The sequence below is a fragment of the Marmota monax genome, unplaced genomic scaffold (assembly GCF_021218885.2).
Source record: "Marmota monax isolate L192 unplaced genomic scaffold, Marmota_monax_Labrador192_F-V1.1 WCK01_AAM20220418_F8-fsc00167, whole genome shotgun sequence".
In the NCBI taxonomy this organism is placed as follows: Eukaryota; Metazoa; Chordata; class Mammalia; order Rodentia; family Sciuridae; genus Marmota; species Marmota monax.
Window position 1 is genome coordinate 3,464,949 of NW_026694116.1, and position 252,463 is coordinate 3,717,411.

Below are 252,463 nucleotides of genomic sequence, written 5' to 3' on the forward strand. Positions count from 1 at the left end.
GGGTCTCAGGGGCTGGGCTCAACCCAGTGGGGATGTCAAAACTCACCACTGCAAGTTCGAGACCTGTGTTTTGTCCAGCGTGAATTATGCCAGAGTGACAAGGTGAAAGGTGGTGACAGTGGCTTAGCTGACCACGAACCCATCAATGCAGAGAGAGCGCCTGCTGGGAAGCAGGATCACAGGCCAACCATTCTTTGGCTGGGGGACGAGGGTGCCCTGCCAGACAGATCCCCCAAGACCTTCTGCAACAAGAGAGGTCCTTTCCTCAAGGCCAGCAAAGGAGCCATGTGGACAGAAGGGGAGGAAGGCTGGAGTCCGGGCTTGTGCTTGGAGCCCATGGGAGAGGGTCCTGCTGGACACCTTGGGTATGGAACGATGTGAACCAGCAAAGGAACCCGTGCAGACAGTGGGCAGCACCCGTGGGTGGGGGAGGGCTGAGGCGTATCAGCAAAGCCTTGGGTGCTCAAGTGGCTGAGCTCCAGGGCCTCGCACCTCCAGCACCCTGGATACGTGGCCAAAGCTGCAGCACCCACCAGTCTGCCCATCCCTGGGCGAGGCCAGGATGGAAGGTGGCCAGACCCCAGGGAGAACATGCACGGGGGCTTTCTCCCAAGGTTTTTTCCCAGAGAAAACAGACAAGGCCTCCTGAGTCAGCTCCTCTGGGCTTTCAGAAAAGAAAAAAAAAAAAGAGGCCCAAGGCGAGGCTGGTCACGTGGCTCGTCAGCTGTCGCCGTGGGGCTCACACAGGCTGGGGCACTCGGGCCTCCTCGTGGGCACTCCTGCAGCTGCCACCCCAGCGGAGCCCTGCCGAGGGCCTAGGCCTTCTCCCTTGTGTGCCCTGCCTGGGGACCAGGAGGCCCGCAGCCCTGCTCCCAGCCAGTGCCCTCTCCTGCCCATGGGGACACTCGTGGCCAAACTGCTGCTGCCCACCCTCAGCAGCCTGGCCTTTCTCCCCACTGTCAGTGTGGCGGCCAAGAGGCGTTTCCACATGGAGGCCATGGTCTACCTCTTCACCATGTTCTTCGAGGCGGTGAGTCTGGGGCGTGGGAGGAAGACCCCGGAGGCCCTCGGCACTGCTCCGGCTGTGGTGGGCGGGACGGCTTGACCTGGGAGTGAAAGAAAGGACCCAGGGTGGGGTCTGCAGACCAGAGAGAGAAGCTCAGGACCCCCTTCCCCTCCGGGCCTCAGTTTCCCCATCTGTGCCAGAGCTTCCTGGGACGAGTGGCACTGTGACACCCACCGTGATGCCCACCAGCTGGGAGGACTAGGCCCTGGCACGCTGCCCCTCCGCCCCCACCTTACAGCTCTGGCCCTGGGACAGCTGAGCAGGGAGGAAGGGGTGACTAGCGGGGCTCAGGGGACACCTGGGCCTGGGTGAGTCGAGCTGCAGGATTCCGCTGCCCACCGTCCAGCGGGGTGTGCTCCACAGCCCTCTCCCCCTGGGGCTGCCTTGCCCCTGGGTCCTTCCTTCCATTTCCGTGTCTGGCTGGTTCCCAGCTCCCTCTCTCTGGCTCCCCTCGGTCTCCAGGTAACTGTCATGGGGGGATCTTCTCTGGCTTTCAGGGGAGCGCCTGGCACTGGCTGGCTGCTTTTGAAGCCCCTGTTTCTGGGGTTGCTCTCCCCCTCACTTCCCGCTGTGGCCTCTCTGCCTTTGCTTCTCCTGCTGGCTGGCTGTCTAGCTCTCCCTCCAGGCCCGTCTCCTCGCTCCCTCTCCCTGTGGCAGCCTCTCTCGCTCTCTGGAGCTAGACCCCGTGGGATTTACTTCTTCCTCCTCTCCAGCTCCACCCCCGGATCCACGTGTTCTACCTATGGGTCCCTCTAGCTAACCACCTACCTGTCTGGGGGATAGGCCATCTGTCCATCATCCACCTCTGATCACCTGCCTAAGCCGTCGTCTGTCTCCCTGTCTATCTGTCTAGCCAGCGTCCCCCGAGAGTCCCTCCCAGTTGCGGGACCCCACAGAGCTCCCTCCCAGTGCTCCTGGCTCAGCTTCCCTCAGACAGCTTCCGTGTCTGGTGGCAGAACCAGACCTGGGGCCGCACTCACCACAGGGCCTTCCACCAAGGAGCTGCCGGTGCTCAGGCTATGGGGTGGGGCGGGGTCAGCACACCTCCCCCAGGTCGTGGGCTCACATGGACAACGATGACCTAGGACAGGCGAGCTCCTTGGAGGAACTCAAAGTCCTCCCTCCAGGTGGGAGACTTCTACCCCGATGGGGAGGAGCCAAGAGCCAGTGTCCAGGGAGGGGACTGTGCCCGGTATGCTGCATGCCAGGTGTCCGCACCTCCCAGGAGCTAGCATTGGGATTCCCAGTGATGGGTGAGGAGGCTGAGTCTCGGGAGGCTAGGGCACGGGTGCCACCGTAACCCAGCTCATCACCGCCTCCTCCGGGGACCCCGGCCTGTTGATGGGGAGACTGAGGCTGTGGAGAAGCCAAGGGCCAGGGCCAGAAGGAGACTTCTGAGTGGGTAGAGGGCCTCAGGGTCAGGCAGAGAAGCTAGGGCCTTGTCCCCAGGACCCACGTTAGGCCCAGCCCGGCAGATCACAGGCACTCGCCCGGTGAGCCCCACCCCCGCCCACCTGCTGTGGACTGACCCCACAGCTGCCTTTGTGGCCAGCCTCTGAGGCCCACCCAGCCCCACCCTGCCCCACCCAGAGTGGCAGAGGCAGCTGTCTCCCATGACAAATGTCCTCAAGGCACAGTCTGCACCTCCCACAGTCCTGTCCTCCACATGGCTTCTGCCCCCACAAGGGCCTCTGTGACAGTGACCATTCCTGTTGGGACAGGTGCTGGGCGCTTTACCCAGGGCCTCTAGAGAGCCCTCAGGGCAATGTCCTTATCCCACTGGACAGAGAAGGCCCCAAGGGGTCAGCTCCTGCCTGAGCTCCCTCAACAGCTCTCTGCGGGTGCTGATTGCAGAGTCTGCGCCCTGCCCACCCGGCCAGCAGCCGGCCTGGCACACTAGCTAGGCTACTCTGTCCCCATGTTGGAGGCGGAGGCTAGTGCCAACCGCCACACCTCCCAGGCCCCCTTGGGCAGGTGGTGCCCCTCCATCACAGAGAACTAGCAGTCATCAGGAGGAGCCCTGGACCAGGTAAGGGAGGCCCCCCTGCCCTGTGGGCAGGCTGGATTTCCAGACCACTTGGGACCCTCCTCCCTTCACCTGCACACCTGGGTGAGCACCAGGCTGGCAACTGGCATCACTGCCAGGATAAGACAGACTCTCCTGCTCCTGGGGGGGGGGAGGGGGCGGGGGCGGGCAGCACATAAACATTGCCAGAATCTCCAGTGGATGAGTCAAGCACACACAGCAATCTGTGATGCGAGGGGCGACGGAGACAGCAGGTGGGGGTAGGAGATGTGGTTCTGGAAGGAGCCAGGAGACCCTTCTGTATCCCACAGACATTTAAACACCTCGCTCAGTCCCCACCTGAAGCTTCCTTTTCCTGAGCCGTCATGTCCTGCACATAACCATCCTCCTCTACCCTCTTTGCCAATATTGCCTCAAGAAAGATGTAGTGTCCAAAGCTCAAGGCAGTTGTCTGGGTGGGACGACCAGAGCAGACAGGCAAGACCACCTCCTTCCTAGTCCTGGACACTGTGTCTCTTGTTAACGCCTCTGAGGGGCTGCGTGGGGCTGCAGGCAGCGGGAGCTCTCTCTGTCCACCCGACTTGCTCCACTCTCCAGACTGCCCAGGGCCCCTCCGTCTGCAGCACCCCTGCTGCCTCCAGACGCTGGCCTCCCGCTGCTCTGGGATTACCAAGAGCGCACTGTGCTGGCTGGCGAGCTTGTTTATGCCATTGAACCTGTCAAAACAATTATGTCATGTAATTAAATATTACTTAAAACGATGAAATGTGAATGCAAAAGGGGAGAGAGCTGCTTTCCTAAGAAGTGAGTTGACTGCTTGGAAAACACTCCACATACGCATTTTGTTTTTAGAATTGCTGTTAAGTGTCCAGCCGGGCACAGGCCAGAGGCAGGGGAACCAAGTGTGCTGTGTTGGGTCCTGCTCGAGGGATCCACACCCTCCCTCCTCTCTGAGGAGATGGAAAGCTGCCGGCCAGCACCTCTCGGCAGCCCCTGGGCATCTAGCCAAAGTGCACATCTCTGGCCTCACCCGGACCTACTGGAGAAGACTCTGGGGTGGGCCACCGTAACCCAGCTCTCTGCCCACAGCAACCTGTCTCTCTGTGCCCACTCCCACCTGACAGCACTGCTGTGATGCAGACCAGACATTACAGGGGACATTGGCACAAGGAAAGGCTACCCAGCTCCGAAGGGCAGATGGCTCTGTTCTTGGAGCCAAAGATGGGTGTGTGAAGGCCCTATGTGTGCCTTCAATAAGTCCAGAGGCAGGGGACACCCAGAGGTCCCATTTCAGGGTCCCCACCTTGGCAGGCTTCCTCTAAATGACCACCCAGCCTTAGGCCAAGGAGGCCAGAGGAGGTAAGAGGTCTCTGCCAGGGTGACGTCCGCAGAGACACTGTGGGGGCCACACCCAGTGGCACCCCTGCTGTTGATGGGGAGACTGAGGCACAGGGTGGTTGAGTGTCTCCAAGCTCGTGAGTAGCCGGCTCCCTGGTGGTACCTGGGGACTGCCGGCCCCTGGGGGCAGCAGCCTGTCCCTGTGCCCCTGACGACCCTGATTCTCGGCAGCTCCACCACACCTGTGAGGGGCCCGGCCTGTCGGTGCTCTGCTTCCTGCGCCAGGATCTCCTGCAGTACTTCAGCATCTACGGGACGGCGCTGAGCATGTGGGTCTCCCTGATGGGTGAGTGGCCGCCCTGCCCTGCAGGCCAGAGCCGGTCCCCACCACCCGCACCACCTGGTCTCCAGGAACCCCGCCTTCCCTGCCCCCCAGTCTGGGCTTCAGCCATGAGAAAGCATCACTCCTTGAATGCTGCCTTCTTACTTTCCTATCTCTCTTAAGTGACTCATTTGACAAATGCTTGCTGTGACAAATTTAAAGAGCAGGGCACACAGAGCACTGTGTGCATGCCCACCAGCCTCTGCCCCAGAGCCACGCACAGGTCAGGGTGTGGCTCCCGGGTCTGCTTCCAGGAGCATTGCTCACCAAGGTCATTTTTGGCCCAGGGTTTTAGGAAGATAGGACCATTCAAGGGCCTCATGTGGGCGTGGCTCTGTGGGGGGACTAGCCTGGCATATGTGTGACCGTCCATGGCACCACCAGGGAAGGTTTCCACCTTGCTCTTAGAGCAGTGTCCACGTGTGTGGGCCCAGCCGCCTGAGGCCTCTGCCTTTTGACCAGCCTGTGAGCCCCCTGTGGCCCCTCGGGTCTCAGGTGTCCGGGTGGTCCTGCTGAGCCGTCATTCTGACTCACTCGAGTCTTAGTGCTGAGTGTCTGCCCCAAGCTGCCCTGGACAAGCTGGGGAGGCCGCTCTTACCTTTCCTCTGAAACTGGTGTCCATCGAACTTCTCAGTGACCAGGCGAGCCTCTGGGTCCTGTTGGTCAGGGGACGACCACGTGGGCACCTAAGGGTAGGGGTGCAGCCACAAGGGACGAGGAAGGCCACTCACCACTCCCGTCCTCTTCCTGATCCCCAGCGCTGGCCGACTTTGACGAACCTCAGAGGTCAACGTTTGTGATGCTTGGCGTCCTGACCATCGCCGTGCGGACCTACCACGACCGCTGGGGTTATGGGGTGTACTCGGGCCCCATCGGCATGGCCGTCCTGGTCATCGCAGCCAAGTGGGTGTGTACTGCATGTGCCTCAGCTGAGGGAACGCCACGGAGCCTGTGACCCCGCCCCCACTCCTCCAGCCTCAGAGCCTCTGTGACCTGCTGCCTGTGCAGGCGATGAGACCAGGAGTTCAGTGACCAGCCACAGGTGCTCTGGCCCTGCACTGACTGCCCTCGTCGGTGGGCACCAGCACTGGGCCAGCTGAGCCGCCCTCAGCCTGGCTCCCACAGCTCTGCATCTGCAACCCCAGGGGGCCCAAGATGCAGGTGTGACCCACTGAGCACCCCACAGCAGGGCTGCGCCTCGGGTGGTACTGTGTCCGTAGAGAAAGAGCCAGCGGGCCTTGGAGAGCAGCTGGGGCTGCCTGGGCCACCTCCTGCAGGGGGCACGCTCGGGCTTGCTTCTACCAGGAAGGAGGACATGTGGCGGCGGGTGCTGTGTCCAGGGTCAGAGCACCCTGTGGCCTAGAGTCCACGAGGCCCTCTGCTCTGGCTCCCCAGGCCTCCTAGCCCTCCATTGTACCAAAGCCCTCCTGGTTGTGAGGCCGGGAACCCACTCCAGCCGGCCAAAGTAAAGACATGGCATCCCTGGGATCCGCCCCAGAGTGGGGGTGGGAGCCCGGAGGCAGACACAAAGCCAGGAGCTCCAGCCCGGACCCCAAGCTAGCGCCATTCTACCGGCTTTTGCCCTGTGGAGCGTTGCCTTACGTCTCTGGGTCCCCACCTCAGGATGGAGGAGACTGGTCTTCCGCAGCCTGGGCACACTTCGGCAGCAGGCCGCGAGCTGCGCTGGGTCGCTGGGTACAGCGCCAAATGGGCTGTGGGGGCCCCAGTGAGCCCGGTTCTCAGGGCAGTCGAAGGAGCGGCACTCAGACCCCAGCTGCCCAGAGGGATGAGGTTCTGGTGGCCAGCTGTCCCCCTCCCTTCGTGACCCAGGACCTTGGGGTTTACCCTGCTGGGCGGCGGGGAAGGAGCTAGGTACAGGAGACCCGCACCCAACTTGCAGCCCAGCAGGGCAGCAGTGTGACAGGACGCTCCAGCAGCAGACAGGAGCCTGCTAACTGGACGCCAGGCTGGCCCCGGGCTGACCCAGGAGCCTGAAAAGCCCTGCGGGTGGGGTTTTGGGGTCCGGCATTAATTAGCATGCTGGAATGCATAAACACAGCCCGGGTCTGATAACCCCTCCTGCTCCTGCCCGGGTTGCTTGGCTGGATCTGACTCTGGCCAGGCTTTAATTAGCCAGGATAGGACTCACTTCCCCATGTCCCGCCAAGTGCCAGGAGGCTTCCACTGCCCTCAGGCCACGGGCTGTCCACAGGAGCAGAGATGGACAGCCAGCATCTGGGACTCACGCTGTGTTTTCTAGACCACTGAACGTGTAGTTCCTTTTGGATGTCCACGGGCAGTAGCTTCCTGGAACGAGGGCCCATTCCCCCCCTGAGGTTCACCACTTCTGGGGAGAGACTTGGGAACAGTTCGGGGGAGCAGAAGCAGAGCTTGTGGGGGGGGGGCTCCCAGGGCAGGACCAGGCCTCTTCCCTGGCCATTCCATATGACCCTCGACACCTCCCTCCCAAGGTCCTCAACTCCTGTTGGCAATGGCAAGTTCCAGAAAAGCAAAAGCTGGGCACCATTTCAAAGCTCCTTTGGTGGCCAGAGCTGCCTTGCCCAGTGCAAGCCTGTTCCTGGGGTCTGTGCTCCCCACATGGTGACACATGGAGCCTCGGGTGCTGCCCCTGCCCCAGGCTCATGCCTCACCACAGGGGCGACGGTCCATCCCGGTCAGCCAGGACAGCCTGGGCTCTGGACACCCCTGGCCAAGGAGCTGCAGTCACATTAAGCCTGAGGGATCAGGTTTAATGGGCTGCAGAGTTAATAATATTTAAGGTGCTTCTTCAACCAGTAAAGCGAACCTGTGTGTCCACATGCCACATGTGTGCCCCATGAGCCATAGGGCACCAGTAGTCACCAGGTGTGACATATGTTTTGTTCTAAATGATCCCCTTGGGCTCCCCTCTGCCTGGGAGACAGAAGTTCAAGGGCAGCCTGTCACACCCCAGAGGTGGGCTCCCAGTGACTACCTGGCCCAGAGGCTCCCAGGCCAGGACCTCCACTGTCCTGTCGAGGGCCTGGGAACAGAGGAGTGGCTGTGCTGCCTAGGCCGGGAGGGACTCCTCTGCCACGCAAGGATGGCCTGGGGTGTGCAGGTGGAACCACTGGCACAGGGAGGGGCTGTCCCCACACTGTGCCCTGAGAGCTCTGCTGTCCCTCCTCTGTCCCCACAGCTGCAGAAGATGAAGGAGAAGAAGGGCTTGTACCCCGACAGGAGCGTCTACGCCCAGCAGATAGGCCCTGGCCTCTGCTTTGGAGCGCTGGCCCTGATGTTGCGCTTCTTCTTTGAGGTACAGTCCCCGTGGGGAAGAGCCCTCGTGGGCGTGGCCCTGCTCAGTGGGGTGGCCGGCTGTGCCCTCACCAGGAAGCTCCGTGGCCTGACTCCTTGTGCCTCCTGTGGGGGGTGCTAGGGCTATGCCCATCCCCAGCATCATGGCATCCTGACCTGTGTGGACCTGGGGCTCACAAGAGGCGGGAGACAGGCCCTGACCTCAGGGAGCTTGCAGCTGAGATGACGGGTGTGGGGCTGGTGCCCAGCCTGGAGGAGGGCATGGCGGGAGGGAGGCAGGAGGCCAGTCTTCTGATAGAGGCCTGGTGAGCAACACCACCTTCAGGAAGCGAGGGCTTGGTGATAAGAAAGGCCACCATGGCTGGACACAGAGGCCTCCCTGCAGGGCCACAGCAGGCAAGGACACAGGAGGGGCCCTAGGCCCGAGGGGCTGGCTGGGCCTGGGGGAGGTCCTGGGCTCTGGGGATCCAAAGACTGACTCACCGCCTTCCCCTGCAGGATTGGGACTACACCTATGTCCATAGCTGCTACCACTGTGCCCTGGCCATGTCCTTCTTCCTGCTGCTGCCCAAGGTCAACAAGAAGGCTGGAAATGCAGGGCCCCCGGCCAAGCTGGACTTCTCCACGCTTTGTTGCACTTGTATCTGATCACACTGCCCAGCTCCAAGCCCTGCCCTCCTGTTTAGGGACCAGAGTCCCACAGACTCTCCTGGGGTCCTCCTGTCCTTCCCACCCGGGGTGTCCAGGAGGAACAGTCTCTCCCACATCCTGAGAGACCCGCAGGGTGGCGAGACCCTCCAGGCTCTGCTACCTGTTCACTCTGCCGACTCTGTGCTCAGCGCTGCGCTGGGAGGAAAGGAACTTTCCCTCTGAAGCTCATGACCCACGGGTGCACCTGATGACCCTGAGGCCAGTGTCTGTCCTCCCCGTCCCTCCCCTCTTCACCTATGGTGGCTAGGGCCCACTGCTTTCCACAAAGGGGGCTGCCAGCACCCTTGGAGGCCATGCCCACCAAGGAGACTGATATCGCCTCTATTATCCCTGTGCCCAGGCTCTGAGTGGCCCCATTTAGGACACTGGGCCAGGCCTGCCCCTCTGTCCACCCCTCCAGCCGGGTTCTGGATCAAGCTGTCTCAATGACAATAATCAACAAGAAGCTCCCAATCAGTCGACCTTACTGCCTACAAACCCTCCGCGTACATCTTGATTCCTAAAACAGGGCGTGAGCAGGCCTTGTTCCCCTTACCAGTGAGCACCCAGGCTCAGGGCGGACAGCCTACTGAGGCCCAGAGCGGGTGGCATGGAGCAGAGCCTGCAGCTGGCCCATGCAGAGGTGGCAGCCCTGGGCCGTCTCGGGCCTTGGCACGCTCCAGGCTGGCTGGCAGCCCTGCCCGGGGCCCCCAGCATGGAGGTGGCTGGTGCTGTGCCCTCCGGCGAGGGCTCCTCGCTGGGCCTCTGCTGTGCCGTGGGAGGTCCTGTCTGCAGCTGCTAGGGTTCCGATGGTGGCGGTGGTGGCTCCCAGACATCACCTCACAACCTGAGTCCCCCAGCACCCAGCCCGCCAGCTCCCCTGGAGACCTGAGGCCCATCTGTCAGCAGGAAGTTACCTACACCTGTCTGGAGCCTGTGTGTGTTTCCAGACAGGTCACTGAGAGGGAGCAGTTACCACGTCCACTCCCACCAGTGGGACAGCCAGTGATTTGTCCTAAAGTCACCTCTTGCAAGCCCAGGCTGGGAGGGAGCTCTCCAGCACTGGGGTGAGGCTCTGTGGCTCTGCAGCCCTCCCAGCGCCCAGCTGACTCCTCAGCCTGGCCTCCTGTCTGCTGACCTGCAGGCATCTCAGGAGCGCCTGGCCTGCCCCTCTCCGCCCTGGGGGCAGGCAGAAGTCACCAGGAGCCTGAGCCCTTCTCTGGCCCCAGAGCCTTTAAACAGCATGGCGTTTGCAGGACATCCCAGAACGTCCAAGTCCAGCCTCATGGCTCATCAGGCCCCGAGGACAGGACAGGACAGTGGTGTCACTCCCACCCATCAAATGAGGCAGCTGAGGTCCACAACCTGGGCTCTGACGCCACCTGCTTAGAAGGGATCAGCGGAATGTCCTGTGTGTCCCCATTGTAGGGCAGAGTACAGGGGGACATGGGGCTTCCCCCACCAAGTGCTGTGCCCCGACCAGCTGGTGACACACAGAGACGCACCAGCAGGCACACATCACACACACGCCTGCTGCAAAAGACACACCCACCGCCACCAGGGGCCGCGTGTCAGGAACCCGTGTCCCCCTGCCCGAGGCAGGCTGCTGAGTCGGGCTGGGCAGCCCTGAGGGGAGTCAGGGCCCCTCCAGAGGCAGGCGTCCGCAGGGCAACCCGGCCGTACCTCCCTGCCCCCCAGAAGCGCGCCCAGGGCCTCGGGGCTCCCCTGGCACACAGAAGAATCAGAGCGGCCGGAGGCTCGGGCAGGGAGGGGCTGGGCTGCCAAGCCGCGAGGGCCACACCGAAAGGCTCTCCAGCGTGGCAGAGCTGATTTATGAAGGCCGTCTGGGCGGCCGGCCCAGTCTGTAAGTCACGGACAATTAGGAGGCATGCTGCAGCCTCAGCCTCCCCACGGGCCTGTGCCGGCCTCCCGCGCGCCCAGCTCCACTGCAGCCTCCCAAGCAGGCTGGCCCCCATGGCCACCTCTCGGAGCCCAGGCAGGTCCCCAGCTCAGCTTGCAGACGAAACCCTGAAAGCCCGGGACATGGCACCTTTGCACCGAGGCTGCTGAGCAGGTGACAGGGCCCGAGATCACTCCAGTCACTCTAACTATGTCCTCCTCCAGCGGCCTCTGACACCAAGGCCTGCTTTGACATCTTGGGGCTCTCACGAGGGCCAGGGGTGCCCAGGGAGCAGAGGACAGGAAGGGAGGGGCCATCTTCTCCCTTGCTACCAAGAACGGCCACCGGCCCTTCAAGATGGACCTGGTGTGGCCGTTTCAGGCCAAGACCACTGGCCCTGCCAGCCCAGGGTTCCTCTCCCTGGGAGCTGAGAACTGTGACCCGTGGGGAGGCTGAGGCTGCAGCATGCCTCCTAATTGTCCGTGACTTACATCCCCGTCTGGCTGTCCACAGGACTCCCTCTCCCGCCGGCCCCTCTGGTGTGTGCTCAGGTGCCCCGGAGGCTCCTGAGCAGCAGCGTCTTGGTGAACTTGCCCAGCGCCGCCCCATGGCAGCCCCGGGCGCCCCCTCAGCAACAGAGCATTTCGAGTGTGGCGGGGCCAGGGAGGAACCGCCTCTTCAGAGGTGGGTGGCTCTAACCCGATGAGCTTACGGAGCCTCCCGTGTGCGCGGGCGGCAGTGAAGTTCAGGCTTCCTGACTGCGTCTCGGCCTCACGCACCTGAGACGATCCGACAGCAACAGCGGGGACACTTGCCTGGAACCGCCAGCAGTGATCCCATCAGTAACCCTGTCCCCCCACCCCCACCCCGGGGACACATGGGTTTGAGAAGTCCCTGATTAATCCAAGGGACAGAGCAGAGGGGCTGCGACACCTGGCCCTGGCTGCCGCCCAGCTGCCAGGACAGGGTGGCCGAGGCTATGTCCTCCCAGCCCGCTGGCTCATCTCTACATGAGGAGATGAGTGGGCACAGACCCAGCCAGCCCCCCGGCCTGGGCATGGCTTCCAAGGAGCAGTGCCCGGGGTCAGCCGCACCTTGGCCCTGGCCTGGCCCTGGCCCTGGCCCCACCACAAGTGTGCCCATTGCCGGGCACACTCACGGCCTTCCTGGCGCACGCCCTCAGAGCCAGGCTCAGAGAAAGGCAGCAGGAAGGCGGTTCCGAGCACCTAGACACAACAGGCCATTGTAGCGGCTGCACCCCCAGCTGGTGGCGGCTGGCAGGGCACGGGGTGCTGGGCCCCTGCCAGACGCTCTCTGTGAGCACACCAGAGGTGTTCCGTCTGAGGCAGTCTGCTCGCCGCGGCCTTTGTCGCGTCTGCTACTGAAGTTTCCTGTCTGTTCCTCTCCTCTCCAGGAAGAGATCTGAAACCCAAAACCTTTATTGCGCCTTTTAAAAGGCTTCACAGCTCCCCATCGACCTCATCCCCGTCCGGCTCTGCGGCTGGGACCGTTGGGGGCAGCCGTGCCGGGGGCCCGAGGGGAAGTCACCCTGGTCACGCTGGGCTGCAGGGACTTGGCTGGGGAGGACCTGGGGGCGGGAGGAAGACAGGAGCAGGAGGCGGCTGAGGTCCTGCGGCTGCGGGCCCCAGGTGCCCGTCTCTCTGGCCGTTGGCTGTTTGGGGCAGCAGAGTGGAGTGCCACCCAGGAGGCTGGTGGCCTCAGCCCTTTCCCACCTCACCTTTGTTGGGGAACGCAGCCCTGCCCAGTAGGCCCTCGGGCCCATGGGGACCAACCGAGGCTGACAGGTTTGGAGAAGTGTTAGGAAACGTCACATGCAGAGAGCAGTGGCCGGAGGCAGCGGGTGAGTGACATCCAGGAGCAGCCTGTCGCCACACAGGCTGGCTCCCCTTCCCCTCCAGCCCAGGCGAGCTCCCACGTGCCTCCAGCCTTGGCTTCCCCTTCTGTCATGGTGCCCACCTCACGTGGGCATTGTTGAGATTCCATGAGACCGTTTCATACAAAGCCCAGAAAACACTATTTTTAAATGATATTTTTAAAAGGCAATTGCTACTATTTTCATGATCATTGGTTGAGGGCAAGAAAAGGGAGTTCTAGAATTTAATGAAGGATCCTTATCACAAGAGCTATCACCCCAGCTAGGGCACCACATACCCAAGTGCCCGGGAAACAAAAGGTTCTGGATCAGTGCCCAAGAACTCTGGGTCAAGGGAGCAGGCCAGGAGGGCTGCCTGGAAGGGGCAGGCTTGAGAATGAAACTGGAAAAGCAGAGTGAACCGAGCTGTGAGAGTTCTTGGGCCGCGTCCGTGACAGATGGCTTCACAGTTCCACAGGTCTGGGTCTGGCCAGGCACCTGTGCCCTCAGCGGCCCCCGACCCCCTCCCACACCCTTCCCAGGGCAGCAAGAAAACTGCCGCTGCCCTGGGGAGAGGATGGCTGCAGCAGCTGCCGTCACTGGCCTTGCTGGACCGGCCTCTCAGATCTGTCCATTGCTCGTGGTCGCCGCGGCCAAAGGTGCCTGCTGAAGGTGTTGCTGGGCTCCTCTCCTGCTCTCTGGAGGGCGTGTGAACAGGGCCAGGAGGCTGGGCAGGAGCCTCGGGCCTCAACCTGGCACATGGAAGCATGGCGGGTGACTTCCCTCTAGGCCCAGGTCACATCTCCAGCTCTGCTGAGGGCTTCCGTCCCTGCCTAGGGACTGACCTGCCGCAGCAGGAGCAGGGACTCCCCTTCCAGGCCCTGTGGGCGCCTCCCCTCTTGCCCACCCCCAGGGCTGCGCGACCTTCACAAGGCCCTTTGACACCTGCTGATGCCCCTAGGGGTCCAAAGGGACAGAGGGGTGAGGGGAGAGCCCGCCTGCCTGGTCTTGCCCTGCCCTGGGTCAGGAAGGTGGGCAGAGGGCCCCAATCTCACTATCAGGCTGGTGGCGCGGTGCCCACTGCACCTTGTCTCAGTGGAGGGGCTGCAAACTCTGCCCCCACCCACAGGCACTGCGGGCGGCCGAGGAATGGAGGCTCCTTCGGCGGGGAGCTTGGGCTCACCACGGCAGTCACCAGCGGACAGCTGAGAGCACCCGAGTTCAGGGCCAGGCAGGAGGCTGCAGGGGAGGAGGCCAAGCCCAACATGGGCCTGGCCTGGCCCGGGTCCTGCCCGATCGTTCCCCTTCCCTTCCGGGAAGCTGGGACTCCCACGCCCTCACTGGGCTTTGTTTTCCCAACAGCCCTGCCAACCGGAGCCCGCTGGCCCAGAGCCCAGCCAAAGCCAACCTGCAGAGCTGCTGCGGTCACATCGGGAAGACGTCTGGGCAGAGACAGAGGCAGTGGTCTCCAAGCAGCAGTTGACGAGTGCCTGCTGCCACCCCAGGGCTCGGAAGGCTGTGGCTTCAACCACCAGGCCCCTGCCGAGCCAGCCAGGTAGGGCTGGCCAGAGGGCACTGGGGCGTCCTCTGGTCTCCAGGCAGCCAGCCCATCCAGGAGTTAGGGGACGGTAGGACCAAAGACTCAGCCAGACAGACCCAAGGCCTGCGGGCTCTGCTCCTGGTGCCTGTGGGTACCACACCCTCCAACCCCAGGGACCACCCTGAGGGGGACTCAGCCTGAAGACGACCCGCACACCAGGCCGTGTCCTCCAGGTCATGCTTCTTAGCCACCTTGCTGCGGCTCCATGAAGCATGGGTGTGCCCAGGGTCTCGCCTCGGCAGAGCGGTGGCATGCCTGACCCGGAGCTTTCCGGCCTTGTGTCTATGGGTTGCCCTGACGGTGCCCTGTTCTGCCATCAGGTGGCACATGCAGGGGTTGGCTGTGGACCGTCCATCACCGTCCTTCATCCACCTTCTCTGATTCTTTTCTCCCCTCTCCTGCCTTCTTGTGGACGGTGGAGCTTTTGAATTCTGCTTTCCTCCGTTGAGCTAGAACATGTGCACTGCTCCTGTCCCCCCGACTGCAGATCACACTTCGCCCCTGGAACACAGAGGGGACACCAGGACCTTTGCATCCTAATTGCTCCTGCCCTGACCTCACGGCCATCCCAGGCCTGAATTCCTGCTCGGTCCTCACCTGACCCTCAGTGTCTGCTTCCCTTCCTTCAGACTCCCCACTCTTCCTACCTTCCTTCCCTTCCTTCTGCCTCAAGTCACCCCGAAGGCTTGGGGTCGCGGGACTGTGGGAGACGTCCTTGGGTGGTCATTACATTTTTGCTGGGTGTCGAATTTGAAACTGAGAGTCACTGGCTCTCAGCATTCTGAAGACACTGCTTCTGCGCGTTCCGGGTCCCACTACCACAGCCGAGAAGTCAAGCTTCCCTGGTGGGCATGTGAGCTTAGCAAGCAGGGGGCGCCGGGCTCCATCCCAACACCCAAGGAAACAGGGGAATGGTGGGAGGCAGGCGGCGGGGGTCTCCAGGTGAATTGTTTTATTTTTCTGGTGATCCGCATTTCCCTCTGGCTCTATTTCAACACCGCAGTGTTCTGCATTTTATTCTGATATGAGGAGTGTGGAATCCTTCTCCATCTTGCTTCAGACTCGTTGGCTTCTTAGATTGAGGGTGGCTGTCTTTCATTAGATCTGAAATGGTTTCAGCCATAATCCTTTTTACACCCGACCCCTAGCCCTCTTCCCCTTCCCCCTTTCCCAGAACCCCAGTTAGCAGCGTGTTTCTGGGCACCCTCCTGCTTGCCCTGGTCCACTTCTTGATCTTTTAGGAGAAGCCCTGTTCCTAACTTTTTCTCTCTCATCCTTCAGTTCACTAATTCCTTCTTCAGTGGTGTCTAAACTTGTCAAAATGTCTTTGGAGTTTTTCTAGGGTCATGGTTTTTATTTCTAGGAGTATTTTGGTTCCTTTTCAAGCAGGTTCATTCTTTATTAATGTATTCCTCCTTTTTTGTTGTTGTTGTTTTTTACAACAAAACAAAATAGTTTTATTACAGTTTGATGTATTCCTCTTTTTTATATATAAAACATTCTTCTTACTCTCTGATTCTGATAGTTCCAGTATCTGAATTTTTTGGCTGACCTGATTCTACCACCTCCCATTTCTGGGGGCTTCTACTCACAGCGCCTCGTTTCCTTGTGTTTTAGGAACACTAATCTGCTCTTATTTTACAGATGAGGAAATGGAGGACAGGGACAATGCCTAACTCATTCCTAGCCAGTAAATGACAGATTGAAACCTTGGCACCAGGCGGCTGACTCTAAGGTCTATGATCCCACCTCTATGACTCTCAACACAGGATGGTAACGAGTGAATCCCTTCATCCATCTGTTCCTTCACCAGCTACTCACTGAGCTCCTTCTGTGTGCCAGACACTGTTCAAGGCCTGGAGACGCAGCAGGGAAAGATGAAGACAGACATCTTCCCTCGGAACTGGAAAACCTGTGGGAGTGGACACGGGGAGGGTGGAGGGCATTTGTGAGCCTGTCGAGGTGTATAGAGCCTCCTTTGCAGAGGCATCACAGGGCAGTGGCAGCCAGGGCTGTGGTCAGAGGAACCAGTACCCACATTGGCCATTCAGACTCTCATGGCTGGGTCCTTCTGCTGAGCCCACGCCTCTGTGGAGGTAGCAGCAGGAACAAGCTCCCTAACCCAGGGGAACACAAGGCACAGAGAAGGCTTGCTGACATTTGAGCACAGGCTGTTTCCCGTCCTCTCCTTGAAGGCAAATGCTCCAACAGGGACTCAGCTCTGGATTCGGGGAGGGCAAAGGTCCCTGTGGCTTCTCCCTGCTGGAAAGGCCGGAGGGCATGGAAAGGCGATGACAGGCCCTGGCTTGGCAGGCTGAGCAGAGACACCCATGGAGCCGGGCTGCAGACAAGCTTCCAAGCCCCTAAGTACCCGGGAGGCTTTGGGAGGTGAATGCATTTCCCCAAACTCTGCAAGCCAAGAGGCCTTGGCCTCCATCCTGTTACAGGAGGACCATGGGTCCCTCAAAGCACCCTGACACCTGTGAGGGGCGGCCCTTGGTCAGCAGAGCTGCTAGGGAGGAGTGGACTTTCCTCAGCCTGTCGTCCAGGGAGCAGCTGGGCACAGCTGCATCCTGAGGACACCGCCCCAACCCTGCCTGGAACACAGGGTCAGACACCATTCCCAGCAGGGCCCCACTCCAGCCGGCCAGGCGAGGGGACGGCGTGTCCTGGGGCTTGGCTGGCCCCGTCCCAGCCCAACGAAGCAGTCCCCCGGCAGCCTCCAGGCCTGCGGGTGGGAGGGTGCCTCCAGCCCCGAGCCAGGGGAGCGTGAGCTTGGCGGAGGCCTTCCTGGGCCGGTGCTGTCCACGGCACGGCAGGGCTGGTGTTCTGGGTCTCCCAGAGCCGTGGGTAGCTGGACGTGTCAGGAACCTGGCCACGGCTCCCACTGACTGTTCAGGAGACACTGTGGTTCAGGCTGTCCCCAGATCCTGCACACACGCCAGGGCAGCTGAGACTTCTCCCGGCCGGCACGGCTCAGGAAGCTGCCTCCCTCGCCTGCCCCCCGCAGGACACGGCCGCATCCTCACTCACCTTGGCTTGTAATTCCTGCTCCAAAATTTCGCACAGCATCAGCTGCCAGCACTGTCACACAGGCGGCCTCCCCTGCTGGCCGGCTGCCTCCATTCTGCCTCAAGCCCACTCGGACTTGCAGTTTATGCCTCTGCGTGTACATGTGCATGTGTGGGTACGCGTGTGCGTGTGTCCAGGTGTACACCACTGAGATTTTTTTTTTTTGGGGGGGTACTGGGGATTGAACTCAGGGGCACTTAACCACGGAGCCACACCCCAACCCTATTTTGTATTTTATTTAGAGACAGGGTCTCACTGAGGTGCTTAGGGCCTCGCTGTTGCTGAGGCTGGCTTTGAACTCGTGATCCTCCTGCCTCAGCCTCCCGGGCCGCTGGGATGACAGGTGTGAGCTATCGCACCTGGCCACCATTGAGGTCTTATGGGCTTACACTCCGCCTCTCCAGAGCCCCTCGCCAGCCCTCCCTGCACGGGCCCCCTCGGCTCATCACTCCTGGGGGGCATCTTCCCACCTGGAAGACACCCCAGGGAGCCAGGACCCAGCACACCGCCTCAGTCTCCCCCCTGCTCCTTGTCCCTGTGGTCAGCAGTGGGTCAGGAGCTTCCAGGTCGTCTTCATTTTGCAGAAGCAACGGGTAGGTCAGCCACGAGTCTAGGTTGGGCTGCTTCAAAGCAGCCATCTGGCTTTTTCAAGGATGTTCCCAGTCACTGACACGTGTCACAGAACAACCCAAACGTCCGGATGAACAAAGACCACTAGAATCACCTGGACCCCGGACGCTGGTCTCTGGGTCACTTCTGTGTGGCTGCTGTTCCCAATTCACTCCACGTAGCAACGGTCCAACCCCGCAGACACCCCTGGTGGCAGGAGGGCCTCGCCCACCGCAGTGCAGAAAGTCGGGCACCAGGAGCAACTGGAAAGGGCTAGACACCCGAGGTCTTGCCCACGATGCCCCGCCGTCATGCACACCGGCACCGGGGTGTTAGCACAGTGGGGACCTCACGCGGTCTTCAGAGCCCCTGCCTCTCTGTGGTGCCACGTCTCACGAGCACCTGCCCGGCAGCCTCACTGTGTCCTTGTCACTCACACTCTTCAGACAGGAGCTCCCTGAGGGGGCTGCCTGGGGGGGCTGCACACCCCGTCAGCCAGCCAGGCCCTGGGAGCCTTCCCGAGGCCTGGCGCGGCTCGGCCCGACTGGCGGGAGTCAGGCAGCTCTGCTCCCCGTGGGGGAGTCCAAGTCGGCGGCAGCCTCCCTCCCAGAGGCCAGGGCTGGTCCAGGTCACAGTCTGCACTTCAGGCAGCCAGCTCGGGGGAGCATGGGGCCCCTGACAGTGAGAGCACAGTCCTGGGCCTTCTGCAGACACGCGGTTTCTAACCACAGGAGATCTCAGTGGTGGCCAGGCATGGTGGCTCACGCTTGTCATCCCACCACCCTGAGCACCAGAGCTCCAGGGACCTGGGAGAGAAAGCACTAGGTCCTTGAGCCAGGGACCCTGGCAGCAGAAACAGTGCCACCAGCACACCACAAGGCCACCTGGGACAGAGGCTGGCCCTTGCCTGGGGAGCTGCAAGTGTTGAGAGACCCCCCAGAGAGGAGTGCAGGGCTCCACTCAGACCCCAGGCTCCTGGATGCCTGGCCTGGGCACACCAGCTGCCTGTCCAACACGAGGAAGGGCCTGGTGGGACCCTGTCTCTACAACAGCACAGAGGCCGCTGGACACTCACCTTTTATTCTGAAAAACGGGACTCCTGTGGGGAAAGGAGGAGGGGCAGAGAGCTGGACCCTGAGGTGCCTGGCCCCCTCCTGCCCCGGTGCTCAGAGCACAGCCCTGCGCTCTGGGGAAGCCACACGTGTGCAGAGACTTCCGTGAGCACTCATGTGCCTGTCCGCTGGCCACGGCACTCTGGAGCCCCTCATCCAGCCAGGCCTGTCCAGCAGACGAGGTGGCAGTCACAGGACTTCTCTGGACTCACAACAGTCCCACAGCCCAGAGGGGCCTCAGGCCACCACCATAAGAGCAGGAGACCACTCTGCCTGATGGTGCCCCCAGTCTCTTCCACTGGGTGGTGTGTTCTCATGGCCACCACTCACGCAGGGCCCAAGAGCCCGTGGCCAGGGGCTAGAAGGAGAAGACCGGCAGCTGTGGTGGAGGCTGCTGGCCTGGTGATCTGCAGCTGGGCAGTGTCCAGCGCAGGGACAGACCCCACATCCCTCCAGCAGCCCTCTCTGACCCCACCACCGTGAGGCCTCTGCCTGGACAGAGGAGGCACCCGTGACTCCCCACGCCATCCCTGGAATGTCCAAGTCCTCCCTGCATCCGGGCCTGCCGGCCAGTCCCTTTAAGGACAGCCGAAGCCCAGTGTCCATCCTCCAGGCCTGAGAATGCAATTCCTGCTCCTTATCTGCAAAGAGGAGCCAGCGGATTTCCTGACGGGGGTGCGGGGGTGCGCCGGCGCGGAGGCCCCGGCACAGGAGCTGGCTGCAGGACAGGCAGCCGCAGCGTCTCCCCAGGCCCTGGGGTCCCAGGGTAGATGTGGGCCAAGCTCCTCAGACAGATGCTCCACATTCTTCAGAACAAAGTCTTCAAAGCCGGGGGATGGGGGACGGGCGGGCACCCCACCCACTTCTTCCCCTGGGACTGCGATGTGATCACAAACACATGGCTGTCCAGGTGACGGGACCAATTGGAAGGCAGACCTTGGCTGTGCGGCACATAGGCAAACACCCACAGGGCACCTCCATGTGGCGTCTGTGCCCCGGAGGGCACTGAGTGTCCAAGGCTGGGCAGCCCTGCCCTCCCGCCTGCCCCCCCAGCCTCACCTGCCACCTGCAGTCCTTTCCCCACAACCAGCACCAACCGGCCACCCCGGCAGGGGTCTGGGGCAGCCACGCCTGTCACCCAGTGGCCTTTGCTCCGGGCTCAGGTATCGCCTCCCCCTCGCTTGGCAGCGCACTCCTGGCTGACGTCAGCTCCCCTGAGCCTCAGCCGCCTGCACCAGCCTTCCCTGCTCTGCCTGCCCGTGGCTCTGTGGTTCTCTCCCCACCCCGCCTGGAGTCCTCTCAAGATAGTGCCCTCAAAAGCACTCAACCGATGAGTGGACAGTGTGGGCTGTCCCTGTCAGGTGGCAAGGGAAGCAGGGCCACACACCCACATGCACCCTTCCGTGCACCCTGGAGTGGGTGTCCCCCGAGACACCGAAGATGCTGGCGGGGTCAGTGACAGGCACCAGCTCTGTGGGCAACAGCCCCGCCCTGGGTGGGCCATCCAGGGTGTATGGACAGTTAAAGTCCAGACATGGGCGCTCACCCCTTGTCCCAGCTCCAACCCCTGAGAGTCCACCCCATCCCCCCTTGGAAAGTCCCTGTGATGGGCACTGAGGTCCCATCTACATGCTTCTCCACCGCAAGCAGCAGCCTGCCCTGGCCCCATCCCCTCCTGGACCAGAATCAGGAACTTGCTCCCGTCAGGACAGTTGGCTCAGGCCTGTGGCCTGACCTCATTCCTGCTGCCCTCTGTTGTGGCCAGTGGTCACTTCCAAGGGGTAAGGGAGGCAGACCCTAGAAGGAGCTCAGGAGGAAAGAATCCTTTGTCCCTTTTCTAAAGCCCCTCCGAAGAGCCCCACCTGCTCAGTGTGAGCCCAGCACTGGAACTGTGCCCACACCTTGGGGCCAGCGTGTCCCCAGAGGTCAGAGTCTGTGGGCTCTAGGGAGCAACCAGTGCTTTGGAGAGGGCGGGACAGCGCAAGGCCCCGCCTCCCAGGAGGGGAACGAGGAGGCCTCTGCCCGGCAAGAAGAGGAGAGCCCACAGTGTGCCACACTCAAGCCACCAAGGCCCCGCAGGCCCTCGTGCTCCAGGTGCCAGGTGCAGACTCCAGGGCCACCCTTCCCACTCCCCACAGAGCTGCAGACAAGTCACCAGCCTCATGTCGGGGTTAAGGTTCGCTGCTCTGAGGTGGGGCCTGACTCCAGGGGGCTGGGGTAGGGGGATCAGGGGCACAGCCCACCAAGTGCTCAGGATGGGAGCCCCCAGGGCAGCCCCCACGCCGCACGCCAGCCAGGACTGCCGTCCCCCACCACCTGAAGCCCACCTGGCCACACCTGGTCCATTCTCAGTGAGGCGAGCAGAGGCCTTAAAGCCAGCAGGGTAGACAGGAAAAGGGTACAACCAGATCGGGTGCACCTCCCAGTTCTCCTGGGAAGGCCCAGGGGGCAGAGGAGAGGCCCAGGGACAGACCCAGAGGGTCCTGAGGCAGCCCCGGGCCCCAGACTGCCCACTCAGATCAGGGTCAATCCTCCTTCGTGCAGAAGGAGCTGCCACAGCACAGACAGGAGCCTGGGGCAGCACACTCGGCCCCTCCCCAGGAGTGGGACGGGCATCTCTGTGCCTCAGTCCCTGTCCCGTAAAATGGGAGACAATGCCCCTGTGCCATTACAGGATGAGGTGAGGGAGCCGTGGCTGGGTTCAGTGGTGGCTACTGCCAGACCCTGTCCCCTCCCAGTAACCCCAGAGGCTCACCCCAGGACACCAGCCCAGCTGGCCAAGCTCCCACTGCCCTGGCCCTGCAGTGCCCCCAGGTCTCCCAGCAGAACATTTCTGACATACTCCAAATCCTCAGCAAAACAAGATGAGAATTCAGTGATTGCTTTTGGCAAGGAGTCCACAGGCCAGCTAAAGGGCCAAAAATAACCCAGGGGAAGCATCCCAGGCCACCTGCGGTCTGAGGGGCTCCATCTGGGCTCTGTCTGAACACGGGGCCAAAGTGGTCTGGGCCTGACCTCGCCGCCAGCCAGCCAGAGAAGCTGGGAGACAGGGACGTGGGGAAGGGAGGACGGCGGACAGAGCAAGACTGTCTGTCACTCAGCACACTTCAAGCCAGGAAGTGTCCAGCCATCCAGAAAAGCGTAATGTCATACTTTACCAAGAAAAGCAGCTGTTCGCTACTCACTGGCCACAGATAGTTGGCGGCGTCCCGGGAGAGAGTGTTGGCTGGGGTTGTGGGGGATGGGGAGGTGTCCACCAGGCTCCTCAGCTCCCTGAGGCCTGGCCAGCCCTGCACTGAGGCAGGGACGGAGGTGGAGCGGGTGGGGCCCTGAGCAGGACACACCTAAAGCACATAGAGCATCCTGCCAGGGACATGCAGCCAGGTTGGAAGGAGAACAGGGTCCCCCCAGGGCCAGGCTCCCAGGACCAGCGGCCACCTGCAGGCATCTCCTCCCTCATCGCTCCTGTGAAGAAGGATGGCCCTCCACACACCTGTGCACCTGCCCATCTGCTGTCCCTGTGGTGGAGGGTCCCCTGGCTTCGCTCAGTCCCATCTCCCCATGGCCCTGTGACCTGCACACTCAGGGATGTTCTCCATTCTCACCTGCGAGGGAGTGAGGCTGTGAGGACCCACGGGTGCTGGCTCCAGGCTGCACTTGCTCAGACTGGTGCCCAACCTCGGGCTTCCCGGGTCAAGGAGCCCGCCGTTCTCCCACCCCCGGCAGCCTGCCTCCCCGCCGTGTGCTCCTCTGAGTCAGCCATGCAGTGGCAGCTGGACCGCTGGCCTCGGAGGGTGATTCCCTAGAGGGTGACCAGCTCCAAGGCCCCGTGTGCCCCTTGCAGTCTCCAGGCCCCGCCCTCCCTGGGCGAGCAGGAGGTGGGCGTCCTGCAGCCACTAGGAAAGTGTGAGGCCGCAGCCCAGAAAGCAGCCCCCACAGTCTCGCCCGAGAGGTCAGAGACCCGGCTCCTGTGTGGCCACTGGAGGGGGACAGAAGTCTGCCCAGCCACTCTCCTAACCACACAGCAGCCTCCTCCCTGAAGGGGAAGCTTGCCTCATCCTCTGCCAGCCACAGCAGAAAGGGTGCCAGCGTCACTGCCTGCCAGCTCCTGGGGCGCCACAGGGTTAAATGCTCACCCACACGCTCACACAGACACACGCGCACGCACCCACACACATACACAGACGCAGGATCGCGCCCTCGCACACATGTCCTGGAGGGCAGCCGATCCCAGCGCTCCTTGCCAACAGCTCCAGGCATCCCCAGGCCCAGCCCGCGCCCGGGAGACTTCCAGCCCACCAAGGGCACACCTTTCCCTAACTCAGGCATCTGCCAGGCAGCCCCTGGAGAGGTGGCAACAGAGTCGGGAGAGGGGCAGGAAACCACGGCTCAGCCAGCCTTCGTAGAACAGGACGATGCTTTCCTTGCAGGTGGGATTCCCCCTGGCCAGGCTGGGCACGGAATCCTGGACTCTCCCCTAGGCTGGTGGAGAGGCCTGGGCACACGAGTCCCACAGGAGCTGGCCACAAGCATTTTCACAGGCCCCGGTCAGAAATGCACACACACGGGCCGAGGCACGCGCCACCTTGCCCACCTGTGCCTCTTGTCAGCGCTGGCCTGCGGGAAGGGCCAAGCCTGAGGTGGCAGGTTGAGAGAGGCTTCTTCCCCTGCCTGGCTCGCAGGCCGCTGCTCCCCGGCGCACCTGGCTTCCCTGCATCCCGCGAGTCTTGCTGCTCCCGGGCCGAGGCTCAGCACCACCCACAGCAACACACCTGCAGTTCACCCTCGTGGTCTCGGAGCTGGAGGGGAAGGAGCCTGAGGGCTCAGCTCTGCCTCTGGCCACCTCTGAGAGGGGGCAAAGGAGGACACCGGGCTCAGATCCCCACGGGCCCCAGCCCACCTGTCAGACGCTCACAGGCCATGCTGTGCGTCACCAAGGCCACCACCTAACAAGATGCAGCAAGCAGGGCAGGAGTGGGAAGGCCCAGGGAGCAGGGAGACCCGTGTCCTCTCCTCCAAGGGAGCAGCAGGCAGAGATGGTGGGGGCCAACTCACCTTCCTACCCCAGGCTGAGCCACTCAGGGTCACACAGAGCCAAGGCTCTGTGACTTCCCATCCCTGGGGCTGCCACGGCAAAGGCAGGGACACACGGGGCCAGCCCCAGGGTTACCCAGGACCCTGTTCCATCCTACCGAGAACTGTCAGGAACCCGTGGTGGCCCCTGGGCCTTTGCTCCTGCAGTGTCCCCACTTGAAGTGCCCTTTCCCACCATTTAAGGGGATTCCCCAAACCTCAAGGCTCCACCTGTATCCCCCGCTTCTCCGGGCAAGCCTCTGAGACCTCCTGCAATGCCGCCCACTTGCCAGCCTCCAGAGCAGGCAGGGCCAGGTGCTCAACTAAAGGCTGTCTGTACACAGGACAGAGGACCCAGTCCCCAGCCTGTCACACAGGTGTGTGCTTTGGCTTCCAAAACTGGAAGGGGAGGGAACGGCCCCCTCCACCAGGACCCTGGGATGGGCAAAGGGCAGCCAAGACCCTCAGCTCCCCAAGGGAAAGCCAGCAGCTGGAGGACAGGCTCCCACTGTCTGCTCCTCTGCCTGGGCCAGCCTCTCTGGGTACCTCTGGGCCTACCCATGCCCCTCCACCTAGAGCCACCTGCCCCTCTCTGACCACCAGCCACTACAGCCCTGGCTTACCTGTCCAGCCTCCACACACTGTGGCCAGCCCACACCTTGTTCCCCACTTAGACCCGAGCTCCTCCAGCGTCAGGGCCCCCTGTTTCCTGCAGGGTCAGTTGGGCACATAGTAGGGCTCTTGAGAGGGGTTTGCTCCATGAGAGACAGTCTTGGAGCCTTGGGGTCCAGCACACAGTCTCCCATGCCTGGGTGGATGCAGTCAGAGAACGGGCTTGTTGACAGGTAGGGGACGCAGCATCTGGGCGAGGACCCCGGCAGCCCCCCTTTGCTTCTTCCCCATAAGTTTATTAGGGAAGCTATGGGTACACAGACGGGGCAAGAGGTCATCAGCAGATGTGAAGAACAGTTCTCGAGGGCTGGGGATGTGGCTCAAGCGGTAGGGCGCTCGCCTGGCATGCCTGTGACCCAGGTTCGATCCTCAGCACCACATACAAACAAAGATGTTGTGTCCGCCGAAAACTAAAAAAAAAAAAAAAAAATTAAAAAATAGTTCTCGCTACGCAGTGGGCTTGTGCTTATCTACGGCCTCAAATTTTCCCACATTAAAATATAAAAATGGCCAGGTGCAGTGGTGCACGCCCGTAATCCCAGCAGCTAGGGAGGTGAGGGAGAAGGATCGTGAGTTCAAAGACAGCCTCAGCAATGGCGAGGCGCTAAACAACTCAGCAAGACTTTGTCTCTAAACGAAATACAAAACAGGGCTGGGGGTGTGGCTCAGTGGTCAAGTGCCCCTGAGTTTGATCCCTGGTACCAAAAGAAAAAGGAGGGGGGGGGGAGAATGAAAGAAAGAAAAGAAAGAAGGAAGGAAGGAAGGAAGGAAGAAAGAAAGAAAGAAAGAAAGAAAGAAAGAAAGAAAGAAAGAAAGAAAGAAAGAAAGAAAGAAAGAAAGAGAAAATGACTTCAGACACACTCCCTGACCCCGGCCACTCCAAAGGGCCATCAAACAGACGGTGCAATTCTACCTTTAAACCACAAGGTGGCGGCCAAGACCAACACATCCTCCCTCTGCCCACCTTGGCCTCCAGCTTCCTCCAAGGGCTCTCGGGTCTCTGCGGTAGGGGAGCCCCCGATGCAGAGCAGACCAAGGAAGGCCCTCCTTAGTGCCAGGCCTCCCTAGTGCCCAGAAGTGGATATTGCTATCTCACCTGAAGCCTGGGAAAACCAGCCCCAGAGGGAGAAGGGACCTGCCCACTGGCACACAGCCTGAATGGGAACCTCCACGTCCCCGTTCACTGACTGATTTCACAAAGGGCTGGGGGTCACTTGGTTTTATCCGCAGTACCCAGAATGGCCTTGCAAAGACAAGGACATGGTCAAGGCCCCACAGCAACCTGGGGAAGGAGGCCAGTTGAGCCTGATCTGGCAGAGGGCTCGGGGCCTGAGCTCGTGGACCACCACAAGATTGACTCTGGAGCCAAGATCCTGCAACATCAGAGTGCAGCACCCACCAGGGACACCAGTGGACAGGGGCTGAGTGGGGTTTGGCTCTGGTCGGGAAGGGAAGGCAGGCCGCGCGGCCACCCACCTGGGAACCCGGGTTAGCAGGAGGTCCGGCAGGGCCTGCCCCATACCAGCCAGGCTGACAGCAGGAGGAACAACAGGGTGAGAGCCGCCGCCAAGGTCACTGAGGGAACCAGGTCAGAGTCCTCAGGACCAGGCATGGCATCACCAGGGGCGTCTCTGGGGGCCTGGGGGGCCCCCGACAGCTGGGTGCCAGAGACCTTCTCCCCTGGGGGTCCTGGGCGACCCATCTGTGGAAAGGAGGGATGGAGAGGCAGGTCCTCCTCTGGATGAGCCCCTTGGCCCAGCCTCGGCCTCCCCTCCTGTCCCACTATCTCAGGGAGCCCTGCTGGAGAGCATGGGCCAGAGCAAGGGCCCTACGGTTCCCACAGGTGGCCCAGGACAGTGAGACCTGAGCCTCTGCTCTGCTCTGTAAGGTGGGGATGAAGGCCACAGGGAGATGGCAAGGACCAGCTGAGACCCCCCCCCCACTTCGCTCCCACCTCCTTACCGTCCCCAGAGACAATGGAGTAGAAAGTCAGGCCCAGCCCATGGCCTCCTCCAGAGTGTGGCCCCAGCGCCAGGGTCCTGGAATGCAGCTGGGCCAGTGCCCAGCACGTAGAGGCTGTCAGACTGGTATGAGGGGACCTTTGTAGAGCCTGAGAGAGAGCTGCCTGCAACCAGTGCCCTCTGACAGCACAGCGCCCCAGGTGGCCACCAGGTTATAGCTCGGCCAGAGAGGAGGCCCCTCAGAAGCCCCGGAGGTGGGCAGAGGCCATAGTGACAGCTCAAGACCACCAAAGTGGCAGGACCCTTCTCTGGACAGGGACAGAGTTCAAACTGGGTCATGGTCAGGGATGGCCTCTGCCCCAGGACCGGGCCCTCAGGCTGGACCCCAGGCCCCTCCGTTGACCCAGGTATGTTCATAAACCTAGAAGTTCCACGCTCTGGAGGGCCCCCCCACTGCCACACTCCCCAGGGACATGCCTTGGCAGGCAGCACCCTTCTTTCCTGGATAGAACCCACCTCCTGGGGCTGAGCTGCAGGAAATGGGGGACCCAGCCAGGAGCTGCACCTCCACCTCACTGTGGTGTGTCCAAGGCAGGGGGGCAGCAGATGTCCCAGGTCACAAAGCAGAGAAAGGGGCCCTCTCCCAGGCCAGCCTCTAAACTGGGGCTCCCCACACAGGGGAGTAGAGGCTCAGGAAGGACAGAAGGCTCTCAATTCAGGTCAGTGAGGGGCTTCCAGGCGGCTGAGTGTCTGGACCTGAGCAGGAGCAGAGAGGGGGAGAAACCCCTCCCCCAGAGGCCAGGTCCCCAAGCACCCAGAATAAAAGAGGTGGCAAGCCCACCAGGGGGAGGGCATCAATAGGCCTTCAAGGCCCCCAAAAATGACCCTTGAAGAAGGAAACTACCCTTTGAGGACGAGGATGCCACCTCAGTGTTCATCGTGAACAGAAACAGCCTTGAGAGGTTCACGGGCACCAAGGGCCGCCCCCCAGCAGCCTCACAGTGGTCCATCAAAAGTAGGAAGGACAGACTGCTGTCCCCCCATGCCACATCACACTGCACAGCAGGGGAAGGAGCAAACCTGGGGACCACAACAGGGAAGAGTCCAGGACACCCAACCAGAGCCAGTCAGGAGGGAGCACTGCCTGGGGCTCCCTCCTAGGAAGCCTGGCAGAAGGACCTAAGCTAAGACAGGGGACAGCAGCCGCTTCCTGGCTTCCTGCGGAAGGAGAAGGGCAGGCGGACCTCAGGAGGCCCAGAGAACTCCAGGGTGAGGGGAAAGCCCCCATCGGGATGGACAGGCCGTCACGTCCATCACAGGTACACAAGAGGAGTTCATTCTGTCCTCTGTGAATCCCACCTCGATAAAGTTGATTTTTAAAAAATACATTAAAAAGAGCCAGGAAAAAATAATGATTCCATTTCTACAAGGTTCAAGAGCAGGAACTCTAACCCATGATGCAGGGGGAAGGACGTCTTGTAGGGGTGATCTAGGGCTTCCTCCCAGGTTACTGGAATCTCGTTCCTGACTAGGATGACCAGGGGCACTTGCCAGCCCCCTCTCTGAGCCCACCCTTGAGGTTTGTTCTCTCTTGGTTCTGAAAGATGGGGTAGCCCTGAAGAAGGCCCCAGGAGCTCACCCTTCACCAGGCTGCCTGGGCCACAGCCTGTGTTTCAGGTGAGGAAAAAACACTTAAACCATTTTTGTGAAGTGGAGACATAACCACCGTGTGCAGCCCCAGGGCCACTGGAGAGACCTGGGAAGCAGAAACTAGCGTGCCCTAGAGTGCCCGCCCGCAGGAGGGCTCGGAGGGAGGGATGTGGTTTCCCTGTGGCTACTTTCTCTATTGTTCCACTACAGTTGTGTTTCTATTATAAGAAAAGGGAATTGAAACTTTTTTTTTTGGGGGGGGGGGCACAGAGGTACCTGGGTTAGCTTAACCACTGAGACACATCCCCAGTGCCTCACCCCCCACACCTTTTTAAAAAAATTATTATTTTGAGACAAGATCCTGCTAAGTCCTTAGGGATTCATTAACATGCGGAGACTGGCCTTGAACTTGTGATCCTTCTGCCTCAGTCTCCCCAGCTGCGGGGATTACAGGTGTGTGCGGGTCAGCCAGAATTGAAACTCAAAAAAGAAAAATAGATAAATAAAAAGCTTTACTATTTTGATAGCTAAAATTTGGAAAGAACCCAACCCAACTGTTCAACAACAAAGAATCAGTTTTAAAACCTGCGCGATCACTCGTCCATCAGGAGGGGAAGTGACTCAGCCCCCCTGCTGAGAAAGTCCAAAGGGAACTAACTGGACATACCATTGCAATTTTCTTTACTTTCAATTTTATCTTTTGAAAACAGGCTCCCAAGGAAGTTTCCGTTTCAGTTTTTATTTTTAACTTTTATATTATTTCTAGGATGATTTGGAACAAGCCCAACTTATGCTTGGCTCCCTTTCTTCCTCGAAATAGAGAAACTCGCATTTTCCTTCTGTTTCTTCCATGGCTTTTCCTTGCTCTCGGTCCTTCTCCTTAGGGCTGCGCCCTCCCCGCCCCGGGCTAGGCCCCTCTCCCTGCGCTCCCCTAACTGCCTCCGCCCAGTCCCTCTTCCCCCTGCCTTCACCCCACGCATCCTCTGGCTGCCCTGGAAGCCCAGCCTGATTCACTTGGTCACCCAATGGGGAGGAAGCCAGGGACAGAGGCGACACTGCGACGCGTATGGCAGGTGGAGTGGAGAGCAGTCAGAGCGAGACGAGCGTTCGCTGTGTGACCTTGGCGAGCGGCTACGCCTCTCTGTGTTTCCGTCTCCTCTGCAGAACTCGATGCACCGCTGGGTTGGGCCCGGGACGGCTCCGCCAGGGCACCCCCACCACTCCACCCTCGCCTGCTCGGGCGCGGCTTTCCGCTGCAGAGCGGCGACCTAGCGCGGGCGGCGGCCGCGCCCGGCCGGATCGGCATCCCACCATCTACGGGCGTGCGGCTGCCCCATTGGCCGGCGCGGCTCTGCAGGGCCGCCCCATAGCCAATCGCAGCTGAGGGGGCGGGGCCTGGGCGCGCCGGCCGCGATTTGCGGCCCCCGCGGATGCTGCAGCGCTGGCCTGGCCGCGTCCCGCTGGCTGGAGCGTGCTCGCGCGGGCCATGCAGGAGCCCCTGCTGGGAGCTGAGGGCCTGGACTATGACACCTTCCCCGAGAAGCCGCCCCCGTCGCCCGGAGAGAGGGCGCGGGTCGGGTGAGAGTCGCTGGGCATGGGGGACGGGCGGGGACTGGGCGAGGTGGCTCTGGTCGCTCCAGCGGGCGCTGGCTCCACCCTGGGTCCCCACCTTTGGTGAGTTGCCACCAGGACCGTTTGGATCCTTTCTGCCCTCATGTACCTAACCTTGCTTAAGAAGCTGGTTCTCCTTAGGGAAGGGACCATCCGAAAGAGTGACAGCCCAGCTGTCATAGACAGGGAGAGGGTGAGGGACTTGCCTAAGGCCACAGAGAAAGCTTTCAGAAGCAGAGCTGGGGGCAAAACCCAAGCTTCCTCTCCTGGAAAAAAGTACCACAGCCACAGGCTGACGCCCTGGGAATTTCCAGGTGGCAGCACTCAGGCCCTGGGGAGGTGTCAATCTGACCAGTCCGGCAGCCACTGGGCTCAGGAGAGTCAGCAGCTCAGGGAAAAGAGACTCAGACCCTGATTCTTTTGTCCCACCCCCACCACCAGGGCCCTGCAGAACAAAAGGGTGTTCTTGGCCACCTTTGCTGCGGTGCTGGGCAATTTCAGTTTTGGGTATGCCCTGGTCTACACGTCCCCTGTCATCCCAGCCCTTGAGCACTCCTCAGACCCAGATCTGCATCTGACCAAAACTCAGGCATCCTGGTTTGGGGTAAGGACCATGCTTGAAGCTGGAAGGAGTGGGGTAGGGGAGCATGAACCCTCTGAGCTTTGCCCACTGCTAGGGATTCCCCAAGAGCCCTCCTTGGGGCCCTCTCCAGGGCCCCAGTCCACCCCCTCCCTCACACACTCCTGGCTGCTGGTTGGTGGGGGGAGGCCAGATCATAGCAATGAACCAGGGAGTGAAAAGCCAATGGAGAAAACCTGGGACAGAACAGGTATGGTGCCCCCAAGGTCTCCCAGAGGGTGAGGGTTCCCCAGGCCCGCAGTCAGGCTGCCACAGCAGACACCCCTCTGGATGGATGGAGGGGACAGGGGTATCAGGTGCCAGTGGGACGAGGCACCAGCTGGGAAAGATCAAGATCTCCAACAGCAGCATCCAGAGGCCATGGGCGGAGAGGAGAGGAGGACACCCTGGATTCTAGAATTAAAATCTAGATAGCCTCAGATTCCAATCACAGCTTGGTGGCTAAGAGGAAAAGACCCAGTGTTTACTGAGCACTTTGTGCCAGGTCTGTGTGGACACTTGGCCGACCTGTGAGGTGGGTTCTGTGGTTCTCCCATAATACAGCTGGAGGGGCTGGGGATAGAGCTCAGTTGGTAGAGTGCTTGCCTCACATGCACAAGGCCCTGGGTTCAATCCCCAGCACCACAAAAACAAAACAAAACAAACAAAAAACATAATACATCTGGAGAAACAGGCTGGCACAAGCTAAACCTGGTGCCCACGCCCCACTGCTGATGAGTAGTGGTGTTGAGGCTGGGTCCTAGCCACCATCTTCAGGGAATCCAGGAACATCCTGGGACCTTCAAGTCAGAGTCCCCTATGTTAAAATATTAGACTGAGAACCACTGTAGATATGTGGCCCCACCTCCTCCCTAGGGCAAGACCCCTAAAATTTAAATGGTTGTGCGCATGCTGCCTGCACACTTGCGGAGACTGGAGGCTTACCATCATAGTGGGCCTGGGTCTGGGGCTCGCTCCTGGGGTTGCCTGGGGAAGAAGCTGCCCCTGGCTCTGATGGGGTGGGGGTGCTCCCGGCCCCACACACATGCCTGCGCCCCTTCTCTACAGTCTGTGTTCACCCTGGGAGCTGCTGCTGGGGGCCTCAGTGCCATGGTCCTCAATGACCTCCTGGGCCGGAAGCTCAGCATCATGTTCTCTGCGATCCCCTCTGCGGCGGGGTACGCGCTCATGGCAGGTGCCCATGGCCTCTGGATGCTGCTGTTGGGGAGGACACTCACTGGCTTTGCTGGGGGACTCACGGCGGCCTGCATCCCGGTAAGGCCAGGACCTGTCCCGCTGCCTTGGCATGGCCACTACTTGCTTAGGTCTTCTGGCCTCAGGCCTATGGTCAGTGAGAATGTGCTTGCTGTCCCCTCTGGCTGCCCAGGGAGCCTCTGCTCACCACCCCCCACCAAGGTCCCTGATTTCAGGAAACTGTCCCCATCCTGGACTCCCCCTACTTCCTACCCTGTTTCTTGACCGCAGTCAGATGCATTTCTCAACTGGAGAAGACCCACATTGAGCAATGGGGAAGTCCCTGCCCCATACCTGCCCTGGCGTCTTGTCGTCGTCTCATCTACCCATACCCAGTCAGCACCCTGATGAGGTCAGGGTGGGGACGAAGGTCACTGAGGAAGACACACCTGCTCAGCCCCTAGGTCTGGGTGCCCCCCAGACCCATGACTGCCCAGCCTCCATCCCCACTCAGAGCTGAGTCATCCCACTGCCTTGCAGTCAGGAAGCTGAGGCTTGAGAGTATGCAGCAGTAGCGGGTCACCCCAGCAACCTCACCTCCCAAGGCTCACAGGGGCACTTGCCCTGTGAGCGTGCTCTCCAGAGCCTGGCCAGATGAGTGTCTTGCAGGTGTACGTATCTGAGATCGCCCCTGCTGGTGTCCGTGGGGCCCTGGGGGCCACGCCGCAGCTCATGGCAGTGTTCGGATCGCTGTCTCTCTACGCCCTTGGCAAGTATCCTGCACCTTGCAGACTCAGGGGAGCACTGCAGACTTTGGAAAGGGAAAGGACATGCCCAGAAGGAACCCAGGGCTTAGAGGCAAGAGACCTGGTCCCCTGTGCCAGTGGGCCACCACCCCACCCTGTCCCCATATTCATGAGGCCCAGTTCCTGGCTGGGCAGTGAGGGCATCTGGACCAGCAGTCTGGGTCACCTTCGAGCAGTAGGAGGCCTCAGTCATGAACAGCTAAGGTGGACCAGTGTAGGGGAGAGCCTCGTGCAGCAGCCTGGGCAGGTGGCGTGGAGGCCTGGGCCTGGCCTGCCCACCCTGTCCCTCCCCTCCTCTGGCCCTTCAGACCCTCCCAGGACCTCTTGCTACATGCCAGGGGCCAGGCACTCCCCACAGCTCCTCCCTGCCTCCATCACAGACCAGGGCATTCAGGGAAGGACTCAACTCACAGGGCAGATGAGGCTGTCCAGAGGCTGCAGTGCAGGGGCTGTGTGTGTCTGCCACGCTCCCCTCCTCCAGGCCTCCTGCTGCCCTGGCGTTGGCTGGCCGTGGCCGGGGAGGGGCCTGTGCTCGTCATGGTCCTGCTGCTCAGCTTCATGCCCAACTCGCCGCGGTTCCTGCTCTCCCGCGGCAGGGACGAGGAGGCACTGCAGGCACTGACCTGGCTGCGCCCAGCTGATGCAGACGTCCACTGGGAGTTCGAGCAGATCCAGGACAATGTCCGGAGACAGGTGTGTTTGGGGGCTGGGTCTGGTGGACCCACCCCAGGCACCTGTGGTTCCATGTGGCCTGAACTAGTTACTAGGCCTCTCCCAGGTTGCTTTTCTTGGAATAAGGTGGTTACAGCTGACCCAGAGCTGGGGCTGTCTCCATCAGCGGGGTCTCCCCAGCCCCAAGAGTGGCCAGTGCAGCTCCCTCAGCAACGGCCTTGTGTTCCAGAGCAGCCGAGTGTCGTGGGCGGAGGCCCGGGACCCCCACATATACCGGCCGGTGCTCATTGCCCTGCTCATGCGTTTCCTGCAGCAGCTGACAGGCATCACGCCCATACTGGTCTACCTGCAGCCCATCTTCGACAGCACAGCCGTGCTGCTGGTGAGCGCCTGCCTGAGTCCAGGTGGGCTGGCGGACCGGCTCAGCCCCGATCCCCAGCCCCAGGCCCTGCTGTGCCAGAGTTCGGGCATGCACACCCTCATGTGTGGAGGCCAAAGGGTTCTTCCTGTCTCTGGGCCACGCACCTGCTCTCAGAATTTGTTTTTAAGTAAAGTTTAAATGGTTTTAAATAAATTATGCAAGATGATGGAGGAAACTGATTTAATAGAAACGCAGCACCACCACCCCCATACCAGGATTCTGCTTAGAGCCCTGCTGGCTCCTCAGGGAGGCTGCCACTTTCCTGGGACACCAGCTGCCCCTGTGGGAGGGAGATAGCAGCAAGGCTGCCAAGACCCCTGTCCAGACGCAGTGGAGAGGATTTGAGAACAGCAGGTTTCCTGGGGCAGTGGGCTCAGTGGTGAGCATGGCAGATGTGCCCTGCTGGGAACCCCAGGGTGGTGTGCAGAGGAAGCGCCTGGCACACAGCAGGCACTCGGCACTCCAGGGTAGCTGTGACTGTGGCCTTGGGTCTGAGCACCCTGCAGGGCCTTAGGCAATCAGGTGGGATGAGAAGCAGGGACAGGAGCAGCAGGCCAGTCCTCTCAGCCTCAGGGGTCTCCTCCCCACAGCCCCCCAAAGATGATGCAGCCATTGTGGGAGCCGTGAGGCTTCTGTCCGTGCTGATCGCAGCCTTCACCATGGACCTGGCTGGCCGCAAGGTCCTGCTCTTCGTGTCAGGTGAGGCTCTCTGCCCCACTCCTCCCCTCCCACCCACAGCGTCTCTACCCATTGCCACTTGTGCCAGAGCTAGGGCACAGCCACCTGGGGCCTCCCCAGCACCTGGCACCAGCCAGCTGCTCCGGAAAGCCTGCTGGAGCTCGGGTGAGCAACGCACCGGGGGTGAGGGGAGCCCAGACCAGGGCTGGCAGTGCGTGTGCTACCCTGTGGGAGGCCTGTCCCAAGCCAGCCATGCTGCCCGGCTCAGGGTGCCACAGAGCATGACAGCTCCCCCAGGAAAGCCATGGCTCAGAGGGTCCTGGCCCCCGAGGGCCACCTGTGTCCACAGCAACCATCATGTTTGCTGCCAACCTGACGCTGGGGCTGTATGTCCAATTTGGTCCAAGGCCTCTGGCCCCCAACAGCACTGTGAGCCTCGAGACCCTGTCCTTGGCGGGCACAGAGCAGCCCCCCACCACACCCACCAGCTACCTCACTCTGGTGCCCCTCCTGGCCACCATGTTCTTCATCATGGGTAGGACTGGGATTCCTGGGGGTGGGGTGATGGCCTGGGTGAGGGGCTGTCTCACGGGTGAGGCAGGGGCCGTACTGCTGTCCTGTTTGTCTGCTGAGGGGGGAGGCTGGAGAGGTGGGGACAGACCCGGTGTGCCCCCCCCGCCACTCTCCCCTCTCCTGGCAGGCTATGCCATGGGCTGGGGGCCCATCACTTGGCTGCTCATGTCAGAGATCCTGCCCTTGCGTGCCCGTGGCGTAGCCTCAGGGCTCTGTGTGCTGGTCAGCTGGCTCACCGCCTTCGTCCTCACCAAGTCCTTCCTGCTGGTGGTGGTAAGTGTTTGCCATGGGCCCCTGTGTGGTGCCAGGCCTTCTGCGAGGTGACCCAACCCCACAGTGTTCAAGGGAGAAGAGCACGTGCCCCTTACTAGAAGGCTGAGGATGGTCAGGGCGCAGCACACCAAGGCCCCTGTGTTTTAAGATACGAGAATGAGTTGGGGAACTGTCCTGAGAAGTCAGGTCCCCTCCAGGCCAGGACACAGCCTGGAGCTCTGCCAGCAGCCGAGAGTGCAACATCCACACTCAGGCTTGCCATCCCAGGCGCTGCCCACTCACCAGCCCACCTCCTGCTGCAGCCAGCAGGCCCTGGTGGCACCAGAACCAGCCCTGCTCCAAAATCCCACGAGCAGCTGACTGGAGCGGCCTGGGCCAGGGCAGAGCACAGAGCTGGGTGCACACTGCTGCTAGAGGGTGCAGAGCGGAGCCTCCAGGAACACCTAGACCAGCCCCAAGGGGACCCCCAGGGAGGCAGGTCCTGGGAGAGGCCCCACAGACCTCCTGTGTGACCCACCTTCTGCTCCCCCCCTCAGAAAGCCTTCAGCCTCCAGGTGCCCTTCTTCTTCTTCGCGGCCATCTGCCTGGTGAGCCTAGTGTTCACGGGCTGCTGTGTGCCTGAGACCAAGGGCCGCTCCCTGGAGCAGATCGAGTCCTTCTTCAGCAGGAGGAGGTCCTTCCTGCACTAGGCCAGGGATCTACCTGCCAGGTGGCCAGGCCTCCTTGGTGGCCACAAACCCATGCCCTGCAGCCGGGACGCGGCGCAGCCGTCACTCCTATGAGCCGCAGCACAGGGCCAACCAGGACCTGCTTCTGACTGGACAGGCAGCACGCTCCGGCTCAGGCGGCCTGCAGGAGGTGGCGCAGACCTGCTGGCTCTCAGGCTGGCCCTTGGAGTGTGCCAGGCCGTGTGGAGGACAGAGCAGCACGGAGGTGGCATTGGCTCAGCACAGGAACATCGTCACTTAGCCTCCTCCAGGCGTCTTGCTGTGGACAGGAGGGTCTGTGGACATCATGCAGCAACACATGCCCTACTTCCAGAGTCCAGGGCACAGGACAGCCACTTGCCCCACATCAGCCCCACCTCAGGGATAGGGGCAACCATCTGCAAACTGTGTTCACCCTATTTACAAAAATAAATAAGTTGGGCCTGCAGCCCTATGGAGGAAGGAGTGGGGTCTTTAGCTGGAGGAGGCTCCCCACCTCTGCAGGCAGGCCAGACCAGACACCGGCCACGGCTTCAGAGCCTGCTGGCCCAGTAGGGCCCTAAATTCATGGTCACTCTGGACTTGAGCTCAGTGCAGCAGAGAGGAAGGAGGGGCAGTGTGGTGGGTCCACCTTGGGGCCTGGCTCTTCCTGGTGTGTCACCTTGGAGCCCCTTTCCCCGTCTAAGCAGGCTGACAGGGCCTTACTCCTGGGCCAGCAGCTCCTGCTCCGCCGTCATGGACACGGGTATCCCTACTGCTGACAGACGCCAGAGACAGAAGGTAACAGCAGAGAGCAAGCGGAGGAACTGCAGCCCTGCTTTACTGCTCAAAATGCAGCCGCGTGGAGGAGCCCACCAGGAACGGGCACAGAGGAGGTGTGGGGCTGGAGTCCCAGTGATGTCCCCCGCCCCCAATGCGGGCCTCCAGAGCTGACTGCAGGCCACCTGGGAATCTCCTGGCAAGCAACACCCCACTCTGGCCTGTGACCAAGGCCCTCCTGCCTCCGACCCACCCTGTGGCCTGCCCAGCCCAGCAATGGGTTTCCCCTCAAGGTGGATGTCACCTTCCTTAATAGCACAGCCAGTACCTCCTCTCCCTGCACCTGCAGCAAGGTCCCTCTGAAAGGGTTGGGGCCTGGCAGGAGTGACTCAAGCCCCACACCCAGACAAGTGAGCAGGGGGGCAGACAGGGCTGCTCCTCCCGGGAGGTAGACGGGTCTTACCACTGCACACACACGCATAGCCCTTTGAGCCCAGCATGGGCCTGAGGATGGTAGCCCTTAAGGAACCCTGAAGGCACGTGTCCCACCAACCTAGGACTGAGCCTGGCCGGGATCCTAGAGGGCCAAGGCCCACTCCAGACCCCACTGACGTGTCCTGGGGCAGTGCTGGGCAGAGGCCCTGCTCCCAGCCCCAAACTCTGCAGGCCTGCATGTTCCCCCTGGGAAACAGACCTGGGGCTGCTTTCCTGGGAGCAAGAGCCAGTCCCTGAGTTCTGGGGGTCCACTGCAGGCCCACCTGGGGGTCCACTGCAGGCCCACCTCTGTTTGGGAGGGAGGGAGACAGGGAGCTGGGCCCAGAAGCAGCGTTTTCCACAGCAGCCTATTCTGCCCAGGCCCGTCCAGGCATGGCCAGACCTTGTCAGACATATGCTTAGTGGCCAAGAGCCAATCTGCTAATCAAAGCAGGGTCAAGGCCAGAGGGCAGGAGGAAGAGTCAGCAGTGTGGCAGGAGGATGAGGGCCATGAACGGATACATCCAGGAGGGGTCCCCGCTTCCCCATGCGCCTGCATAGGGGCTTGTGCCTGGTGGCCTGGCACTGGGACAGGGGATACAGCTCTGTGGGGGAGATGGGCTCTGGCTTCTGCCCAGCTCTGCAAAGGCAGGAAGCTCCCCAGGGGCAGGCTGGCAAGCATACCTGAGGTGGACCAAGCTCAGTCCCTACTACAGGCTGCTGCAGCTGCTACCACCAACAGGACCACAGCAGAGGAGTGGGTGGGACCCTATAAGCACCCCTCCCCACCCCCTTAGCACCAGGGCCTGAGGTGGAGTGAGAGGCAGAAGCCAGCAGCCTGGGTCAGCTGAGAAGGCAGAGCAGCTAGGGTACCTGGAGGAGCCTGTCCAACATGCCAGGGACTGGGAGTGGGTCCACCTGACCAGCCAGCCACTGCCAGGCCTGCTGTGGGGGCAGGGGTGCATCTTGGGAGCACTATGGGCTCCCTCCCAGAGGACTGGCCATGTCCCTGGGCAGCAGCAGTCAGCTTGGAGACATTGTTCTCCCCAACCTCTGCCCTGAGGACAGGGAAACTGGGCAGGATTGGAACTCCACCTGCCAGGAGAGCTGGGAGACTTTCCCTATGCTTCAGTGCTCAGGCCTCAGGGACCTGGTTGGGGAGTCCAGAGCCCAGGTGACATGCCCCTCAACTCCCAGCCAGGGCCAGTGTGTCTGGGGGAAGCTGCTCCTAGGCTTGGGGTGGACCCTATCACGTGAGGCCTGCAGACCCACCAGAAGCCCAGTCCACTAAGCCAGGCTGGCAGGATCAGGCCAGGTGGCCACCCCCACTGCACTGAGATGGGCCATACAGCCCAGGCCCTGAGCACCAGCCAAGTCAGGGCCCCAGGCTTGGAGAACAGGCTGGCAGAAGAGGGTCAGGCAGCGGGGGGTCCTCTCCCAGGCTGTCCCATAGGGCTGGTGCTCTGCCTCCTCCATAGAAGCTCATGGACCCCACTGTGGACTCGTCACAGCTCCCCCTCCAGGGTCTCTGCCAGCTTCTCTTCGTCTGCCTGCTGCCTCTGCTGCTGGATCCGGGCATAGGAGATGGCATCACCCCTGGGGAGAGAGCGGGGGTGTCCTGCAGGGCCCAGCCTCAGGCCCAGCCCTCCTGGCTACCACCCAATCCAGGCATGACTGCAGGCAGAGCCTACTGGGCCTCTGGTTCCCCAGACAGAGGCTACTGCTAGGGGACAAAGGGCTGGTCACTTCTGAAACTGGCACAGGCTACCTGGATGTTGAGTTGAGAAAATCTATTCAGTCTGGGCTCTGCAGGGGGAGGGTGGCAACGGGATATGAGGAGTCTATACACTCTGGATGGACAGAGGCCAAGCAGAGTGACACGGGCCACCCAAAGGCCACCCAGTGGTCTCGCCTGCATTCCCTAGAGAACTGATGAGCCACTGGCAACCCCTTTGCCTCAACTCCCACAGCTGAACAACAGAGTCCACCCTCAGCCCTCCCCCCTGGACAGCAGGAGGCAGGAGGCCCACCCAGACGCACTTTTTGCCCAAGGCAGAGAGTCCATACAGCACCCCTGTGGCAAAGGCGATGGCATTGCCCAGCAGTGTGGTCAGGCTCAGGCTCATGATGATGGGGACGACGGCCATCCTAGGGAAGAGACAGAGGTCAAGGGGCACTGCCACTCTGTGCCACCACCATCCCTCCAGACTTCTGGTGGGGGGATGGGGAGAAGGATCCTCAGAAACCAACAGGGACACACATTCAGGTGGGGCTTCTGAAGCCATGGGGTAGCCCCAACAGGCTGCCAACACCTGTGCCTTACTGGGGTGAGGAGCCAAAGCTCTCATCAGATTCTCAGCAAGGTCTGTGACCTACAAAGAGTCCAAAGCCCTCCCTGTTCATAGAGAGAGGCTGTGCCCAGAGAATCTGTTCATAAAAACCCTGTGACCAAGTTGCTTAGTTCTAAGGCTCAGTCCTTTGCTGTGACATAAGGTCAGGCCTCAGCTGACCTGGGGCCTGGAAACCATAGGCACTGAGCAAGCACTGTTGTTAGGACAGTAAAACCAGCCGAAGCTTGACAGGTAGGGTCCCCACCTCAGACCCCTGGCCTCAGGCTCCTCAGTGCAGACCTGTGCAAGGCACAGCCCAGGCCAGTTCCCACCCAGCTGGGTGCCACCTGCCCTGTGGTCTGCTCTGGCTTTAAAATCCCAGCAGCTGATTCTTGATCCTGGCCACCAGAGCAGCAGTGACTCCTGGGTCAGCCAGGAAAATAGCTGTCCCACCTTCCTGAGAGGAGATCAGACTCCACCAGCTGCATGCCACCTGAGTTTCCATTCTAGATGTTACTGCAGCTGCACATTTAAAGTTACAGACTGTCTGACCTTGGCTTGCGATGGTTCAACTTAGGGTGTTTTTTTTTTTTTTTAATTTTACGATGGTGCAAAAGGGTTGCAGGCTCAGTGGAAACTGTGCTTAGAATCTGGGTTTTGATCCTTCCTAGGCTCTGGACACATGTCAGGGCATCATCTCATAATGTTCACATGGATGGCCACAAGGCTCTGCGCACACATGACGTCACTGAGCTGAGTGGTGGCACCTGGGTGCAGAACAGTGCATGCACACCTGACGTGCAGTGGATGTGTGGGCCAAGACCCCATCGTAAGTCCAGGCACCTCTGCAATAAAGTAGCAACGGAAACCACAGGAAGGGACAGCCCAGGGGAGACCTTCAAAATAAAACTCAAGGCAAACAACAGGCCAGAAAATATGTGCAGGAAATGTAAGGAGGTATGGGATCTTTAATAAAGAAACACACATAACCTGCTAAGTGATTCACTAACAGGCTGTGAAGTAACCAGAAAGTCCTCAAATAAGAAAATGCAGCTGGGCACAGTGGTGCACGCATGTAACCCCAATGGCTCAGGAGGCTAAGGCAGGAGGATTGCAGGTTCAAGGTCAGCCTCAGCCACCTAGCAAAGCTGTTAATAACCTAGTGAGACCCTGTCTCAAAAAAAAAAAAAAAAAAGGCCAGGGACATGGCTCAGTGGTTAACCGCCTCTGGGTTCAATCCCTAATACCAAAAAAAGGAAAAAAAAAAAAAGGGGTGGGGTCTCTGATCCTGTCATCCTTCACCATTCAGACATGGGAGGGCCTGCAGAAACCAGCGTTTGTGCTCTCAGGGGCAGGCTGCCAGGCAGCACTAGTCTGCACTTATCTTAAAGATAATCAGGAAGAATAACCAGCCTCCCGTGCAAAGGGCCTGCTCTCAGAGCTCCCGCCTAATGAGTTACTTGCAGGCAGTTCTGTCTGGTGACTCTGATGTGAAGAGCCACATACTGAACTTGTGGGAAACAGGAAAGTAGAAGCAAAGCACATTTAGAGGCCATGATGATTTCCAAGCCCCATCCTGCGTTTCCAGCTCTCATCAGGACGCCTAGGCCAACCAAGCTGCTGTGAAAGGCCACACAGCAAGGCCCCTTCAGATCCACATCTGCTAACTCCCCACCAAGGGACCGAACCCCCAGAGCCTGCTACTGTCTCACTGCACACAAAGCTGCAGGCACTTCAATCCCATCCATCTTTGACCCTCACAGACTGGATGCCCAGATGTGGGACCGCTAGGCCACACTCTTCAGCAGCCATCATGTAGTCATTCCACCCGAGGCCACCAAGTCCCACTCCAGAGAGGAAGCCCATGCACCAGCACCTGCCCCATCCACCCTCACCAGCGGCCCTTCTGGTCCTGTTGCCAGCAGGGTTTTGGGGAGCCGTGTCAGGGGCTCTGCCCAGCAGTCCCTCACCCACAGTAGAAGAGAGCCTTCTGCCAGGAGCGCAGCCGGTCCACCCTCTCAGCCACTGTGTTTGCAAACTCCACGAACTGGCAGCAGAAGGGCGCCTCACACAGCAACAGCACGAAGGCGTTCATGCTAGGGCAAGGGCGGGAGAGAGGGACAGCTGGGTGACAACCCGCAGCCAGGGGCAAACCAGCACCATGAGGAAGACCACCCTTCCCACCCAACCCAGGAAGTGCCCAGCTACTCCAGGGCAGGGAGCAGCTATCCCCAGGGAGCCTCTTCCAAGCACTTCACCCCCAGCTGTGCCCGCACACCCACGCCCCTGTCTGAACTGAGCACTCATGACGGAAGAGGCTGGCCGTCTGGCTCCGTCGTCCTTCTTGGCTGTGACAGAGGAACAAGACCCTCTCAAGTGGCACTGAGCCCGTAGCAAGCTCAGCCATGCAGAGTACCCACAGCTCCACCAGCTGGCAGCACTATCGCCACCATCACCTACATCACCACCCCAGGGAGGACAGACACCAGGCCACCCACAGTCAGGCAGGCGTGATGATGGGTGCCCGACCCCATGGAGTCCTGAGCCCAGGGACAGGTAGGCTAGGCAGACGCAGGGCCGTGGGAGCCCACACTGGGAGGAAGGTGCTCAAAGGCCTTCTACCCCAGCACGCTCACTGGGAGCAGCTGACCCCTGGGGCTTCTGCCCTGTCCCGTGGGTAATGGCCGGCTACCAGGCACTGAGCCCTGCGTGCCAGGCTGTCTGCCCAAGCCTGAAAGGAAAGTGCCATCAATACCTCTTTTACAGAGATGCAGCCTCAGGACCGGAATCCCGGGCAGGAATTTTCTTTTAACTCTTAGTCGCTGCCCTGGCCTCCAAGACAGCCCTGCATCCACCCAGGCCTCTGTGCCCAGTGGACCCTCCCATGCCCCACTCACCAGCCTCCACCCCTGCTGCTTCAGGCCAGCACAGGCCTCTGTCCCCCCCCCCACCTGCCCGAGTCTCCCCCAGGCCTGAGGTCTGAGGGCAGGGCCTGCCTCTCGTCCCGAGTGCCCCTTGCAGCCCCTCGTGGATACCAGCAAGTATACAGCACAGTGCCACACCATGTGCCAGAGCTGCACTGCGCCAGTCCCCACCCTGCCTGTGCCTGTCCGTGGGCAGGGGCTCGCCCGTGGCGTGGCAGCCCTGGCTCCTGCACAGCACAGGGCTGCTTCTCCCGCCGGACCGCCTCTGGCACTGCTCACCACCTCCCAGCAGCGCCGCCCTCTCCCAGCTCAGGCCAGCTCCCTCCTGGCCACCCTGACCACAGCCCTTCCATACTATAGCCCAGGAGCTCCCAGGGGGCAGGAACATCACGCTGGAAGAGGGGTCTGAAGAGCCCGACTCAACGGACGCTCAAGGACTGTTGACCATCTCAATTCTGCACCCAGGAAAGGCACAGGCAGGCATCCCCCGACTCCTCATTAAGAAACCTGAACGAGGGTGAGTGGGAAGGAGGACAAGGCCCGCGCAGTACCTGAAGTCCGCAGGCCCCAATCCCCGCCAGGCAGGACAGCCACGTGCTACTCACATCATCCACACGCCAGCGGCGATTTTCAGAGGGTAGATAGTGATGCAGCTGAAGAGTCCGGAGATGGCACAAGCTTGAAAGAAGCAGCACAGCAGGAGTCAGCAGGGAGGTGGCAGAGCTGATGGAAGGGCTGCCTGGGAGGCGCGGGGCGGCCCTGAGAACTCGGCTAGAGCTCAGCCGCCACTCAGCTCGAGGCTCCCTCTAAGCCAGGAGGCTGGAGAGGTGAAGCAGCTCGTCCAGGACCTCGGAGCTGGCCAGCTCCCGGCACTCGAGAGGACGTCCCCCACCTTCATTCTGAGGCCCGGAGGGACCTGTCCTCTGAATCCAGCCACCTCACGGGTGGTTAGGATTAAAGAATAAAGTCACTCAAAGGCTCAGGACAGAGCCTGAGTGAGGGCCACCTGTCTCCACTCATGGGCTGGCCATATAAGGAGTCCTCAGACTTGGAGTCCTTGGCTGGGACTTTGGGACAAGGGGCTCCTTCTCCTGTGTAACAGCCATCAGGACCAGAGAGACAGAAGTCGGCTCAGCTCTCTCTAGCAGCTGAGTGGCCTTCCCTGTATGTAGCCGACCTACCCGATGTGAGAACACCACAGGGCCAGAGGGGATGGCGTGTCCTCCCCTGCCCCGAATGTGGATCCCTGACGCCCCTCTCTTCCCATCTGCACCTCAGAGCAGAGGCTGTTGCACCCACTCACTCCTCTACCACGGCCCAGCTGCAGCAGGAGCTTCAGGAGCTGCCAGGCCATTCCAGGGAGCTGGGAGCTGGGTGGGAAGCAAGCCCAAGTGGTGGTCAGGAAAGGGCAGGAAGGGACACTAGCCCTCTGACACAGCAATCAGCAACCAGCTCATTAAACTTGCAGCAGCTCCTCTGCACCTGATCCCTCCACCTGGCCCTGGAATTCTGCCGTTTTCCATTTTCCCGTGTAACCCTATGCAGACGGTAGGCGATGCAGGAAGAAACCGGATAAGTGACCGGAACTGAGTGGGACTGCCTCCTGTGCCACACACTCAAAAGTGGCCCTTGGCATTCTTATCAACGTGCCTCAAGCAGCAAGGTTCCCCTAGGTCACAGATGCAGGGGACTGACTGCCCCTTCAGAGAGCCAAAGGATGGCATGGCTTCTGCCCAGGAGTAGCTGGGCTTGGTCTCACCTGAGCAGCCTGCTGCAGTCAGCATCCCCGCCTGCAGCCTGATGCTGCCCCCACTGCCCTTACAACACAGGCTTTGGGGAGGACCAGGTCCAAGACAGACAGACGGCTCCAGTCAGGAGTCCTTGACAATGTGCAGTTAATGGGTGTCCATCCAGGATTGCCAATGCCCACGTCTTCCGTGTTAAGGGGATGTTGCCACGCAACCCTCTCTCCTCCTGGCTAATCCCTCCAGATGGCCTTAGGACCGGGGTTAAGGCCCCTCCAACTCCCCAAGGCCTCTCAACTCAGGGAGGGCAACCCTACCCCAAAGTGACCAGCCAGGTGCACAGCCCTTGTAGAAACCCGTTACATCTCTAAAACAATCCATGTTGTATCTCTCCTTCCCCACTCCCTCTCCCTCTCGGGTGTGTGTGTGAGATGGGGGTAACGGGGGGATTGAACCCAGGGGTGCTCTACCACTAAGCCACATCCCCATTCCTTTCTTAATTCTAAGACAGGGTCTCCAACGTTGCAGAGGTTGGTCCCAAACTTGTGATCCTCCTGCCTCAGTGCACTGAGTAGCTGGGAGCACAGGTGTGCAACACTGCCACTCTAGAACACCTACATGTGTGCATTCTGCCCTGTGGTATACTATTTGGTACTCATAAGACAATGTCCCCCTCAAAATACACAGGTGCAGCAGACCCTTCAGGGTGTGGCACAGGTCTCCTGAAGTTTACTTGTGGCCCCAACACAGCACCAGTACTCTTGGGGCAACCCCACTTTGAGAAGAACAGGATTGGATGGGACTCCAGGGTCAACCTGGGAGTCAGGTAGGCCACGCTGACCAAGATGGAGGGAGGATGGCAACCTGCAAGCCATGATCAGGACCTTTCCTTTCTCCACCAGTGACCACTGCCACCCTCAGTAACGCCCACCTGATCTGCCAGGAAACAGCTAACTATCCTTGAGAGAATCTGACCTCCACCCCACCAACCTCTCCCAAATGGACAGGAGCTATGCCTTTGGATAGGAACTACCTTGCCTGCAGCAGGCTCCTAACCCTGCCTCATCCTGCCAGAACTTCCACCTCGCTCACCACAAGGCTGGGGCTTGCAGATGCCCAGGTGCTCCTTCTGGCAGGAGAGCAAAAGAGTTTGCCCCTGTAAGCCTCCAGCCCCCTGTGCCAAGCAGACACTGGAATCCCAGCAACTCCGAAGACCAGCCCAGCCCTGAAGCTCCAGGAAGTGACAGTGTTGATAGCAGACATGCCAATGGACTCCTATTTGCTTTGGAAGGCTGGCAACATGATCTTCACCTGTGTGGCGGATCTTCGCTCCTTTTGTCTTCTCTGAGCCTGTGCTAAGACAGCCCATTCTCCTGGTAACCTGAGGTTGGGGTGTGTGCCTGGCAGGTCTGGAGGGTAGAAGGAGGGCCACCGAGAGGCAGGGAGGACAGCATGAACAGAGTGGACCGCAGAGAGAATGGAGAGTGAGGATCCAAAGGAGAGGTTGCCTCCTTCTGCCCACTGTCCAGCCGCCCTCAGGGAACACCTGTCCCCTGCACAACATGACCCTCAGCAAACTTCCCAGTCAGTGCCTTCCTGCCACAGTCTGACCAGATCTGCACCCGCCCCACTTAGGAACAAGCTTTGCTCAAAGGTTGGGAACAGGTGTCCCACCTCGCCCAGGTGGGAAAGGGCAGGGCGACTTCAGGGAGACTCTGCTCCTCTTTTGATGGCCCCAGAACAGCCAACTCAGTCTCGGGGCCAAGCCCAGGCCCGAGGCCGGGAACCACCGCAACCCCGAGGGCGCCGGCTCCCAGCGGCTTCGCCACGTCTGGCGAAAACCTGACCCGCGCGGGTTCCTCCCCCGGCCGGGTACTCACAGATGGCCCCCAGCACGCCTGACAGGCGACACAGCCAACGGTACCACCAAGTCATGCCCTCCTCCTGCGCGGGCGGCGCGGGGCTGGCCGACGCCCCCGCAGCGCCTGAGCCGCTCATGCTGCCGCCGCGCCTCGGTGGAGCCCCGGACCGGCACAAAGACCGGTCCGCCCGCGCGCTGCCTTGTGGGAGAGGGTTCATTAGCATAGGAGGCGGGCCCGCCGGCGAGGTAGAGGGTTGGTGGATATTAGCATAGGGGCGGAGCCTGCCAGACAGGTGAACACTGGCATAGAGGGCGGGGAGAGGGATGGTTGCTCTTTACAAGGTGGGCGGGGCCTTCCAGCAATACAGGGTAGTGGAGATTGATGGATATTAGCATAAGGGGCGGTCCCGCAGAAGAGGTTGGCAGTTGACGGACATTAGCATAGAGGGCGGGGCTCGCAGGTACGCACGAAGGGCTGGGTATTCATTACGTGGGGGCGAGCCTGGCGGCAGCTGCACCTATACGTACCAAATCCTCCCACCTGGACTGACCTAGGAGGGAGGAGTGGGTCTTTGCGGAGTTGGGAGTGCGCCAGCCTCAGGACCCAGTCCAGACTCCACTCTCCCTGGCCTTTCCTGTTCCCTGAGTAGGAGGAAGACAACTGAAGGTGGCGAATGAATCCCCACCTTGGGGGTTTTCAAACCAGGTTTAGACAGATTACATGAAGAAAACATCAGGTCAGGCCTCCCATTTCCTTTATTGACATCTGAAGGGCTGGGAACTGCTTTCCCAAAGAGTCTCCACCTCCTACACCTAAAGCCAAGACCCCAAAGAAGAATCCCTAAGATTGATGGAAGTCCTAGTTGGAAGGCACTCTGAGACCAGAGTTAAACCCTACAGGTTGCCCAGACATCTACTAGTGTTCAGTAGGTGTTGGGTTGGTTCTCTTTCCTTCCAAAGCTTGGAGAGAAATCTAGGGCAGGGCCTGGCTGTGCTCCGGGCTCTTCTGGCATTCTGGGATTGAGGGTCCAGTACTGACCCTGCAGGCTGGCATGTGCCTCCAGGAAGCCCTGGCTAAACTCCACCTCAGCCTCACTGCCCTCTGACTCCCAGTAGAGCGCCTGCTGCCCATGGAATGTTGTGGTCCTCAGGCTGTGGGCATCCCGAATCTGCAGGAAAGAGGACAAGCAAAAGGAACAGCCCTGAGGGATGACTAGCCAGTGTTTCTACAGGCCTGTGTATGCAAATTACCACACATACAGGATCACATCTAATCCTCACAAGAGCCCTGTCAGGTGGCCACTCCTGTTCTACTCAGGAGAATGAGACTCAGGGATGTTACACCATTCCCCAGAACACACAGCCAGAGTGCCAGAGCTGGGACGGGACCAGGCCTGATTCAGAGGCCAGGCTGCCTCCTCTGTGGGAGCTGAGGTCTTGCACAGCACTGTTCTCCCAAAGACAAAAAGCCTCCCCCCACCTGTGCTCTCCTGGCAAATTACATCAGGCTGGGAAACGGGAACCCATGCTTCCACTCCAGGTTAACTGGCTGTCTACACAGAAGGGATCCTTCCTACTTCCCTTTTGCAGGTAGTGCAATAAACATTTCTTGGTGAATAAATGGAAGAAATTCCTCCCATTCTTTCACTAATGATTCTGAGGTTTTGATCTGAAGTAAATGAAAGGGGTCCCCTAAGCTCAGCAATCCCATCCTCAACCCAAAGGACAGCTGTCCAGAATCAGCAAATTCCCACATGGACTCACTGAGACATAGCTGGCGTTGGTTCCCTTAGTTCTAGGGTCCATGTGGGTGACCAGAGCATGGATAGCAATCCGGGCCTGTGGAGCCACACTGATGAAGACCCGGCAGCCCCCTACACCCATCATCTCTGAACTCAGTAGGGGGCTCACGATTTCACCCTGGGGTCCAAAGAGCTGTAAGTCACATTCTGCAGGGGAGAGCAGGTGGGTAGACCAAGTGTGGGTCTCAGGGACTCAGGAGCCAGACAGGCTGCTGATGTCGGGCAGGTCACAGTTGGGAGCAGTGAAGGGATTTGCAGCACTGGCTTAAGGTCAGGCTCCCAGGAAAAGCCCCCATGGAACCCCCTCCACCAATCCTAGCTGAGCGACTTTAGCAAATGCTTTCAATGCTCCCAGCTTCCATCCCTCCTTTACAGTGGAAGGCATTTGTCAGGAGGGCTTGATGCACTTATGCTACACAAGTACTCACCAGTGAAACTGGCACAAAAGAGGGCCCAATATGGCAGCCACTTGTGCCCCAACTGCTGCCCCTCTGGAGCCTCCCTAAGGCTCAGATGCTTATGTAGGGGGGAGGGCAGGAAGTGAGCAGTGAGACCTTGACCCAAGCAAGCTCACTGCTGAGGGGCAGGGAGGGACTTGAACTCCCCACAACACTTTCACATTCGATGGGGGGACCAGCAATCTCTGGAGCCACCTTGGGCTGCTGGAAGACAGCAAGTCCCTGAGGCAACCAAGGTCATTAGCAGACCATTGCAGTAGGACCACGGGTAAGGCAGGAGTCCCTGCGATGCCATCCTCTGTCTGAGAGGTGTGTGGTAGTGTGCATTTTTGCACAAGCAGGTGTATGAGAAGAGGACTGAGGGAAAGCAGCTCACAAAAGGACCTTGAAGAAGCTGAATGTCCAGTGAAAGGCAAGGGCAACGGCCTGAGGAACTGGGCAAGGATGTGGACCAAGTCCCATGTCTCCCCGTCCAGCTGCATGGCCCAGAGAAAAAGGGCTGCAGCCCCCTCCGGAACCCACACTGTGCACATGCAGAGCAACACTGAATACCCGGGTTCCTTCGTGGCTGGCTCCCCATCTTGCTCACTGCCCCACTGGAACTAGCCCCATTCCTGGCCAGCAGCACAGCCCCAGTCGCCCTCTGAGGAGGTAGCACCTTGCTATACCTCTGTAGAAAGTTCCAGGGGCAGGCTGGCTCCTGTACCCCAGCAGCACTCCACTTCCGGGCCACACAAGGTGCAGCTTAGCCACCAGAATGTTGGTCCTGGAGCTGAAAGTCAGGCCAGACAGCTTCCCACACAACTTCTTCCACATGAACCGGCCCCAAAGCAGCAACTTCTCTCCTGGAAAGTAGCAGGCAGTGAGGGCCCAGCACTCCTACTCCAGGTCTGCCGCTGTGCTCCTGGTGGGCTGAGTTGAGTTCAAGCCACCACTTTCTTACTGTGTGACAAGTGGGGCATGTTATTCAATCTCTCCTAGCTTCGGGCTCCTCCTCTGCAAAATGAGTACTCACCCCGCGGTCATTAGATGACTCCGAGCATGAAAAGCAGGCATGCAGGTGGAGCACCCCACCAACAGCAAGAGCGCTAGAGTCATGCCGGCCCCTGGCAGGCCTGTAACTGGCAGCAATTGCCCACACAACCCAGATGTACCTGCACTGCAGTTGAGGGTGCTCTCAAGGACTTGGAGTATTACCACCTCACCCAGGGGCCGCCCGATGGCCACCACACAGTCCGCCTGCCCTGGGCCTCGCATGTCAATGGTTCCTGTGGGCTCCAGGTGCTGCCTGCCACAGGCACCTACAGAGGGAGGAGGAGCATGGTGAGCATAGCCACTGGGGGTCCCAGCAGCACAGGGCCCAGCTCTCCCTGCTGTGCAAGGAGCCAGGACAGGGTGGCCCAGCAAGAAGTCACCTCAAGTCAGGAATGGGACTGCATGGATCAGAGTATTGTGATCTAAGGCAGAGCCGCTTCCAGCTGCTCCAGGGAGAAGGAGGCAGTGCAGGGCACTGGTGTTGTATCACAGGGACCTGGGCTCTAGGCTGCACCCAGCAAGTCACTAGATGGTGACAGTTATGAATAAAAGTGTGGTTTCCCTTGGCCAAGCAGGAAGGGAGTCTACCCTGAGCCCAGTAGCATATGGTCCAGAGGACAGAGGGCTTGTCTTGGCTTTCCCAGGTAGAGGTGGCTTTGCCCACCCTGCAGCCAGCCTCCCACAGAGAAAGGAGGAAGGAACCTAACTGGACTCCACCAGGCTTTCCTGGGGCCAGTCCAGAGAAGCACCAGCAACAGCAGCTGTGGTCTGGCTGGGGTCAGTGGCTTCTTTGTGGGGCACTGAGCGGAAGGTCCCGTGCTCCTCACAGGGCCCAGCTTGGCAGCTGCGCACTGTTGCTGGCTTGGGTGAGTGCTGGCAGAAGCTGGCTGGCACAGGTGCCTGGGCTCCATGGCAGGTGACATGCCGGCGCTGGATGCCATCCCCACAGGAGACAGAGCACTGCAAAGAGGAGGCAGGAGTCACGCTGGCCATGAGGACAGCAGTGCCACAGCCAGATGTATCTGATATTGTCCTCGCACAACCTGGGAGTGACAAGTATCTCCATGCTATGTGTTGGGAGACTGAGGTCCAGTGAGGGCCCTGGAGTGAGTCATGTATGTAGCAAGAATTAGGATTCAAACCCATCTCACCCCATCACCCTCACAGCCTTTACCCCCCAAAGTCTATGAGTCCATGAGGACACCCTTGGGGTGTCCTCCTCCACATTCCATCAGACCCTGCCCAACTCTGGCCCTCACCTCTGCCCAGCCCAGATGCCCAGGATCCTGCTGATCAAGGTGGGAAGTGGCCCTGGAGGAGGCCTCTGGGGCTGTGGATCGTCTCATCTGTTCTACCCCTGTACACCCCTGTACCCCCACTGAACCAGGCCCTCCTGGGCATTCTGAGTCCTCTTTGCCTTTGTCTTTCTGGTGCTTGGCACAGGGTGGCCGTGGCTCTCCGTAGGACTGAACTATCTGCCCTTGTGCCCCAGTGTCTCCACTCTTGGCCTCCGAAGGCCCACCTGCCTCACGATTGGGCCTGTGGTGCCTTCTGTCTCTAGGAGCCCCTTCCCCAGGAGATCCCCCTCCTCCTTTAGGAGGCCACAGTGAATCAGTGCCTGCAGGGCTCCTTGTGTGTGAGGACTCACAGCTGATGCCACCCCAGTCCCACTGGGAAGTCTGATGGGCTGCAGCCCTGACCTCTGTCCAGGTGCCAACGTGCCACAGGTAGGTACAGTCAGTGAGGAGGCAGGGGACACTGGCTTGTGGCCGCACCAGAGCTGCACAGGATACCTCATCCACCTCAGTGTCCTGGCCTCCTTCAAGTTGCATGCAGGCCACTGTGCGGACAGCAGTGCCAAGACCACAACTGGCTGAGCATGGACCAAGGGATGTGACCTTCCACCTACAGGAAGAGAAAACCCAGAGAGAGCTGGCTCCTGAAAAGATGGCACTGCCCATAGGGGCTCTGCTCCACCTCTGTGTCTTAGGACATTCTCTTGCACAGATTCCAGGGCCAAGTGAGGGCAGTACAGCTGCTAAGTCTTCTGCATAGTAGAAGCAGGACTCCCTGGAGCAGGAAAGGTTCTGAAGGGCTCTGAGAAAAGAGCCCTCTTGTCCCCTTTATCACATAATACCCCAAACCCACAGAGCTGCTGGCTGGCCAAGTGCCAGCACAGGAAGTGATGCCCAGGATAATGGAAAACAGATCTCAATGTGCCACCTCCTGTGAGGAGAGATGAGGTGTCAGAGATCCACACCATCCTGCTGTGTTAATTAGAACCACTCAACAAGTAAGAACGGCCGCATTTTTCAGAACTGGAACGTGAACCCAGGATGCCTGTACTGGGGCCTGGGGTCCTAAATGCTACACACCACTGCCCTCATGACCTGTCACTCTGCCTTATGTGGGATCAGACACAGGGTGATGGCACAAGCCACACTGAGACACACCTCTTGGGTGTACAATCTTCACCTTAGCACCACTGGCACTGGGGCTATGTGACCTTGTCTGGAGGACAGTCCTGTGCATGGCAGAACAGGTAACTTTGCTCCTCCTTCTGCCCACAGAGATAGTAGCAAATCCCCCTCCCCAACTGTGACCACTAAAATATCCCAAAAATTGTCAGGATAACCTGGGGGGCAGAACTGTGCAGCTGAGATGCCCCTGCCCTGGAAGGGAGACCATGAGCAGAACTGTGAGCAGAGCACAAGCGCTAGATGGTGGGTTGCTGAGGAGCAACAGGGCACAGTGTGGGTGTCTGGGCGAGCCGTCTGGATATGTCTGGGAGAATACCCCTGCTGTCAGCAGAGCCCGGGCAGCCAGGACCCCACAGATCCAGAGAAGAACTAGGAGTCAGAGAACAGCTAGGAGTCAGGAGGAGCCCTGGAACACTCTGGAACAGTGAGGAGGCCAGACTGGCTACAGCAACATTCCACGGAAGCCAGAGCTTGTGTGTGCACGTAATTCCCATCAAAACCCCATACCATTTCTAAATGTGATGTAAAAAAATAAAACGGGACTTCAGCATGAGCAAAGAAAGCAAGACACTTGCACTGTGGGTGCTACATCGATTCTGGTTTTGTCTTTTTTCCCTGGCAGGTAGGGGATTGAAGCCAGGACTGGTGCATGCTAGGCAAGCATTCCACCACTGAGTTATACCCCACATCTTTTTTATTTTGTGATGGGGTCTCACTATGTTGCTGAGGCTGGCCTTGGACTTGCAATTCTCTTGCCTCAGCCTCCTGAGTCACTGAAATTATAGGCATGTGCCACTGTACCCTCCTTCTAAATGGAATTTAAAGCTACAAAACATAAAACAATGTGATATGGTTTAGGGAAAAGCTAGGAAAAATCAAACCAAACCTGGTAGAAAGCCCAGACATAGACTCTACCACATAAGAATTCAGGCTAAGGGATGTGCCATGTGGGGAAAACATCTACAGTGGTGGCTTTGTGGTCCCATCTGGGCCTCCCCATCCATGGATGGTGTCACACCCTCAGGGTCCTGCAAACACCACCCCCAGGACCTTCCCACAGCTGAACACAGGACGACCACCTGCCTCTCTGCACTTGAACCACACCTCCACCTCCAGCACAGCCGGCCAGGCAGCCCTGTTTCCTCAGGACTGTCCATGTGCCATTGTGCTGCCCTGGAATCCCCAGGGTGCCTGCCTGGTGTCTGCACACACCAGAAGCCCAACAGACACGCCCTAGTCTGTCCTGTCCCCTCACCTGGGTAGACAGGGCTCAAGACTCTAGGCCAGGCAGTCCCTGGCACTGGCTGTCAGGCAGTATCTCCTTGTCATTATCTCCCATGGACCCTCTGCATAACCCCCCACCCCCACCCCCATCCTGCACGTGAAAAAAAAAGCTCACGCTGCAAGCCACTAGCTGGTGGTGCCACCTGCGACACACTGAATAAGGGAGCCAAAGCTCCCTATGGCCAGGAACTCAAGGTGTCCCCCTCATCCCTCCAGACTGGCTAGAGACAGGAGGCTGGGAGGACCTGTAGAGATTTTCTCCCTACTGGGGATAAGGTTCTCTGCACCGAGGTCCCCACCAAAAAGCTCAGCACCAAGGACAGAGCATTCAAATCAACCCTCTTCACAGAAGGGGAAGCTGAGGGTGAACAACAGCTGTGTCCATGAGGACGTGGGGTCCCCACAGGGCAAAGGTGTCCACTCTAACACATGTCCCAGCACCAATCCACCCTGAGCCTGCCCACCAGCCCTGCCACCGTCCTTCCCTCCATGTTGCCGTGTCACACCCAATGCTGCCAATCAGACTGTAGGTCTCACTGTCCATCACTCCTTGTCCTATGTCAGATCCAGGAGGGCAGGGAAACTCATCTGCTTGTTCACTGCTGTGTCCCTGGCTCCAGAATAGCACATGGGCACAGTAAGAGCTCAGTAAAGAGCAGGTGCTAGCCGGGGCTGGGGTGCGGCTCAGTAGTAGAGCGCTTGCCTAGCACACGTGAGACACTGGGTTCAATCCCCAGCACCACAAATAAAAATATTAAAAAAAGAGAGAGAGAAGAGAGAGCAGGTTCTAACTAGAAAAGCAGAGTGCTCTCACAGCATCTGGGTCCTGAGCAACGCACTGTCCATGCAGGATGGCCTCAGATCCCCCCACAGCCTTGGGAGGGCACCAAGAGCTTCCAGTCTTCCGGGAAGAGGCAGGCTCACCTGGCTGGACAGGGTTCTGGGCTGCAGTCCTCAAAGGGGCCAGGTCGGGGCACTGGCCAGCACTTGGAGTGGGGCAAAGGGACAGGGCGGCCGTGGTCCAACCTTATGCAGCGCACAGCCAGGGGCACCTGACCCCCTCCACAGGTCACTGGGCATGGTGCCAAGGCTCGGGCCTCCCACCTGCAGGAGGAAAGCCGGCGCTCCATAGGAGACTACTCCCAAGTCAGATGCCTTCCCTGCAGCTCCCCTCCCCAACTCACCGAGCGGGGCACGGGCCAGCCCGACAGACTTCCTGCCGGCTCCCAGGCTTGTCAGCCACACCACACAGCTCTTCCTGGACAGGTGTCCCCAGGGCAGAGTCCATGCACAGGAAACGCAGCTCCATCAGGCCTGCAGCAGGAAGCAGGGTCCCCCTCACCCTGAGAGGCAGGTTCAGCAAGGACCTGGATCACAGGGCAGCTCTAGTAGATGAGGCCCACTTACCATCTGTGTGACTTGGACAAATGACTTTATCTCTCTGAGCCTCATGTTCATATAATATAATGGCATCTACCTTGCAGAGACATTTATAAAGATGTGGAAGGACAGCCGTGAAGTGCCTGGTGCACAGTAAGTGGGAGTGGCTGCTGTTCACCAAGAGGCAGGGTTAGTGCCAGGTCAGGGCACCTCCCATGGTGCTCACTGTCAGTGAACTATCAAGGCCATCACTTCTTTGGGATCCCCAAAAGCAGTTGCTTGCTGGCCTCAGCTCTAAGCACACTGATGTTGGACTGAGTGTGTGGTTAGGACTTGTGTATAGAAACACTGCATATCACATCTATCTATCTATCATCTATCTATCCATCCATTTATTTATTGGCACCAGGCATTGAACCCAGGGGCGCTTAACTACTGAGTCTCATCCCTAGCCCTTTTTATTTTTATTTTAAGACAGGGTCTCAGTAAGTTGCTGAGGCTGGCTTCCATCCTCCTGCCTCAGCCTCCTGAGTCACCAAGATTACGGATGTGCACCACTGTGACTGGCTTCTTCCCACAGCCATTAGGGCAGAAATTTAATTCTTTTAAAACCAGAAGATCATATTGATGAGCATATGGAGAAACTGAACCCATGTGCTCAGTCAGTGGGAATGCAGGGTTCCGCTGTGGAAAACAGTACAGTGCTTCCTCCAAAAATTAAACCTAGAATGCCCCTGTGACCTAGAAGTTCCACTCTGGGTGTCACTGAAATACCGAAGGCCGAGCCTCAGCACCCCACGCTCGGCGCAGCAGCACTTGCTGAAGCTAACTTGGAGACAAGCCAGGGGCCGTCCTCACGTCTACACAGAAAACTTTTTAGACTTAAGAAAGAAGAGAGTGTGACACCTGCTACCACATGGAAGAAACTTGGGGACATTATGCTAAGTCAATGAGGCCAGTTACAAAGGACGAACCCTGTGGGACCACACAGATCTGGGGTCCCCAGAGGAGTGAAACCACAGAGACAGTTGGGAGACTGCAGGCAGCAGGGGGGAGCTGGTGTTGGGCGGGGAGGGCAGTACTGATGGAGAGGCCCTAGAGGAGGACAGTGACCCTGGCGCAGGGCAGTGTGCACTCATTAATGCCCTGAACCAGATACTACAAAATGGTTTTATGACAGGGAGCAGTTTACAATAAAAAATTGGAAAAACAAAACAACATTGTGTTTCTTAAGAGTAACTTTGCTTCTCTGCTTTGGTCACTTTGGGCCCACCTCTCGCAGCTCTGCGGAACTGAGAGACAGGCTCTCGGTGCCAACCTTGCTGGGTGCTATCAACCTCCCTGTTTTTCAGCCACTCAGGGAACACAGGTAGAGCAGGCAGCAGGCACTTGGCTCAGGTCTCCTGTGAGCCTGCTCCTTGGCACTACAACGCAGGAAGGGAAGAGAGCTTGTGACCAGTGCTGGTCCTCAGGCACGCTCTGGGGCCTCACCTCGCCCACAGGAGACAGAGCATGGCCCTGTCAGGGGAGTCCACGTGTGTGCGGCCTGAGCCTCCAGCCTGGCACTGCCCAGTGGCAAGGGGGCCTCTTCCCCAAGAGACGTGGTGTCCGGCTGCAGGACGAGAGCATCTGGTGAGTGGATCTGGCATTCCCACCTCCACCCTGGGTGCCCAGTTCCCTGGCCCCCATCCTGACCTCCTGAGGAGAGAGCAGGGAGAGCAGGAAGTGGCTGCACACATGGGGCTCCCCCTGCTGCTCCCCCTGCTGCCTCTCATCCCCTATAGTACTCTGTGTACCCCACTTCAGCCTTTGTGTCCCATCGTGGAGGTGTTCACTGGGTGGGGCTATGAGCTGGGGATTAGCAGTGGGGTCTGTAGGCATGCCTGGCCTGCAACCCCCAGCTGGGAGGGGCTGGTCTGGTCAGTTTCTGAGAGCAAGGCCACTAAGCCCAGACCCCCTGGATGCCAGGTGGGGCAGCAGCCAAGTCCAACCCTCCTTGGATGCTCCCAACAGGTCTCTATCCTCCGAGCCTGGCTTGCCCCTTCCGGGGCGCTCCGAGTCTGTCCTCTGGACAGGGTAGCCCTCACAGCACCCAGCAGAGGGATGGTGCTCTTGCCGTGGCCTGCAAAGCACTGCTGACCAGCACTCATTGCTCTTCTCCTAGCCAGGTAAGAACCAGAAGCCTCAGCCACCTCCTGCCCTGGTCACTTACCTGACTCCAGCCTGGAGGACATGCCATCCTGGTACAGGGCTTGAGAGCAGGTGACCTCTCATCCGTGCAGCAGGGCCCTGTAGTTGCTGGTGCCTGCAGGCCATCTGACCCCTGCACAGGTGTTATATTCCAAAAGGCCACACTTGTTCCACAGGCCACTGTGCAGGGGCCAGTGTCTGATACCTTCCACCTGAGACAGCATGAGACCCTCATCAGGCCCTGCTCTGCCACCTCACTATCGGCATGGTCCAGCTTGAGGGCAGGAAAGCAGTAAAGCTACCCCCCACAACATCAAGAACCTAGAATATGCCCCACAAAGAAGCAAAGTTCAGAAGTCATTCCCTGCAGCTCCAGACCAAGTGACCTTCAAGGCACTTCCGAGTTTCCCCGAAGAAGACCTCCTACATGGTGACCAGGCACCCCACCTGGTACCAGGTGTGGGGAGACAGAGCCACCCCTCCTGCCCTCCAGGAGCTACCCAACAGTGAGATGCTCCATGCCCCACTGCAGGGGCTGAAAAATGGGTACCAAATGGGGTCACAGCACCAGGTTTGGGGGACAAGTGGGTTTCAGCTGCATGCCTGGGCAGAGCTGCCCAGGTGCTGTGGTCAGAAGGATGCTGAGGCTGGATCAGGGCTGGCTGAGCAAGAGCAGTGGCTGACTACACTCTGCCAAGCACAAGGGGAAAGAGCCAGAGCCGTGGGCGGGCCAGCACTGGACAGAGGAGACAGGGGTCCAGAGAGGGAGGGGACTCATCCCGGCTGCCCAGTGGGAAAAGAGGCAGTGCAGGCTGTGTGGGCGAGACAATGGTGAGGAAAAGGTGATGTCCTCGGCTTCTCACTTAGGGTCCACCCGCCTCACTGCCCCTCCACAAGCAGGGCCTCGGCCACTCCACAGCAGGGGCTGAAAGTTGAGCCAGTGAAGTTAGTGGCCAGGGGCTCCAGGGCCAGGAGAACTCTGAAGGGGCATGCTTAGGCACCAGGTGTCACCACCTGTCACCAGGCATTACCAGGATGGGGCCTAACCAAAGGCCTCGGGAAGAGGGAACTTGGGAGGGTGGGCTCCACACATGGATGAACCCCGTGGGGGCCCTCCCACTGCATGCTTGCCTGGCTGGGCAGGGCTGGGAGTTGCAGGTTTCCACCTCCACTGCTGGCTGCTGGGCCACCGCTCTGCACTGGGCCGGGGACAACGTCCTCAGGAGGCCCCCCTGTGCCTCCACACAGTGTACCAGCCGCTCACGGAGGCCTCCCCCACAGGAGGCACTGCATGGGCCGAAGTCTCCAGCCAGCCAGCTGAGGAGCAGGAGGAAGTGTCCAGGCTGGATCAGGGGGCAACGGGGAAGAGCAGCAGGCCCTGGCCAACATGCTTCTCCCTCTAACTCCAGATGTCCTGAGCTGTCCTCCAGAGGCCAGGTCTGCAGGGTTGCCCTGCACACCAAGCTAGAGGACAGATGCACAGTGGTGCAGGCAGGCAGCTGCCCCAGTGCTCCACCTAGCAATGGTGGCCTCATTCCTAACAGTATATTGCAGCCAAATGCTCCTGCTGGGCCAGGAGGAGCACTGCTCCACCAGCACCCCTGAGCCACCCACCATTCTCCCAGGTCCCCACCACCTTACAATGAGCATCTCAGCTCATAGCAGACTCAGACAAGGCTGACACTACCTCCCTATCTGTCCCGAGTCTCAGTGTCCCCATCTGCAAATAGGAGTCACCAACAGAATCTGCCCCACAGGGCTGACATCAGTACTACACAAGAACAGGCATAGAAGCTGCCCAGCCCAGGCCACCTGGGCCCCAGCAGCCAGGGGGATGGCCCAGCACAGCACTTACTATGGGGGGCACGGTGCAGGGTTGCAGGACTCTGGCCATGAGGGAGGCTGGGGGCTTTCTTGGCACTGGGCAGTCTCCACCCACTGCCCCCGGGCCTGGTCCAGGCAGCCATAGGACACCCAGCGCAGTCCTGCAAAAGCAGAGCAAGGGCTCGACTACCTCCACATAGGGACAGCAAGGCAGAGGCGAGCCCCAGCCTGGGCCTCACCTGCCCCACAGCTCACCGAGCAGGGCCCGCGCATGGGGGCCCACGCCCAGGCTGCCTGCTGCCTAGGCTGGAAGTAGGTGAAAGTGACGTTGGGGCGGGTGAGCTGGCCGTGCTCCTCGCTGTGCCGCTGATACACCTGTGTCAGAGAGGGGAGCCCAGGGACTGTCCAGTGGGCTCCGGGGTCACCATCATGGTCACCTGACTGGGAAAGCCTCTCCACACTCCAGTCCCCCAGCCCCAGGCAGGACAGCACAGCAGATAGGAGCTTCAGGTAGCTTTGGGGGTGGGGGTTATTTACCAAGGGAACTAGGAGGACTGGGGCAGGGAGTTACGGGAACATGGAGCGGGGAGTCCCAAGTTGACGGGGGCAGACTGCAGTGTTACTCAGGAGCCACAGCAAGGCAAGGGGCACTTCAGCAGAGGGCCCAGGCAAGGGTCACACAGACCAGACCAGCATGTGCCTCCAGAGTGGGAGCTGAGGCCCATGGGCAGCAGGAAGGGCCAGGGTCCCAGGGGCTTTGTGGCTGCCCAGTGGCCTAGCTTGACCCTCAGAGCTGGGAAAGGCTTCAGCAGGGTTCCTGGGCTGTTTGCACTTCAGGAAGTGGCTGTGCCCAAGAAAGGGGCCAGGCAGGAATCCAGGGCCCAGAGGAGGTCACACAGTGGGAGGTGACATGCAGTATCTGCCCTGTTTGGCTGCCTATCACAGCCCACCTGAGTAAGTCCTGACCTGTTGCACCTGGAGGGGGGGCCCAGGCTGCTGGCAGAACTGCCTGTAGCCAATGATGGGGTCAGCGCTCCTAGGCAAGGGAAGGTAGGCAAGCTGAGCCATGTGGGGAGGCAGGAAAGGTCATGGGGACCTGCTCTGGCCTGGGCCCTGAGGGAACCCTGCTGACTCCCCAGAAGGAGCTGCTGAGACTCTGCCCCTCTCTGAAACCCTCCAGGGTGGGTTCCACTACACTAACTCCAGTCGACACCAAAGAACCAGTAGGATGCAATGCCCCTGTGCTCCCTCCACACCAAGGACCACTCCGCTGCCCACACCCCAGGAGGAGTGGAAAGCTAGCCCTTCACGTCATATGCTCCCTGCAGAGCCCTCTCACCACTCCCAGAGCTCCGGGCCCTCCCTGGGCACCAGGCACAGGCAACTCGAGTTGTCTGAGACGCTAAGCCTGGGGCTGTTGTGCTTGCCTTTGGCCCACCACAGGGCCCACCCCCTGGGAGGCCCCCGAGGGGCCACTGAGTGAGAGGGAACAGATGGAGAAATGAACCCAGCTGGAGCCACTGAGAGAAGCCCCACTGGCCTCCCTCAGCCCTCCTGGGGACCTGAATCTCCATGTCCTCCTGGGCTGGTCCCCAGATGCGGATTTCCTCCAGGTAGGGCAGCTGGTCCTCTGTGAGGGTTACTCTGTACTCCACACGGCTGTCCTCCAGTAGGGAGGGGTAGGTGGTGCTGGGGGAGATGCTGCCATTCCCAGCCACGATGTAGCGCCCTCGGATCCTCATGGCTGTGAACAGAAGGTGGTTGGCACTGCAGAGCAGGTGCCGCCCCTTACAGGTGGAGCTGCTCACCAAGAGGATGCCTCCCTGCACAGTGGGGGATCTGGGCTAGGGAAGGGTGGAGGTGACAGCAGGGCAAGTGGGCAGGAGGGGCGTTCTGCCAACAGGACGCAATCTCCATGGCCCTGTCCACCACCCTCGCCTAAGGAGCTGGTCCTCTTGGTGTCTAGTCGGGTGAGACTCTCGGTGTGCACCCCTCTGCCATGGGCACATGCGTCCTGCTTAAGGCTGCCCCACAGCACTGGCTCTGCACCTCGTCCCAGAAGCTGGTTAGGGCCTCAACCTCTGCCCCACCAGGTGCCCCCACGAACAGAACACACATGGTTTGGAGCTCAAGGACCCCAAAACAAGCACCCCCTTTCAAGGGCTCAAAGGTCAGGAGGAGACACACTCAGAAAACAAAGGCCCACCATAGCCCTGAAGAGTACACAGGTGGCCTTGCCCAGAGCTGGCCTTTGCCCTGACCTGGAGAGAAGATGTCTGTTTCTGGCATGGGCTGGCCTTGCCAGAGCTCAGGGTGGGGCTGACACACCTGGCAGGCATAAGCCAGGGCTCGCTGCGCAGAAAGAGCAGCCAAATGATTAGGGAGGGGCTTTGGGTCCCCTGGAGGTTCATCATCCAGGACAGACGTCACTCATTCACTGAACAATCACACCTGTGAAATGAAGCCCCTTCCCCAGAGTGAGAGCAGCTGTGGCTGGGAACTCAGGGAGTTCTGGGAGCCCCTGCACCTGAGACTGGTGTCAGAAGTGAGGGCCTTGGGACTGAGATGACTGTTCAAATGCAGTGGGCCTCCTCTCTCGACTCACCCAGGTGCGTGAAGAGTGGCCTGTGGTTGACTATGTGCACGTTGGTCATGTTGGGTGTGACCATCAGGAAGGTGGCATACTCTAGAGAGAAGCAGAGCAAGGTCTGTGTGGGCCTCGTGTCACCTACCTTACTACAGGAGCCTCCACAGCCAGACTGAGAAATTCTAACAATGCCCCAGGCTGCTTCCAGAGGCAGTAAGGCCTCCTCACGTCCTCAGGGCCATGAACACCAGGCTGGAGGGCTGGTGCTGCCCCAGCCGGGTGCAGGATCCTAGGTCCTCCAGCCCTGGGGGACACACCAGGGGAGGCAGGGCTCAAGTCCTCCAGGGACCACTCAACACTAACACCCCTCCTATTCCCTCGCCTTGATGGTGTTTCCTGAGTGGGAGGAAAAGGCTGGCCCACCACAGGCTGCACAATGACCTATTTCTCCACATCACAGCTCATGAGCCACTGTTACTAAGGCGCAGCAATCCCGGTGGCCATATCATCACCATGGGAGAATGGCAAAGTGGGGGAGGCAAGCTGGGACCTGGGGAGGCTGGGGGCTGAGCAACCCTCCCTGAGGCGGCCCTACCTTGAGCTCTACCAGCCGTGAAGGAGCCCTTTTGTGGGCTGCACGTGCTATTGTCCCCTCCACACACATGACATGCATCCCACACCAGCCGGGAGTCCATCCTGCCATCGCAGCCAAATGTCTGTAAAGGGACCAGTGGAAGGGGGGTGTCATGGGAGGTGCTGTTCTCCCAGACAGCCCTGTGGCTCCAGGACCGGGGACTCATACAACCCTCAAGTCAACACAGGAACAGGGCTTAGAGGGTCAAGCAACTGGCTCAAAGCCCCGGCATGGCCCTGCCCAGGCTGACCCCAAGCACCCTATCTCCAGCACCCCTCCCCTACAGACCACAAGGCAGCTCCACTGCAGCCAGCACCCACAGGCTGCCCCTGGAGTCCTCCCACAGGCAGAGGTAGGCCGTAGGCCACAGGGGACACAGGGCACTTGAGCTGTCCACACACACCCACCCTGCAGCTGCCAGACACACACAGGCTCAGGGCCCCGTCCTCCCGAGGGCCGCTCGGCACACACCGAGTCCCATCCTGGAAACGGTCTCCACGCCTCACAATGAAGCTCTTGCCAATGGCCCAGCACATGTGTCTGCACAGAGCATCCCCTGGGAGGACAGAGTGACAAGAAACCCTGATGAAAGAGGTGGGAGGGAGGGCAGTGAGCTAGGCCAGGAAGCCCCATGGGGACCATGCTGCAGGCTCCCACCTGCCAGCCCTGTCTAGCTACATCCTCACATCTGGGCTCCAGGTTTCTATCCTGTCTCTGTCCCGTCTTCTGAAGCAACGATGATCATCATCTGATTACTGCTGTTTCTGAATTATAAACCCAGAGCACACTTGGCATTTCCCTGCATGACCTCCCTGAATCTGTCCACAGAGGGAGATGCTGCTATGGTCTCCATTTTACAGATAGGATAACCAAGACTTGGAGATGAGACCTCACTGCTCATCTGCTGGCGAGGCCAGGCTAGGCCACAATGGAATCCCTGGTCTGCAGCATGCCAGAGGCTCACCCTGGATCCTGCTCCAACTAGCAGTGTGATTATGGTCAACTCTGCTACCTGACAGGGGGTCTCCAGGCCTAGCACCCCTGTGCTCCACAGCCCACCTTGACTGTACTGTGCTGCGGCACCCCAGTGGTAGAAGGAGGGTATGCCTGGAGAGAGGTACAGCGGCTGGCCATCTGTCTGGGCACACTGCTCCGACATGAACTCCAGCTGAGTCTTCTCACAGGCCTGGTCAGAGGAGGCAGAGGATAGGCTCTGGTCACAGGAGCCAGCAACCACCTGCATGGGGGGAAGACGTGGGGCAACCCAGCCCCATTGTGCCTTGACTCCCTTCTCTGAAGAGTGGGGGCAACCAGAGCACCTGCCTCTCTGCTGATGAGAAAATTCTAGAGAATCTGTAAGAGATATAGGGCAGCAACAAGAAGAGGGCAGGGGACAGTAGTGCTCTTGGGACCATTCCCAAGGCCTAGCCTGAGAAAACAGGGCTTGTGGTGTTCCTTGCTTACCAGGTGCATCAGGAGCAGGTCCCAGAAAAACTGAATGCTCAGGAACAGAGGCCCCAGCACCGAGCCCCAGTGCCCAGGCAGGCAACCTGGCCACTTCTACACTGGAGAGAAAAGGACTGGAGTGGACCCCCTGGGCAGAGACACTGAGGTGCTGCCCTCCCGGTAGCTGCCCTGCAGAGACCCTCCTCTCAAAGCCTGGGGAGGCCTGGGGAGGCCTGGGGTGTCTGCCTGAGAAGGCGGGGAGGGAGCTGTCACCACAAAGCCAGGGCCAAACCCAAACCCAGGCCACCCAAAGCAGCAGGTAGGTTTTAAGCAATGTGAAAAGAATCATGCTACCATTCCCACCAACTAGGATGGCGAGAATAAAAGAGCAAACACACACAGAGCAGAGCACGTGCTGCTGGAGGGGGTGTGAGGCAACTGGAGCCCTCACTGAGACACTGCTGTCTCTGAGTGATGGGATGCAAAAGGGACTGGGCACTGTGGCACTTTTAGAAGATCACACAGTCACACAATGATTCCCTTTTAGGTATTTGCTAGTCTGAATGTTGAGTTTCCCCCAAAGGCCAGGGGCTGGAGGCTTGGTGCCCAGGTGGTGCTAGGAGAGGTGGGAAGCGCCTAGGTCAGTGGGGCACGGCATAGAAGGAGATATTGAGACCCAGCCCCTTCCTCTGGCTATCTTTACTTCCTGGTGCCATGAAGCCACAGCTCTGCTCTGCTGCATGCTCCCCACCATGATGGTCTGCCTTGACCCTGGTCCAAAGACAAGGTCAAGTGACTGTGGACTGAAACCTCTATCTCGGGTGTTTTGGTACAGCAATAGAAAGCTAAATGACAGCCAGGGCTGGGGTTGTGGCTCAGTGGTAGAGCACTTGCCTTGCATGTGTGAGGCACTGGGATCGATCCTCAGCACCATATAAAGATAAATAAATAAAATAAAGGTATTGTGTGCAAATACAACTGAAAATATTAAATAAATAAATGTTAATGGGTATCCCCTGACGTCATGAAATACACGTAAGTAGTAAAATGGTTAATAATAATAAAAAAAAAAACTAAATGACAGTATTGCTATGGTTTGGTGATCATGTCCCCTCCAAAATTCATCTTGAAACTGAATCCCCAAAGCACCAGTATTAAAGAGGTGATAGGATCATAGGGCTTGGCCTTGTGAATGGGGTGGCACCCCTGTGAATGGACCAGGTGAACCATGTAGGCCCTTTTCCCCTTCCTTCCCTTCTGCCATGTGAGGGCCCAGTGACTCCCTCTGGAGGATGCAGCAACAAGGCACCATCTGTAAGATGTAGAGGGCAGCTCTCACCAGACACCAAACAGCTGGGCCTTGATCTTAAGACTCCCAGCCTCCAAGACTATGAGAAATAAACTTCTGTTCTGCATAAACTACCCAGTCTGCGTATTTGTTATAGAAGCACACATTGACTAAGACAGGTAAATATAGTCAAGAGAACAGACCACAGAGACTCCAACAAGCACGTGTGCAAGCTCACTCATATGGGGAAGACCCCCAGCAGTCAGAAGGTGGAACCAACCCCAGTGTCCTTCAGTAGGCATCGGTGAACAAAAGGTGTTCCATCTTAGGGGATGCCACCCAGCCTCAGAAGGGAAAGAAGCACTGACATGCGCTGTGACGCAGGTGAGCCCTGAAAAGCGCTCAGCAGAGAGGGCCAGGCACCAAAGACCACACAGCTTTGGTGGCCCCTGCCCGGACCCAGAACAGATGGAGCTGCAGAGGCAGAGAGTAGACCAGGGGTTGCCAGGCAGGGAGGAGGCCAGAGGCCGCTCACTGAGCAGAGTGAGCTCTGAGTGATGGAAATGCTTGGAACTTGACAGAGGGAGTGGGCCCTGGCATGAGTGTGCGGGACGCCATGTCATGCACCGTAGCACTGCTGATTGTGTGATGCAATTCACCACCACACAGACATGGAAGGGCCTCATGCTGATGGTGGCATATTCTTAGGGGCAGCCCTCCTGCAGGGGTGTGCTCTGCAGAGGGAGGGCGACCGTTCAAGTCCCTGCTGGTCACTAGCAGGACTGTCCTGTGTCTCGCACTGTGCTCCCAGTGTCCCTCTCCAGAGTGAGGTGTGAGCCTAGGTCAGCCAGGGCAGCCCTTTGGCTCCCCGAGGCCCACCGTCTCCCACCCTGCCCTCCTGGCCCCAGCCAGCTGGCCTACCTGGGTGTTGCACATCTCGGCCTGGAGGTCAGCCCCAACACACGCACGCCCTCCAAAGGCAGGTCTGAAAGTGCCCAAGAGACAGGGTGAGAAGTGACCACTGCCCCAAGCAGGGAATGGAATGCAGGGAAGAGCACCCCTCCTCACAGTACCTGGGGTTACTGCAGCGCCGCCTCCTGGTGACCACACCTCCTCCACAGGAGCGGGAGCAAGGGCTGCGGGGACCCCAGCTGGACCACTGTCCATGCACTGCTGCCACGGGGGTCAGCTCTGCCAATGAGCGGCAGTGACCCTTGGAACACCACTGCAAGACAGGGCAGCTGCCTCTCCACCCTTACATGGGGGCCCCAGACCCCAGGAACCACACACACACCTCACACTACTTGGGAATAAATGCTAAAATGACAGGTCAGGCCAGCAGCCCAAGGACAGAGGATGGGTCTAGACACCCAGTGAGGTGGCTCGGGGAGCCCTGGGGGAGATGGCATGGCAATAAAAGGGTGTCAGGGCAGAAAGTGCAGGCTGCACCATCAGCCGGCAAACCTTCTCTGTCCAGTGGAGTAAAACGCGATGCCCACGCCCAGAGCTGGAGGAGAAGGTGGGCTGTGGCATGATGCCTGGGAGCAGGGACCCAGTAAACCCCACATTCCAGACAGATGTGGCCAGGGCAAGGCTCCAGACTCAATAGATCCCACCACCTCAGCAGACACAGAGCAACCTCCCTCTAGGGTGTTGACCCCACAAACCTAGAAACCCACCCACCTTCCAGGCCCACAGAAGGCTGGGGTGAGTCACAGACAGGTGACACCTATGGTGCCCATGAGGCATATCTCCTGACGTGACAAGGTGGCCACCAGGGATAGCTCCAGGCTCTCTGCCTGCCCCCTCCCTTAATGAGCTCCTACCCCTACTCCAGGAGATGCCCTGCGAGCACACACACACAACACACACACACACAGCTGGAACTTTCACTCCTTGCTCTGACCTTCTCCGTACCACATTCTGTCCCATCGAGCAGGGGAATGAGGCGGCGGCTGCAGCTACCTTGGTCCCGAGGGTCTGTGTGGCAGGAGAGAGCCTGACACATGTCCTAACAGGGAGTCAGGTGGCCAGCTCAGGGACTGCCCCATCATCGTCCCTCCCAGACCATAGGGCACACTGACACAACCGGTACTGCTCCATGGCTACTGGTGGGTGGCCTAGGAGGACAAGGGAACCTGGCCGGGCCAACCATGTCTCTTGAGGCCCACAAAAATGTTTTAATTTATTTTAAAATCAGATTAAAAATAAATGGTTTAATAATTTTAATATATTTGTACTTAAAATAACAAAAGTTCATGCATTTCATAAAAATACTAGAACATATTTTTTAATATTATTTTATGGGGCTGAGGTTGTGGCTCAGCAATAGAGCACTTGCCTAGTATGTGCGAGGCCCTGGGTTCAATCCTCAACACCACATAAAAATAAACAAACAAAATAAAGGTATTCGTCCATCTACACTAAAAATATACATATTAAAAAAAATAAGGGCTGGGGCTGAAGCTCAGTGGCAGAGCACTTGCCTCACATGTGTGAGGCACAGGGTTCAATCCTCAGTGCCACATCAAAATAAACTAAAGGCATGCTGTCCATCTACAACTACAAAAAAACAGTTTTTAATTATTTTATGAAGAAAAGGGCTCACCAGGGCAAAAGGGCCTGGGGTCCCTGAGTGTCCTAGGCAGCCTGGGGAGGATGTTCATCTTTGGGGGTTTCTATCCCCTTCATCTCCCCACCCCCTGTCTGGGACATGTGCAGAGGCTTCTGATAGAAGGCCACTCCCTCCAAGAAGACCTCTGTGCTTAGCAGCAGGTTGAAAGCCCTTGGTGGCCGTCTGGGGCAATGCCAGGACCAGCTACATAATTTGGGGGCCCATCCAAACACATGGGTAGGGGCTTTTGTTCAAAAAATTTTAAGGATTTCAAGAGGCACCTGACAGCATTAAACCAAGGGGACTGTGGAATGGTCCCTGTGTGATGCCACCAGGCAGAGGTGAGCTGGGAGGGGCCCGGCCCTGGCCAGTTGGACTCACCAGGCCCTCCCTGGTGAAGGTGCAGGCAAAAGCCCCTGGGCCAAAGGCCACCTGGCACTGCTCATCTGCGCCATAGTAGAGGCCTGGCTGTGCATCCAGCAGGTGGTCCTTGGATCCAGATGGTGACTGTGGTGGGTCCCATGCGCAGGGCACCCGTCCCAAGCTGCTGTAACAGGCCCTGGCTTAGCCCCAGGGTGGACACCAGGTGGGGCTGGATGGAGAAGGTGGGAACAGGGGCTTTGGCTGGGGTGTGGCCAGTTGGCTTGGGCCGGCAGGCACCAGGTAGAGGTGGGTATGGAGCAGATGGAGGTGCTTTGGAGGATGGAAGAGGGGGCAATGTGACAGATGGACCAGCACAGTGGATGGAGGGGGAGATGCAGGCTGTTGGGGAGGCTGGAGGGAGGGGAGGATGGGAGGAGATGGAGGCAGATGAAGAAGGCACACTGAGGAGTGGGTGCAGGAATGGGGTGGGATGGATGAGTGGGTACAGAGAAGCAGGAGAGAATGAGGGAGTGGGGCCTGCTTAGGAGGAGAAGGGGTGGGTGCAGGAAGGGATGAATGCAGGGGCCAGGAAGGCTGGAGCAGTCCCAGGACAGGAAGTAGGGGTGCTCACTGTGCGGATAAGGCCTGTCTGATAGGCAGGGCAGTTCAACCCTGACAGGTGGAGGGTGGAGCCTCGAGGTGGGGAGTTTGTGTGGGGGTGAAGAGGCTGTACCTAAGCAGGTGCTTCAGCTGCCGGCGGCTGCACGTGGACCACTCCAGGCCCCCATGCACTGGCACCACACCATCAGATGCCATCACATGGCCACTGGGCTCACATTCACTGCCTGGTGCACCATCATGGTCAAGGCCAAAGCTGGGGGACAAGCAGGCGGTGGGAATAGGGGGTGTTGACATGGCATTGGGGACAGCAGGGGAGTTTCTGGCCTTGGGGCTTGAGGTAAGCCCCAGGCCGTCTCTCTCCTCCCAGCCTAGGGAGCTTTTGAACCTGGGTTGACCTTTGGTCCTGCCACCTGATAGCTGGGCATGGCTGAATGAGTCTTGCCCTGCCTCAGTTGCCTGCCTGGGCAGTGGGGAGATGCTGGCCCAGAAGGGTGTCTTGCACCTTTTTTGGCTAATAGATATCAAAAGGCTATCACCACATGCAGGCAAGCTGATCCACGGTGTTAAAGATCTGCAGGGAGCAGATGGGAATTGGGGGGGGTGGGCGGCTAGGGGGCCTTGGGAGCTGCCAATGAGGCTTCCTTCCTTGGGGCTGGCTGCATGAGTGTTCAGTGTGTAGAAATGCATAGTGTGCATATACAGTAGAACTAAAAGTTCAAGAAGACATGACTGTCCCTTCCCTTTCTAGGCAGTGGCTTCTAACCACAGCACTTTAGATGTCTCTGTGCTATTGGACTTTTTACAACAGTCGGGTATCAGTTCCATATATATATTTTTTTTCGTTTTTTTATTTTTTTAGTGCTCTCCATATATTTAAAAAAAAAATCAAAAAGAAAAGAAACTTACTACCCAGGTAAACACTAATAGATAGGAACAAAGACCTACCCACAAGAATGTATAATGTGGGCTGGGGTTGTAGCTTAGTGGTAGAGGGCTCGCCTCACATGTGGAAGGCACTGGGTTCAATCCTCAGCACCACATAAAAGTAAAATAAAGGTATTGTGTCCATCTACAACAAAAAAAAAAATTTTTTACAAGAATGTATAATGTGCCTAACTGAAAAATTTGGAAACATCCTAAATATCCAACAAGAGGGGATTCCTTAAATAATTGTGGTGCATACAAAAATGTTAGAAACCTAGGAGAAACGTTTGAGATGTATTTTAAATTGAAAGGCAGGGTAATAAAGCAATGTATGTCATGATCCCAATGCAGCAAATACAAATTATTTTGCCTACCCTGTGTGAGGCCCTGGGCTTAAGTCCCTCTCTAAGTGAGGGACTTGTAATAATTTTTACAGCTTGTTTTTTAAAAATATTTTAAAATTGTCAATGGACCTTTATTTTATTTATTTATATGTGGTGATAAGAACCAAACCCAGTGCCTCACACATGCTAGGCAAGTGCTCTACCACTGAGCCCCAGCCCCAGCCCTACAGCCTGTTTTTTTAAAACCTGAATTTTCCACAAAACTTAGTTTAATTGCTAAGTTGTTTTGCTTTTGGTGGGTTCTTTTAATCATTCAGTAATCAAGAAGTGTCAGATGTCCCCATCTCGCTCCTACCCTTCCTATTCCAGTGGGTCAGAGGAGCAGGCTCCTATTGGCAGGCTCTGCCATGCCCACTGCCCTCAAGACCACACCCTTCCATCCTAGGGACCCAAATCAGCTCCCTGGCCAGCTGGTGGGGCACATACCTGTGCCCAATCTCATGGGCAATGGTGACCCCCAAATCGAAGCCAGTGTCCTCTGTGATGAGGCAGCTCCAGGAAGGGGAACAGACACCCCCCAGCTGGGTGACCCCCCGAACTTGTCGGTTGCCATCAGGCAACTCCAAGTCGAACCTTGGCAAGAGAAGAGTCCAGGTGGGCACTGGTGCTCACTGCAGCCAGGCCACATGTGAAGAGGGCAGGAAGGTCAATGGTAGGCAGAAGGCCTGGCCCTGAGGAGCCCAGCTACCTGGTGATGTAGAGGACCAGGTCGGCATGCCCAGAGTCTGTGGCATCCACAGGGTTGATGGTCTGGCTCCACTCACAAACGTTCAACAGGGACGAGGTGATGTTGGCTGTGATGTTGGGAGCATCCTGGGATCAATAACACAACCCGCTTTTTAAGGATGGTGCAGGCTGTGGGTATGTCTCCCACTTGGTCTTCCTAACGACCTGGCATTGCCCCACATTACAGGTGAGAAGCTGAGGTTCCAAGAAGCACAGCCGCTCACCACACCTGAGAGCCAGGACATCCAGAAAGGGAGCAGGTCTGCCTGGCTGACAGCCTGCACCTGGTCTAGGGCATCCACAGGAAGGTCAAGAGGATAGGGAGTGCTGAAAGCACGTCAGGCTCAACTCAGTAGAAATCCACCTTGGTGCCTACCTTGGTCTCTGTGAGAATGATCAGCTTCACCAGGTGCACACGGAACTGAGCCCCCAGGGACGGGTCCCTCAGCAGTTCTGATCCCTGTTGGAGGACAAACAGGAGAGGGAACACAGGGGTGGGAAGAGTAGGCTTTGCTCTAGGGGCCCTGTAGAGAGAGGGCAGGCAAGGGTGCTCCATCAGCATGAGGAGCCAGTCCAGTAACAGTTGGGCAGATGCCCTTCTAGGAAGGCCAGTTAACATAAAGAAACCCACATGCTGGGAGAAGCAAACTGCCCTTAGCCTGGACTGTTCCGCACACACAGCTTCTCTCAGACTCTTCATCCTGCCCTTTCTACATCCACCTGCCAGCAATACCTGTCCTTCCTGCTTGAGGCCCCTCCTCCCCCGGAGCCCTCCCCAGCCACACTCCCTCTCCTGCTCCTGCTGGGGGTCCCTGAGTCAGGTGCAGCTCGAGGTCCACACACTGCTGTTGTTCATGCCAGCTTGTCTTTTAAAGGACACAGTCCCCAAAACAGCGATGGGCTTATCACTGTCCTGAGCTTGAATCCAACCTCTGCTGCTTCCTAGGCTTGTGTTCAGGATCCTGTTCACTAACCACTGAGTTTCCGCATCTGTAAAATGGACATAAAGCCTTCCCTGGTTGTTGGCAGACTCAGAGACAGGTAGCTACGAAGTACTTGGCAAAAGTGGGTGCCCAGTGCTGACAACAGCCACTACCACCCTGGGCAGCATCTGGGCATGGGCAAGTCCCACCTCACCACCTAGCTGTCCTCAAGAAACATAAAGGACCAGAGGGAGCCTGTGCTGGGTGACTGGATTTCAGTATATGAGAACTGGAGAAAGGGATCAAAATCTGAAAGCAACTGTTTCAAACAATTTATAGGAAAGACTTTTCACTGAGAAAACATCACTGTCAGGGCTTAGGCCTATACAGCTTGTTCTAGATTTGACCATGCCTATAAAGGGAGTGACCAACAGGTGTGGGTGGCTGCACCCAAGCCCCCTGCAGGATGAGGGGTGCACAGATACCACCTGGGTCAGAGCGGGCTTGGGAATGGGCTTTGGGTAAAATGACTAGATGCAGAAGGGGACTTCCCCTTTTGTCCAAAATAGGTGATAGACCTGAGGCTGGGACCAGATGAACCTCCTCTAGCCCACCTCTGGAGCAGACCAGGGACAGAAGGAGACCAGTTTCCACTCACCATCTGAAGCTAATTTCCTAGATGTTCCTAAAGTCCAGTTAGTCAAATTCCTAAGACCAGTTCTTAGTAGCTGAATCTACCAGGTGGTATGCTGTCACTGCACCCTGGTGGGTAAACATCATCCGCCAGATTGAACCCTGAGGTTTGCAGGGACTGGCCCCTAGCCTGGAGTGGGTGTTCTCAATGCCTGTTCCATGTGGCTCTCTAGTGGCTGGCACTTCCTTCCACAGGTCTGTTGGGTTAGACTTGATAACTAAGTGGGTGAGATCATCTTTGCCTGACTGGCTGTTCTGAGATGATGGTTTGTGGAGTGGTGTCCCCTGCCCTCCCTCATCCCTGTAAGAAATGGAAAGGGGCCTCTCCACTGACAGACTGTCTGTTTAGGCTTCAGACTGTTGATCTACCCTGCTTGTTCCTGAGCAGGAGGCGGGAACTGAGTGTGGGAGCAGAGGCTTGTGAGCAGCCTGCACCTCCAGAGTAGTGTTAGGAGGATGGACCCTGGGAGGAGCAGACTCGAGGGCAGCCAGAGGCAAACGGTCTTAATGGCAAGAGGCTGTTGTCGGAGCTGAGAGGTTCTCAGACCTCCTCCACCTCTGCTGCGGGAGGAGGAAGAAGACAGCAGCCAGGCCTCTCCCTGCTCCAGACCCCCAGCTGGCCCCAGCCTGAGCTCCAAATCTGTATTCAATCCACTGAGCTCAGCTCTGGGGCACTGTGTCCAGAGGCTCCCAAGGACAGCACAGAGCCCCACCAGAGGCCTAAGCCATATCCCACAAGGGCCAGCGCCTCCATCCAGGACTCACAATGTTGAGGTTGGTGAGTACGTAGCGTTCTGTATCCTCCTGGTGAGCCTGGTGGACATCGGGGCCCACAGCCACCAGCAGCTCCAGGTGCAGGGTGCCCCCTGCAGCCCGTCTCCGTCTCTGGAGGCGAGGGGAGGGACGGCCTGGAGTGGACGGAAGGCCGAGGGTGAAGCTTCTGGAAAGCAGGTGCCGGGGAGCTAAAAGAAGAGAGGCTGGCAGCTTGAAAAGCATAGCTCTCAGGAGCCAGAAACCCATTTCACACCCCCACTGGGACCAGGCCTTCTGGGACACACAGGAGGGTGGGGCCAAGGAGGAAATGCCAAAGGCTGTCTTGTCCACTGGGTCACCAATCCAGGCACCCTCCCACTCCCTCGGGGTCTATCCAAAGCCTAATACCCTCCTCTGCCTCGTGTACCTCACTCAGGGCACAGGTTAGAAAAAAGGTTCACCCCCAAGATGGAAAAAGCTCAAGACACCACCCTTCTTGCACCCAGATACAGACTACACCATCCTGGACTGGTGGGTAGCAGACCCTGGCTGTCCTGGGGCCACTGTGTGGGCCTAGGTAGCCACATTCCACCTCTGAACCACCAGGTCCCCATTTGCAACAAGGGAACCTCAGTCCTGCAGTCCTGGGTGGGGACTACAAAGGTGCATGCCTGGGAACGTGCCTTGTAAACAGGGAGGGGCTGCTCAAGGTGGGCAGTCTACTAAATAAACAGCTGTAGGCCACATGAGCCCCGGCACCATCTCCTACACTGGGCACTCCCCTGTATCCTAAAGATGCCTCCGTGATGGCGGGACATTTTGCAGAGCCTCCTTGGTGTTGGAAGAGTCAGTCCCTCTGCTGAGCTCTTTATGGTGTCCTACCCTCTCTTTCCCAGTTGTACCTTGTACAGACTCTGGGACTGTGGGCCTGTGGATCAGGTGCGGCTGGGCACTGCTCCAGTGAGACACCAGCTCCCAGTGATGCCTCTTCACTGGCTGGACATACAGCCTCCCGGCACCCACCAAGATGTCACCTTCCTACAGAAGAAAAAGCAGCCTCCAGCACACAGCACCCACTCTCCTTGGAGGATCACCATATCCCCTGCAGGAGAGGCCCTCTGGGCTATCAGCACTGGGCAGGCCTTGCCTGAGCCCTCTCTGAGTCCACATCCAAAACTCATCTTCATGGAAGGCAGGAAGCCAGGTCCTCCTGGACTGGGCTTGCTGCCCACCACATGCTGCCAATAGCCCCTGCCCACACTTCAACCTCTGCTCATGCACACGGCCCTATAATAAACCCACATGGGATCCCAGGCATGAGGACAGAAGCATCTCAAGGGACCAGCAGAGCCCATGTCAACAGGTTGAGCCTGAATGGCATCTTTCCTGGCTCTGGCTGGGGCTCCCAACTCAGGGACCAGGGTGCAAAACAGTACAAAACAGCTCTGTTTGTGGAAAGATTGTTGTGCTGTAACATGGGACACAGTGTTGTCCTTGTAACAACCCAGGTGGAGGTGCAGAGGTCCAGCTGCAGGGAATAAGGAGTGGCAGGGCTTCCAGCTGCACTCAGAGCCCAGGTTCTCATCTTTCCCAGTAACCTGGGGTCCACAAAGCTGGGTTTGTATCTGGCTCTGCCACCAGCTAAATGGGTGGCCTGTTTTTCTGAGCCTCCATCTCCCTCCCTGGGGTTTGATATTAGGCAAAGATGGGATGCAGTGTCAGGTCAGAACATTCAGCCTTGAGGCAAGGAATTTAGGGAATTTGCACCCTGGGGCCCACCAGCCACACCCTCAGCACCCTATCCCTGTTGCTGTCCCAAGCTCCCACTCACCAAGTGGGAAGAACTGTATGTGACCCTGGCCACTGTGCCCTGCTGCCCCAGGGCACAGCCTCTCATGAAGCAGTGGTGGGGGGGCCCCCTCAGTAGCCTCAAGGAGGTGTTTACCACCCCCTCACTGGTAAAGGAGGGGGCCAGGAGGCCCAGCTCATGGTAGAAGGAGAAGGACCCTCAGAGAGCAGAACATAACCCTGCACTGCAGCCCCCCAGCCCATCGGCACAGCTGCAGGTAAGTGGGGCCACCATGAACCAGGGCACTGTGGAGACAGGAGCCACTTCACCAATTCCTGCTCGCCCACCCAAGTCCTCCTACTTTGACAAAGGAGAGTGGGTAGGTGCACAGGCTTGGAAGCAGGGCCTGGGTGTGAGTCCTGCCCTCCCCATCTAGAGGACTGGTGGACAAGTTGCCTCTCCTCCCCGGGGCTCGCCTGGGGCTGAACCCGTGCTCAGCAAAATGGACTTGGCCTTGAAACAGATGTTTCAGTAGCAATGCCATGAGCCCTACAGAGAGGGAAGAGACCCCTCATGGAGCCTCCAGCCTCCCTGGAAAGCAGGAGCCCAGGACAGCCTCACTGTCTCACACCAAGGTAGCCCAGAAGACTCAGACCCCAGGCAACAGTATCCTGGCCCAGGTAGGGGCAGATGTGGAGCAGCCCCCTTGCCCCAGCAGTCCTCCAGCCAGGCCCCAGGCAAACCACAAGGAAGCCAGGGCACAAGCAGATTGGCCCTAATCGCTCCCCCTGACCACTAGCCCACCACGTCTGGCCCCCACCAGCCTTTCAATTGAAGTCATCAGGGTCCTACTGGGAAAGGGGACTGGCACCCCGAGATATGAGCCTGCTAGACAGGGGAGAGAGCTCAGCCTGAGAAGATGGCAGCCAGGCTCTGGAGGAAGCCGGTTCAGCGCCTGTCTTGTTTCCCACAAATGAAATAAATATTTACATCCGTGGCCAGAAACCACAAAGTTCCTGAAAATGCGCCAGCCCAGCAGGGGCCATGTGGAAGGGACTGGCCCATTAATGACCATTCCTGTGGGATGTTTAACAGAAGCCTAGGGTCAGAACCCCAGCCCAGCCAGAATACCCAGAGCAGCTTTATCAAGTTGGCAGGAAGTAACAGAGCTAATTAACAGGGGTGAAACAACTTCTCCGACCTCCTCCCTCCAGAGCCATCAAAAACCCTGGAACTGGTTCAGTGGAGAGGTACCCCACCCAAGTCCTGAAAAACTCCCCTGGCTAAGAGAACACCAGGGCAAGTACCTTCAAAGGTAGCATTGGGGCCAAAGTAAGAAGCCAGGTCCTTGGGCTCCAGGGCCTGAAGAAAGTTCTGCAAGACAGAAAGGAGGAGGAAGAAGGGGCAGGAGGCAAGATCAAGGAGAGGAAGTCAGAGGCAGGGAGAGGGAGAGCAGGGGCTGGCTAGGCGGGGAGAGGCAAAGAAGGGTGACTTTCACAGTCTGGGAAAAACGTGTCTGTCACCTTCACAGGGAGAAACCAATTCCCTCTTCAGTGAGCCCCTTTCTCCCCCCAAACACCAAACTCTGGTTCCTCCACCCAGTATGCCTGAAGCTGATACAGTCAGCTGAAAGACCAGGTCTACACATCCTCAGAGCTGTTTGGCAGCCCCGCCCCCCGCCCCCCAAGACTGAACAGCTAGCTCCTGCTATGAGCCCACCTGCTGGAAATCGGAGAGTGCCAAGCAGCCCAGGACAAAGAAGGCACCAGCAAGGACTCCCCTGACGCCAGCCACGGACAGAAGCTGGCATCTCACCCAGGGGTGAAGCTGGCTCATCCTCAGGAAAGCCCCTGTGGCAGGAGAGGGGCCCTGGTGACACAGAATCTGGTCAGGATGGAATGTCAAGTTCTTGTGGTGGGCTGGGCGGGCTGGGCGGGACTCTAGGGAGCTTCCTCCCAGGCAAGGCAGTGGGATGGGCAGTCGGCAGCTCCTCCTGCTGCAACCTGGCCTTGCTCTGGGACAGACCCCAACCTGGATCTGCACCAGGAGAGCCCCCCAGCCATGCACACCTGGCCTCTTCCAGTCTGAAGAAGAGGGAGCTCTGAACCAGGGCACTGGAGACAGAGGCTTGCGTGGAATGCCAGGCCTTAGATAGTACCCTGGAGGTCTCCACCCTGGCTGACCAGAGGCTGCATAAAAGGCATCAGAGCTCTGCCCTGGCAGCTGGCCTCCCCACCCCACAACCGTTTCCCACACTCCCTCCCTTGCACCTGTCCTCTTCACCCAGAAGACTGTGGCCCTCCCTGTGCTGCTCTTTTTTGGACATCTACACCCTTATGCCCCCACAACTACCTGCCCAGTCTGCACCCATACCCCATGGGGAGACTCACAGAGCAGGTACATAGCCCCACATCTCTGCACTCACCCTTGCAAACCCACCTAGCAACCCCAATGCATCTCCTGGGAAGGTCTTTAACATGCTCCAAAACACTCTTTGTGCTCCCCACCCCTCCCGCTCCCCATTATGGTCGATATATGAAAGGTATGGTTCCCAGCCTGTGGCAATATTGGGAGGTGGAGGAACCCTTAGGAGGTGGAGTCTAGTGGGGAGAAATTAGGTCACTGGAGGTGTGCCCCTGAAGGGAGTATGGGGGTCCTGGGGTCCCTTCCCCTCTCTCTTTCCTGCTCAGTCACCACCAGGTAAGCTGCCCCTCCCTGTACCATGCACTCCTGTCTTCTGCCGGTGTTTTAAAAGGTAGATTTAAGTGCTCCTTCCATATACTTTGATCACAAATAATACTATTAAATTGATTGTCAGGGGCTGGGGTTGTGGCTACAGAGCTTGCCTCGCATGTGTGAGGCACTGGGTTCAATTCTCAGCACCACATATAAACAAATAAATAAAGGTCCATCAATAACTAATAAAATATTAAAAAATAAATACAAAAATAAATTGATTGGCAACCCTTATCCTTATCCATAGGTCCTTTAGTAACCTCTCTCCTTACCTGGACCTAAAGAAAAACAGATCCTATATTACATACAAATATGAGTATGTCACAATGAATCTATTATTATGTATGATAATAATGTGCCAATTAGTAAAGGGAGGAGAAAGAAAAACAGGTCCCAGAATACTGCTCAGCAAATAGATATTTCTGATTTATACCACGAGAATCCGATGTCTTCATTCACACATCATACTCTCAAGTAGTTCTCAATGTTACACCAACGCAGTACTGTTTAAATTCACAACGCAGAACAATGAACACCCCCCAAGTGAAATCAGCACAGATTTTTCATCAAAAACATCAAAAAACAATCCCTAGTAGAGAATGAAACTGAATTCAGGGCCCTCATCTGAAATGGAGAATGGCTTCCGCATGCTGAGAGTGGAGGGTGCATCCCCACCCCAGTCCTGACAGGTGCCAAAGATGGGAGCAGAAAGGGCCACCTAATCTGCATACACGTGCTGCCTTTTGGCACTTCCCTGTCTCTTCTCCCTTAAAAGTTATAATATCAGGGATTTCGGAGATAGAAGAAACTTAATTAGTTTCAAATGTTCTATCTTTCTTCAAAGATGGCTCTGAATAAAACCTATTTTCCTGTCAATTTGACTCCAAATACTTCTAGAGCAGAAAGCAGTATGGCCTCTCCTCTTTCCTTCTGGGTGGTATTAGAGCCACCTGATAACAGTAATACTTAATATACCCACACAAAGGGGGACTGCAAATAACCTAGATCGTGTCTGTACGGCCTTTATGTATATAAACACGACTGGCCCAGGTGAAGTCAGCTCTCTCCTCTTCAATGCCGGCACTCTACCATCTCTGTGTACTTCTTGCCTTCTCCAGATAAAAATCAACGTATGCCTCACTTTGACCTGTTCTTAAATCCCTTTCTGGAAAAATGTCAAGGACCCGCATGGCCTAAGTTGGAGTCCACTTCCCTGTGGGGACACCACTCCTGGGCTGGGGCCTGCCTCCCTCTGGGGGTCCTCCCGAAACAGCACCGTCCTCTTTATGCTTTGAATACAGACCCTGCTCTCTGCCACCGCGACTTATTTTTTAAATGAACGTGTTTCTCCCCGCTCCCCAAACTCGGGTTGTGGGGGGAGCGGGGTCACCCTTCTTCCCCATTCCAGGCAGACTTCCAGTTCTTGAGTACAAACCCACCACAGGAACGAAGCCCTTCAGACCTGGGGACGGCCCAGGAGTTCTCAGAAACCACTGGCTCCCAAGTGAACACGTGACTTCCAACTCCAACAGAGAACCGGGCCACGCAGCCTGGGAATCACCTCTAACCCCTTCCTGTGACGGGCAGAACCACAGCCTCTGGGCCAGGAGTCCCGTTCTCTTTTGCTGGCAAAACAATATAACTTCTTTTTCCTCTTCCTCGAAACCGCGTCCTGGTGATTGGCTCGGGTTGGGGAGAGGGCAGGCTTCCGGCACCGCCGGGGCAGGGCCCGGACCCTCGCAGCGCCCACCCGACTCCTCGGGGGCAGCTGCAGCTCGGCGGGGCACCCCCGAACCCCGGAGCCGAGCTGGCGTGCTGGTGACATCGCTCTCTGATAAGAACATCAGAACCTGCGGGCCGCCTCGCAGCCCCAGGGCAGGGGACCCGTGAGCGCGGACCCGCTCGGGCTTCCCCGCGTCCTGTGCAACGCTCGCCCGCCCCCTTCCGGCCGCTCCGGCGCGGTGCTGCGCGAGGACGGGCCCTCCCATCCCTTCCGGTGTTCGCGTTTCTCAACTCCACCCCGGATATCAGTGGGACCCCAGGCTCAAACCCTGGGTGGCTGACCCCCGGCGCCGCTCGCCAGGGCGCCGGCCCTATTTCCGAGCAAGAGAATGGTCCCTCCCCGCTCCCGGCCGTGCGGAACCAAAGGCGTACACCCGGTTTCCAGCGAGTCGCTAAGGGAAGAGCACTTCCAGGCGCTGGAGCGCGCTGCGGAGGCCCGCCGGTCGTGTGCTGCCGCTTTCGGGGTCGTTCGCCGTCCTCTTCCGGGGCGGGGCCCGCACCCCGTGGCCTGGAGCTCGCTGCGCAGCTGCAGCGGCGCGCGGGACGTACTGGGATGAAGGCGAAGGCGAAGGCGCCGGCCTCCGAGCGCGCCGCGAGCATCCTCGCCGCTCAGCCGGGGGCTGTCGGGAAGCTCGCGCGGAAGAGAAGCAAGAAGAGGTTCTGGAAGAGCAAAGCGCGAGAAGGAAGCAGCACGCCGGGAAGCGTCCCCAGAGTGGCCGTGGGGCGGCCTCCCAAGGCCCCCGAAGACTTTTCTCAAAACTGGAAGGCGCTGAGGGAGGTGAGTCGGGGCGGGGGCCAACGCAGGCACCCCAAGGCTTTTGGTTGGGGCGTCGCAGAACGGAGTGGCCGCAAAAAAGCATCCTTACAGAGAGAACCGTTGGCAGGAGGGGCCATCGGGGGGACCGAGAGACCCTGTGGCTAGCCGGTGCCGGTGGCAGACACGAGGTATAGAGGATTCCGCAACGCCGGCTTAGTAGGTGCTGGTCGTCGATGACAGCTGCCGCCGCTGTTAAGCTCCTGAGACCTACTGACACCTGCCACAGGATCTGGGCTGTGTTCCTACCTACCCCGCTAACACCCGAGAGGCTTGTCTCCTTACAGCTGCAGTAAACGACCCAGGTTTGCTGCTGGGCACAGGGCCTCACCCAGCAGGCCGACCCGGAAGGACTGTAGAGGTTGCCCTGTGCTCTGCTTTCAAGTCCTTAGTCTCTTAGAGTTAGCTGCTGTTACTGTCCCTGTTTCGCTCATGGGGAAATTGAGGCACACAGAGCTTAAGGGACTTGGCCTGAGGTCACACAGCTAGTAAATGGCAGAGCTGAGAGCCAGATTTACAACATTCTTACTTGAGTTTGTGCTCTTCACTGTGACCAACCTTCAGACAGTTTTCTGGCTTGTATTTCATGGAGCCTTGGTGAAAAAGAGGGAGAGGATAAAGAACTTCTTGAACCCCGACACTCTGCTTTGTATATCTTAATGTGGATGTTCCAAATCATTTTTCTCTTTTGACACTAAGAACCTGTTACAGGCCTATGGGCAACCCCAGGGTTCTGTATGATTTCCTAAGTACAGGTTTGTTCTCTTTCTTACAGGAAAGTAATCAAATGCATAGAAGGGTTGTTCACTATAGGGAAAACTGGTTTTTCTGTGATTTCTGCAAGGAAGTAAATCGTTTGGTCTTTAACTGTTATAGAAATAATAAAGTAGAAACCTACCTCATCGCTGTCAACTGGCTGCCACATGTCTTAACTGAGGACAACAGCCCAGAAGGGATTTGAGCACAAAGAGGAAATTGGGCTCCAAGACCTTGGAGCACCTCCTGCCACCCATTTGATAGCAGCTTTTCTTTCCATTGAACATGGCCCTCTGTCTTCCTGAGGCCCTGAACAGTAGCAAGCCCAGAGATGGTGTGAGGGAAATGTTGATCTGAGTCACAAGGGAATTAACCCTAAAATCAATTCCAAATTTATTCAAGTGAAAAAAGCTGCCTGTCTCCTCTTCCCAGGCACTCGGTAAAGTGCTCTGTGAAGTTTAGTTGCTCAACAGATTTTTAAAGTATAGAATGTTAGCTTGAAGTTTTGTAGGACTAGAAAAGTGGGTGTAAAATTATGCATTATATGAGAGAAGCAAAAAAAGGCACCTCTCCACTAGTGACTTAGGTAAGAATGGAAAAAGGATTTTCCAAACTATTCAGAGCCAGATCAGTGGTGCTGACCACAACATGTGTAGATGTGATGGACGTGCATTTGTACATATGTGCATACATGTTTTTCAACATGGGTATGTCATTCCAAATTAAAATGTGGCTTGTATTTTATTTTGGGTCCTATTAGCTGCTGAAGCAAACATCACAAACCCCAGAAAAGCCTGTTGTCTCTCAGACGGATCCAAAAAAGCAGCCTCACCTTAACCAACAGAACAGAAAAGAGACCTCAGCTAAAGTCAAGGGAGAGGAGATGCCAACAAAAAAAGACCAGGAGGCCACAGGGGGCTCTGTTCCCTCTGGATCTAGGAAGGAAAGGATCGTGCCAGTACCTCCCGCAGAGGCCAAGGGAGCAGAGCATAAGAAAGGAGCCAAGAAAAGGACAAATGGTGATGTTTCTTTGAAACAAGGGAACATCAAGCATAAGAAGCGGAAAGCTAAGGAAGCAGCCGTGGCCTCAGCTCCAGCCCTGCCCACTGAGTAAGTACTGGTGGCTGTGCTGTGGTGGTGCAGGCCTTCTGCCCCCTTTCTGCAACCACGCCTGGCCCCGTCCTCACCACTGAGGACAGAGGTGCTGAGGCCTGTCTCCCTAGGGACAGAGGCCACTGGCCAGGTACCTCCAACACCATAGCCTGATGCTTGTTTCCTGCTTGCCTGCTTCTTGCCTCTTCCCCAGAGTGTAGGTATGATGAAGGCAGAGCTTGTTTCAGGGTCGCCACCATGTCTCCAGGGTCTAGCACAGAGCTCTGTGCTTAGTGAGCACCAACAAAGCCCTGTAGCGTAAGCAAGCGTGGAGCCAGGCAGACCTGTATGCAAGGCCCATTTCTGCTTCTCACCAGTAGGACAGTGTGGATGGACTCCTGGCATCCCCTTCCCTCTGTGTGGCCATCTGTGGAGTCCAAGGAGACCTAGGTACAGCATGTTTGGCTCATTGCTGGTGACCACTCAGTAAGCACTGTGGTGATCACCTGGAGGGGAGACATGCTTGTGAGCCAGAGGCTGACTTGGTGTTGCCTGGGTGCTGAAGGTCAGAGGGAAGCAGCGTGTGGGCACCTCCTGTGCTGTGCCAGGCAGGCTACCTGCAGTGGAGCTGTCATCAAGGTCCTTCCCTCTGGAGGTTGATAGTAAGCAGGGGACACAAGCCGTTTAATAACTGGAGTATGCTCAGGGTGGACCAAGTGAGGGAGAAGGGGACAGGCACACAACAAGAGGGAAGGACATCCAGTGGAGTCAGGAGGAACCTTTCTAAGGGATGGCGTTGAAGCAGAGCCTGAGGACTGGAGTGCAGCAGGCAGGCAAACGGGCAGACCATGGTGGGGGTCTGTGTGTACTCTGCCCTGGTGCCCGTCTGTGTATCCTGGTCACTGGATGGTGAGCCTGTTACTTGTGTAATTAGAAAGAAAACAGCAGCCATCGTCCTGCTGACAGGGAACTATCTGTTTCTGTTTGATGTTCTTTGGGTTTTTTTGCTTTGTGGATCTTGAGTAGGAGCATATTTGCTAATTAAAAGAAAGGTGGAGCTGGAGTTGTGGCTCAGTGGCAGAGCGCTTGCCTAGCATGTATGAGCCCCTGAGTTCAATCCTCAGCACCACATATAAGTAAGTAAAATAAAGATAAAAGAAAGGAGTTGGAAGGAAAGTGTCACAATGATTCAAACAGTAGCCACAGCCAGGCCAATGTTTGTGGGAGGAGCAGTCTCCACCATACTTGAGCCCACCTGTACCCCAAGTCTCTCCCCAACAGCCAGACCTTTCTGGTGGTCAGCTGCTTTTGTCTTTGTCTTTTAGGGAAGACATCTGGTTTGATGATGTTGATCCAGCAGATATCGAAGCTGCTATAGGCCCAGAGGCAGCCAGGATAGCGAGGAGGCAGCTGGGCCAGAGGGAGAGCAGCAGCACCCTGGTGAAGGAGCAGGCCTTCCACGGGTATGCGTGGCTGGGGGCTGGGGCAGCTGGGGATTTCCAGACTTCTGGGGTGTAAGCTCTTCAGGGCAGAGGGTCCCTTCCTCTGGTTGAATGGAGCAAGCACAACCCAGGACCCTGCTGAGAACTGGTGTGGCACAGCATGTCACGGGTGCGCAGCATTGATGCAGGGCCTCACCCAGGCTCCCTCAGGGTCTGGCCTGCATCCTGGGCTGCAGGGCCTGTTACACTTGAGCCTCTGGTTCCCTCAGCCTGACAAGAGCCTTGGCCCTGGATTGTGAGATGGTGGGCGTGGGCCCCAAGGGGGAGGAGAGCATCGTGGCCCGCGTGTCCCTCGTGAACCAGTATGGGAAGTGCGTTTATGACAAGTACGTGAAGCCCACCGAGCCCGTGACAGACTACAGGACAGCGGTCAGTGGGATTCGGCCCGAGGAGCTCAAGCAGGGTATGGCACCCACAGTGCAGGAGCTCTGGGGAGCGGCACCTGTGTTCTCTTCTCTGCTGCCCTAGTTTGTCCTGTGTGCTGTGCCCCCGGGGTGGTTGCCTTCCAGGAGGAACAGTGTGTTCCCGTGGCTTCCCTGCCCTTTCTTCCTTTGCTTTGGTGTCCCCCACACCTATTAAAAAACAGGGTGGTTCTAGAATTGCTTTGTGCTATGTGCAGTGGGGACTGAGTGTGTTGGGGATCAGGAAAGAGGCCATTGGGAGCTTTGGGGATAGGATCTCGGGGACAGATCACAGGTCCCTTTGGGAAGCCTTGGGAAGGCAGTGAGAAGCCTGGTCTAGCCTCTATTCTAATAGGCCTCCTATGGGTGACATTCAGAATGGGGTAGAAATAGGAAGGGTTGTCAGCTGGTGGTGAGCAGAGGGGAGATGACTGTAAGGTGACCAGAAGCACTCCAACCCTGGATATAGCAGAGGCCAAGTCTGCATGTGATGTGATAGTGGGCATCACCTGGGAGGTTCTGATACTGGCCACCTGAAGAAACCTAGTGGTCATCATCAGGGTCCTGGGCCATGTGGCCTTTCTGCACACTGCCTGTCTGCTTCTCCTAGGCATATGGCCATCAAGATGGCCCTGCCATTACTCAGAACCCTAGACTGACCAGCATCTCCTGATTTCAGTTCCTGGAGGGAAGCTGGTCTGATCAGCTCTGGCCGGGACTGGGCAGGCAGATGGTGCAAGCATGGTTCTGTGAGACCTCTGGTGGGATTGGGGGTAAGGGTGGGAGAGGGCTCTCCTGGGTGGCGTGGGGGTAAGGTGGTCCTTGAAGGGTGCCTGCGACGAGGGAGCAGATGGAGCTGCCTCCCGAGCCCAGGATCTAGGGCAGCAAAGCTTCTGCTGTCCATGGTACAGTCTTCCTTTTATTTCTACCTGGAAAACCACAGCGCTTGAGCCTGACAATTGGTTACTGCAGGAAGCTGACTGCACTGTCAGATGCCTCTGAGAGTCTTGGTGCTTATGAATTCTCCTGTGGGCCGAGACGGGAGCAGGTAGTGGGAGGGAGCCCAAGACAACTACGCCCGTGGGTCCTTCATGGCTTCCCCACGCCCAGGTCCACCAGAACCTCTGAGGCTTCCAGTTGCATGGCATTGGGGACTTGGCCTGTTAGCTTTGGTCTGGTCAGGGGTAGCATGGAGCACCCCTGGCAGTGGTTTATGTTGCCAAAACTCACTTCTCTGTTTTGATTTTCAGGAGAAGAGCTTGAGGTTGTGCAGAGGGAAGTGGCAGAAATGCTCAAGGGCAGAATCCTGGTGGGGCACGCGCTTCACAATGATTTAAAGGTGCTGGGTTCTGACCTCCTGGGGACATAGGGCCCACTCTCTCTCATGTGTGCAGCACTTACCTTCTCATGTCTGTCTCTAGAAGTATTGTTATGGGACTTGTTATTTTTGAATTTGTCCCATGACCCCACATTGGGAATACTTGGATGCTGCTTATTTGGTTCTCAGGATGTCAGGAGGTGTGTAGCACTTGTTTTGAGAACCACAAGCTACAGTGGGACTCCAGTGCCTGAGGGGCTGATATCCTGCCCTAAGGAAAAGAAGGGGCTGTGGTCACAGGACACACAGGGTACCTTTCGTGGGATACCTGACTGAGCTGGGGGAAGGCCTGATGACTGGTTGTCCACCTGTGACCAGGGTCCCTTGCACAGAAACTTGTTTATGCAGCAGACACCCTTGGCCCTCATCTGACTTTGTGGTGGGTACTGAGCATCTCTGATGCTAGGAGCCTGGCCTTGTGTTTCCCCCAGCATCCTGGGGAAAGCCCAGCTGGGCATAGGGCATGGGTCACTTTCAGTTGGTGAGCAAATGCTTGAATGGTTCAAAGGAAGCAGAGGGAGCTGGGTACAGTGGCACATGCCTATATTCCCAGGGGCTTGAGAAGCAGGCAGGAGGATCACAAGTTCAAAACCAGCCTCAACAACTTAGCAAGACCCCGTTTCAAAAGATAAAAAGGGTTGGGGATACAGCTTTGTGGTTAAGCGCCCCTGGATTCAATCCCCAGTACCAAAAAGAAAACGGAAGCCAAAGGAAAGCAAGAGCCTGGGCTGCCAGCAGGAGAGATGCCTGTGGACTCTTGCCATGGCCACCAGCACAGGCTTCCAGTGTAGTGTTCTAAGGTCCAGGCAGCAGCCTCCTGTGCCATCCCTACACTCTGGGGGGGGGGGGGGGGCTCAATTAACCCTTTACAGAACAGTGGAGGCTTGTGCTGCTGAGCTTCAGTGAGCTTGAGAACATTCCCAGGTGTGACACCTGTTGCAGACCCAGGTGCCCTGCCCCTTTCTGCTGCCTCTTCAGCTGCCCTGTAGGCGGGGAAGGGATGAGGGCTTCCTCTGGCAGTCATTCCAGCTGGATTCACCTCCTTCCCAGGTGGCCAGTGTGGGGCCAACTTGGTGGGAGTGGGTGGTTCCTTAGGGCTTGTGGCCTCGGCCTCTGTTCCTTAGGGTCCTGCAGATTAGAACCCTGTGGGCAGACAGAATGGACATTATCCTTCCTGGGTGTGTTGCTGCAGCTGATCAATGTCCCATGGGTATCTAGCAGCCTCAGGCTTTTCAGGAACCTTGGTGGTGGTTTAAAGTTTCCTCTTAAATGTTTGGGGCTCAGAGAGAGATTAGTGGCAGACCACATGCTTAGCAATACAAGGACTGCGTTCAATCCCCAGCACCAAAATGGTAAAAAATAAATAAATAAAATAAATGTTCAACTGTTGGGAGCTAACCAAAGACCTGGGTGCAGTGGCGCACCCTGTAATCCCAGTGACTTGGGAGGCTGAAGCAGGAGGATTGCAAGTTGGAAGCCAGCCCCAGCAACTTAATGAGGCCTTTTCCCATGAAACAAATAAATAGGGCTGAAGTTGTAGCTCAGTGGTAGAGCACTTGCCTCCCACATGTGAGGCCCTGGGTTCCATCCTCAGCACCACGTAAAAACAAAGATATTGTGTCCATATACAACTAAAAAAAATAATAATAAATTTTAAAAAGACGAAGAAGCAAATAAATAGATAAATAAAAAGGCTGGTGATGTAGCTCAGTGGTTGAGTACTTGAACATCCCCAGCATCAAAAAAAAGTCATTTTCCCACTTGTGTGTGGAATCACCTTCAGAGACTGCCACAGGTGATGGGAGGGCCACTGATTCGGGGAACTGGGCTGAAGTCACAGGATGAGCTATTGAAATCTTTTTAGTTTCCTGGTATGTAGAACCAGCTCAAATGCTGTTTCCTAATGACTCTCTTTCCTCTGCTTCCTTGATTTCAGGATTTTTGTTAAGGTGGTGGGAAAAAGAGGTTCCATTACTACACCTTGAAACTGCTTGTCACTGTTTTCTTCTAGGTGCTGTTTCTTGATCATCCAAAAAAGAAAATCCGGGACACCCAGAAATACAAACCTTTCAAGAGTCAAGTAAAGGTACTTAAAATGAGTGTGGCTTCTGTCAGATGTTTTCACTCTGCTCCCTGGTAGCTGACTTACTGGTTAAAATGTTTTTTGTTTTGTTTTTACTTTTTTTTTTTCTTTCTGTTTTTATATCTTTATTGTATATTCCCCAAAGTGAGATGTACATACCTCTAATGATTTTAGGTGGTTCACAGATAAACATTTACAAATTGTATTAAGAAAAATAAAATTAGCCTTTAAGACTTATGATTTCAGAGATTTAAGGTTTGTTTTTTACTTTTAACCTTTGAAAAGATTCTTAAAAAGAACAAGTAGGGGGCTGGGGCTGTAGCTCAGCAGCAGAGTGCTTGCCTAGCATGCATGAAGCACTGGTTCAATCCTCAGCACCACATAAAAATAAACAAAATAAAGGCATTCTGTCCATCTACAACTACAAAAAAAAAGTAGGGCTGGACATGGAGGTACACGCCTGTAATCCCCGCAGCTCAGGAGGCTGAGGCAGGAAAATAGTAAGTTCAAGGTCAGCCTCAGCAACTTAGTGAGGCCCTAACTAACTTAGTGAGACCCTGTCTCTAAATAAAAAATTAAAAGGGCTGTGGGTGTACTTCAGTGATTAAGCACACCTGGGTTCAATCCACTATACCAGCCTCCAAAAAAAAGAACAAGCTGGGGCTGGGGACGTGGTCAGGGTGGAGCCTGCCTAAAGTACAAGGCCCTGTGTTCCTTCCCCAGCACTCAAAGAAAAGGTAGAATCTGTTCATTGCCAACCTTGAAAACAAGTGTGAGGGGGCGAGTCCTCCACATACTCGTCCCAAGGCAGGCCCCCGGGTAGGTGCTCACTGCCCTATAGGGTGCCAAGGGAGAGATGGTGCCCCTGGGAAGCATCAGGGGCCGAGGATGGAAAGAGATGTTGGCCTCTTTCTTCCCCCAGTGCTGGGGATGGAACCATGGAACCTTCACATGCTAGGAAAGTGTTCTGCCACTGAGCCAGCCTGGCATTGCCTTTAAGATTGCCTTGTGTGTGGTGGTGGGGGGGGCGGGGTCACCACCCTGTCCTGGCTGGTGGCTGCTGCCCTCAATGCCTCTGGCACTCCCAGTGAAGGGTGGACTCGGAAGCCATCTCCTCCCTACTGGGGAGGCACCCTCCTGAACAGAGGCAGCCACCCTGCACACTGTGCTCTCTCCTTTCCCTTTGCAGAGTGGGAGGCCATCTCTGAAACTACTTTCTGAGAAAATCCTGGGCATCAGGGTCCAGCAGGCAGAGCACTGTTCGGTAAGTGTCCCTAGGTGACAGTCCTTGGGTTTGGGAGCTGTCCCTGATCTTGAAACTCAAGCACATGTCACCTGACAGCAGACACAAGAGAGATGGGGCCTGGACAGCTTCCTTAGGAGGCTGTTAATTTAAAACAAATGAAACAGCAAAGCATGCTTATGATGTGTTAAGTCTTTAGCGTTTATATCCAGTTAACACTCAAAAAATACTGAATGTAAACACTTGGAAAAAAGTTCAGCAATCTTATCAGGTGGTGTTAACCCATTTTCTGTTATTGAGATGGAATTCCCAAAGCTAATAACTCATGGTTCTAGAGCTCAAGGTCATGGCACTGGCATCAGCTCTGGCAAAGGCCTCATCTCATGGCAGATGTAGTGCAATGGCAGGAGCCTATGGGAGAGTCACATCCAGTACAGGAAAGGGGGGTGGGGGTGTCTTTTATTTATTTATTTATTTACCTGTAGATGAACATAGAGTATCTTTATTTTTATGTGGTGCTGAGGATTGAACCCAGTGTCTCATACATGCAAGGCAAGTGCTTTCCCATTGAGCTACAGCCCCAGCCCTGGAGGGGATCTTTTTATAGCAACACTTTGACAACAGTTAACTGAGGCCCAAGAACTGCTTCAGGCCTCCCAAGGGCTCTCCCTAGTGACCCCACTGGCCCACTCTCACGGGTCTGCTACCTGCATGCTGCCTCATGGAGGACCTTGGGGGCAAGGTACATCCAAACCATAGTCAGTGGCCCAGGCCCCCTGCCCTCCTGACCAGGACGGTCTCTTGCCTGCAGTGTGGCGTGCAGCTCTCTGGGCCCTTGTGCTGCAGGGCAGAGACCCCAGCCCACTGTTTGTTACTCTGTATCCCTGATGTCTGCTGAACCTTAAAGGGCAGTGCTCACCCCTTCATCCCTCTGAGTTTCCTTTCTTTCTGTAGATAGGTCACAGAACTGCAGGGTGGGTGGTGGGTGGGTGACCACTCCACGTCTTCTTCCCCATCTTGCAGAGGTCTCCTGCCAAGTGTGTGCTTCACTCGGCTGCACATCCCCAGCACAGTGGCTGGCCTGAAGGGCTCAGGATGAGCAGGGGTGTGCAAGGGCAGGAAGTCAGGGTGTGTCCTAGGCACAGCCAGGAGGGGATGGCAGGTTGGGGGTGCCTGGTGGCTCCACTGTCTGCTGACCTCCAGAGGAAGGATGGGACATCTGGGCTGCCCCTGAAGACCTGACTGGCCTGGGTGCTCAGCTCCTTCCTCTGAGGAGGCCACTGCCTCTCCATTGTTGTAGGTGAGGGGTTCACTGATGGTGGGTGGCTCTGTGTGTCACACAGTCACCACTGGCATGAGTGCTCCTTCCAGATCCAGGATGCCCAGGCAGCAATGAGGCTCTATGTCATGGTGAAGAGGGAGTGGGAGAACACTGCAGGAGACAGGCGCCCCCCGGCCTCTGCCCCAGACAGCTGCAATGAGAACTCCTAGCCTGCTGCCTGCTCCCGCTGCCCCACCCTCCATCCTGTCAAGCACCTCCGTCCAGTGGCAGTGGGGACCAGATCCTGGGACCAGTGGAGTCGCTCCAAAGTGGGACAGGGGTGAATTGTGTTCAAAGCCAGAACCATGGGGCTTCCTTCTCCCTCTGGCCTCTGCTGCATCTGGGTGTTTAGGGCAGAATGAGCAGGGGTGTGTCCTAGGCACAGCCAGGAAGTGGTAGCGGGTTGGGGTTGCCTAGTGGCTCCACTGTCTGCTGACCTCCAGAGGAAGAATGGGATGTCTGGGCTGTCCCTGAAGACCTGACTGCCCTGGGTGCTCAGCTCCTTCCTCTGAGGAGGCCACTGCCTCTCCATCGTTGCGGGTGATGGATATAGGCTTTGTTGGCCCCAGTTCAAACCCTGTCTGCAGGTGGCTGCTGACTGCAGCTGAATAGCACAGCAGCTGCCCCACCAGGACTTGCCTGAGGCCGTTGGACATGGAGAAGGGCTTCCTGGGGGTGGGGTCCTGTTTCTCACCTGTTTACCTCAGTTGGCCAGCATCCAGCAGACCAGCAGAGGCTTCTCCCCACAGCCAGTCATGTGAGACTCGGGACACACTTTTCTATTCCTGAAGCTCCCTGCCAACCTTGGGCAGCCAAGCTGGCCAGTCTGTGAGCACCTATGGGCAGCCTGCGGTCTTCAGGCCAGGCTCGGGTCTGAGCATCTCTCTGGGAACTGATCAGGAGTGGAGTGCACCAAGCCCAGGGCTTCATCAGGCCATCTGATAGCTGTGTGGACAGTGTGCACCCACAGAGGACATCCCTGGCACAGAGACAGATGCTCACCTCACATGGAGCTTGTGGGGCTGGGTTGGCTCAGTGGTGGGCACTCACCTGCCCTGCGTGGGCCAGGCCTGCCCCAGCACCATGTAACAATAAACAAATGAAGCTTGTGGAGGGTAGTTCCTTCCCCTCAGCTAGAACCCTCAAGTCCTGCAGACTGTGCCACCAAGCGCCACCATGACCTGCCACTTCTACACCAGCAGTGACTCGGACATAATTGGAACCAGCCTTGGGCCTCTTTATTAGTTACTGGGCATAGCGGGACGTGCATACTGGTCCCTAACGTCCTACTCCCCACTTACACCTAGGACAGGAAGGCAGGTGCTTCAGGGCAGGTGGGGGCGGCCTTCCGGGAGAAAGGGGACCTTAGGAGCAGCTGCTTCCTCCCTGACAGCAGCTCCACACAGCTTCCTTTCCTGGGAGCTGTGCAGTGCAGCCTCCAGACTCAGGGACGCTTTCTCTGCATAAGAGACCAGCTCCTGGAAGGGATAGGCAGGTTCCTCTTGGAGGGTCTGGGGTCGGAGCCATTAACTGATGAAATCTACCAATTTGTGAAACCCTCTGGTCACCCCTACCCCCAGGATTGACTGGCCCAGTCCCAGAAATGGAGTAATAGGCAGGGAAGTGTCGCTGAAGTCTGCCCACAGCACTCAGAGCCTGCTCCAAGTAAACGTGCCCAGCCCATGTCCCCAGGTGTAGGGGCTTGGCCTAGTTTGCTGAAGGCCCTCCTGTCACTCACCAGGCTGGAGGTGAAGCGCCCCTGGATCTCTCTGACCAGAGCCCTGATGCCACTGGACTCCAGCTCTGGCAGGATTTCCTCTGGTGGAACAGAAAGGGTACTGAGACCCAGAGCCCAGCCAGAGGGCAAGGCAGGGTCCCAGGGCCACTTAGGGCATGGGCAGAGTGCCACCCTGGGTTCCATAGTTCATACATTGTCCTGGGCTGTAGCTATGCCCTGTGCAGGGGTGCCAGGTGAGTGGAAAGTTTGGGGCCATCTCTGTGGGGCTCCTTCCTTCCCCCCTGACCACTGCTCTCAGGTAGGGCAAGGGGGTCCTCACTGTAGGAGGAAAGGTGGGCCAGCAGCATGCAGAGGTTCTCCACCACCTCAGGGTCATCCTTGTACAGCTGATAGGTCTCCTGCAGGAGGGTGAGGCCACTGCCACCATCCTGTGGCATCACCACCCGGAAGGCTGCCAGCTCTGGGGAAGAGGAGGTAACAGGGTTCCCAATCTAGTGCTGGCACTGTGCGTTTGGTCTTGGACCAGTTCCTCAGCCCAAGGTTCCCCTGAGAGATGGGTAGTGATGATACTGGTTTCATGGGTTGCTGGGAAAACTCAGCATTGGGCCCAAGCTCTGGGCTCTGCTGGCTCCATTTTCCCACAGTGCGGCTTTGCACCCACAGCAAAAGCCCTGCTCCTGCTGGCCCATGTACTCCCTTCCCTAGGGAGGCAGGCCCAGAGGCATATGCTGGTGCAAGTTTCACCAGGCCAGGTGGTGGGGCTGCAGCTCACCCGGCCTGGCTCAGGTCCTGCTCCCTTGGTGGAGACCATGTCCCTTTTTCCCCCAGGGCCTTGACCTCCCCAGCTGTCCCTAGAAGGAGTTGACAGCTAATCTGTGGTAGGCTGCTGGTGGGACCTGAGGCCCAAGCATTGCTCTGACCAGGAGGAAAAGCCACTTCACCTGCAGACCCCAGCTGAGAGGCATACAGGAGTCTGACCAGCTCTGCTCCCCATCCAGGTGGCCCACCCATCCGGCTAGAGTTGGCATGGGACCTCAGAAGGGCTGAGCCTTTCCCACACGGGTTGCTGAGCATGGGGTTTCCAGGACAGGAGGAGACAGCCCCCGCTCCCCCTAGGAGACCCCATCATCTTGGGCAGCCCAGTAGACTGGCATGGCCAGAAGAGCCAGGTGAGGAGCCGGAAGTCCTCCCCAAGAGCGTAGTTACTGCTCTAAGGAAGGCCACACAGCACAGAGGTCAAGATCATGAGCAGAGGCCTCAGCCCCACCATGCGCCTCTGGTGACTGGCCAGTCCCCAGACCCCAAGTGCCCTCTGTGAGGGATAACTGCCAGTCTCAGCATGGGGCCTGGCGCAAGGCACTAAATAAGAGCCAGGGTTTGTGCTTAGGAATTGGAGACAGACCTGTATGCTGAGAGCCTGCATGGACCCACAGGGGGTGGACAGGGAAGGGAGATAACAGGCAGCATTAAGCAAAAGGCAGAGGCTGCCTGTTGTGTGCAGCCTCGGTGGCACCTCCTCAATGATGTGACTGAGTCATTTTGTTCCTCCTGTTTTGGTTTGTGGGCAGCTGTAGACATTACTGACCAGGGCTGATTTCTGCCCTAACACTGGGCTCACCTGACACCTTGGCGAGGCTGGCCAGCCCTCGGTAGGCATTATTCACCAGCAGGACTCTTTCCTGGCTCAGCCGGATGCTTTGCAAAAGCAGCTCCACCACCTTCTCAAATTGCCACTCACTCATGCAGCCTGCAGAGGACAGGGACCTGGTTGCCCTGTGTCCAGGGCTGCCCTCCCCACTCACTCTCAAGGGCCTGAGCTCCTCACCCAGCAAGGACAGCAGCCAGAACACCGCACAGCCTGCCTCAGCTATTTCTGCATCTGTGGGGTGGGTGTCCAGCACCTGGATGACCAGGGCTGGGATCTTCACCACAGGGTCTTTGTTCACAATGACAGCTGGATCCAAGACAGGGATGGGGGACACCCAGGCATTGGGTGTGTGCATGAGGGCCTACTGTATACATGCCCCACCTGCTGCTCCCACCCACCAAGCAGGGCAGAAACGTAAGAGGACAGATGGAGGGTGGGGGCATCCTTGCCGATGAGTCTGGAGGGGACTCTGGCACCTTGGGGACAGTGGGGTCTCAGGTTTCCCCAGCTTGCCATGGCTTGGAGCGCTGTTTTCTGGAGTACCAAGGTGGGGCCTAGGAGAGGGGGCAGTGCAGGCCTAGGGGCCCCTATTCTGCATTGAAAATCAGGATAAGGCATCCAACTCTCTGGCTGACCTCTGGTGCCAGGGACTGCCCACTGGACAGGACACACTGGGCTCCTTCCCCTCCCCTCCCACTCTTCTTGCCAGTCTCCCTTTAGTGGCCAAGGTCACTCTCACATGTTCAAGAGACAGAAGGCAGAGTCCCTCCTGGGAGTCAGGCAGTGGGAGCCTGGGAAGGAGGGCCTCACCATCCACCAGGAGGGACCAGAGCAGGCCCAAGGCACTGAAGCAGATGTCCCTGTCCTTGGAGAATCTGTACAGGTGCTCCAGGATGAGCTCAAACAGCCCCGCCTTCTGTAGCTCCTCAGAGACCTGCACTGTGGGAGAGAGGGAGGCCCTTCCAGCAGGCCTTCCCAGAGCACCGCTGCCCTGGGTTCCCAGGTGCTGTGCATTTCCTGGGCCGCCACTCAGTACCTCCCACCTATGACTAGGCTGAGTCCCACGGCTGTAACTCCTCAGCCCAGAGCCCAGCCTGCCTTCCTAGGTCAGCTGTGGCCTTTCCCAGCACACAGCCTGCCTGGTCATTGTGTGGTGCCTATTCCTGGGCCTCTCACGTCACAAGAGTGGATCAGTGAAGGATGACAGGTCATCAGGTCTGGAGTGGTGGGCACATACTGGGTCTCAGCCCTGCCCCACCATAGAACCTGACGGGTGTCCTTGGGCTCTCAGGAGCCCTGGCTTCCTCTGGGAGGACAATGCCCACCTGTGAGCGGGCTAGGAGGAAGGAAAGGGTGTTACCTGGTCCCAGGGGAGCCTGGTGAGGACCTCTCGTCCACTGGGGCACAGCCTGGTTGCCTGCTGCCCCCCTGACCATGGGCACAGAGCATGTGAATGTGAAATGCATACGTGCAAGGCCTGTGGCCAAACCTGGCATGTAGTCTGCCTGTGAAAGTGGAGCCTGGCCTCCAGAGCACAGAAAAACCACCAGCATGGGACCAGAGCCTCTGCCGACCATGTGGCGTGCTATCTCAGCAGCAGGCCCTGTGCCACCTCTGCTTGTGTCCAAGCTGGCCCTCCCCAGCTTGTGCTCTGCAGCCCGGCTTCCTAGAGTGTGCAGGAGGCAAGGCAGGAAGGGCCAGCACACCCACCCTGGCTAGAGATTATGGTGAGCAGGCTGTAGCCCTGGGTGATGAGCTGCTCCGAGTCTGAGTGGCTCCTCATGATGCTCAGCAGGGAGCAGATGATGGAGATATCCCATGGCACCTGGGCTTCTGCGTCCTGCACCAGCACTGCACAGGCCACAAAAGGAACCTGGGTTAACCCCACAACTGAGGATGCGGGGGACAGCAAGGCACACATATCCTCCCTGCCTGACTTGGGGACAGCACTTCTGCTTTTTTTTTTTTTTTAAGGAAACTGAGGTCTGCCTTGTTCTCCAGCATGGAGCAGGTGTCCATAAACCTAAGGCCCTTGCACTGCCAGTCTGTGGCACCTCAGGCTGGTGCTGGCTTCCAAGAGCTTGCTGAGTCTGTGGCGAAGGGGCAGAGTAAACAACACAATTCAGGGCTGGGGCTCAGCTCAGGGGTAGAACGCTTGCCACCATGAGCAAGGGCTTGGCTTCCAGCACCACAAAGGCAAACAAAAGGTCACAGTCTGAATTAATGGTTCATGGGAGTGAAACCCTCAATATTAAAACCAGAGAGGTAGGTAGATAGGTAGTTGTAAGAACTGAAGTCAGTTGAACCTGTTCTTCATGATCCAGAGAATTGGGGGGAGGCTGAGCAGTCAGCTCCCCCTGCTCCTACTTGGGCAGCAGGTCAGTGCCGTCCCCTGCTGCCCATGCCACCACCTCTGCTGCCCTCTTACAAGCCTCTCCTGGGGGCACAACCCACCCTCCTGGGGCAGCTCAGAGGACCCCATCCTGTCCAACACCTTCTTGCATAGCTGGGAAAGCAGCAAGGGGGACAGGTGCTTGCCCAGGGGCACAACAGTCCAAGTGTAGCCCACATCTCCAGACTCCTGGCCTGAGGCCTGTTGTCCCAGGAAGGGGTCAGATGACAGGATGGGGTCCTCTGAGCTGCCCCAGGAGGGTGGGTTGTGCCCCCAGGAGAGGCTTGTAAGAGGGCAGCAGAGGGGGTGGCATGGGCAGCAGGGGACGGCACTGACCTGCTGCCCAAGGGTTTGAGCTATTGAGAGGGCCACACACCCAGGGTAACTAGTGTGGGCTGGAAGCACCAGGAGTGTCCCCAGCCTGCCCTGCACCCACCATGGCTCAGGATGCGCAGTAGCAGGGAGCAGGCACAAAGCTGCAGGTCGAGGATCCTCTCATGCAGCTTCATAGCGGTGACCACCACCTCCACCAGCCCCTTGGGCCACGGCAGCCCTGGTGAGGTAGGAGGCACAGGTGAGGCATGTGGGAGTAGACCTGAGACCAAGAGACCACTGGGATTCTACAAGACATCAGAGGGGCCCCAGGTAGGTGAAGAGGAGAGCAAAGATGATCTGTCCACACGTGCATGGAGTGCTCAAGGCCTGCCAGGGGACCCTGCTGGGAACCAAGCCCAGGGCGTGCATGCTGTATCCCGTCTCCACCTCGGAGCTTCATCCTCTCAGTGTTTTTTTGTTTTGTTTTGTTTGAGGTGGGGTCTCAGTATGATACCCAGGCTGGTATCAAACTCCTGGGTTCAATAGATCCTCCTGCCTCAGCCTCCAAGCGCCAGCACGACAGGGGCACGCTATCTTGAACTTCTGGCACCACGAGGCCCTCCCAGCCCTTTCCTTGTCAGAAGAGCACAGGTGACTTTGGTGAGGGTGCAAGGACAGATGAGGCACCCAGGACACGGAGCCATGGTGAACCCTTCCAGAAGCTCGCTGAGGCAGGCATGGCTCCAGGTGTGGGAAGAGCCCAATCTTGGGTAAAGGGCCCAACTGTCTCCATTTTACAGGAAGGCAAAATCTCCCTCTGAGCTTTATCCTGGTTATAGCTTAGCAGCACGTGGGATCTGGCTTTGGGGGCAATGGCCAGTATGAGTTGCCTACTGCCTTGCTAGGAGGCCACAGTTTGCCTCCATAATCCCCAAAGCCTCAGCCACTGGGACAGTCCTCAGAGGAGTCTTAGTATATGTCTAGTGGATATAAGGTGGATGGATGGAGAGGTGGGTGTATTAGTGGACAGAGGGAGAGGGGGATGGAAGGAGAATGGACAGATGGACAATGGACAGGTGGGTGGAGGGAAGATGGATGAATGGCCGGATGAAAGGGGGATGCATGGACGTGTCATATTCAAGCAGGAGAGATAGGTTAGGCAGAGAGATTCTATAAAAGCATGTTTTACAAAATCATGGATACAGGGGTGTTGTGTTCTCTGGTACACAACAGGCAGAATGTCAGTGTGTCCATGGTTGGCCATCACTAGGACTCATCCTGACACCAGAGCTCACCCTATAGGAGTTCTTGGGGGCACATGTGCACAGGCAGTGGTCTGTTGGGTGCCGTTCATGGAGTGGAATCTAAGAAAACTCCAATGCCCATCATAGGGTGGCTGGACAGATGGGTACCTTATTATGGACCCCTTAAAAATCAGGTGAGGCCACCCATCCCCACCCTTCTCTGCCTGGCAGAAGAGGCATGGGAAGAATTCCAGACTGCTTCCTGTCCAGGCAGATAATAAGGCACAGGACCCCCCTGGGAACGTGAACGTAAGCAGCACTGCTGGCAGCCGGGGAGGGGAGAGGCACGGCTGTACCTAGCTGGTCCTCAGGTATCTGCAAAAGCCTCTTCATGGCCTTGAGCTGAACTTCAGGACGGCTGGGGAAGTTCTCCATGGCCTCTGTAGGGAATAGGGAGGACATAGGGACCCTGCTGGGGACCAGGTCTCCTGGCCATGAGGTAGCGTTCTTATCCCTACTTCACAGATGAGGCCACTAGGACCAAGTGGTTGATCCAGAATCGAGCCAAGTCTCTGGGAACCATCCCGAGTCTCAGTGTGTGCTGCCCTCACCCTGGCTCGCAGGATGCACACTGGCTAAGTGGGGACACTCAGGGACCACTGTGTGCCAGGGTGTGGACCCACAAAGGCAGGGGCTCTAGGGGGGTGGGCAGCAAGGAGCCCGTGTAGCCTTGCAGAGGATTTGTGTAGCAAATGATGGTAGGCACGTGGGGCCAGACTGAGGAAATGGACTTTGTGCTATAGGTGACGGGGGCTATGGAGGGTATTTAAGCAGGGCAGTCTTGGGATGGAGTGGAGGTGGAGAGCTTGGAATGTTCCTGCACCCTGGCCATGAATGAGGAGGGGGTCTACTGGACTGGGTAGTGGGGAGGCACCAGCCAAACAATGGGCTGCCAAGGCCAAGGACAGCTCCCAACACACCCCATGTCCCCACCATCACCTAAGATGCTGGTGACGTTGCCTTCTAACAGTATGTTGGTGATGATCTCGGGCACCACCTGCTGGTGCAGGGTCATGGCCACACATGAGGACTTGAATGAGCCACTCACAAAGGTCATACGAACCACAGCCCTGGCAGAGGAGCAGGGAGAGCCAGCTGCACCAGCTGCCTCCCCCATGGTGTCCCATGCATTGCCCCTCTGCCTTGGGCTGAAGGCTGCTTGTCAGTGGACGAGCCCTGGACACTGGCCTTCCCTTTCAGATCTGCTTGGCCAAATCTCTTCTGATGTGCTATGTGTCCAGCCAGTGCCCTGGCAATCCCACTTCCAAGGACCTTCCCTGCTAAGGCTCAGGGCCCCAGAGGAGTCCTGATCCTTGGGCTTTTGCCTTCTGGGCCCCTTCACGGAGACATAGCATCAGATTTGATGACTATGCTGGTTTAGAGGTCAATACAACCCATGCAGGGTTCACCTTTTCCTTCTGATTTTGAATTAGAATGGACATTTTTTTCCTGGAGCCTGAGAAATACCAAGGGTCCTGGGGCTGAACCACCTGTGCCTGCTGGAGCCAGGCCCACTGTGCCAGTGTGCAGAGATGTGCACTCCAGGTGGCTGGCTGCCAAGTGGTTTGGGACAGCCACAATGCTGGGAAAAACCCAGTTATGCAGGGGGAAATAGGGTGGAGCCAGCAGCCACGTCTGTGTCGGGTGGAGAGATGCTGAACGAGCCTGCTAGGTTGAAATAAAACCCAACCCTGAGCTCACTTGATTGTTATTCGATCCAAGGGGTTGATCTGCAACATTAAGGGCAGGAGGGAAGAGAAGGTTTCTACATCTGGGATGTGTTTCTCCTCCATGGTCTTCAGGATGGCTTTCAGGCTGCCAGAGTTCTGGCGGAGGGACTTCCGCAGGTACATGGCTTCTGTAGCCTACCAGAAGAGAGGACACAGAGTTTCTGCAACTAAGTGAAAGCCAGAGTAAGACCACAGGCAGAGGCCACAGGAGCCTTGGAGCTCCTCCATGAAGAAGAAACGGAGGTTCAGAGAAGCAAGAGAGCCATCTCATTGAGTGGAGAGGCAGGCAGGGGACCATATGCCTTGTCCATTTCTGCCCAGAGGCCCTTATCTGGACCCAGCTGACAAAAACGCTCTTCGTGCCCATTAACAGAAGCAAGTGCCCAAGGTCACCCAGTGCCAGGGAAGCACTGGAGCCCAGACCCTTCAACACAGCACACAGCCTGGAGCAGAAGGGCCCTCACTCCCCTGGAGTCCCTGTAGGAAGGGAGCAGCAAGGTGCTCTCAAGCTGAACTGGGCCATCTGGGAGATAGTGGGGATGCTGAGGCCCAGCCAGCCACCTGTGCTCTCTGGATTCCCTGTGACTGGTGATGGACCTAGGTGGCCAGTGGTATGTCCTTGTTCTCAGGGTGCAGTAGACACTGGACTTCTCTTTAGTGTGTAGATACGATGTGGCAAGGCTCAGCTCCCCAGCCTCCCTAAGTCAGGGTGGCCAAGGGGCCATACAAGGTGCCCTGGCCCTTCCTTGCCCCTCCTTCCTGTCCGCAGGCAGGCCTAGCACAGATGAGAGCAGGAGCCACACGCTAGGACTTGCAGAACAGAGAAGCGCCACGCACGTGCAAGCTTGTGTGACACACAGCCCCGAGTGTTCCTGCCCAGTCTCCTGAGCTGCAGCCACAGGCACCCCCAACTCTAGGGTGCCTGGACCAGGGTTTCCTTGCTGCCAGGGGCAGGGCTGAGGGCCCACAGCCTGTCTCCTCTCAAGGGCTCCCTGTGCCTGCATGGAGCAGAGTGTGGGTGCTGACGGAAAGCAGGGCGAGGGCCCGCCTCTCCCTGGAAGGCAGCTTACATTCAGGAAGGAGCAGCTGGCCATGTCGAGCATGATGCAGCCCAGGGACCAGACGTCAGACATCTGGCTGAAGGTGAAGTCCAGGGCTTCAGGGGCCATCCAGGACTTTTGAAAGGGGTCTGTCGGCAGGAACAAGGCAGGGATCCACTGAGTCCTATGTCCCCTGAAGGGCAGAAGAGCAGAGCCACCCTGCCCAACACTGTCTCCTTTTTGGTTTCCACTTGCAAGCAGCTAGAAATATGAGCCCTTCAGTGGCCCTTCTTGGGTGAAGCAAGAAGTATAGCTGTGGGCAGTGAGGGGTCCTTCCTTGCTCAGTTAGACCTTCACCTTGACCTTGAACCAGGGAAGCCATCCATACTGACGGAAGCCATCCATACTGACAGGTGTCTGGCAGGCTGGCCCACCTGTGGGCATGTCTGTGCCCACAACCGCTGTAGAGGAGCTGCCAAGCATATGCCAAGCAACTAGGATGTATACCTCTTTCAACATCCTTCCCTCCACACGTCAGGACCCTGGGGCAGAGTCCCAGTGGCCCTGCCCTAGGTTCTCAACCTGAACCCCAGAGGAGACAAAAGAGCAGGGTCCTCAGGCTGGTTTGTCGGCCTCCAGCAGCCCTTCCTTCTCTGCACCCCATTTCCCAGCCACACAACAAAGGTCTGGACTCTAAAACCCACGCCAGGATCACCTCCCACCAGTCCACCCCTCCACACGCTCACCTCCATCATCCGTCCATCATCCGTCCACCCAATCCAAGGGCAGAGTGACACCAACCACTGCCACCCAGGACTCGGGTTCTGCACGTGCTGTTACAGGCTTGAGGCCTGCCTCCCTTCACACTGTTCCCCTTTTGAATGAAGAGAACTTGCTCCCTGCAGCCCTCCACTATCTCCTGGGCCATCTGAGGACAGCGCTTGAGTCAGCAGGCCCTCCCCACTCCCCATTCTAATCTTCCTTTGGGGGCTTTCTCCCCGACAAGGTTTACGTTTTCAGGGGTACCCAGGTGACTGCTCTTTCCTTGGGGCTGTTTTCTCCAATGGCCCTGTCTTTTGACCTTGTGTCCGTTCCCCATGAGGGACTCTTGCTCAGGCACAACCAGCCAAAGGGAGCTCTGTGGGGACCTTCTAAGCAACGAGCTCAGCACTGCCTTTCTCGCTGCCCATCCCTGCCTGTCTCCAGCCACCCTCTCCTGCCTCCTGGGAGGACCCCAACCACCTTCCTCCGCACGGACATTCCACTTGGCTCTGTGGGTCATCATTGCGTTGGAGCTCAGGTCCTGGAGTTTGCAGTGGTTTTTACTGACCAGGCTGATGTTAGAAGGCTTGAGATTCCTGTGAACAAGAGATGGGGGTCTGGCGCTTCTGGGCTGCCAGGGGACCTTCCCCTGGGACAGCACCTGCCCTGAGCCTAAGTGTCCCACCCACCCCCCCCACTAGAAAATTCCTTCTCCTCCTGCTTGGCAAATGATTATTTCTCATTCACATAAGATCTTATCAGTTGTTTTAAATTGGGGGAGAGCCCTAGTACAATGGGCACACCCAGCTATAGAGGCCCCAGTTAACCTGGTGTCCCTTCCCACAGGTCCTGGCTCCCACTGGTCTGAGAACTGATTGTCCACCATTCTGTAAGACCCACAGTGAGGCCTCACTCGTGTTTACTTCATACGCACAGCCCATGTGCTTCTCTCCCCAGCCCCTCCCACAGGGGCCTTGGAGCCTGAAGCCGTACCACTGGCAGCTTGAAGGCTGGACCTATGGTGCAGCAGCCCATGCTGGCCATCCAGAGGCTATGCCATGACAGGCAGCCTCACCCGTCCTCCAGGTGTCTTATCTGCTTCTTCTGTTGCACTTTAGAGCCACCCTGCCCAGGCCATAGCATATCATGCAGCTGTGCATTGTGGGGTGAGTCACTCAAGGCGGCAGGGAAGGGCCCTGCTCCCCTCCCTCAGCCAGGGAAGGTGCCATCCTACTGGGTCCAGATCTTGCCCAAGGGTGCTGGTACCCGGGCAGCTGGCCACCCCTAGGAAGAGGACTGTCACCTGTGGATGATGCTCAGCTGGTGCAAGTACTCCAGAGCGTCCAACATCTGACCCAGGATCTCCTGCATCCACTGGGGAAAAAGCAAGAGATGCCAGCAAGGGGAGGGGCCTGGAACTTCCTGAGTGGGATTCCATGCAGCTACTGTTAGGCAGGCGCCAGCTCAGCAGTCAGCAGGACAGGGGCACACTGCAGACCCCAGTGCCCAGGGGCTTTGACCCTATGCCCTGCCTCCAGCAGCCACCTGTGGCCCGTTGCCCCACGCCTGCTCGAGCTCTTGGCATGCGGCCCTTGTGGGTATCTGACATGTTAAAGCCTGCAATGCCTGCTTGGGCCTTGCCCCTTCATGTTCCATTAGAGTGAAAAGAGCCCTGAAAGAGAACATTCTAGAAGCATTCTGTGTAAGAAACAAGCTGCATCTAGTGTCCAGGGCAGTGATTTTTCAAACTGTGTTCCTAGGACCCCTGGCTTCCACACTGGTGCCTTAGGCCACCCCAGGGTGTCAGGGGCTGGGCTGCAGGGCCCTAGCTTCCTCCTAGCCCTGGAAGAGCGGCAACATCTATGTTCCAAAGGGCCCCACTGCACACACGTACAAAGCCACCATGGAGTCTGCCTCAGAGGCCAGGTCACCAGAGGAGCTGGGTACCCCTGAGCCCCGTGGAGAGATGGCACCAAGCAGAGGAGTACTTTGAGGAAAGCAGAATGCATCTAGGCTGGCCCAGACCCAAAGGTGAAAGTGAGAAGTGACCAAGCTTCGAGAAGGAAACAGGAGGTGGGAGGAAGGCTGCCTAAGCCAGGGCTCAAGAGACACTGGCCAGAAGGGATGACACTGATGCACCAGACTTCATTATGATGAGGACCTTTGCTGGCCGCAAGACACTGCTAAGAAGGGGAACTGGCAAGCCATGGACTGGGAGGAGATCTCTGGATACCCTGTCCAGATTAAAAAATAAACAAACTACAAATCATTAGGAAAAAGACCCTGTAAGTGTTGAAATGAGCAAAAGTACTTGAAGAGATTCCATGCCCAGACTGTCCTCACCACAATCACTCTGCAGGCCAGCCATAATGGAAACTCACTCCCAGCCTCCACAGCAACCCCGAGCCGACTGGAACCTCGCGGTGCAGTAGAGCAGCCTCACCCTGGGAACCACCTGCACCACCCTCCCAGGGCCCACACCAGCTTTTCAGACAATTCCACTCCTCCACAGCAGCCTGACTTAAAATGGCCCAAGCCAGAAGCCACCAAAGACCCATCACTGCTTCAAAGGTGACCAGAGGAGCACCGGAGGGCGCAGAGGGATCTGGTAGGCCCGAGGAGGAGGGATGAGCAAGGTTGGCTCCCCAGCCAAGCCCTTTGGAGTGAACTTCAGGAGTTGCATGATGACAGTCTCCGGAGGCAGGTGGTGGCTGTGGACCTCTGGTTTTGGGAACAGCTCTGGCCTCCTCTGGAGGCTAGAGGCAGGTGTGTGTAAAGTGTCAAGATGTGGACTTGAGGGGCTGGGGATGTGGCTCAAGCGGCAGCGCACTCGCGTGGCATGTGTGCGGCCCGGGTTCGATCCTCAGCACCACATACAAACAAAGATGTTGTGTCTGCTGAAAGCTAAAAAATAAATATTAAAAATTCTCTCTCTCTCTCTAAGAAAAAAAAATTGTGGACTTGAGGTGGACTTAACGCACCCCTCACATGCTGGGCAATTACCCTCCCCTCTGCCTAGGCTGCCCCATGGGGCCGCAGGCCCCGGGCTGGGTCTGTGTTACCTTTGGATCCATCTCTGTCTTCTCTTCCCTCTTACTCTGAATGACCATCTGGAGGCTACCCTGGCTGTACTCCATCACCAGACAGAGGGACAGAGAGGAGACCTGTGGGGACCAAGGCCCTTCACCGGCTGCCCCAGCCAGGCCCAGATACTCTGTGGCGTCACTGCTTTGGTCACACTGCTGGCTGGAGGCCCTGCCTCTTGTCTCCCCATTCCCAGGCACCGCCACCCCAGGTTCTATCTGCTCCCAGTTGCTTGGCCTTTCCCGACAGCTGCAGCCACTGGAAGTGGGGACCCCTCTGCTGGGATTACCTCACCCTTCACAGGTGGCAGCTTCCCTGGGTGTCAGCTGAGATGCACTTCCTCTGAGGAGCCTGTCTTGCTCCCTTCATAGTGACCTGTCTTCTTGGCTTTTTTGCCCCTTCCCTGACAGCGTCAGGGGGTACTTCACAATATGTGTGGGAGCATGCAGGGGGGCCTTTCCCCTGGCTTCCCCGGGCCTGGCTGCTGGGTAGGACCCCCTGGTCCAGTGGGACACTGACATGGATATGTGGAGAGGTGGCCAAGGCCTGCCAGCCTGGAATTTCTGGAAAGCTCCAGCTCCTTGAAGCGATAAGAAGTCATACCTGAAGGGACCCAGGGCATGGGCAAGAAACCTGGATTTGAACCCCACTCAACTCTTTACTAGCTGTGTGGCTTTGGGGAGCTCCATGACCTCTCTGAGCCCCATTAGGAAAATGAGGACAGTACTTCCAGCCCTGTGGATCTCCCAGGATGTGAGCAGACATGGAGCCAGTTAGTAAACTGTGCAGGACCTGTGGGAGTGAGGGGCCTGGGGGCCGGGATAACTGGGTGGCAAATGGCAGTGGGAGGCAGAGCAGCAGCTCCCTAGGACCAGCCTCTTCCCCCTGGAATGCAGGCTCCTGTCAGCCATGCAGACTTGCTCGGCTGGGGCTGCAGGTGGGGAGCTGGAGTGGGGCCACCAGGCTGGGTCCCCTGCTTGCCACATGTGAGCCAGGAAGCCTAAAGGAATGTGGCACTCGTTGGCAGCCCTCCTAGGAGGAGGTCCTTGAGGGCTCACCTGGAATTGCGCACAGTAAGCCCCCAGGTGGTTCCCACCCCCACAGCTGTTGAGTGGGGGCTGCCACACTCAGCCCGGCATTGCCTTGTGGGCGGGGCACGCTCAATGGGCTTGGTGCTGCAGCCCAGGTGCAGGTGCCACCTGACCCACCTCACTGTTCCACGTGATGAACAGCTCCTGGTACAGGGAGATGTGGGCGTGCTGAAGCTTTAGCAGAGGCCTGAGCTGTGGGGACGAGGGGGAGGAAACCGTGGTCAGGGAAGCACAGTGTGCAGCTGGTGCTCCTCTGTCACATATCCCAACAGAAAGGCAAGCTGCTGGCTCTGGCAAGGCAGGGGAGCCTTATGGCTAACTGCCGGAAGGTCTGGTATGAGGCCAGTCCCAGCATGCACTGCTGTGCTGTGTGACGGAGACAGACCGTCAGCATCTCTGAGCCTCATGTGTTCATCTGAAAACAGCAGTGGGCTGGGGTGTGGCTCAGTGGCAGAGTTCTTGTTTAGCATGCACATGGCCCTGAATTCCCTTCCCAGCTCTGCAAAAAATAAAACTGAAAATTAAAATGGTGGTTCCCGTGGAACCTGCCTCACGGGGAGGTGATGCAGGTCAAGTGATGGTGTGCAGGATATGTCACCTTTGGGGCTGACTGGGGCAGGTGAGCCCACCTGAAGTTCCCTTGACCCAGCAGAGTGCTTTGAAAACAAACCAAGGTGGGCATCAGGAACAATTAACCTGGAGAAAATGGGCTGATGGACTGCTCAGATGCTGGCCAGGCGTGAGCAGCTTGCTTGACGGCAGTGTAAGTGTTCCCCGCATCAGAACATGCCCAGGCCCACCCTGTGCTTCAGTCACACTGTGGACCCAAGAGGTGCCTAGCCAGCAAGGCACAGGGTGGGCAATTCCAGAAAGAGGACCAAACAGTGACCATAAGGGAGAAGATACATTTCACCCCATATAAAATTCTAGAAAGGCAAAGAAAAGCTACTCACAGCCTCTATTTATCAATTTGATAAATTGCCAATATTGTAAATCAGGCTGCTGCCACTGGTCCATTCCAGATGGTAGAATTAAGATGTTAGAATTACATTTTCATTATTAAATAATTCTGCATTTCCCAAAATTTGCACTGTAACTAATACTTCATAGTTGAAGGAAAAAAAAGTTTCTCTTTTACAGTGCTGGGGATGAACCCAGGGCCTCTCCAGTCAAGCACTCTGGACTGAACTGCACCTCAGCCCTAAACAAAATCATCTTTTTGAGAGATGGTTATTGGTGGATTAGCCTAGGGACTGAGCCAACAGTTAAGCTTCATCTCCTTTGGGAAGGTGTGTTCTAAATGGGCAGTTCCTGCATTTAGAAGTGGGTGTTTGGGGTATGGACTCCCTTTAGGACCTGGCCAAGAACTAATTATGACTTTCCTGCATCCTGTCACTCAACAAGGGGGTGCAGAACAGTCTCTATAAGTATGCTGCATCCTGTTCCTCTAGAGAGAACACTGTCCAGAGAGTCACCTCCTCCAGGGCCTCATTGGTATGATGCTCATCAAGGCATTCCACCTGGAGGGACACAGGGGCACCGGGTCAGTGAGCCTCTTCAACTACCATCACCCTCACTATGGCCTCACTCTCATCACTACTGCCATCCTCATCAACCCCTCCTCCATCACCTCCACTGCCATCCCCATCCCCAACCCTGTGACCTGCCCATCATCACCACCCCCATGACCCCACCCCCACCTCTGCCATCACCACGGACACCATGACCCCCCCATCATCCCACTCCCACCCCCACTATCAGTATCACTAAAACCTCCACCATCATCAGCACCACTGTCATCACCGTCACTACCACCCCACTATCCCAGCCCACCCCCACACATGACTGTCATCACTGCCGTGACCCCCCATCACCCCACCATATGCACGGTGATGATCACGGCCACCACTGCCATCATGAGTAGGATAGTCAGCCAGAATACTCTGAAAGTCTTGAAAAAGCCCAGAAATCCCTCTCCTGGAGCTCTTCCCTGAGGGGACCACGATGCTCAAGAAAAAAACATTAGTGAGGATGTCCATCAGCCCTATTTATACCAGTGAGGGACTGAGAATGGGCAGACCACTCGTCCCACATGAGGTGACAGTTGGGTCAACCACAGCACATCAAGCAAGAGAGGTGGCCACACGGCCACCAGATCAGGAGAGGAGGAAGCTGTGGTGCTGAAATGGGGCAGTTTCCGCAATCTATTAGGTGGACAAAGGATACCATCAGCTTCAGCAATATACCACTCTTACAAAAACAAAGTTTATAAATGCTTAGGAAAAAGACTAGAGGAACACACACACTCCCTCCCATATATTCCCCTCTCTCTCTCTCTCGATATATATATATGGAAAAAATGCCTTATTTGCTAATTATTTATAGATTGATTTGCAGTACTGGGGGCAGAACCCAGGCGTGATGCACGCTAGGCAAGTGCTCTACCCCTGAGCCACATCCCTAGCCCACTGGCTGGGCTTTTAAAAAGGTCTCCTGGCTCATTGATCTGTGAGATGAGAGGGCTGACCCCTGGGCCAGCCAGCAACAGAACAGGAGGTGGACAACGACTCCAGGACCAGCTACCTAGGGATGAGGCTGCTTGCTGGGTTGCATAGACACAGGCCTGGCGGATCTGCGGCTGCTAATGAGGTTCCTTTATCTACAAGGTTAGTTCCTGCTCCCCCGTGTACCTGTCCCCACTTGAGAGAGAAGGGTGTGCCAGCCACTCTTATAGCAGCTCTCTTCCCCTGGACCTTCTGTTGAGCACAGGAAGGGATGCACCTCCACCCTGCTGCCTTAGCCCTGGTGAATAGATTCCAGGTCCTGTCCTTAGCCTTGTGTGACCCTGGGCTAGTCCCTGCTCTCTGAGTCTGGTTCCCTTTTGGTAAGACTGGCAAACTGTAAAGAGTAGCATTGTGCCCACAGAAGTCAAATCCTCATGGATCCTGTGTGATCTGATTAGGATGGGATGGCCCCAAGCCAATCTCTGTAAAATGGGGTCACGGTTCCTGTTTGACAGGATCAGGGATATTCAGTGGATTGATGCCTGGCACCCAGTATGGATGAGTGAATGGTAGATGTAGGTGGTGGAGTAAAAATCAGCATTTCTTTCCTGTCAAGGTAGAGGGCAGAGGCTCCAAGTCTGGGGAGCCCCATGCCACCCCCCACATCTTCCCCAGCTAGGTTTGCTGCCTGCTGCCAACAGGGGTCCTGGAAGCCTCCTCTGAGGGATGATGTGCTCTTCCTGGTTCATTGGGCTCTGCTTCTTACCTGCTTTATCACGAGCTTGGCTTCAGTGGCCAGTTCCTCCACCACCAGGTTCACCCCTAAGGCCCCAGGACTCAGCTGGTACAAAATCTAGCAGCAAGGGAGAGAAACTTTGAAGAGGAAACCACCTTGCACTTCCCAGTACAAACCCAACTCCCCTACCTTGGCTGGTGCTTCCCACAGCCCCTGGGGGCTGGCACCATCTCCTCCTATTTTGCAATAGAGGATATGGCCCAGGGAGTCTATTTCTCTCTCTCCAAGGCCAATTTTGAAGTTTCTATGACTCCATACTCCTTCTCCAACCTATAGGGAGGGCCTTTGGGAGTCTAAGAGCAAGAACTGATCTGGGGCAGGGGGCTTATTCACTCTTTTTTTTTTTTTTGAGTTTGTGAGAGAGGGGGGGGGAGAGAATTTTTAATATTTATTTATTTATTTTTTTGTTTTCGGCAGACACAACATCTTTGTATGTGGTGCTGAGGATCGAACCCGGGCCGCACGCACGCCAGGTGAGCGCACTACCGCTTGAGCCACATCCCCAGCCCCAGCTTATTCACTCTTTTAGGCCCCCATGACCCCAACTTCCAGCATCTATCTCCAAACTGAGCATCTAAAGAAGGCAACTTGTCCCTGTGACTGGTACTATCAGTCATGGCCATCCCAGGGTTATGTGGATACTTCTTAACCACCCTAGTGGGAATGGAAAGCAGGACTCAGAAGAGGTGATGTAGGATGAGACACTGAATCAGATTTTGGGGTGTAAAGTCAGGATTCTGTAATCCAGCCTCTGTGTGGCCTGGACTCTGCTCAGGGAATAATGTTCCAAGAAGCATAAATCAACAGGGTCAGAGGTCAGGTGCAAGAATTCTCAGTAAAATACAGTGCATTAGACAGTAAAATACACCCACATCTCAATCAAGACTTCTTCCCCCCCCTGAAAAGTAACCTTAAAAATTCTCTGACCACTAAAAATGCTTATGCTTTACCCCGGGTAGTTCCCCCTCATAAACAGAATCTCCCAACAGTAGGAAAATCTAACTGTAAGTGATTTTCAAATTAGTGAAATTTTTACAAATACTGAATCTAATATTTAATGAAAATGATATGGTAAGTATAGAAGCATTTAATTAAATGTCCATTAACGGCTTTCCTCTGTTTTGAAACTGCTCTGGTATGGTTCATTTGAGCAGACCTAGGCTGAGGGGTGTTTTTTAGCAGACTTAGACGGGGCTCCTGCCGTGTGCTGTGGGCTTGCTTTTGCCTCTAGAGGCCCCCATGGCTAGGAGGTCGGAGGAGCTACCCACAACCTCAAAAGGTCAGTGCTGGAAGCCCTTACTGTTCATCATTTTAAAGGGGGACAGAGACCCAGAGAGGTTGTGGCCTTCTAGCTGGAGGCTGACCCTACTGGGACATGGGCTCCGCCTCCCTAGGCGGACCTGGTGCTGGGTGGGCTGTGACCGTTGCCCCGCGGCGCGCAGACCTTGGGCTCGGGCAGCCTGTCCCCGCAAAGGGGACATCACGGCACCTGGTATTTTTCCATGGTAGCTCGAGCAGAAGAACTTCGGCTCACTCTCCCTCCGGAGGCCACTGTATGTCCTCGCCTGGAGCCGGAGCGGGCGGCCGGACCCTGGACTGAGCGTGCTCTGCAGTGTTGGCTCCGGTGCCCATCCCCCCCCCCGCACCTCGTGCCCTCGCCCAGGGGCGACCCTCAACCGGGGTGTGTCTGCCTGACTCTGGACAAACGAGCGTCCCCCACCCGCGCGCCCTCGGCTACCGGTGCCTTAAAGGAGCTGAGGCCCAGAGAGCGGGGCGGGGCCTCGAGCATGAGGGCGGATCCAGAGAGAGGTGGGTGGAGGCTGTGGACGGTGAGCTTGATCGGGGCAAGGGGCGGGGCCTCGAGCTTAGAGGGCGAGGAGGCAGTGGTAGGCGGGAGAGGCGAGAGAGAGGGGGCGGGGCCTGGGGCCTGAAGGGCAGTGGGCGGTGCACTAAATGGGGGAAGCCTCAAGCGCGGTGGGGGGAGATGCGGACGGAGGGCGGGGCCTGGAGAATGACGAGAGAGTGACAGCGAGTGATGGACGGGGTCTTCAGGGTGTAGGAGGGCTAGCGGAGGGCGCGACCTCGAAAAGCGGGGCGGGGCAGTAGTTCATGGTGGGCGGGACCTCGAATGAGAAGGACGGGGCGGTGGCGCGCGGCGGGTGGTGCCTGTGGAGCGCCAGGAGGGACATGGAGCGCGAGAGGCGGAGCCAGAGCGTGAGGGCGCGCGGTGGGTGGGGCGGACGGCGAGGGCGCGCGGCGGGCGGGGCGCGGAGGCGGGGCGGCGGCGCGCACGCGGCCCCTTTAAGGCTTGGCCTACGTGGCAGCCGCTGGAGCCGCGCCGCGCAGCGAGGCCGGCCGCCGGGCACTTCCTGTGGAGGCCGCAGCGGGCCGAGCGCGAGCGCCGAGCAGCAGCCAGCCGAGCCTGCCGCCGCCATGGGCCAGAACGACCTGATGGGCACGGCCGAGGACTTCGCCGACCAGGTGCGGCCCGCCGCCCCGCGGCCCCGGCCCCGCCGCCGCCTCCCTCCCCGCCCGGCGCGGCCCGGCCTCCCCGCCGCCCAGCGCCCGGGGCCCGACCCGAGGGGGCGCGGGCGGCGGCCCCGGGCGGCGAGGCGGCCCCCACGGCGCCTCGGCGGGCGTCCCGGCGATGGGCCGGGCGAACCCCGGGAGAGCCGCGCCCCGCCCGGCGTGGTGCCCTCGGGCTGCTGCCCGCGCCCTCGCCGCCGCGGACTCTGCCCCGGCCCGGGGGCGGGCGGGCGGCGAGTGCGGGGCGTCCGAGGCCCAAAGCCTGCGCGGCGGGCGCGTCCCGGGAGGAGCGTCCCGTTAGGTCCGGCCGGCGGCGTGGGCAGCCCGGCGAGCCCGCGCGGCGCTGTCGGCGGCGGGCCGGGGGCGCGGGCCGGTGTCCGAGGGCCGGGGTGTGCCGGCGGCGGGCGCGTGAGCTGGCGCGTCCCCAACGGCGGCGCTTCCCCGGCGCCCCCGGCCCGGCCCGTGGAGCCGCTTCCCCGGGAGCTGGTCTGGAACCGCGGTGGGGGTGGGTGTAGCCACTCCAAGTACCTTCTCCCTGGTCGTGGTTTTGTGTTTAGAGACCCAGGTTAAAAATTGTGACCGTTACAAAACCAATTCAAACAAACTTCTCAAGAATGAAGTAGGCATTTTCACTTGTCAGTCTGCATTGACATGCTTTTTAGTGACCCAGTTTTGCTTCCTTAAGTAACAACTCTCTAAGAAGATGGCTCCTTTAGCCCAGGAAATACGACAGCTCCATACTCGCTCTTAGGCTGGAAAACCCTGGGTTTTGCAAGTGAATTTCATAACCAAACCCAGATAAAATGCCTCCAGTCGAGCTGCTGCCAACTACCAAATGACAAATTTCCCACTAAAGAAAAGCTCAAATTTCTTTTGTAGTCCTCTCTCTTTTTTCTCTATGCATTTTATTTTGCTTTAAGTGAAGGAAGCTGAATCTTGGGACTGGAAAGGCTCTCGTTGGGTGCACCCGGTCCATCTCCTCTAAGTTGCCAAGGAGAAGGCCAGGCCTGCTCAGGCTCCAGGACTTGCCAGTAATCACAGCCCAAGAACAAAACCCAGGTTTCCAGCCCCTAGGCAGTATGCTTACAGGCCCGGGAGTTATCTTCTGGCACACATCAGGGGAAGACATAGCCCAATAAAAAAACCTGCTGCTTAAGAAGAATCCCAAGTGCAGAAAGCCTCCCACAGTCAGCCATTGGCATTGGAGTCTTCTGGGTCGTGATGGGAGATGTTGAAGCGCCTGTGTGGCTACCAGCCGGTGTACTGGTGTACTCCTGCCCACCTGAACCAGGGTCAGGATACTCTGTGCTACAGGCAGGGAAGGGGGTACAAAGCCATGAAGATGGCTTCCTATTGCCAAAATTTGACAGAGGGCAGGTGTGTGCAGGAAGGGGGCTGTGTTTTGAATATTCATCTGTAATAGTTAAAATAAAGCTGACAATAAGGAAGGTGCTGAGACCCCAGGCTTCTAAATGAGAAGTATCTAATTTGTAGACGGTAAGGAAGTCTCACTGAGGTCACTGTTAGGTATTGTAGGTACTTCTCTAGTCTAACCTTGTCTTCAGAAAACAAAAGCAAAACTGAAGAGATGGGATTTGCCCAGGAAGTCTGGGGCTGCTGAGATTGAGACCTTGATAATGGTAATGCTGAGCCTTTAACTGGCCTCCATCCTCCCAGAAGGAGGTTTGTTGGAGTCTGCCCTGTTGTCATCCTATTACTCCAGGGCCAGCGTCCTTCTGGCTTGGTGGAACTGCCTCCTTCCTTCTGGTCTGTAGAGGCCTGTCTGGGAGAAATGCGCTGCTTGATCTGGGCTGGCAACTTGTGAAAGCTGCATCATCAGGCTCCTTGCCCTTGGCAGCCAGGGACAGTGTCCCCTTGCTCCCAGGAAGCCAGGCTCTGGAGAAAGTGCTGAGACGGGCTCTGTGAGCGAGCTGGGCATTTGAAAGCCCAGGTCAGAAGGGACCAGAAATTCGTGAACTCAGCAATCCAAAATAATGTCCATGCACTGCAGCCACTCCTCACTGCCTTCTGGACAGGTGACAGTGTTGCTTCTGAGCACTTGTACAACAGCCACCAGAACATTAGCACTTAATGGGTTCTGCCTGATGGCCGTTACCTGGGTGACAGGAAAGTTACAAGGGGGCCTACCATCCATTGTGGCCTTTGGTGTTCCTTAAGGGTGTCAAGAGCTAATCCTGGGAGCTAGGAGGTGGCCTGGGCCTTTGTTGAAGTGAGGGGTGCCTGGACCCCACACGTAGCATTAGTTGGCCTGTGATAACATTGTGTCTGTGGCAATCTTGGGTGGGTAGGTCCTGGTGGTAGTGGTGGCTCTCTCAGCATTGCCCTTCTGTTCTTGTGCTCCATCATTCCCTCTATACTGAAGCTGGGAAACTGGCTCACTTTCCTGCTTGCTGTTTGTAGTGGGGGTGAGGGAGGGGTGGGGGTGGCAGGGGCTACTTCTTACCACACAGGTAAGCACAGGTTTTCAGTGAAGGCAAACAGGTGGGCCCTTGGCACTACATTGAGATACAGTGGGAAGCTTCAGAACGACTCACTGGGACATTTACTGGGCAGACCCGCTTGCAGGCCAGAGCTGGCTCAGCCTGATGCAGGGACAGTCATTGAGCCATGAGCCCTCGTTTCTGGGGATGCATGGGCTTGTGGTTCCTGGGAAGGGGCCCCATGCATGGTGATCAAGAAAATCTGATCTGCCTTTCCCTCATTTCTCATGAATAAGGACTGGGGGCTGCTATCCTCAGTCCCTTTCTGTTCTGAACATGAAGTAGGGTTGATGTCTGTGTGATCATGATCCCTGTGTTCCCCAGGTCCTGTTGCAGATGGAGCACGATTATATTCCTAAGCCCCCTGCGAGTCCTCTCAAACAGTTACCCTGCAGACAGACCTCAGCTTCCTTCTTTTGTTTTTGTAGTACTGGGGATTGAACCCAGGGGTGCTTACCACTGAGCTATATCCCCAGCCATTTAAAAAAACTTATTTTGAAACAGGGTTTTGCTGAGTTGCTATCAAACTTGCCATCCTCCTTCCTCAGTCTTCTGCATGGGGAGGCCTGTGCCACTGTGCCCAGCTAAGCTTATTTTTTAAGTCTCGGCATGCTGCTGCCACCTGGGAGCCCCAACCTGCTTGACTGAGGGACTTTCATGGAAGCCTGCCCGTCATGGTAGGCTGACCATCCTCTGCTCTTCCTGCAGGTTGCCTGCTCAGGGTTCCTTGTTGGCTCTCCTGCCCTGGTTCTGTGCTGAGGCTCCAGCCGTGGGCTTTGTGGGCTTGCAGTTCTCTCATCAGCTTGGGCCTTGACAGGTGTGTGGGATGCCGTGGTGACAGCAGCTCTCGTCCTGCTGTGCCATCCTGCCCGAGTCAGGGTTCCTCTCTGCTGTACTGAAGGGTGGTGGACTCCATGCTTTCTAGAGCAGCACAACAGGGGCTCAGGGACCAGCCTGAATGGCTGTGGTCCACAGGCATGTAAGGTAGGGTCTGCCTCAGCCTTTCTTCCATACTCAGATGTGCCCACCCTCCTGGGAACAAAAGTCAGACCAGCTTGCCCTGAGCCCATCAGCAGCCAGGCATAGCTCAGTGCACCACCTGGGCGTTGCATTTTCTCCCCAAAGCAAAGCACTGTGGTGAGGCACGACCTGCCCCCCCAATTTTCGCTCTTCTGCTCTTTAATCCTCTTGAACCAGACACTTCAATTAAGAGCAGCAGACACATCAGGAGGTTTTAAGCACAGCCTCAGTCTCAGGCTCAGTGCTGGTGGCAAATAAGCAGCTCTGTGAAGATCCTTGAGCCTGGGGAGGGTCTGACCACAGCCATGGGCAGGCAGGTCTATTCATCTCTGGAGGGTGCAGGCCCAGGTAATCATGCTTAGGGGCAGCTGGCCACTCATTTGGAAGCAAGTTCAGACACCTCTATGGTCTGCCTCCCAGGTCTTGGGGCTGCACATCCCCCTCAGTCCTGTTAACATCTACCCTGCCTCTTCAAGTGCTTCTTTCCTGGTAGTTGCTTTTCCCCAGGTATAGATGAGGTGCAGACCCCTGTCATTTCCAGGGCCATTCAGTGGTGCCACAATGTAAAGGTCACTCCTCAGCAATGCTAAGTTGGGAACCACAGTGATGGTCTCCATCGTTTCCACAGAGTGTGGGTGATCACACTGTGGCTGTGTGTTTTGTGAGCGTTAGGGCCACAGGGCAGAAGCTAGGAGGATGTGTATGGCTTATGCTGTCTTGAACATCTGGTGGGAGATAGTGTGTTGCCATTCTTCGAGGGCCCTAAAACTTGGCTAGGTGTATTTGGGATCTCTTTTTTCCTTTTATTTATTTTTGGGATGGGGTCTTGCTATGTTGTTCAGGCTGGTGTCAAGTGATCCTCCTGCCTCAGACTCCCCAGTAGCTGGGATTGCAGGCCCAAGCCTGGCTATATTTTTGGTTTTGTTTTTAAACATGGCCTTCTCCTTTTTTCTGTATAGATTTTTAGACTAAGTTGGAAGAATCTTAGTAGCCACACTTTGTGCAAGTGCAAGGGGAGTAGAGATCATCCCCCCACCAAAGTAATTTGGCCAGCGTGCCTGGAGCAGTGGCTGAGTCCCCCAATCTGCCCTGGTCATTTGTCAGGACAGGATTAGAGAATGGGGTCTACCTGTACTGCATCTCCCAAACCTGCTTGGCTGCTGTCTCTGGGTATCTGTCACTGAGATTTCTGCTATCTCTTCATGGGCTGAGCAGGCTAGCTCAGATCCACATCCCGGGCTCAGGCTCAGTCCATCTGGGGAGAACTGCCACCTGTGCCAACAACCCCCCATATCCCCTGCCCCAAGCCAGGGTGTCCCCTCTTGGGCTGAAGGTTGCTCCAAGAACCCAGGTACTCCACAGTCCAGATGGCAGCTTTAGCGGCATTTTAGGCTTTGAAGCAACTTTAAAAATGCCAAAAAATGGGCTGTGGTTGTGGTTCAGTGATAGAGCACTTGCCTAGCATGTGTGAAGCACTAGGTTAAGTCCTCAGCTCCACATAAAAATAAATAAATAAAATAAAGGTATTGTGTCCATCTATACTAGAAAACTATTTTAAAAACTGCTGAGAATTCTTGAGCACTCTTATGTGCATCCTCATTATTCCAGCAATAGGCGTAGTCAGCCCTAAGAGGGCCTGTGCAGCCAGCACTCCCTCAGCTGCCCCTGGAGGGGTCAGACTCTGCCCTTTAGACTCTTTGTACACATCACTCCTATGGGTGAGTCCCCTGATCTTTCTCCTGACACCTGCCATGTTATCATTGGATTTCTTTTCATCTTGTGCCTCAGCTTTGAAGGGCAGTAAGAGAAAAGTGCATGGCATATACCTGCATGACATTTGCACCTGGCTTGCAAAGGGCATACTGGCCTCTGGCTCCAGCCATCATGAGTGACTTTGCTCACAAGGGACAGAAGGAAGCTTTGTGTTTCCTTTGATATTTGCCAGTGATCTTACACACTTGTATTTCAATTTTGTCCAGACAGTTGTCAATCTCATTTAGACTGTGTTGAGTTTGCTTTGGGTTACACAGGCTTAAAAAAAACCTTCCAGCTCAGATAGTTGAGTGAGTGGCTCTCCACCAGCCTCAGCAGCCCTGGTCCTGCTCACAGTTGTTGTCCACATGCTCCTGGTCCTGAACTCTGTGGAGGGAGCTTTTTGGGTGGGGAAGGCCAGCCTTCCCTGTAACCACGAACAGTGCTGTCCCTGTGTGGCCTTCCTCTTGCTGGTTTCGCTATAGATATTGGAGCTATGGTCTGGCTGATTGTGTGGCTTCCAGGCCTGGGACCGTGGCTGTCTCCTCAGTGGACCCTTGTCCTTTCTGAAGGGACTCTGAGCATCAATAGGGAGGCTGGGGGCTGGGGATGTGGCTCAAACGGTAGCGCGCTCGCCTAGCATGCGTGCGGCCCGGGTTCGATCCTCAGCACCACATACAAAGATGTTATGTCCGCCAATAACTAAAAAATAAACATTAAAAAAAAAAAATAGGGAGGCTGGCAAGCCCAGGCCTTAGCACTTGGCTGAGTGTCACAAGTCCCAGCATTGCAGTGTGAGTCCACATGGCTCTAGGAAACCCTTTTCCCCTCTGGGTTTCAATTTGCTTATCTGTAACATGAGGGGCTGGACATGAGGCAGGCAGTAAAGAGGGCATTTTAGTGTACCAGTCAGGGGTGCTGCCAATGGCATATAGCAGAGGGAAGTCAGGGATTCTGTGCTGCTCAAGTTCACGAAGTGCCCTGGACAGCTCTGAGGGTCCAGGAAGCCCTCAGGGCCTTTTTAGATGTTCTTTGACTCCCTTTTTAATGCCCTTGACTGGGCATGGAAGCAATGCTTCTTATGGATATCCCTCTGTTAATAAGAGTTGCCACCTGAATGTGGCTGTGGAAGAGATAAGGAGAGTCATAGTAGAAGAGTGCTGGGGACCTTGACCCATGGGTTCTTGCCCACATACCTGGTGTGGAGCCTTTCCTCTCTGAGATTAAGGCTTGTGGTCACGTGGATCTAGACTTATGAGGCATGCTTGGAGCAGTGGCCAAGTCCCCCAATCTGCCCTGAGAGGTACAGGGGCTGAGAGCTCTGCCTTGTACCATGTTGGCTGCTGTCCCTGACCTTCTGTTCACACACCCTGCCTCAGGAAGTGCCTGGCGGTGGCCTGGTGCTCCAGGCTACAGCCACTTCACCTGAAGGCCTCTGTGCCCACAGTTCCTGCGAGTCACCAAGCAGTACCTCCCTCACGTGGCCCGCCTCTGCCTGATCAGCACCTTCCTGGAGGATGGCATCCGCATGTGGTTCCAGTGGAGCGAGCAGCGTGACTACATCGACACTACCTGGGGCTGTGGCTACCTGCTGGCCTCATCCTTCGTGTTCCTCAACTTGCTGGGACAGTTGAGTGAGTGGCTCTGGAGGCTGTTCCCTCACTGATAGCACACCTGAAGCTTGTCGTGGCACTTGGGAGGTTGTGTAAACCCAGGGGCTCCAGCATAGGCCTGCCAGGTTTGGTTCTGTGAGTGTTGGGGTGGATGCTCTCTACTCAGTCCTAGACTCACCGCTTTGGGGCTTGCTAAAGGCATTGGACTCAGTCCCTGTTTGTTTTTAAGTGCCTCAAGCAGGAGGCACAGGAGACTAGGTGGCTGAGGCAGTCAAGGAAGCATCTAGGATGGATAGGAGGATCTAGGTCAGTACAGGAGGGCGCTGGGGTGGGGCCCCAGGTCTTCTTTCCGCTCTTGATGGACTGTCTTCTGGTGTCAGCCCTCACTCCTTGGCACATTATGGGCTCATTAAAGGACTTGTGCTTTCTAGCCCGTTTGAAGCTCTTCCACAGTAAAGATGTCAAGATCTGTCTCTGCAGGGTGGTGGCCACACTTGTGCTCCCAGCTACTCAGGAGGTTGAGGCAAGAGGATTACAAGTTTCAGGGCAGCCTGGGCAACATACCAAGGCCCTGTCTCAAAATAAAGGAAATAGGGCTGGGATGTAGGTCAGTGGTAGAGTGCTTACCTAGCATGTGTAACATCCCAGATTCAATCCCAGTACTGAGGAGGAGAAAGATAGATGTGTCTTTAATGGGACATTCATACTGGAAAACGTTCTCTGGTACAGCAAGGGATCCATATTCTAGGGGAATGATGTCCGTGAGTTTGGGCCTGGCTTGTCATCATTAACTCTCCCAGAAGTTGCTTTTGGCTTGGGGAGGTAGTTGAGCTGCAGCTGATCCAAAGTTTGGTGGGTACAGTGTACCATGACAGTGTCTCACCCAGGACCCAGCTGAGGTCCCCCTAAACCAACCTTACTGTTGTCTTTCCAGCTGGCTGTGTCTTGGTGTTGAGCAGGAACTTCGTGCAGTATGCCTGCTTTGGGCTCTTCGGAATCATAGCACTGCAGGTACATGGGGCATGTGACAGCGTCTCACTTGGGAACAGCTTTGGGCTCTTTAGAATCAGCACTACAGGTACATGGGGCACATAGCAGGGTCTTACTTGGGAATCAGTGCTGTAGGTACATGGGGTACGTGGCGGGATCTCACTTTTCTTTGCTCTGGTGGAACTGGTGTTGGATCCAGCATCCCTCCTTGTTAACCCTCATGTCTGGCTGCCCAGAGCTGCTTTTCTCTATGGGGAAGCGGTGGCATTGCCTCTTAAGGACCAGCTTAGGAGCACCTGGCTGCTAAGTGCCACAACAAGCTTCAGAGGCTGGTTCTTGGATTAGGTGTCAGCTCTGGGCACTGGGCTATCTTTTGCCACTTTTCTGAGTGTGCTGTGACAGGGATAGGGCACATGATTGGCAGCAGCTAGATGCTAACTGGTACTGATGTGACTCCTCAGCAGGAAAACCTGGTGTCCAGGGTGCAGTGCATCAAGAGGGGTGTTTCAGTCTAGACCAGGGGTTTCAGACATCATGGGCACAGCCCTGAAACTGAACAGGCCCAAGGGCCATGGTTTTTGAGAAACACTGACCTCCCCCCCCCCAAAAAAAAAAAAAAACCAAAAAACTGTTATACTTGACTATGCCCTTGGTGTCCTGAAGTAGTTTTGTGCCTTTTGTATTCTCGCTCTGATGGATAAGTTGCTGGGTGCTATTATTGAATCTATAGATATTTACAATGCTGACTGAAGTTTCTGTCTGCCTGTTCCCCACAGACGATCGCCTACAGCATTCTTTGGGACTTGAAGTTTTTGATGAGGTAGGTGCATGCTGGGTGCTAAGCTGGGTGTTCTCTGCTCATTTCTCCCACCTGTGTGCTGTGGGTGGGGGGTGAGCTTGTCTAGGTCTGCCCTGTGCTCCTAGAAGCAGATATTGTGGTAGCTGTTCAGAGCTTCCCTCAGCATGGCAAACAGAACCAGATCCTCTCACTCACTGCCATATTCACAGGCATGTGGACTGAAGGTCTGAAGGACACCTTGCAGGATGAGACCAGGGTTCCCAGGCCTGAGTTCCCAGCCTGTCCAGGCAGCCTTGCTGTTAGTTCCATTCCAGAGGCTGGTCCCATGCACTCAGGCCTGCCTGGCCTTGCTGTACAATCTCTGCCTGAAGGACGGGAAGAAAGAGCTTTGCTGTGCTCACATCAAGATCTCTCTTCCTCTGGTCTGGGAACAGATCAGATGCCAATGAGTGTCAGCTTTCAGCCAGCATTTCTGTTCCTCAGGAACCTGGCCCTGGGAGGAGGTTTGTTGCTGCTCTTAGCAGAGTCCCGTTCGGAAGGGAAGAGCATGTTTGCAGGTGTCCCCACCATGCGTGAGAGCTCTCCCAAGCAGTACATGCAGCTCGGAGGCAGGGTCTTGCTGGTCCTGATGTTCATGACCCTCCTTCACTTTGATGCCAGCTTCTTTTCTGTGAGTATCCAGCTGCTTGGAGGGCCTGCCCGGGTTGTGTGAGTGTAGTATGGGAAGACAAGAAGCAGATCTTGTGGTCCCATTCTGACAAATGAACCCATCCATCTCCTGTGTGTCAGGGAACTGCCTGGAAGATCCAGTCCAGGTCTCCTGACCTTGCTGGAGTGGACCAGTGCTTTCTCTGCAGGCTCTTCTGACTTCTCTTTCTCAAAGTTCACATTTTGCTGAGTATGGTTTGCATGTGGGGTGTCGGGGGCACAGCTGACTAGAAGGTACAGGTACAAGGAAGGGTGCTGGCACTATGGGAAGGGGACGGAGTTCCCAGCCTGGATATCTGGGTGAGTTGGGGGTACCCTGGGGATAGAGATCCAGCTGGCCAGCACTGGAGCTCATGGTAAATCACAGCCTGCTGTTACCCAGAAGCTTTCTTTAAATCCCTGAGCCTCACACTATAATGACGTTGCTTTATCCACTTTCCCTGGTAGTGACTTCCAATTTCCTGCTGTCTCAGTAGCTGTGCCAGCCTGGCACAGGTACTTGAATGACACAGGCAGCTTGGTTTGTTTGTAGAACACAGAACAGCTGTTCCTGGTGTTGACTTTGAATGTTGTCCCTCTCACCCTGTGCAGATCATCCAGAACATCGTGGGCACAGCTCTGATGATCTTGGTGGCTGTTGGCTTTAAAACCAAGCTGGCGGCTTTGACTCTTGTTGTTTGGCTGTTTGCTATCAATGTGTATTTCAACGCCTTCTGGACCATTCCAGTCTATAAGCCCATGCATGACTTCCTGAAGTACGACTTCTTCCAGACCATGTCGGTGATTGGAGGCTTGCTCCTGGTGGTGGCTCTGGGCCCTGGGGGTGTTTCCATGGATGAAAAGAAGAAAGAGTGGTAACAGGCAGATCCCTACCCTACCTGGCCAAGACCTGTGCCCTTGTGGACTGGTTCAGGGTGGAGTCAGCAAACTGCCAGCAGTTCCGTGTCCTCTTCCCTCCCCCCCCCCTTGGTAAAGGCACCGATGTTTGAGAACTTTACTTGCAGACACCTGAAAATTGGGGGCAAAATCTGCTCTGGAACCACAGGCTGGTATCTGACCGCTGAGTGCTGCCCAGCTGCATGGCCAGTCACCTGGCCAGCCCCTGACATGAGCAGCTCAGTGGGTTGTGGCCTCAGTCCTGTTTTCGAGTCTTTTTTGGGGTGAGGGACTTCAAGCTGTGCTGTGAGCAGACATCTGTATCATTCAGAGCAGCCTCCCTGTTGTTTTTTAAGTTTACATTCTTAGCTCAAACTACTAAATGGTTTTGGATGCTGCAGCCAGACTTCACACCCCGAAGCTCCCTGGTTGAAACGCGAATCAGTGGCTTCAACATTGTTTCTGCCCCTGCATTGTAATACCTTATAATTAGTGAGGCTATTCAGAAGAGCCCCAGCCCCACAGTGCTGCAGTACTGGAGGGTGACCAGGGCTGCGGCTGGAGGGAGAATTCACCAACACCACCAGCTCGGATCAGTCACTGGGAGATAGAGACCCTCTCAGAGCTTTAGTGGCTCAAGGCAGGGACCCTGGGGAAGCTGCACACAGGATGGCCACCCCCTCCTCCTTGAATGGCTTGGGGAGGAGCAGCAGCAAGGGGCCCAGCAATGTCAGGAGCTCCCAGTATCAGAGACCCACAGGCTCAACCCAGTTACCTCAACTCGACCTTCACAGAGCAAGGCCTGGATACCCTAGGCTGTGCTCCATCCCAGCGTGGCAGCACCTGTTCCAGACTGCACCTGCCCTGTGGGTGGCCCCAAGGTTATCGCTTGCTCAGATTTTGTCCATTTGCTATGCCAATGCAGCCAAGATTACTTTCTACAATTTGTGATGCCTTACCAATTTGATCTTGATCCTGTATTTAAAGTTTTCTAACATTGCCTTATACCGTGTTCCTCTTTTTGGTGAGGTGGGGTTCTGACACTATGACAGTGAGTGCCAGAAGGGTAGTCAGAAAAACACCTACTCCTGCCAGATCCCAGGTACCAAGGTGCCTGATTAGGAGGGAAGATGGCCACTCACTCTGCTGGGTGTAGCTCCTGGAGCCCATCCTGGGTGTGCAGGACTGAAGTGTCCTGGGCTGCTGCAGGCCAGCTGAGCCTCCTGCCCCTACCTACTACAAGGGCATCCTGGCACACCTTCCCTACACCCTGGCCTGTGTGCCACCTGCAACTGAGGCTCTGCCTGGGGCCTGCTCCCCAGTGTGTTGAAGATCCAGTGATGGCTTCAGTTGCAGGGCTACCTCAGCATGCATCCCTCCTGATTAATACAGTGTAATAGCCCCATTAGGTGACACTTGGCCACACCAGTTCCTGTGGTGCCACTGGTTTGTGGAATAGGGCAGACCTAGGAAGCCAAGTGCATGGTCAGCAGGGGTGGCCTCCAGCCTCCACCCTGCTGCCTGAGTGAGCTGGGCCAGGATGGGGGAGGAGAGGAAACACGGCTTACCCATGGATTTCAGCAAGACAGTCTCTGAAAATGCTTCTGCTTTATATGGGAATAGGTATAAATCTCATTTTTATGCTGTATTTTATATCTTAGTTGTGTTTGAAAACGTTTTGATTTTGGAAACACATCAAATAAACAATGGCATTTGTGGTATGCACTGTGATCCCGTGGCGGTGTCTGCAGGCTGGCCAGGGCCCTCAGGATGCTGCAGTGAGCTGGGAACCCCAGGCTTTGCCAAGGATACTGGCAGACCACACTCAGGGAGCAGTTGCCCTCAGAGTCCCTGCTGCCTCCTGGCTATGGGACCCCACCCAGTGCTGAGCAGGTTCCTCAGCCCTGCTTCAGGGGTAGCAAAGCCAGGAGACCAGGATGAATGGAGGGAAGATGCTGGAGACTAGACCTAGAGTTCCAAGGACACCAAAAGCTGTCCCCACAACCTTTATTAACCCGACTGCTTGAAGGAGCCAAAGCTCTTGCGCTTGTGGTGATGGTTCTTGAGCTTCTTGGTCAGTGAGTGCAGGTGCTTCTGTGGTACAGCAGAGCATTTGGTTATGGATGCTTCTGATCCCCCAGGGAGGCTCCGTACCACCCTGGCCCCCACTAGCCTGAGCAGCCAGCCTTTCTGCATTGGTTGCCCTATACTGATGGTCAGGCAGCACTGCGTGGAGCCAGGGAAAGGGAAGCACATGCAGTTCCACCCTTGTGGCTCTTGCCTCATAGCAGAAGAAGGGGCACGTGAAAGCTGAGCCCCTTCTCCCAGGTTTCTGTGCTGCAGCACATGGGCAGAACTTCCGGAGATTCAGGCTGAGGGCCAGCTGCCCTCCCTCCTGCCCCCCAGAGTGGCTCTGGCTCCTATCTATAACATTATTAGCTTGAGATTTCAAACAAACCAAAACCACAACTAGAGAAAGCTGCTTCTGGCACAAACTGGCAGTGCAGCCAGAAGTAACGGCTTACCTTTCTGCGCTTATGGACCCGCTTCAAGTCCACTTTAGCTTCTCTTCTGTCCCCTGTGCCCTTTATTCTTGGGGATTTCAGCTCCTCATTCTCTTGGTCAGTCAGAAAGGCATCAGCACCATCCAGGTCCTCAGGTCCTCCTGGGTCCTTTCTGGTGAAGAGCTCCGCTGGGATGGACAGGCACTTGGCTGAGCCCACTGCAAATGGAGCTCCACCTTCTAGGGGGTGAGGGTGGGAGCGGTGGCCAGGATCATGGAGGATGCCTACTTGGGGTGGGGGGAATGAGCCAGGAAGTCATGGAGCTGCAAGGCCAGAGTGAAGGACGGCTGTGCCACTTACGTGGATACAGGTCTGTCATGCTGTCATCACTCAGGGCTCCACTCTCATCACTGGAAAGAGGCTCCCAGAAGGCTTCTCTCAGGCCCGGTGGCTGGTTCTGGTCCACCTGGCTTTCCACCCTCCTCTTCTTGTGCAGCAGGCAGGCAGGGACATATTCCACACCTTGCTTCTGACAGTCCTCATCTGGGACACAAGCCAGCTTACTCGGGTACCCTCCCCAGCCCCAGTCCTCTGGGCACAAGGCTAACCCATGTGTACCCCAGCTCAGGCCTGACCAGGTGTGGAGGAGGAGTGGCCCAAAGACTAGAAGGTTGTACAGGTCTAACAGGCCTTGGCACTTATCCTGCAGGCCCAAGGTGAGCCCCAGTGAGGCTGCCACAGCAGCAACCTAGTCTATTACCAGCACTAAAGTCCTCCCTCTTGGTATCACAGGGGCCCCACCCTGGTGGGGCCTGAAGGACCTGGCCCTTGCTGCCCTGGGCCAGCTTAGGTGATAGGATGAGGTCCTGTGGATGAACCCTGTTCAGGGATTGCCCCAACTGATCCTGTGTATGGAGAGGACCAAGCACCCACTGTCCCTTGCCTGCAACGTCACTGCTTGCTTCTGCCCTCTCCAGAGCTCTTTCTCTACGTCCTCTCTGCTACCATTTCCTGTGGCCACAGTGGCCTTATCACCATGAGCACCTGCCTGTGGCATCTCCTCCCAAGTCCCTCAGGTCAGGTTCCAAAACGACTGTCCTGAAGTGGCTGCATTGTATCCTAGTCCCATCTCAGCTCCATCATCCATCCCTTCAACCACTTGCTCTCACAGGAACCCCCACATCCCAGTAGCTAGCACAGCTGACTAGACAAAGTCCAGGAATTGGCTGGCGGTCTCTCTGGGCCTGGCTTCTATAAAGTGCCTGCTCCAAGAAACTTGTGGGCTCTGCTTCCTCAACTTCCCATTCCACCCCCAGCATGAAAGAGGTGGCGTGGTCCCCTGAAACCTCGTCTCCCTCGCTGCTCTACAGCCATGCTTCAGAGGCCCACCTGCACCTGTCTCCTGCCCTACAGCACTCCAGCCTGGCTCTACCCCCATCAAGCCTCAGCTGCCCTAATCAAGATTGCCAGAATCCTCTAGACTATCAAACCCTGTGGCTACTTTTGTTCCCTTACCTTGACCTCCTCTCTCTGGGGCTCCCTGGTGCTCAAGCCAGCAATCCCTGGCCAGGTGAGTACCTCCAGCTCCAGGGCTGGCACCCTCCTTCCTTAAGCCACCCTGAATTCAAAACAGGCAAAGGAGCTCTCCAGCCCCTGGGGAAACCTAGTGCTTAGACATTTCCTGCCTTAAGGATGCTGTGATTTCCTCTTGTGCCCTCACTTCCCTAACCTGGCTCTGTCCCCCAAACAGAGGAGGCTGGTCCATACCTTTTCTTTCTCCAAGCCACCATCCTCTTCACCAGCTTGCTACAGTCACCTCATGCCCCTCTATTTTTGCAGGTCACACAACTGCCGGTACTAGTGCCAGCTTCCCATACTGACCAAGGCACCAAGACTCTGTGGCCTAACCTACTCACACACTGGTCTGAGGCCATCAGAGCCTCCCAGTGCCTCTGCCAACTCTGGAGCTGTGCCTGGAACACTGATCCAGCCTCAGCTGGGAAAGTAACCCAGAGGGCCGTCAGGCCTCAGTATTTTTCTTCACATACTCTTGAATTTTTTCCCCAGCCTCCTCCTGGCTTTGCATAGGTCTACCCTGGGAGTCCATGAGATCAGGGGCCACTGTCCCTCTCCTCACTGTGCCAGGACCAGGCAGGAGCCTCACCTAAGGATCACTGAAAGGTGACTGACACACTGCTTCTGCCCAGAAGGAGCACTCTGTCCCAGGGGAGGCAGGTACGCATCCAAAGACTGAGCTTGTGCTGCAAACACCTGGTGACTTACATCTCCTTAGGGCTCTCTGGTACCTCTGGCCTTGGGTATGCCTCAGCACGTGCGCAGGGGACTTGTTGATGTGGCGCAGGGTGAGTTTGCAGAACAACTGGTGCCTATGGGCAAGAAGAAAAATTTGCGGGGGCAGTTCACAGTAAAGACTGAGACCCACGCTGCTCCACTGTGGCCACATACAGGAACTGCCGCTAACCCACTGACTGTGACCTCTTCTTTCACCAGAGGGAGGCCCAGCAGCCTGCTCCAGCGCAGAGCAGAGAGAGGCCCGGCTGCACCCCTGCTCCAGGGCGGGGTGCAGCTGGAGACTGCCTGGTAAGGTGCTCCCGGAGCGGAAGCGAAAGCGGGACCCTCCCGTGACGACTGTCTCAATCACACAGTGCAGCAGCATCTAGGTTTCCCTCACGGAAAGGGCAGGGCTGCCGGGTCAGCCCCGTCGGGGGCCGCGCGCGCGAGCTCTGGGCCGCCACCTACGGGTGCTTGCTGCTAGGAACGACGTGCGGCTCGAACTCGGCGTAGTCGAAGTCCGCGGGAGCGCGCGCCAGACGCTGGTACTTCTTGCCGCGGGTGTAGACCTGCAGCTCGGGCAGGCGGCAGGGCAGCTCGTGGCCCGTCAGGGCGCAGCGCACCTGCGGGTGGGCTGCGGAATCAGCGAGATGGGCTCCCTTCGCGCCGGCCCTCCCTCCTTCCCCCAGTACCTCCTTCCCCGCGGACCCTGTCTGCGCCGGGCAGCAGCCGCAGGCTTGGGTGCTGAAGCAGGAAAGCTCGCACATCTGCAGACGGCTCGCCCATGGCCGGAAATGCAGCAGGCACCACTTGGGCGAGAACGTGGAGACGCTCCGGAAGCGATCGCTGCCGCCCCGGAAGCAGACGTTCCCGATCCGGAAGCGCCCGCGGCAGCTTGAGCGATGGCGGCGGCGGCGGCGGCGCGGTGGCTGGGGCTGCGCGCGGTGTGCGTGGGGCCGGGTCGCACTGGCGCGGAGGGCCGCGCGGGGTGGGCGCGAAGCCTCGCCGTTCCGAGCGTGCTGTTCCCGCAGGCCCCGGCCCGCGCTGCCTGGACGCGCGTCGCAGTCGCCTCGCGCGCGGGTGAGCAGGGGCGCGGTGGGCTGCAACGGGGCTGCGGGCGGCGCGGACAGCACCTCGGGCTTCCACGGTCTCCCAGCTTCAAGGCTTACCTTCAAGCACCTTGCCTTCCGTGCACGTAGTTCCGTCTTTAGATTTATGATGGGCAGTGCAGGCGAAACGCAGCTAGGACGCACTGTGAACAACTGTCCTAAGATTATGCCGCGTTTCTCTTTGTAGCACAAAGCCAACAGCGCCTGGCCAAGCTGCTTATTAACTGCCTTTTAAATACATTTTGAACTAATGTGACTAGTGCAAGTTAGTGCCACAGAATATGTCCTAACACAATGCTGAATATAAAGGCACTAGGTAAGCTGAGTGCAGCGGCGCACACGTGTGATCCCAGCGAAGATTGTAAGTTCGAGGCCAGCCTCAGCAATTTAAGGAAACTGCTTCAAAATAAAAGTATAAATGAGCCAGGCGCAGTGGCTCACGCCTGTAATCCCAGCTGCTCCAGAGGCGGAGGTAGGAGGATCGCGAGTTCAAAGCCAGCCTCAGCAAAAGTGAGGCACTAAGCAACTCAGTGAGACCCTGTCTCTAAAATACAAAATAGGGCTGGGGATGTGGCTCAGTGGTCGAGTGCCCCCTGAGTTCAATCCCCAGTACCAGTAAATAATTAACTAAAAAATATATAAATGAATAAAAAGGACAAGAGATGTAGCTTAGTGGTAGAGCACTCCTTGGTTCCCTCCTTTAAAACGTGGGATGGTTACATGGTCACAATTGGTGGCAGAACCAGTATCGATCCCTAGACCACGTTTATTTGGTCAACAGACATCTCAAGTGTGTGCTGTGGGTTAGGAGCTGGACTGGACAAGGTGCTGCTTGTTAGCTTCTTACAGCAGTTTGTTTACTCCTGTGCCACGCCTCCTGGTGGTACTGGGAGTCTTGGAGAATTGGCTGCCTCAGATCTATTTGTTTTAAGGCTTTGACCCCATGCCAGTGTTGTAAAACTCCCTCCAGGGGTGGCCTGGGGGCCAAGCAGGTGTGGCAGTTCTATGGCGGAAGCACCTGCCACAAAAACAGAAGATGACTCCTTTCTCCAGTGGTTTCTGCTTCTCATCCCTGTGACTGCCTTTGGCCTGGGGACTTGGCAGGTAAAGACTGGCATCTAGTTAGAATGGCCCTGAGCCTTTGACGGTGCTGCCATCTGCTTGGCTTATGCCCTCTTTCTGTAGGTCCAGCGTCGGAAATGGAAGCTGAAATTGATTGCAGAATTAGAGTCTAGAGTTATGGCTGATCCCGTCCCTCTGCCAGCAGAGTGAGTGTGACAGCCCATGGGGTGATCACTGAGATCAGCTGTGGGGCTCTGACTTCTCCTTCCTGTGCTATCAATCACTTCCCTGACCTCAGACAGGAGTTCTCAAAATCAGCTGTCCTGCTTGGCTTGCTGTTAACAATAGACCATCCCTGTGAAGCCATCTGAGGCCACCAGACATAGAAAAGTCTTATTTTTGATGCTGGGTTTCACTATTTTTTAGGACTTGAGGGACTCCCCACAGTGCTGACAGCCAGCCGCCTTTAGCAATGATTCTTAGTTGAATAATGTAGGCCTCACCATGAGGATAGTATTTTGAAAAGTGCCTGAAGGATTCTACTGCCCTTTCCCCATCATTTTAAAACACTCTCCTGGAGAGATGGATATATGCAGCAAAGTTGAATTTGAAGTGGATACAGTGTGCTGTATTTGACTTGCAGATGACATGGGTCCCACATCATATTTTATTAATTTTACATAAAATATTCACACAGGAATTAACACTTTTATCTTCTCATAAAAACTTTTACTCTGGTGGCACAGATTCACATTCTCACATGGCACCAAAGGGCTAGAACTGAGGACCTGGCCCTGTAGAGGGCAAGACCCGGCAGTCTTCACTGTCTGGCCCTGGTGGGGTGGTAGTTTGTAACCCACTCTAAGAGGATTTATTTTTATGCGAAACCTTGTCTACAGCTCTCTTCCCCTCTTTCTGTAGCCCAATAGAACTGCAAAATCTGGAGTATAGACCAGTTAAGGTCAGGGGGCGCTTTGATCACTCCAAAGAGCTGTACATGATGCCCCGGACCATGGTGGATCCTGCCCGGGAGGCCCGGGAAGCTGGTCGGATCTCCTCCTCAACTGAGAGTGGGGCCTATGTAGTCACCCCCTTCCTCTGCACCGACCTGGGGTGAGTAGGCCATGTGGGGTGCTGACTGGCCTGGTGGGTGCAGTCAGAGCAGATCAGTTTTCATCACCATGTCCTTCCAGCCCCCCACTCTTGGTAAGACCTTGAAATCCTAGATGCTCAGAAAGTGTCAGTGCCCTGCTAAGTTTGAAATCCCTTATTCTGATGTGAAATAAGCCATGTCAGAATACGAACATCCTTAGTCAATTCATTTTATTACTGAATAGGTTCTGTATGTTAAGCTCAGAAGGGGAGGTTGTCGTCGAGATGAGCTCTGCAGAATCAAACAGGAGCCAACACACTGTGGTGTAGGACAGCACAACAGGAAGGGCAGTTAAAATCCCCCAAATGCTTAGTGGGAGCTGAGGCGGGGAAGGTTAACACTCGAGGTAGCAAATGGGACGAACTTCCAGAAAAAGAGGAGTGCACGTTAAGATACCTGGGGCTCCTGTTTAGTCCATGTTCCAGTTCTGGGGTGGTGCCCAAAAGCTGCATGACCAGCAGGTTGTGTGCCAGGGCTGCTTCAGTGGCCACCCTGGTTAGGAGGGGGCTGCAGCGGGAGAGATGGTCCCTGAGCTCTGGCCATGGTAATGTGGGTCACCAGTTGCATACTGCTGGAGTGGAGCACAAGGAAGGAAAGCAACAGAGCAGGCTGTGCACCACAAACTGCAAATAGGGCTAGAGAGTGGTGGTTGGTGGAGGGGAGATTTTCCCATCAAGAAAGGCACTAGGGCCAGATTTGTTATCCCAGGACCAAAGCCAGTCTCAGCAAGGCGAGGCACTAAGCACCTCATTGTATAATACACAATAGGGCTGGGGATGTGGCTCAGTGGTCAAATGCCAGAGTTCAATCCCTGGTTATCACCCACCCCACAAGGAAGGGGCACAAGGGGTTGCTGGAGTGTACTCTATGGATAGTCCTCAACCAGATCCCCAGTACTACAAAACCCCCCAAAAGACATGCAGGATTCTTCCTTGGTCCTAAAGCTATGCTGTAGGTGCCCAAGCGACAATTCTATGCAAAAACTTTTCTGTGTTTGAAAGTGCTTTTTATTACCCTAGAGTCACTATTCTGGTAAACCGAGGGTTTGTCCCAAGGAAGAAAGTGAATCCTGAAACTCGGCAGAAAGGCCAGGTAAGGGATGGATATGGGTCTTTGGTCATTTCCCTGTTGCAAGCCTCTGTGAAGAGGAACCTCATCTTCCTTTTTAGGTTGAGGGAGAAGTGGACCTAGTCGGGATGGTGAGGCTTACAGAAACCAGGAAGCCCTTTGTTCCCGAGAATAATCCAGAAAGGAACCATTGGCATTACCGGGACCTGGAGGCCATGGCTAGGGTCACAGGCGCAGACCCCATTTTTATTGATGCCGACTTCCGTATGTTGAAACCAGCCCTCCCCCAGAATAAGTATCCCTGCCTTTTCTTGGCCCAGCTGTGCTGTATTCTAGGGTATGTGTTAGGGGGTGGGGCAAGACACCAAGAAACACTTGAAGGGCGATGGGTTATGGGTCAAGTAACAACCTGAGGATGGCTGTGCCAAGGCAGCTAGCTGTTGGGAAGCAGCAGCAGAGGTGAGGACAGGGGCCCACTGTCTTTGCAGAGAGCACAGTCCCTGGAGGACCCATCGGAGGTCAAACCAGAGTCACTCTGCGGAATGAACACATGCAGTACATCATTACCTGGTCAGTTGTACTGCCCCTGGTCCCCTCTTTTTAGTGCACTTCACAGCCTAACAGCTTAATTTTCTTTCAACCTAAGGTATGGACTATGTGCAGCTACATCATACCTGTGGTTTAAGAAATTCCTGCGCCGGACACCTGGCATATGAAGAAGTCAGTACAGAATGGTCCCTAAATAATCAGAAGGTCCCTGCATAGATGGCATTTCAAGAAACTTGATTTTACTGGATCATGTATCATCAGTATAAATAAATGCTTTATAGACTCACATTCATTGCTACCTTAAATAAGACAGTGACTGGTCAATCACAAAACCCTGGCTTGGTTTCTGAGCATTTTACTGCTATATACAGCCTTTTCATGCAAGTTACACAATGAGTTTCTAAAGCTCTCATGTTACGGGGCATGCCCTTGCTACTGCCTGAAACACATTTATTGCCTTCAGTCCAAGACACTGGATGAAGGACAATTTATTATTTTTATGTACAGAAATGCAACAGCATACATTTATCCCAGTTTAGTGGCGAGTTCTTTAGCCTTTGCCTTTTCCAGCTTGGCAATGCGAGCCACAGATTTTGGACCCAGGACATTGCCTCCCCAGTGGCGACGGATCTGAAATGAAAAGAGAAGCAGTCAGCTTGGCCTGCCGTCTCCCAAGGATTAACACTTGGGAGTTTTGGTTTGCCTTGGTCATTTCAAGCACACAGAGTTGAGTCAGCCAGTCCCTTGAAAGCTCGATTCACCCAAGAAGAGTACTTGGGTAGTTTCTTACCTCATCATATCTGTCATTGTAGTTGGTTCTGATAGCTTCCACCAACTTAGCCAGAGCTCCTTTGTCTTCCCTGGGTAGGGGAGAAAAGGTGGGCTTTCAGTTTGTTACCTTTTAGGAAATTCCATTTTTAGTTCCAAATAAGCCCTTTTGCCTCAGATATAACATGACCACACGATTCATTCAGGTGAAGAAATTCTTAACCATCATAGGCAAAAGGTGAAATATGTATGTTCATTAAGCTAGAACATTGGTCTTTTTAATGGAAGAGGGGTTACTGGGGATTGAACTCAGGGACACTATCAGTGAGCCACACTTTAAGCCCTATTTTGTATTTTATTTAGACAGGGTCTCACTTGAGTCACTTAGCACCTCACCATTGCTGAGGCAGACTTTGAATTCATGATCCTCCTGCCTCAGCCTCACGAGCTGCTGGGATTACAGGCGTGCGCCACCTCGCCAGGCAAACATTGGTCTTAAAATGTCTTAAGGGAGCAAATGGACTGGGGGTTGGGGCTACACACTTACGAGTTAACCTGTGTGAAGGCAACAGTGGTGCATGTCTTCCTGTGAACCAGACGTCCCAGCCTAGCCTTCCCCTTGATGATGCAGTAAGGGACTCCCATCTTGCGACACAGGGCAGGCAGGAAGACAACCAGCTGGAAGAAAGCACTGGCTGGAAAGTGTGTTTTGACCAAAGCAGTCCCTCAAGAGATCTAGGTTGGCCATTGCTCAAGTATATGCACTTCAAGGTCTAATTCAGCAAAAGGCTTGCATCATTGCAAGAGCCAGACATGATCTGGATCACTTGTCAGTGCTGTCCTCAATTAAGGGGACTATCCTTGTCACCCACTTTGGTCTTATTATGCCAGACTCATCATTAAGTCTGTTCCACCCTGGTTTCAGTAATCAGTGTTTAAAAATATGCCCAACCCACCTCGATGGGATCCACATCATGCGCGATCACTACCAGCTGAGCCTTCTTGTTCTCCACCAAGGTGGTGACAGTATTGACCCCTGCAAAACGCAAACACTCTGTGAGCAGTCAGACATGGCTCTGGTGACAGAAAACAATTGTAATGAGCTGTGACTCAGTGTTAAAAAGCTCGGATTTCAACCCTCACAGTGATTTCGGGTGAAACTGATGCATCATAGCACAGCCTACCCCACTTTTTGCCCCCTCTACAGAAAGGCCCATTCACCTGCTCGAAGGACAGGTGGTCTCTTTGTGGGAACATCCCCTTTGCCAGCAGCCTTCTTCTCAGCCCGGGCCAACAGCCTCTGCTTCTTTTCCTGCTTGGTCTCAGGTCTGTACTTGTGGGCAAGCTTAAGCAGCTGGGTGGCTGGGAAAGCATTCTTCAGTTAGGCTCAGTAACACAACATAAATGCCTTAATGATGGTACTACATAAGAACCGAGTAGAAAAAACTCTAGAGCCACATGTCACATCTTTCCAGTTAGGCCAGCTCCTTGTTCGGAGTGACGCTGGTACATCCCAGAGTCCCACCTGTTTGGCGGTCCAAGGCCTGGGTGAACTGGTTAATCGCAGGAGGCACTTTCAGCCGCTTATAGAGAATAGCCCTTTGCCGCTGCAGCCGGATGTAGCGGGGCCATTTTACAAAGCGGGTAAGGTCCCTTTTGGGCTGGATGTCCTGTCCTGGGAAGTAAAGGGCAACACTTTCAGTAAGGCTGACTGGTGTCAGGTTTCCGCCTCGGGTCTGGGTGCTGTGCATCAGCGATCTTGGTGGTCTAAATGTCATCACCATCTCTCAGATAGCAAATATTCTTTCACATCATCTGCACGCACACGCCTCGGACCGGAGACAGCACCCCTTCCCTCTACAGCGGGAGCTCCTCCCCCAGCACCACACGGCGGACCAGCCCGCTCCCTGGGGGCCCCACCCTCGGGGCCGTCTGCGCTCACCGATGCCGAAGTTCTTCGGCCTCTTCTCGAAGAGCGGGTTCACTACCTTCTTAGCCTCCTGCTTCTTGACCACGGCGGGGGCCGGGGCCACCTTCTTGCCCTTGGCCTTCTTTCCCTTCGGCTGCGCAGGGGAAGAGCCAGTTAGTCGGCGCCGCTCTCGCGCCCCCAGGCCCGCACGGCACTGCTCGCGCCCCCGTTCCCCCACGTGCGCATCGGCCCGGGGCACCCGCACGGTCGGGCTGCTCCGCGGCGTGGCTCGGAGGCGGAGTCCGAGGCAGCAACCGTAGCCGCCTAAGCCTCGGCCCGCCCAAGTCCCGTACTGCGGCGCTATGCTCCCCGCTGGCCCAACTCCTCTGTGCCAAGCCCAGTAGGGCTCCAGTAGGGCTCCACTAGCGCCGAGCGGAGCCGCGGACCCGCGCTGCCGTGTCCCGAAGCGGATGACGGCGGATGAAACCCGGACCCAGATCCGGGGCCAGACGTTGCACCACGACTCACCATCTTGGTAGGCAGGAGGAGAGAGAAAGAAGAAGGGATTGTGGGTAATAAGTAACCGGCCTCGGATATCGCGATAGCCGGCGCGTTCGCGGGATTTCGAACTTAAAGCGACAGGACTCCTTAAAGCCTACCGTGTGGGGGGGGGGGGAGGGCCTAGCGCGGCGCGTGCGCGGCTGGTGACGCTCTCGGCCAGAGGCCGGGCGACCGTTGAGAGCTCGCTGGGAGTTGCTCTTGCAGGCGTGGGCGCCTGTGTTGCCGGGCCGACTTTCCTTCCCTCCCGCCCAGAGACTCCGCTCCTTCGCGGCCCGCGGCCCAGGCCCGAGTCTGCGGTGTGTGCCCGAGCTGGGCGGCGTGACCAGAGCTGCGGGCCAGGCCACGCAGGCCTTCGCCGGCTGACGCCCGTGGTGAGCGCGGCGAGCGGAAGAGGGGCGCAGGGTCAGAGGGACCCGGGTGGGGGCCCGAGAAGGAGCCCGGCCGCCGCCGGGCGGGGCGCATGTGCCAGCCCCGAACGGCGCGGTCCGCGCGGTCCGGGGCAGGCAGTGGGTGCCTCGGGTGCTGGGGCGAAGAGAGGTGCACCCGAGGAGCGCCGCGGCCCCGGCGGCGCCCGCCTGCGGAGATGGATCCGTGTCTGCTGGGCGAGGGTGGCTAAGTTCAGTCTTGTACTCTCTGGTGACAGGCCCCGCTACGCGTCCGAGGCCGACCATGGCCCAGCAGAGAGCCCTGCCCCAGAGCAAGGAGACGCTGCTGCAGTCTTACAACAAGCGGCTCAAGGATGATGTCAAGTCCATCATGGACAACTTCACCGAGATCATCAAGACCGCCAAGGTGGGGATGCTGCCCTGGCCTCAGAGAACGAGGGAGAGCAGGGACTGAGCCGCTCTGCTTAATGGTTTTTGACCAGCACCCGTGTCTGTGGGGGCTGCACTCTGTGACCGGTGGGGATGCTGCGGGAAACAGGTTTTTGTCCCCGTGGAGAAAACGTTTTGGGCTGGAGTGGCGTGCTGTAGTAACAAACATGTCAACAGATAAGTAAATGAGCCAAATACTTAAAAGCCTTGGTAGAGTAATAGGGAATTTTGGCCTAGTTGCTGAGCTTCCAAGGCCAGTGCTTACTAGCCATGTGGGTTTGATGGAGACCCCATGCCTCTGTGCCTCAGTTTCCTCTGTGGTGTGGGTCCTTGAGATTAGATTAATTTATCTGTGTAAAGTAGTTATCACAGGGCCTGGCACAGAGCAAGTGACCCAAACCCTGTAGCTGTTGCTAATGAGTGTGAACAGGTGGCGGGCAGGCAAGAAGCGGGGCGGGGCACCTCTCCAGGCAGGCAAAGCAGTCAGTGTCTTGCCAGGGTCAGGTAAGTCCACTGACTGCTGCAGTAACACCACATGGAGCGGGATCTTTCCAGACCTCTGCAGACGTAGCTGGCTTAGTCAGTAATAGTAATGATGAGAGTTCCTGTTGATTTAGCACCATGTCAGGTTGTGCTGAGGGCTCTATGCTGTCCTGTGCAATCTTTGTAAGGACTTTGAGGCAAGGGCCCTTGTCCTTTCCACACCTCAGAGGAGGAAACTAACATCCAGAGTTCTCAGCAATTTGCCCAATCACTTGGCCAATAATAGCAGAGCCAGGATTGTCTCAGGAGGTCTGCCTCTTATTGTTGAGGGTGTCCTAACACCCTTGCCCTGCCCTGTCCCTCACAAGGCTTGTCAGAAGCCATGCCCAGGTTGACAGCCAGGACTTTAGAGCCAGCAATGCTGAGCTGGCCTCCTGGCTCCTCAGTTTATTTCTGAGACAGCTTGGGCTCAGTGAGGTCTATCCCAGCATCAAGGTAACCTGTCTGTAAGCAGGAACAGCAGCACAGCTCCTGTGAAATTTCGTGAGAGAAAATGGTCAACCAGTGGTGCTTAATGTGAGGCCTAACATTCAGGAAATGGACACTTAAAACATTCTTCATCCTTTATTCTGTAGTTCCAACAGTTTGCTTAGTGCCATCAAGTGACACTAATCTCTGGCAAACAGGGTTTTACACCCCCAAAAAAGTTCTGGCCAAGGCTGCGCATAATAGTGCATGCCTGTAATCCCAGATACTTGGGAAGCTGAGGTAGGAGGATTGCAAGTTTGAGGCCAGCCTGAGCAACTTAGCAGGACTGTGTCTCAAAGCATAAAATAAAAAGGGCTGGGATTGTGGCTCAATGGTGGAGCACTTGCCTAGCATGTGTGAGGCACTGGGTTAATTTCTCAGCACCGTATGTAAATAAATAAAATAAAGGTCCATTGACAACTAAAATAGTTAAAGGGCGCAGGGTGCTGGGGATATAGCTCAGTGGTAGTTCCCAGTACAGGGGGAGGGGGAAAAAGTCTTGGCCAAGTTAGTTAAGACACCTCTCTACATCTGGCAGTGTCCGTTTGTCTTGGAGAAAGTGCCAGTTGTCTTCCATAGAAAAGAACAGAGTTCATTGAATCTCGTGATTAGAGCACCAGCGCCAGGTGGTAGAAGGCAGGATACACTATAGCAATGTGGGTATGGGAAGCCAAGTCAGGCCAGCAGTGGGGACTCCATGACTGCCAACTGGGCTGATTCTTTTTTGTTTGCCCCCAGATTGAGGATGAGACGCAGGTGTCTCGGGCTACTCAGGGTGAACAGGACAATTACGAGATGCACGTGCGGGCTGCCAACATCGTGAGTTATGTGGAGAGCACGACTGGGACTCCAGAGGGTCATGGGTTTGTGGTTGGAGTATAGGTCTTCTGCCCTCTTTCTACCTGCAACAGAAGGACAATGCAGGGGTGCTGGGTCTCATCTGTTGGCAGCTTTTGAGAATGGGGTCGGGGCAAATCACTTCTCAGGAGATTGTCCCCAAGAGAGCTGCTGGGAAGGGGCAAGGCGGGTAGTCTGCTAAGTCCATTCTGTGACTTTGGGTGCCAGGAAGATAGAGATGCTGCTGATGTGAAAGTTGCTTGAGTCCAGATTGAAAAGGCACATTGCCGAGGGAACCAGCTGTCTGTGCAATGTGATCCTCCTGGAGTCATGGGGAAACCCAGCTAGCCAGAGTTTCTGCAGGTGTGCCCATGGATGAGTGTGGGAAAAGGCCCCCTAGGAATCCTGCCCAACTGGCAGCTGTGCTTCTCAGGGAAGAGTAGGGCAGGAGGCAAAACAGGATATAGGCTTCTCTATGGGGTTGAGTTGGATAAGCAGGATGTGCTTGTGCCTGACTGGTCAGATTGGAGATGGGTCCTGTGGGGGTAGAAACAGAGGTTGATGGGAAGGTTTGGGGAGAAAGCTTATCTCGTGCTGTTCAAGGCGGGTCAGCTTCACAGATGACCCTGTGCGGTTGGGTCTGTCGTCCCCACCTTGCAAACAAAGAAGCTGAGTCTCCCAGGGAGGCACTACTGGTCCAGGGTCAACCACAAGACCCCCATTCCCTCAACCTGTGACTACCCTGATTCTATGCTGCAGGTACGGGCAGGAGAATCCCTGATGAAGCTGGTGTCTGATCTCAAGCAATTCCTGATCCTCAACGACTTCCCATCGGTGAATGAGGCCATTGACCAGCGAAACCAGCAGCTGCGCGCTCTGCAGGAAGAGTGTGACCGCAAGCTCATCACCCTGAGGGACGAGGTCTCCATCGACCTATACGAGCTGGAGGAGGAGTATTATTCGTCCAGGTACAAATAGGGCTGGACTCCGTGCAGGAAGGAGCCTGCCTACTTGGGCCTGGCCTGGAAAGTCTCTCTGTTTTTTCACAAACGTGCCTGGTCTTGGCTCTGCTGCCCATGTTCCAAAGCAGAGTCCCTGGCCAGCATGATCAATTAACAGACAGTTCACAGCCACTGCCGGGGCCCTGGTCTCTCCCTCAGTGCAGTGGGATGAGAATCACAGGACATCTGGTGTTGGGGAGGTTGAGTCTGGAGAACAGTGTCCTAGGGGCTGGGCCTAGCGGCTCTTGGTTCTTGAATCCATATGTAGATGTGGCAGCCAAGCCTGGGCTGGCCCCTCAGCGTCCCACAGGCCCACATCCATGTCCAGGATGCCACTGTTTGCCTTAGGATGCAGCTACAGGTGTATGCTGTTGAATCCCGTGGTGTGGAGGTGGGGCAGCCATGGCAGGGAGGAGGAAGGAGCCAGCAGACTTCCTTAGCAGCCAGGGCCTCATGCTTGGGTGCCTGGTATCTGGTCTGCTCAGTCTTATTCATGGAGCTGGAGACTCCTGCATGCCAGCCTCAGCAGTAGTAGGACCCATCAACCTAGCCAGCATGGGGCCACTCAGAATCCTAACACCTGAGTCTGTGAGCCTGAGGGGTCCCACAGAAATCAGAGTCCAGTGTGATGTATATGGGGGGAAGCTCAGGCTAGACACAGGGGCCTTGCAGCTCTGTCCCACTAGCTTGGAAGTCAAGATTCAGTCCAGCAGTTTCAAAAACTATCCACTAAATCTCCTCCCTCCCTGCTCATGAATTTAAAATGTAATGGCATAGTGAGTGGTACGCTTCTGTAATCCCCACAACTTGGGAGGCTGAGTCAGGAGAACCGGAAGTTCAAGGCCTGTGTTGGCAATTCAGTGAGACTCTCTCAAAAAGAACTGGGGGGATGGGGTTGTGGCTCAGTGGTAAAGCAGTTGCTTGGCATGTGTGAGGCACTGTGTTTGATTCTCGGCACAACAAATAAATAAATAAATGTCCATCAACAACTAATAAAATATTAAGGAAAAAAAATCCAAAGATTTTAAAAAAAGGACTGGGGCTATAGTTAAGTGGTAGAGCATCCTTGGGTTCCACCCCCCAGTACAATGAAAAAAAAAAAATAAATAAAATAAAATGTTCCTTTCTGACCCACAGAGGCCTTGCTACGGAGTCAAATGGCCTGTGGGGCCAGTCTATGTCTCTCCCACAGGAAACCTGTCTTCTCCAGCCAGCCTGCCCTTCCCATGTCCCTGTGGTGAAGCTCTGGCCTCTGCTTAGGTGTTCACTTCAGCAATCTGGGCTTCGCCATGCCGGGGCCAGGGGGTTTCATCCTCCCCTCTCCTTCCTCTGTGCCTAGTGACCTGCTGGCCACTCTGGCCTCCCTCTGCGTGGGCTGCTCCTGCCTATACTCTGTCTGCTCACTGCTTGCTCTTTCTGGCTCTGCTTCCTTTTCCACTCCTGGGGATGCCACTCAGTGCCCGGGTGGTTCTGAGCCTGAATGCTGAGGGCAGATGCAGAGGCCAGAGCCACTGCGTTTTAGACAGCTGTGGGCACGACCTTGCTCTGAGTGGTTCCTGCCAGGACTGATGAGCCACTCCTTGCCTCAAGTATTCCTTGCGAGGTGGGAAACCACAGAGAGCCCAGCAAGTCCTAAGGCCGGAGCAGCAGTGTGGGGATGTGCAGGGCCTGTTTTCCTGATAATCATCCCGTTTAGGTCAAGTCGTAGGCAGGGTCTCTGCTGTCAAGGCTCTTTACAGTCTGATGACCTCCCTAGCCAGGGAGGGGATGGGCAGCCAGGCTGGGAGGGGACCTTCAGAGAGGCCCATGTGGAATTGCTCAGCAAGTTGAAAGTTGGAGGTCCTGCTGAGCCTCTCCGGATGCAAGGGTGGTCCCTGTGGCCCCTCTCTCAGCCAGGCCTGCTGCAGAGGGGCAACCACAGATAGAAGGGAAGGCAAGTTGGGGTGGTGTTCATGTTCTTAACTCTGCTTCCATCTTGCTTTCCCCTCCCCTGGCTTTCCTCTTGCCTGCTCCTGTCCCTCCCTGGGGTTTCTGGTGGTGGAAAAGCTCAAGTCTTTGCGAAGCTAATGACCTGCCTCTGTGCGAAGCTTACTGGAGGCTGGACCTCGACACAGACTCCGCTGATGGTCTCTCAGCCCCTCTGCTGGCGTCCCCGGAGCCCGGTGTTGGCCCTCTGCAGGCTGCAGCCCCTGCCCACTCACACACTGGTGGCTCTGGCCCCACAGAGCATGCCTGAGCTTCTCAGGGCCACTCTCCCCAGATCCCTAGTTCATCAGGAACAAATCCAGGGTTCTGCCCTGGATGTTCACCACAGCCTTGTTTCTCTCAGCCTCCACTTCCAGTTGAGTACTCTAGGACCCCCTGTGGCCTCCTTTAACTGGCCAGGCCAGGGTCAGCCCCAGGACAGTTGGGGAAAGTTGTTCAGGGTGGCCCACCATGTCTAGCTGCTACCTTCCTGACTGACCAGGTCAGAGAAAGTTGGTCTTGTCGAGGACCTGGACTGTGGGGCAGCGATGATGCAGGATACCAGGAAGACAACCTGTGAATGTATTTAAAATTGGGAGGGGAGCTAGGTGTGGTATGCACATCTGTAACCCCAGCAACTCAGGAACCTTGAAGCAGCAGGATTGTGAGTTCAAGGCCAGCCTGGCAAAAAAAATGGGGATGTAGCTTAGCTCAGTGGTAAAGCACCCCTGGGTTCAATCCTCAGTAATCCCCCAACACACACACACAGAAAAAAAAGGGAGGGGAATGCTTAGTGGAGAGCAGTAGCCAAGCCCTTAAGCCTTGGCTCCTGTGCAGAGACCTGCTTACTGCATCTTTCCCCGAGCACAGATGTACCTGCTGTATGTAGACTGCCTGCCTCCGGAAGGCTGTGTGAGCAGATGGCCCACTCACAAGGCAGCCTGCCAGGGCTTCTTCCTGAATTCTGTTATGTCTGTTTTGCTACTTTTGTAATGAAACTTAAAATAAAAATACCACCTTGTGTGTTGGTTCCTCTCTTTCTCACTTCTGGTCAGTCTAATACTGCCCTTGGACTCCTAGCAGCTTCTGCATAACTCCTTGCTCTGCCTGGATGGCTTTGGGCTCCAGCCTCCTGGGTGCTCCCAGTAGGTCTTGAATGTTTGGTGAATGAATGGAAAACTTGCTGTTGCACATCACATGGTTCGGGAATCAGTACTTGGGTGTCATGTACTTCTTAATGCCACTGAGTCTGTGCTGCTACACCTGCATTTCAGAGAGAAAGAGGACACAGGCTTGCAAGAGGTGAGCTGTGCCTATGGCCACAGAGTTGGGAAGTGAAGTGACAAACAGGATTTGAACTCTTAGGAGCCAGACCTGTTAGGTGCAGGGCAGGCTGAATGTCAGCTGCAGGATAACCTGGGGAATTCTAACTCCGCTCTGTCTGGTCCTTTATCACCTGTTTGTGTCAAGGCTCAAAAGTCGACCCCCCACCCATCTGATGCGACAGAAACCCACATTTGACCCCTGTCGCATCTGCCTGAAGGCAGATGACACCTGTAGCAACTACTGTGATCCAATTTTGTAAGCCAACAAGGCAGCTTGCACACCAAGAGACCCCATTAGATTTGGACTACAAAAACTCCTGCTGGGCCCCCTCTCTTGCTCTTTTTTCTCTCTTTGCTGCCCCACTTCTTGTCTTTCCCCGCTCTTTCTCTCTTTTTCTCACTGCTGCAATAAAGATCTCTTGGTCTCTCCCAGTGTTGTGGTCACTTTCAAGACCTAGTACCTTTTTGGTACCACGCCTACCTTTGACATGCAGAGACTACAGTGCTAAGGTGGCTGCAGTGGTGGTAGACCAAAGACTAGGGCTGCATCCAGTGGCTATCCACCTGCTTCACCTCCTTCCCATGAGGAAGATCACTGTTCCTGATATTGGCAGCCCAGGATCCAGCTTTGAGGAACTGCAGCCTGTCACCAGGGAGCCCCAGACCTCAGGAGCTGGCAAGTGGGAAAGTGGGGGGGGGGGGGTCAGAAACTTGCTCCGAGGGAGTTTTTATTGATAAGATGTGGGGTGGTCTCCAGCATTTTAACTGTCGGAAGTTTCTACGGAGCCGCTAAGGAGAAAAGGAGTCCCCTACACCTGGAAGCTGAGAGTTGGGGGAAGGGGACTGGAAAGAACTGGCCCCGATGAGGGTCTTGAATAACCTAGAAACATCTTTCCAATCATGAATTTAATGTGCTGCTTCAACACTATTTCCCATTCAAAAGCGGAGGGGTTTCTTCTGCCTCCACATCCCGCAGTCTCTCGAGCCTGTGTCGGAGGGGTTGTCTCCTAACACGCCTAACGCGTGTTAGGGCAGTCGGTGGCCGCCACGTGACCAGCCCCGCTCAACGCCGGGCTCCAACGCGCGGCAGGGGCTGGGCGGAGTGAGGAGCGCCCGTCGGAACTGAGGCGAGCGGTGGCCCCGCGACCCCAGGCTCCGTTTTGCATTAGCGGGAGGTTCTTTGGTCCTCAGAGCGGACAGGCCAGCGCCGCGACGTGCGCGAGCAGGAGCCGGGGCACTCATCCGGGACGCGGGGGCGCTCAGCACTGAGCCGGGGGCACCGCGCAGGCCACACCCCTTCCGGCGCGGCCAGGCCCGACCAGGCGAGCGCGGGCGCGGAGGCAGGCACCGCCAGACGAGCGCCGAGCCGCCGCGCCGGGCCCACGAGTGCACCGCCATGGCCTCCCTGCAAGCCAAGGACGCCTACTTGCAGGACCTGGCCAGGAAGATCTGCGCCCCGCACGGCCCCGAGCCACCGCGGCGCGCGCGGGGTAGGCGGGCCGGGCTGGGCCGGGATCGGGTCGGGTCCGAAGTCGAGGTCTGGCTGGGATCGAGGTGGCCCGGGGCCTGGCGGGGTGCGGTCGTGGTCTCACAGCTCCGCGGAGGCTCGGAGGAGGGCAGGAGAGCTCGCGTCCCGCCCCGCTCCTGGGGTGCTCGTGGGTGCGAAAGCTGCCCTAGGAGCAGGGGCCAAGGCAGGAGGCAGAAGTCCTTGGCCGGAGAACGCGTCGGTCTTGATTTCCTTGGCCTGTCTTCAGCGAGAGGAAGATCAAGAGCTCTGTTTTAAGGGTCTAGATTAGGGGCCGGATCCAGTCCAGGAGAGGGTCCGCTGGAGTCAGGACCAGGGGCTTCGCAGGGAGCCCCACTCCAGGCAGGGGCTGGGGCAGCCATCTGACCCCAGTTAGCCCTCAAGTGGACCAGAGAGTCTGTGAAATGCCGAACAAAGTGTAATCTACCTTACTCTTGGGCATTATCCTGACGCGTGGCCCCGGGGTGAAGGGAGCACCCCTGCTTTCAGCAAGCTCCCTCCTGCCAAGGAGGACCGCTCCTCCCCTGGAACTGCTGGGGCTGGCCTGGTGCATCTCCAGCTCTCCACCTGGAGTAGACTATAGGGAGCAGTGAGCAGTCAGGCAGAGATGGTAGTCAGAGGTGGAGGGAGGGAGGAAGAGGGCTCCTGACATGCGGCAGGAGAATCGCGAGCTCAAAGCCAGCCTCAGCAATGGCCAGGTGCTAAGCAACTCAGTGAGACCCTCTGTCTAAATAAAATACAAAATAGGGCTGGGGATGTGGCTCAGTGGTTGAGTACCCCTGAGTTCAATCCACAGCACTTAAAAAAAAAAAAGTAGGAATGGACAGGGGCTTGATTCCCACTCAAGTCAGCACACAGGATTTTGTTGGGCAGAGGTGCCATAACTTGCTGCTGGACATGGATGTGTGAGTCTCCCTAGCTCAGGTGCTGAGCTGGTGCACATCCTGGGCTTTGTGCAGGAGAATCCTTTGTGCTGGGTCCTGCACGTGGTTGTGTGCTAGGTTTCGGTGTGTGGCTGCTCTGTTTTTGGAGCTTTTGTTTCTGAGCACTGTGGCCTAGTGTTGCTGGCCCCTCTGTCCTGATTTCCTTCATGGGATCAAAGTCCTTGTGGGATCAAAGCCTTTGTGAGACCTTCTTGTTGCTGTGTGGGGCATAGAGATTGGAGTAGCAGCTTTTTGACACTTTATATCTCAGTTAGTAAAATTCAAGGCTCAGAAGCTTCTGGACTCCGAAAAAAGAAAAGAAAGAAAACACCAAAAAAATTCCGGGAACAGGAACAGAAGGCTTCAGAGCATAAAGCCAAGACCCTTGGGGAGAAGAAGTCTCCAGTGGCTCCTGGGACCAAGAAGCCAACAGCACACAAAGAGGAGCCTTCCATCTCCACAGGGGCCCCTGCAGGTAAGGGGCTCCAGGGCAATGGGGTGGGGCTTAGATGCAAATGTGGCCTCCTCTGCTCTTAAGTCACCGTCAAGGGCACTGGGTATTCAGAGCTTCCCAGAGAGTGAAAATCACAGGAATGCAATGGGTAGTAGACTATGGGAAGAGCATGGTGATCTGGGCTATGTGGACCAAGACCATGGAGGACATGGCTATGAGTTTCTCAGCATCTGGAGCAGTGAGACTGGTAGGAAGAATTTTTTTTGTACCACAGTGACCAGATATAACCATCCAATCCAGGAGGCTGTAGGGGCCAATCCACATTGAAGAGGTGGATGGAGTGGAATTTAATGGATTGGCCTGCAGATCCGCAAGTGGCCACTGGGGACAGGAGGGCAGTGAGTACAGGCTGAGGCTTAGGTATTGGGCCCTGGGGAAGGACATCAAGAGGGGCCTCCTTTTAGCCCTGTCTCCCTCCCTGCAGGTGGCCAGGCTACAGCACCTGATTCTGTCTTTGCCCTGGATGTCCTGCGCCAGCGGCTGCATGAGAAGATCCAGCAGGCTCGAGGCCAGGTAGGTGGGCCACCTCTGGAGCACTCATCAGTATGTCTTTGGAGTGGCCTCCCCACCCAGCTCCATGCTGGAGGTGGGAGGTGGCTCTTAGCAGGGAGCAGGGTCTGCCCTGGGGGAGCAGGTGCCTTTCCCTGCTTCCTGGAGAACCTCAGTCCCGGGGTCCCTGGCCTTTTGCTTGCTCCTCTCTCCCATGGGTCTCAGAAGCCCAGCCTTCTCCTCTGGGAAGCCACCTTTGTTGGCGCCACAACGGCTAGCATGGCCCATCTGTTCTTCTAAAGGTCACCATGAGATGAGGTGACTGCCTGGCACACAGACTGGCCAGCCTCCATTTTTGTGCTGAGTAGTGCTGTTTACTCTCTGACCTGGGCACCCACCTTTCCCTGGGACCCCTCCCGCCCACCTCTGCTCTGCAGACGGCTTCAGCTTCTCAGCCTCCTGGGTCATGACCACTGGCCCTTCCCTGGTTCCTAAGAGGCCGTCAAGGTCCTGGGCCCTCATTCCTGCAGCACAGGGCTGGGTAGGTCTGGTGCAGGGCACTCTTGGCTGTGGAACTGAAAGGCCGTTGGGGGATGGGGCTGCAGTGCAGAGCCCTAGTGCACAGGACGGGCCTGCTCATGAGAACCAGGCCCCGCTCAGAACTGGAGTGAGGCGTGGCAGTTGGTGAAACTGCGGTTGGCCTGAAGCTGGAAGCCACCCTCTTGTCCCTCACCCTGGAGCCACTGGCGCCTTGGGCAGCAGTCCTGTTGAGGAGCTCCTCTTGCACCTTCCAGCCCTAATTCCATCTCTGCCCTGTGTCAGGGCGGGGCCCTGAGACTGGGAGGACTCTGAGCAGACCCTGCTTCCCCCAGGATGGCACGCTCTCTGCTGCCAGTCTGGAGAAAAGGCAGCGGAGAAAGCAGGAGCGAGAGCGGAAGAAGAGGAAGCGGAGGGAGCTGCTAGCGAAGGAGAAGGAGAAGGAGAAGGCGGCGGCGGCACAGGCCGGAGGCACTGCAGCGGTGACGGCTCCCCCTGCGGAGGTCTGCGCAGGGCCGCAGGAGCCAGCGCTGATCTTCAATAAGGTGAACCGAGCAGGCTCCGGGCCCAGGCCTGTCCCCTGATTGGCTCTGTGGCCTCAACTCCCTCTTGGGTGGCAGCAGCCGCGTGGTCTGGGTGCTCGTGAGGCGGGTGCTGATTCTGCGTTGTCAGCGACCTGCTGTCGTCCCTAGGTGGAGGTCAGTGAGGAGGAGTCGGCCACCAAGGCCCAGCGGCGGAAGGAGAAGCGGCAGAAGGTGAAGGGGAACCTGACCCCTCTGACGGGCAAGAACTACCGGCAGCTGCTGGAGCGCCTGCAGGCGCGGCAAGGCCGGCTGGAGGAGCTGCGGGAGCAGGACTCGGGGAAGGCCCGGGAGCTGGAGGCCAAGATGAAGTGGACCAACCTGCTGTACAAGGCCGAGGGGGTCAAGATCCGCGACAACGAGCGGCTGCTGCAGGAGGCCCTGAAGCGCAAGGAGAAGCGCCGGGCTCAGCGGCAGCGCCAGTGGGAGAAGCGCTCGGCCCACGTCGTGGAGAAAATGCAGCAGCGGCAGGACCGGCGGCGGCAGAACCTGCGCAGGAAGAAGGCGGCCAAGGCTGAGCGGCGCCTGCAGAAGGCCCGCAGGAAGGGCCGCGTGCTGCCCCAGGACCTGGAGCGGGCGGGCCTCGCCTGAGCACCCCGACCCTCCCACCATGAACCCTCCCCACCCTGGCTGCTGTCTCTGAGGCTTCAGAGCTCCCAGGTGATACATGACACTGGGCCCGAGGGCATCAGATGCCATCCTCCTCTCCCAGAGCTGCCTGAGGCTCGGATCACATGCTGAGGAGAGTGGGGTGTCTCTGTTGTCGGTGAGCAGGGCCAAGGCCTGCAGACCCACGGGAGTGGAGAACTAGACCCAATCCCAGAGTCCTTGTAGGGTGGGAGAGCTTCCCTGAAGTCTGCAGGTTGCCGGGGAGCCCTCCTCCAGCCCCTCCTGCCTTTCCTGGGTTCCCAGGGGTCCTGGGCAGGAAGAAAAGGGCCTTGGTCAACTGTCCCATTAGTCCAGGGCTCAACAGGAAGGGATGCGAGCCCAGGGGACTGACTGGCTCCCATAGCTGGGAGAACCGGGGCCAGCCAAGTACGGCCCTTCTGGGGATGCCTTGCTCTTCCCTGTGGTAGTCTCATCCTCTCCTGTTCCTCAGTAGTCCTAGGACAATGTTTTCCCAGCTCAAAATCCAAAGAGGGGAAGGGAGCTGCTCCTTCCCAGGCCCATGGGGTGTGACTCAGGCTGCGCAGTCACCTCTGGGCATTTGCTGGCTTGAGGGCTGTGTAGTGGTCAGCGTGCCTCGGCACCCTCCTGGAGTCAGGGCAGAGGACTCCCTATGGGTACAGGGCTGAGGGAAGCCTGCTTTCACCAGATGAGTGGGTAGGAGATGGGGACAGGGACCTCAAGTGAGAGCCTGGACGCAGACGGGGGAGCGCGGTTGGGCATTTCCCTAGTGTCTTGGGGGAGCATCCCCCACTGCCTGAACAGCTCTTTAGAAATGAGCTGCTTGTGCCGATTTGGTGGCCCACACTGGTGATCCCAGCACTCAGGAAACTGAGGCAGGAGCTGGAGGATCAGAACTTAGAGATCAGCCTAGGCAATTAGCAAGACCCTGCTTCAGAATAAATGAAACAAATGAGAAGCTGGGGCTGCAGCTCAGTGGCAGAGCAGCTAGTTCAATCCATAGTACCAGACCCTGGGGGGGGATGAGCGCCCCCCCCACACACACACCAAAGGCTACTATTTAATAAAACAGGCAGAGTACACCTATGCACACAGTGGAAAGGTCCAGGAGTGAACAGGCCTTGGATGGGGTAGGTTTCTGTACTCTTAAGGCCTTTGCTGTGGCCCAGTTGAAATGTCCCATACGGTTATTTTCTTGTAAAGGAGTGGGCTGGGGGAGTTCAGCTGGTTGGCAGCCCCCATCGCCCTTGGTATCTGCGTGGTCACTGCACTCAGGCCCTGCTCTTCTGGGTGGCCTCCACCAAAGTTAAGCCCAGTGAGTGGCACTGGGGCCTGAGGTTCTGCTCCTAGCAGGGCTCCTGTTCAAGTGGCTGCCCACGACTCCTGCTGGCTGGCTGAGGCCCCAGCAGCTGTGTGCTGATCTGATAACTCTGCCCCATCCTGCTTCCTGCATTTGGTCACCACAGGCTATATCCAATAAACCTCTTGCATTCCTAATTTGGTCTCTGTCTGTTTTCTGGAGGGACACACAGCTCCCAGTACAATGCCAAGTAAGTTTTTTGTTTGTTTTTTGGTGCTAGGGATTGAACCCAGGTCACTTAACCACTGAGCCTCATCCCCAGCTCTATTTTGTATTTTATTTAGAGACAGGGTCTCACTCAGTTGTTTAACCATTGCTGAGGCTGGCTTTGAACTCGCAATCCTCCTGTCTCGGCCTCCTGAGCCACTGGGATTACAGGCGAGCGCCACTATGCCCAGCTAAAACAGATCTTAAAAAGCATTCTTCTTACCTTGTTCCTGATACTCAACACTCAAAAATCTACAAAATTAGTAAAACAGTAAAGGATAAGAGAGGACACCATGTTGCCAAGTCCTAGGACCTACTCTAAACTTCTGCCTTTGCCAAGCCCTCCCCAACAGAGCTGGGTGGTCCTGGTCCACTGAGAAGGCGGTGGCTTCCGGTCACCACCCCTGCTTTGACAACCTTGACGAAGTTAACCAGGGCAGTGACAGTGCCTCCCTGTAGCTGCCCATTTCTTCCTGGTTTTCTTGGATGGGAGGGACTTGCCTTTGGTGAACTTCAGAACCTGACCAGCTCGCTCCCCCTCTCCAGGGGACCCTTGCTTGGCACCCAGTCTCCTCCTCTCTGTGCCTTCAGAATGGGGAAGGTCCTTTGCTCTCTTTTCTTCCCTTTTATAAATGTGTTGGGAGTCTGGAGCTTAATCTTTGCTCAAGGAATTTGCCTCTTTGGCCGCCTCATCGGCTTCTGTTTCTTTGCTGACCCCGGTTTGGAAACCGCCGCTCCTGCCTGGATCTGCCCTCCGTCCTCGTCCTCGCTGTCCCTGCCTGCATTACCATTCTGGGCAGCCAGTGCGGGGTGCCCGGCCTGGTCTTCTTGGTCTTGTCCTCCTCACTGGAGCTGCTATCAGCCTTTCTGGCCAGGCTTCTGGCTGCTGCCTGCAGGCTGCTCAGGGCTTGGGTGGCTCAGGGGTGGAATTCTTGGTGGTGCTGCCTGGGCTGGAGCTTCATCCCCAGGGCTGTCGGGGCGGAGCTCCCTGAAGTGCTTCTGCCACCTTTGCTTTGTCCGGTCTTGTGCTTGCTCTGGGGATGGCTGCCTTAGCTGGGTGTCTTCTCTTCCTCAGAGCTTGACTCAGACCCATCGCTACTGTCCACACTGCTTTCCACAGACTCTGCCTCCATCTCCGCTTTCTGGGGGGCTGGGTTCCCAGGGACGTCTTCAGTGGCAGTGCAGGAGGCGGGGGACTGAACTGCAGGGACCTGGTGCATTCTTTGTGGGTTTTTCTCTCCTCCTCACTGGGGCAGTCTGCACTGCTGGAGCTCTTGGGTGCAGGAGAACAGCGGCTTTCCCTGGGACCTGGCCCATGACTTGCTTCCAGGTCCAGTCTTCTTGACTTGCCTGGTTTGGCTGGGGCCTTTGCCTGAGCTTTCACTGCCACAGGATGCTGCCTGGCTTCTTGTTCCTTGGCACCTCATCCTCTGAGCTTGAGCTAGAATCAGGCATGTTGCTCTTGGCTTGGGGCTTTCTGGGGAGCCTTTTTGTCCTCCTTCTCCTCCTCCTTGCTGGATTCTCCACTGCTGCTGGTCTCTGAAGCTTTGGCTGCACGGGATGCCCACTAATTTGGCCTCTGTCTGTTTTCTGGAGGGAACACAGCTCCCACTAGGAGGCTGTGACCGGGATTGAGAGTCTACTGTAGCTGGCAGGGGTGGTGCACCTTCAGGGAGAGGGTGGGACTGGACATTAGGAACGCCAGGCAGTCAGTGTAAGCTCAGAGCTAGTGTGCTGCACTAGGAGGAGCAGAGGTGAAGGCAGGCGTGGCCAGGCACGCAAACCGAGGAGCAGGAAAACCGATGGCAGGACGGACTCACAGACCTCTCACGGGTGCACTCCCTTGTTTGGGTGGGGGGGACCAACCATCTCCAGTGCTCACTTTGCTCAGCACACACAGAGCCTGTGCCTGCATGCCCATTACCCTTTACTCTTAATACAATGAGTATGGAGCTCCTCTTGGTGGTCATTATTAGAGAGTCCAGCTGTTGCTCTTTAGTGTCTTGTACATAGGAGCTTTTTTGTTTGTGGTGCTGAGCCAAATCTCCAGCTCTCAGGACACAGGCTTTTTATACAGGTTGAACTCCTTCCCAGGTTTTGTCTTTTTAAAAAAACAGCCATGCACATTTTTTCATCTTTGTTGGGTCCTATTTATTTGTATTCACTTAGGGTTATATTTGTTTAAGAATATAATATATATTTGTCTATACTTAGAGTTATATTTGTTTAACCTACCAAGGCAAAAGAATGTTTACAAGGTATTTTTAAATAAAGAGCTGTTTTCACTTGTTGCAATTTTTTTAAAAAAGAATCTTTTGTCAAACTCAAACATTTCCCCTCAAGTTTTAAAAAGTAATATTGCTCTATATTTTACTCTAATTTATTTACATTTTGCTTAAATTTTATTTTGAAAAGGTAGTGCATCAACAGTTTCAGACTTAAAAAGGGCACTTAAAGGTACATGCTGGACCCTTGCTGTCGGGTTCTGGGCGCCAGATGGCATCAGAATCTAGGCTCTCGGTGAGGGCGGGTCTGCACCCTGTGGGGCGGGGCGTCAAATGGGCGGGGGGGTGGGGGGGTCGGCTGGAAGCCTGCGGGACATCAGGGCCGCGAGACCTGGAAGGAGCAGGACTCTTGGAGAGGCAGATGGTCTCGGTTGCTGCCGGACGGGCGCTGGCGGCCCCTGTCCTGGCCACAGTCCTGGGTATGATAGTCCTCCCCGCGGGCAGCCGCGGATGCTCCCTAGCGCCCCTGTCCTCTTGCGACGCGGCTGCCCTGTGCTTCACCCGGTTCCGAGGCTCCTGGCAGAAGGTGGCGACAGGTGCGGACGCGGAGCCATGACCGCGCTGCCGCGATCCAAGGCGGTTTAGTGCCCCCCCCCCCCCCGCCCGGTCTGTTGGTCAGGTTGGGAACTCTCCACGCCTCTCTTGGTCCCTCTATGCTCACCTGCCTTTCCCCGAACTGGAGTTCCTAGTGTGACTCCCAGAGCCCTCTGCAGAGTCTCCGAAACGTCCAGCAGTGCGTGTGGCCCCCAGGCGCCCGTGGAGGAGGGCTGCGGCTCAGCAGGACCAGGTGCTTGCAGTCGGCGGGGAAGTGGGAATTGTGCCGACAGCAGAGCGCGAGGGGACATGGGAACCCTGGCGGCCGGGTGCAGGTCCGTGAACTGCGGTGGGAAGGACATAGAACCAGGGCCGAGGTGCCCAGAGCCAGCACTATGCCTGATTTAGGGCACTGTTTAGGCACTGCTATGGGGGCGGGGGGTGGTGGTGTCTGACTGGGATTGTAGGGGGACAAGAGGTGTCTCCAGGGACGGGTACCAGGATTTTCCAGAGAGAAAGGACAACTGGATTCAGGACCAGCAGGATCCTTGGAATATGGCAGATAACTCCAGCACATGCCGGGCAAAGTGACAGACAGGTTTATTTAGGAAAACAGATCCACATTCAAGGGACGGGGGGAGCACTCTCTAAATGGAGATGTCTTTGGGAAAAGCCAGGAATACTACTCAAAGGCCAACCCAGGCCTTCAGAGGGAGAGGCAGCAACTGGTGGGTGTGGGGAGTTAATGTTTCTAGAGGGGGCTGCAGGGGCTGGACAGGAGATGGGGACAGGGTGGAATGTACAATCTGAAGAGTTTTTCCTTTGTTTGCACTTTCCCTCATTTTAAATGGGTCTGGCCAAGGGCCAGCCACTCAAGATCTCCAGCTGTGCTTTGGGCATCTCAGGCTTGTGGGACTTTAAGATTCTCTCTCTCTATCCTAAAACCCCATCACAGAACTAGGAGAAGGATGAAATAGAGGGGAGGCCCTACTTAGCTGATGGAGGAGGACACTGTGGGCTGATGGCCCTGGGCTCACAGCTTGTGAGTATTTACTCTGAGCCAGGCCGGGTTCAGGAATTGGGAGGGTGGAGCTCGGGAGGCCAGTTTGCCCACTGGAGACAGGTTTGGAGAGCCGTAGAGCACCGCCCTGCCTACACAAGAGGGAAGCACTTGAGGAGTTGGGAGTTTATCCCGGGCTGTGGCCTGCCGCTCCTATTATGGCTAAGTTTTCCTGGTCCATCATGAAGCGGGAGAAAAGAGATAAGCATAGTTACAAAGGACTCTAGCAGGAAGGGGAAAGGAGACCAACTCTAAATCACCTTCACTCTCCAAGCTGTCTCCTCCAGATGAGAACCCTTAAACCTCCTTGGTCCTCCTGGGTGTGGTGAGTGGCTGAGATGCCTGCGTACCTTAACGCAACATTTTTTTTTTTTTGGTGGTGGTGCTGGAGATGGAACCCAGGACCTTGTGCATACAAGTCAAGCACTCCCAACTGAGCTGCATCCCAGCCCCAGCATGCGCTTTGGATGGACTAAAGCCAGGGGAAAGGTGCTGTTGGAGACTTACATGGTGTATCCCAGGTGTTGATGTCAGCCTGGATGTCCCCGAAAGAAGCAGGCACGTGACCTGCCCTGTGTTCCGTGGTTAAGAGGATTGAGGTCACCGGCTGAGGTCACCCCACCCACTTCTCATGTTCACTGTTCACCGAATTTCCTTTAAAAAGAAGAGCCCAAGACCCCCAAAGAGCAGCTACGGCTGAGTGGCCCCACCCTTCTTCTGCATGTGTGTCCCGTTCCATTGCTTGCTTTACTGAATAAAGCTTGCTCTCCTAAATAAATGCCTGCCTCAGCCAGGGTCTCAGTCCCTTTTCCCTTCTGGGGACCTCCTCAGACCACGATGGGTGACATTCCCCATTCTACTTTGTGTTTTCCCTTCCTTCCTCACTTCCTGCCTCCCACCCTCCCTCCTTTGTCCCTTTCCTCCCAATGTGAAACACACAGGCTGACAAGTCTTCACACCCAGTCAGGGGACAGCACACCCAGTGCCCGCGAGGCCCTCTGGCCCAGGACTCACCATCTCACCAGTCTGGGGCCCTTGGAGGACCAGTGTCTGCGTGGGTGTCCTTAGCCCTGAGGTCTGGTGTGGGGCCTGGCCCATGCCTGGATCTGCGCAGAGCATCCTGAAGAGTAAGAAGTGCAGGTCTTTTGAGAAACCCAGCCCGCTAGTGCCCTTCTCAGGTTATCCCCATTTCCAAACATTTATTCATTCATCCAACAAATATCACTAAACACCTGAAGAAGCCCTGGTGCTAGGAAGGGCACCTGCCACAGTGAGCCAGGTGAGGAGGTGGTCTTAGAGACATGAATGGTGAAAGGCCTGGTACCTGCTGTACCAGGAGAGCAGCCAGCAGGGGGAGCCCTGCCCCAAAAATCAGCCACATAGGCGGGGGAGGGCCGCCTGCTGAGGAGGAGCCAGCAACTCAGTGAGGCCTTGTGCATACAAGTCAAGCACTCTACCAACTGAGCTACACTCCGCAGGAAGAGGAGCCAGTCTTGGAGAGGCAGGAGCAAGCTGGGGGTGGCTCCTGGCTGCTCTGTGGAGGGGCTTCCCAGAGAGCACTGGCTCCCTGGAGCACTGGTCAACCCGCAGTTGTGGAAAATGGGAGCAGGCCAGGTATAGCTGTCCCCATGAGTTTCACCCTTGTCGGGCAAGAAGAGGTCAAAAGTCTTCCTTGGAATTGCATGTGTTACTTCAGACCTGCTCTGTATGCACCCACCTTCTCTCTTCCTTACGCTTAGGACCAGCGATCTATGCTGGGTGGCATTTAAAAAAAAAACAGATTTATTGAGGTGTCCTTACATATCATAACTTTCACCTCTTTTAAGTGTACTCTTTAATTATTTTTGGTCATGTTACAGAATAGTGAAATCAATTCAAGTTCCTTTGTGTCTTTTAACATTCACTCCACAGGCCCCTCCCAACCTTGGGCCCTCACCTTCTGTCTCTAAAGCTTTGCTTCTTCAAGACATTTTTATATAAATGTGACTTTTTGCACTTATTTCCTTCACTTAGGATGTTTTAGGGGTGTAGTATTGCAAAATTTGGTGCATATGTATTTACAGTTGCTATGACATCTTTTTTTTTGGAGGGGGGAGGTACTGAGGATTAAACTCAGAGGCACTTGACCACTGAGCCACATTCCCAGCCCTATTTTGTATTTTATTTAGAGACAGGGTCTCACTGAGTTGCTTAGGGCCTTGCTTTTGCTGAGGCTGGTTTTGAACTTGTGATCCTCCTGCCTCAGACTCCTGAGCTGCTGGGATTACAGGCATGTGCCACAGCACCTGGCTGCCATAACTTCTTTTTTTTTTATAATTTTTTTATTGGTTGTTCAAAACATTACAAAGCTCTTGACATATCATATTTCATACATTTGATTCAAGTGGGTTATGAACTCCCATTTTTACCCCGTATACAGATTGCAGAATCACATCGGTTACACATCCACGTTTTTACGTATTGCCATACTAGTGTCTGTTGTATTCTGCTGCCTTTCCTATCCTCTACTATCCCCCCTCCCCTCCCCTCCCCTCCCATCTTCTCTCTCTACCCCATCTACTGTAATTCATTTCTCCCCCTTGTTTTTTTTCCCTTTCCCCTCACATCCTCTTGTATGTAATTTTGTATAACAATGAGGGTCTCCTTCCATTTCCATGCAATTTCCCTTCTCTCTCCCTTTCCCTCCCACCTCTCGTCCCTGTTTAATGTTCATCTTTTTCTCATGCTCTTCCTCCCTGCTCTGTTCTTAGTTGCTCTCCTTATATCAAAGAAGACATTTGGCATTTGTTTTTTAGGGATTGGCTAGCTTCACTTAGCATAATCTGCTCTAATGCCATCCATTTCCCTGCAAATGCCATGTTTTTGTCATTTTTTAGTGCCAAGTAATACTCCATTGTGTATAAATGCCACATTTTTTTTTATCCATTCGTCTATTGAAGGGCATCTAGGTTGGTTCCACAGTCTAGCTATTGTGAATTGTGTTGCTATGAACATCGATGTAGCAGTATCCCTATAGTACGCTCTTTTAAGGTCTTCAGGGAATAGTCCGAGAAGGGCAATAGCTGGGTCAAATGGTGGTTCCATTCCCAGCTTTCCCAGGAATCTCCATACTGCTTTCCAAATTGGCCGCACCAATTTGCAGTCCCACCAGCAATGTACAAGTGTACCCTTTTCCCCACATCCTCGCCAGCACTTGTTGTTGTTTGACTTCATAATGGCTGCCAATCTTACTGGAGTGAGAAGATATCTTAGGGTGGTTTTGATTTGCATTTCTCTGACTGCTAGAGATGGTGAGCATTTTTTCATGTACTTGTTGATTGATTGTATGTCCTCTGAGAAGTGTCTGTTCAGGTCCTTGGTCCATTTGTTGATTGGGTTATTTGTTTTCTTATTGTTTAATTTTTTGAGTTCTTTGTATACTCTGGATATTAGGGCTCTATCTGAAGTGTGAAGAGTAAAGATTTGTTCCCAGGATGTAGGATGCCTATTTATCTCTCTTATTGTTTCTCTTGCTGAGAAAAAACTTTTTAGTTTGAGTAAGTCCCATTTGTTGATTCTTGTTTTTAACTCTTGTGCTATGGGTGAACTTTAAAGAAGAACTAATACCAATACTCTACAATCTATTTCAGTAGATAGAAAAAGAGGGAGAACTTCCAAATTCATTCTATGAGGCCAATATCACCCTGATTCCCAAACCAGATAAAGACACCTCAAAGAAAGAAAACTACAGACCAATATCCCTAATGAATTTAGATGCAAAAATCCTCAATAAAATTCTGGCAAATTGGATACAAAAACATATCAAAAAGATCGTGCACCATGATCAAGTAGGATTCATCCCTTGGATGCAAGGCTGGTTCAATATACGGAAATCAATAAATGTTCACTACATCAATAGACTTAAAGATAAGAACCATATGATCATCTCGATAGACGCCGAAAAAGCATTCGACAAAGTACAGCATCCCTTTATGTTCAAAACACTAGAAAAACTAGGGATAACAGGAACTTACCTCAATATTGTAAAAGCTATCTATGCTAAGCCTCAGGCTAGCATCATTCTAAATGGAGAAAAACTGAAGGCATTCCCTCTAAAATCTGGAACAAGACAGGGATGCCCTCTCTCACCACTTCTATTCAACATAGTTCTTGAAACACCAGCCAGAGCAATTAGACAGATGAAAGAAATTAAAGGCATAAATATAGGAAAAGAAGAATTTAAATTAGCACTGTTTGCTGATGACATGATCCTATACCTAGCAGACCCAAAAATTTCAACCAAGAAACTTCTAGAACTAGTAAATGAATTCAGCAAGATGGCAGGATATAAAATAAATATCCATAAATCAAAGGCATTCCTGAATATCAGTGACAAATTCTCTGAAATGGAAATGAGGACAACTACCCCATTCACAATATCCTCAAAAAAAAAATAAAATAAAATACTTGGGAATCAACCTAACTAAAGAGGTGAAAGATTTATACAATGAAAACTACAGAACCCTAAAGAGAGAAATAGAAGAAGATCTTAGAAGATGGAAAAATATACCCTGTTCATGGATAGGCAGAACTAACATCATCAAAATGGCGATATTACCAAAAGTTCTCTACAGGTTCAATGCAATGCTAATCAAAATCCCAATGGCATTTCTTGTAGAAATAGATAAAGCAATCATGAAATTCATATGGAAAAATAAAAGACCCAGAATAGCAAAAGCAATTCTAAGCAGGACGTGTGAATCAGGAGGTATAGTGATACCAGATTTCAAACTATACTACAGAGCAATAGTAACAAAAACAGCATGGTACTGGTACCAAAACAGGCGGGTGGACCAATGGTACAGAATAGAGGACACAGAGACCAATCCACAAAATCACAACTATCTTATATTCGATAAAGGGGCTAAAAGCATGCAATGGAGGAAGGATAGCATCTTCAACAAATGGTGCTGGGAAAACTGGAAATCCATATGCAACAAAATAAAACTGAATCCCTTTCTCTCGTCATGCACAAAAGTTAACTCAAAATGGATCAAAGAGCTTGATATCAAATCAGAGACTCTGCAGCTGATAGAAGAAAAAGTTGGCTCCGATCTACATATTGTGGGGTCGGGCTCCAAATTGCCATAACTTCTTGATGGTTTGTTCCCTTTATCAATATGTAGTGAATTTCTTTGTCTCTTTTGACTAATTTTGGCTAGAAGCCCAATTATGAAAGGTCTGAGCATTGCTACTCCTGCTGGCTTTCAGATGCCTCTTGCTTGAGACGTCTTTCTCTTTCCCTTCACTTGTACTTGGTTCATATCGTCGCAGTGAGCTGATTCTTGCAGATTGTTGGGTCTGTTTTACAATCCAGTCAGCCAGTCTGCTTCATTTAATTGGAGAATTGAAATCATTTGCCTTTGGTCATTGTTGAAAAGTATGCACTAAGTCCTGTCATTCTATGGATTCTCTTCTAATTGTTTCATATAATCTACATGAGATTCATTTCTTGCTCCCTTATTCATCTTAGGGATTTTATGACTTACTAAATCAATAGTGTTTGAGTCTTTCCTCATTCTCGTTTGTTCATCAACTCTTCTAGGGAGATTCATTCCCTCCCATGTTCTCTAGTTGTAGTTATCTTGCTTCCTCTTCTGTGTGTCAGATTCTTTGAGTATCTTCTGGAATGCTAGTTTAGTGGTCAGGAATCCCTTTGCTTTATGCTTATTTTTATTTCTTTAACTCTGAAGAATAACTTTGTTGGATATAGTAGTTATTTTCTTTCAGAGCTTAAAATGCATCATTCCTTGTCCTGCCACCTTCAGTTTCTGCTAAGAAATATGTGATTTTGATGGGTTTACTGTTGTAAGTGACGTGCGGCTTCCCTCCTGCAGTTCTCAGTATCTTTTCTTTTTTCTGTACCTTTGGCAGGTAACTGTAATATGTCACAGAGACATGTTTTTCTGGTCAAGTCTCTGTGGGGTCCCAGGTTTTTCCTGTACGTGGACATCCATGTTTTCTTGAGATTTGTGGAACTTTCTGATATTATTTCATTGAATAGGTTTTCTATGCCCTTAGCCTGTTCTTCTGCTCCTTTATCTATATCAAATATTTAAAAGTTTGGCCTTAATTGTGCCCCATTGATCTCATCTGTTTTTCATTCATTATTATTTTTTCTTTATTACTGCCTGAGTGTGGCATTTCCCCAACCTTGTTATTCAGCCCTAATATTCTCTCTTCTGCTTGATCTGGTCTATTGGTGAGGATTCTCATAGAATTTTTAAAATCTGACTTATTGAGTTTTTAATTTCCAAGGTTTGTTGGGTTCTTTTTCAGAATCTCTACCTCTTTATTGAATTTCTCTTTCATATTCTACATTGTCTTCCTTAATTCATTCGGCTGCTTATTTGAATTTTCTTTGAGTTCATTAATTTTTTAACCTTATTATTTTGAATTCTTTGTCCGTAGTTCATCCATTTCAATATCTTTGGAGTCAGTTACTAGAGAGCTGTCAACCTTTGGAAGAGTCGAGTTGCTTTGCTTTTTTCACATTGTATTTACATGTTTAGATTTTGCATCTGTTGGGATAAGCGTCTCTTCCATTTTATGTGGGGCCATTCTTAAGGAATAGCCTTCTCTCCGTGATGTGCCCTGGGCTATCTGTTTGCTGTGTAGTGATGAATTTAATTCCAGGTGGACTCAATACTGCAGTTTCCCTGTGGCTCCTCTGCCCGTGATGGTGACTTTGACAGTGTGTGTGGTGTCAGAGCTGAGGGACCTGCTCTGTCTGAAGCCTCCCGGGCTGGGGTCCCTTGGTAGTTCAGGCAGGTGTGTTGCACACAGCAGCGGGTGTGGGGTGCACTCTCTGTGGCTACTCCTTGAGTCGTGTCAGCAATGTGTTGTCTGCAAGGGTTTGGTGCTGAGGTCCCTGTTAGGTGCAGTGTCCATGACCATTGGTTCTTTTTCTGTGCTGTTGCTATGGGGTGAGTGTCCAGAGCAGGCATTTGGACCCCCCTAACCATATCTACTTGGGGCCTGCTTACCAGCTGGGGGCTTTTCTCTCCCCTTTGTTAGAGTTAGAATCTCTGCCGAGGTTCAAACAGGACTAGAAAACATGACCGTCATAGAATGCCACTTCTCTCCATGGTTTTATGAGTGCAGCTCAGTGGCACATACATGCACCCGCCTCCATGAGGTGCTGGACGTGATCCCCTGCTCCAGAAGGAGGAAAACAAACGGCAGTGACACTCACAGCATGGAATGCAGCAGGTGTGGGAATGCAGACTGCTGTACCCTCCACTCTCGCTGTGCCCCCTATTGTCGCAGCCCACAGTGCCCTCGGCTCACACTCTTCAGCAGGCTCAGGTTCACCCCTTCCCCAGCCACAGCTGTCTTTTGTAGCCAATCCACCTACTCGGTGAGGCAGAGTGTTCACAGGGACTCTGAATTGCGGTTCTCTGAGTTTTCTCCTCCCAAGAGCAGTTGAGTCCCTCCCAACAGGACCTTCTCAAGATGGCTCCTGGCCACAGCACTCTGGGAGCTTGCTGAGCCGGATATTGACTTTCTTCCCTAAAGCCGCCTTGCTCTGTGGGAGACCCTCTCAGGCTGAATTCCTGACCTGGACTCAGCACTGGCATGAACCATGGATTCTTCCTGCAGTAGGGACGGCTGGTCTGTGGCTATCATCAGGGCTGGTTGCAAATTTCTGGGCATTACCCTTCTGATTCTCATGCCGCTTAGACTTACTGTCACTTCTCTGTTGGTCCTGAGTGTTGCCTCCCCCACTCTCCCCAGAATGTAGTTTCCCTGACTCTATATACTTACAAAGTCCCACTAAGGACAGTTCTCTTCTGCCACCTTGCTTCTCTCGGACCGTTCAGCCGTCTTCCAGGAGGGTGAAGGTGGCTTTGTGTGTGACTGGTGACTTTTGAGACATGCAGGGGTGTTGAATATAGGGGTGCACTCTCTGTGGCTACTCCTTGAGTCGTGTCAGCAATGTGTTGTCTGCAAGGGTTTGGGAGGGACCTGTGCTGAGGTCCCTGGTAGGTGCAGTGTCCATGACCATCGGATGGTCTGGCAGATGACAATGGATGTCTGTCCACATGACGGAACCTTTATGAGCCACACCAAGGAATGAAGCTGTGGCCCAGGCTTCAGCTCAGATGAGCCTGGAGACCCCGCGGGCGTGGAAGGAAGCCAGTCAGCAAGCCACACACTGCACGATCCCGTGCACGTGAAATGTGCAGAACAGGAATTCTGTAGGGGTGGCAAGTAGATCCGTGGTTCCAGCTGGGGTGGGACTGGGAACCGAGTGCTGATGGGCTCAGGGACTGGGGGTAGTGTTCTGAAGCTGGACTGGGCGGATGGTGCACAGCCCTGCAAAGGGACTCGGGCCACAGACGGATCCGCTGGAGGTGGACGGGCGTGACGGGAGCCATCGTATGGGAGCAGAACTGCTCAGAGGAGGTGACCAGAGGGCCCCAGGAGTGAGTCTGCTCCTGAGAGAGGCAGAGGAAGAAGAGAGAACTTGAAAATAGCCCAGAACGAAGGCAGCCTGGTCTGAAGAATGGCCGCTGCTGGGCTGAGCCGAGTTCAAGCCCAAGTGCTGCACTGGGGTCACAGCTGAGCTTCTAGTTCTGGGGCACTTTCTCCTCAGGTGTCGTCTGCCCTTCCCCAGGCAAAACACAAGGAGAGCAAGGAGCCGGTCCCTGGGGCCTGCAGGAGGGAGGGTGGTGGCCTTGAGCTGCCCCCGGAAGTCCCTGGGTGGCCTGGCCCCTGTCTGGCAGCCAGTGCTGGGGGCTCTGAGCCAGCAGCTGCTCACCTGCCCACAGAGGGCCCAGCCCGCGGGACAGACAGGCACGTGGCCCTGCAGGGTACAGAGAGCCGGGAGCTGCCTGAGCCCCACTTCCCTGAGAAGGGCCCAGCTGGCCAGAGCCAGCGTGACGCAGATCCCGAGGCCGGGCCTTCACGGGTCCAGAGCGCCACACAATTGTTTGGGGGCGAGGACTCACGCGGGCGAGATAAGCGCGCTCTGTCCGTGGTGTTTGAAAGGTCAGTTGCTACAGCTTTCAGGACACATCCTGTTGCCCTTCCAGGTCCCTGTTCCTCCTGGCTGGAAATCAGCAGTGGCGCTGCCTCGGAGGCTGGCGGGGGGGCCCTCCGAGCCCCACATCTCCCCTGGCTTCTCCCTGCCCAGAGACACCCGCATGGCTCCGTCCCTTGTCCACAGACGGCGCCCCAGCACCACAGGGGCTCTGTGCTCTCCCCGCGCTGCAGTCAAGCTGGCCGTGCAGCGGTCCGGGCTGGAGTGCAGGGTCGGGCAGGCTGTGAGGTCACGCAGGACCTGGGCGCTTCCTGTCTCTGCTCGGGGTCCTCCGAGGGGCTCTTCCCCAGAGAGCCGCTGCTGTGGTTCTCAGAGGTGCTGTGCCTGGCTCTTCTCTGCCTGCCCACTCTGAGCCCACCAGACGCCGACCCCTCCCCTCGGGGGACCAGCCCTCTGGACCGGGGGTGTGGAGGAGCCCGTGGGGATGCCTCGTGGCCTGGAGGTGAGGCTGGCAAAGCTTCCCCAGAGGCCACTTCCACATGCAGCAACCTGGCGGCCGGCTCGGGAGGACACTGGGCCAGGAGCCTGCAGGCACGTTCCTGCCTGTGTGACGGCCACACAGGTCAGCTCTCACTCAAAGCATCGCTGTTCGGATAGGCCAGGGCCTTGGAGGGAACGGAGAAGAGAGAGCCTGAGTGCAAACACAGCCATGCCCCAGACGCAGCCCCTCTGCACACAAGGGCGTCCGGCCTCCAGGTGCACCCGGGCTCTCGTGGCCAAGGCAGGTCCGCTCCCCTCAGCCTCCTGTGACTCCTGGGTACATCCGTCCAGCCAGCTTTGCCAGCCCAGGCCTGGGTGGACGAGGAGCCCGGTGGTGGGGACGCCAGACCTGAGCTGTCCACATGGCTGTCGCTCCACAGGGAGGCAGCAGGACCAGTGATAGGGACATGCCAGACAGATGTGACAGGCCAGACCCAAGAGGCGCCTCTAGGCTGGATGGTGACACCGTATCACTCCTTCCCTTGTCCAAGGCACAGCTGCCCCAGCACCACGTGGGGCTGTGTGCTCGCCCCACGCTGTGCGTCAAGCTGGCTCCCCCCTTCCTGGCCTGGGAGGCGACTGTGCTGGGCTCTGGAGGGCCCCAGAGGAGGGGAGCATAATGGAGAGAACCGCTGGGCCCGGCAGGCCTAACTGCACCAACCCAGGCCGCTCCTGGAGCCCTCTGCGGTCACTCGGGAAACAGGACGCTCAGTGGGGACAGGACACCGACTGGACGGTGAAGCTGGAACCTCGGTGGACCTTGGAAAACGAGCCCCGGGTTGGCAGAGGGCTGTGCTCACGCCCAGCTCCACTTGGCCCCTTGCCTGGCTCGCCTGGGAGGTGGCGGGATGGACACGGGCAAGACCCCTGGATGTCCACCCTGAAGCTCCTGTGGCCTCTCCTTCCTGCCCACCTGCTCACCTCCATGGGTGCTGCACTCTGTGGTCCCCCTTCTACCCCCCCGTGTCCCCACAGCCCTGCCCACACTGTGGAAAGAGACACGATGGCCAGTTCTGCAGAACCACCCATCCCCTAGGACTGCCGGCTGCGTGCTCGTGCGTGGGCGGGAGGCAGGAAGATTTGGGGGTCAGAAGGTTCTGCAGAGCGTGGGGTCCAGGGGCGTCCTCATGTGTGCCCCCTAGGGAGCTCACGGATGAGGCCCTCTGGGCGCCTGGTCCCCTCAGCACTGGTCAGGTGTGGCGTGTCCCCACCTCGGGGCAAGACGGCGCCACCTCCCTGCTTCCCTCGCGGAGGCTGCAGCTGCTTGTCCCCTCTGAAGAGACGCAGCTTGACCGACTTGAGGACCAACCGCAGGGCCACAGGGACACCACCCGTGTTGGCTTCCACAGGCTGTTTAATGTGCTTTTCAGATTTTAAGCCTTTACACTCCCCGGAGTGGCTGTGCGTGGCCTGAGGTCAGGAGCTGGACTCCCCTCTCCCCCATGAAGGTGAGAGATCCCATTTTTCCATGTTTCCCCCACAAATGTTTCTGCATCTCCAGTTCTGTCTCCGGCTGTTCCTGGACTCTCTCCTGGACACTGACCCGAGGGTTCAGCTCTAGGACAAACCAAACCCCACTGTCGATGGCAGAGGCTGGCCAGGGAGCACCGGCCTTCTCTGGCTCCACTCCTCGGGCCTCCGCAGCTGTTCCGTGATCCCCGAGTGTGCGTCACATCACCCTGTAGGACCGACTTGGTGCTGTCCTTGCCACTGTGACCTGGGTCCGTGGCTGTGCCTGCGTGTGTCTGACCCTCGGCTGTTCTGACGTGGAGCGGGTCCTGGTGCACACAGTGCTCAGGGATCTCAGCTTCTGTGAACACACTGACTTCCTGTCCACACTGCAGGTCCCGCTTGGTTTGCTCCTCTTCAGGGTTGAGGGCTGAACCCAGGGGCTCTACCACTGGGCTACATCACCAGCCCTTCTCCTTTCTTTCTTTGGAGACAGGGTCTGGCTAAGTTGCCTCTGCTGGTCTTGAAGGTGACAGCCTCCTGCCTCAGCCTCCCCAGGAGCTGGGATTACAGGGGTGGCCACTGTGCCTGGCCAGGGTCTCTCCTTTTGCAAGATGAATCTGAGGTGAAGTGACCTGTCGTGGATGCGGGAAGGTCACCAAGACCAGAGCCCAGGGCTCACTGAGTCCCCCCTGTGTCAGCCAGGGAATGCCATGAGGGGAGGGCCCCAGGGTTCTGCTGCCACCGCACACACCCTCGGGGCTCTGTACACGGGAACTGCACCCTCCATCCGGCTCATTTCCTGCCAGGTGAAATGTGCGAGTGGCTCCCCTGGACAGCGGCCCTGTCCTGATGATGCCCTGGGGAACGGACACAGTGTTACTCAGCAACTTCCAACAATAGTGACATTTCATCTGCTCCACTGCAGAGCAGCCACGCTCAGTGGCCAGGAAAGGACTGGTGGGTGCTCTGTGCCAAGTTCCCCGGGGGCCTGCCCCGAGCAGTATAAAGGGCGGGGAGTGAGGAAGCAGCACAGCCACTCCAGCCCAGAGAGTCCGCGCCCAGCAGCCGCGAGCACAGACCCCGGCATGAAGACCCTGCTCCTGACCCTGGGCCTCAGCCTCCTCGCTGCCCTGCGGGCCCAGACGCTCCCAGTCGGGGATGAGGAGACCCAGGATGTGAGGCTCAGATGGGCGGAGGGCTGCGGGGGCAGGGAGGGCCAAGATGGCTGGGTGCAGACCCCATCCCTCCCCCATGAAGGAGACCCTCGTATCGACACCAGGCCTTGAACCCCTGCCCCAAGGAGACATCACACGGCTCAGGGGGGTCTGGGCCAGATGGGGCTGCAGAGGGCTGGTGGAAGCAGGGGACACATCTGCCCTGGGAGCCAGCGCCTGGGTCCTGGCCAAGCTGTGGGAGCTGGGATCCGGCTCTCGGGGGCCTGGTGGGAGTGGGGGTGAGCTCGGGTGGGGTAGGGGCAGAGGATGCTCCAGGTCCCCGGTCCTTGGAGCATAGAGTCCAGGGTAGCTGAGGAGGGGAGGCCCTGGAGGTGGGCCTGAGCCCTGATGGTCAGGTGCCTTCTGCAGGCGTCAGGCACGTGGTACCTGAAGGCCACGGCAGCAGACAAGGAGATTCCCTGGAAGAAGCTGGAGTCTGTGTCTGTGACCCCCATGACCATCAAGACCCTGGCAGGGGGCCACCTGGAAGTCACCTTCACCGTCCTGTGAGTGTCTGTGGGCCGCATGGTCCTCCCTTTCCATGGAGGACAGCAGGGCTGGGTGGGGTGCAGACCACGCCAGGGGCCTACTCGGCCCTCAGCACCCAGCACCTGGAGCCTTATGGCGACTCTGCCAGGGGGTTCCTCCCAGGCAGCCTGATATCCCCTGGCAGCCAGTGAGGGGGTCGGAGGACACAGAGTTCTGGCCACTGTGGGCCCAAAGGCTCTTCGTGGGACACAGAGGGCCACTGGTGCCTGGACCAGTTCAGGGTGCTCAGCGTCTGTGAACACACCTCACTTCCTGTGTGGAGAGGCCTGCTGCTCCTGGGCCTGTCTGCGGCCCTCCTGCCAGGCCAGGCCCCGTGGCTGCCCTGAGCAGGGCGGCCTTGCCCACGGAGCTTCTGTCCTCCAGGATCGGAGGCCAGTGTCACGAGATCAGCACTGTGCTAGAGAAGACCGCCGAGCCGGGCAGATACACAGCCCGTGAGTGCTGGGGCCCGTTCAGGGCAGCTCCGGCCACCCATGGGCACATGGGGCCAGCCGGCAGCTTCTCAGGGTGGCCTTTGGCCTGAGGCTCTCCTTTCTGGCCCTACTACATACCCAGCCTCCACCCCACAGAGTCAAACTCCCGACCCCAGTGTTGCTGAGGCTGGTGGATGAGGCCTGGGGGTCTCTGCCCAGGGCTCCCTCTTTGGCCACAGCTGACCCCTGGCATTGGTCAGGGCCAGGACTGTACTTGGCTGGGGGTGAGGGTGGATTGTGCTGCCCCAGCTCCAACCTCTGCCAGTCTCATGCCCCAGACCTCCCTGTGACTCACCAGCTTGACATGTGCCATCTCTTGGGTGCGTTGGGTTCCTGGGAAGTGGCCCCAAGGCCTGGGGCCAGGCTAGGTGGGGACCCAGGTCAGGGAGCCTGGGAGGGGAGAGGGGGAGTTACTGAGGGGTGTTGTGGGCTGGAGTCAGCCATCCTGGGTCTTCAGTGGAGAATCAGGGCCACTCCCCAACTCGTCCACTGTCCCTCTGCAGATGGGGGCAAGCATGTGGTGCAGGTCCTTAAGTCCCAGGACGAGGACCACTACATCCTCTACTGTGAGGGGGACATGCACGGGCAGCAGATCCGAATGGCAAAGCTTGTGGGTGAGTCACAGTGTCTGGTGGCTCCAGCCTTGGTCCCTCTCCTTTCTCCCTGTGCCCCCTGCCCCTCCCCTAGGAGGAGCCACCAGGATCCAAGGACCTGGCAACCTTGTCCAGATGATGGGTTTCCTAGAGGAAGCCCGAGTCCCACCTCAGAGCTCAGGACTGGGGATGGCCCGTCCCTGCATGGGAACGCAGGAAGGAGGAGGTGCTGTGGGCGCAGGGCCACCAGTGTCATGAATGTCACAGGATGAGTCGAGGACTCATTGTGGAAACCTGTCAGGGCCATCCGTGGGTACCTGTGGGGAGTCCAGCAGGGGTCAGGGAAGACATGGATGGGGAGCCTGCGTGGGAAGTCCAACTCGGAGCAGACACTGGGTGTCAGTCCAATCTGACTTGAAGACAAGGCCTGGCGTCCCCCAGCTCCCCCACAGCCAGGTGCATGGGAACACAGAGCAGTGGACAGCAGGGCTGTGCCTGAGCCTGGGGGCGCTCCTCCAGGGCAGAGTTGGTCCTGCCACTCCCTGTCCTGCCCCGGGAGAGGCTGGGTGGCTTTAGGGAGAGCGGCTCTGGGCCTTCTGGGTCGGCTGCCCTGGGCGCCCTGTGGATGCTCACACCCCCTGGTCCTCCTCTCCTATCTGGGCTCTGCCCCAGCCCCAGGCCTCTGGGTCCAGCCTCCACGTTGAGGTCTCCCTCCCCAGCACTGCGCTGGTCAGTCCTCCAGGCTGGGAAGGAGATGCCAGCAGCTCCCAGCTCTGCCCCCACAGTCCTGTCTCCCTTGGCCTCTCCTACAGGCAGGTACCCTGAAGTCAACGTAGACGCCCTGCAGGAGTTTGAGCAGGTCGCAGCAGCCAGAGGCCTCAACGCAGACAGCATCTTCATCCCCAAGCAAAGGGGTAGGGAGAGGGCTCTGCAGGGCTCTCCCTGCCCCAGGAGCTCCAGCCAAGGACGGTTACAAGAGCGAGCTGCATGGATCCTGGCTTTGTCCTTTGAGGGGTGGTGGGAAGTGCTGGCCGAGGGCGGGGCCCTGGGTCCCGATGGAATCCCAGGCTCTTCTGAATCGTGTTTTTCTTTCTTCCACAGAAGCCTGCTCTCCAGGGAGTGATTAGGGTAAGAGACCAGTTTCAGGGGTTAGGAGGACCTCCCAGTCCTGGGGGTGGAGTGATGGGACTTCAGGGGACACCACCCCTGCTTCTAGGTGGACAGGAGAGCCACCACCTGGCTGGACAGGTGTGCTCTGCCCCAGGCGTGGCCAGTCCTCAGGTGTTGTCTTCAGGTTTCTCTAGGATGTCATCTGGGCAGTGAGGGAACCCGCCATGGTGACCGCTCCTGGGTGGGGCCGCTGGTGGAGACCGTGGCCCTCTCCCCCAACCCCCCAGAGTGCTTGCCAGAAGGTGGGAAGTCCCTCAGCACCTCTCTGGCCCTCAGTGGTGACACCATGTGCCCCATGAGTTGCTTTGAAGGTGTGGCAGCCATGCCTGGGGACTTCAGAATCCCTGGTCCCTCGTGCTGTGTGATGTAGGGAGCTGACAGGTCAGAGACTGCCCAAGGTCCCCTGCCCAGGTGTGGGCGGAGCCAGAGCCACACAGCATCCTGTCCTTCCCTGCCCTCCACTGGCCTGAAGTCACCGTCCCTCCTCCCACACAGAAGAGAAGCTCTGGGCAACCTGCTCTGGCCTCGCGGATGGAGCCCCACTACTGCAGTCCTCCCTTGGCCCACCCCCCGGGCTCACTGACCTCCTCTTGTTCCCAGGGCAGGGACACCATGCTCTGCAGCATCCCCGGGTGGCACCAGCAGGACCTCTGGCCTGGGGGACATGGAGGGTGGCCCACCTGGGCCCAGCTGGCTCCCCCCACTGCCCTTCTCCCTCATCCACCCCACCTTCCTGATTCTCCATAAAGAGCTTCAGCAGTCCCTAGTGACTCTGTCTGTCTGTGGGGCATCTGTGGGTTGGCCTGAGCTCCCTCAAGGATATGCTGGAGCAGGAGGGAGGGACGGGAGGGACAAACCTCATCCCTCTTCTGTGGTTGGTACACAAGGGCCGGGTGCACAGTGGGCGCTGGGTGTGACCAGGGGTCCTATGAGTGCTTTCTGCAGGTCTGCTGCCCACCAATCCCTGGTTCACACAGGTGGTGACATGGGGACCAGGGGTCCTTTACAGAAAGCAAAGCCGCAGACGGGGGGAGCTGCCTCTCAAAGCTCTAGTCTTTCAGCAGAGACGCAGGTTTATAGCCTAAAGGGTTCCCCTAGAATAATCCAGCTGCCTAAACACATGTCTCACGCTTTGCCTGCAAGAGGACAAGAGCAAACTGCAGGTCACACGTGATATGTGACCATGTGCAGGCAACACAGGTCACATGTGATATGTGACCATGGTGGGGGGCGGTGCAGGTCATATGTGACCATCGTGGGGGGCAGTGCAGGTCACTCGTGATATGTGACCATGGTGGGGGGCGGTGCAGGTCACACGTGATATGTGACCATGGTGGGGGACAGTGCAGGTCACACGTGATATGTGACCCTATGCAGGCAGTGCAAGTCACACGTGATATGTGACCATGGTGGAGGGCAGTGCAGGTCACACGTGATATGTGACCATGGTGGGGGGGCGGTGCAGGTCATATGTGACCATCGTGGGGGGCAGTGCAGGTCACACGTGATATGTGACCATTGTGGGGGGCAGTGCAGGTCATATGTGACCATGGTGGGGGGCAGTGCAGGTCACACTTGATATGTGACCATGGTGGGGGGCGGTGCAGGTCACACGTGATATGTGACCATCGTGGGGGGCAGTGCAGGTCACACGTGATATGTGACCATGGTGGGGGGCAGTGCAGGTCACACGTGATATGTGACCATGTGGGTGGCTTGCAGGTCACATGTGATCTGTTCACCCAGCCTTCTGCCCCTGAGCCTTTTGGATTCTGTGCCACCTACAGATTTAGTGCCACTCAGTTCCAGGTGCACCCTTCGTAGTCCGCGCTGCCCTGCTGGAGCTGGGCCCTGTCGGCCCCTTTGCAGCTGGTGAGGTCAGCCTTGTCAGTAGAGGGCGCTGCAGGGTCTGGGACAAGGCCTTGCAGTGGGGTCCAAGATCCTCCTCTTCCTTCTCTGTCCGGCAGGCCTCAGGGCTTGGCCAGCGAGCAGGATGCCCAGTGGGGCTCACCTGGTGCTGGCAGCACCCTCGGGCTGCTCTCCAGAGAATTCCTTGGGTGCCCTGCCCTCCGGCCCCAACCTCGGCGAACCTTTCTGCCACGCCAGGGCCGAGCAGCGCCTCCTCCGGCAGCTGAGCCCTCACTCTCAGGGATCTCCCTGCCTTCAGTGGCCCCTGTTACCCGTTAGAAGTTCTCCGTGTTGAGCTTCAGCTCTTCAGATCCTGTGCGGCCGAGGTCGCCTGCCTCCCCGCGGTGATCTCCACGCCTTTGCTTTGTTCTGGTGCTGGACACCGGCCCTGCTGGCCCTGGCGGGACTGCCCCTTCCAGCGTCAGCCAGTCCCCAGAGTCAGCCAGTGGCGCGTCTGTGAGCCTTCCTGAGCAGACCCCGGCCCCGGGCCAGCCCCCATCCACCTCCTCGTGCAGCTCCTGGCCCCGGCCACATCACCCGGCCCCGCTCACCATGGCCAGGCCCCGACCACAGGGCCAGCCTGTGCAGAGAGCCCAGAGATTACCCCAACCCACCAGCCCTCGGCCCCCGCCCTGCACACTCCGTGGAAGACAATGACACTCTCACCTGTCTCGACCCACGACTAAACACTCAGGGTCACTCCAGGTGAACTGGCTGCCAGAAATAACCACACAGAGACGGAGAAACACCTTTTTCTTTGGGTCGTGTGACGGCTCCTCCAACCTTAGGAGTCTGTGGAAAGAGAGAGTGACCCCTTTTATTGGGGAGAAGCCATTCAAATGAGGCAAGGGGTCAGGGGTCAGGGGTTGAGTCCAGCTTCCTGATGTCTGCTGTCAGCGGTTGACTGACACCTGGGGAGGCCACGCCCATCTCATGAGCTGTGTGGGGATCAAGGCGGGGCCAGTGAAAAGACAGACTGAGGCCCACCCAAACAGAGGGGCCACGTGGGCTCCGCCCGCCCTGTGCGCTCAGTGCCCACGGTTCACCCCCAGCCCAGAGCGGGCTCCCCACACCTGCACTCTCGCATCGCTCAGGGCTGAGGGGCACTCGGTTCCTGTGTGGCAGCTCCCGACACTCACCTGCTGCTCTTCTGACCGGCCCTGGTGCTGCCCAAGGGGCTGGTGGGGCGTGGGGCCCCCACCCTGCTTCCAGGGAGCTGCACAATAAATGTCCTCGCGACCGTCCTTCTCCCCGTGGCGACCTTTCTCCACACGATGCTGGAAACAGTCTGAACCTTTGGACCAGCTGCGAGGCTGGCTCCAGGCAGGTGGGCTCTGAAGCTGCCCGTGCTCAGGGCAGCTTGGTAAACGCGGGTTTCACAGCGGACACTGCTGGAAACCAGCCACAGTGCATCGGCCAACTTCTGACAGAGGTGACCCGGTATTTAAAGGGGCCGTGAGGGAGGAGGAGAGGGCTGATCAGTGTGAGCGCACAGAGCTCACAGCAGCACAGAGCTCACAGCAGCTCAGAGCCTCAGGGAATTCCAACACTTCGCAGAGAGGGGACCTGTGGGACAAGGCCACCTAGCCGAGGGGAGGAGAGGCGGGACTTGGGGCAGGAGTGATGACCAGAATCTGTGGGACAATGCCCAGATGGGGGGCACATGAGGAGGAGGAGCCCCTGACACATACAGAGGGTCCAGGGAAATGCCCGGCCACATGTCAGGGGGTGGAGCCCCACAGCCCAGGGAGGACGACCTTGGGTTAAGAGCGTCTCTGAGCTGAAGGGGAAATGTGCATGAACCTGTCAAACAAAAGCTAAACTTTGGGGGTGGAGGCAGGGTAGGGCCTTCACTGTCCCTGACCTTGCATAAACGTCCCAGGTCCACGTGTCAGTGCCACCTCTGTATCAACCTGACTTTGACACGAGAGCCTTGGCCAGGTTTGAACACAGCTCACCCAGCAATTCTGCAGCCCACACTACTAAATCAGAGACCTGGGTTCCAGCCACTGCTGCCCTGGGGCTACAGGACCCCGCAATATTTTAGGGACAAGGAACAGCCTCCCTGGTGTTTTGGCTTTCACTGGAGAGCAGGCTGGACTCTTCCTTTCTGAGATCCCCTGGGAGTCAGAAGAGTCTCTCCACCCCTGGTTCTTACGGGGTCATCGTCTCTGTTTGTGGCCGAGAGGTGGTTGCTTTCCCAAAGCCTGGCTTCCCACAGGGACTGTCCCTGAGCAAGCTCAGCTCACACCTGGAGGCTCTGGGGGGTCACTTTGTGCCTTGCGCCTCCCACATCCCACTTTCCATTGGCCAGATGCCCCTGCGCTCTGCAAGTACGGGCAACGTCACTCTTGCACCGCGGTTGGCAAGAGTGGGGACCGCCTTTCACTGAGGAGCTAGAGGACAATCGGCTGACTGTGCGCCGACTGAGCTGGCGGAGAGGGCAGTGGGGAGACCACCCTTTGACGAGGTGAGCAGGTAGGGGGCTGAGAGCCGAGCCTTGGGCTCGTTTTCTTCCCTGGTGCCTGCCCCGGGCCTGCAGGAAGTGCCCACAAGTCCTGCACAGGGGTAGCCATGTCTGCTCCTGCAGTGCCCGGTTAATGTGTCATCTCCTGGAGACAGGCGCTTCCACTGAGCCATTGTGATGCTGAGGGATATTGAAGGTATTTCCACGATATGTAGGTTAAGCAAAGTTATTGTGGGTCACATCTGCTCTGCACACGGGGGACTGTCCCTGTTGGAAGGGCACATCTGAGTGGAGTTGCTGAGTCCTGGGCCACCGCTGATTTAAAGGCATATTCATGCTCGTGGTGATTTTAAATGACACCTTTTGCTTTGAGAGAATTGTGGATTCACGTGCAGTTGTAAGACGTAATACAGAGGGAAAAACCCTCATGGATGTAGAGGTTCTGTCCTTCGTCTCCTGACCCTGTAGCTTCCTGATGTTTCTATCATGGGTTGACCCCAACCTCCTTCCCTGCTGCATCCTGACAGCATCTATCCATCCATCAATTCTGACCTCCTGCCATGTCATCCCATAGCAGTATTAACCATCAATGGACCTTGACCTCTGCCTTGTCTCCTGTCTGGCATGCATTGACCCCAAACTGCTGTCCTACCTTCTGTCCACCATCTGATGATCCCTGCTCCTTGGCCTATCACCTGTGAGGGTGTCCACCGGAAGTTGAGCTTAACCAGTATCTAGGAGGAGCAAATTTAGAGAGCTCTGTAGAGGTCAGCTTGCTGGGACAAGGGGCAAGGTGGGTGGCCGGCAGGAGGCGCCTGGAGATCTTCCATTAAACCCAACATAGGCCTGTGCCCGTGTCACAAGACCAACCATCAGTGGCTCATACAAAACAGGGGACAAAAGATAGCTAGGGCACAGTCAAACCAGAACACGGGCGGACCAGTCTCCCCTGCGTGGAGCCTCCAGCTGCTCCCTGGTCTCTGCTCCTAAAGAGCACGGGCCCCGCCCTCCCCCCCCCCCAGGAGGACAGGCTTCCTGCTCAGAGCCCCTTCCAGGCTGGGGTCAATCCTGGATCACGCCAGCACCTTCAGGACAGCCCCACGGTTATCAGAGGGTGCTCATTAGTATTGTTCAGCCAGACCCAGGCCAGAGAGGCACAAAGACACCATTGTGGGCCCAGCTCCTGACTCCAGAGCCAAGGTCCCCTGGGACTCAGGGCAGGTGCTCAGGCCTGGGAACTGTGGGGTCTGCAGGACCAAGGGGGAGACTCAGCTCCAGCTGGGGGCAGCTGAGGTTGAAGGGGCAGAGCAGGGGCCCAGGGGACTCAGCATGAACTCTGAGCACAGGTGGGCACCAGGCCTCCTGAGCCTCTCAGGAGATCTATCCAAAGGGAACCAGGCTGTCATGGGGACCTGTGGTTGGTCAGAGCTGTTGAGGAGGGGAAGCCTTTGGGAGGGGGCTCTGCAGGAATGAGGAGGAGGGGACGCCCCAGGGAGGGCTCACGGCAGGCTGTGAGGGCTCCCGTCCCTGAAGCCCGCTCCAGGGGGAAGGTGAACACCCAGGGAGCCTCGGCTGTGCCAGGGGGGCAGGGGGGTCCTCAGACGACCAGAGCAATAGCAGCTGTATGTCCCCTTGTTAGAGTGAGTCCACGGAGACTCGCAGAGGTCGAATAACTCAGGAGACACGTCTTCATGACCCCTAACACGGGCCGAGCTCCTCAGCTGCCCTGATAAAGCAGAGAACCGCGGGAGCCGAGCCCCTCTCCTGGGGACGTCAGCTGCCACAGAGGAGGTGGGCGAGGGACACAGAAGTGCTCTCGAGACAGCAGAGCTGGCCTCCTGGCACACAATGGGTGGATCAGGAGGCCTCCTCCATCCCTAGCGAGGCCTGGGCAGCTCTGAGGGGGGATGGCTAAACTGCTCCTGGCCACGCGATGGTGTCCCCCCTTCCAGGGAGCTCTGGGGAGGGGCACCCAGGCAGGAAGGGCAAGGAGGGCAGCTCCAGGGTGGAGAGCTGGGCTCTGGGGGCTGGGGCACAGCCTGTGGCCTGGAGATCCGTCCCCCTCAGCAGCAGGAGAGAAGCCAGTCCCTGGGGAAGCCGGGCCCTCCCTCCCTGGGGCTCCCAGCCACAGCCCACGCCTGTCCCCTCCAGGCTGGCTGGGCTGGAGCAGCACCTGGGTGGTGCAGACACTGAATGGCCTTGTGTGTCTTTCACCTTTAGGTGGCTCCAAATGGTGACTCATGGGACCCAACAATAACGACATTCCCCTCCCTGATGATGGGGATGTGGCCCTGAGTGACAGGCGGTGGGTGTGTCCTGTGCCAAGTCCACACAGGACACTGGCCACGGGGGACATATAGGGCGCCCTGTGAGGAGCCGGCACAGCCTCATCCTGACGCCCAGGTGACCCACCTTGGCCCAGCGCAGAGCCTGGAGATGAAGTCCCTGTTCCTGACCATCGTGCTGCTGGGCCTGCTGTCTGCCCTGCAGGCTCAGGACCTCCTGACCTTCCCCTGGGAGGAGCTGACTGTGAGGCTGGGTGGGCCAGTGGGCGGGGTCTAAGATGATGGCATCTGTGTCCTTTCACAGACTCAGCGTTTCTCATCCTGTGTTTCTCTTGTTTTCCACAGAAACCTGCATCCCCCAGTGTTACTATGGAAGTGACCACCTGGGAACCAAAGAACCAGAGTCCTGTGTTCCGGAGTTGGAGTCCTTCTACTCTATTCCCCTCCCTTCAGGCCCCTCAAGAGGGACTCCACTCTCCCCAGTCGGGAGTTTAAGGACACTTGGGAAGTCCTTCCTCTTGCCACCATGGGGCAGCTCGGGGTCCTCCCTGCTCTTGTTTCCACCTGGCCCAATCCTAACCCGTCACCCACCACGATGCTCAGGGACCCGCTCGTCCTGGGTGCTGGGATGTCTCCAGGGGCCCATGGCTGCCCAGGCACTGAAGGCAGCTGGGGAAGGAAGAGCTCTGTCTGCCCCCAACCCTGATGCTCCCTCTGGAGGGGCCTTACCTCTGCTTCTCTTCCTGCCACAGCAGCCACTTGGGTCTGCACCTCCTGAGCCACCTCCCTCCTCAGCCACCCTTCTTGCCTGGGCACCTCCTGCTGCAGCCCTCTGTCCCCATTCCTGATCCCACCTGATTCCTAATGGAGACTTTCAGCAGCCCCCTCGGGCTTGGTCATGTCTGAGGGGTCTGGCAATCGCCTGCTAGGAGGGGAGGGGAGCCGACCTTGGGCTCTGCAGGGGTCATAGCCCAAGTACACAGCCTCCAATAGGCCTGTCAGCCAGGTATTGTCCCTGAGTGGCTTGGGGAGATGCTGGGCCCTGGGCAGGAGCATTTGGGAAGGCGCTGGGAGGGGAGGGCTGGGGAGACATCTGTGTCAGGGCTGCAGACAGAGCTCAGGTCCTGACAGGGCTCCTGCCTCAACGGGGGCTTCATGGGATCCCACCAGGGCCTGACTCAGAGGTGGGGTGAAGGGAGGGTGGCCTCTTGTCACCCCTCCAGAAAGAGAGCCTCCCTGGTCCCCACCCCCACCCTGGCTCTCCTTGAGTCTAGGCTGACACTGGCCTACGTGACAGTGGGCACAGTGACCGAGGAGAGCAACAAAGTCAGCCCCAAACCTCAAAGCCCAACAGGACCCCACCTCCCTGAGGAGCCACAGGGACAGTCTTCCCTTGAGAGGCTGTTCCACTCCAAGGACAGAACTGCCCCCAGCCCCGCGCTGGCTCTAGCACTGGACGTCATTCCAGAGCTGGGGCTGGGGACAGGGCGGACGGCAGCACGGCCTTCTGAAGGGAGTGAGTGCAAGGGGAATGTATGGTTTAGAATGATTCGAAGGGTGGACTTCCAGCCAACAAATATGTGAAAAATGTTCAACGTCTCTAGCAATTAGAGAAATTCCAAATCAAAACCACACTAAGATCATCTCATTCGAGTCAGAATGGCAATCATCAAGAACACAAGCAATCATAAGCATTGGTGAGCATGTGGGGAAAAGGTCCACTCATACACTACTGGTGGGACTACAAATTGGTGCAACCACTATGGAAAGCAGTATGGAGATTCCTCAGAAAACTGGGAATGGAACCACCATTTGACCCAGCTATCCCACTCCTCGGTTTATACTCAAAGGACTTAAAATCAGCATACTAGGGGCTGGGGTTATAGCTCAGCGGCATAGCCCCCGCCTCGCCCTTGGGAGGTACTGGGTTCAATCCTCAGCACCACATAAAAAATAAATAAATAAAATAAAGATATTGTGTCCATCTTAAAAAAAAAATCAGTATACTGCAGTGATACAGCCACATCAATGTTTATAGCATCTCAATTCACAATAGCTAGACTATGGAACTGACCTAGGTGTCCCTCAATAGATGAATGAATAAAGAAATTGTGGTATATATTCAACCTTAAAGAAGAATGAAATTATGGCATTTGCCAGTAAATGGATGGAGCTGGAGAATATCATGCTAAGTGGAATAAGCCAATCCCAAAGAAACAAAGTCCAAATGTTTTTTCTGATAAGTGAATGCTAATTCACAATGCAGGAGGCTAGGGAAGAATAGAATTTGGATTAGACAGAGGGGAATGAGGGAGGGAGGGGGCATGAGGGTGGGAAGGATGATAGAATGAATGGACATTATGACCCTATGTGTGTATATGATTCCATGACCATTGTGATCCCACACCATGTTCAACCAGAAGACTAAGAAGTATACTCCATTTATGTATGATATGTCAAAATGCATTCTATTGTCATGTATAACTAATTAGAACACATAAAAAGGTGGATTTCGTTGTATGCAAAATTTAAAACCTAAAAAAGTCATTAACCATAAAGAATATGAAATGAAAAAAGGAAAAAAGATTTTTTAAAGGAGCCGTCAGGATGGGGTGTGAGCTGTGGAGCTGGAGCAGGCCCTGAAGGTGTGTGGGGCTGGCTCTCGCCCTGGGCTGGGGCTGTGGGGGCTGCGAGACCCCTGCTCTGGCTGAGCACCTGGCTCTGGAGCTGGTGTCCAGCTGGTGCAGGGGGCTGCTCAATCTCGAGCAGTAGTTCTGGGACGGTCCTCGACTCGGCTATTGCTCTGGGGCTGGTTCTAACTCTGGTCTGGTGCCAGAAGCAGGGCAAGCACAGGCAGGGGAGGTGGCCTCAGCTCTGGAGTAGAGGCTCCCTGGGTTTGTAGCTGTCCCCAACTCGAGCTCCACTGATGGTCCCAGGTCTCATGCTAGAGGTGGCCCCCACTGTACAGGGTCTGTGGCTGAGGGTGCACGGTCATCCTATTAGGCCATGAGTCCGAGGCAGGAGCACGTCAGGGGTTCACTGTGACGTTCCAGGTGCCTGCAGACACCAGGGACAGCACACAGGTGCCTGAGGTATGCATGCACGCCTGAGTGAACCCAAGATCTCTTTGAACAGCAGGTGGCTCCTGTGTGTCAGGCGCTGCTCTGCAGGCCTGGGAATACAGCACTGAGCACACACAGCCCTGTTCCCATGGAGCTGCCTCCAGTGGGGATTAAGTGAGGGGATGCAGGTGACAGGTGTACGTCCTGAGCTCAGCTGGGAGCAGCTGCTTGGATGGGCATGTCATGCACAAGTCCAATTCCAGCAGCTCAGGGCCAGCCCCTGCAGGGTCTATAGAAGAGGGCACAGGGGGTCCGTGGTCTGAATGGCCACCACCCACTATCCCTGTTTGCTCTTTCACCCCACTGACTCCTCATTTTTCATATCTGTAAAGTGGGCATCCAAGGAAATCCATCCCTTCCTGCATAATGAATTAGGCCGTGATCCTCAGAGACAAAGGAGAACTCCCTCTTGTTTGCCCCCTACAGGTAAACCAAATGGGCCGGGGCTTGAGTTCACCTAGAACACTGGGCCATGTCTACCTTGGAGCCTGACAAGGGTCCTCCACTGGTCAGTGCTGAGCTGAGCTAGCAAATATATACTGACCCTCCATGGTCTTAATGTCCCCGCGTCAACTGTTACTGGTCATGTGACTTCTCAAGGCGTCACAAAACCCAGCAGAACATCCAAGGCACAGAGCAGCAGGGGTCAGCCTGACCAGCAACGGGGTCCAGGCAGGGATCTTCCCAGATCAGTACGTGAGAGTCTTCCTCCTTCACTGCCGTTTTTGACCTCCTCCCAGCCCTGTGTCATGTTTCATTGAGTGGATGGCCACAGTTGACTTAATCAGACTCCCGCTGTGGGACACGGGATCATTTCCAACCTTTGGTTCCTATGGGGACGCTGTCAGGAGGAGCCTGTCTCATGTGGCGTGGAGGGGTTCTTCTAGGGGTTGACATCTCTGGCTTGGAGCAAAGAGTAAGTGTGTTTGCGATGGTGATAGATGCATCTCACCTGCCTCACTGGGAGGCGACTGCACTCCATCAGCAGGTGGTGCTGTGTTTACCAAGCCTCAGGGTGTATTTCCAAAGCTTTGGATCTGACAATTTTGTCACACTATGCCTGAGAATAGTGATACATTCATGTGTTTAAGGAAGTTTATGTTTCTTTTTCTTTGTGAGGTGTCTTATACTTTCTTTTCTCCTCCATTTTCTACTGTGTGGATGGTCTTTTTCTTATCAGCTTCTAGGAGCTCTTTATATATTGCAGACCTGAACCCTGCGCCTGAGATGTGACTTACAGGTCACAGTTCTCAGATTGTCATTTTTTTCCTTTTGAGTTACAGTGCTTCCCCCCACCCCTGCACCCTGGCTATTATTAAGATGTGAGTTCTCTCCAAATTGATACACACACACACACATTTAACACAATCCTTACAAAAAACCACAGCAGTTATTGCTTTGTGGCAACTGATGACTTGATTATAAAGTTCATGTAGAAATACATAGAACCAAAATAGAATCAGAAGAAGCTCAGAGAAGAACCAAGTTGGAATTCACACTACTGGGTATTCAAACTCATGGTAAAGCTACAGTAATCTCGGCAATGGGGTAGTGGGCAGTTAGACATGTGGAATAATAAAAATAAGTGGATCCAATCCAGGTCACTTAGAGACATTTCTGAGTCACGGGAACATCATGAGGATACATCTACACAGGAAAAACCAATGAACATCCACACCATGTCAGCACAATAAAGGTCAAAAAACACATGGTGAAGTCAGGAGAAAAAGTCACTTGGCAGGTTCAATCCTCCCTAATGATCAAAACAAAAACACTGAACATAGTCGGAGCAGAAGGAAGTTTCCTCAACATAGTGAGGATCACATGAAAAGCCCCGTCTAACATCATGCTCAGGTAAATGCTCTTCCTCTGAAATCAGGAGCGAGGCAAGGATGCCATTCTTCCCAACTGTGTTCAGCCTAGTATGGAATTTATAGTCAGATCAATTAGGCAAGAAAAAGAAATCAAAGCCATCCAAATTGAAAAGGAATGGTACAATTAACTACCTCTGTCCACAGATGAAATAATCTAATGTAGCAAATCCTCAAGATTTTAATCCTTAAGATCCTTACCAATAAAAAAGTTAGAAATGAAAGCAATCTTAGCAAAGTGGCAAAATAAAAACTCAAAATTAGAATATCCATTATTTGTCTATATGTTAACTATCAATAATTTGAAAAAAAAATTGAAAGTAATTCTAATCACAATGGCATCATAAAGGATAAAACACTGGGGAGTAAACCCATCCCAGCTGTGAAACGTGCATACACTGAAACACTGCTGAAATAAATCAGACACAGATGATTGGAAAGACATCCCATATTCATGGACTGAAACAGCTAAATGGCGTTAAGTGTCCACGCTTCCCAAGGGATCTAGAGTCAACGCGACCCTATCAAAATCTCAAGGGCATCCTTTGCAAAAATAGGAAAGTTCAGTGTCTCCTCCTGTAAACCAGGTAGATTGTGGTCCCTCTCCATAGCTATTCTGAGGATTTAGCCCTTGCTGGCCATAGCAAGAACTCACTTATGATTGCTCTTGTGGTCAGTTTTACTATTCTCTGCTTAGAAGAAGGAAAGAAAAGGAAGAGGGAAGAGAAGGCTAAGGGTCTAGTTGCAAGACAAACTCCAGGTTAAGGTTTAGGGAAACAGATCAAACTGATCTGAGATGCAGGAGGCAGAGTCCAGAGGTCTGGGATCCCAACTGCCATCCCTCTCTTACCTCCTGTCCATCTGCAAACATGGGAGGGGAACTAACCAGGTCATCTCTAGCCAGTTAGTCCTTCCAGATATGACTCTAGACAGTCAGGAGGGCAACAGGAAAGCCATTCAAAAGGCAAACACAAATTTCCAAGTTTGACTAAAACTCAGACAAAGGTCAAGACATTTGGGAGTCACCGGAGGCAGATTCTCAGAGTTGGATTGATGGGTCATTTTAAAATTTTTATTGTACATTTTAAACTTTATGATTATTTGTAATAATTATGTGAATCCCAGCTCCTGTGGGAGGGGTATCCTTGAACAGGTGCCTTAATCCTGATGGGTTTCATTGCCCTCTGTGCAAGGCGGGTGACTTAATCTTGACGGGGCTCAATGCCCCCATACAATGGGGACAATAATGCTGCCTGTGGATGTACCTCTGGCCACAGAATGATCTCAAATGGCAGATCATGGGCTCCCTTCCCATCCTGCTGGGGTTGAGCCTCCACTTCCACACAAAAGTCATCCTGAGGACTGTTGATTGCAGAGGGGACAAGATGCCTTCCAGGGAAGGATTCTGAGAAGCTGGACATCCCACTTTCCCAAGCAGCCCCCAGTGAGCCTTTCCAGCTCTGTGTCTTTGCCTGAGTGTGCACGTATGTGCCTGTGTGTGTGTGCCTGTGTGTGTGTGTGTGGGGGGGCATGTCTGTGGTGGAGGCCAACCCCAGAATAATCCCCTGCTATTTAGTTCTTACTCCATGGGAAAGTGATGCCACACCCACTGGTCTTCAGAACCTCCCGGGGCACCCGAGCCCCTGCCCTGCTTGTGGCTCCTCAGCTTAGGGTACATGCTCCCAGTGGGGTCATGCAAGAGCTCCAAGTCCATCCTGTGGAAGGTCCTCAGACTGCTCCTGAGCAGACAGACGTTCGGTTGCATCAGCTGAATCTTCAGCAATGTGGGGGCTGAGGCTGGGAACCTCCCTCTATTTCGTTTTTCTAGAAATTCGTTTCCCTGGTCCAGTTGGCAGAATAAAAAGCTGCCCAGGTGTGTGACCTGTGGATGAGTGAGGCCACCTGGCAGAGGGAGGGTAAGGTTGCAGAGGGAGTTGAGCCTGCCAGGGGCCTTCCCTCATGGTGGGAGAGTGTCCCTAACTGTCTAGGTGTGCCAGGGCGGCAGGAGTGTGAAGGGAGGCGGGAGAGCCAGAGTCAGAGGAGAAGTGACTGTGGAGCGCGGTGGGGTTGGGAGACACTGTGGGCTGTGACCACGGAGGGCCAGCTGGGGAAGGCGGAGTACCAGAGCTGAGAAGCAGAAGGTGGCTGTGCCAGGAGCCTCTCAAGGAGCTGGCACAGCCTGAGGACAGGGCCCGAGAGCAACAGGGCCTGAGAAGGCGCACGGTGTAGGCAGCATGGGCTCTCAGGAGGCTGCTGCCGCCCACCTGGGCCAGGGGAGCTGAGTCCGGGTCAGTGGGTCTGTGCAGAGGGCCGTGGACATGGCGCTGAGGAGGGTCCTCACCTGCCCCACAGGACGGATGGCAGGGGTGGCTTTCTTCACAGGGCATTTGAACCCTGTGTTCAGCCACCATGAGAGCCCTGGGTCTGGGCCTCAGGGGGTGAGTGTGTGTGTGTGTGCATGTGTGTACGTCCCTGTGTATCTGTGTGTGTTTGTACGCCTCTGAGTCAGTGCCTGGGTGCTGGTGTGTCTCTGTGCCCATGTCTGTGTGTGTCCTAGGTTCCAGGGGCTGCCATAGCAAATTCAGCAAAGCTAGTGGGGGTGCAAGAGAACAGAAGTTGGCTCAGAGGTGGGGCATGGCTCAGAGGTAGCCCTGGCCAGCGCACACTGGGTGGGGGTCCCTTCCCAGCACTGCAAATGAAGGTAGGAAAAACAGACGTTGATTCTCTCAAGCTCTTGAGGCCAGGTGACATCAAGGTATCATCAGAGTGCTGAGATAGTGAGTCCTGAGCCAGTGAGGGTGACGGCTGTGGCCCCAAGCCCTCCTAGGGTGGGCCTGGGAGGTCCCAGCATTCTGAAGGCTCAAGCCCAGTGGCCCAGATTCCCATCCTGGAGAGGGGCGAGGGCCAGGGTCATCTCAGTGGGTTCTGTTTCTACTTCAATTAGCTAGGATGCACTTCTGGCATTTGGAGTCACCAACAGTGATGGTCCAGAGGCTTATGAAGAAAGAAAGACATTGCAGTGCTGAGCCAGAACTCTGGAGGAACCTGACCCTGCCCTCCAGGGCTGTGTCCGGGAGACTAGGCAAGTCACTCAGGCACAACTCAGTAGGACCTGGGCACCCAAGACGGAGATGGAGAAGAGAAAACCACAGCAGGTGCACCGGGAACCAGGGACCCCCAAGTACTGAGAACAGCATCTCAGAGAAGTGCAGGGGCCACCTGGGCACAGCAGCCCCCTTCCCAGGAGCCACGAGGTGGGCACAGCCCAGCACCCACCCACGAGGAATCAGTAGACCACAGCTGGGCCATCCCCACAGTGGATGAGCATCCAGCCATAGGAAGGAGCGAGCCTGTGACCCAGGGGTGGACCTGCAGACACCTGCTCTGGGCAGCACACTGTGGACTCCTTGGGGGCAGGGTCCCGAAAGGCCAGTGCTCAGGGCGGGGCCAGCTCCACAGCTGCCATTCCTGGGGTGGGGGCTCAGGCAGCGGCTGCTCATGGGGCGGGGGCTTCACTTTGGACTGAGAACTGGGCACTGGACAGAGGTGGTGGCTGCACAGTAGGTGCAAGTGCCACCTGCCACCAAGTGGCTGGTTTGAGGTTATGTGCCTCCACCCACCAAATCACTAAGACAAAATGCACCTGTGGAAACCCTGAGGTGGACCAGCAAGTGCCCGGTGGCTAAGAGGATGAAGAGACATTCCCTCCAGCCCAAGTGGAGGTCTGGCTGCCCAGGGAGGTGGGTCAGGTCGCTCACAGCTCACCAACTGGGACAACAGGAAGGACACAGGTGAGAGGTTTTGGGGCTGAGCAGGAGAGGCTCATAGGCCAGGACGAGGGGGGTGGAGGGCAGGGCCAGAAGGGCAAGAGGGAGGTGACCGAGGTTCCAGGACCAGGCCAGGTAAGTGGCCAGTGTCCCTGGACAGGCAAAACAGGCCTCTGTGGGTGGTGACCCCTCCAGGCTGACCCAGAGAAACAGCGGGGAGAGTCTGGGAGTCCCGCAGGGCCAGCCTGGGCTCTGGTCATTTCCATCCTTTGAGTTGGGCCCCAGGCTCGTGAATGGTCATCAGATCTGAAGCCCTCTTTGGGGACACCTGTGTGACTCGAGGCTACAGAGGATTCTCCAAACCCCTTTCAAACACACGTGGGAGGAAGGGCAGCACTGTCCCCCTGAGCCCGCAGGTGGGCAGGGAGGGAGGCCACAGGGTCCAGGACAGGTCTGGAGGGCGTCAGTCTGCAGGGGACTGTAGAGGGCAGCAGTGAGGACAGGCCCACCCACCAGCTGCAGTCAGGGAGGAGCTGAGCCCAGCACCAACCTCCCTTCCTAGTCACTCAGGGCACCCGAGGCCCCCATCTGGGCCCTGGACGGGGGACTGTGGCGTCCGAGGGGTGCAGCTCAGAGCCCCTTTGGAAGCTGCTTCCCTGAGAGAAGTTGACCTCATGGGGCCCTTGGGGGTCCTGCCCTATGTGAGTGGCAGTTGGGGGGTTCTGTTAAGAATGCCTCTGGCTCTTGCCCGTCTTGCTCATGGCCACCTCCCCTGGTCAGCCCCATGTCCAGTCCCCCTGCAGGGTGCCCAACACTGGGCCCAGGCCCCACCCAGGGCCAGGGCAAGGCCAGCTCATCCGAAGTCCATGCCAAGCCCCCTCTCAGGGCCCCTGCCCCACCAAGGGCCTGGACCCTGGATCTGGCCAGTGTAGCCCCAGGTCTGGAAGCTCTGTGGGGACAGAGCACTCAGAGGCCCACTGCTTAGGGGCAGGTCAGGCCAGGTGGGCAAGCTGTGCTGGGCCCAGGCTCCCAGGGCCGGTTCCTCAGGCTGAGAGGCAGCCACCTGCTCACACCTGCCAGGCACCCAGCGTGATGGCCTCGGCCGTGGCAGGGAACAGGGGAAGAAGCCATCGTCACTGAAGAAAGCCAGTGTCCTGATGGCCTGGCCTCCACACCCCTCCCAGACTGGTGGGTGCGTGACATGCAGGGCCTCCCCTGGCAGCACCCAGCTCCTCACAGGGCTGCGACACAGACTGCCTGGCCCCCGCAGTCTGGATTCGGGCCTCTCGTGTCCAGGAGAGGGCCCAGGGTGTTGGCCAGCCCCACCACGGGTCTGGGACATAGGAAGTTTCTGCAGAGGGAGCCCCCGGTCAGAGGCACACTGGGCTGGTTCATCCATGGAGGAGAAGAGCCTGTGGCCCCAGTGGGCTCCATGTCGGCGGCTCAGAGCAAAGCCCCAAAGTGACTGGGGACCTGTCCTCACGGCACCAGGGCCTGGAGCTGTTTCCCCCGGGGCAGCTCCTGATTCCAGCCAGTGCTGCAGAGGGGGGGGGATGTGGTCCCTCTCACAGTGGGCGAGGGGTCCCAGTGTCCTGCTGTCACTGTCGTGGTGACCCAGGACCTGACCGTCAGCCTGTGCCCTCAAGGGTGATCGCCCCCCCCAACTCCTGCCACCCCCTCTAGGTGGTGGCAGCCCTGGAGTCCAGGTGGCCCCTCCTGCGCTCAGGTTCTGCTGGGTCCCTCCCCTGGGTGAGGAGCTCTGCTCTGTCACACTCACAACCCTCTCCCTGTCACCCCCAGACTGGGCTTCATGGTGGCCGATGTGGAAAGCCCCCAGGGGAACTGGGCAGAGCCACTCCCACCTCCTCAGCCGGCCACTCAGGCCCTTTGTAGCAGCACCGTCCATGAGAGCCAGGACGTGCTGGGCACTTGTCCTTCCCATCCATGTCCCTACCCGTTCCTTCCCAGCAGGGGGCCCTCCCAAGTGCCCCACAGACAGAGTCACCAGGGACAGCTGAAGCTCTTTATGGAGAATCAGGAAGGTGGGGTGGGTGAGGGGGAAGGGCAGTGGGGGGAGCCAGCTGGGCCCAGGTGGGCCACCCTCCATGTCCCCCAGGCCAGAGGTCCTGCTGGTGCCACCCGGGGATGCTGCAGAGCATGGTGTCCCTGCCCTGGGAACAAGAGGAGGTCAGTGAGCCCGGGGGGTGGGCCAAGGGAGGACTGCAGTAGTGGGGCTCCATCCGCGAGGCCAGAGCAGGTTGCCCAGAGCTTCTCTTCTGTGTGGGAGGAGGGACGGTGACTTCAGGCCAGTGGAGGGCAGGGAAGGACAGGATGCTGTGTGGCTCTGGCTCCGCCCACACCTGGGCAGGGGACCTTGGGCAGTCTCTGACCTGTCAGCTCCCTACATCACACAGCACGAGGGACCAGGGATTCTGAAGTCCCCAGGCATGGCTGCCACACCTTCAAAGCAACTCATGGGGCACATGGTGTCACCACTGAGGGCCAGAGAGGTGCTGAGGGACTTCCCACCTTCTGGCAAGCACTCTGGGGGGTTGGGGGAGAAGGCCACGGTCTCCACCAGCGGCCCCACCCAGGAGCGGTCACCGTGGCGGGTTTCCTCACTGCCCAGATGACATCCTAGAGAAACCTGAAGACAACACCCGAGGACTGGCCACGCCTGGGGCAGAGCACACCTGTCCAGCCAGGTGGTGGCTCTCCTGTCCACCTAGAAGCAGGGGTGGTGTCCCCTGAAGTCCCATCACTCCACCCCCAGGACTGGGAGGTCCTCCTAACCCCTGAAACTGGTCTCTTACCCTAATCACTCCCTGGAGAGCAGGCTTCTGTGGAAGAAAGAAAAACTGGATTCAGAAGAGCCTGGGATTCCATCGGGACCCAGGGCCCCGCCCTCGGCCAGCACTTCCCACCACCCCTCAAAGGACAAAGCCAGGATCCATGCAGCTCGCTCTTGTAACCGTCCTTGGCTGGAGCTCCTGGGGCGGGGAGAGCCCTGCAGAGCCCTCTCCCTACCCCTTTGCTTGGGGATGAAGATGCTGTCTGCGTTGAGGCCTCTGGCTGCTGCGACCTGCTCAAACTCCTGCAGGGCGTCTACGTTGACTTCAGGGTACCTGCCTGTAGGAGAGGCCAAGGGAGACAGGACTGTGGGGGCAGAGCTGGGAGCTGCTGGCATCTCCTTCCCAGCCTGGAGGACTGACCAGCGCAGTGCTGGGGAGGGAGACCTCAACGTGGAGGCTGGACCCAGAGGCCTGGGGCTGGGGCAGAGCCCAGATAGGAGAGGAGGACCAGGGGGTGTGAGCATCCACAGGGCGCCCAGGGCAGCCGACCCAGAAGGCCCAGAGCCGCTCTCCCTAAAGCCACCCAGCCTCTCCCGGGGCAGGACAGGGAGTGGCAGGACCGACTCTGCCCTGGAGGAGCGCCCCCAGGCTCAGGCACAGCCCTGCTGTCCACTGCTCTGTGTTCCCATGCACCTGGCTGTGGGGGAGCTGGGGGACGCCAGGCCTTGTCTTCAAGTCAGATTGGACTGACACCCAGTGTCTGCTCCGAGTTGGACTTCCCACGCAGGCTCCCCATCCATGTCCTTCCCTGACCCCTGCTGGACTCCCCACAGGTACCCACGGATGGCCCTGACAGGTTTCCCCAATGAGTCCTCGACTCATCCTGTGACATTCATGACACTGGTGGCCCTGCGCCCACAGCACCTCCTCCTTCCTGCGTTCCCATGCAGGGACGGGCCATCCCCAGTCCTGAGCTCTGAGGTGGGACTCGGGCTTCCTCTAGGAAACCCATCATCTGGACAAGGTTGCCAGGTCCTTGGATCCTGGTGGCTCCTCCTAGGGGAGGGGCAGGGGGCACAGGGAGAAAGGAGAGGGACCAAGGCTGGAGCCACCAGACACTGTGACTCACCCACAAGCTTTGCCATTCGGATCTGCTGCCCGTGCATGTCCCCCTCACAGTAGAGGATGTAGTGGTCCTCGTCCTGGGACTTAAGGACCTGCACCACATGCTTGCCCCCATCTGCAGAGGGATAGTGGACGAGTTGGGGAGTGGCCCTGATCCTCCACTGAAGACCCAGGATGGCTGACTCCAGCCCACAACACCCCTCAGTAACTCCCCCTCTCCCCTCCCAGGCTCCCTGACCTGGGTCCCCACCTAGCCTGGCCCCAGGCCTTGGGGCCACTTCCCAGGAACCCAACGCACCCAAGAGATGGCACATGTCAAGCTGGTGAGTCACAGGGAGGTCTGGGGCATGAGACTGGCAGAGGTTGGAGCTGGGGCAGCACAATCCACCCTCAACCCCAGCCAAGTACAGTCCTGGCCCTGACCAATGCCAGGGGTCAGCTGTGGCCAAAGAGGGAGCCCTGGGCAGAGACCCCCAGGCCTCATCCACCAGCCTCAGCAACACTGGGGTCGGGAGTTTGACTCTGTGGGGTGGAGGCTGGGTATGTAGTAGGGCCAGAAAGGAGAGCCTCAGGCCAAAGGCCACCCTGAGAAGCTGCCGGCTGGCCCCATGTGCCCATGGGTGGCCGGAGCTGCCCTGAACGGGCCCCAGCACTCACGGGCTGTGTATCTGCCCGGCTCGGCGGTCTTCTCTAGCACAGTGCTGATCTCGCGACACTGGCCTCCGATCCTGGAGGACAGAAGCTCCGTGGGCAAGGCCGCCCTGCTCAGGGCAGCCACGGGGCCTGGCCTGGCAGGAGGGCCGCAGACAGGCCCAGGAGCAGCAGGCCTCTCCACACAGGAAGTGAGGTGTGTTCACAGACGCTGAGCACCCTGAACTGGTCCAGGCACCAGTGGCCCTCTGTGTCCCACGAAGAGCCTTTGGGCCCACAGTGGCCAGAACTCTGTGTCCTCCGACCCCCTCACTGGCTGCCAGGGGATATCAGGCTGCCTGGGAGGAACCCCCTGGCAGAGTCGCCATAAGGCTCCAGGTGCTGGGTGCTGAGGGCCGAGTAGGCCCCTGGCGTGGTCTGCACCCCACCCAGCCCTGCTGTCCTCCGTGGAAAGGGAGGACCATGCGGCCCACAGACACTCACAGGACGGTGAAGGTGACTTCCAGGTGGCCCCCTGCCAGGGTCTTGATGGTCATGGGGGTCACAGACACAGACTCCAGCTTCTTCCAGGGAATCTCCTTGTCTGCTGCCGTGGCCTTCAGGTACCACGTGCCTGACGCCTGCAGAAGGCACCTGACCATCAGGGCTCAGGCCCACCTCCAGGGCCTCCCCTCCTCAGCTACCCTGGACTCTATGCTCCAAGGACCGGGGACCTGGAGCATCCTCTGCCCCTACCCCACCCGAGCTCACCCCCACTCCCACCAGGCCCCCGAGAGCCGGATCCCAGCTCCCACAGCTTGGCCAGGACCCAGGCGCTGGCTCCCAGGGCAGATGTGTCCCCTGCTTCCACCAGCCCTCTGCAGCCCCTTCTGGCCCAGACCCCCCTGCGCCGTGTGATGTCTCCTTGGGGCAGGGGTTCAAGGCCTGGTGTCGATACGAGGGTCTCCTTCATGGGGGAGGGATGGGGTCTGCACCCAGCCATCTTGGCCCTCCCTGCCCCCGCAGCCCTCCGCCCATCTGAGCCTCACATCCTGGGTCTCCTCATCCCCGACTGGGAGCGTCTGGGCCCGCAGGGCAGCGAGGAGGCTGAGGCCCAGCGTCAGGAGCAGGGTCTTCATGCCGGGGTCTGTGCTCGCGGCTGCTGGGCGCGGGCTCTCTGGGCTGGAGTGGCTGTGCTGCTTCCTCACTCCCCGCCCTTTATACTGCTCGGGGCAGGCCCCCGGGGAACTTGGCACAGAGCACCCACCAGTCCTTTCCTGGCCACTGAGCGTGGCTGCTCTGCAGTGGAGCAGATGAAATGTCACTATTGTTGGAAGTTGCTGAGTAACAGTGTGTCCGTTCCCCAGGGCATCATCAGGACAGGGCCGCTGTCCAGGGGAGCCACTCGCACATTTCACCTGGCAGGAAATGAGCCGATGGAGGGTGCAGCTCCCGTGTACAGAGCCCCGAGGGTGTGTGCGGTGGCAGCAGAACCCTGGGGCCCACCCCTCATGACATTCCCTGGCTGACACAGGGGGGACTCAGTGAGCCCTGGGCTCTGGTCTTGGTGACCTTCCCTCATCCATGACAGGTCACTTCACCTCAGATTCATCTTGCAAAAGGAGGGACCCTGGCCAGGCACAGTGGCCACCCCTGTAATCCCAGCTCCTGGGGAGGCTGAGGCAGGAGGCTCTCACCTTCAAGACCAGCCGAGGCAACTTAGCCAGACCCTGTCTCCAAAGAAAGAAAGGAGAAGGGCTGGTGATGTAGCCCAGTGGTAGAGCCCCTGGGTTCAGCCCTCAACCCTGAAGAGGAGCAAACCAAGCGGGACCTGCAGTGTGGACAGGAAGTCAGTGTGTTCACAGAAGCTGAGATCCCTGAGCACTGTGTGCATCAGGACCCGCTCCACGTCAGAACAGCCGTGGGTCAGACAGACACCCAGACAGGGGTATGTGTGTGCACAAGCACACACACACACACACACACACACACACACTCAGACAGCGAGCAATGGCTGGGGAAGGGGCTGAAGTCATGGTCCACTGACTCTAGGCCCTGAGGTCAGCTGTAGCCAGAGTGGGATTCCTAACCCCAGGGAGGAGGCCAAGAAGCCCTTCCCACCACATCCCAGGGCTTCCAACCTTTGATTACCTAATGCCCTGGCCTCAGCAGGTGGGAGGACACAGGGGAGCCAGTAGAGCAGGAGCTGGAAGGGCACCCTGATGGCTGGCCACACCTGCGATGTCCTCTGTGCCCATATTGGAGTCCATCTGCCCAGGGTCCATGCAGCGCTGGACCATCTGGCTTAGATGTTAAGTTCTTGTTTTATTTCCAGTTTCCAAGATGAACCTCCTCCTGGGGGGGGGGGGGTCAGGTGGGTCTGTTTCAAATTTCACACCTGTTCACTTAAAGCTGTCACTACCTGCCCCATGCTTATGTTCCCCACCCTCTTTCCTGAAAACGGGAAGTGCCCAGGTCCTCTCCCTATCCAAATGTGCTCCCTGTCCTGTGTGTTTGTGTGTAACTACGCGTGTGGCCTCGGGATGCGTGTGATCCTCAGGATTTGAAAGTAACAAAACCTTCATTTCCCTGTCTCTCCTGATCATTGAATGGGTCATCTATAGCTTAAAGATCCTACATTAAATGTGTCACAGCAGAACCGAGACCTGGGACTTGGGATGAGAGGCAGGGAGGGTGAAAAACTGCTAGACAGAGGGGCACAGCAAAGTGACGGTGAAAAGTGGAGAGCTCAGAAGCAGCAGCAGCACCCTCAGTGAGCTAGCAAGCCCACACCCCTCAGAGCAAGAAAGGGCTCGCAAAGAGGTGCAGAGGGAAATGAACAGCCGGTGTAGGGATTTACCCCTGGTGATGCCAACACATTAATACTGAAGATCAAAAAGAACAAGAAACTATAAAATGAGAACAGGTGCGGGTACTTTTAAAATGCAAGGAAATAGAGATCATTTAAGATCTTCAAGGTGCATATGTAACAAATAAAAACCCAATAAAGGGGATAAAGTCTATGCTTGACAGTAGAAAGGAAATGACATATATTGGAAGACAGGACACAGAAATCAATAAAAACAAAAATACACCAGAATCAAGTCAGTCTGCAGCCTCCATCTAGTAATTAAATGCTACCAAAAAGATGCTCCTGAGTACAGCGGCTCTCAAAAGCCAAAAGAAATCCACCCCAGGCCTCGAAAAACTGAGAAACATGCAGAATAGATCAAGAGGTTCCAGCATGCTGACGAGTTACAAAGAAAAGCATTTTTTAAATCCTACCAACAATGTACACGTGTTCTCTCTCCCCACATCTTTGCCAGCATTATTACTATTTATATTCTTGGTGCTTGCCATTCTAACCTGGGTGAGATGAGACCTCAGGGCAGTTTTGACTTGCATTTCCCTGGTTGCTAAGGACATTGAGCATATTTTCACATATTTGTTGACCATTTGTATTTCTTCTTTTGAGAAAAGTTGGGTTGAGTTTATCTGTGCATGTATTGATGCAGAAAGACAAGGGTCAAAAATGTTCTCTCATATGTGGAAGCTAGAAAGAAGGAATAAGAAAGGGGGCTCTCATAAAAACAGAAAGGAGAACAGAAGAGGAAGGGGAAGGGGAGAGAGCAGGGTGAGAAAAGGGAGGAGGTACAGGAGGAGACCAACTGACCGGGGGCCGTGCTGTGTAAGCACATCACAGTGAATCCCGCTTCTACGTATGATGACAATGCACCAAGTAACAAACAAATAGAAAGAAGAACAATAAGGAAGAGGTCAGGGGAGAGCAGAAGGAAGGAGAAGAGAAGCTCTGCAGAATAAGAGGAAACAAATTAACATCACCTTTACACGGGAAGATGAAACCCACTCATGTCTGACCATGACACCCAAATAAAAACACAAAAAAGAAAACATCAGAAAAAGGTAAAATAGAATATCAAAAATGGTTCTCTCTTTTAAACAGTGCATTTGGAGAGATCATGCGGTCTTCCTTAAAAAAGTGATAGATTCATGAAGGGTAAACTGGTTCAGGGAGTTAGGAATCTTCCTTTATTAACTGAACATTTAGACTTTTATTTAAACTCTTCTCTCTGTATGTATTACTTCTTTATTATTTCCTGAATTTATAACTTCTACCGTCAAATTATTAAACAGTAGGCCACCCCCTTTGAGTGTGATGAAAGTCACTTTGAGTCTGAATTTCAGACCTGTCTCTCTGCACACCAGAGGGTGTGCCTGCCTGTTGGCTGCACAGTGCTCCTGGCTTCCGTGTTTTTATTATGTCGTTTGCGGCCCTAGACTCTCTCTAGCTGTGTTCTATCTTTCATTTACAAAATGTAGGACCTACATTTAAAATGGACACATCAAAGCTCGGGCCAGTGGCGCAATGGATAACGCGTCTGACTACGGATCAGAAGATTTTAAAATGGACACACATCAAAACACAAAGCCATCTCCGACTGCAGGAGAGCTGAGAGCCACCCTCCCTGGCCTTCATCAGGGATGGATTTCAGGACGACTGCTGCAGGCATCACAGGAAGCACAGGTGCAGCCGCAGTGACGGGGACAGGGCTTCAGGAAGCCAGTCAGCCAGGTCCACTAACTCTTGACCATAAAAATCACAAATGGCACATGCTTGGAAACCTGGAGGAGAGGGAAGGTCCATTGCACTGATATTTAAAAGTGCTACTGTGTGTGCGCGCACACACACACACACACACAAACAAAAAAACACCTTCGTTTGCAAGAGTTCATATAAATTTTTAAAATGCGCTTTGAGTGCAGAAGAAGAGTGATCTGTGGGGAAATGGAAACGCAGGTGGACACAATACATAATTTTTAAATTAAATACAGAAGCCTGTTAGGTTGAACCTTGTTCAAGATAAAGCATCAATGCAGTGAAAGGGAGCCAGCTCAGACACAGCTAAGGGGCCATCCTCCAAGGAGGTCAGTGCCACGAACTTGAAGGCAGGCCGCAGGGAGCACGAGAGCCAGAACAGAAAGGGAATGGAGGGGTCTTGGCAGACCCACACTCCACATGGGAGGTGCCAATCCTCCCCGGTTAGACAGCAAGTGCTATAAGTTCTGCATGAGGCTGGAGGCAAGCGTGGGTGGCTCTTCAAGTCCTGATGGAAGGCTGTGAGCGAAACACAGGCCTCACACTTGTCGGTCAAAGGGGAAGTCCTGCACATGATCTCGCACCACATCTGAACGCAATGCATAGCTTCAGCCATGCTAGATGGCGACCACGCAGAGCAGAGGTGACGACAGTCCTTACCTATGGGGCAAACCCCCAGGATCCAAGCCAGGGCCTATGTCCGACACCAGTGTTCCACGGTCTGAGGTCCGTGGCGAGAGATGAGTTCTGATCTGCAGGTGGAAGAGAGTCAGAATCCTCTTTCTATTCTGCCTCAGGAAACGGTGTGGTCACCTTCACAGGAAGAGGAAGGAAGGGGCGCAGCAATCAGCTTTGTAAGCTTGTGATTGGTATGCTATTATTTTCTCAGTCCAAATAAATATTTATTTTCAGATCAAATTGGAATTGATGATTGTGTCCAGCTCAGACACAAAGTCCTAGTCCAGTGGCTGCTTGGCGTGGAGTTTAAAGGCCGTGCAGGCACCCAAGCAGTCCAGACGCTGCCGCAGGACTCCATCACGGAGTCCAAACCCCCACGGAATCTCTCCACAAGTCTGCACGGTTTCCTTCCCTCGCTCTAGCAGGGCCTTTCCCAGGTGCAGTGACACTAGACGTCCCTTCTCCATGTGAGACCAAGGAGGGCCCTGGGGTGGACATCCAGGGCTCTTGCCCATGTCCATCCCGCCACCTCCCAGGCGAGCCAGGCAAGGGGCCAAGTGGAGCTGGCGTGAGCACAGCCCTCTGCCAACCCGGGGCTCGCTTTCCAAGGTCCATCGAGGTTCCAGCTTCACCGTCCAGTCGGTGTCCTGTCCCCACTGAGCGTCCTGTTTCCCGAGTGACCGCAGAGGGCTCCAGGAGCGGCCTGGGTTGGTGCAGTTAGGCCTGCCGGGCCCAGCGGGTCTCTCCATTATGCTCCCCTCCTCTGGGGCCCTCCAGAGCCCAGCACAGTCGCCTCCCAGGCCAGGAAGGGGGGAGCCAGCTTGACGCACAGCGTGGGGCGAGCACACAGCCCCACGTGGTGCTGGGGGCAGCTGTGCCTTGGACAAGGGAAGGAGTGATACGGGTGTCACCATCCAGCCTAGAGGGGCCTCTTGGGTCTGGCCTGTCACATCTGTCTGGCATGTCCCTATCACTGGTCCTGCTGCCTCCCTGTGGAGCGACAACCATGTGGACAGCTCAGGTCTGGCGTCCCCACCACCGGGCTCCTCGTCCACCCAGGCCTGGGCTGGCAAAGCTGGCTGGATGGATGTACCCAGGAGTCACAGGAGGCTGAGGGGAGCGGACCTGCCTTGGCCACGAGAGCCCGCGTGCACCTGGAGGCCGGACGCCCTTGTGTGCAGAGGGGCTGCGTCCGGGGCACGGCTGTGTTTGCACTCAGGCTCTCTCTTCTCCGTTCCCTCCAAGGCCCTGGCCTATCCGAACAGCGATGCTTTGAGTGAGAGCTGACCTGTGTGGCCGTCACACAGGCAGGAACGTGCCTGCAGGCTCCTGGCCCAGTGTCCTCCCGAGCCGGCCGCCAGGTTGCTGCATGTGGAAGTGGCCTCTGGGGAAGCTTTGCCAGCCTCACCTCCAGGCCACGAGGCATCCCCACGGGCTCCTGCACACCCCCGGTCCAGAGGGCTGGTCCCCCGAGGGGAGGGGTCGGCGTCTGGTGGGCTCAGAGTGGGCAGGCAGAGAAGAGCCAGGCACAGCACCTCTGAGAACCACAGCAGCGGCTCTCTGGGGAAGAGCCCCTCGGAGGACCCCGAGCAGAGACAGGAAGCGCCCAGGTCCTGCGTGACCTCACAGCCTGCCCGACCCTGCACTCCAGCCCGGACCGCTGCACGGCCAGCTTGACTGCAGCGCGGGGAGAGCACAGAGCCCCTGTGGTGCTGGGGCGCCGTCTGTGGACAAGGGACGGAGCCATGCGGGTGTCTCTGGGCAGGGAGAAGCCAGGGGAGATGTGGGGCTCGGAGGGCCCCTCCGCCAGCCTCCGAGGCAGCGCCACTGCTGATTTCCAGCCAGGAGGAACAGGGACCTGGAAGGGCAACAGGATGTGTCCTGAAAGCTGTAGCAACTGACCTTTCAAACACCACGGACAGAGCGCGCTTATCTCGCCCGCGTGAGTCCTCGCCCCCAAACAATTGTGTGGCGCTCTGGACCCGTGAAGGCCCGGCCTCGGGATCTGCGTCACGCTGGCTCTGGCCAGCTGGGCCCTTCTCAGGGAAGTGGGGCTCAGGCAGCTCCCGGCTCTCTGTACCCTGCAGGGCCACGTGCCTGTCTGTCCCACGGGCTGGGCCCTCTGTGGGCAGGTGAGCAGCTGCTGGCTCAGAGCCCCCAGCACTGGCTGCCAGACAGGGGCCAGGCCACCCAGGGACTTCCGGGGGCAGCTCAAGGCCACCACCCTCCCTCCTGCAGGCCCCAGGGACCGGCTCCTTGCTCTCCTTGTGTTTTGCCTGGGGAAGGGCAGACGACACCTGAGGAGAAAGTGCCCCAGAACTGGAAGCTCAGCTGTGACCCCAGTGCAGCACTTGGGCTTGAACTCGGCTCAGCCCAGCAGCGGCCATTCTTCAGACCAGGCTGCCTTCGTTCTGGGCTATTTTCAAGTTCTCTCTTCTTCCTCTGCCTCTCTCAGGAGCAGACTCACTCCTGGGGCCCTCTGGTCACCTCCTCTGAGCAGTTCTGCTCCCATACGATGGCGCCCGTCACGGCCGTCCACCTCCAGCGGATCCGTCTGTGGGCCGAGTCCCTTTGCAGGGCTGTGCACCATCCGCCCAGTCCAGCTTCAGAACACTACTCCCATCCCTGAGCCCATCAGCACTCGGTTCCCAGTCCCACCCTGGTGAAGGTGTTCCCCCAATCACTGTCTTGACAGGGTCACAGTGAGGATGAATGCTGGCAAAGCCGCCGTGGTTGGTGGGAAACTGAAACCATGAGACCCTTTTTTATGTAATTGAGACTTTTCATTTTCATGCTTATGTTTCTGACAGGAGGCATGAGTATGCTAAATGCCAAACAAATAAATTTCAGATGACTAGAACATAACAGGTAGTTCATGCCTTGGAGGCTGTTCTACTACCTCTCAGCATATCAAGGACAAAGTAGAAGGCTGTTCTTCTATCTCAGTAATTGTGGACAAACCTGATAATGGACAACAATCATCCTTTGAAAGGTCATGAGAATTTTAGGCACCACATCGATTATATCAACTAGAACCCAAGCCCCTATTTCCGGCCTCTTAGAAAACCTAATCATTATGCTTATTTTACAAAGTTCACCACATGCAGCCTCATTTTTGATTAAGGAAAGTTATATTATACACTTAGGAAAGTTAAAACATATAAAGATATATTCTTCTCTTTTTATCAACCCTTTTTTTACTTTACATAGGGATATATGATGAGCATAGTTAATATTGGTGGAAAGTGGATTGATGTTTAGAACTTACTTTCTATTGAGAAAGATTATAAGGATATGAGAACTAGTGCAGGTTGACTGAGAAACAAAGAAACTCATTGAGAAAGCAGCTCAACCAGTTTTATGAGAATAAATTTAGGAATTAACTAAAATAGCTTTATAAGATACAGTTTTAGAATAATGTTAGAAATACTATTTTATTTAGATTCTTAAGTTTAGAAATTCTTAAGTTTTTAGTTGTATGGGTTTCTGATATGTTTTAAGAATGATTTATAAACTTTAGGATGTTTTAAGTATAAGATTTAAGGGGACTTTTTTAGATGGGAATTTTAGATTAGAAATAAAGTACAAGTGTACTTTAAACTTAAAGGTTAATGATTGGTTAGGAGACTTAGAGTCTGGTTATGTAGTTTGGCATTAGTTAATAAGAAAATAGCATATCTTGGGAAAAATAGTAAATCTTGGGAAAATCTGAAAAATGTAAATTAGTGACATAGTTTATTAATGATTCTGTACTTTTAATAATTAAATAACTAAAGGTCATATCCTGGAAAAATGTAAATTAATGTTACATTTTTTGTACCCCTAATCATGGTTAAGGAAATGTCATGTCTTGGCAAAGTTTTAAATTATATAATCAATGACGTATTCTGAATCTATAATGATGAGAAAAAATTGTAATAAAAGATGACCCAGAGAAAGCTGCATTAGCTCTCTCTCTCTGAAGATTGCTGCAATGGAACGACTCCTGTCTCATCTTTCCGCCAACGCCACTCATCCTTCAGGACTCCCTGGACCCCGCTAGGGCAGGACCCCGGCACCACCCCAGCTGGAACCACGGATGTACTTGCCACCCCTACAGAATTTCTGTTCTGCACATTTCACGTACACGGGATCGTGCAGTGTGTGGCTTGCTGACTGGCTTCCTTCCATGCCCACCGGGTCTCCAGGCTCGTGTGAGCTGAAGCCTGAGCCGCAGCTTCATTCCTTGGTGTGGCTCATAAAGGTTCCTTCATGTGGACAGACATCCATTGTCATCTGCCAGACCATCCAATGGTCATGGACACTGCACCTACCAGGGACCTCAGCACAGGTCCCTCCCAAACCCTTGCAGACAACACATTGGTGACATGACTCAAGGAGTAGCCACAGAGAGTGCACCCCACACCCCTGCTGTGTGCAACACACCTGCCTGAACTACCAAGGGACCCCAGCCCGGGAGGCTTCAGACAGAGCAGGTCCCTCAGCTCTGACACCACACACACTGTCAAAGTCACCATCACGGGCAGAGGAGCCACAGGGAAACTGCAGTATTGAGTCCACCTGGAATTAAATTCATCACTACACAGCAAACAGATAGCCCAGGGCACATCACGGAGAGAAGGCTATTCCTTAAGAATGGCCCCACATAAAACGGAAGACACGCTTATCCCAACAGATGCAAAATCTAAACATGTAAATACAATGTGAAAAAAGCAAAGCAACTTGACTCTTCCAAAGGTTGACAGCTCTCTAGTAACTGACTCCAAAGATATTGAAATGGATGAACTACGGACAAAGAATTCAAAATAATAAGGTTAAAAAATTAATGAACTCAAAGAAAATTCAAATAAGCAGCCAAATGAATTAAGGAAGACAATGTAGAATATGAAAGAGAAATTCAATAAAGAGGTAGAGATTCTGAAAAAGAACCAAACAAACCTTGAAGATTAAAAACTCAATAAGTCAGATTTTAAAAATTCTATGAGAATCCTCACCAATAGACCAGATCAAACATAAGAAAAAATATCAGGGCTTACCAACAAGGTTGGTCAGTTAGTACATGTGATCAGTAATAAAGAAAAAATAAGGAATGAGCAAAATATACGAGCCCTGTAGAACACAAAAAAGAGAAAACTTACAAATATTTGATAAAAATGAAGGAGCAAAGGTTCAGGCTAAAAGCATAGAAAACCTATTCAGTGAAATAACAGCAGAGAGTTTCCAAAATCTCAGAAAAAAATATGGACCTCTAGGTTTAGGAGGCATTTAGAACCCCAAATTGATGTGATCAGAAAAGAAATTCTCTATGACATAATAAGCTGCCAAACAGAACAAAGAAAGAATGTTGAAAACTGAAGAGGAGGAGCAGCAAGTCTTTTTACAAAGGCAAACCCATCAGAATAACAGATTTCCTAGAAGAAACTGTGAAGGCCAGCAGGGCATGAATTGATGTATTTCAAACCCATGGTGGTGCATGCCTGTAATCCCAGTGTCTGGGGAGGCTAAGGCAGGAGGATCATGAGTTCAAAACAAAAGTGAGGCACTAAGCAACTCAGACTTGTCTCTAAATAAAAATACAAAAAAGGTCTGGGGATGTGGCTCAGTGTTCAAGTACTCCTGAATTCAATCCCCAGTACCAAAAAAAAAGAAAAACCTGACAGATTGTTATAACAAATAAAGTTGTTCTTCAAAATCAAAGAAGAAATAAGGTTGAGTAGAAAATAAAGGAATTTCTGCCACTAAACCAGCATTACAGAAAATAATTAAAGGAATTCTAAACACAGAAGAGGAAGCAAGATAAACACAATCACAAGAGGATGGAAAAGAATAAATCTTACTAGAAGAGTTGATGAGCAAAAGAGAACTAGGAAAGAATCAAACATTGATTCAGTAAGCCATGAAATCTTTAAAATGAATAAGGGAGCAAGAAATGAACATAGAATACATGAAACAATTAGAAGAAAACCTGCAAAATGACAGAACTTAGTGCATACTTTTTCAAGGTAAATTATTCTCTAATCAAATCATGCAGGCTGGGTGATTAGATTATAAAACAAGACCCAACAATCTGCAAGAAACCCCTTACTGGAAAACACAGACTGAAAGTAAAAGAATGCAAAATGATGCCTCAAGCAAAGGTCACTGAAAGCAAGCAGGTGTAGCAATACTCAGGCTAAAAATAATGGAATTCAAGTCAAAATTAGTCAAGAGAGACAAAGACGTTCACTACATATTGATGATAACAGACCATAAAGAAGTTATAGCAACTATAGATATATATGCACCAAATTTTGGATCACCCAATTTTATAAAACAAACACTATTGGACATAAAGGGAGAAATAGGCCCCACTGATTCATAGTGGATGATTTCAATACCCTACTGTCACAAACATATAATTAGTTCAGACAAAAAAATCAACAAGGAATCATTAGAGTTACATTATACTAAGGAGCTTACAGACATCTAAAGACTTAACAGACATCTAAAGAATATAACAGTTGAAAAATATACATTCTTTTAAGCAGATCATGAAACATTATCAAAAACAGATCATATTTTAAGCCATAAAGCAAGTCTTGACAAATACATAATAAAATAAAATAATTTTTTTTGTCTTCTATGAGATTATAGTGTGATTATGGTGAAACTAGAAATCAACAAGAAAAACTACAGAAACTATACAAACACATCAGACTTTTGAATAGCAGTGAGATATGAAAGAAATCAGAGGGGAAATTTAAAAATTTCTAGAATCAAATTAAAATAGAAAACCAACCTACCAAAATCTATAGGATATAAAAGAAATATAAAAAGAGAAGCTTAAATCTTTGTATGCCTACATTAAAAAATGGAGCAATCTCAGATAAATGACCAAATGATTTATTTCAAGGCCCTAGAAAAACAAGAACAAAGTAAACACAAAATCAGTAGAAGGAAAGAAATAATGAAGATCAGAGCTGAACTAAATGAAATCAAGACAAAAAAATAAATAAAACAAAGATCAATGAAACAAAGAGTTGCTTCTTTGAAAGGATAAACAAGATTGTCAAACCCTTAGTCAATCTACACAAAGGAAAGTGTCAGATCAGGTGAGGGGGGCAGCGACCAAAGGAGGCTGATTTAAAAGGGTCGCTGAGCCCTATTCTTCCTGCTCCTCAGAGCTTCCTGTCTCTCCAGGGCTTTTACTTTTCAATTTCCAGGACTCAAATTCACTGCCATGTCTTCTGAAGAAGGGAAGCTGTTCGTGGGAGGACTCAACTTCAATACTGATGAGCAGGCGCTGGAAGACCACTTCAGCAGCTTTGGGCCTATTTCTGAGGTGGTTGTTGTCAAGGACCGGGAGACTCAGCGATCCCGGGGTTTTGGCTTCATCACCTTCACCAATCCAGAACATGCCTCAGATGCCATGAAAGCCATGAATGGAGAGTCCCTGGATGGTCGGCAGATCCGGGTGGACCATGCAGGCAAGTCTGCCCGGGGCACCAGAGGGGGTGCCTTTGGGGCCCATGGGCATGGTCGCAGCTACTCTAGAGGTGGTGGGGACCAGGGCTATGGGAGTGGCCGGTATGACAGTCGACCTGGAGGATATGGATATGGATACGGACGGTCCCGAGACTATAGTGGCAGCCAGGGTGGCTATGACTGCTACTCAGGAGGAAATTATCGAGACAATTATGACAACTGAGTTGAGGCATGCACACGTTAAGTAGATACACAAGGAATAACACTTCTGATCCAGGATCGTCCTTCCAAATCGCTGTATTTATAAAGATTTTTGGAGCTGCGCTGAAACATCTGTTTTAGTACATCAACTTCTATTTTTCAATTGAGCTCCCAAGGTAGCTTGTTAAAAGACCTTTTAAAAAGCTCCATGTAAAATTTTTTTTCTCATTTAAAGACAAATTATAGTACATTTGTTAGGCCCCCAGGTATTTTTCTTTTTACCAAGTTTTTAGTTTGGGCTCTCAGGATCATTGCTTCTGGCAAAAGGAAAAGTTTAGCCAGACTAATTTTTTTTTAAAAGCTAAAGTTGGGGCATTTTAAAAACTTGTACACAATGTTTATCATGACTAGAAAGCAATTTCTAAATGTATCTATAAACAATCTGTGTCAAGAACATGTAAATTTTTCTTAAAATTCAAGATCACCACCCTGATTATACAGACAAGCCTCTTTAAAATGTTTGTGAATGTCATTTTTTTTAATGATGGAAGAAAAAATATTCTGTTGTGTCTCTTGTAGTGTTTAGGATATTCTTCACAGAACTGATTAAAAATATGAAACCTGTACACACAAAAAAAATAAAAATAAAAAAAAATAAAAGGGTCGCTGAACGAGGCTTTATTGAGATATCACTCCCGGGCAGAACTGGATCAGACCCGCAGAGTGGACACGAGAAGGATCTGAGGAGAAACCGCGTGGAAGCTTGACCAGACTGGACTTTTATGGGGCTTACAGCAGGAAGGGAAGGGCTTGGGACAGGAAAAGGTATTTTTAGGGTCCCTTGTCTCTTTGGAGTTGGTCAGGGGAGTTGGCTGAACTCCAGGATTGGCCGGGGGGGTGCTGCTGATTGACAGGCGTTTCCACTGGCACCTGATTGATGTTCCTTTCCTGCTCGGGCTGCTTTGTTCTAAGTCACCACCAAGTCGCCACCAACGACCTAACATCCCAGCCTTTTTGGTGATACAGGGTGGCGAATTTCATCTAGCTACTTCCTGCTTGTTTAGGGGCATCGGGGGAAGGGGGTGGCTCAGGTGGGGAGGGGACTGTAGAGGAAGGGGTAGGTTCGGTGGGGAGGGGACTGTAGAGGTGTAGGAGCATCTGGTTGTAGGTCACTCTGGCAATTTCACTCTCGCGCTTTGGAGTGAACCTGAGGAGGCAGGGAGCAATCATTAATAGAAGTCCTATTACTAATATAGGAGTGAGAATGGGAGTCAGCCACGCAATGAGGGTTGAGTTTGGCCAGCCTGGCCAAGGGTCATTTGATGGTTGCTGTTTAAGCCTTTCACCCAAATGGCGGAGGGTGTCGACATTCTCTTGGACCAATCCAGTTTCGTTGATATAGTAGCAGCATTCTTCTTTCAGGAATAGGCAGGTTCCTCCTTTATCTACTGTCAACAGATCTAGGGCTCTACAGTTCTGCAATGAGACTAGGGCAAGAGATGTTATTTGCCTTTGTAGGGAAGCGAGAGAGGCGGCTGATGCCTCTACTGCTTCCCGAAGTTGTTGTTCAAGCTTCTGAGTAGTGGTTACTGCATAACCAAGTTCTCCTGCCCTGAGTCCAGCATGGGAGGAGGCCAGGGAGAGTCCACTACTACTGGTAGAAAGGCGGCCCTTCTTGTCCTGGAAAGGGAGGTGGTGACAAGCTATGTTAATTCAGCCTCACTGTACAGAGTTAATTGGGGACCAAGATGGACGGAACACAAAAAAGCAAACAGCATGTTGAGGCTTAGATTTTTTTGTTAGGGTACCATTGCACCAGGAAAAGAACCTGGCGGAGCAAAGGTTGGGGAAGAAATTCGAACAATTTGGGCACAGGGTGCTGAACCAGAGGCAGTGTAGCAGCAAGAGGAATTCCCTGATGAGTTATGGAAAAGAGGTAGTTCCTCAAAGGCTGGAGAGGGGGGTCCTTGGGGTCTAGTTGAGGTATTGAGCAGAAAATCAATGGGAATCACAGTTAATGGAGTATGATCCAAAACTGCACAGAGGAAACAATCTGAAATGTTATTCACTTTGGACAAATTGGGAAGCTGAAGACTCTGACGTATTAGGGCCACCCATGAGAAAGGGTCAGCTTCAGGATGGGCAACTGCATCCAGCTGGTGTTGGAGTTCCCTCTCTTGCTCCTGGAGGGTTATGTGAACTTGAGGGAGCACTTGTATATAAGTTCTCCATATTCTGATAGAGGCTGAGGGGTGTTTGGCAAAACCCCAAGAATAAAATTTACCATCAACACCAGAAGCCCATTTTGGGTTCCATGGGTCCCAAGTAGTTAAGGGCATCTGCCATAGGTGTCAGACCAGCGCTTACAGGATTCCTCAGTTTGGTCTCTATGAAGCACAGCATTGCTGAACATAAGCGGGACGAGGTGGCCTGGTTGAATCCAGTAACATTAAGGATGACCGCCAGATTGCAGCCTGTTGAGAGCCACAGCCAAAGGGGCCCCAGCAAACTTCCAGCTGCCAGCAAACTTCCAGCTGCCGGCTCACAGCGGCCCCAGCAACATCTAGCTGATTGGCTCCTCTGCGGTGATCCTCATTGGCGATGCTCATTGAGCTGTTTCCCCGCCCTTTCAGACTGCCAGCTGATGATAGGCTCACAGCGGCCCCAGCAACATCTAGCTGATTGGCTCCTCTGCGGTGATGCTCATTGGGCTGTTTCCCTGCCCTTTCAGACCACGGAGCTGCTCATTGGGGGACTTTTTTGGCTCTGCCCACGCGACCCAGCCAATCGGCCTCAAGAGCAGGAGGATGGGGGGAGGTGGTGAGACTTGTGGTTGAGGGAGAGGCTTGTGGGAAGCCGGTGGTGGCAGTTGGGCTCTGAGGGTTTTTCCTGAGGAGCGGTTTTGTTTGGTGTGTGTGGTTCTAAAAATAAAGTTCGTTTCTTTTGACAAGTGGATCCTGAATTGTGCCCAGCGAGACTGCGGCATTTGGTGGCCCGTACGGGGAGCAACTGAGGGTAAGTGATAAGGTAAACTGCTCGCCCCTGAGGGCAGGGCGAGAGGATGGGTAGCCATTTTAAGATTCCTCTTTTGTTTTGCTTCACTTTTGTTTTAAGTTTCCTGTCCCTGGAGATGAGTGAGACAGAAGAAAAACCGCTCACATCTGAGGAAAAACTATTTGTGTCTGAGGAACAGATAGGGAGAAAGGCTATAATGATTTTTTGTTGTTCCATTTTTATTTCGTTCTATCTTGGTTTTGTTTGGTGTTATCTTGTTGGGTTGTATTATAGTAGAAATATGCGGTCAGAAATTAGTAAAAAACAAACTGAAAGAGTGTTAAGTAAATTGTTAGAGGAAGGAGGCATCCCAGTAAAATCAAGAGCAGTCAGAGCACACGTTGATACAATACAAAAATGTAGCCCATGGCTTTTTAAGGAGGAGTTGTTAAATATATCACAATGGAACCATCATGGTGAAGATTTAAAAAGAATAGAAAAGAAAAGCCCAGGGACTCTGCCAGTTGTCACATTGCCATTGTGGATGTTCGTATCTTGTTTGCTTAGTCCAAAGCCTTCAGTTCAGACAATGGTAGAGGAAGGAGAAGACATATTGATTCAAGTAAAAGAGAAGGTCTCTCAAGTTAGTCAGACAGAGGAAAAGATTCAAGTAAAAGAGAAGGTCTCTCGAGCTAGTCAGACAGAGAAAGAAAGTGTAAAACAGAAAAAGCCATCAGGGGTAAAGTTACAACAGGAGACTGCTACTAACACCTTTCTATCACCAGAGGGTGTAAGTGTCCAACCAACAGCGCCACCTCTATAGGAGACTGCTACTAACACCTTTCTATCACCGGAGGATGTAAGTGTCCAACTAACAAGGCCACCTCCATATGCTGGGAGGCCCCCAACCCCCGCAGTTGATAGTTGAGATCCTGAGACAAGATCTCAAATATTAACATGCCCTGTATTTGAGGCAGGAGGGCAGCAGGAGGAGTTTACCATGCTTTAAATTTCAAAACAGTGAAGCAGCTAAAAGAGGCTGTAACAACCTATGGTCCTCAAGCACCCTTCACTGTAAGCATGGTTGAATCCATTAACAACTTGAACATGACGCCAGCAGATTGGGCTAATATGTGTAAAGCTGTGCTAAATGGAGGACAATACCTGTTATGGAAGGTTGCCAGTGAGGAATTTTGCAAGGAGACGGCTAGGCGAAATGCAGCAGCTGGTTATCCTCAGAGAAATCTAGATATGTTGTTAGGAAAGGGACCTTATGAGGATCAGCAGCAACAAATTGCATATGATCCTGGTGTATATGCACAAATTGCTGTAGATGCAATTAAGGCATGGAAGACTTTACAAGGACATGGATGTTTACAAGGTCAATTATCTAAGGTAATACAAGGAGCTAATGAACCTTATGCTGAATTTGTAGATAGGCTTATTCAAACAGCTACCAGAGTTTTTGGGAATACAGAACAAGCAATGCCATTACTAAAACACCTGGCTTATGAGCAAGCGAATCGTTGGTGCAGAGATATCATTAGACCATGGAAAAATGAAGATTTAAACACATATATTAAATTATGTAGAGACATTAATGAACAAGGGCAAATTGTGGCAGCTGCAGTAAAACAGGCTTTAGATGCCAGGCCAAGAACATGCTACAATTGTGAACAAACAGGACATTTTAAAAGGAATTGCCCCATAGGAGGAGGGTTTAACAGAACTAGGTATCAAAGGAGTAGAATACCAGGTATTTGCCCACGATGCCATAGAGGGAGACATTGGGCTAATGAATGCCATTCTCAAACCACCATAGATGGTACTCCATTATCAAAAAACGAACAAGGACCAGGTGTTTATCCACGATATCGTGGAGAAAGGCATCAGGCTCCATTGCCAAAAAATGGACAGGGGGGCCCAATGCTCCGGGGCCCAAAACCACAAATATACGGAGCACTGGAGGAACCCAGCAACCCCATCAGTGTAGTGCCCAGGACACATTGTCCATCAGATCCCTCATCAGACAAACCAGAGGGAGCGCAGGGTTGGACATCTGTGCCTCCTCCAGAGCAGTACTAACTCCAGAGATGGGAGTTCAAATCATTCCCACAGGGGTAAAAGGACCTCTTCCCAAAGGAACAGTAGGCTTATTATTGGGACGCAGCTCTTCTACTCTAAAAGGACTTATGATAAGTCCTGGGGTAATTGATCCCGATTATGAAGGTGAAATAAAAATTATAGCCAGTTCTCCAAAGGGTATATCAGTAATTTCACCAGGAGATAGAATAGCACAGTTACTAATAATACCCATCCTACATGATAAATTTTCCAGTCGTACTGTAGAAAGAGGTTCCAAGGGATTAGGCTCCACAGGTGTAGATTGGGCTATGCTTTCTTTAAATTTAGATTCTTGCCCCATGCTAAAACTAAATATTCAAGGACATGAATTTAATGGGCTACTGGATACAGGTGCAGACCTTAGCATCATCTCTCGTCAAGAATGGCCAAAACATTGGCCATTACAACAAGCCACTCAAACGCTTCGAGGCCTAGGAGTGGCGACTAATCCCCATAGAAGTGCAATGGTATTAGATTGGAAGGATCCTGAAGGATGTGAAGGAACTATACAGCCATATGTATTGGATCATCTTTTCGTAAATTTATGGGGATGAGATGTCCTAGATCAATTAGGTTTGACATTAACAAATAACATGAACCAAAATGCACCCAGTATTATGACTAGACAAGGTTTTAGGAAAGGGAAAAGATTAGAAAAACAAGAACAAGGTATAGCAGCACCAATACAAATAGATCAAGGAACAGACAGACATGGGTTGGATTTTCAGAAAGGGCCACTGAGACAAGAAAAATTACTTGGAAATCAGAAAAACCAGTATGGGTTCCTCAGTGGCCCCTGACTAAAGAAAAGATACAAGCAGCCCATGACCTGGTCAAGCAACAATTAGCGGAAGGACATATACAACCTTCTGTATCTCCCCATAATACTCCCATTTTTGTCATCAAAAAGAAATCTGGTAAATGGAGATTATTGCAAGATTTAAGAGCCATTAATAATGAGATGGTTATTATGGGACCTGCTCAATTGGGGATTCCTCAGTTGTCTGCTTTGCCAAAAACCTGGTATGTTTTAGTTATAGATATTAAAGATTGTTTTTTTTTTCAATTCCAATTCATCTTGAGGATAGTCCACTTTTTGCATTTACTATCCCTGCACTGAATCATGAAGGTCCTGATCAGAGATATGAATGGAAAGTACTCCCTCAAGGGATGGCTAACAGCCCAACTATGTGTCAAATTTATGTTAACAAAATAATCCAGCCACTTAGAAATCAAAATCCTGAACTACAAATATTTCACTATATGGACGATGTATTATTAGCACACAAAGCTAAAAACACATTGCTAGAATGTTATGCCACACTTACAAACTTATTAAAAATTATAATCTAGAGATAGCAATAGATGAAGTACAATTAAATTTTCCAATTAATTATTTAGGAGTTCTATTATCCTCAACCATGGTCTGTCCCCCAAAAATTCAAATACGAGTAGATCAACTCAAATCACTTAACGACTTTCAAAAGTTATTAGGAGACATAAATTGGATAAGACCTTATCTAGGTATACCAACAAGAGAGTTGGGACCTTTATTTGATATCCTAAAAGGTCCATCAGATCCAAATTCACCCCGAATGTTAACGCCTGAAGCAAGAAAGGCATTAAAAATCATTGAAACATATATGGGAAATATGCATTTGGATAGAATTGATATAAGTTTGCCTTTATTATTTATTGTACTACCAACAAAAAATATTCCTACAGGAGTATTTTGGCAAGAAGGTCCATTATTATGGATACATTTATCTTATTCTCCTAACACTATTCTTACTAGGTATCCTGAGGCTGTAGGACAATTAATACTCAAAGGAATAAAAGCAGCAAAGGGAGTGTTTGGAATTTCTCCCAATAAAATTATTACTCCATATACTATTAATCAAATTGATGAGTTAGCTAATGAGTTAAATACTTGGGCAATAATCATGTGCAAATCTAATGTTTCATTTGATAACCACTTACCATCTAATCCTTTATTGTCTTTTTGGTCATCGCATCCTGTAATTTTTCCAAAAATGACAAGAAAAACACCTATCATGAATGCTCCAAATATATTCACTGATGGGTCAAATAATGGTACAGCAGCAATAGTTACACCTGATCAAACTTTTACATTTTTAGTACCCAAACAATCAGCTCAAAAGGTAGAGCTTAATGCAGCATTACAAGCTTTTGTGATGTTTAAAGATTCTGTATTTAATTTATTTTCCGATAGTCAGTATATAGTTAACGCTATAGTATCCCTTGAAGATGCTGGTAGGATTTCCCCTTCCTCTACTGTTTTCTCTTTGCTTTCCACTATACAAAGTCTAATCTGGGACAGAAAAGATCCATTCTTTATAGGACATATCAGGGCACATACAGGATTGCCTGGAGCCCTTAGTTTGGGCAATGATTTAGCAGATAAAACTACACATGACATACATATTTTATCTACACTAGAAGAAGCTATAAATTTTCATAAAAAGTTCCATGTCAATGCTAATACTTTACAAAAGTGTTTTAAAATAACTAAGGAACAAGCTAGACAAATAATAAAACAATGTCAAAATTGTGTGACCTTTTTACCACAAGTTAATCTTGGAGTCAATCCTAGAGGATTGATACCTAACCATATTTGGCAGATGGACGTCACACACTTGCCAGAATTTGGAAAATTAAAATATTTGCATGTTACAGTTGATACTTCTTCTGGATTTTTGATGGGCTCCCTTCACGCCGGAGGAAAACTAAAGATGTTATAGCTCATTGCTTACAAAATTTTGCCACTGTGGGCGTTCCAAAACAGTTAAAAACAGATAATGCCCCTGGTTATACTTCTACCTCTTTTAAACAATTCTGCTCATCATTTGGCATTACTCATATAACAGGAATCCCATACAATCCACAGGGACAAGGCATAGTTGAAAGAGCTCATCAAACTATTAAAATGTACTTATTAAAGCAAAAAGACGGAATTGGGAAGGGGTATATATATTCCCCAAAGATAAAATAACCCTTTTTACTCTAAACTTTTTAAATTTGGATTCATCAGGGCTTAGTGCTGCAGAAAGGCATATGTGTCCAAAAAATGTGCATAAGCCCAAGGTACTTTGGAAGGATATTCTAACAGGACAATGGAAAGGTCCTGACCCAGTAATTGTCTGGAGTCAGGGGTCTGTTTGTGTGTTTCCACAGGGAGAACAGCAGCCGATTTGGATTCCAGAGAGATTAACTAAAGCGATTTCTACAGACCAAAAAGAAGATGATTTGGCTCAAATCCATAACAGCTGATATCCAGAACTCCAGTTTGGCTATTCTTACATCTGCGACAGAACCAGAATGCTTTTTTCAATATCTATTTTATTATTGCCCTTTCACACATTCTATTTTGTTTTTTGAGCTCATACAGACCTAGGTTAATGTTTTGCTGATCAGTTCTATTTTTTGACTATAGAGTTTTTAAACATTGCAATGGAGATTTCACCTGTAAAAAGTTATAAGGCCTTTACTATTAGGTTATGTGTTGTATGTATTATATTATGTGTGCACACTTGTGTTTTGTGTTATATGTTTGAATGTACATATGTCCATATATCATATATGATGAGCGCTCATGAAAAAATGGATCCAAATATATATTTTTTTTATTCACGTGATTTAAATGGTTTAATTTAAATTGGGTAAACAACTGTTGAGGATTGTTTTAATATATAAACAAAAAAGGAAGTTAACAGATCTGTTTGTTTACTTTCACCTTTCCTTTTCATTATATTTAATAATTCTCTTAAAGACAATGTAAATTATTAAGAAAATTGTTTTCTTTTAGTGCCTTCTGGAATGTTACATAATTTTTTCTTTAGCCATTATTGCCAGAATTCCTATCTTCATCCCAGTGCCATTGAAGACAATGTAAATTGTTAAGAAAATTGTTTTCTTTTAGTGCCTTCTGGAATGTTACATAATTTTTTCTTTAGCCGTATTGCCAGAATTCCTATCTTCATCCCAGTGCTGGTGAAGACAAAGATAAAACCAATCTACAGCTTCTGCAATAGCCATCACTGAACTGCTTGCAGAACTTGCCTGGACACATTGTGAACTCACCTGTATGCATTGTGAACTATCTGTTGGTGCAGCGACTTGTGGTAGTGTTGGAGTATTTTTGCTGATGATGTCATCGGTGGTACAATTTTTATTGGCTTGGTGTATCTTCCTCCCTTCTGCTTGTCATGATCGTTCAGCAAAGAACCTCACCCCCCTGCTAGTACAAAGACCTCTCCACAGGTGTGGCTGTATACTGGACTGGTAGTCAGTGACGGGTAAGATCCAATTGCAATGGTACCAACCTAACGGGTAAGGACCATATGTACTATTGGACAACCTAAGGCAGGCACGGTCCCTAAGCCACATGCTTGTTGTTTAAACAGAGAGGGGGAGATGTTGAGAGCCACAGCCGAAGGGGCCCCAGCAAACTTCCAGCTGCCAGCAAACTTCCAGCTGCTGGCTCACAGCGGCCCCAGCAACATCTAGCTGATTGGCTCCTCTGCGGTGATGCTCATTGGGCTGTTTCCCTGCCCTTTCAGACCACGGAGCTGCTCATTGGGGGACTTTTTTGGCTCTGCCCACGCGACCCAGCCAATCGGCCTCAAGAGCAGGAGGATGGGGGGAGGTGGTGAGGCTTGTGGTTGAGGGAGAGGCTTGTGGGAAGCCGGTGGTGGCAGTTGGACTCTGAGGGTTTTTCCTGAGGAGCGGTTTTGTTTGGCGTGTGTGGTTCTAAAAATAAAGTTCGTTTCTTTTGACAAGTGGATCCTGAATTGTGCCCAGCGAGACTGCGGCAGCAGCCAGTGAAAGGGCAATCGCCTTGACCCATAAACTGAGAACAGGTGGTACCATCCTGTTGCCATGTCACTTGGATATAGAAGCACCATCTGTGGGTTGGGATAGAAGCTTGGGAGAGATTAATGATTAATAACAGAAGGAGAGAGTTGGCGAGAAATCTTGAGTTTGGAGGGCCCCAACGTGGTGGAAGTCCAGGACTGGACATTTGAAACAGGCGCTCTTTTAAGGCAAGAGACATGGTTCCAGGGGGAGTGACCCAAGAGCTTGGCTGCCATTGGGGTAGTAAGTATGATGTTATGGGGTCCTGTCCAGTGAGGTTTCAACGACTGAGAATGTAGCTCTCAAAGTAAGACTGTGTCACCTGGTTGAAGGGGGTCCAATTCAATTCCTGGTTGTGCTGGGACAGAGGTAACAGATGGTGCAGGAGGACACCGGTCTGCGTGTTTCCTTAGGAGTTTGTATAGAAGTGTGAGATAGGACAGGTAGGACACAAGGGGAGGAGGAGTGACAGGAAAGCTTTGGTTGACTAAGAAAGGGCACCCAGGGCTGGGGATGTGGCTCAAGAGGTAGTGCGCTCGCCTGGCATGCGTGCGGCCCGGGTTCGATCCTTAGCACCACATACAAACAAAGATGCTGTGTCCGCCAAAAGCTAAAAATTAAATATTAAAATTCTCTCTCTCTCTCTCTCTTTAAAAGAAAAGGCACCCCTAGAGCAGCTCAAAGGGGCTAAGGCCTGAGGGGGCTCCAGGGGTTGCCTGAATTCAGGTGAGGGCCAATGCCAAAAGATTGAGCCAGGACAGTCAGAGTTCAATAGCAAGTTTAGTGAGATGATCCTTGAGAATGCTGTCAGTCCTGTCAACCTTATCCGAGGATTGGGGTCGGTGGGGGATGTGGAGTCTCCAAGTGATGTCGAGGCCTTTGGAGACTAGTTAAACAATCTGAGAAGTGAAGGCTGGATGTGGTCTGACTGGATAGAAGTGGGAAGTCTGAACCTGGGAATGATCTGCTGGATGAGGATGGAGGCAAGGGTGTCAGCAGATTCCCTGGAGGTCGGGAAGTCTTCTATCCAACTGTACGAGAGTGCTATCCCCAAGTAACAAGCAGTTAAATCAGCTGTTGAGACCTAAAGGACGCAGGGTCTTCCCATGTGAAGGCAAAGAGGTGATAAGAGTCAGGATGGAGGGGCGCTGTAAAGAAGGCATCTTTAAGATCCAGGACGGTAAAGTGAGTGGTCAAAGGGGGATATGAGTAAGAAGAGGGTGAGGGTTGGGAACCACTGGGTGGATGGGAATAATGGCCTTGTTAATTAGGCGGAGGTACTGGACTAAGCGATAGGCTCCTGAGGGTTTGCGTACCAGAAATATGGGAGTGTTGCAGGGGGAGTCAGTAAGGATTAGGAGTCCCTGGGCCAGTAACTGGTCTATAATGGGTTTAAGTCCCTCCCTATGGGTTTTGGAGATGGGAAATTGGGGACGGGAAGGATGTTTAGTTTGGTGTTTCAGCTGGGGACTGACTGGCTTATGGTGGGAGGCTATGACCAGCATGGAGATGTCCCAGACCTGGGGATCAACTAGATCAGGGGGCAATGGCACAGTAGGTCCTGTCAGGTTATTAGAGAGGGTAAGAATTAGAGGCAGAAGGAGATGGGTGGTAGTATTCTTGGGGTGTAGTTGGAGGGTGGCTCCTAGTAATTGGAGAACATCTCTGCCTAGGAGAGGAACTGGACAGAATGAAATGACCAGAAGAGTGTGAAAGGGTGTCCCTCCAGGGCACAGGTGAGCTTAGCAGTTCGGTTTGGGGAGGAGGGTTTGTCATCAATCCCCATAACTGAGACCTGGGAAGGAAACAGAGGCCCAGAGTGGGCAGGCAAGACAGAATAGGTAGCCCCCGTGTCCACAAGGAAGGTTATGGACTTACCCGCTACCTGGAGCGTTACCCTGGGCTCAGCGAGGGTGATGGGGGTCTTTGAGTCTGGGCTTCTTCAGTCTTCTGCAAACCCCAATAATTCAAGAGAAGGGACCGCCTGACTGGTCATACCCCTGCGTAGAGGCGCCAAGGAAGGGCCAGCCGTGGGGCAGTCACTCTTCCAATGTCCTGTCTGCTTACAGGTGGGGCATGGTCTGGGAGGCGGCCATGGGTTTGGGCATTGGTGAGCCCAGTGACCTTCGCATCCACATTTGAGGCAAGCCCCTGGTGGAGAAGAAGGCTGGTTCCCCAGGAGAGGAATGCTGGTTCCCTGTGAAGCTTTTGCTGGAGATATAGCCTCAGGGCTGCTGCCAAGGCCTGGGTTTGGGGTGTTACCTTTTTCTGCAATGGAGCCTGCTTCAAAGGCCATATTCACCAGATCTCAGATAGGTGTCTGAGGGTCCTCCTCAGCTCATTTGAGCTTTTTCTAATATCATGGGATGACTGAGTACTGAAATGGGTTGCTAACACTGTAGCCCTGGTGGGAGACGTATTTGGTTAGGGCTTGAGAAATAAGGCAGTTGAGAAATAAGGCTGGATTTTCATCTGGATTCTGGGAAAGATCTTGAAGTGAGAATGGGATGTGTATTTGAATGATGCCTTCAGCAGCAGCCATTTCCTTGAGAAGACAAAGGAGCTTTGGGTTAGCTGATGGGAGGGCCTGGTGGGACTAGGTGTGGGACCCACAGGAGAAGAGAGGCATGAGTGGGGGAGGGGAAAGGGCTTGTCAGTGGAAGGGTGAGCAGAGCGGGGGAGGCTGGAGGGATCCGGAGATCCCACCCACTGCAGCGAGGTGGGACCCACTCCGCCTGCCTGGTTGGGCGGCAGAGGGAGGCATGCATGAGGCGCTATCAAGGGAGGAAGGGAGGACCAGGCATGCATGTCTGGTGGCCAGGCAGATTGGAAGTGCACAGAAAGGGCTGTGGGTAGCGGCTGTAGAGGTGGCGGCAGGGAGGGGGAGGGGATGGGGTACAACTGGGAGGGAGAGTGGACGGAAGCGAAGAGCAGAGGACAGGTCACAGAGGGAAGGTCCAGAGCAGAGAGCAGAGGGAAGGATGGACAGGAGCAAATCTCAAAAAGCCTGAACATCGTTTCCCATTTCCCTGTTTGGCGACAGAAATTGTCCAATTCAGTGAGGGTTTAAAATCAAAAGTTCCTTCTAGGGGCCATTGTGACCCATTGTCTAAGTCCCACTGGGGACAGGCCACAGTGCAGTAAAAGACCAGGTGGTCACGGTGTAGGTCTTGAGTGAGCCCTAACTTGGCAAAATTTGAATATAGACACCCAAAGGCCTTTGGGGTCTAAGGAGAGGACTCCGTGTTTCCCATGACCTTCCGGCACCCTCAGGGGTGAGTGGGAGCAGAAGAAGGTGTCCCAAATTCTGCCTGCAATCACCTAGAACGGATAAGGGCCAGGGCGGAGGTTGAGGCGTCCCTCCAGCCTCCGCAGGCCCAAACGGGTCAGATCAGGAGGCTCTCAGGAGGACTGGGATGTCTCCACAGTCCCCAGAGCCCTGAATGGAATGGGCAGGGCCTATGGCACGTGTGTGACTTACGGATAGACCCCGTGGACAGACGGAAAGGGTCTGGAAGGTCAGGGGAAATGGGAACTTACCCACTCCTGTTGGCCTGGATGAAGGGAGAGGGGAAAGAGCAGCTTAGAAATTTCCCGGTTCAAGGGGGAAGGGATGGATTTAATCCCTGCAGGAGAAGCCCCAAATCCCTTCCCGGGTTTTGGCACCAAGATGTCAGATCAGGCGAGGCGGCAGCAACCAAAGGAGGCCGATTTAAAAAGGGCTGCTGAACGAGGCTTTAAGAGATATCACGCCCGGGCAGAACTCGATCAGACCCGCAGAGTGGACAGGAGAAGGGTCTGAGGAGAAACGTGTGGAAGCTCGACCAGACTGGACTTTTATGGGGCTTACAGCAGAAAGGGAAGGGCTTGGGACAGGAAAAGGTGTTTTTAGGGTCCCTTATCCCTTTGGAGTTGGTCAGGGGAATTGGCTGAACTCCAGGATTGGCCAGGGGGTCCTGCTGATTGACAGGTGTTAGTCAGAAGATCTCGCTGATTGACAGGCATTTCCGCAGGCACCTGATTGACGTTCCTTTCCCGCTCGGGCTGCTTTGTTCTAAGTCGCCACCTAAATTCACCGATCTAACAGAAAGTAGACTAAAATAAGTAAAAGTAGAGGTGAAAAGGAAACTATTACAATAAATACCACCAAAGTCCAGAGGATCATTAGGGAATTCTTTGAAAACTTGTTTTCCAATGAAATGGAAAACCTAGAAGAAATGGACAAAGTTTTAGACATGTAGGACCTACCAATATTGACCCAAGAGGATATAAAAAATCCAAACAGATCAGGAGGCTGAGGCAGAGGGATCACAAGTATGAGGTCAGCCTCAGAAACTTAGAAAGACCCTAGGAAACTTAGGGAGACACTGTCTCAAAATAAACAACAAAAGGGCTGGGGATGTAGCTCAGTGGTTAAGTGCCCTGGGTACAATTCCCAGTGCAAAAACAAACAAACAAACAAACAAAAAAAAAACAACAAAAAAAAAACTGAACAGATCAATAAAAAGCCATGAGACTGAAGCGGTAATAAAGAAAAACACAGGACAAGGCCGGTTGGGTTCAGTACTACATTTCATGACATTTAACAAGGTAACACCAATGCTCTCCGAGGATTTCATAACATGCAATGGAAAGGGACCCTTCCTGACGCATTCTATGAAGCCACTATTGCCCTGCTACCAAAGCCTGCTAGGGATATCACAAGAAAGAAAACTAGGCAAATATGCTTGGTGAACACGGGTGCAAACCCTTGAAAAATATTGGTGTTACCTCTGATGAACCTGCCGAGAAGCAGGACCGGAAGTCAGTGGGGAAAGCTCAGTGGCTCTCCATACACCAAGGCAAGCCACTGAGCAGGGCGGTGAGGAGCTACAGTACCAATTCAAAACAAAGGAGATTGAAGGAGTCACTAGAAGACACAAGACGTCTCCCCATGACCACAGACTGCGGGAATTAACCTTGTCTACGTGGCTTTGCTACCGAGAGTGATTGGTCATGAATGGCCATGCTACTGATCCAGTGCAATCCCAATCAAAATACATTAATGATGTTCTTCAAAAAATCATTAAAAAATCCTAAAACATATTTGGAAACACACACACACACACACACACACACACACAAAACAAAACAAAACAAAACAAAAAAAACACACACAAAAATTGCTAAAGCAATCCTGAGCAAAAAAAGTGATCCTAGATGCCTCACAACACCTGATCAAAGTACGCCACAGGGCCTTGGTAAAGAACGAGCACGGCACTGGCACAAACACACACGTGTGGGCAATGAAATGGAAACCCCAGGAAGACCCCATAGGTCCACAGCCATCTGGTCCTAATGAAGGCATCAAAATCCCACTTTGGAGAAAAGACAGAACCTTCAACCAAGGGTGCTGGGAACGTGGACACACACCTGTGGAAGACTGGGTCACTCTCGCCCTGTACAAAAGTCAACCCAGAGCAGGTCAAAGAGCTTCATGTGAGATCTGAATCTTTGAAACCACTAGAGGAAAGCAGGCAACACTGCAAGATACCTGCAGGCGATGATCTCCTGAAAAGGACTTCATTCGCCCAGGAAACCAGAGCAGGAACTGACCAGTGGGATTCCCCCAAATTACCAAGCTGCTGCACAGCAAAGGAAGCAACCAACAGAGTGAAGAGAACGCCCGTGAAACAGGGGGTCTTCACCCGGTTTTCATCTGACAGAGGACGAGCAGCCACAGTGTATAAAGAACTCAAAGAAAAAGTAATCCAATAAATGAGGTGATTTGGACACACATTTCTCAAAGGAAGAATTGCACATGGCCAATAAATATATGAAAATATGTTCAATGCCCTTAGTTGTCAGGGAAGTGCCCATCAAAACTACCTTGAGATCACAGCTCACCCCAGTCAGAATGGCTGTTACCAAAAAAGAAAGAAAGAAAAGAGAGTGACTAATGAAAAGGAGCCCTGTACACTGTTGGTGGGATGTAAATTAGTGCAACACTACAGAAAAGAGTACAGAGGGTCCCCAAAAGACCAAACCGAGGGGCTTAGAGTGTAGCTCAGGGGTGGAGCACTTTCCTGTCATGAGTGAGGCCCTGGGTTCCATCCCCTGGGCCACACACACACACACACACACACACACACACACACACCTAAAACCAGAACTGGTGTATGGTCCAGCTGGACCACTGCTGGGGACACACCCAGAGGAGGTGAAGCCGTGAGAGCGTGTGCCAACCTCTCCTGAGGGACTGTTCACAGTGGCACACTACGGAGTCAGCCTGGGGGTCTGTCAGCGAGGGATGGGTGGGTGAGGAACTGGCATTTGTGCACACGGGGACATGCTGCAGCCAGAGGAAGGGTGGAGCCCTGTCACCAGCAGGAGAACGCAGGGAGCTACAGAGCATCATGTCAAGCATAGTGAGCGACAGAGGCAGGAATGTCACGTCCTCTCTCACACGTGGAAACCAAAGGGAGGGGCCTGGGCGCAGCCCAGGGAACACTGGGAAGAGAGGGCCTGAGGGAGAGGAGGGGGAGGGAGCAGGAAGAGTGGCTGAGATTGAAGCAGACTGGGCATGAAGAGGGCGGTCAGAGTGACACTTCAGATGGACGATTCCGACGAGTTCACAGTTCCAATGAAGAATGAATCCAGGCTGGGCATCCTGAGCCGGGCAGCAGGAAGGCCGCCTGAAGAGAAACCCGCTGGCGGGTGGCTCCCTATGGGTCCCCGGCACAGGGCGAGGGCCCCACAAGTCACTTCTTGGGTAACTGACAGAGCTCGTCCCCCGGGCCCAGTCATTCCCCACTCGACAGGAGAGGACACTGAGGCTCAGAGGCTCCCTGGGGCCTCCACCTGGAAGGAGGTGGTCAGGACGAGGACCCTCCCTGTTGACCTTCACTACCAGACTCCTTCCAACCCCCTGCCTGCCACCGCAAGCCCAGCGGGTCCTCGAGGCCCGTCCCTCCCTAACGTGGGCACCCACCCCACTCTCTCTCAGCAGGCAGACAGCACCTTGGGCTCCAGGCTGAGAGGGTCCGGCTGGTGCAGGGGATCAATGGCACCGTCCCGGGAGACTCTCGTGTGCATGTGTCTTCCGTGGGTCTGTGTCCAGGCCACCCACACGTAAGGTCTCGGCCTCAGGGCTCGTGGCCCACCCCCGCCCTTGCACAAAAGCCCAGCAGTCCTTTAAGAGAACCCTCGTGGTCTCAACCATCTCGAAGAAAAGAAAACCCTCCTGCCCACTTGCTCTCTGCTCTGGAGTCCTGACCTGTGTGTCTGCACGAGGTCCAGTGGGTGCACGCACTGCACGGCACGGCCCTGGCTGGGGCGGAGGAGCCCCACCTCTGCAGCAGCCAGACCTGGGCTTCCCCAACGGCTGCCTTCCCAGGGCTGCTTCCTGCTCTGTGAGATGGGGGACCAGCAGGTTCCTCCCAGAGGACAAGTGGTGCCAGGGAAGTGGTGCTCAGTGAAGGGATCTGGGTCACCTGCTGGTCTCCATTTCCAGCTAAGACCAGCCCCTCCCAGCTGGTAGAACTCAGCTGATGACATTCTGCAGGGGGTTGGGGGCTGGGGATCCTGTGGCAGGTACCTTCATGAGCCTAGAGGCTCAAGAGGACATCCACTCTCTCTGGGGTCTCAGGCCAAATCAGCTGGCTGGGCTGGCTCTGGGATGCAGTTGCTTGGCTACGTGGATCCAAGTTCTCTTTGGTCCATCATTGAGGATGTGAGGTCACCTCCTGTAGTCCCTTACCTGAGTGTCTTCCTCAGGCACAATCTCCCCAACGCCCCCCTGGCTGGGCTTCCCTGAGGCCCCCCTCCATGCCAAGTACTTGGCTGGACACAGGTACATCAACATAGCCCTCACCATGCCCAGGCAGGTTGGGTGCCGCCAGCACCCAGGTGAGGACAGAGCTGGGGTCAGTCCCAGGTGCTCCTTCTTACCAGGTGACAGGTCCTTGTGCCTCTTGAGGCCTCTCCAGTCTCCTCACCTGCCCATGGGGCCATTCCAGCATCTCCTTCCCATGATGTCACCAGGTATACATGTCCATAAACACCTGAATCACCTGCCAAACTCAAGGGCTGTGTCACCTGTCACTAATGCACACACTTAGGGTTGGGACAATCACAAGAGGGGAGGGATACAGAATGAAATGCCCTTGACCCCGACCTGGGTCCCACAGAGGGGTTAGAGACAGCCATGTCCCCTCTTGGCTGTTTCCAATAGGCACCATGGGAAGACGGGAGACACTGAGTTTAGACATTGTCCCCCTTCGTCATAGACCTTCCCATGACTTCCAGGAGATTGGAATCGGCCCAAGGGCCTCCCCTGGGCCTATGAGGTGGGTGCCCCACAGGGCTCCTCCTGGCACCCAAGGCCCGGGGCCCCTGCCCTGGAGGAGTATGGGACTCAGCATCAGGCATCTGCAGAACAGAACAGGACACAGTGACAGGACCCCACGTGCAGGTGGCATCAGGAGCTTGTGGCTTCTGCCGGGCCCCATCCCCTGTGCAGCCTCCCTCTCTGCCCTGCTCTCTCATCTGCTCCAGGGAATCAAGCTGAGGTATCACGGGCTGCCCAGCAGGCCCCAGGGGCCAAGGTCTCAGTGCTGCACCAACAGAAAGGCTCCAAGGCCCAGCCACACAGAATCCTGCCACTGGCACGAAGAGCTGGGAGGCGGATCCTAGCAGCCGGGCCTCAGTGGAGACCGCAGCCCCAGCCTCCAGAGAGGCCTGACCCAGCCTGGATCAGGAAGTAGTGAAACTATGACATTTCACACTGCGGCTGCAGAGGTGAGTTAGGGGATGCTGTCACACAGCCACAGATGACAAGTGTGGTCCCCAGGGCCCGGTGTGGCCTGCCCTGCCCTGCCCCTACCCCTCCTGCCCAGTCTCTCTCCAGCCACACTGACCTCCTTTCCAACCCCCTCTCTGGCCACACTCACTTCCGCCTCCCAGTGGGCGGAGTCTTCCCAGCATGCTGTTCCCAAGCTTGGGAGGGCTGGGTCCTTCCTCAGCGACCCTCTCAGCTCCCGCCTAGGACCCAGCCCTCTCTGCAGTGCCTGCCTGCATTCTCACAGCCAGGGCCTGAAAACCACTTGCTCTTTGCTCTTATGTACATTTGTGTCTGTGATGTCCACCCACACACTGGCAGGTCCTGGAGGGCAGGGCCCATGGCAGTCACTTTAAGGGTCACATCCAGGACCAACACGGTCCTTGCCTGGGGCGAGTGCTCGGGCATAGTATTTAGGGAAAAGATGAGAGGAGGTCTGAGCCCCTCCACACCCCTGAGCAGCTCACACTGTGGCAGGGATACTAGTGATGGAGGTCCCTGGGTGGAAGGCAGGGCACATAGACCATGACCCTGGGCACTCTTTCCTGGCTGCACTTTCTTCATTGGCACTCCTGCCCCCTGGTGGCCAGCGCTAGCACTGCAGCCCCAGGCAAGAAACCCAGAAAACAAAACACACACCTTTGTTTGGATGTTGTCAAGGCAGCAGCTCTCCCAGGCCCCAGGAGGCAAAGGAGCAGGACCCAAGGCTCCAAGAGGAACAGGAAGGACCTCAGCAGCCTCACTTGCTCCCCTGTGTCCCTCTGCTGGCCTGAGGTGTCACGCTCACTCAGGAGGCCTCCTCACCCAGCCAGGTCAGTAACCCTGCCCACTTCCAAAGGAGGACCCCAGGCCACCTAGGAGTGGAGGACAGAGGTGGCCAGCATATTAAGGGCTTCATTCTCAAAGCAAATCCCCAAAGAGGTCACAAAGCCCAGAAAACTCTTCTGTTCTGGGCTCAACCCATCTCATGGACCCTGGGACAATCCAGCATCTCTACTGCCTCAGATTCCCGACTGTGGGCCTAGGGGGTGCGCGTGGGCAAGGTGGGGTGCATTCTGGGGCACACACTGGCCTCTTCCCCACAGGCAGATCGGGTGACTCCATGTGGGGCAGGCAGGTCTCGAGTCCAGAGGTGATGTGCGCAGGGGGCCTGCGTCGGAACCCAATGGCACACGCAGATGACCTGCTGTTCCACATGCACACCTCCCAGTAGGACACAGGACCATTCCTTGAGGGACTGCCCCACAGCAACACTCCAGGCTGCCGGCTCTAAGGGACCATGCCCAACCTTGCATGGAGAATACATCTCTTATCCCTGCTGATGGTCCTGGCCAGCGGCCCTCCTGGGTCCAGCACTTTGGGCCCCTTCATCTCCTTATTTTACTCCCAGAATATAATCATGGGGCGTGGTTACTGACCTATTTTCAATTCAGGAAACAGGCTTTGAGAAGTCACCCATGAGCCTGCCTGTCATGGGGCTATGGAGGCCCAGCTGTGGATTGAAGCCAGGTCAGTGGAGCCCAAGGCTGAGCTCTGTAGAGGAGCTGAGGAGGTGGCTGTGGCCCAACTGTGGATGTGAGTCCATCTTGGATGGGGGCTTCCGGATGGTGCTAGGGCTGGGGGGGGGGGGCGAATCTCTGGTGCAGAAGGCTCCAATAGGCTCTGGTTATGGTTCAAGGTGGCCCAGGGAGGGTGCTGGGCCGGATCCCAGGGCTCTGAAAGCAGGCCATAATGCCCTGCTCACCTTGGGCCCAGAGCCAGGGGCGGACCGACCATGGACGGAACCTCTGAAACCACGAGCCACAATAGACTTTTCCTTCTCAACAGGCCTTTTGGTCACAGTGACACTACAGCTGATTGTGACAATGGTTCCTTTGGGGTTTATGGTACACACACCACAGCCCATCCTGAAGCAGCACTGTGCCTCTGGACAAAAGCCTACAGTGGTGACCTTGCCTTTGTCCCCTCTGGCCTTTCTCTTCTGGGTGTCACACACTCTGCATTGACTGGACTATAACCCCTTAACCTCGTCTAAGCCGTTAAAAAAGCTTAAAAGTGAGAGAAATCTTACATAATCACCACGCTCTTGCTCTTCCTGTGTCCATCCCCGTGAGCACAGTGAAGGGGCTGTTGGCTGCACTGGCTCATCACAACCCGGATGACACCTGTCCTCCAGCAGATCCCCTTCCCCTCAGCTGAAGATCAGTTCCCACAGTGGAACTTTCCAGATGACATAGTATTGACCACCTCCGCTTCCCTGAGGTCCTCCTTCTGACCAATGCACATTTCCTGGGAACATGCCTAAATTTTGTGTGAGGGTCTCCTGCCTAAGCCGAGACAGTAGAGACCAAGGTGGTCTTAGGGACCAAAACTGGGACAATGGAGTTGGATCCGTCACGGCTCAGCTGCCACGAGGACCCAGGCTGGGGCACAGTGAGGAGTGAGAGCCCCCAACAATTCTACCAGGGTGAGCCACGGTGAGCTGCAGGGGAAGAGGCGTCCCCGTGCGTAGTGTCTCCGGCATTCAGAGCTGCAGGGAACAGAGATCATGACAAGTTTGGAGTTGGCTGACCAAAGCCACCAAGTGCTAAGGAGATAGAGGGACACTCTTGTTGTCCGAGTCAAGTCAGGGTGTAAAGTCAGAGGGCTTTTACAAGGGCTGGGGGGTCTGTGTCCTCCAGACTCATTTGTTGAACCTGACCCCCTGGTGACCCCTGCAGAAGGGGTCAGGAGGGGGCAGCCCTACTGGGCATGGGGTGGAGCCCTCATGGATGGGATTGGGGCCCCCGTAAGGTGCTGAGAAGGCCAGGGCTCTTCCTTCCCTTCCTCCACATGAGGACACATGAGAAGGCGCCACCTATGAACCATAAAGCAGGTCCTCAGCAGACACGGACACTTCCAGCCTCCACAATTGCAAGAAATGAATTCCTGTTGTTTATGAGCCCCATGGTCCATGTGTATTATAGTCGCAGCCTGAGCCGACCAACACGCTCTAACGTGGCCTTCAAGCAGAGCCGCATCTCGGTCCCCAGAAGTAGTCAGAGCCGAGGACCAGGCTCAGGAGCTAATGGAAAATGGCAGAATTTCAGAGGGGGACCCATCTGTGCCTAGCGATTCCCCAGGGTCGCACACACCAAGCCAGGGCTGTGGGGCCTGGGACCAGGTCACCCAGGTCAGTGCCTTGAGAACCGTGATCCCCATCTCCCCGAGCCTCTGCTGGTGGCCACGAGCCTGCTGGACAATAGCACAGCCCCCTCACCTGAGGCCATGCAGAGGTCTCCACAAAGACCAAACCTAGTGGGACAATGCTCTTTTCCTGGTGGTCACAGGCCCAGCTATGGGCCAGCTGGTGACTGTCCCCTGGGGGACGCTGTCCTGAGAAGGAATGGGGCCTTTCCACTGAAGGTCAGTAGGGTGTGGGCGACCTGCAGGACAGGACCCAGAGCACATTTGTTCCCAAGGGGCTGGAGCAGACAGTCCCTCACCCGGCGGGTTAAGCGAGAGGCTGGATGGGGACGCCCTCTCCCTTGGCCTGGAGCCTGCCTGGTGTGACACAGGCATGGGGCCAGGAAGCTCAGACGACAGTGAGGCCCAGCAGAGCTGGAGGGGACATCAAGGAGCTCGCAGAGCGCAGCAGTCTGGCTGGCTCTGGGATCCAGGCCCCAGTCCATCCTAACGCCCTGGTCAGGTGGGCTGCAGGAGCTGCCCTCACCCAGCTGATGACACTCTCAATGACTGGCTCAGCGCTGGGCCCCAGAGCCTGGGAGGGCCCAGGAGAGGATTAGGAGAACAGGGGGCTCGCAGGACAGGGGCAGCGGTGGCCACAGGTACATGACCCACAGAGATCAGGAAGGATGGCGAGAGCCCTGGGCACCGCCCCAGGAGGGGCTTGCTTCCCCCCACACCTGAGCCCGCTCGGCCCAGAAACACCCTGGGAAGGGAGCAGCCCCCAGTGCCACAGGCAGTGACTGTCACATGAGTTGGCCCCCACGGGGACAATGGACACTCACCTGAGTCACAGGCAGTTGGGAAAGGGAAGCAGGCAGGAACCAGGGCTGTGGCTGGGAAGGTCCAACTCACACTGACCTTGGGGATGCCGCACCCCCTCATGCGCCCTGTAGGGGGCCAGGTGGAAATGCAGTGTTGGCCCAGGTCCAGCCCGGGGTCCAGCAGGGCCACGGGCCCTCATGGCAGTCCTTTCCTAGTCCCCAGTGTCTAGAGAAGGGGTGACTCCCCTGGGGTGGAGGGCACAGAGACCCCAGGCATCTCTCCCAAGCCCAGAACAGGTGTCCCTCCCCTGCCCAGTGCCTAGGGAACAGGTGGGGCTGTGTGCAAGACAGAGCCCCAGGAGCGGCTCCCAGGTGCCGCCCAGTGGGCAGAGACAGTGCCAGGGGGTTCCTACCCTGTGAGCCTATTGGGGGATAATCCCCAAGAGAGGAGAGGGCCCACAGGGAAGACTGGGGTGACAGCAGTACTGTGGCCTGACTGGGGAGGTAACACGGATTCACATGAGTTAAGATTCATGCCACAGTACCAGGGAAAAATCCACTTCACAGCTCAAATTTTTATTAAAAATGATTTCTGCAATGACATTTTATTCTTCTTGTAATCAAATTTCTGACCTTTCAACAGAGGTTTTCCCCTTAGCTTCAATGCTTTGAAAATCTTCACTCTGAAATGATGGAGCTTTTTCCTACTTTCTTCTTCTTATCTGGGGTCCTGGCACTGCCATAGTTTACTTTGGGCCTGGAGTGTGGGGAGACACACCCTGCCCCCTGTCCTGAAGGGTCAGACCTGCTCTGCCCTCCCAAGTGTCCAGCTGCCTTGGGCTCCACCTGGCACCTGCTGGGTGGGCTCCATTGCAGGACCATGCAGAGGGCCAAGGAGGGGAGGGGGAGAGGACGGCAGGTCAGAGTGGAACTCAGGTAGCTGGGTCGCTGAGCTGATGGTCAGGCGGCTGAGCCATCAAAGGCCCCTCAGAGGAAGAGGTGGGCACTGCGGGCTGGCTCTCTGGGAAGCCGGGTCCCTCGGGTCCGTGGTTACTGGGGCTGCGTTTATCATCTCCTGGCTCACTGTGCTCCCCCACCGTCTGTGGGCCCAGTGTTCCCACAGACCAGGGCCTGCACAGACCACGGGGAGGGCCAGGGCGAGGGTGCAGACCAGGGGAGGCTGTGCCTGGCTCCGTCTGCCTGAGGGGTGACGAGGGAGGTGCTGGCACCGTCCCCATCACCTGCCCCTGGGCTCAGCCTGCTTCATGTCTGGCTCCTGCAGGATCCTTGAAGCCCCCGCTGAGGCAGCAGCCCTGCCAGGGACCTGTGCACCTTCTGCAGCCCTGACACAGATGTCTCCCCAGTCCTGCCCACCCCAGTGACTTCCCCAGTGCCCCTGCCCAGGGCCCGGCACCTTCCCAAGCCACTCAGGGCCGTGGCTCATCAGGAGGACCTCAGGACAGCACCCCTTTGTGCTTGGGGTCTGACCACTGTTGGAGCCAATGTCTCCCCAGCTGCCCCCATGGCTCCCCCTCCTAGCAGGGCCCCCAGGGAGCCATCGCCAGGCCCCTAAAGACTCGACCAAGCCCAGAGTGGTGCAGAAGGTCTTTATTTAGAGACAGGAGGGATGTGGGTGGGGACAGTGGCTGCATGGGAAGGGTGGACCAGGAGGAGGGGTGGTCCAGGAGGAGGGGTGGTCCAGCAGGAGGGGTGGTCCAGGGCACAGGTCTTGTCAGTGGTGAGTGGGCTCACGGGGTGCAGACCCAGGTGGCTCTTGGGACAAGAAGAGGCGCTGAGGTGGGAGACCCTCCCATGGGAGGACCAGGGGCAGGGCTGCGGCTGAGCAGATTCCAGGTCCACCTTCCTCCTTCCGCAGGCTGTGGTGAAGACCCTGATGGACAGCCATGGGCCCAGAGGGGCTCCCAGGTTGCCATGACCATCCGGGTCATTGATGGCCAGAGTAGGGATTGGATCAGGGCCCAGGGTGTGGGAGGGCGCGGCAGCTGACCCTCACTGGTAGAGGAAAGTGTCCCCAAGTGTCCCGGATCGCCCCCAGGGCCAATATCTGAGGGCATCACCCCTGCCTGGCCAGGTGGGGTCTCCCTCTTGGGTGGATGGGAGGAGGCAGAGAAGGTGGACTGAAACTCCAGAGCCGGGGACTCTGGGGTCTCCAGCGTCCTCCCGCGGCCACTTACCCTAGTCGTGCTCGGGAACACAGGTGTCTGCAGAAACCAAGGAAAACTCAGTGGGGAGGAGGCTCCAGGATGGGCGCAGGCCCCCTCACACCCACAGCTGCAGCCCTCCATGACCAAGACCCAAGCAGGGCCCTGGTGTCCCTGATGGGCTCGGGACATGGGGAGACAGAGAGGACGCAAGGACACAGAGGGGGACATTGGGGTCACGGAAGGACAGAGAGACACAGGGTACAAAGACATGGAAGACATAGGGTGGCACAAGGAACACAGAGGGGACGTTGTCGGGGACAAAGGCAGCCGACCCCTCACCCGTCTGCTCAGGTGTGAAGATGGTCTCGGCCAACAGTCCCTTACGCTGCGAGAATTTCCTAAATTCTTCCAGGGCCTCCATGTTCTCCTCGGGGCTCCTCCCTGGAGAGAGGGGACCAGGTGAGCTGAGGGGGGCTGGCTGCACATGCTGTGGGGACAGGGCCACCTACTGGCATCCAGAGCTTTGCCCTGGAGTGAGCAGGTCTGCAGTGTCAGGCCCCTGAGTTGGAAGCACCCCATGTCACAGAGTCACAGGGCTGTCCCCTGACCCTGGAGGGTCCCTGTCCCATGAAGGTGTTTGCCAGGACCCTCCCCCTATAGGCTGACCTGTCCTGATGCCCAAACACTGGGAAGTGGCACTTGGCAGCCTGAGTGGCTGGAGCCCCCTCCTGAGTGATCAGGACTCTGAGGGCCATGTCTGTCCCTGTGCCTGACAGTCCTCCCCCAGCCGACCCCTTCCCCACTTCAGAGCTCATCTCTGCCTGGGCAGCTCACAGTGCCTGGCACACAGAGGCCAGCCCAAGGCTCTAGTGCCCGGTGCCAGGGAGTGGCTGCTGGTTCCTGGGCTTTGGGGAGTGGGGACCATGGGGCAGAAGACGGGGGTCTCCGAGGAACCCTCACCCATGAGCTTGCCCATGCGGAACTTCTTCCCTGGGTCCTGGCTTTCACAGTAGAAGATGCAGTGGTCACTCTCGGGCAGCTCTTCTATGTACACGAACTTCTTGCCGTGGTCTGTGGCTGGACGGAGAGGGCAGCTCTTCAGTGTCTTCATTGTTAAAAACAAAACCCTGGAGACCACGTTGAGGAGGAGCCTCTACTTTCCCCTGTCCCCCAGGAGCCACAGCCACCCCAGCCAGGGAAGGGGCCACCCAGCTGTCGAGTCCAGGTGCCAGAGGCTGGAGGATGTGGAGGCTGGAGCTTGGCCCTGGCCCGGGGAGTTGCCCTGCCCTGTCCAGGACTCCAGTCCTCGGTTTCCCCAAAGGTCGAGAGCTAGGACCTCTCAGAGGGAGTGACTGCCTAGTCAGTCCCTGCTGGGGACAGCGTGGGACACCTGGTGTCTGGGGTCAGAGCCACAAGGCCCTGGGAAGCAGAGGCAGCCCTGCTGGGAGGTGGACAGGACCCTCCCACCCCTAGGAGCTTCCCCTGCAGGGGGTTCCAGGCTCAGCCCCGGGGACTCACAGGCGCTGTATCTGCCAGGCTCCTGGGTTTTCTGCAGAGTAACTTTCTTCTCTAGGCACCGCCCCTGAATCCTGGAAGCAGGAGCACACGGGCAGCTGCTCTCAGGACAGGCACCTGAGCCAAGCTCAGCTCACCTGTTGGGCCAGCCCTCACATGGTGACACTGAAAATCCCACTCGACCCGCCTGAGCCTTGGGAAGCTTCCTGGACTGTGTCCCTCACAGCAGGGGATTTATTTCTGATGACACTCAAATGTGGATGGGTGATGGGAAGTGAAAGGGAATCGAGGGTCCTGCAGGGGCAGCACTCACAGGAGGGTGGTCTTGGCCTCCCAGCTCCCATCTTCCAGGGCTGTCACGGTCACGGGGAACACCTTCCCGGGCCCCTTCCAGTCTGGTACCAGGGGCATGTTGACCACAAAGGCCTTTGCGTACCAGGTCCCTGTGATCTGGAGAAGGTCAAGGCATGAGTCACCTTGGCCCCGCCCAGATTCTCCCATCACTCCCTGGCACAGGGACCTGCAGCCCAGGGGACTCCCAGAGCCCAGGCTGAGCCCCCCAAGACGGCCTCCCCCATGCCTGCTCCCTGACCTCAGTAGAGCAGGCCCCACACTCAGGTCTCCTGGACCCCAAGGAGGTGGAGGGTTCGGCCCCCAAGGATCTGTTCATTTCAGGGACTGGGCCTGGAATGGATGAGTGTCACTCCAGAGGGCCCTGTCCCTAGAGGAATTCAGGTTCCAGTGTCACTTCCACAGGACCCTGACCTGAACCTCCTCCCTGCACCAGCCCTGTCCCCAGGAAGGGCCCTGTCTAGGGACAGCAGAGGGAATACCATCTCTGACCCTCAAGGGCAGGAGTGCAGGGTCTGCTGGCCTTAAGTGACCCCTGAAGCAGGGCTCCCAGCTGCTGCCCGCTGACCAGGGCTCAGGGCATTTCTCCCACCCGCCCACTGGCCCACCCAGCCTCACATTCAGCTCCTCCCAGGGGAAGGTCAGGAGGTCCTGGGCCTGCAGGGCAGACAGCAGGCCCAGCAGCACGATGGTCAGGAACAGGGACTTCATCTCCAGGCTCTGCGCTGGGCCAAGGCGGGTCACCTGGGTGTCAGGACGAGGCTGTGCCGGCTCCTCACAGGACGCCAGCAAACTTCCAGCTGCCACCCTATATGTCCCCCACGGCCAGTGTCCTGTGTGGACTTGGCACAGGACACACCCACCGCCTGTCACTCAGGGCCACATCCCCATCATCAGGGAGGGGAATGTCGTTATTGTTGGATCCCATGAGTCACCATTTGGAGCCACCTAAAGGTGAAAGACACACAAGGCCATTCAGTGTCTGCACCACCCAGGTGCTGCTCCAGCCCAGCCAGCCTGGAGGGGACAGGCGTGGGCTGTGGCTGGGAGCCCCAGGGAGGGAGGGCCCGGCTTCCCCAGGGACTGGCTTCTCTCCTGCTGCTGAGGGGGACGGATCTCCAGGCCACAGGCTGTGCCCCAGCCCCCAGAGCCCTGCTCTCCACCCTGGAGCTGCCCTCCTTGCCCTTCCTGCCTGGGTGCCCCTCCCCAGAGCTCCCTGGAAGGGGGGACACCATCGTGTGGCCAGGAGCAGTTTAGCCATCCCCCCTCAGAGCTGCCCAGGCCTCGCTAGGGATGGAGGAGGCCTCCTGATCCACCCATTGTGTGCCAGGAGGCCAGCTCTGCTGTCTCGAGAGCACTTCTGTGTCCCTCGCCCACCTCCTCTGTGGCAGCTGACGTCCCCAGGAGAGGGGCTCGGCTCCCGCGGTTCTCTGCTTTATCAGGGCAGCTGAGGAGCTCGGCCCGTGTTAGGGGTCATGAAGACGTGTCTCCTGAGTTATTCGACCTCTGTGAGTCTCCGTGGACTCACTCTAACAAGGGGACATACAGCTGCTATTGCTCTGGTCGTCTGAGGACCCCCCTGCCCCCCTGGCACAGCTGAGGCTCCCTGGGTGTTCACCTTCCCCCTGGAGCGGGCTTCAGGGATGGAGCCCTCACAGCCTGCCGTGAGCCCTCCCTGGGGCGTCCCCTCCTCATTCCTGCAGAGCCCCCTCCCAAAGGCTTCCCCTCCTCAACAGCTCTGACCAACCACAGGTCCCCATGACAGCCTGGTTCCCTTTGGATAGATCTCCTGAGAGGCTCAGGAGGCCTGGTGCCCACCTGTGCTCAGAGTTCATGCTGAGTCCCCTGGGCCCCTGCTCTGCCCCTTCAACCTCAGCTGCCCCCAACCGGAGCTGAATCTCCCCCTTGGCCCTGCAGACCCCACAGTTCCCAGGCCTGAGCCTGAGTCCCAGGGGACCTTGGCTCTGGAGTCAGGAGCTGGGCCCACAATGGTGTCTTTGTGCCTCTCTGGCCTGGGTCTGGCTGAACAATACTAATGAGCACCCTCTGATAACCGTGGGGCTGTCCTGAAGGTGCTGGCGTGATCCAGGATTGACCCCAGCCTGGAAGGGGCTCTGAGCAGGAAGCCTGTCCTCCCCGGGGTGGGGAGGGCGGGGCCCGTGCTCTTTAGGAGCAGAGACCAGGGAGCAGCTGGAGGCTCCACGCAGGGGAGACTGGTCCGCCCGTGTTCTGGTTTGACTGTGCCCTAGCTATCTTTTGTCCCCTGTTTTGTATGAGCCACTGATGGTTGGTCTTGTGACACGGGCACAGGCCTATGTTGGGTTTAATGGAAGATCTCCAGGCGCCTCCTGCCGGCCACCCACCTTGCCCCTTGTCCCAGCAAGCTGACCTCTACAGAGCTCTCTAAATTTGCTCCTCCTAGATACTGGTTAAGCTCAGCTTCTGGTGAACACCCTCACAGGTGATAGGCCAAGGAGCAGGGATCATCAGATGGTGGACAGAAGGTAGGACAGCAGTTTAGGGTCAATGCATGCCAGACAGGAGACAAGGCAGAGGTCAAGGTCCATTGATGGTTAATACTGCTATGGGATGACATGGCAGGAGGTCAGAATTGATGGATGGATAGATGTTGTCAGGATGCAGCAGGGAAGGAGGTTGGGGTCAACCCATGATAGAAACATCAGGAAGCTACAGGGTCAGGAGACGAAGGACAGGAACCTCTACATCCATGAGGGTTTTTCCCTCTGTATTACGTCTTACAACTGCACGTGAATCCACAATTCTCTCAAAGCAAAAGGTGTCATTTAAAATCACCACGAGCATGAATATGCCTTTAAATCAGCGGTGGCCCAGGACTCAGCAACTCCACTCAGATGTGCCCTTCCAACAGGGACAGTCCCCCGTGTGCAGAGCAGATGTGACCCACAATAACTTTGCTTAACCTACATATCGTGGAAATACCTTCAATATCCCTCAGCATCACAATGGCTCAGTGGAAGTGCCTGTCTCCAGGAGATGACACATTAACCGGGCACTGCAGGAGCAGACATGGCTACCCCTGTGCAGGACTTGTGTGCACTTCCTGCAGGCCCAGGGCAGGCACCAGGGAAGAAAACGAGCCCAAGGCCCGGATCTCAGCCCCCTACCTGCTCACCTCTGCACTGACCATGACCAGCGCTGACCCAGGCAACCTGGCCAACGTGCCCCCATCCCTGGGCGGCAAAACCCCATCTCCCACCAGCTCTGACCAGCCTTGGGGAGGGATCCCCACACCCCTGTTTCTTCCTCCTCCATCTCCTGACCCCGAGCTGTTCTCATAGCTCTCCTGACACCTGCATTGTTACTTGTTCCTTGTACAACTTCCCTGCTCCGCCCACTGTGTGGCTCTGTCCCCTGGTCCAGCATCGACTCCTATAATGACCTATTATTTTAAAGGGAGGTGAGTGCTATGGGGAAAAGCAAATGGAACAAGCCGGATGGGGACAATGGGACCAGGGTGTTTGCATTGTAAATGGCAGGGTGCAGCTGGCCTCACCAGGTGACATTTGCACACAGAGCTGAGGAAGTGAGCCATGGAGGAGTCAGGCGGGAGAGGGTTCCAGGAGGGGACATGCGGTGCAGGCCAGGGAGAGGGTGCCTGGCATGTGCCAGGAGCAGCCTGGAGGGCGGAGCAGCTGGAGCAGAGGACACAGGGCTAGACCGGCTGGATCCCAGGAGAGAGGGAGGCAGGACTGCAGGGCTGGCCGTGGGCCATTGGAAGGACTTGGCTGCTACTCTGAAACGGGGGACCTTGGAGGGCTTTGGCAGAATCGGGATGTGGCTCACTCTTCTAAAGGGTCCCACTAGTGGCTGCAGTGGGGGCAGATATTTGGAGGTGTGGGGAAGCTATACAGCCTGAGAGATGAGTTGGAAGACACTGCCATAGTCCAGGCCAGAATGATGGGGCATGACATCTGTCTATGGAGCAGGGAGTGACAGTGTGTGGACATCTGGATTGACCACGAATGGTTCGAAAATAAGTCAGAACTATTGAAATGATTGATTTTAGAGGTTGGGCCCCAGGTAATGCTGGTTTTGATGCCTTATAGAGGGAATTAAATGATGTCAGCCATTGTCAAGGCCACTGTGAACCTCGAGGGAATCCTATCACCAAGCCGAGAGGGGACTCAGAGGTCAAGGCAGCTTTGCTGGGTTGATTGGAGGAGATAAAGGTGGCACCTGGGGCAGTAGCAATGACCAGAGCCTGTGAGACAATGCCCAGATGGGAAGCATCTAAGGAGGAGGGGCCCCTGAAATGTGCAGAGAGTCCTGTGAGCAGGTAGGGAAATGCCCGTCTGTGGGAGACCAACCTTGCTTGTGACTGAGTCACACTCCCTGGTTGGGTGCTTAGGGGCTCAGTCACAGAAATGTGGCAGAGCTTTCCCCACCCTTCTTGGGTTTGAGGGTCCATGTCTCGTGCATGGGCGTGTCTTCCTATAGCCCCATGGGTGGAGCTACGCTCACCTGTTCCTTTGTTATATAACCCCTTGCCCTGTTTAGGACAGAATCTTCCATGGAAGTGCCTTGTGTGTGTCCCCTTCTCTTACTGTGCCGTAGGGTGTGGCCTACCCAGGTGTCAGTCAACCTGCTGACAGTGGACATCATGAAGTTAGACTCAGCCCCCTGAACCTGACCCCTTGCCTCATTTGAATAGCTTCTCCTCAATAAAAGGGGTTAGCACGTGCGCTCTCTCTTGCTCTCTCTCTTCCTGTGGACCCTTAAGGTCAGAAGAGCCGTCACATCAACCCCAAAGAAAAAGGTATTTGTGTCTCTTGTGTGGTTATTTTGTGCAGCCCAGTCAGCCCAGTTTACCTGGAGTGACCCCTGAGCCTTTTAGTCACGAGAACAGAAACCTGACACCCATCCACACCAGAGGACAGAGTTCCACAGACCTGAGAGGTCACTTGCGTTAAGAACGCTTCCAAGAACTGAAGGGAAAACTGTTAGCTAGTAGTTGGTAATGAACAGTAGAATACAAACAAATAAATGTTCAGGGTCACAGGATTTTTTTCAAAAATTGCTTTAATGTCTAATGAATAATAATAATGATAATAATAATAATAATCAAACAACTTACAGAAAAATAGCACATGCACAAATCTTGAGAACAAACAGGTGGAAACTAAAGGGTCCAGTTCAGAAATACATGAAGAAAGAAAGACCAATGGCACAAACCCCCGGCAGGTCTATGGGGTTGTTGTAAAGTGAGACTCATGGCCACAAATCCCTCATGTCTTTCAGAAGAGAAACGTCTTTAGTAGCACAGGCACACTAAGGCACGTTCTGCCCGTCCACTGACCCCAGTACCCACATACTCACAGAATTGTCTCGCAGATGAAGCCCCCTGAATAAGATGGTTGCTGTGACAGTTCCCAGAGGACCAGCTAGGGTCACAACTCCCCTGCCCAACATGAAGGAGGAGCTCACCAACCAATGGCGAAGGCTGCAAAGGGTGGACTCTGAACTCTGGAAAACACCCAGCAGTGGTGAGCGGAGGCAGCGCTGTGGCTTGGTCCACTCTCTCCTGGGAGTCCACTTGAGTCCTCTTGCTTGGCTTGTCACCTCTGACTACACTGTCTTTCATCAGAACCCCAGAACCACGATCTCAGCTTCAGCTCCCCACGCTCCTGTGACATGTGACCCGGTACCGTGACTTGGATTGATGGCCATCTACAGGACAGGAGTCTCCCCTCACCTCGTTCCCCTCCCAGCTTTGGCTGAGACGATGTCTCACTTGGCCTCTGACATCCTGCCTTTGGCCTTGAGCTCCTCCACGTACGCGTCCCTCCACCAAAACTCTGTGGGTCACGTGCTGTCTTATGACATCTTGTCGTTTTTGCTCAGCCGTCCATCACTGCAGTGACACCTCGTCTCTTCTGGGTAGAAGGCAGACCGACACTCTCTCTTGTCTTGGTGGCACCTTTTGGAGCGGGGCCACTGCAGAGGCAACGAGAGCGTCCCACTGCCGAGGCCGTTGTCCAGCGCTGTGCTCCTGACTGTCGTTAGGAGCGGGCCTCACAGTCTCCCCTCAGGGCTTCTCCAGAGGGCACTAAGTCACCTTCTTGGTCTACCTGGTCCTTGTTCCTCTCTCACAGCGTCGATCCTGTTGAGGTGCAGACTTGCTGTGTTTCCAACACAGTGACACCAAAACCTCCGCTCCCCTCCCCTCCTCAGCATCAGGCCTGCGCTGCTCTGGGGTCCCACACGGAAGGAGTAGGGGCCACTTCCCCAGGCTACGTCAGTTAGCTGGCGTTTCTTAAATTGATTACAAACTTGAGTGACAGGGTTTAGCAGACAAGGTGTTAAATATGGGACTTGGACAGGCATGCCATACCACGTTCTCAGGAGCCACACAGGGACGCCTCCTGGCTCTGGGTTTAGAATGGCATTTGTGGGAGAGATGCCTTCAGATACCCATCTCCCTAGGATCTCAGTGCTGCTGGGCTTGACAGACTCTGGCCTCATTGCTTTATAGATGGGAAATCAACCATCCCTATTGGCTACCACCCCATTGAGAGCATCCTGGGAATCTGGGACCATCTTGACCCACAGATCCTGAAGAAGAGATTAATTTTCTTTTTTAACGTTACAAGGGAACAAAGAAAAATGGCCCATCAATGGGAGCCTCACCTACAATGATCTTTAGATTAGATTAGATTCCTTTCCAATTAGATTCCTTTCATAGGAAGGAAGCCAAATGGTCAGAGGTCCCCTATGTACAAGCTTTCTTCCTACTAAGGGACTAAAAAGACTCGTGTGCTACGTGTGACATTGATGACGCCCTTCTAGCATGATGAGTCAGGACCTTGCTGGCCTAGGGACCCCCAACCACACCTTCCCCCCTCTCAACAGTGTGCTTCCCACTCTGACCCGTCACCCCTGATTCTCCCACTGTTCCTCTGTTCCCCCATCATCGATGGCTCCCGCTCCCTGCTGACCTGGTTTGCCTCATCATAAGCCTGTCCCCACTGAGCCCATTACCAGGGCACGCCCATTTCAAGAGACAGAGGAGAACTGGGGCCAGTCGGAATACAGGTGATGTTTTCTAGGCATCCACCTATAAAAGAGTGAAGTTGGACGTCAGGCCATGAGCAAAAGTTTACTCAGAATGAATCCAAGACCCAAATGTGGGAGTCAACATCTTAAAGCTCTCAGAGGTCCTGGAAACCTTAGTGACCTTGGCTTTGACCAGCCATGTTTACATACGACACCCACAGATCAGGGAAGAGTTCCCCAGGGGTTGAGCGGACTGTGGAGTGACCCTCACCAATCATCCCACACAGAGGCAGAAACCCAGAGAGGGGGAGGTGGCCATTAGAGCAGGTTCACTGCAAGGCACAGGAAGAGCAAGAGAAAGTGAGACGCACCCCCAGGGCCAGGCAGGCAGGTCAGCCGGGGACCAGCGTGCTCCCAGATGATTTGGGGTGGGCTGTCATTAGGGTGGGACTGTTTGAAGTGACCCTGCTCTTGGGCCTGGCACTAGCGTAGCTGCTGCCCACTGGGGAAAAGTGCTATGGCTACAACGTGTGAAAATTGAGGATACATGTCCAGGGATTGGGTCACGTTGCCCTTTCTGGCCAAATGCCACAGGGACTAGGCCATGTAATGGTCAACTGACCCTCACAGTAGCTGTGGGCAGATGCACAGCCTTGGGATATCACGTGTGCCCTTAATCTAGAGAGGAGTGGGATGGGCACCCTCTGTGGAGGGAGGGGGAGAGCAGTGGTGCTGCTTGGTGGCTCCGAGTCTGCTTTCTCCCACGGCCCGCCCCACAGCAGAGGGGTGCATGCCCTCACAGCAGCGCATGATGGGGATTGGGTCCTCTGGGTCAGCTGCTGGCCAGGGGCCCTTTTACAGCCTCCCACTCTCTCGACTCCCCCTCTTCTCATTCCTGCTCATCTCTAGCTGCCTACCTATACTAATAGAACCAAAGGAAGACACAAAATAGACTTCATGCAGATTTAGGACTTTGGAACATCAAAGGAATCTTCACAGGAAAGGAAATGGCCAGGCAAGGATGTGAGATTGGATTCATAAATCACATATCAAAGAAGCACCTATGACAACAACACAGGGAGTGCTCTTATAACTAAGAGTCCAGTGGAAAATGCCAATCAAAGCCGTGTGAAAGACACATTCACACCCACTGAGGGAGCTAGAATCCAGTCAGAAGATGGCAAAGGCTGACAGCAGGGTGTGTGGAGAAGCCCTCACATACACAGTGGGAATAGGAACTGGTGCACCTGCTCAGAAAAGAGAAGATCAGCATTCACCCAACAGTGAGAAAGAATTGCCACGTGACAGCAGTTCCACCCTGGGTCTCTATCCAGGAGTTGAAATGCTATGTTCACACAAACACTACACATGGATGTCCATGGTTATACCCAAAAGTATAAGTGGCCTTGATGTCCACAACAGATGGCTCCGTGGACACAGTGTGTGCAGCCTGATACACATGGTAGAACAGTATTCAGTCGTGGAAAGCTATGGAGGTGTGGCACCCTCTACAACACAGATGAACCTCATGTAACAGGTGTGGCTCCATCTACAGCACAGATGAACCTACTGAAGCATGTGTGGTACCCTCTACAGCACAGATGAACCTGGTGTAGAAGGTGTGGCACCCTATACAGCACAGATGAACCTAGAGTAGCAGGTGTGGCACCAACTACAGCACTGATGAACCTGGTGTAGCAGGTGTGGCACCCTCTACAGCACAGAAGAACCTGGTTACTAGGTGTGGCTCCCTCTACAGCACAGATGAACCTGGTGTAGCAGGTGTGGCTCCCTCTACAGCACAGAAGACCCTGGTGTAGCAGGTGTGTCACCCTCTACAGCTCCAATGAACCTGGTGTAGCAGGTGTGGCTCCCTCTACAGCACAGATGAACCTGGTGTAGCAGGTGTGGTTCCCTTTACAACACAGGTGAACCTGGTGTAGCAGGCGTGGCTCCCTCTACAACACAGATGAACCTGGTGTGGCAGGTGTGGCTCCCTGTACAGCACAGATGAACCTGGTGCATCAGGTATGCCTCCCTCTACAGCACAGAAGACCGTGGTATAGCAGGTGTGGATCTCTCTACAGCACAGATAAACCGGGTGTAGCAGGTGTGCCTCCTTCTACAGCACAAATGACCCTCGTGTAGCAGGTGTGGCTCCCTATACACACAGATGAACCTGGTGTAGGAGGTTTGGCTCCCTCTACAGGACTGATGAACCTGGTGTATCAGGTGTGGCTCCCTCTACAGCAAACATGAACATGGTGTAGCAGGTGTGGCACCCTCTACAGCACAGATGAACCTGGTGTGGCAGGTGTGGCTCCCTCTACAGCACAGATGAACCTGGTGTGGCAGGTGTGGCTCCCTCTACAGCACAGATCATCCTGGTGTCTACAGCACAGATGAACCTGGTGTAGCATGTGTGGCACCCTCTACAGCTCCAATAAACCTGGTATAGCAGGTATGGCTCCCTCTACAGCACAGGTGAATCTGGTGTAGCAGGTGTGGCTCCCTCTACAGCACAGAAGACCCTGGTGTAGCAGGTGTGTCACCCTCTACAGCTCCAATGAACCTGGTGTAGCAGGTGTAGCTCCCTGTACAGCACAGATGAACCTGGTTTGGCAGGTGTGGCTCCCTCTACAGCACAGATGAACCTGGTGTGGCAGGTGTGTTACCCTCTACTGCACAGATGAACTTGGTGTCGCAGGTGTGGCTCCCTCTAGAGCACAGATGAACCTGGTGCTGCAGGTGTGGCTCCCTCTAGAGCACAGATGAACCTGGTGTGGCAGGTGTGGCTCCATCTACAGCACAGATGAACCTGGTGTACCAGGTGTGGCTCCCTCTACAGCACAGATGAACCTTGTGTGGCAGGTGTGGCTCCCTGTACAGCACAGATGAACCTGGTGCATCAGGTATGCCTCCCTCTACAGCACAGATGACCGTGGTATAGCAGGTGTGGCTCCCTCTACAGCACAGATAAACCAGGTGTAGCAGGTGTGCCTTCCTCTACAGCACAGATGACCCTCGTGTAGCAGGTGTGGCTCCCTCTACAGACAGATGAACCTGGTGTAGGAGGTTTGGCTCCCTCTACAGCACTGATGAACCTGGTGTAGCAGGTGTCACTCCCTCTACAGCACAGATGAACCTGGTGTGGCAGGTGTGCCTCCCTCTACAGCAAAGATGATCCTGGTGTCTACAGCACAGATGAATGTGGTGTAGCATGTGTGGCACCCTCTACAGCTCCAATAAACCTGGTGTAGCAGGTATGGCTCCCTCTACAGCACAGATGAACCTGGTGTAGCAGGTGTGGCTCCCTCTACAGCACAGATGAACCTGGTGTGGCAGGTGTGTTATCCTCTACAGCACAGATGAACCTGGTGTGGCAGGTGTGGCTCCCTCTAGAGCACAGATGAACCTGGTGTGGCAGGTGTGGCTCCATCTACAGCACAGATGAACCTGGTGTACCAGGTGTGGCTCCCTCTACAACACAGATGAACCTGGTGTGGCAGGTGTGGCTCCCTGTACAGCACAGATGAACCTGGTGCATCAGGTATGCCTCCCTCTACAGCACAGATGATCGTGGTATACCAGGTGTGGCTCCCTCTACAGCACAGATAAACCAGGTGTAGCAGGTGTGCCTTCCTCTACAGCACAGATGACCCTCGTGTAGCAGGTGTGGCTCCGTCTACAGACAGATGAACCTGGTGTAGGAGGTTTGGCTCCCTCTACAGCACAGATGAACCTGGTGTAGCAGGTGTCACTCCCTCTACAGCACACATGAACATGGTGTAGCAGGTGTGGCGCCCTCTACAGCACAGATGAACCTGGTGTGGCAGGTGTGGCTCCCTCTACAGCACAGATCATCCTGGTGTCTACAGCACAGATGAACCTGGTGTAGCATGTGTGGCACCCTCTACAGCTCCAATAAACCTAGTGTAGCAGGTATGGCTCCCTCTACAGTACAGGTGAATCTGGTGTAGCAGGTGTGGCTCCCTCTACATCATAGATGACCCTGGCATAGCAGGTGTGGCTCCCTCAACATCAAAGAAGAACCTGGTGTAGTAGGTGTGGCTCCCTCTAGAGCACAGATGAACCTGGTGTAGCAGGTGTGGAACTCTTTCAGCACACATGAACCTAGTTTATCAGGTGTGGCTCCCTCGACAGTATAGATGAACCTTGCTTAGTAGGTGTGGCTACCTCTACAGCACAGATGAACCTGGTGTAGCAGTTGTGGCTCCCTGTACAGCACAGATGAACCTGGTTTAGCAGGTGTGGCTCCCTCTACAGCACAGATGAACCTGGTGTGGCAGGTGTGTTACCCTCTACAGCACAGATGAACCTGGTGTCGCAGTTGTGGCTACCTCTACAGCACAGATGAACCTGGTGTAGCAGGTGTGGCTCCCTGTACAGCACTGGTGAACCTGGTGTAGCAGTTATGGCTCTCTACAGCACAGATGAACCTGGTGTAGCTTTGTGGCACTCTCTACATCATAGATGAACCTGGTTTGGCAGGTGCAGCACCTTTTACAGCACAGATGAACCTGGTGTAGCAGTTGTGGCTCCCTCTATAGCACAGATGTACTTCCAATATGGTCCCAGGGGAGAGAAGCCAGTCTCAAGGAGCATCCGTGCCATTGCAGGTGCGTGAAACATCCTGAACCCAGAAATCCCTGGAGATGAGAGGCAACTAAGAGCCTGCTAGTGCTAGGGGGCTGAAGGGGTACAAGTGGTGACCGGAGTGAGGAGCCTGCTAGATTATGAGCTACTCCGACTCAGATAATGCTGATGGTTCCCAGCCTGGAGAATACACTGAAAACCAGCGGATGATTTCATTTAAAGGGTGACGTTTATGGCATGCAAATGACATCAGTGTTTTCACCGCCTCCTCGGAGAGGCCTCCCAGACTTCCCAGGACCCCCCTCTCCCTGGGGTTCCCTGCTCATTCACTCACAGCCCCACTGCTTGTCAATCTCCCCATGTGGTAGGTAGTGTGCATAATGGCCCTGGAGCTGTCCTGTGCTCATCCCAAGAGACTTGAATGTGTGACCAAAAGGAGTTTTCAGATGTGCTTCAGTTGAGAGTCCTGAGATGAGCCATTCTCCTGGTACCTGGGTGAGTCCAAAGCAGCCACAGTGATCCCTGTGAGAGTGGGGGGAAGGGAAGAGGGAGGGGAGAGAGGAGGGACCGCGAGGGATTATGTGGGGACCCAAGAAGAGGGCAGAAAAGAGGAAAGACCTGCACTGCTGGCTGGGAAGAGAGAGGAGGAGCCCTGAGCCCAGACATGTCCTCCCGTGGAAGTGGGAAACTGCAGGAAACGTTCCCCCCTCTGCAAGCTCCCCGCAGCCCTTGATTTCAGCCCATGAAGAGGGATGGGAGTTACACGTATGGACCTGTCTCATCAAAAGCTAAACGTTTGGTTTGGGTTGTGTCTTTATTGGGCAGGAGGAACACGCCCAGGCTCCCAGTGCACAGGAGGAAGGGCAGGGCCGGCGTCGCCCCGCCCCGCTGTCGACAGAGAGCGGTCTCCCCACTGCCCTCTCCGCCAGCTCAGGCGACCGGGCAGTCAGATTGTCCTCTAGCTCCTCAGTGAAAGGCGGTCCCCACTCTTGCCAACCACGGTGCAAGAGTGAGGTTGCCTGTACTTGCAGAGCATGGGGGCATCTCGCAGATGGAAAATGGGATGTGGGAGGCGCAGGGCACAAAGTGACCCCACAGAGCCTCCAGGTGTTAGCTGAGCTTGCTCAGGGACAGTCCTTATGGGAAGCCAGGCTTTGGGAAAGGAACCAACATGTGGCTGCAAACAAAGACAATAACCAGAAGGACCAGGGATGGAGAGACTGCTTCTGACTTGTGGTTTAGATGTGAGGTGTTTCCCAAAGCTCATGTGGACGACTGCAAGAATGTTTAGAGGTGAAATGATTGGTCTGTGAGAACCCTGACATAATCAGCACATTAATCCCTGATAGGGACTAACTAAGTGGTAACTGGAGGCAGGTGGGGTGTGCCTGGGAGAGGTGGGCTCCTAGGGTGTGCCTTTGGGCTCTATATTTGTCCTTGGTAAGAGGAGAAGTCTCTCTGCTTCCTGATGTGATGTCCAGCCTCACCTCCGGCCCCAAGGAATGGAAACGGTTGTCTATGGACCTAGACTTCTGAAACCATGAGCCCCAAATAAATTTTTCCTCCTCTAAAATTGTTATTGTCAGGTCTTTTGGTCACATCAGTGAAAAAGCTTATTAAAATATGACTGTACTGGGGATTTCTGGAAGGAAATGTCAAGTTTTGAGCTCAAGCAGAGAAAAGAAACTTCTAAAGAAAGTCTTTAGAAAGAAGAGAGAAAACTATAAAGCACCAATTTAAAAACATGGTGGGGCGGGGGACAGAAAGGCTGTACCATGTTCTTAAAACTATATGTGACTTTTGTAGCCACAGGACAGCAGTGGCTGAAAATCAGACCCCAAGTTTAATAGCAGGGCTTCAGAATTACTTGGGGAGTTGCATTCAAACCTGGTGAAGTCCCTTGTGTGTAAGTCAAGTCAATAGGGGGAGAGGTTGACACACAGAATTGGGACATTTGTGCAAGGCCAGATGACAGTGAGGGTGTTATGGTTTGGATCAAGAGTTCCTGTGTTTATACAGGAGTGTTCAGAGATAAAATCATTGGCTTGTAAGAATTGTGACCTAATCAGTCCTTTCTAGTTTGAATGGCGTAACAGGGTGGTAACTAGGTAGTTGAGGCATGACTGGAGGAGGTAGGTCACAGGGGGACCTCGGAAGTCATATTTTGCTTCTGTCCCTGACTTGCTCTCTCTTGCTCCCTGGCTGCATGAGCTGAGCAGCCTTCCTCCACAGGGCCCTCCCCCATGATGTGCTGCCTCACCTTGGACCCAATGGAGTCAGCCATCTATGGACTGAGACTTCTGAAACTATGAGCCCCAAATAAACTTCTCCTCCTCTAAATTGTTCTCATTAGGCATTTTGGTCACAGGGAAAAACAAAAACAAAAACCTTACGCAGAATGTCTTGATCCCCCATGGATGCCCCTGAAATCTCCTGCCTTGCCTGAGATCAGACTGTTCATTTGTGGCCTCCTGCTGCTGAGGCCGGGGGTAGGAATGGGTTCTAGGGTATGACACCCACAGTGTCGAATCAGGCTGAATCAACATGTGTGCGATGACAACCCCAGAACTCTCGACAACTCCCTACAAACTCTGCACGGTACGACCTCACTGTGGCAAGGATCCTAGCAGCATGAGGCCTCAGCCCTGGGGACCCCAGCCCTGCTCAGGTGCCTGCCTGAGAGCCTCCTGCTGCCAGGAGAATTCGCTCTTTTCTCTGGCTAACCCCTGGCCTCCTTTCTTAGAGCATTTACTGAAAAGGGCTTGCAGCTGTGACTGGTCACTAACTCAGACCCAAAGGGTCTCTCCCAGGGGCCTGAAAACCTTTCCTTTGAAATGTGACCGTCAGGGGGCAGAGGACTGTCTCCCTGTCTCTGTGGGAGAACAGAGTCCTTAGGTGGATAACTGCCACCAGCAGGCGCACCAGCCTCATTTCATCACGCTGACCAAGCTCTGGGGTTTCCCATGTGGCCAGGGGCCATTGTCCAGCTTTATTAGGATGAGATGTGAGGCGGCGTGGGCTGGGCCCTGCTCTTTCTTGCCACAGGGAGTTGCTTGTGGGAGGGAAAGGGTGGCCAGGGTTCTCAGCTCCATCCTCCCGGGTGCTCTGCAGCCCCCTCCTGCTCTAGGACTCTCTGGGCAACTTACAGGCTTCTGCAGACCCAGAAAAACACAAGGGATGGGAACAGGTGGTCACCATCTAATAGGAGGAAGGAGACCCAAAGGCCCAGCCGCTGGTGACGGAGATCACAGGTGAAGGGAGGAGAAAGGAGGGCCCTGGTTACCAAGGTGGGGAGGGGCGGTGATCTTGGTCAGCCCTTTGTCTTTCACAAACTTCTCAAAGATGCTCAGAGCCTCTGGGTCTTCCTCCAGGGTGCGGCCTGCAGGGCAGATGGAGGGAGGTGGGTATGGAAGCTGGTGCCCCGTCCACTGGGGCATGAGGAGAGGGGGCTTGGGATCCTGGTGGGGCTTATCTCTCCAGTCTAGATACTGTCATCTCCCCCAGGGGCTTCCAGCCACTGAGAGGACTCAAGCCAACTGTGCCAGGGGCTCCAGGGACTGGGATGGAATCTCCCAGCACAAACCTCTGGGGAAAGAGCCAGCCAGGGGACGTCTCCAGGCAACAACCACTTCTGCATCTTCTTTGGGACTAGACACTTATGCCTCTGAGCTCCTGGAAAAGCTCAGAGGCCCCAGGGGATCCCTGTCTCCAAAGTTTCCACAGGAAAGAGGTGCCACTGCCCCAACCCTGGCAAGCAGAGGACCAATGAAGAGTTCCCTGCATGGGCACATCCTAGGCTCAGGGACACCGTCCCTCCAAACCCCAATCACTCCAGGAGAAACAGCCCTGAGTGTGACCACAGGGGGAGCAGAAGGAGGGAAGGGGTGGGGCCTACCTGTCAATGACCCGTCTCCATGAATCAGACCCCTGCCCCACAAAGATGCCCATCCTTAAGGATTGTCCCTGTGTGCCCTCAGCTCCTCCAGACCCCCATCACCCCCACTGCCCAGTCTCCCTGGCCCAAACCTCTCCTTGCAGACCTGGTCTCAGAGGCTGCACCCTGGGCACCTCTAGACTCGCAATGTGCACATCACCCCGAGTTCTGTCCAGGCACCCTCCTCACACAGGGGCACTGAGCACCGACAGGGCACACTGCCTTCCTGCCCATCTCCCCCCAGCTTCCACCCCAGGAAGCTGTTCCTAGGACTCTGGGACTCTCAGTAGAGAGCGATTTGTGAGCTCTTAGCCTCTCCAATTCTCAGCTCAGGTCCTGCCCAAAACCACACCCCACATGCACCCTATTTGTGCGGAGGTATGTCCTGCACTGGACCAGGAGATGGGGTGACATGTGAAATTCAATCTAGAAGTGACCTGGGGGCACCTGGAGGGTCTGGGCAGCACCAAGGGCCTCGGCCATCAGCAGGGTAACACCAAGGGCCCCTGAGGTCCATGCTTATGATCAGAGTGGGCCCAGTGGGCAGGCCTCCCTGTCCATGTCTCCCTGCTGCTGCCAGAGCTCCCACATAGCCATCACTGGGGCCTTATGGGTCCAGAGCCTCCCAGGGAGCTGTGGGCAGAGAAGACCAGACAGTGGGTGCAGCACACACAGGACAGGCAGGACAGGCAGGGGCTGATGGGCAAGAGCAGGAAGGGCCCACTGCGGCTCTGTCAGAAGGATACTGGGGGCCAAGCTCTGGAGAACTCTGGCGGAGACTAGAAAGGCTGCAGGGAGCTGTGAGTCTCAGGGTGGAGATGGCTCCAAGGGTTAGTGGCCAGGGACAGGGTCTCCACCTGGGCACAGCTGACCTCTAGGGAGGGGTCCTTGCTGTGGGGGCATCCTCGCACAGCAAGGTGGGGAGCAGGGCTCCAGCCTCCACCCCAGGATGCCAGGACCCCAGCTCAGCCGTCATCAGGGTAACACATCTCCAGATGTTGCTCAATGTCCCTGGGGACAAGTAGGCCTTCAAACAGGTCCCCTGGGGTCAGAGCATGACCACACCAACAGCTGACTGAGCAGGAAAGGAAGGGGTCAGGGCCAGGTGGCCCAGGAGCGGACGTGGGCATGCGGATTTGTGATGTAAGAGCTGAGGATGAGAGGCCAAAATCTAGAAACTCCTCTCCCACCGAGTATCCAGGAGTCCCAGAAATGGCTGCCCAGGTGGGAACTGCAGATAGCTGGACAGGAAGGCATTGCACCCTGTCTGCCGGCACCCTGGAGGTTCACACCCAACTCCACACGGTCGAGAGGCTGGAGCGCACCCATGAGCATCGTCATCTGGTAGGTTTGCTGTATCTTGCCCTTGAAGTAGGCAATGGCGTGATCCTTCCCTGGCAAGAAGTGGACAGAGATGGTGTGCCTCCAACCTGTGGGCAACGCAAGCCACTTGGCCTTCAGGTGTCCTTCTGCAGACCCTACTGAAAGAAAGAATGCACATCTGGCCACTTACCAGTTTGGAAGGTGCCCTGGGAGGCTACATCCAGGATCATTTGGAACTGAATGCATCCAATGGGTTTCCTGGAACACAGAGCCAAGCACGGTTCTCCCCCTGGACGCCTGCCCCCTCCTTCCCTGCTGCCTCCCACAGAGCTCCCAGTGGTGAGGCCAGCCCCCATCTCCTCCTGACACATAACACTCCACAGTCAGCCTGGGCTCTTCAACTCTGTGGCCAGAGTCCCCAGGAGACCCATCTTTAGGTCCCCAAGCCCCTGGAGTCTGGACCTCCAATTGTGCCTGGAATGGCTTCAGAAGGTCCCTTCTATAAGCAAGTAGGTCTCTTTGGGTGGCAGCAGCTGGTCAGGATCAGGCTCCCAGAAGGAACACAGACCCCAGCAAGACCCCACAGTCCAGGCTGGATCTCTGAGGTCATCTGAAGGTTCCTATCCTAGTCCAGGGAGGAGGCCAGGAGGTCCCAGCAGGCCCCAGCCCCCAGGACATGGATGGCCAAGGACCCCACCTCCCTCACCCCCGTGTGCTCCAGGTGGCACAGCTGGGAGAAGCCTGGAAGGCTGCAGAGCCGTAACCCACGCTCTGGTCAGGCAGCCTGGTGCCCCGCAGACCCAGGCCTCTGCCCACCAAGGAGGCCAGGTCCTGCCCTGGGTCCCCAAATGCTCTTCCAAACGCATCTCCCAGAGGAGAGTCCTGGTCCTGGAGCCTTGGCTGCTTACTGACTGCACAACCCAGAGCAGATCCCGAAGGAGGCGGAGGCAGAAGAGTGCTCCGTGCCCACACCTGGTTTCTCCAGGAGCAAGTCACGCTGTGCTGGAGAGCTGGGGTCACAGGAGCACCTCAGAGACACACCAGCACATGGGCAGGTGGGGTCCTGTGCTCAGCTCAGAGTCCCCATGAGTGTCGTTGCCCTGGTTACCAAGGGCGCCTGGCAGGTTCCCGAGATAACCCAAGAGGGGGCTATTTTGCCACTCGAGGGACCAGTTGAGATCAGGGACTAGGGGCAGGGGAGGGGGAGATGAAGGGGCCACCTGCAGGGCACTCACATGAGGTTCATCCTGAACTCCAGCTTGTTGAGTTTGTTTCTGACAAACTTGAAGGGAGGCAGCGGGTGGGTCTTCTTCTCCTCGGGAATAGGCAAGTCTCCTGCCCAGCGCACGATGTGCCAGTCTCCCAGAAGCTGAGGGAGGGGAGCCAGCTCTGAGCAGGCTGTAGGGGCAGGGCAGCCAGGGAAAGGGGTCCAGGTGGGGCTGACCTGGGGGCAGAGGCAGGAGGGATGGTTTGGGGTCTCTGCAGGCTGAGGCCTGAGACTCCAGGAGCCAGAGGAGGCCTGGTCAGGGCATCCCCTTCCATCAGCAGTAGGCGAGCCAGGCAGGCTGGGGCAGGGGCCCTCCAGGGCAACACACCTCCTGGGAGGGCCTCTGACCCGGGGCCATGCACAGGCCACCCAGAGGGGCCCAGAAAGTCACCTAAAGGACTAGTGGAACTTCATTATTAGAGAGATGAGATAGGAGAACAAGGCAAGGGACAGAGTGGACAGAGCTCAGGAGAGTCACAGGGGACATGTTGATCCTGCACCAACTAAGCATGGCTACTCTGATAACCACGGTCACTGCTGCAGGGTGACCAGACCACAGCACTGGTCTCTGCTTCCTTCCCTTGCTGGCACCCGCTCCTCCGAGGACTGACTCACCCAAGTCCTCCAGAGACCAAGGGCGGTCAGTCTGAACTTGGGAGACAGGCACCTGACAGTGACCGGTCCTGAGCATTTGACCCCAGCAGCCTCAGCACTGGCTTCTGCCTCATTCTGGCTCTGGGTCCCACGTGCCCTTGACCTCATCAGTCTCCTTTACCCAGGGCCTCAGGGCCAAGGGGAAGGCCTGGAGTGGCTGACCCTGGGACCTTTGCAGGGGTGCAGAGAAGATCCAGACCAGGGGTTGGGTGTGGAAAGGGCATGGAAGGGAGCTGGGTGCGGACAGAATGACCAGCAGCTGTCCAGTCGCTGAGAGGGGACAGGAAGACTTGAGGGAACCATGGGGAGGCTCTGGGGGCCAGCCGTATGGGCCCAGGGGTCTGACTCCTTGCTAAAGGGAGCAGGGATTCCTGGACACCACCCTTGACCCCAGGGTCTGTTTTGGACTCAGTTTAGCTCCCTGGTCAAGGACACCAGGATAAGGAGGCAGCCACCCGGCACCTTTGTCCATCAGAGGTGGGCCTGGGCTGGTGTGTGGCATCTCCAGGGCTCTAAGTCTTGTCATAAAACAAACCAGAATTTTTGAAAATCAGAAGTTCCTGGGCGATCCACGGTGGTACAGAGGGTCACCCTGAGCCTTTCCCTGGGAGACAAAACACTGAATGGAATCCTAGCTGCAGAACCAGAAGCTTCTCGGAAGCCCAGAAGCTGACAAGGGAGGAAGTAAGTCTCTGGGCAGCGGGGCTGGCAAGACCCAGCCCATGGACAGTTTGGAGAGGCCTCACCCCACGGCCCCTCAGACTCTGGGGGACCTCACAGAAGGCAGGAAGGCACCCTGCTATCCCCAGCACCCCTCCTGTGCCGGAGGAGGTCACCAAGGACACAGGACAGGGCACTGCAAAGGTACACCTGGATTCCCATAATGCACCAGTGCAGAGGCCTGACCTGGGACTCCAGGTCCCACCCCAGCCCTCCCCAGGGCTATCACCTCCTGTGAGCTGGCAGGAGTCAGCAGAAACTTCTGGGCTCGCGCCACAGAGAGCAGGCTCAGCCCCACGGTCAGCAGGAGCAGCCGCATGGTCCCCAGGTCATCTCTGTGCTCCTGCTCCCAGCCGCCATTTATCCTGCCAGGCTGCCCAGGAGGCAGGACCCTGCCCGCCCCACCTGCTCTGAGGCTCCTGGGCCACAGGGTGAGGGCGCTGTTTTGCTTGGATGGAGGTGAAAGGTCAGCACGGAGCTAATCTGTGTGATTAGCCAGTGGGACTGACTCACGTGACCCATTCTGAGGAAGGCTGTCCAGAGGAGAATGTTATCAGAGGGAAGTGGTCACCCGGGAATTGGAGCCAGGGGGTGGCAGACAGGCTCCTGGGCCCTCCCTCCCTGGGAGCTTGGCCAGCCTGGTCCTGATGTGCTCCGCGGGGTCTCCGCCCAGGCCCAGGCCTCAGTTCCCACCAAAAGCAGTTTCTGAACCCCCCCATTGTCCCACCCTAAACTCCAGGCTCAGCATCCAGCCCCTCCCCAAACACCTCCCTGGCTACGCATGGCGCCTGCAGCCCCGGCCCCTGGGCGCCAAGGTGCTGTTTCCCTCCAGCACTCCGTCTCCCACCTGCACCCCTGAGCACCCTGGAGACCTGGCTGGCTCTCTCCCCTGCCCCCGCTCCTGCCCCATCAGCCTGCTGGCCCGGCCTCTGGAAGGCCTCCAAGCCCACCTCCCCCAGGCAGGGCCTTCCTGCTCCAGGCTCAGGGACAGGCCCCCACAGGCCCTGCTGCTCTCTGGCCCGCGCCCCTCACTTGTCCTCTGCTCCCAGACCTGACCGAGGTGTGACCGCAGCGTCTTCCTCCTGTGCCCGTGTATGGTCATGTGTGGGTGCCACGTGTGGGTGTGTCTGTGAGTGTGCACATGCTTGGGTACGGCTGTGCCTGGGTGTCTCTGCCTGTGTCCATGTGTAATGCCTGACAGGCAGCTCTCCACCCTTCCCCAACCTCACCAACTCCTGCTTCTTCCTGCAGTTTGCCTCTTAGCTGCGAACAATCTGCACTTTGACCTTGCATGCCTTTGTGTGATCACATGCAAAGGTCCCCTTTAAGATGGGCCTGTTGCCCCCATTTGCACATGAGGACGCTCAGGTCCAGAAGGTCAAGACAGCCTGCTCAAGTGGTCCAGCCAGCACATGAGAACTCGGTGGCTGATGACTCTGGGCAGCCTGAGCCAGGCTATGGAAGGAGGCAGAGCAGGGGCCTCAGTGGGGGCCCCGGGTAACAAGTCCTGGGTGGACATCCAGCCTCAGCTTCTCTGGAGACTCATCACCTGGGTGAGCTCTGTCCCCACAGGTGGAGTGTTGTCCCAGGGCTTTGATACCCTCACATTGGTGGCTGCATCGCTGATCTGCAGAAGAAGCTCCCAGGGGGCCCGGAGAGTCCAGGGAGAGAGGAAGGATATGGTGTTCTGGGGAACAGGCTCCACAGTGGGCTCAGGCGGGTCAAGGAGACATGTCCATGTCATCAACAGCATGGTCACCCCAGGTGTCCCTGATCGAGGTAGGACCCTTTGCTGGACCTTGCTTGCCACCCTCTCTTCTGAAAGCAGCAGCTCCACGTGCACAGACCCTTCAGCTTGAAGCAGGCTCTCCATGTAGGAGACCCCACCCTGCTTGGGAGGAGGTGGCCAGGACTGGGGCCCTGTGTGCGAGTGCGAACCAGGAACCCAAAGGTGGAGGCGGGGCCTGGAGAAGGTTCCAGAGACTTTGTATAGAAACCTCCAGCACAGCTAGGGGCTGCCCACGCTCTGCCAGCTCAGCCAGGAGGGCATTAGGCCTGAGAGGCACCCCTAGAGCCTGGCCTCCCACAGAGCAGCAGACAGGGTGAGGTGACTGCCTGGCACAGCCAGCCTGGGGACCAGGGTACAGTTGTCCATGGGCTGTCACCAGTGTGCACTGGGGGTGATCTATCTGCAGAGGGGCTCTGAGGTGGCACTACAGCTTTCCCAAGCTGAGTGGGAAATGGGGTGCAAAGACCCCTCCTGGACAGTGAGTGGTAACAAGCCTGGGGTTTGGGCCAGTCCTCTGTCCCTGAGGTGTAGGGCCCCCCACCCCCAGGAACAGGGAGTGCTCAGCAGGGGTGTCAGAGGTCCAGAGCCACCTGCACCGGTGTCTGGGCTGTCTCGGCTTCCATCTCTGACACTGGCATACCAGAAACCTCTGGCCGGTGTCCCCTGGCCTGTCCCTTGGCCTTTCTTCCAGCCGCCTCTCCTCCCCCTCTGGGACACCATTCACACAGGACACAGTGTCCTCAAACACATACACAAACACACACTGCAGTTCACCCGACACTGGCCCTGCCTGGGAAGCCTCTCTCTAAGGTTATTTTACTTAAAATCCTAACCTACCCCACTAACACGGTTCATGGCCCTCTAAGGGGCGTTGATGGCAGTCTGGGAGCTTCATCAGACACCATCATTTTAAATGGCTTCAGAGCGCTGGCTGTGCCAGGGACGAGAAGTCCCCTCTGCTGGACGCTGGCAGCGTCCCATGCAGGGCTCTGAGGCATGTGAGCTCCGCGCCCTGAGCTCTGGTCACATCTCCATCCTCCCTCTGGATTTAGAAGCAGACAAACTTGGATCAAAGGGAAGGATGTGGGTCCCACACCTGAGCCACCATCCACCACTGGCGGACAGTCCAGACTGTTTGCTACCACTGGGGAGTGTCCATTCCCCTTGGCCAGCGCAAGGGATTCTGATTCTAGGGTGTTGGGGCAAGTTGGTGCAGTTTGGTAGGTGAGTGATGACATCCAAATCACTGTCTCCTGTCCTTGTCCTTAGGAGGAGAGAGGCTGGGTTTTCGTCCTTTAGCCATTTCAGGATGTGGCCCCCTCCAGCTTCAAAGCCTGCGGACCCCGCCTCTCCCAGCTGGGTTCTGCTGTTGGGCCTGTGGGCTGTGAACCTGAGCACTCCCCACCCACAACCAGGGCTCCAGGAGCAAGTGCTTGACCGGCACTGAAGGTACCTGTCATCTCCTTTCATGGTAGGGAAACTGAGGTTTTGCCCAAGGTCACTTAGAAAATTGGAGGCAGAGCCCTGGGCACATGGGTTGAGAGCTGAGGTCGGTTTTGCTGCCCACCCTCAGGCAAAAATCAACGTCTAAGTCTCAACTGAGATTGTAGACATCTGCTTGACACCCTGGAGAACTCTCTGGCCCTTGCTCCAAACAGAAGTGCCTCCTCAAGGTGAGGGTGGTGAGGCCCACTTGCTGAGCTCCCAGGCCCCGCTGCACCCTGCCAAGCCCCTCTGCACAGTTCCATGGCCGGGGAAGCTCTGCATGCTCTCCTCACTCCCCTGGAGGTGAAGGCCTGGCGGTCTTGGTGCCCAGCTCACTCTAGGGTGTCCTCAGTTATGGAGTCCCTTGCTGCTAGGAATTGCTCTCGCAATCCAGAGATGGGTCAAAGTTGGGGGCCAATTGTGGAGAGTCTGTGTGTGGTGTGGAGGCCAAGAACTGGCCTTAAAGTCAAGAGGGGACTTTAGCCAGCCCCTAAAAGGATGTTGCCCACTTCTCTCTCTAAACCCATACCTCAGCCCTCTGGGATTGCTAGTAAGAAAACAGACCTCTCCATCTTAGGATCACTTCATTATGGAACTGAGGGATGGGTTCCTTCATATGTCCATTTTACAAGTGAAAACCTGAGGACCAGGAAGAGGAAAAGCCACATAGGAATACTGGGTGGCATGAATGGTCACATCAGGTGTGTGAGTCAGCTTTCTGTTACCATAACAAATACCTGAAACAGTCAACTCGTAAAGACAAAAGGTTTCTTCTGGCTCACATTCACACTTTTGAAGGTTTCTGTACATGGTTGAGTGGCCCTGTTGCTTTTGGGTATGTGGCAAGAAAGCTCTTCATGCTGGAAGAAGGCCACTCACCTTATGACTGGTTACAAAAGAGACACACAAGGAAAAGAAGGGGGTGGGGTCCCAGAATCCCCTTCAAAGGCATGCACCAAACAACCGGAAGGCCCCCCAGGTCCTACCTCTTATAGCTCCCAATTGCACCATACTGCAGGACAAGCTTCTAACACATGGGCCTTTGGTGACACTTATCTAAACCACAGCATCATGGTCCCCACGCACCCTCTTCCACAGGCCCCACTGGGGCTGGCCCTGAGCTGCTGGACTTGGACTTGTGCATGACCTGCCCATCCAAGCAGCTGCTCCCAGCTGAGCTCAGGACATACACCTGTCACCTGCATCCCCTCACTTAACCCCCACTGGAGGCAGCTCCATGGGAACAGGGCTGTGCGTGCTCAGTGCTGTATTCCCAGGCCTGCAGAGCAGCGCCTGGAACACAGGAGGCACCTGCTGTTTACTGAATAAATAGGTGAAGGAATTGGTGTGACCCTCCCAATAGCTCTATGAGGTGGGTGCTGTTGTTTTACAGATGAGGATCCTGAGACACAAAGAGGTCTGGGGTCACTCAGTCAGGCATGCATGCATACATCAGGCACCTGTGTGTGCAGGATCTGGGCGACAACAGAGAGCCCCTCTCCCTTCCTCTGCCCCCCGCCCTGAGCTCATGGCCTAACAGGTAGGACAGCATGGCACCCAAGCCACAGTGGGGACCTTGATCTGGACCCCAGCTTCAGGGTCTGCCTCCTCCTCAAAAGACACTTAGTATATTAAATACGAGTCTTTATAAAGGTAGAGAAAGAGAGAGAGGACTGGCTAACATACTGAGCCATCTCCCTAGGGCTCCTACAACTCAGTACTGGGTTGGTCTCATTCCTCTTGTGGGTCCTGCCCAAGTCCCCAGATCTGTCCACTTGGGTGCTCCAATAAGAAGCATGTCCCAGGCCCCTCCTGCCCTTCCTCGCGCCGTCCTCTCCCCCCAGTCGTTGCTTGTTACGTTTTTAAGGCGCTGTCTCTTGTCTCTTCAGGGACCTTTCCGTCAGCCCTTCCAGGCCAGCTGTAGTCGTTGCCCTCCTCTGGGATAGAGGACAGACTGGACCAGAACAGGGTTGTGGCCGATAGGCAGTGTCCTCCTGCCTGTTAGGGAACTGGCGTAGGAGTGTCCTCTCTTTATCAGATAACAGTTACCAGGAAGGTGCCGGTGGCCCCAAGGCAGACCAGGGAATTCGCAAACAGGAACCAAGGAAGGAAAATGAATCAGGAGGCCCCACGCCAGGTCGCCAGGTCCACCAGGCCCGAGGGAACCCCTGTTTGCCGCTGAACTGGAAGCATGTCTCCAGCTGGCACTCACCAGCTCCATGGCCATGCCAGGCACAGGCACCTGCAGCTTGAGGAAACAGTCCAGCCACAGGAACCTCTGGACACAGGCTAGCCCACCCCTGAGGGGCCTGGGAGGCAGACCTGGGTTTGTGACTTCAAGTTATGTCCTGACTGAGCAATCCCACAGCCTCTCGAGGGTCGTCACCAAGGACTTTAGTTTCCACTCTTTTCCTGACTGACTTCTGCCCCTCCCCACCTCCTTGTTACTACCCTCTCCCTGTGTACCCTCAGGGACCCTTCTTTTTGCCCCTCCTACCCCCTCGGCCCTCAGGCACCCAGCAGAGGCCTTTGCCTCCCAAGCCCACACCTTCACCTCCTGCTTATTGTACCCCTGGCACAATGTCCCAGGGCCCTTCCCAGAGCACCTGGGGAAGCCACAGCAGCCCTTCCTGGGCGGGCGCATGCTACCAGCCAGGCCATGGGAGGGAAGCATGGCCAGTCCCGTTCGGCAGAGGAAGAAATGAGGCTCCAGGAGATGCTGGGGCTGCTGCTAGTCCCCAGCTAAGAGAGAAGCCAGGCTTGGAGGCCCTGAGCAAGGGAAGTCAACCCTAACCCACAGTGAACTGCATCCAGTGGGCTCCCCCTCTCCATGACCACTTGGACACTCTGCTACACACAGTGAAGTGTCTGCCTGTCACTGGACAGGGGTCCAAGGAGGTCCCCCAGAAGAGAGAAGGAAAACTCAACTCAGCCCTGGTGGGTTCTTGACTTACACCACAGAAAGGAATCTCAGGACGCTTCAAAAGAGGCACACAGACTCATTCAGGAAAGCAAGCAACAGAGAAAGTGAGGTGCTCAAAGACAGGAAGTGGGGTGCTTCAGAGCAAGATGCCCTTTTGGGGTCAGGAGCATGGCAAGGCGTGGGGCGGTAGACTAGGATTGAACCCAGGGCCCTTCATCACTGAGCCACATCCCTGCCCCACCCCAACACACACACACACCTTTTTTTTTTTTTTTAAAGAGAGAGAGACAGAGAGAGAATTTTTTTAAATATCTATTTTTTAGTTTTCGGTGGACACAACATCTTTATGTGGTGCTGAGGATCGAACCCAGTGCCCCACGCATGCCAAGCAAGCGGGTTACCTTTTGAGCCACATCCCTAGCCCAACTCACGCACCTTTTTTTGAGACAGGGTTTCACTAAGTTGCTGAAGCTGGTCTCAAGCTTCAATCCTGCCTCAGACTCTGGAGTGGCAGGGACTGCAGGCCTGCACCAATGCACTGGCATGGGCTCTTTTTAGAGGAAACTTCGTGAACAGTGAACCCAAGAAGTGGGTGGGTTGACTTTGGCCGGAGCACAAGGCGGGTCACTGGTCTTCTTCTTTTGGGGATCCCTGGGCTGCCATCCAGCTAACTTTCGGCATATGCCCATAAGTCTCTAACAACATCCCCCACCTTGGTTTATCTACTCTATAAGAAACATTTCGTGTAAGCACAGTGCGTGATGCAATCACCTGGACTGGCACAGGAGCCGGGGCTGAGAACTTCTGGGGTACTGAAGAAGGCGCTCTGGGAGCGTCTTTAGAGTTCCCGTTTCTTGCTCCCTTCCCGTTAGCCACCCACCCTTATGCTT

The 252,463-nt window shown here is 55.6% G+C and overlaps 17 protein-coding genes, 2 long non-coding RNA genes and 3 other non-coding genes across 62 annotated transcripts; 11 read left to right on the top strand and 11 right to left on the bottom strand.

Moving 5' to 3' along the window:
* Window positions 1-732: 732 nt before the first annotated feature.
* On the top strand, window positions 733-9,270 carry Mymk (myomaker, myoblast fusion factor). Its single transcript, XM_046465655.1, has 5 exons — window positions 733-1,030; window positions 4,662-4,776; window positions 5,571-5,719; window positions 7,991-8,107; window positions 8,605-9,270. The coding sequence occupies exons 1-5, from the start codon at window positions 896-898 to the stop codon at window positions 8,752-8,754; spliced, it is 666 nt and encodes a 221-aa protein (XP_046321611.1). The 5' UTR covers window positions 733-895; the 3' UTR covers window positions 8,755-9,270.
* A 20,460-nt stretch (window positions 9,271-29,730) lies between these two features.
* Slc2a6 (solute carrier family 2 member 6) lies at window positions 29,731-36,320 on the top strand. 2 transcript variants are annotated; one of them, XM_046465578.2, is made up of 10 exons: window positions 29,731-29,896; window positions 30,371-30,533; window positions 31,617-31,823; window positions 32,412-32,511; window positions 33,030-33,241; window positions 33,450-33,602; window positions 34,232-34,340; window positions 34,669-34,854; window positions 35,020-35,165; window positions 35,702-36,320. In XM_046465578.2, exons 1-10 carry the CDS (start codon window positions 29,805-29,807, stop codon window positions 35,852-35,854), a joined length of 1,521 nt encoding a protein of 506 aa, XP_046321534.1. In that variant the 5' UTR covers window positions 29,731-29,804; the 3' UTR covers window positions 35,855-36,320. The 2 variants fall into 2 exon arrangements, with proteins under 2 accessions (XP_046321534.1, XP_046321535.1); XM_046465579.2 differs by lacking the exon at window positions 33,450-33,602.
* Window positions 36,321-36,667: 347 nt separating this feature from the next.
* On the bottom strand, window positions 36,668-46,590 carry Cacfd1 (calcium channel flower domain containing 1). Its single transcript, XM_046465599.2, has 5 exons — window positions 45,985-46,590; window positions 42,965-43,037; window positions 41,406-41,531; window positions 39,146-39,253; window positions 36,668-38,701 (listed from the first exon to the last, which is right to left on the bottom strand). The coding sequence occupies exons 1-5, from the start codon at window positions 46,187-46,189 to the stop codon at window positions 38,611-38,613; spliced, it is 603 nt and encodes a 200-aa protein (XP_046321555.1). The 5' UTR covers window positions 46,190-46,590; the 3' UTR covers window positions 36,668-38,610.
* A 113-nt stretch (window positions 46,591-46,703) lies between these two features.
* On the bottom strand, window positions 46,704-79,163 carry Adamts13 (ADAM metallopeptidase with thrombospondin type 1 motif 13). Of its 11 annotated transcripts, none has more exons than XM_058585956.1 (30): window positions 78,382-79,159; window positions 75,903-76,033; window positions 73,297-73,432; window positions 72,407-72,603; window positions 70,402-70,485; window positions 69,988-70,112; window positions 69,726-69,872; window positions 68,084-68,224; window positions 67,369-67,534; window positions 66,280-66,384; window positions 65,447-65,598; window positions 65,295-65,358; window positions 62,699-62,876; window positions 62,047-62,195; window positions 61,601-61,721; window positions 61,024-61,104; window positions 59,981-60,162; window positions 58,658-58,793; window positions 58,450-58,579; window positions 57,726-57,911; window positions 56,617-56,806; window positions 55,896-56,016; window positions 54,209-54,338; window positions 53,949-54,128; window positions 50,961-51,165; window positions 49,968-50,220; window positions 49,380-49,526; window positions 48,894-49,070; window positions 47,730-47,914; window positions 46,704-47,134 (listed from the first exon to the last, which is right to left on the bottom strand). In XM_058585956.1, exons 1-30 carry the CDS (start codon window positions 78,905-78,907, stop codon window positions 46,889-46,891), a joined length of 4,971 nt encoding a protein of 1,656 aa, XP_058441939.1. In that variant the 5' UTR covers window positions 78,908-79,159; the 3' UTR covers window positions 46,704-46,888. The 11 variants fall into 11 exon arrangements, with proteins under 11 accessions (XP_058441939.1, XP_046321512.1, XP_046321511.1 ...); XM_046465556.2 differs by having other exon boundaries at window positions 67,369-67,531; window positions 75,903-76,052; window positions 78,359-79,159; XM_046465555.2 differs by having other exon boundaries at window positions 75,903-76,052; window positions 78,359-79,159.
* On the top strand, window positions 78,802-103,157 carry Rexo4 (REX4 homolog, 3'-5' exonuclease). 6 transcript variants are annotated; one of them, XM_046465582.2, is made up of 8 exons: window positions 78,802-79,479; window positions 81,032-81,381; window positions 82,689-82,826; window positions 83,075-83,268; window positions 84,517-84,605; window positions 86,656-86,730; window positions 87,917-87,991; window positions 101,067-103,157. In XM_046465582.2, the coding sequence occupies exons 1-8, from the start codon at window positions 79,255-79,257 to the stop codon at window positions 101,280-101,282; spliced, it is 1,362 nt and encodes a 453-aa protein (XP_046321538.1). In that variant the 5' UTR covers window positions 78,802-79,254; the 3' UTR covers window positions 101,283-103,157. The 6 variants fall into 6 exon arrangements, with proteins under 6 accessions (XP_046321538.1, XP_058441943.1, XP_046321539.1 ...); XM_058585960.1 differs by lacking the exon at window positions 101,067-103,157 and adding an exon at window positions 89,271-90,400 and having other exon boundaries at window positions 79,184-79,479; XM_046465583.2 differs by lacking the exon at window positions 101,067-103,157 and adding an exon at window positions 89,879-90,400 and having other exon boundaries at window positions 79,186-79,479.
* Stkld1 (serine/threonine kinase like domain containing 1) lies at window positions 90,505-109,396 on the bottom strand. 12 transcript variants are annotated; one of them, XM_046465572.2, is made up of 19 exons: window positions 109,185-109,372; window positions 107,666-107,752; window positions 105,871-105,915; window positions 104,513-104,587; window positions 103,283-103,384; window positions 101,524-101,594; window positions 100,701-100,816; window positions 99,489-99,607; window positions 98,390-98,553; window positions 97,628-97,758; window positions 96,985-97,068; window positions 95,506-95,622; window positions 94,388-94,528; window positions 93,488-93,616; window positions 92,855-92,983; window positions 92,648-92,776; window positions 91,349-91,489; window positions 91,030-91,109; window positions 90,505-90,769 (listed from the first exon to the last, which is right to left on the bottom strand). In XM_046465572.2, the coding sequence occupies exons 1-19, from the start codon at window positions 109,197-109,199 to the stop codon at window positions 90,617-90,619; spliced, it is 2,028 nt and encodes a 675-aa protein (XP_046321528.1). In that variant the 5' UTR covers window positions 109,200-109,372; the 3' UTR covers window positions 90,505-90,616. The 12 variants fall into 12 exon arrangements, with proteins under 12 accessions (XP_046321528.1, XP_046321524.1, XP_046321526.1 ...); XM_046465568.2 differs by having other exon boundaries at window positions 92,648-92,983; XM_046465570.2 differs by having other exon boundaries at window positions 90,656-91,109.
* Surf4 (surfeit 4) lies at window positions 109,379-122,201 on the top strand. Of its 3 annotated transcripts, none has more exons than XM_046465592.2 (6): window positions 109,379-109,504; window positions 116,942-117,128; window positions 118,042-118,118; window positions 118,874-118,917; window positions 119,380-119,566; window positions 120,196-122,201. In XM_046465592.2, the coding sequence occupies exons 2-6, from the start codon at window positions 117,023-117,025 to the stop codon at window positions 120,460-120,462; spliced, it is 681 nt and encodes a 226-aa protein (XP_046321548.1). In that variant the 5' UTR covers window positions 109,379-109,504; window positions 116,942-117,022; the 3' UTR covers window positions 120,463-122,201. The 3 variants fall into 3 exon arrangements, with proteins under 3 accessions (XP_046321548.1, XP_046321546.1, XP_058441945.1); XM_046465590.2 differs by lacking the exon at window positions 109,379-109,504 and adding an exon at window positions 110,029-110,176; XM_058585962.1 differs by lacking the exons at window positions 109,379-109,504; window positions 116,942-117,128 and adding an exon at window positions 110,060-110,176.
* Window positions 122,202-122,449: 248 nt separating this feature from the next.
* On the bottom strand, window positions 122,450-126,120 carry Surf2 (surfeit 2). Its single transcript, XM_046465594.2, has 6 exons — window positions 125,985-126,120; window positions 125,745-125,899; window positions 125,268-125,371; window positions 123,345-123,527; window positions 123,006-123,172; window positions 122,450-122,574 (listed from the first exon to the last, which is right to left on the bottom strand). The coding sequence occupies exons 1-6, from the start codon at window positions 126,060-126,062 to the stop codon at window positions 122,491-122,493; spliced, it is 771 nt and encodes a 256-aa protein (XP_046321550.1). The 5' UTR covers window positions 126,063-126,120; the 3' UTR covers window positions 122,450-122,490.
* A 43-nt stretch (window positions 126,121-126,163) lies between these two features.
* LOC124107483 (surfeit locus protein 1) lies at window positions 126,164-130,505 on the top strand. Of its 5 annotated transcripts, none has more exons than XM_046465587.1 (8): window positions 126,164-126,356; window positions 127,356-127,489; window positions 127,571-127,653; window positions 128,369-128,560; window positions 129,620-129,692; window positions 129,770-129,932; window positions 130,157-130,242; window positions 130,315-130,505. In XM_046465587.1, the coding sequence occupies exons 1-8, from the start codon at window positions 126,179-126,181 to the stop codon at window positions 130,351-130,353; spliced, it is 948 nt and encodes a 315-aa protein (XP_046321543.1). In that variant the 5' UTR covers window positions 126,164-126,178; the 3' UTR covers window positions 130,354-130,505. The 5 variants fall into 5 exon arrangements, with proteins under 5 accessions (XP_046321543.1, XP_046321542.1, XP_046321545.1 ...); XM_046465586.1 differs by having other exon boundaries at window positions 130,157-130,238; XM_046465589.1 differs by lacking the exon at window positions 129,770-129,932.
* Window positions 130,506-130,687: 182 nt separating this feature from the next.
* Window positions 130,688-134,126, bottom strand: Rpl7a (ribosomal protein L7a). The gene is made up of 8 exons (XM_058585860.1): window positions 133,576-134,126; window positions 132,928-133,523; window positions 132,511-132,660; window positions 132,207-132,347; window positions 131,942-132,021; window positions 131,533-131,663; window positions 131,008-131,077; window positions 130,688-130,847 (listed from the first exon to the last, which is right to left on the bottom strand). Exons 1-8 carry the CDS (start codon window positions 134,124-134,126, stop codon window positions 130,743-130,745), a joined length of 1,824 nt encoding a protein of 607 aa, XP_058441843.1. The 3' UTR covers window positions 130,688-130,742.
* LOC124107575 (small nucleolar RNA SNORD36) lies at window positions 131,154-131,220 on the bottom strand. The gene has a single exon (XR_006856469.1). It is a non-coding gene; the product is annotated as a small nucleolar RNA SNORD36 (small nucleolar RNA).
* Window positions 132,090-132,162, bottom strand: LOC124107574 (small nucleolar RNA SNORD36). The gene has a single exon (XR_006856468.1). It is a non-coding gene; the product is annotated as a small nucleolar RNA SNORD36 (small nucleolar RNA).
* LOC124107576 (small nucleolar RNA SNORD24) lies at window positions 132,732-132,805 on the bottom strand. Its single transcript, XR_006856470.1, has one exon. It is a non-coding gene; the product is annotated as a small nucleolar RNA SNORD24 (small nucleolar RNA).
* Med22 (mediator complex subunit 22) lies at window positions 133,574-140,105 on the top strand. 4 transcript variants are annotated; one of them, XM_046465595.2, is made up of 5 exons: window positions 133,580-133,826; window positions 134,099-134,247; window positions 136,020-136,100; window positions 136,878-137,086; window positions 138,257-139,308. In XM_046465595.2, the coding sequence occupies exons 2-5, from the start codon at window positions 134,125-134,127 to the stop codon at window positions 138,456-138,458; spliced, it is 615 nt and encodes a 204-aa protein (XP_046321551.1). In that variant the 5' UTR covers window positions 133,580-133,826; window positions 134,099-134,124; the 3' UTR covers window positions 138,459-139,308. The 4 variants fall into 4 exon arrangements, with proteins under 4 accessions (XP_046321553.1, XP_046321554.1, XP_046321551.1 ...); XM_046465596.2 differs by having other exon boundaries at window positions 133,582-133,826; window positions 139,166-140,105; XM_046465597.2 differs by lacking the exon at window positions 136,020-136,100 and having other exon boundaries at window positions 133,574-133,826.
* A 1,619-nt stretch (window positions 140,106-141,724) lies between these two features.
* Window positions 141,725-147,102, top strand: Surf6 (surfeit 6). The gene is made up of 5 exons (XM_046465601.2): window positions 141,725-141,899; window positions 143,129-143,332; window positions 143,796-143,884; window positions 144,733-144,942; window positions 145,090-147,102. Exons 1-5 carry the CDS (start codon window positions 141,806-141,808, stop codon window positions 145,567-145,569), a joined length of 1,077 nt encoding a protein of 358 aa, XP_046321557.1. The 5' UTR covers window positions 141,725-141,805; the 3' UTR covers window positions 145,570-147,102.
* A 2,658-nt stretch (window positions 147,103-149,760) lies between these two features.
* LOC124107522 (uncharacterized) lies at window positions 149,761-151,830 on the top strand. The gene is made up of 3 exons (XR_006856444.2): window positions 149,761-150,326; window positions 150,947-151,033; window positions 151,443-151,830. It is a non-coding gene; the product is annotated as an uncharacterized LOC124107522 (long non-coding RNA).
* An 11,207-nt stretch (window positions 151,831-163,037) lies between these two features.
* LOC124107568 (von Ebner gland protein 1-like) lies at window positions 163,038-166,819 on the top strand. 2 transcript variants are annotated; one of them, XM_046465749.2, is made up of 7 exons: window positions 163,038-163,243; window positions 163,652-163,788; window positions 164,195-164,265; window positions 164,808-164,918; window positions 165,710-165,811; window positions 165,999-166,025; window positions 166,563-166,819. In XM_046465749.2, exons 1-6 carry the CDS (start codon window positions 163,154-163,156, stop codon window positions 166,022-166,024), a joined length of 537 nt encoding a protein of 178 aa, XP_046321705.2. In that variant the 5' UTR covers window positions 163,038-163,153; the 3' UTR covers window position 166,025; window positions 166,563-166,819. The 2 variants fall into 2 exon arrangements, with proteins under 2 accessions (XP_046321705.2, XP_046321704.2); XM_046465748.2 differs by having other exon boundaries at window positions 163,040-163,243; window positions 166,668-166,819.
* A 16,677-nt stretch (window positions 166,820-183,496) lies between these two features.
* LOC124107543 (von Ebner gland protein 1) lies at window positions 183,497-188,385 on the bottom strand. 3 transcript variants are annotated; one of them, XM_058585963.1, is made up of 8 exons: window positions 188,186-188,385; window positions 187,084-187,452; window positions 186,539-186,675; window positions 186,062-186,132; window positions 185,409-185,519; window positions 184,515-184,616; window positions 184,301-184,327; window positions 183,497-183,658 (listed from the first exon to the last, which is right to left on the bottom strand). In XM_058585963.1, the coding sequence occupies exons 2-7, from the start codon at window positions 187,171-187,173 to the stop codon at window positions 184,302-184,304; spliced, it is 537 nt and encodes a 178-aa protein (XP_058441946.1). In that variant the 5' UTR covers window positions 187,174-187,452; window positions 188,186-188,385; the 3' UTR covers window positions 183,497-183,658; window position 184,301. The 3 variants fall into 3 exon arrangements, with proteins under 3 accessions (XP_058441946.1, XP_046321643.1, XP_046321644.1); XM_046465687.1 differs by lacking the exon at window positions 188,186-188,385 and adding an exon at window positions 187,636-187,661 and having other exon boundaries at window positions 187,084-187,333; XM_046465688.1 differs by lacking the exon at window positions 188,186-188,385 and adding an exon at window positions 187,636-187,661 and having other exon boundaries at window positions 183,497-183,763; window positions 187,084-187,333.
* A 10,079-nt stretch (window positions 188,386-198,464) lies between these two features.
* Window positions 198,465-199,512, top strand: LOC124107509 (RNA-binding protein 3-like). The gene has a single exon (XM_046465642.2). The coding sequence runs from the start codon at window positions 198,550-198,552 to the stop codon at window positions 199,015-199,017; it is 468 nt and encodes a 155-aa protein (XP_046321598.1). The 5' UTR covers window positions 198,465-198,549; the 3' UTR covers window positions 199,018-199,512.
* Window positions 199,513-218,463: 18,951 nt separating this feature from the next.
* LOC124107523 (uncharacterized) lies at window positions 218,464-219,884 on the top strand. Its single transcript, XR_006856445.2, has 3 exons — window positions 218,464-218,618; window positions 219,240-219,381; window positions 219,634-219,884. It is a non-coding gene; the product is annotated as an uncharacterized LOC124107523 (long non-coding RNA).
* Window positions 219,885-223,407: 3,523 nt separating this feature from the next.
* Window positions 223,408-225,919, bottom strand: Obp2b (odorant binding protein 2B). The gene is made up of 6 exons (XM_046465377.2): window positions 225,789-225,919; window positions 225,479-225,549; window positions 224,921-225,037; window positions 224,300-224,401; window positions 223,991-224,017; window positions 223,408-223,566 (listed from the first exon to the last, which is right to left on the bottom strand). The coding sequence occupies exons 1-5, from the start codon at window positions 225,884-225,886 to the stop codon at window positions 223,992-223,994; spliced, it is 414 nt and encodes a 137-aa protein (XP_046321333.2). The 5' UTR covers window positions 225,887-225,919; the 3' UTR covers window positions 223,408-223,566; window position 223,991.
* Window positions 225,920-240,430: 14,511 nt separating this feature from the next.
* Window positions 240,431-245,739, bottom strand: LOC124107476 (lipocalin-1-like). 2 transcript variants are annotated; one of them, XM_046465553.1, is made up of 6 exons: window positions 245,606-245,739; window positions 243,971-244,104; window positions 242,926-242,993; window positions 242,738-242,842; window positions 240,762-240,857; window positions 240,431-240,630 (listed from the first exon to the last, which is right to left on the bottom strand). In XM_046465553.1, exons 1-6 carry the CDS (start codon window positions 245,693-245,695, stop codon window positions 240,602-240,604), a joined length of 522 nt encoding a protein of 173 aa, XP_046321509.1. In that variant the 5' UTR covers window positions 245,696-245,739; the 3' UTR covers window positions 240,431-240,601. The 2 variants fall into 2 exon arrangements, with proteins under 2 accessions (XP_046321509.1, XP_046321508.1); XM_046465552.1 differs by having other exon boundaries at window positions 240,431-240,857.
* Window positions 245,740-252,463: the final 6,724 nt, after the last annotated feature.

Coding starts and splice junctions, on each gene's coding strand:
- LOC124107476 (XM_046465552.1), bottom strand. CDS start 245,695: ATGCGGCTGCTCCTGCTGACCGTGGGGCTGAGCCTGCTCTCTGTGGCG. Junction 242,994..243,970: donor GAGTTCAGGATGAACCTCAT/GTGAGTGCCCTG, acceptor TCTGTGTTCCAG/GAAACCCATTGGATGCATTC. Junction 240,858..242,737: donor CCAGATGACGATGCTCATGG/GTGCGCTCCAGC, acceptor TCTGCCCTGCAG/GCCGCACCCTGGAGGAAGAC.
- Surf4 (XM_046465590.2), top strand. CDS start 110,129: ATGGGCCAGAACGACCTGATGGGCACGGCCGAGGACTTCGCCGACCAG. Junction 118,918..119,379: donor GACTTGAAGTTTTTGATGAG/GTAGGTGCATGC, acceptor TCTGTTCCTCAG/GAACCTGGCCCTGGGAGGAG. Junction 119,567..120,195: donor TTGATGCCAGCTTCTTTTCT/GTGAGTATCCAG, acceptor CACCCTGTGCAG/ATCATCCAGAACATCGTGGG.
- Surf2 (XM_046465594.2), bottom strand. CDS start 126,062: ATGGGCGAGCCGTCTGCAGATGTGCGAGCTTTCCTGCTTCAGCACCCA. Junction 125,372..125,744: donor GTTCCTAGCAGCAAGCACCC/GTAGGTGGCGGC, acceptor TCTTGCCCATAG/GCACCAGTTGTTCTGCAAAC. Junction 122,575..123,005: donor GGGTCCATAAGCGCAGAAAG/GTAAGCCGTTAC, acceptor GCTGTACCACAG/AAGCACCTGCACTCACTGAC.
- Rpl7a (XM_058585860.1), bottom strand. CDS start 134,126: ATGGTCGGCCTCGGACGCGTAGCGGGGCCTGTCACCAGAGAGTACAAG. Junction 133,524..133,575: donor CCGCGCACGCGCCGCGCTAG/GCCCTCCCCCCC, acceptor TGTCGCTTTAAG/TTCGAAATCCCGCGAACGCG. Junction 131,078..131,532: donor GCCTTCACACAGGTTAACTC/GTAAGTGTGTAG, acceptor TCCCCTACCCAG/GGAAGACAAAGGAGCTCTGG.
- Med22 (XM_046465595.2), top strand. CDS start 134,125: ATGGCCCAGCAGAGAGCCCTGCCCCAGAGCAAGGAGACGCTGCTGCAG. Junction 134,248..136,019: donor AGATCATCAAGACCGCCAAG/GTGGGGATGCTG, acceptor GTTTGCCCCCAG/ATTGAGGATGAGACGCAGGT. Junction 137,087..138,256: donor GAGGAGTATTATTCGTCCAG/GTACAAATAGGG, acceptor TCTGACCCACAG/AGGCCTTGCTACGGAGTCAA.
- Adamts13 (XM_046465555.2), bottom strand. CDS start 78,907: ATGGGAGGGCCCGTCCTCGCGCAGCACCGCGCCGGAGCGGCCGGAAGG. Junction 68,225..69,725: donor GCCCATGAGATTGGGCACAG/GTATGTGCCCCA, acceptor CTTGTCCCCCAG/CTTTGGCCTTGACCATGATG. Junction 61,105..61,600: donor CACGGCTGGTAGAGCTCAAG/GTAGGGCCGCCT, acceptor GCTTCTCTCTAG/AGTATGCCACCTTCCTGATG.
- Mymk (XM_046465655.1), top strand. CDS start 896: ATGGGGACACTCGTGGCCAAACTGCTGCTGCCCACCCTCAGCAGCCTG. Junction 4,777..5,570: donor CATGTGGGTCTCCCTGATGG/GTGAGTGGCCGC, acceptor CCTGATCCCCAG/CGCTGGCCGACTTTGACGAA. Junction 5,720..7,990: donor TGGTCATCGCAGCCAAGTGG/GTGTGTACTGCA, acceptor CTGTCCCCACAG/CTGCAGAAGATGAAGGAGAA.
- LOC124107483 (XM_046465586.1), top strand. CDS start 126,179: ATGGCGGCGGCGGCGGCGGCGCGGTGGCTGGGGCTGCGCGCGGTGTGC. Junction 126,357..127,355: donor CGCAGTCGCCTCGCGCGCGG/GTGAGCAGGGGC, acceptor AACTCCCTCCAG/GGGTGGCCTGGGGGCCAAGC. Junction 129,933..130,156: donor TTTTATTGATGCCGACTTCC/GTATGTTGAAAC, acceptor CTGTCTTTGCAG/AGAGCACAGTCCCTGGAGGA.
- Stkld1 (XM_046465567.2), bottom strand. Junction 99,608..100,700: donor GAATGTCCGTGCGGAGGAAG/GTGGTTGGGGTC, acceptor TCCTGCCGACAG/ACCCCTTTCAAAAGTCCTGG. Junction 97,759..98,389: donor TTGGATCGAATAACAATCAA/GTGAGCTCAGGG, acceptor CTCCTCTGCCAG/GGCTGTGGTTCGTATGACCT.
- Obp2b (XM_046465377.2), bottom strand. CDS start 225,886: ATGCCCCTGGTACCAGACTGGAAGGGGCCCGGGAAGGTGTTCCCCGTG. Junction 225,550..225,788: donor GAGGCCAAGACCACCCTCCT/GTGAGTGCTGCC, acceptor TCCTGCTTCCAG/GATTCAGGGGCGGTGCCTAG. Junction 224,402..224,920: donor CCGCATGGGCAAGCTCATGG/GTGAGGGTTCCT, acceptor CCCTCTCTCCAG/GGAGGAGCCCCGAGGAGAAC.
- LOC124107568 (XM_046465749.2), top strand. CDS start 163,154: ATGAAGACCCTGCTCCTGACCCTGGGCCTCAGCCTCCTCGCTGCCCTG. Junction 163,789..164,194: donor GAAGTCACCTTCACCGTCCT/GTGAGTGTCTGT, acceptor TCTGTCCTCCAG/GATCGGAGGCCAGTGTCACG. Junction 164,919..165,709: donor CCGAATGGCAAAGCTTGTGG/GTGAGTCACAGT, acceptor CCTCTCCTACAG/GCAGGTACCCTGAAGTCAAC.
- LOC124107509 (XM_046465642.2), top strand. CDS start 198,550: ATGTCTTCTGAAGAAGGGAAGCTGTTCGTGGGAGGACTCAACTTCAAT.
- Slc2a6 (XM_046465578.2), top strand. CDS start 29,805: ATGCAGGAGCCCCTGCTGGGAGCTGAGGGCCTGGACTATGACACCTTC. Junction 32,512..33,029: donor GCTGTCTCTCTACGCCCTTG/GCAAGTATCCTG, acceptor CCCCTCCTCCAG/GCCTCCTGCTGCCCTGGCGT. Junction 34,855..35,019: donor CACCATGTTCTTCATCATGG/GTAGGACTGGGA, acceptor CTCTCCTGGCAG/GCTATGCCATGGGCTGGGGG.
- Rexo4 (XM_046465582.2), top strand. CDS start 79,255: ATGAAGGCGAAGGCGAAGGCGCCGGCCTCCGAGCGCGCCGCGAGCATC. Junction 79,480..81,031: donor ACTGGAAGGCGCTGAGGGAG/GTGAGTCGGGGC, acceptor GGGTCCTATTAG/CTGCTGAAGCAAACATCACA. Junction 82,827..83,074: donor AAGGAGCAGGCCTTCCACGG/GTATGCGTGGCT, acceptor TGGTTCCCTCAG/CCTGACAAGAGCCTTGGCCC.
- LOC124107543 (XM_046465687.1), bottom strand. Junction 186,676..187,083: donor GGGATGAGGAGACCCAGGAT/GTGAGGCTCAGA, acceptor TGCCTTCTGCAG/GCGTCAGGCACGTGGTACCT. Junction 184,328..184,514: donor CTTCATCCCCAAGCAAAGGG/GTAGGGAGAGGG, acceptor TTTCTTCCACAG/AAGCCTGCTCTCCAGGGAGT.
- Surf6 (XM_046465601.2), top strand. CDS start 141,806: ATGGCCTCCCTGCAAGCCAAGGACGCCTACTTGCAGGACCTGGCCAGG. Junction 141,900..143,128: donor GCCACCGCGGCGCGCGCGGG/GTAGGCGGGCCG, acceptor TTTATATCTCAG/TTAGTAAAATTCAAGGCTCA. Junction 143,885..144,732: donor TCCAGCAGGCTCGAGGCCAG/GTAGGTGGGCCA, acceptor TGCTTCCCCCAG/GATGGCACGCTCTCTGCTGC.
- Cacfd1 (XM_046465599.2), bottom strand. CDS start 46,189: ATGCTAATGAACCCTCTCCCACAAGGCAGCGCGCGGGCGGACCGGTCT. Junction 43,038..45,984: donor AGGCGTGCTGGGGGCCATCT/GTGAGTACCCGG, acceptor GCTTCTTTCAAG/CTTGTGCCATCTCCGGACTC. Junction 38,702..39,145: donor CTCTCTGCCTTGGGCAAAAA/GTGCGTCTGGGT, acceptor CTCTCTCCCCAG/GGGTGATGCCATCTCCTATG.